General features: G+C 48.2%; 7 protein-coding genes and 1 long non-coding RNA gene across 97 annotated transcripts; 5 read left to right on the top strand and 3 right to left on the bottom strand.

Annotated features, from left to right (window-relative positions):
- Positions 1-6,687: 6,687 nt before the first annotated feature.
- On the top strand, positions 6,688-12,020 carry LOC122387243 (secreted protein C-like). Of its 3 annotated transcripts, none has more exons than XM_043377292.1 (3): positions 6,688-6,817; positions 10,620-10,808; positions 11,496-12,020. In XM_043377292.1, exons 1-3 carry the CDS (start codon positions 6,704-6,706, stop codon positions 11,643-11,645), a joined length of 453 nt encoding a protein of 150 aa, XP_043233227.1. In that variant the 5' UTR covers positions 6,688-6,703; the 3' UTR covers positions 11,646-12,020. The 3 variants fall into 3 exon arrangements, with proteins under 3 accessions (XP_043233227.1, XP_043233228.1, XP_043233229.1); XM_043377293.1 differs by lacking the exon at positions 6,688-6,817 and adding an exon at positions 8,745-9,242; XM_043377294.1 differs by lacking the exon at positions 6,688-6,817 and adding an exon at positions 9,227-9,242 and having other exon boundaries at positions 10,624-10,808.
- A 17,205-nt stretch (positions 12,021-29,225) lies between these two features.
- LOC122387236 (zinc finger protein 345-like) lies at positions 29,226-78,168 on the top strand. 11 transcript variants are annotated; one of them, XR_006257532.1, is made up of 12 exons: positions 29,393-29,486; positions 39,771-39,963; positions 41,305-41,453; positions 43,620-43,693; positions 45,244-45,327; positions 45,548-45,624; positions 45,969-46,062; positions 46,303-46,409; positions 48,009-48,151; positions 48,345-48,481; positions 76,798-77,554; positions 77,625-78,168. XR_006257532.1 is itself a non-coding variant. In XM_043377278.1 (12 exons), the coding sequence occupies exons 2-12, from the start codon at positions 39,877-39,879 to the stop codon at positions 63,331-63,333; spliced, it is 1,392 nt and encodes a 463-aa protein (XP_043233213.1). In that variant the 5' UTR covers positions 29,393-29,486; positions 39,771-39,876; the 3' UTR covers positions 63,334-63,698. The 11 variants fall into 11 exon arrangements, 10 of the variants coding, with proteins under 10 accessions (XP_043233210.1, XP_043233211.1, XP_043233213.1 ...); XM_043377278.1 differs by lacking the exons at positions 76,798-77,554; positions 77,625-78,168 and adding exons at positions 62,726-62,931; positions 63,100-63,698; XM_043377272.1 differs by lacking the exons at positions 76,798-77,554; positions 77,625-78,168 and adding exons at positions 50,250-51,074; positions 51,546-52,154.
- Positions 78,169-82,450: 4,282 nt separating this feature from the next.
- On the bottom strand, positions 82,451-163,044 carry LOC122387229 (zinc finger protein 391-like). 27 transcript variants are annotated; one of them, XM_043377251.1, is made up of 7 exons: positions 121,397-121,495; positions 117,584-117,841; positions 112,595-112,669; positions 99,207-99,316; positions 98,361-98,659; positions 83,410-83,486; positions 82,451-83,283 (listed from the first exon to the last, which is right to left on the bottom strand). In XM_043377251.1, exons 2-7 carry the CDS (start codon positions 117,749-117,751, stop codon positions 82,783-82,785), a joined length of 1,230 nt encoding a protein of 409 aa, XP_043233186.1. In that variant the 5' UTR covers positions 117,752-117,841; positions 121,397-121,495; the 3' UTR covers positions 82,451-82,782. The 27 variants fall into 27 exon arrangements, with proteins under 27 accessions (XP_043233186.1, XP_043233180.1, XP_043233179.1 ...); XM_043377245.1 differs by having other exon boundaries at positions 82,451-83,486; positions 121,393-121,502; XM_043377244.1 differs by having other exon boundaries at positions 82,451-83,486; positions 121,397-121,502.
- LOC122387234 lies at positions 127,910-130,564 on the top strand. Of its 3 annotated transcripts, XR_006257530.1 has the most exons (3): positions 127,910-128,145; positions 129,284-130,378; positions 130,462-130,564. XR_006257530.1 is itself a non-coding variant. In XM_043377270.1 (2 exons), exons 1-2 carry the CDS (start codon positions 127,969-127,971, stop codon positions 130,325-130,327), a joined length of 1,221 nt encoding a protein of 406 aa, XP_043233205.1. In that variant the 5' UTR covers positions 127,910-127,968; the 3' UTR covers positions 130,328-130,564. The 3 variants fall into 3 exon arrangements, 2 of the variants coding, with proteins under 2 accessions (XP_043233205.1, XP_043233206.1); XM_043377270.1 differs by having other exon boundaries at positions 129,284-130,564; XM_043377271.1 differs by lacking the exon at positions 127,910-128,145 and adding an exon at positions 128,165-128,257 and having other exon boundaries at positions 129,284-130,564.
- LOC122387225 lies at positions 133,261-157,693 on the top strand. Of its 14 annotated transcripts, XM_043377184.1 has the most exons (9): positions 133,261-133,665; positions 138,904-139,155; positions 151,707-151,961; positions 152,985-153,062; positions 154,092-154,219; positions 154,830-155,128; positions 155,781-155,946; positions 156,923-157,382; positions 157,490-157,693. In XM_043377184.1, exons 1-8 carry the CDS (start codon positions 133,489-133,491, stop codon positions 157,362-157,364), a joined length of 1,797 nt encoding a protein of 598 aa, XP_043233119.1. In that variant the 5' UTR covers positions 133,261-133,488; the 3' UTR covers positions 157,365-157,382; positions 157,490-157,693. The 14 variants fall into 14 exon arrangements, with proteins under 14 accessions (XP_043233119.1, XP_043233118.1, XP_043233123.1 ...); XM_043377183.1 differs by having other exon boundaries at positions 133,262-133,665; positions 156,923-157,693; XM_043377188.1 differs by lacking the exons at positions 133,261-133,665; positions 138,904-139,155 and adding an exon at positions 148,764-148,894 and having other exon boundaries at positions 156,923-157,693.
- On the bottom strand, positions 140,177-142,400 carry LOC122387231. Its single transcript, XM_043377260.1, has 2 exons — positions 142,204-142,400; positions 140,177-141,675 (listed from the first exon to the last, which is right to left on the bottom strand). Exons 1-2 carry the CDS (start codon positions 142,317-142,319, stop codon positions 140,478-140,480), a joined length of 1,314 nt encoding a protein of 437 aa, XP_043233195.1. The 5' UTR covers positions 142,320-142,400; the 3' UTR covers positions 140,177-140,477.
- Positions 163,045-179,285: 16,241 nt separating the features above from the next.
- Positions 179,286-255,828, top strand: LOC122387227 (zinc finger protein 239-like). Of its 37 annotated transcripts, none has more exons than XM_043377217.1 (8): positions 184,365-184,469; positions 191,207-191,308; positions 191,635-191,702; positions 191,917-191,996; positions 195,301-195,374; positions 195,867-195,954; positions 254,297-254,950; positions 255,119-255,828. In XM_043377217.1, exons 2-8 carry the CDS (start codon positions 191,249-191,251, stop codon positions 255,157-255,159), a joined length of 1,065 nt encoding a protein of 354 aa, XP_043233152.1. In that variant the 5' UTR covers positions 184,365-184,469; positions 191,207-191,248; the 3' UTR covers positions 255,160-255,828. The 37 variants fall into 37 exon arrangements, 30 of the variants coding, with proteins under 30 accessions (XP_043233139.1, XP_043233152.1, XP_043233133.1 ...); XM_043377198.1 differs by lacking the exons at positions 254,297-254,950; positions 255,119-255,828 and adding exons at positions 240,703-241,916; positions 249,915-250,579; XM_043377228.1 differs by lacking the exons at positions 254,297-254,950; positions 255,119-255,828 and adding exons at positions 229,254-229,454; positions 246,062-246,654.
- On the bottom strand, positions 217,474-221,181 carry LOC122387235. The gene is made up of 3 exons (XR_006257531.1): positions 219,918-221,181; positions 219,595-219,723; positions 217,474-218,312 (listed from the first exon to the last, which is right to left on the bottom strand). It is a non-coding gene; the product is annotated as an uncharacterized LOC122387235 (long non-coding RNA).
- Positions 255,829-286,356: the final 30,528 nt, after the last annotated feature.

Here is a 286,356-nt window from a genome sequence, read left to right as displayed (position 1 = left end):
AAGATAGGCGATGATTACGGAGCGAGCGAAGCGAGCGTAGTCTTTCCTTAGATTAACGGAAATTTCTGAGTATGAGCGGCCGGCCGGCCGGCCGGCCGTGGTCACGCTTTTGCGAGGCTTATATCTCAGCAACCACTTGACCGATTTACACGCGGTAATTTTTGTAGGGTAGCTTCATTCCTTCTACCAAGTATTGGACTATTCCCGATGCATGTGGGTGACCCCTTATGCACGTGCCACGTGCAAAACGAAGATGTGTCACTTTTGTAATTGTTGCAATATCTCGGTAACTACTTGGCCGATTGCGCTGAAAGTTGGCATGTAGGTAGGCACCCACTAGGCACTGCATATACATGTGCCAGAGTTGGGGTGCTGCTGCACGTGCGCACGTGCAGGGGTCGTTTCCAGATCTCGAGAACGGCTGGACCGATTGCGCTCAAATTTGGTACACGGTTAGGGACCGGTTAGTAGGGTGCCGTGCACAAGTCAGTTGGGACCCATTTTGCACGTGCGCACGTGCAGGGTGCCGCTTCCAGATCTCGAGAACGGCTGGGCCGATTGTGCCCAAATTTGGCAAATCGCTAGAGACCAGTTAGTAGGGTGCCGTGCACAAGTCAGTTGGAGGTACCCCCTCGCAATTTCGCACGTGCAAGGCCCACCCTCTCGCTCGCTCCGTTAGTCGCCCCAAAAGGCGTTATACTGGTAATAAGTTGTTTACTAGACGAAATTTGATCTTCGATGACCTCCGCTCCGGTGGCGCTACCATTGATCTGACCCAAAAAATGTCCAAAGTACTTCCCCTATGATTTCTGACGCTTTTTCGAATGCCACTTACCACATGTCGCTACGTGGCCAAGCAGCCGAGTAAGACGGCTACGTTCAAGCCTCCCCCAGTGTGGGTGGCACCGAGCACCGGCCCGTGGACGAAGCGAGCTTCACGGTACCTAGGAAGATAAAACAAACAAACAAAAACATCGATAGGTAGTTAAGCATGCCTCTTTACTTTTTTATGCATTCATTTATTTACTTGAAGGGACAAACATAATATTTTTTATTCACGAGAGCTTGAGGTTAGTCTCACTCCCAGCAGCATTCCCACCGTCGGGGACTGCCAAAGGACGGACCGACCTTGAGTGACCTCCGCACCGGCCGTTCCCCCTCCCCCAGTGACCTTGGAAAGGGCAGCATGACGTCATAGACCTGAAGTGACGTCCCGCTCGTCTAATTGGAGAGATACGAAGAACCGGTACAGGGCGGGGCAGTGGTTCGAACTGTTCACTTCCATGGAAGTGGAGCCTCCTCGTGTAGGTACACGTATGTGGGCTGATAACACCAGGTAGTAAAGACTAGGGTGACCCGCCTGCTCCGCAAGCGAGGAGGGGTTATTTTGGACCTGTGGGTGTTGGGTTGGTTCTATGTTAAACGGTTAGTATACACTTCGCTCGATTCGTTTTCGACGGAACAAACATTTTTGTTATGAAAAAAGACGCATGTCACTGAGGTGCCCGTATCGGATTATCATACGTTCTACTTTGGAAGGATTCAAAAACTGACAGCAATGTAATTGAAATTTGAAAGTTGTGGGTCTCAGGTTAAATAGGTGCGTGTTCGGAGGAAAGGAAATTACCCACAATGAAAGAACAAAATAAACAGCGAAACGATGGTTAGATATGGGTTAAAACTGGGAGAAAAACGTGAGAAATAAAACTAGGAACTCGTCGAAATACTCAGCCTCTCTGACACTCTGCGTACGGACACTAAACTTATATTTTAACTGAGAGCACGTGCCAAAAACCATAGAGATCAAAAACGAACAGGAAGTAAACGGGGGCGGAACTACACAGCCAAAAATTAAAACACTTTTTTGCATAATCAAAAACGAATGGGGTATACGGAAACGGCGAAAAGTCAATCTAGAAATTACAACAAATTAAAGCAAGGAGAAATATGAAATACGGTTGAAATCTATAAAACAGAAGTGACGATAATAACGAATTTACGATAATATAAAAGAGGAAAACAAACGTTCTTGATAAAATAGTAAACATAGCGCGCGGCGGCGATCGGCGGCGCAAAGGCAGGCTGGCCGGAGGGCACGCCGCAGCTAAATTACTGGCGCTAGCGCGCCACACTGCTCCCCCTCTTAGTCGCGGAGCGCATCACTTACATCACAATTCACAAAAGGGGGCCTGCGCGGTGGTCACCAGTGACCCGGCGGCCGGGAGCGGCGCGACGGCGAGCGGATCGGCGTCCGGTGGCGGCGGTCGCCAGGGACCCGGCCGCCGGGTGTAGCACGGCGGCGAGAGGCTCGACGGCGAGCGGCTCGGCGTCCGGTGGCGGCGCGGTGACCAGCAGCTCGTCGGTCCGGGTCGGTGCGGGCAGCACCGAGTCCAGGTAGTGTCGTTTGCAGGTGTGTTGTAGAGTTGGTACAGGCGGCAGTCATCTTGGGCTGGCACGTTGGAGGCGAGCTGCCGGTGTCGATGTGGTGGCTGGCAAGCATTGGGCAGGCGTCGCAGGTCTCCCCAGGCTGGAACTGCTCCAAGATGGAGGGGTCGCTGGCACAGGAGAGCCTGGACTGGAGGTGGCTGGTCAGGACTGGTTGACCAGGAGCGCACCTGGTCTAGTCAATCAGCAGAGCTCCTGCCAGGTGCGGCTTGACAGAGGCCCCAGGAGGGGCGGCGGCGTCCTGCGCGGCAGGGTCGTCATCCTGTGCAGCAGGGTCGTGTCGGCTTATTGCTGGTCGCCTCTCTCGTCCTGCTGCTGGTGCTGGTTGACGGCGGGGGGCTGCTCAGCGGAAATGCGAGACAGCTGGGTTTGTCAGGCTGCACACGGGTGCGAAGACAGCACCAACAGCAGAAGGCAGGGCCAGGGACTCAGCCACAAGCACATCGTATGTGTCAGAGTGAGGCATGACGAGTAGGTAGGCAATGTCAAGGTTACCAACAAAAAGCACAGAAAATGACAACAAAAGCACAGGATATATCAACAGGTTAAACTCATCACTTCACATCACGTCGGGGTCACCAGAATGTGGGTCTCAGGTTAAATAGGTGCGTGTTCGGAGGAAAGGAAATTACCCACAATGAAAGAACAAAATAAACAGCGAAACGATGGTTAGATATGGGTTAAAACTGGGAGAAAAACGTGAGAAATAAAACTAGGAACTCGTCGAAATACTCAGCCTCTCTGACACTCTGCGTACGGACACTAAACTTATATTTTAACTGAGAGCACGTGCCAAAAACCATAGAGATCAAAAACGAACAGGAAGTAAACGGGGGCGGAACTACACAGCCAAAAATTAAAACACTTTTTTGCATAATCAAAAACGAATGGGGTATACGGAAACGGCGAAAAGTCAATCTAGAAATTACAACAAATTAAAGCAAGGAGAAATATGAAATACGGTTGAAATCTATAAAACAGAAGTGACGATAATAACGAATTTACGATAATATAAAAGAGGAAAACAAACGTTCTTGATAAAATAGTAAACATAGCGCGCGGCGGCGATCGGCGGCGCAAAGGCAGGCTGGCCGGAGGGCACGCCGCAGCTAAATTACTGGCGCTAGCGCGCCACAAAGTCATCGAAGAATTTCGCTAAAATATATCTTGCAATTGTTTGGAGCATGCATATTTTCAATGATGCTGAACTATTGATCATGCAAAAATGATGAGTGAGCCCAGGCGGTAAGCTTCCGTTTCCTGTCAAGCCTGTCCAGGGCCGTAGGTATATATGTCGTAGGCATCGGGTGAAATCCGGCATTTCATGAAATGTCTAGGCATTACATGGAATGCCGGCAAAAACTGAAATCTTCGTAGAAATACGGGCGTTACAGCGAATGTCTGAAAATTTTAGGCTTTTCATGAAGTGCCAGGCGGAGGCCGGGCACTCCCTGAAATATGGTCAAAACCAATTGAGTTCACTCGTTGCCTAGGCATTACATGAAATGCCCGACTGACGGCCGGCACTTTCTGAAACGATTACCGCAGCGAGAACGGACCCCGGACCCCGGGCCCCCGGTTGGATGGGGCCCGGACCTCTGGGAGAACGGGACCGGGCCTCCCGGAGAACGGGCCCAGGCCCCCGGGAGAACTGGCCCGGGCCCACGTGGATGGGTCCGGGCCCCGAAAGAACGGGCCCGGGCCTCCCGGAGAACGGGCCCAGGCCCCCGGGAGAACTGGCCCGGGCCCCCTGGGTGGATGGGGCCCGGGACCCCCGTAGATGGGTGCGGGCCCCCGGGAGAGCGGGCCCCGGGCCCCGGGTGGACGGGGCCCGGACCCCCTGGTGGATGGGGCCCGCGCCCCCGGGAGAAGGGGGCCCGGGCCCCCGGATGGATGAGGCCCGGGCCCCCTGGTGGATGGGCCCCGGAGCCCCGAGTGGACGGGGCCCGGGTCCCCGTGTGGATAGGGCCCGGGCCCCCGGTTGAATGGGGCCCGCTAGGGTGACCCGCTTGCTCCGCAACGCGAATAAGGGGTATTTTCGATCGGTGGGCGTTTGGCTGGTCTCGTGTCCGTGGATTATGTATCACGATCCGTGAAATATCTCGTAGTGTTAGCCCATTTTACACCAATACGATAACGTCTCTCCCCCTCCCGATCGCCGGCGTGTATATGCACACAACCGTCTGCGTACGAAAAGTTTTGTTACAGAGAGTGCCGGTCGTCTTTTGGGCAATCCATGTAATGCCTAGGCAAGGCGTGTACTCAGTTAAAGGGACCCTCCCACCTTCAAAAAAGTTAATGAATTGGCATGAAAGTGATGTCGCTCGGTTCAGAAAGAGCAAAAACGAATATGTACCAAATTTCATCGAAAAATATTCACCGGTTTTCAAGATATTAGACTTTTACTTTTGTTTACTTTTTGGGATCTCCGCTGTTCCTAGCGACTTTATTTGAAAGTGCGGCATTTGTTGCGCGCAAAGCAGCATATACCACCGCGTGCTACCAAACGTTTGAGTAAAAGATTTAAAATCGTTAGATCTCCGCTGACGTCACAAATTCTAAGGGGGCATACCAATGCATTAGCCCCTTAGAATCCGAAAACTGCAAGTTTGAAATTCGATATCTCCGAATTAAAGCATTTTTCGATGTTGTGAGTGCCCAAACCGGCATTTTCAGGCCATGGCCACCAATTTGGCTATCTCAACTCAAATCTAATGTTAAGGTGGGAGGGTCCCTTTAATTTTGACCATATTTCAGGGAGTGCCTGGCCTCCGCCTGGCATTTCATGAAATGACTAAAATTTTCAGGCATTCGCTGTAACGCGCCTATTTCTACGAAGATTTCAGTTTTTGCCGGCATTCCATGTAATGCCTAGGCATTTCATGAAATGCCGGATTTCGCCCGATGCCTACGACATATACATAGGGTCTTGTCTAATAGCATGGCATTTTGACACTGTACACACTGGCGGTCGCAGCCGCTAGCAAAAGGGGGGGGGGGGCAAAGTCACACTCGCGGGACATAACATTTATCATTATCATTATTATTAACCCTCGCCGGACCTATTGGTTTTCTACATACGCGCCGGCCGAGGGGGGGGGGCGGGTACGACCCCCCTCGCTGTTTCGCCCGTGGTGGAGCTAGCACGTCGCGAAAAAAAAACCAGCGTGTGCGCCGTTACGAGACGCAAAGATTGGTACCCGATTTTAAGGTCCTAGGTCAACCGGTGACCTCTGAGGTCAGGTCAAGTGCCCCAAGGTACGGTTCAGTTTTTGGTGAATAACTTCGCAACAAACGGCCGCAGAGCCGCGATTTTGGCAGCATCGTGTTCGCCTCGCTCAGGCGCGTCGACTGATATACTTTTGGTTCGGGTCAGGTCAACTTAGGGTGTTGACCTCAGGTCAAGGTCAGGTCAGCACCCCCAGGTCACGAAGCTGGCCGAAAGAGGTCATGTCGCATATCATTCGATTAGGCAGGTCTTCCTGAGTCCATTGGTGGCTTTTCCGACTGGCTAGCTCAATTTGATCGGGAGTTATTGACGAAAAACTAATATGACCTTGATGACGTCATAAATGACGTCACGCAAGGTCAACATTGCAAAAGTGACGCATCTAACCTTGCAAGGAGTGCATCAAATCACGATTCTGTGTGCTTGAGATAGCTGGAGATCGTTCCCGTTGCCAGAATAGCAGTTTTCATTTTTTCCCCATTGACTTATAATGGTGAGGTCACGAAAATGACCTGACCTCATATGACCCTTAGGAAAAATCCGAGATATACAAGTTGTGAGACTCATAATGGATACTAGATCCTGCAAGTTTCATTTCCCTGTGACATCTCCTCTGGCAGTGAGGGCGTTGCGAAGTTGCGACATCTGAACACCGTGCAGAGATTCACTTATGACGTCATAGGTCAGTGACCTGACCTGACCCAAAAATTTGGTTGGTGTCAAAAGATCCGGCTTGAATCAAAGGTCAGGTATGTCAAGTTTCAGCTCTCTATCGCCAGCTTGTTCGGAGCTATCGCGAAAAAAACCTATGGGGGGGGGGGGCGGCACCCGGCACCCGCCCACCCCCGGCCGGCGAGGGTTGTCTTCACGCTTCATGGCTCTGATCTGATTAAAATGACCTTTGATCTTTGACATGTTTATCAGGACCATTTCAGGCCGGAATAGCGTTTCCGCGTACATGCCTACATACGGCAGTCTTTTTGTGGTTGTTAACGTTCAAATGTGTGCAATTTTATTCGCTACGGGAAGATGGAGGAGGCACCGTCCTTTGGGGAACACCGCCCACCCCGATATCAGAAATATGAAAGGGTTTTGGGAGACAGCTGGCTGTCTTTTGGCAGCGTGACGTCAACAGAAGTGCAGGTATGGGCAGTGCAGCGAGTGCAGCGCATTGTTTTAGGTGATTTGCGAGAAATTCCGAATTTTACGTTTCGTGAATACGTTTTATACTTTTTGTAGCATAATTAGCAAAGGAAAACTTATCCTATTTGACAGACAACAGTCCTTAAGTGGTATTTTTTTTTTGTCATAATTAGGACTCATCCAAACATTTCGTGCTTCTGCTCGAGCGCTATTTTTGTCGTGCTGCCATATTGAAGGAATTTTTGGGAAAAAAATGCAGACCTTTGGGTAACACCGCCCACTTGGACGATTTGGTATTTAATAGCACATTGTAATACCTGACCCAGGAGTGACACATTTCAAATAAAGAAAGAACGCTAGCGCTATGTTTTCTTTTTTAGAAGATAATGAGAAATTTCGAGGAAATGAAATTTTGGGACTTTAAGTCGTCTAGTTGTATAAATGAGTACTACATTGTACTAGTGATATAATAAAATTGTTCCAAGTAAATTTTATGAATGTACTAAAACGCCTCGAAATTTACGATAAGAAGAAGAAATTAACAGTTCAGAAACTTACAAATTTCGTTGCCTGATGAGCTCAGGTGGTGTTACCCAGTGGGCGGTGTTACCCCGGAAAATGTAGGCATTTACTAAATCTGGAATAATGTGATTGCTAATTATGAACGAAACTACAAGAAAACAATTGGTTGATAGGTATGCAATATGCATGTAAAACTAATGCGATAATTCAATGAAACTGAGAGATTCAGATTGACCATATGGCCAAAAATTACGTGACTAGACCCTAAAAGGTTAAGGGGGTCGGTGTTCTCCCGTCTTCCCCTATTATGGTGGGCGTCAAGGTCACGTGAAGGTCAAACAAGGGTCACTGACCTCAAATGGCCTTGGGTCACTTTTTTGAATTTCAACTGTCTCTAGGGTAGTTTTTGGATCGCATTTAGAACTAAGCATCCATTCGATCATTCGAAAAGTAACCGGGCCCATACCTATGCAAGCATTTGTGACGGCCGGTGAGTCGAATTCAATATTCGAGAAGTAACCAATTTTGGTTTATATGTAACATGTAATGAAGGTGTCAGTGGTGGTTGACACCTAGTATGTAAACCGGCAGGACGCCCACTGGTTGACCTGACCTGACCTGACCAATCCAGATTACATGAATACGTCACTGGTGATCAAAACTAACATCAATTTCAGGACCCCGATAAACCGTATCACAACTTAAGTATGCTAAGTTTTACCAGGTCCCGATTTCTGCAACTTTTGGGTCATTGACCTGACCTGGAAGGTTGCAACCAATGACCTAGGACCTTAAAGTTGGGTATGATCGGCTTCCTCTCGTCACGGGCAGCACGCTCATTTTTGCGCGAAGCTCTAGTCCGATCAGTGGCCGAATGGCATTAGCGGCTGGCAAAACACAAGTTCGGGCGAGGAAAATTCATTTAAAAAAAGGAAAATTTTGAATTTTCCTTCATTCAAAAAGAAGGAAAATTCAAAATTCATATTGTACAAAAAAATACCACTTGAACGTCAGTTTTACAGTTTTTTGACCCTTAGAGGCTAAGCCGTTGGCCTGAAGTCAAAACCAAAAGATTCAGAAAGCTTAAAAAAAAAACTATGGAATGCGGTTTTCGGCTACGCTGTAGATGCATTGGATCCTAAATTATGGGCCGATTTTTTTCAAAAAATGTCGAAAAATGGGCAAAAAATGGCATTTGATGACCTCCGGTGACCTGACCTTTGACCTGACCTAAAAGTTGAGTGAAGTACCTACTTTCATGCTTTTTGATACTCTTTCGAACACCGTCTATGTACGTACATACCGCGTGTCACTATATCGTCATGGCCCAGGGGCCGAGTTACAAAGAAGAATTAAAACTACAAACACCCCCACCCCCTCCGTCCGGTTGGGTTGGTGCTGAAGCTCGGGACGATCTGAAAGCAAATGAAGAAGAATAGCGAGAAATAGGAAAGACATCTATGAAACTGTAGCGTCGTAACAGTCAAACTGAAGCGTGACAACGGAAATTCCCAGTGTATCGGTCTCTGATCACCGCAGGTTCAGCCGGGTTCCGAGAGTCCGACCCGGGGCCGCTCCATCTGAGCCGTCCTTCTGTAATTGGACCGGATTTCGAACTCGCCGGGGACCGGTTTTTAGTCGACGGGAGGACCAAAAACCGCCGGCCAGATTCACCGTACTCCGCCCGTCTGGGTTCCCTCGGGGGATGATCTGGTCTTCCCCGAGAGAGTGATGTCCAGGAGTCAGAGGGTCAAAGGCCCACAGGAAGCCTGGGGCAAGAATACGCCCGGTATATAACGATGAGCTCAGAGAAGAGACGACATAACTCATAGGCATACAGTCGCCGAGGTGTGTGGCTATATCTGCATCTGCTGTATAGGTACGCATCTTCAGTCTTTACCGGGTAAGTTGAGCCAACCCAGTCTATTTTGGATCCGGATACTCCGGTTCCTTTATTCTAATTTTGGGCTTGTTGCGCATTTAATGAATTTGTGTTTCGTAACCATGCCTTGGCTTTATTCGTATTTTGTAATCTGAGTTGATAAATAATTTATGGTAGGCACCTAAACATATTACAACTGCTCACTGGCCTGTGACTTCAGATGCTACACTGAAAACAATTTCACCCAAAACTGGCGAGTAAACCGGTGCCTCGCGGGTACCCCTATCCGCAACCATTTTTAACCACCCTGCCAGGAGTCAATTTAGAACATAACACTTTCGCAATTCACTCTGGAGAGTAGTTACCCTCCACGACTATTCGCGCACCAGTGGCTCGCGACCCCTCCATCGAAAGGTATTCATCGACGCCTACCTGGCAGCAGCGCCCCACAAACCCCTAGGAGATGGGGTTACCCTCCACGCCTACCCGTCGCCGACCAAGTCACGAGGGCCAAAAAAACTCCCACGCTTGACCATATTTGCGGGAAAATATCTATATTATAGCAATCTCACACCTAGAAAACATCGGTGAGAAAGTTTCATATCGGTGGGAAAGGTCAAATCGAATTCCCATAGAAATTTCGACATAACTCAGTCACCGGCAGTTATTCAGACCGCCCGAAATCAGAAAGATGTGTCGCCGCTGCTTTCGTGACCTATATAAGAATCAAAATGGTCTCACTTGGTAGTTTCGGAAGAAAAAGCGTTGCCAATCGTCCCGTGATGAATATTGCAGAGGTTTTAAAGATGCACCCTAACAATTGTACTTTCGCCCCCACTTGCAAACCGCCAAACAATGTGCCAACATATCATTGGTTCAAAAAAAAAGTTAAAAAATTGTTGTAATTCAAAACTGTATGAGACAACGCCATCTAGTTGTAACAGTAGATCCAACTCCTTCAGGGCAGGTTATGTAAAGGTTCGCCATCCACGGATACGCGTTTACGATACCTCGAGTAGTTCCAACTCTTTCAGTGAGGGCTATGCCAATGACTCGACACCCGCGGGGACAATATCCGGTGCTGGGTAGCTACCTAACTGCAAAATGTGGGTACAGTGCATATTTACGAGTAATAAGGCAGACAAGTCTGCTTACCCTCTAGCTAGAATCTGGACATGGCGAGTTAATACACATATACCACCCGCAGAGCAACGCTTAATTCGCCAGCTTCGGGTGAAATTGTTTTCAGTGTATGACCTCTCAGATGACCGTTTGTGACTATCACTCTCTCCCTGGTCCGCAACACTACAATCACCCCTCTCGCACTCACCGTGACCCGTATGTACAAACCCCCTGCACGTTGCCCCTCCCTAACTCAACCCGCACCACCTCTCCCAGGAAGCCATGAAGACCGCTGTGCTCGTGCTCTGTGTGTGCTCGGCGGCGGCCGCCGCGCCGCGACCCTTTTGGCCCCGCTGGGGAGGCGGAGGAAGTGCTTCCGGCAGCGCCAGTGGCAACGTGGTGTCCGGCTCCTCGGGAGGATTCGGTGGAGCCACACGCATCACCTCCGTCAGTGCCTCTGCCTCGGTGAGTCGGGATCTCCGTCAGTGCCTCTGCCTCGGTGAGTGAGTCGGGGTGGCAGAGTGGTATGTCGTGATTCGATGTCCTCGGTAGTGTGCCGGTCCCGAGTCCTTGGTCGTGCGCTTGGGTGGACAACCGCGGGACGTTCAAACGGATATCGGTGGTGTCAGGTGAACTTTATGCTCGTCGTGAAGCACATATCTCCGTGAAACGTTGTACTTACCAGGCAAATGTGTTAGTTAATCACTTTCTCTTACGTGTATGTGTGTGTAGGTGAGGTCATAACAACAGCATATTGCTCTCTCTCTCTCTCTCTCTCTCTCTCTCTCTCTCTCTCTCTCTCTCTCTCTCTCTCTCTCTCTCTCTCTCTCTCTCTCTCTCTCTCTCTCTCTCTCTCTCTCTCTCTCTCTCTCTCTCTCTCTCTCTCTCTCTCTCTCTCTCTCTCTCTCTCTCTCTCTCTCTCTCTCTCTCTCTCTCTCTCTCTCTCTCTTTCTTTCTCTCTCTCTCTCTCTCTCTCTCTCTCTCTCTCTCTCTCTCTCTCTCTCTCTCTCTCTCCCTCCCTCTCTCTCTCTCTCTCTCTCTCTCTCTCTCTCTCTCTCTCTCTCTCTCTCTCTCTCTCTCTTCCCCCACCCTGCCCTAACCACACCATCGATCACCAAACCATCATCTGACATTGACCTCCCCCTTTTTCAGGGATCAACCAGCGGTGGCGGCAGCAGCCGTAACTCGGGCTACGCCAGCTCCGTATCGGGAAACGGTCTGTTCGGCAGCTACAACCGCGCCAACACGAACGCCCAGTCGGTTCAGAACTCGTACGGCAGTCGGTTCCGCTTCCGCGGCTAGCTGCCGCTGGTTGACATCATGAGTTTCTTGTTGACCAGCTGGCGTTTTCTTGTGTCGTGAACGTGGCGCAGAGTTGGCTCGGCGAAGTGGAGGAAGGAGTTAGTTATTGCTGGCGACTGATGACGGTTATGTGGGCGTGGTCGCACATTTTGTCGTGGTCTGTGTTAAATGTGGTGAGTTGTCGCAAATCACGACATTTAACGACATCCCTGTTGCGACGAGAGTAGATGTCAAACGCTGAGTTTACTGGTCATAATTTGACAGGAGCACATGACCCCAACCCAAAGACTTACATGAGCGTTATCAATTTGTTCATTGTCTCGTCATTCTCCATAGAGAAGTAGCTAGTTAAATAAATGTTGTTTTTTCGCGTTCGCTTTTGTTCCTTGTATGTTTCGTTTATACGTTCGTCAAGTTAGATGTAAGCAAATCCTAATATAATACCTATTCGGAGTCGGGCGAACCCATCCGATCTATCGGATTTAGACCAAACCTGGTCTGTTTTACCGCTAACACTGCTATCAGTATATCACAACATGATACGTCCATGGGGCTCATGGCGACACCTCAAACCAAACCTGGTCAATAGAAAGAGCGTCCACTCCCATCCTGGTTATTCGTTGTGCACAAAATCTAATATCAGTCCGCTATATATTTCAAAAGTTACGGAGGTTTGAATCTCCCATTAGGTAGGTACAACCTTAAAATGCAAGACATGTCAGCTCGCGTTAGCTTACACATTGTGGCCAATTTTTTTCCAAAGACTATGATAGATTGGCCGCAAATGACGTCAGAGTTACGTCATGTTCTGCAGTTTTCGACAAAAAAGGTTTCGCGGGAAGAGCTGTCTGGCTTATAGCTTTGAAAATACAAAAATATATTTAACACAGAAAAGGTGTAGAACTAGCAGCGCTACAAGTGGCTCGCTACGCGTCGCGTTGGCCATAAAATGATTAAGGAGAAAATTTGGGACCGATTGGTGTTCGTCCCGTGTTGATCGGACGTCTAGAAGCTTAGATATTCGCGAAAGACTTGTTGAACTTGCCAAAATACCTGCCAGCTTGCTGTATCACCTGCTACTTGGTAATGTACTGAAAACTTGCTAATGTACTGAAAACCTGCCAAAGGTATTTACTTGCCTAAATACCGCAAAGAACTTGTTCTAAAATACTTGGTATTAACTTGCCTAAATACCGCGAAAAACTTGTTACTTTCTGACGTTTAAATCAGACGGCTTTAGACGAACAATGATTCCTGGAAACTGCCTTGAGCTCAGATCGCTTCGCCGTATTTTCAACGAATTGCTTGCAAGTTGAGTTGATCAGATCATGCTTCCAATTTCAATTGTGTTTCACCTACCTATACTTCCCCACTTGCCTTACGCGTCCTTTCTGTGAACGTTTCTGTGACTTGAATCACAGAAACGTTCTTTCGTTAATTTATGATTAATCGATTTTAACTTGAATTCTGAATAAAGTAAAACAGACAGAATCAGAATATTGAAGAATGACAACAGCTTCTCGATGAGACGAACACAGTGGTGGCCGAAATTTTCCGATATACCTATCCAAAAATGAAGATTTTACCAGTATAACGCCTTTTGGGGCGACTAACGGAGCGAGCCAGAGGGTGGGCCTTGCACGTGCGAAATTGCGAGGGGGTACCTCCAACTGACTTGTGCACGGCACCCTACTAACCGGTCTCTAGCGATGTGCCAAATTTGAGCACAATCGGCCCGGCCGTTCTCGAGATCTGGAAGCGGTACCCTGCACGTGCGCACGTGCAAAATGGGTCCCAACTGACTTTTGCACGGCACCCTACTAACTGGTCCCTAACCGTGTACCAAATCTGAGCGCTATCGGTCCGGCCGTTCTCGAGATCTGGAAACGACCCCTGCACGTGCGCACGTGCAGCAGCGCCCCAACTCTGGCACATGGATATGCAGTGCCTAGTGGGTGCCTACCTACATGCCAACTTTCAGCGCAATCGGCCAAGTAGTTACCGAGATATTGCAACAATTACAAAACGGATACCTCTTCGTTTTGCACGTGGCACGTGCATAAGGGGTCACCCACATGCATCGGGAATGGTCCAATACTTGGTAGAAGGAATGAAGCTACCCTACAAAAATTGCAGCCAGCAGCGTGTAAATCGGTCAAGTGGTTGCTGAGATATAAGCCTCGCAAAACTCAAAAGCGTGACCACGGCCGGCCGCTCATACTCAGAAATTTCCGTTAATCTAAGGAAAGACTACGCTCGCTTCGCTCGCTCCGTAATAAGGTACGGGGACTAAAATTAACGTTTAAAGTGACCTTGACCTTGAACTTTGACCTTGACCTCGGATTTTGTTGAATGTGCTACTGCTTCTCGATGAGACAAACACAGTGGTGGCCGAAATTTTCCCATATCTCCAAAAATGAAGATTTTATAGGGTACGGGGACTAAAATTAACGTTTAAAGTGACCTTGACCTTGACCTTTGACCTTGACCTCGGATTTTGTTGAATGTGCTACTGCTTCTCGATGAGACGAACACAGTGGTGGCCGAAATTTTCCGATATCTCCCAAAATGAAGATTTTATAGGGTACGGCGACTTCTAAAGTGACTTTGACCTTGACCTTTGACCTTGACCTCAGATTTTTTTGAATGTGCTACTGCTTCTCGATGAGACGAACACACTGGTGGTCGAATTTTTCAAATCGGACCATAAACAAAGATTCTACAGGGTACGCAGTGTTTTGACCTCTCAAGGTCAAACGGTTTGACCTTGGAAAAAAGGTCACCATTTTCGAACTCAGCGTGCCATGGCCCATGGGCTATCTGTATGCCAATTTTGAGCGAAATCATTACTCGAATTTGAATCGGAATACGAATACGACGCTAACTTTATGGACATTCACGCAGTACCATCTCCATGTGTACCATAGCAGCTGGTTAGCAGAATTTTGGAGTATATTAGCATGGATGAAGGAGAACCATCCATGGTTCTTTCATCCATATGATATTAGTATCATTAGTACTTTGCAATCTGAACCTTCCACCAATTTTACGTATATACGTGACCGGGGAATTTATCGCTAACCTCAACCTTGGCGGTCAGGTTTTGAACTTCACAAGAAACGGCTCGGGCTAGTGCGATTTGATCAAGGTTCGTGAAATTTACACGTGACGTTTGGCATATACAAGGCCCATGGAGCGGGAGAAGTTCCAAATGTCACGTGACTAATATGCCCTCCGGCGCCCTGTTTTCACCGGCGTCCTGTTTATTGGGGCTCTCTCTATCGTCTGGAGGTTTCGAAAGATGCTCTCCAGAGATGGCGCTAGTAAATTTGGCTGACATGACGTCATGCTAAAAAGTGATGGGTTTTGTGAGAGCAAATGTAATAATAGTTGAAAATTTTGTGCTTTTGCTTAATTAAGAAAAAATAAATATACAATTGTTCAAAACAGCGTTTTCCTCATTCATCCTCCATTGTTTTAAGAGGAATATAGACAGTTAAAATATTTTTTCTTGACCGCAATTCGCACACGCACTAAATTAAAAGCTGGAGTTTTGTGCGTTCGTAAATCGTGATTTGAGAGAATAAGTTGACAATAATCTTTTGCACTTTTGCTTTACAATCATTTTTCAGTGCAGATAAATGCATAAATTATTCGAAAATAGGCATATCTTTGAAATATTATGATTTTCCACAAGCAAATTTTCCCAAAAACTTGAACTACTTACAACTGACGAACGCATCCAATAATCTGGATGTCTTAGGATGAGTTCGTCATTTTTTTTCCAAGGAAATACGATACAGTTCAAGCTACTTTACCGATTTATTAGGGTACTTTTGCCAATGAATTAATAAATAAATGACAACAATCAATCTCATTATCAACCATACTCGGAAGAATTTTCTTCGCATAAGCGCGAACACATCCGCGCTTTCATGAAAAGTCACGCCTGTAGATGTCAGGACTGCTGCTTTATGTTTCGTAAGGTGGCGCAGCGCGCAGGGTACCGACTACCGAGGCTGAGGTCTCCAGACTCTCCACCACGATTTAACTTGGAAATGGCCGATGGGGAAGGTCTCACCCAAAAACGGACGCCCTTTTACACAACTGCATAAAGAGAATGAATTATTGGCATAGCTGACCACACGTCCCCTCCCCCTCTCCGCCCCAGCTCAATAGGAAATATCGCCTATTTTCCTTAGTCAGTTATATTCTGACTAATTTCTCACTCTTCCCAGTAAACCTTAACATGCATGATGCAGATGTCCACTGCGTAAGTCGTGTGCTTCCGTAAGTGTGCCAACTATATAGTGTTGCCTACACTCTACAGTGCCTACTGCTTCCCCATTGTCGTTATAATTGGTGATTCTCAGGTCAAAAGTTACACAGTGGTCTCAGAGAACAATCGTTTCAACAAATTAACGATTCAAACCGTTGCATTCTACTGATATTCCGGTCAGTTCTGCTACTAAACGATTCCGGCAAAACACTCTTTAGGTTATGTATTAGCGAACCACCACACAAAATTCGCCCAATCAATGGTCAGTTATTACTGCTGGGCTGAACCGTCATACGCTATATAGCCTATTGCAGTCAATATTTTCAGAACGATACTGACTGACGAAACACAACGTATTCGCGGATTCGCACATACGTTGGCACCCAGGTGGCCTGTCAGCAGCCGCACAAATCCGCACAGCGCAGCCGGGATTTGACATTGAGATGGTACACCGTAAAGCATGCCTTTCCACACAGGCACAAGCACAGGGACACAAATTCTCAAAATCCAAACTTATTCCAATACTGGTCAATTACGAATAGGCATAAAGTTTTGAGGTTTTCTCATGTTCATTCTTCTTTCAACACACGCGGCAGACTGCAGCAGCTGCAGAACATCTCACAGAGCTGCGCTGGATGCAGTCATGAGCTGGGACACGGTTTGTGACCAATGACCGATCGGGGGTGCCAGCCTCCTCCCGGCACGCGATGCACTGGCCGCCGCGCAGTCGATGTCGGGGCACCGCCGGCATTCGCCGACAGGGTTCCATCCGATTCGGTGTATTGGTGGCAGCCCGAACAGTGACCCACCCGAAGCTGGCGGACGTCGATGGCCGATGAGCGATGCCCTTCCGCGACCGGCGGTGGCAGTCGGTCCCACATCAAGAACAGATACCAGTCAAGCGGTCAGTCGGCGACGGCGCTGTCGCGAGCCGATCTGATGGTCGCGCGGTGGGCGTTGCCGACGTCCACCGGGACCGTCGACTGGGGGAGCGCGGCCGCCTCTTGGCCACCGCCTCTGGTCGGCGAGCTCGTTGCGCTGTGGGACGGCATCCACTGCAAGTCGTTCACTGTGAAGCGGTCGTTTGACCGGACCTGGCAGGCGGGGAAAGGGGGCCTCAGATGAAGTAAAACCATCCCTCAGGCCAGCTTGAACTGGCTCTCCACCTCACCATGTTAGATAAGCGGACACCCTCGTGATCATCGCAGCGATGATTGCCAATTGGTGTGTCATTATGGGAGAGGATGCCAGCCTCCTTTGCAAGATAGTCTGCCTTTAATATAGTGCAGCCCGACCCATTGCCTGTGGCGCAGACTGGGCTTGATAATGCAGTGCAGGACACACCAAACGTAAGCGGCCATCTGTACCCCCTGTGCAGTAGGGCTGACTCAAGAGCCCAGAGTTGCCCTCCCCCCACCATTCTGTGCACGTGATAACTGGATGGGACATGCCATGGTCAGCATCTGTTCAAAAGCTGCCCTAAGCATGTAAAGCTCCACTGGCATGCTCAAGCATGGTCACAGTCAGTTCTCACTTCTCAGTTGAACCTCCAATGGAAACCCATCACAAAGTAGAGATCAGGGCACCTCTCACACTGCAGCACACTCAACGACTGAGGCACCATCTCATCACTTGCAGGTGGTTCTTGCCAGGAGCAATGCCAGCCACGCACATCAGGTGATAACAGCAGTGTACAACTGCAATCTACAAGCATCCATGTTCTTTCTGGTTTTCTCCTGTTGAGATCCACTGCCATGCATGAACTTGATGGGCTTTTGTTGCGCTCCTCCCATGTGCAGACAGGTTTCTGCTGAAACAAAGCAAAGCAAATGTGATTAATAATGGCCCTGTTTCACCATCCAGACACTGTGTGCACTGGTAGCTACGGCATACCATAGCATCACTCAAATGACGTTGCATGTGATCTCTTAGTTTATGATCAATCGCGTTTGGAAGAGTGAGAGGTTCTGAAAAACCGTACCAAGAACAGAGGTTTGAGTTCAAATGCTGCTAGCATGCTGCTGGTGCTGGTACCGCAGCGTGCAGCGTTCTGGGATGCTGTCACAGCTTAGCGTCACAGTGAAGTTTGTTGACACTGCCATGGAAACCCAATGCTCTGACACACGCAGCGCACTGCAGTGCTGAGCACTGCAGTGCGCTGCAGTGCTGCAGTGCTCAGCACTGCAGCAGCGCAGCGCTCAGCACTGCAGCGCACTGCAGTGCACTGCAGTGCGCACTGCAGTGCTGAGCACTGCAGTGCGTGCTCTGCCGTGAAACACCACCCATGAACGTTGGTTGCATGACCAGGATGGAGCAGTGTGGCAGACAGTGATTTTGATTTTAATTGCACTTCCTAGAGATTAAAATGTTGTTGGTGAAATTGCTATTCATTATTCCTATTACCATTGTCTAAATTTCACATTTCAAGACAGCATCAGCATTGACATGTTATATAAAATAAGGTTTAGACTTCAGGTGGTCCCGGGTTCAGCTATTAAGTAAAACAAGGGCAAAAATTGTCAAAATTAAAAAAAAAAATACCTGCCTTCATCAACACCTCATCTAATCTAACCTCATCCTCATCTAACAAGGCCCTAAAAGGAAAAACCGTTTGAATAACAATGTAATATTTTGCAACCGTGCAAAATATTACATTGTTGGGCTCATTGTTGGGCTGTTGGGCTCAAAATATTACATTGTAATTACATTGTTGTTATTGGGCTCCGCTCACTGAGAAAATTGGACAGTTGGAGAAGGCCGTGGAACAACTTTGCAAACAACAGGCGAAAACCGAAGTGGTTATGAAGGAACAAAAAGATGCAGTTCAGATAGTTCCCCGGTATACAGAGGAGCTAAAACATAGTGCAGCAGAGATAAAAAAGATAGTCCAGGCACAAAACAAAGACGAAAGAGAAAACAATATCATCCTGCACAACATTCCAGAGAGTATGTCACCAGACCCTGACATACGTAAACAACATGACTCGAACAGTTTCAAGGGTGTCACCACTTCCCTTCTGGGTGATGTGAAAGTCGAGATAGCCCAGGTGTTTAGACTGGGAAAGAAAACGGTGGCCGAGGGAGCATCAGCAGCCAATCAGAAACCCAGGCTTATGATGATTAAGCTGAAAGACAGAGATCTGGTGAACCAGCTAATTAAAAGACGAACACAACTGAAGGAAGTGGGATACCCGAATGTGTATCTAACAAAGGATCTTTCTCCTGAGGAGAGAGAGGCACAAAAAAAGTTGAGAGAAGAACTTCTCCAAAAAGGAAAGGAGACGCACACAATTTTTCGGGGCAAAGTGGTGCCCAAAAGACAGTGATGTCAACAAAGGCTGTCTCACATTTATGTACTCAAATGTAAACAGTTTGAGAAATAAGAGGAGGGAACTGGAAGGAATGATAGAAGAGATGAAACCTGACATCATTGGACTCACAGAGGTATGGATGAAGGAGCACTATAGTATCGAGGGGTTCCATCCAGCATTCAGACATGACAGAGAAGAGAACAGGAAAGGAGGAGGGGTCATGCTGTTTGTCCGTGAGAACCTTATTGTATCTGAGAGCACGGAACTGAATGATGTAGGCTTTGAGGAAGCCTTATGGGTCACAGTAAAAATGACGCGGGCAGAGAGTATGTTGATCGGACTCTGCTACAGATCTCCAAATAGTTCCAGGGAAAACAACGAAAAACTGATTGAACTACTGCGGCATCACAATGTCGTGAAGAATAGAAATGTCCTGATAATGGGAGATTTTAATTTTCCGAATATATGTTGGGAGGACGGGGTGGTGGATGGCCCTGAGGATTGTGAGGCTGCTCGATTCTTCGATGCCACTCAAAACGCTTTCCTCTACCAACATGTCAATACGGATACCCGATACAGGGAAGGACACACCCCGTCAAGATTAGATTTGGTATTTGCTAGCAGAGAGTACTTGGTTAATGAGCTGGAGCCCTTTCAACCACTAGGAAAAAGTGACCACATTGTGTTGAAGTGGAAGTGCGAGTACAAACAGACAATAGACCACACACATATGAAAGAAAAGGTGGACACCCCATTCAACTACAGGTGGGGCAGGTACAACAAAATGAAAGAAGAATTGCTGAAAATAAACTGGGACTGCTTAGAAGGCATGGCTGTGCAAGAAGCATGGGACTTCATTTTGGAAAAGTTGCAAACAGCTATCCAAAAGTTTGTACCCAAATATAGACAGAAACGAAAAAGCAACAAATCACTCTGGTGGAGCAATGAATTGAAGCGTGAAGTGAAAAAGAAACATGAAACCTGGAAAGAGTACTCCAGAACAAAAGGTGAAGAGCAGCATAAAGCATATGTGAAACAACGAAACCGCACAACACGCATGATAAGAAGTGCAAGAAGAAGGTATGAAGCCACGCTATTGGGAAAAATAAAAATTGAACCGAAGACATTGTTCAGATACATAAGGTCTCAGACCAAGGTAAAAGCAATGGTGGGACCACTGGACAAGGGCGCAGGACAATTGACAAAAACGGATGAAGAAACAGCAACGACACTTAACTCATTTTTTCAAACAGTGTTTGTGGAAGAGGATCCCAATTTAGAGGTTCCCACCATCCCAGTGGACATAGATACTACGATTCTGACTAATATGAAGGTATCCAGACAGGAAGTATTGGAAGAGCTGAGGAGGATGGATGGGGACAAGGCTTCTGGGCCTGATGGGATCCCTTCAATAGTGCTGAAGTCCTGTGCTGAGGCCCTGGCCCAGCCTCTTTCCTCACTGTTTAATAAGTCACTGGAAGCAGGCATGATACCAAAAGTATGGAAGGAAGCCACAGTGATTCCAATATTTAAAGGTGGAAGTAAGAAGAAACCAGGAAACTATAGACCCGTCAGTCTAACAAGCCAAGTATGTAAACTACTAGAGAGATTGATCAGAAGGAATATTACAGAGCACATGGAATCCAACCACATCATATCTGATCACCAACATGGATTTGTCAGAAAAAGGTCCTGTCAATCAAACTTAATGGAGACATTTGAAGACTGGACAAGTTTGATTGATGAAGGAAACGGTGTTGATGTGATCTACTTAGATTATCGCAAGGCCTTTGACACAGTACCGCATGAGAGACTGAAGGCAAAACTACATGGATATGGAATCAGGGGAAACATACTAAAGTGGATCTCTGAGTTCTTGAGAAACAGAACACAACGGGTGTCAGTAAACGGGAAGCTGTCGGACAGCATCAATGTCAGCAGTGGAGTGCCACAGGGATCGGTTTTAGGCCCAGTATTGTTTATACTGTTCGTCAATGAACTGCCAAGACTTGTCCGCAGCACAATGAAACTATATGCTGATGACACAAAGCTGTATCGACTGGTGTCAAGCAAGAAAGATGCAGAAGTGCTCCAATCTGACCTGGACACACTGGCCTGCTGGTCCGAGAAGTGGCTCTTACAGTTCAATGCGATGAAATGTAAAGTAATGCATTTTGGCACCAGAAATCCCAGAGAAAGGTATCATCTGAAACAACCAAATGGAGATGCATTGGAGCTTATTGAAACAGATGTGGAGAAAGACCTGGGAGTTTGGGTGTCTAGCTCGCTGAAGCCTACCTACCACTGCCTGAAGGCCAGTAACAAAGCCATGTCAGCACTGAAACTTCTTAAAATGACCTTTGACACCCTGACTACAACAAACTTCAAAACTTTGTACACTATATATATACGTCCTCACCTAGAACACTGTATTCAGGCAGTCGGTCCGCATATGGTACAAGACTTCAGGGCATTGGAGAAGGTACAGCGAAGAGCTACCAAGCTAGTACAGGGACTGAAGAACTTGACCTACAAGGAGAGACTGAGAAGACTGGATTTGCCAAGTGTCGAAGACAGAGTGAGGCGAGGAGACTTTATAGAGACATTCAAGCTGCTTTCAGGACACATCAATGTAAACCCAATGCAATTCTTCACCATGAACAATGACTGCCAAACAAGAGGCCACAGCAAGAAGCTGAAAGTCAAAAGATCGAAAACTGTTACAAGAGCAAAGTTCTTCTCAAATCGTATAATCCATGACTGGAACAAACTACCAGAAGATGTTGTACTGGCAAACAGCACTAACACTTTCAAGAACCGGCTTGACCAATTCATGGCGCAAACGGCTTTACCCTAGATCCAATCAGTCCAGTATACCTACCTTATACCTGACGTGGGCACCGAATAGACACCCAGTCTACATCAGCCCATCCGATTAAACCTAAACCTAAACCGCTGCACCATTACTGTCACGTACGCTATCCCTAGATTGGTTGCTGGTAAGTAGTGGTTGTCGTCATCAACTCGTCATGCAGCAGCTAATTGGGATGGGCGGGGCCTATTTTTATCCAGGCGATAGAGAGAGCCTTTATTGGCTTTATTGGTATCTCCAAGATTATCTCAATCTATTATGTATACACTGTGTCTATTATGACCGTGGGTTGAAATTTGGGATTTCTTGACACTAGCATGGGCGGCGCCACCGGGGGGGACGGGGGGGACAGGTCCCCCGCTATCGAAAGTTAGGGGGGTACAGTACCCCCCTATCGGCGAGGCCCGTTCAATAGTTGATAACAATGCATTATAGAGCTATCCGTCGCATTTAATGCATCGTTGGTTAATCAAGGCAGGTTCTGAATAAAGATTGCTGTTGGGATGCATCGCAGGGGGTCCTGGCCATCTGCAAAAGGTGTGGAGCTGTGATGCCTGTAGTTATAAGGTGATCGGCAGGGCCTCGGGGATCGTGCCCCCTTTTTGGGGCGCCAGGCAGGGTTATTACCTACTTATTACCTCCCCACCCCACTGCCAGACCCCATTGCCGATAATACCAAGTTCACTGAAATTCCATAGATTTCCGTTACTATATGAAAATTTTCCATTCCTAATTAGTCAAATTCAAGCATGGCAGTTCTACCACAGGAACCATTTGAAATCTATGCCATTTAACCCCAGCACTTGTGGGAAAAAGTGTTCGGATAGATCACAGGCAGGACCAAAAAAGCACGCAGTAGCCCAAGACCTTATAATTGGATATAGCATCGGCTCCCCCAGGGTGAAACAGACCAGTCAAGAAACCTGTTCCATAAGAAGAGCCACTAATGCTAAAGAGATGTGGGATGAGGTTTCCAGAGACCTTCATTACCTTCCAAAGGGGGTGCCCCGCCATTTGCCAATCCCTGCTGTAGTTGTTACGATTGGAGGGTGAATATGAGAACGATGCAGGTCGTGCCAGCTCGATCATGACGAACACAATGGTGCCGACATCACAGCTCTACTGCCATTTTTGACGAAGTTAATCAACAAGGACCGGAATCCTACCCTGGGGCATTTCACCTGCAGAGGTCGCCGGACCTGAGACCCTTTCACTCAATTTTTTCAACGGTGCATGCGCTCGTTTTTCCCGCGAAGCTCTTGGCAAGTAAAATCCATCAGAAAGTGTGATCAAATAACGGCTGGTGACCTTCCATGACCTAGCATGGCCTTTTGAGTGACCACCGATGACATGACCACTGACGGCTAGCCATTAGCTGCACCCTGCCCGTTGCATATGGATCAGGTGGTGATGTCATGATTCTGAAATTATATTGCGGTTTTGGCGCACTTGTCAGAGCAGAAGACATTCCCACTTTTCCTCCATGACTATATGATGGTGAAGCCCTGAAGCTGACCAGACGTAAGATCGAAAATTTGAAAGTACGAAACGTAAGAATAGCTGGCACTGCTACTCATACCTAAGCAATTCGCAGCTTGTAGGAAACCAGCTTTGAGTTGGCAAGACTGCAAATTTTGATTTAGAGGCAAGGATGCTTGAAAAGGTGATCGATCTTAGGTGTCCTAGGATAAGTTTGGAAGCGGGATGCACCATTCGATGTGTTTTGGGCCTTGCCAAGTTTCGCGGCGTTACGTGCCTCGTTTTTTTTTTTTTTGCATACACGATCAGTATCTACTTTTGGGATTTTCGATTTTCGGTCCCCGTCCCCCCCTATCGAAAACCCGTGGCGCCGCCCCTGACTAGGGCGGTGTTTCACGGGACGCTGCTACCACGCTGCTATCAAATTGCGCGAGGCCTTGGTTGGAGCCGTTGGAGCAATGGGCCTGTTGATGTTTCCATGGAAACCCAATTTGACACGTGTAAAAGCAGCGTGCTGCTATCACCGGTGAAACAGGGCCTTGGTGACTTGACATTTGTATTTATGATTTATGACTACCTAGCTAGGTACTGATTATTGCTTTTTACTACTTTTTGCTGGGAGAGTTCTCCCGTACCTCAGTTGGGGAAAGTATGAGGCAAAGATCCAAAAATTGATAGGTCAATAAAAAGACGTTTGATGACCATATATTGATATGGGCATAAATGCAGCCCTCGCTACCACTGGGGATTAACGGTATAACGTGCAGGTACTTGCGGTATCGTGTCCACTTATCATAGAGAAAAGGCTTCCATTTTCCACTAGGAATTAACAAGATTTGATTAAATTTGACAAATTCACTCGAAAATGGCATTAGGAAAACAGCTTTTCTGCACGTTTCAGGTTGAGGTGTGACAATCAGTTGGCCATTCCATAAATAGTACTATTTTGAAAGAAAATTGTTAAAAGATTTAATTTCATTACAATAAATCAAAATAAATGTATTTAATTATGAAATAATGATTTGACCACATTTGGAAAAACCATAAACAAAATAATAGAAATGAGGATGTTTTAAAACCATGGTGCTGCTTACATTTTTGTCACGTCTGTTTCAATCCGCCATATTTGCCAATCACTGATTGACTTTTTATTGTAACTCTGCGACTTAGAGGCGCCAGTGCATCGTGCACTGAGTGAGTGTAGGCCTTGTGTGGTTATAAAACATTGCTATGCCTTATTTTTTAATTTGAATGTTAGGATGCAAGAAAAAGATGAAGTTTTCTGATTGTGACCGTATATCAGTTGGTGACATACCAGGGAAATAAGCTAAAATTAGAGCACTCTATTTATTGCTCCTGCCCCATGTTGAAGAGATACCCCTAAAAGCGTGATCTTTTATCGGCCCTTACGCAGCAAGGCAGTAATTCTCAGACCGGTGGATGGTATCAATAGTAAGAGAATGCGTCAAGGATTAACATGAATTAATTAAAATAACATTAAAATGTTAATTAAGCGTGGAAATTAGTCCCAAACATAAGCTAATTATTGCTCCTACCTCGGCGACGGCGCTCCCCGCAGTCGGCGGAGAAGCTAAAATAAAAGCCACCATCCTCCTCTGTAAGTCAATTTTAGAGCGGCCGAGTGGGACGATGCGGGGCCACCAAACTGAGGTGAGACGTGGCTAGTAATTGCAAACCGCCATAGAAATCAATATCTTAAGACGTACAATATGGGATGATTACTCTGAAGCTGGAGTGAAAGCATGAGTAGATTGCAAGAAACGAAATGCATAGATTGGTTGAATTATGTACAATAGGCACAGCTCAGATGAAGCCATTTCTATGATGTTGACATATGACATAACCCTTCCTCTCCTCACCTATGACCTAAGTGCATTGGCAGTTACCGGCATAGTTTTTGAGCACGAGTGCAATTCGCCATCGGACCGCAATACATGTTGCTAGGCTGCTGCAATTACAACGAACATACGAATACTGCCTTCATTTGTAGACGTTTGTTTTTTAGGCGGTCTTTGACGTGCAAGGGGGCATACCTGTCGACAACTTGAGTTTCTCCGAATTTCAAAAACTCCCAGAATTTCAATTCCTTATGCACTGTTGTAGGTACAGCTATGTTCACAAGTTTTCGTTTCCTCCTGTTCTAAAAAGGATGATATTTGTCGATTTCGTGCGTCGCTGATAGGAGGGTGCGTTTAATGATTAGGCCCAACGCTTTCTGCATCCGCGAGTACCTTCAAAAGGGAACAACAGTTTCCATTTATTACACTATGGGACATGTGACAAAATGACCACTGGAACACGCATGAAACGGAGCTCATATTCCTAAAAATGTCTACAATCACTTCTTTTCTGACACTATTAGCAAATACCATCTCAAGTTAGGTGGTTGACAGACAGTCAATGGAGATCTGGGGAGACTGAGTGATGCCAATTCACCACTTAACTGATAATGAGGGCCGAGGGAAGAGAAACATGCAACATGCACAACTGACAACTTGACAAGTGACAAAACACTACCACTATTGCGCAGTGCACAACCAAATTACAGCAGCCAGCCCAAAAATGCTTTTGGTGGCTAATTGCAAAACAAGTCACTAATAAATGTCTTAGTTGCAGCTGAACACTGCACAATAATCACACTGTTCACACATTGAGTGAGATGCCACAGGTGGTTTGAATCACACTTTGGTTCAACTGCAAATCTGAAGTGTTGTCATGAGGTTCATGCCTCCATGATCACAGCACTTTGGTTGTGGTTGACATAACACTTGTAGTCTGCAGAGTTCCACATAAACTGCAGACACCTCATCTGGTGGTCTTCATGTTGCTCAACTTCTTCAGGAGGCAAATGTCGACCACCCAGCGGAAGCATGGTCCTGCAGAAAAGAAAGGTAATGCATAAGGTACAAACATTATCTGCTGAAACAGCTCCTTCTGTTGGCTGTTATTAAACTTTTAACATAGGTAACATAACAACATGTATTCTATGTATATTACATTTGTTGAAGTAAAATACTGCCGGCTATTTCAAAACCAGAAAATGAAATTATATTGTGGCATAATTCACCTGCTCAGCTATCAGTATCAAATAATAATTAATTTAATATTTGGCATATTCTATATAACACATTCATAGAATATTCTACTTCACGTCACAAGGACTCACAGTCTTTCTGTTGGGTGTTTGATTGACGCATTAACTAAGTTTGTCTTAGGTTTTATTATTGCAAAAAATTCATATTGCATTATTGTATCAAAATACTGCCAGCAATAACAAAACAAGAACATGAAATGCCAATGAGCAAGCCGCCTTTCCTTAAAATGGATTACTTTGAAAGGAATTTTAGTTTCTTTTAAGGAAAAGGAGAAATGATTATCAGGTAATTATCAGAAAACCACTCAACCAGCAAGTGGCTGGGTGGTTTCACAGCAAACATCAAGCCAAAACATATGCTTACATCTATCTAACAATTGAGCCATTTGACTACTACAAGGATATGTGAGCAAAATAAGAATCCAATTATCCAATGTTGACTTCCTTGCAAAGTTTATGCCTTATTTTATGAAAATGTGTCACTAGAATATGATACTTATCATCGAATATTATTTAATTTACGATTTATTTCGATCGGAATGCACATGGAGTCCCGCGCCATTTTCGTCGACGATGAATATGATCGTGTTTCATGAAGAGATAAGGGGTTTCAATGGTCTTTCAAAGCAATAATTTGATGCAAAAATTTGTAGGAAATAATATGAAGCTGGTTCAAATGGCCATCAACCATTTAAAACACCAAAAATACTCACAACTCCGTCCCGACGACCACGCAGCACCCCGCACGCCACACTACTGGCACAATGCCAAAACTGTTGTCACAGCGGAAATGTTTTTTTTCTCGATTGCAATTGTGGAATTATTTATTAAACAGAAGATGATCTTTCCGAAAAACCGACTGATTTCATACACAGATGCATGGAAAATAAAAAAATCCCGGTAAGTTTATTTGTATTGTTTTGTCGATTTTGACATGCTCCTAGTTTGCAGCCATATTTCGATATGTTCTACAGGGAGTTCAGAATTATTTCAGGACCAACCTTTTCCTCATTCATTTTCCCGTCGATCATGAAATTTTTAGAGCGGAACAATTGGTTTCCAGGCGGTCCGAGCGGTTTTCGTGAGAAGGGTGCAAAAATCGGCGTCATTTTTAGAGCCTCGACACCAGCTCAACACAGGACCCTATGGGAGACGGTGAAGTAGCGGGAGCAATAAATAGAGTGCTCTAATTTTAGCTTATTTCCCTGGTGTGTCACCGACTGATATGGTCATCGCCTCGCCCACTCTAGCTGTTGATTGGTCAATCAAATTTTAGTTTGGCACCTTTTAGTTTCCCCAACTGACCTATTTATCGGGGTTACATGAGCACAGTAAATACGTATTTAGCCGCTAATTCGAATTAGGAACGCATTACCGACTCATGTAGCCACCTGCTAGTACGAATCGGCGATCCGATCCGCGGTTACATGAGCAAAGCAAATACGTATCACGATCGGATTCACCGCTAATGCGAATCAGGAGCGTACTACCGACTCATGTATCCACCTGCTAATACGAATCGGCGGTCCGAACAAAATCCGCTGAGAAAGAGGCTTAGAAGCGAATAGGACCAAGATACGTATTACAGGAACTATTTCTTCGCAAAAAGAAACATTAAAATGCAAAATAATAGGTATTTTTTTCATTTTCTTCTTTTGAAATAATATTTTGAAAAATATGTCGGTATTTTGCCAAGTTTTCAACAATAAATATAGTGAAAACCAAATAGTAAATATCCACATAATTTCAGTTGAAACATTTTTCTGACAGCACTACAGACGAATCAAGAGAGGCAATTGCCCAATGAGTCAAAGCAAGACAACTTTATGTTCAACTTTTTTTTGTTAAGTTAATTGAGAATGTTTTGAGCAGATTAAATGCAAAAAAGACATAAGATAATGAATTTTTAATTTAGTCACCTCTATTGCTACGGAAGTGCGCCACATTTGTATGCTATTCCGTTTGTAATGCGCATCGGGCCGAGAGCCAAACTAGATCCGTTTGACGTCACTGATACGAATTTGCTCATGTAGTCGGTGCACTGAATGCGTTCTTGGGGAGCTGATGCGAATTAGCGTGGTGCGTATTTGGAACGGATCGCTCATGTAACCGAAACGTCCGAGGCACACGATTCGGGCCGTATTTCACAAGAACTATTCTTTGCTGACTGGAAGCTTGACTGGAAGCGTCAAAATGCAAAATACTTAACAACTTTTTTATTGGCTGCTTCGTAGAAAATAGCAAAAAAATGTTGGTATTTTGGTTTAGTCTTTGCATGTGAAATAAAATGAATGAAATATGTTGAAAGATAATTTTTTCTGACCACCCTGCTGTCGCTGCATGGCGAATCAGTGCCCACTGACTTAAAACAAGAGAACTTTGTTTTCATTTTTTGATTTCATGTTAATTTTAAATGTTTTTGAGCCTATCAAATGATATAAGTATTTAAAATTTAGCTCAGTCGTCCCGGTAAATGCCGCAACTGCGCCATGACTGTACGCTAATCCTATTCCGTTTGTGATGCGAATTACCGGCCGTCGAGGAGTCAGCCCGGGTGAGCCAAACAAGATCCGTTTGACGTAGATAAAACGAATTAGTCTCATGTAACCGGTGCCGTAGATCCGTTTGTGGGGAGCTGATGCGCATTAGCGTAGTGCGTATTTGGAACGGATCGCTCATGTAACCCCGGTAATTGTCTTGATATGAGAAGCTTGCTCAAATAGCAGGCTTGGCTTGCTCAAACAAGCCTGCTGTGCTTGTTTGGAAGAACTAACCCATCAACCAGGTGAAAGTTGTGTTTCATGGCCAGTGTTTTATTGGGTGGAATCTAAAAACAGGGTGCCTAGCGCTGTTCGGCAGCCGGCTATTTTGTGTGCAGGGTATGACGTATTTCGCGAGCCGACGTCACAGGCGGTGACGTCGGCTCGCGCGCAAGCCGAGCGCCAACGACAAACTAACGGGAACCCTCGGACACCCTCGGGGCATAAACCGCGGAGTAGCATATTGAGCGAGTCTTATAAGGAAAATTCATATATTTTCGTTTCTCAAATGATAATCAGGGTGTCTCTTACCTTTTTACACATCATTTAGGCTTACCTAACACTTCAGTTGCCAAATATCTGCAATTTATCCAAATGAAGGCATTTTCAGCAAATATCAATACTATAGACCGAAATCTTTTGAATAAAAACTCCAACCAATAGAAATAAAAATAACTTATTTATTCCAACCATTTCCTCCACATTAACAACATAAAAACTCACTTTTACACACATCATTCATAATAAAGCATACTAACACGCCGCTTTAGACAATTGCGGCGTCGAGTGGCGCGCTGCTAGCGCTCTTTTTCGATCGCAGAGACCCTGCACGCGCGCGAGCACACTACGTCACGTCCGGGGGGCACAGGTATATGAAAAATCGCAGTGACGTAACACTTTTCTCGCTTCTCATTGGTCAATAGCCCGTTGCCGGGGTAACGTGCACGTATGTGAGCGCCGGCAAGAGTACTAGCCGGCCGCCGATCAGGGCTCCTAATTTGTGTAAAATTTGCTGCTGTTAGACTTTCAGACATTAACCCATTAACGCCCGTAATTCCCCAGCGAATGCACACGAATGCCCATTTGCTGATTTAGAGGTAATGGTCCCCTAAGGGTACCATGTGAGTTTGGTAAATGTGCGAAATCTAGAAATATCCTTTTTTGAAGTGGTACCTTTTGGTACCACTGGGCGTTAATGACATCATTTTTTCGCAAAAACATGCATTTTAGCAGCATACAAGATATGTTTGCCAAGAAGACTTTGCAGCTCATTCGAGAAAATCAGAATATAAGACGACATACTGATCGGCAGTATTATGGCAAACGCTCGCCGCTTATGTTTTTCAAGTTGTCTGGTTATGACGTCATTACTGCATGTTTTGCCTAACTGCCATAAACGTCAATGCTATTATTCACCTGGTGGTGGGTAGGTCTAGTGTAGAACTTTACTGTTTCAAGCAAGGTTGTGGAGTCGATGGATTTTCAGTGACTGACTCTGACTCCAATTCAGACTTTTACATTTCAACTCCGACTCCGACTCAGACTCCAGGCATGATTGTCGACTCCGACCGACTCTAATTCATACTCAATCTCCGCAGTCCTGGCATGTCTGCGGAGTCGCTGGATTTTTGGCGACTCGAACTCCAGCTCCGGCTTCCACAATCGACTCCGACTCTGACTCCGACTTCAGTTAGAGATATCGACTCCGACCGACTCCCGACTCAGATTCTGCAGCCCAAGTTTCAAGGCTTGTAGGGTTATTTATTTTCCTAAGATGCACAAATATCTTTATACAAATGACAAAACTAGCGGTTTTCTTAAAGCCATTACCAGCAACCACCCTACATTCTGTGTTAAATTTCCTTTCAAAATTACGAAAATAAACATGAAGCCCATTGTTCAAGATCCAGCACAGTCTGTAGTTACAGTTCGTGCACTGCAAGACACGCGCTATACCTACCAAATCTAATCCAGCAACCAACGAGACAGATCTCCAAAATGGACTTCAGCCGGATAGTAGTTGATTCGGTGTCGGGATTCCATACGGATAGGACGTGCCTCATCGAGCTCCACACTCCACACTCAGTTTTGAATACGGAGCTCGCGGGGGCTCCGATCGTTCGTTTTTGCACGTTTTCCCCTCGCTGTTGCAGCTTTGAAAATCTTCTGGTGAGATTGAAGACAGGTGGAAATGATTCGTTCTCCAATAGCTACAAGAAAATCTTCACAGAAAGCGTCGAGGGATGGCTCCCACGATGGTGCTGTTCGTGAATCTGATTCGCCTGCTGGGTCCAAGCAGAGCAGTGGCAGAAAACAGGATAATCATATCGTTCCACAAGATGGGGTGTTTGGTGATCCGGATATCGCTGTCACTGTGCATGATGTTGGGATTCCCCCAACAAGCAAGAACAGAATCCAGAAACTGGATGAGGAAGCCTATAAGCCATGGGGCTCACGCTCTCGGGCTTCTAGCGTGGGTAGTGATGCCTCCTTCTGCAAAGGTGGACCTGGCAAGGTATGTGGAGAACCTGTGCGGAACACAGACTGTGGTGTGGCTTGCGATAGGTGCGAAAAGTGGTTCCATGCTAGCTGTCAGGGCATACCAAAGCCGGCTTATGATGCTCTTATTGAGTACCAAGTCCTCGCATGGCTTTGCCCCACCTGCAAGAAATCCTTAAAAAGCGAGGCTAAGGCTGATAATAAACACTTTGCCACTCTTGAAGAAAAAGTAGACCAACTCACTCATGCCGTCGACACTCGTATGAAGCGCTTGGAGCGCTCCGTCAAGGAACAGGAACAGGCAGTGATAGGTCAAACACAACTGATAGAGAGGTCTATTAGAGACAACCACTCACAGAAAGCAACATATGCAGACATGGTAAGGGGCACATGTTCAGACATGGTGGAAAAGGTAACTGCCAAAGTGTCGGCCATACCCCAGGTACTTGCAAATCAAAACACTTCAAAGGATGCGCAAAGTTTATCTAAGGCCTTTGACGAGTTCATCGAGAAGGACCGAAGGAAGCTTAAAGGAAATAGTTCACTTTTTAACATGGGTTTTGAACTGGAATAGCAGTTCCGTAGCTTGGGCTGAGACGAGCATAAATCAGGAGCTTTTACAGCCCAACGATCAGCCTAGGCAAAGATATTCTATTTCTCGTCCCGAAAAAGGTGTCTTGCGTTGAGGATGTGTGCCTTGCATATATTTCCATCCAGTATGAAAAGAGCATGGGTCCCGAAAATTCTTCAGAAAGTAGAGAAATTATCTACGAGAACTCTAGAGAAATTCTCGTACTGATCAATTAGGACATTCAGGGGAACATTATCAGATCGAGCAGATCGCCCAAATGCCGGTGGCTGCGATAATTTCTCTGTTTCTGAAGAATTTTCGGGACCCATGCTCTTTTCATACTGGATCGCGTGTGCCTTACAGAAACTGAAAAGTTCTTCCTATATCAAAATATAGAAAATAATCTTTTGTTATAAAAAGGTTTTATTTTCTTTGCTGATTATTTTGAACATAAAAAATCATAAATCCGTTGCAAAAAAAATAATTTCGTGAAAGTGAACTATTTCCTTTAACCTTGTGATTCACAACTTGCCTGAATCTGAAGGTAGCACATTCAGTGACAGGATGGAGAAGGATGGTCGCCTTTTTCAGGAAGTAGTCAGAGATGCTTTCAGGTTGAACGTGTCCATTTCCAAAGCATTCAGAGTGGGGAAGGTGATGCATGGTAGGCCCAGACTGCTTATTGTCACACTTCAGTCTCCTGGGTCAAAGGGTGACATTCTGCGGCTTGCACCACAGCTGAGGGGCTCTGACAAATGGGACAACATCTACATCACCCCCGACCTCACAAAAACAGAGCGCGAGGCTGCAAGGAAAGTGAGAGAGGAACTGGCCACCCGCAGGGCAGCAGGTGAACAGAACCTAACTATCCGCAAGGGTAGGATTGTGCAGGCTACAGGGGAGGCTATGCAAAACAGACCAGCTACAGCCAGTGACACTCGGCCTACTGATCAGGATAGCACTAGACCTGTGAACCAGCTGGCCCAGTCAAGCCTGGCAGCCACGGACAGGGCTGGGGAACATATCACATCAAGTGCAGGCCCATGTCACTCCACTTTTGATGACATCATAAGGGGGCCTCAGGACAATTAATGGCGCGGTGCGCCACAATCGCTCCCAAGCTACTGGCCAACAGCTGCCATTTTTGAAAATATTATTTTGAAATAAAGTTTCAAGTAATGAAAATATTGCAATAAAGTTGTAATTCAAATCTATACCATATCTAAAAACTTACTGAAAAATGAATTATCCATAGTAAAAATATAAGCTCGATGCGTTTTTACGTTGCTTCCCTGCTGCTGCAGAGGGTTTTTAAATCGTCTATATCTTCAAAACCGGCCATTTCTTAGCATATTGCTGCCTTTTTTTGTCGCTGGAAAATTAGTTGGGCTTTCCATTGACATCAACGGCTGAGCGGTATGTGTAGAGTGCCATCAATAATCTTCAAATGAAATTAGTCATTTTTACGTTGAAAGGAATGGAGTACCCCTTGCGAGCATCAGGGGTGACGTCACTCAGGATCTGTCTCTGATTGGTCGGCGGGGGAGTGACTGTACCTTCTATAGATGGCCTTGATCAAGTGACACTGTGCACAGTGCCCCTGCCTCAGCTAGACCCTCCACCTGACTACCTGATAGCGTGTCAGCCAGTTCACAATCTCATGTGTATAATAGTGTAAGGTGTATTTATACCAATGCTGACCAACTAACCAACAAGAGGGATGATCTGCTAATGTCCATTGCTCACGACAGACCAGACATAATTTTCATTTCAGAATGTTTACCCAAAGTTCAATCCAACCTCCCTGTTGCATCACTTATTTCAATTCCTGGTTACACATTGTTTACCAGTTTTGACTCTTGCACTAGTGATGTGTTTGGTAGAACTTTAAGAGGCATATGCATATTTGTGGATGACAACATCCAAGCATCAGAGGTAAACTTTCTTCCATTGCAGAGCATCGAACAGCTTTGGATAAGGATAAAGTTGAGGGGATCTGATCTTCTATTGGCTGGAAGCCTATATCGCAGTCCATCTGGAAACGCACATCAGAGTATGGATGAGTTGGGTCAGCTTTTCCGGTCTGTGCTGGAGACCTGTCCGTCTCACTTGCTGATATGTGGCGATTTCAATATTCCACAGATAGATTGGTCATCCTCCTTTTGTGGAGCCTCTGATTCTCACCATGCACACAAATTTCTCAACATTGTTCATGATTGTTTATTACACCAACATGTCACTCGCCCAACCAGATTCAGGGAAGGTCAAGAACCTCACACCTTGGATCTTGTATTCACCAACGAGGAGGGTATGATTACCGCCTTAGAATATCTACCCGGGCTGGGCAAAAGTGACCACCTGGTCCTAGCCTTTCAGGTGGCTTGCTATACCACACAGTCACGCCCAAACATCGAGCAATTTAACTTTAACCGTGCTAATTGGACAGAGCTGAGGAACACACTCACTGCGGTCAACTGGCAGTGTTTGGCAACACTTCATGTTGATTCTGGATATCAGTTCTTCAACAATGCTGTTCTTGGTGCTATATCTGCATGCATACCCAAAGTTAGAAAACCAAAAGCCAGAAAGAACATTTACATGACTAGCAACGCACTGCAGCTGAAGAAGCACAAACACGAGCTGTGGGCAAAGTACACCCGCACAAACGACCCAATAGATTTAGCCCGATTTAGAGTGTCTCGCAACAAACTAAGAAATCTAACCAGAAAGCTTCGCCACGACTTTGAGCTCAGGCTGGCCGCTGATTTGAAAAATAATCCAAAGGCCTTCTGGCGATACACCAACACTCGCCTCAAAACAAAGACACCCGTAGGGGATCTTCGCTCTGCCTCAGGGGGATTGGCCACATCAAACGAGGACAAAGCAGATGTTCTCAACTCCTTTTTTGGAAGTGTATTCACTCGAGAAACTCTCGACGATATGCCAACCTTGCCAACTAGAGAGCGGATTCCAGAGCTAGCGGACATTACCATCACTGCCTCGGTTGTAGAACGCAAACTGTCGGCATTAAACCCATGCAGTTCTCCCGGGCCCGATGGCATTCATCCGCGTGTCCTACACGAAGCCCGTCAGGCTCTATGTAGACCACTTTCCTTGCTCTACCGTCGCTCAATTGATGCGGGCACGGTACCTGACGAGTGGAAGCTAGGAAGGGTGACACCCATTTTCAAAAAGGGAGACAAATCTGATCCGAGTAATTACCGTCCAGTTAGCCTCACCGCCGTGACGTGCAAAGTTCTCGAATCCATCATACGTGACAGAATTCTGCAGCACTTGACAGAGGCTGACCTCCTCTCTGACGACCAACATGGATTCCGGCCGAGGCGTTCATGCAGCACCCAACTGTTGGAGGCCCTGGAACACTGGAGCAAATCTTTTGAGGATCAGACTCCAATAGACGTGCTTTACTTAGACTTTTGCAAAGCCTTCGACTCTGTCCCTCACCAGCGCTTGCTCCACAAACTTAGAGCCTACGGCGTGACTGGCAAACTGCTGGCATGGATAGAGTCTTTTCTCGGCGGCAGGAAACAACAAGTAGTTGTCCAGGGATGCTCCTCAGAATGGACGGCCGTCCATAGTGGCGTCCCACAGGGATCTGTCTTGGGCCCATTACTCTTTCTCGTTTACGTCAACGACTTACCAGATGCTGTCCAGGGCCTCATCAAAATGTTCGCGGACGACACCAAAGTATACTCGTCGATCTCCTCGCCTCGTGACACCTCACAGCTCCAAGCGGACCTGGACGCTTTAGTCAAATGGTCCGACACTTGGCAGCTCCCATTTAATGAGAGGAAATGCAAGGTTTTGCACATGGGGCGCGCGAACGAGGACCACCAATACACGATCAGGGGAAATCCAATGTGCGACACTTCGCTAGAGCGTGACTTAGGGATCCACATTGACTCGGAGCTGAAGTTCCGCCAACATGCGTCAGTGGTCGTTTCCAAAGCCACTCAGGTGCTTTCTGTCATTCGTCGCTCCTTCGCCCTGCTAGACTGTTTCACGCTTCCACTTTTATATAAGGCGTTAGTTCGCCCACACCTCGAATTCGGCAACCATGTTTGGGGTCCGTTCAACCGCGCGGACCAGAAACTGCTGGAAAGGGTGCAGCGAAGGGCAACACGTATGGTATCCAGCATCAGACACTTACACTACGAAGAACGCCTGCGGAAGCTACGTCTACCATCACTTTACTATAGGCGCAAGCGAGGTGACATGATTTTTCTGTACCAATTGTTCAACGGTGGAGTGGACATCAATCCAGACAACTTCTTCACGCGAGTCACAAGCAGTTCCACGCGAGGCCACCCATTCAAGGTCCTGAAGCCCAGAGCGACCTGCAAAGCAAGGAGGTCGGCCATCTCTGTTCGCGCTGTGAACGACTGGAACTCGCTGCCTGCCGAAGTCGTATGCTCGGCATCGCTGAACACCTTCAAAGCGAGTCTGGATGCCCACTGGGCCCACCTCTGGTACCAAACACCAGACAGCTAAGCTGTCAAACCATGGAGCTCGATGAGAGCGGGGCCTACAGGCCATTTGGCCTTACCGTAAACCCGACAACCGTAAGGATAGTACATTGCTGCTTGCGCAGAGGCACACGTTGCAGCAGTCAACACGTCATGTTTCTAGGCTCTAGCCGTTATATGTACTTCTCCATGTAAGTACGTCTCCGGGCAGAGCGCCACGCGCCACGCGCCACAGATGACTCTAGTGACAGCCACGTCAGTACAATGCATACGCCTTCATGGCGGAGCTTACTCTAATCCAGTGTATGCATCAGTCGCGGCGTATGCAGCATTATCAGGTGCACGTACCAAGCAGCAGGTCTGCAGGAACTCATCTGTCACTACGATCCGCATCAATATTTCCTCCGTATATGTACTACTGCACAAACTGCACTGGGATGTGACGTTGTTACCCACATCTTCCTGAACAACAGCAACAGCCTTCCTAAACAACACGACGATCTCAAAACCGTGCCCCTTCCCCTCCCCCAAGCAATAGGTATTCATTTGGGGCCTTGACCTCATGTCTGCTCCGCAGGGGTACCCGCAATAATACCAGCGATTATAGGGCAAATATCCTATCCAACATCAATGCGTCACGTCAGCGGTGAATGACCATGGAGCAATGAATGCACCAGTTTCAAGCGGCGAGGGCGACGAAGGCACTCCCCTCCGAACTCTTTTTAGATTCTGTGTGCCGTAAACTGCACACCGTCCCTGAGAAACGTTACGCGAACGACTCTCAGCCTACACAGGCGCCCCTTTTCGCATAGAGACGCCCCCATGGGTTTCCTAGGTGCCCCCCTCTTTCGCATGTGGGCGAAAGAGGGGCGCCTCTTTAGACCTAGCAGGCGCCCCTCGTTCCCACTGAGGCGCCCCTATGGGCTTCATAGGCGCACCTCTTTCTGTATGCCTCAGAGGCGTTCATCTTTGGGATGCAGTGGCCAACCTTTCGTATGGAAGTTCGACTTTGACCTTTATATGGGCGCCCCTTTTGCATGGCGGCGCCCCTTTTGCATGTTGGTGCCCCTACATATACTATGGGCCTCATGGACCTCAGAGGCACTCCTATAGGCTTCACAGGTGCCCCTCTTTCGCATGCACGTGCTCCTATGGGCATCAAAGTCGCTCCTATGGACATCCTCATTTGCATTGAATCGCCCCTATGAACTTTATATGCGCCTCTCTTTTGCATATAGGGGCCCCTATGGCCTCACAGGCGCTCCTCTTACGCACCCAATTTCTTTAGGCGATAGCGTCCCCTTGAGGGATGGCGCCCCAAATGGCAATTTGTCCGCATCACTCCGTTGAGCATTGTTACGCGTCTGCTTAGACCGCACACGCATGAAATTGCGAAAAAACGCTTAGCTGAACGCCCAGTGGTACCAAAAGGTACCAACAATAATTCTGTCCCTAGGGACGCCAGGATTCATGACGAAACATCGGATTTTCTGCTTAACTGCAGCTACAAGTTCTTAATCTTTAATGTAAACACACTTTGGCTAGAAAAATATTCACAGACAAGCAAATACAAACGTTTTCTTCTCCCGACGTCAGCCAGTGACTGTGGCGCCTCGAAACACTCCTCGCTTTTCTGCACCTCACACGAAGTTCTTCTTAGCAGCACGTTATTTTTACCCAACAGCATATCCGGAAAGGAGACGATTATCCAATGACAGAATCTATGTGGCGAGAAAACGTATGGTCTCAACGCAGCAAGCCAAAATGTGCGTTGGTACCTTTTGGTACCGCTGGGCGTTAATGGGTTAACTTTAACTACTAAACTGAATGTTGCAGCATTCATGTGCCAGAATTTCCCCAGTGGGACATCATCTGCTTGCAAAATACACTTGCAGAGTGCTGGAAGCGGATGTGAAACGCCAGCCACCCTGGGCTCAAAATTGAATAAAAGCCAAACCATATTGTAACAAACCATATATCATCCAATAATATTGTTCATTCAATCATTAACTCCCAAAAAAGGTAGGTACACTACAAGTAGAAACACCAAGATTTACTCTGACCTGACCTAAACTGATCATACAATTGTAAAATAATCTGAACACAATCTGCCTTTACCTAACTTAACAAATGGTTGAGTAGAGATATTTCATATTTGAGATATTTGGTGTAACTTATAAATGCTTTGTGTAAAAAGTGTTAAGGTATCGATATGTGGTGTCACTTTTCAAGAAAAAGATGTGTTCTTTCCATGCATGTTTTTTTCCTTCCATGACATTTCTGAGGGCTGTTAACGGGCCCTGTGTGCGGTCGGACCTTACACAGCCTCCAAGCTCCGCCCACTGCGTCCCTACGTCAGCCTTCTGTCACTGCACACAGCGACTGCTGTGGCCGGTCGGGACTGGCCACAGTGGACCGTCTACCGCACGCAGTCGCTGAGCCGTGACGTCAGAACTGCCTACCCATCCCCTACCCCCACGCCTGAGGGCTGTTCACGGGCCCTGTGTGCGGTCGGACCGCACACAGCCTCGAAGCTCCGCCCACCGCGTCCCTACGTCAGCCTTCCGTCACCGCACACAGCGATCGCTGTGGCCGGTCGGGACTGGCCACAGCGGACCGTCCACCGCACGCAGCCGTGACGTCAGAACCGCCTACCCATCCCCTACCCCCACGCCTGCTGGACGCACCGCACACACCGCACGCAGCAGTGTGCGGTGCCCGTGAACACCCCTCCGATGACACCGCAGGCGCACACACCGCACTCAGCAGTTTGCGGTGCCCGTGAACACCCCTCCGATCTTTTGCCAGTTGCCACAGCACCTGCTCTGCCTGCCATCCTCCAGGTGCAGGCACAAAATGTTGCCACAACCGCCACAACCAAGCCACAAACAGTGTGTTGGTTCTGATCTGACCATACCCCTGCAGTTAGTTAATTTCATTGTTGTTCACATAGCATGTGTCGCCTCCCCCAGCAGAGAAGCTTGTACTTCTGAAGTGGTCTTAAGGGGCTCACACTTAACCATTCACCATAACTGGTGAGAAACAGTTGTTCATAGTGTATGCAGACGGCCCAGAAGGATGACAACTTCTGTCATGTTCAACACTTCTGAGAATATTGAGCTTTTTGTAAAGGAGGAAATAAAGATTGAGGCTACTTCACCAGAGGTGGGTTTGAATATGTGAAATGTTTTCATTGCCATCTATGAATTAGGTACTTGTAAAAGTAGCTGCTGTCGCTAACCTAAGTTAACCCGCGCCCAGATGGGGTCTGCCGAGCAACGCGGTCTGATGGGGGGGGGGCCATTTTGGCCCCCCCCTCAGATCTCGAGAACCACGCAACATAGCGACAAGCGGTAAACGGTGTTGGATAGCCCCAGCGGGGAACTACCTTGTGACCCAATTTCATTGACCTCGGTCAAACCGATGACGTCACAGGTCAGGTCAAAGGTCGAATTTTCACCGTTTACAGGCATTTCAAGAAATGCGTTGTAAAATCGAGTAAAATGCATTTCATTGAAAATCATCGATGGAGAAATGTTCTTCAAACACATATTTTGCTATTTGAGGTCACTGATACCAGGTCAGGTCACTGGGGGGTCACAATATGAAAGTGTCGTGTGATACATGTTTTATGGTCCATTTTACATGACAAATGCGATTATGTGGGTCAGACAGACTTTAGGGCCAGCTTAGGTCACGTTTTGGTCAAGGTCAGGTCAAGGTCAGGTCAAATTAGGTCAAATTTCAAAGTTGATATTTTTGCATAAAATGGGTATCGATTCGATGCAGCTCGTCACGGGGAGTTCAATGGTGGTCTCCGTTTTGCGCTACGAGGTCTAGAATGGCTAAAAAGTGAGTTCAAAAATATGACGTCATCAATTTTTAACAGTTTTTTCGCTATAACTTGGCCAAAAAAAGAGGTATCGATCTAAAATTTGGTATGTAGATCGAAGAGCGCAGGGACTATCACATATATTCCGGTTTTTTCGAAATTCGAAAATTTTTAGGAAATTTTTTGAGTTTTTCTAAAAAAATCAATTTTTTTGATTTTGGGGGGTCAAAATCCCAAAATTTCGAAAATCCGAGATAGCAGTTTTGTAGCGCCGTCTTTTCTCTACACAACCACATAAAGAACTTTAAAATTGCTTGTCAACTGTAGAATTGGTGATCGTTTCAAGATGTCATGTTTTTTGCTCATTTTTGCTCGAACATGACCTCAGTTTGACCTCAATAACTCCTGACCTGAGGTGACCTGTGACTTGAAATTTTGTGTGAAGGTGTCAAATTGATGCCCGGTAAGGTACCCAAAATTTGGCGGCGCTGCGCGCCGCCGTTTTCTCGCTATTTAAGAAAAACCACAGGGGGGGGGCCAAAGTGGCCCCCCCCATCAGGGCGCGGGTTAAGTTATTGTAAAAGTAGCGGCTGTCGCTGACCTAAGTTTTATGTTATTTTTTCCAATAATTAATGGGCTTGCTTTAAATTAACTTTGTTTCTGGTTCTGTTTAGCCTGAGTGGCCCCCGCCATCACCCGCATCTGAAGAATGTGCTTCGTCGGACCATGCTGGGCAGTTTATCAAACTGGAGAGGAATGCACAGAGCCGGTCGCCATCACCAACAGTTGACTTCAATGGGTTCACAGACTTTGATCGAGACAGGTAAAGACTGGGGCTTGAGTCTTATACTTTTGGCCAGGGCTGTGGAGTCGATGGATTTTAAGACTCCGACTCCCACTCCGGCTTCGAAAATCGACTCTGACTCCGACTCCAACTCCGATTCCGACTCCGGACGGTTCTATTAAAATGCATATCATGATATTGAAGTTCATAATGTAGATGTTTTATCTGGCCTCAAACGATCCCTTGTGCGTTCCAAGGCTTTGCGTTGCAAATCTATATTACTATTTGAGGAGGGTGCGTCTGTCCGTTACCGAGGTCCCGACTTGGTCGTGCTTTGCGTGGACTACAGGCCAGACCGTTGCACCTAGCCCGGTGAAATTTGTACAACTTATAGATCAAAGATGCGCGACGTGCCTTTGAGGGGTCTCAGCTCGATCGGGTCGTTAGTGAGCGCGTGGCGCGTGCTCAAAAAGTGCAAATTCGCGTCATAGACTTTACATGTATAAATCGGCGTGCGAAATCGGGCGAAAACGGCTAATTTTGGCCGACACGGTTCCGGTCCCGGTGCAATATCTTGGTGACCACGGGTCCGACCGGCACGGGGAAAACAGCATCGTGTACAAAATTGAACGGGCTATTGAATGGTGTGCAATGCAGAGGATAGCACGCGCCACGTGCACCGGAGAGGGCACTTTTATTTGAAAAATTGCGGTTTTTGAGAGATTTTGGAATTAATTTTATTTTTAGGTGACCGTTAAACGGAGCGAGTTGAAACAACGCCTGTTGACAAGAGAAATGTACCGCCTCTCATGGAAAATTGTGAATAGCTAATTGATCGACGACAAGGTGGTATAAATCGCTGGAGAAAATGGTTTTTGTCGATGATGTGCCGCTTTCTTAATTACACGGGTTTTGCTGCATAACCTGATATGTTTCGCAATTGAAACTGGTACCGTTTGAAAGAGCATTCAATTTTGTCCAAGATACACCCAACATTTTTGCATGACAAGCAACAATATTCTAAAAAATGCAAATGTTTCAAACCACTACATAGTCATTTTTACCGAAATTCATCGATTGTCCTAAAAAGACTTCACGCCAGTTTTCGAATCATTCTTAAGTAGAACGCATGATAATACGACACGGGCACCTCGATGCGACGTATCTTTTTGTTTTATTACAAAATGCTTGGCCGTCAAAAAGCAATCGAAGGAAATGGATACCAACTAAACCGACACAGACCAACCCAATAATACCCACGGGTCAAAAATAACCCTTCTTCGCGTTGCGGAGCACGCGGGTAACCCTAGTATGCACTAAAGGAAATAGTTCAATTTTAACATGGGGGTTTGGACTGGAATAGCAGTTCCGTAGCTTTAGCTGAGACATGGCTTAGACAAGCACAAATCAGGTGCTTTTACGGCCCAACGATCACCCTAGGCAAAGATATTCCATTTCTCTTCCCGAAAAAGTGCGTTGCTGAGGAATGTGTGCCTTGCAGCCGTTGCAGGGGTCATTTCCCTCTTTTGCAATCTTTCAAAACTGGAGAGTTCTTCCTATATTAAAGTATAGAAAATAATATTTTTTACCAAAAGGTTTTATTTTCTTTGCTGATCATTTTGAGCATTAAAAGAAATCATGAATCCATTGAAAAAAAACGAATTTCGTGAAAGTGAACTATTCCCTTCTAAAAAGAGCATGCATTGTTCAAAAGCAGGTTCTGGGGAATTTACCGTCTTCTGTTTCTTTCGCTGAAAACATTCGTCCAAAACAGAAAAATGGCCTTTTCTAAATCTAATTTCGAGCGCAGTATCGTCAATCAAACAGGTGCAATGCATGATTTGAGCCATGTAGCGTTAATTGCGACTCCGGAGTTTGAGTCGGTAAGATTTTGGCGACTCCGACTCCGGGCAGAACTGTCGACTCTGACTCCGGCTCCGCAGCCCTGCTTTTGTCACTTCATATTTGACATGCAATTTGTAAGTCAACTGTAAAAAATGTTGTTATTAATTACATTTTTATAGTGTTTACAGAGTTTGTGGAAGCTAATATGAAATGAATATGAGTATAAATCTATTAATAAAAATAACGTTTTTTTTTTGCTTTTTGAATGAACAGATATACCATAGCTTACACTACTATATGTACTTAACTAACCCAGCCCATCAAAAGTTGACATTATTTGTATATTGTGTTTTGTTACAGTGCTCACTACATTGCCGATACAAAGATTGACAGCCTATTGGGATGCCTGCCAGATCTACAAGATACATCAGATGGTATGTGGATGCAAAAGCGCAATATAGTGAGCATACCTATTTAATGTTTTATTTTGTATAATCAATAATGTCAGCAAGGCTCTCTTTTTACCAGTTCTTACACTTACGTCTTTCTGCACTATACGCCCCGCTATCACTGTCAGTAAAAGATCGAGGTAAATATCTTATTACGGAGCGAGCGAAGCGAGTCAAATCTTTCCTTAGATTAACGGAAATTTCTGAGTATGAGCGGCCGGTCGGCCGGCCGTGCGGATACTTTTGCGAGGCTTATATCTCAGCAACCACTTGACCGATTTACATACGGTAATTTTTGTAGGGTAACTTCATTCCTTCTACGAAGTATTGGACTATTCCCGATGTATGTGGGTGACCCCTTATGCACGTGCCACGTGCAAAACGGAGAGGTGTCAGTTTTTAATAATGCACAATTCAGTTGGGACCCATTTTGCACGTGCGCACGTGCAGGATGCCGCTTCCAGATCTCGAGAACGGCTGGGCCGATTATGCTCAAATTTGGCATATTGCTAGAGACCAGTTAGTAGGATGCACTACACAGCCCGGTTGTAAATACCCCCCCCCCCCCCCACACGTGCAAAGGTCACCCTCTCGCTGGCTCGTTTCTCGCCCCAAAAGTCGTCTTACTGGTGATAAGTACATAAATCAAAGAACATTAATCAAGTACATAAGTTAAAGGGACCCTCCCACCTTAACATTAGATTTGAGTTGAGATAGCCAAAATGGGGTCCCCGGCTCACAATTACCGGTTTCGGCACTCACAACATCGAGAAATGTCTTAAATCGGAAATATTGAATTTCAAAATTGCAGTATTTTGATTCAGATGCATAGGAATACCCCTCTGAATGTGTGACGTCAGCGCAGATATCTAACGATTTTTAAATGTTTGACTAAAACGTTTTGTAGCACGCGGTGGTATATGCTGCTTTGCGCGCAAGAAGTGCCGCACTTTCAGCTGCCAAACTATTGCTTCCAAATAAAGTCGCTAGGAACAGCGGAGATCCCAAAAAGTAAACAAAAGTAAAAGTCTAATATCTTGAAAACCGGTGAATACCTATTTTTGGTGAAATTTGGTAGATATTCATTTTCGCTCTTTCTGAACCGAGCGACATCACTTTCATGCCAATTTATTAACTTTTTGGAAGGTGGGAGGGTCCCTTTAAGTACATAAATCAAGAGGAAAACAGCCGGTCGGACTTTAACAACTGGTAAGTTCCGGTGCCGCTCGGTAGAATTTCTAGGTAAATTTTCACGGTAGCGTTTTTGGATGGGTAGTTTGGTGCAAGAGCATTTAGGTAAAATCGGAATTTACTTAGGTAGGTAGTTTGGTGCAAGAGGCCTCAGCCCTCAGGTCTCCGAATTTAAGACTTACTCGATAGTTTGTGCCCAAACCGGCAAGTACGAGCCAGGGACCCCAATTTGACTTTCTCAACTCAACATTAATGTTAAGGTGGGATCAGGGATGGTCACTTTAAAGCATTGGAGGTATTCAAACTGAAAGTTACATGTAAGATAAGTGTTTATTATTTTTCAGCACATCCCGACGGAAAGGTTCCTAAGAGTCGCCGCATGGTGATAAACTACAGAGAGGTGGATGGTCTGAACGACAACAGCATGTGTAAGTACCTGCTTCGTCGATGCCTAGATGCTGAATATGTTGCATGTTCTTGTTATGTGTATTGCAAAGTACCTAATGCATTTGCAGAACCAAATAATGTCAGACCAATCTGAAAAGAACAATTTCTTATAGCCTAGCAATAGGTACTTTCCCTGCGCAAAGTTTTTTTGTCAAGAATTTGTTTATCGCAGTTCTAAATGCATCTCCTGTGTTCCGACAGTCTGTGAGCTGTGCTGCTGTGATTGGGACGGAGATTGTCCTGTCCATGGTCCGCTGAAGGTCATACAAGACACTAAGGTAAGGGACGGGAAACTGTCATTGCTCAGCTATTTTTGGCTTGCGTCACATCTTGCTGAAGCTTTCAGGAACATAAGATTATGAATCTGGTGAATATGCTTCTTTTTCCTCAGATTTCCATCTTTTTCAAAGTGGCTTTTTTAAACATGGTCTGTGGCATAGCGTGTGAATTGATGACTAGAGAACCGGGAGCCTCTGTTGTATTTATTTATTTCACATCATCCGGTCATTCCACAGTACAGGGCTATTCATAGACCGTTGTAACGCCCAATCTGAATGTCGTGTGGTCAGCAGGTCGAGGGTTTGCGCCAGTGATGGGGAAAATTACACCCATTTTATTACAGGTACCACCGGGAGTCGGGGACCGGAAGAGGGACGTCAAAACTCTGCCGCATTTCCTCAGCACTGGCCAGTCGAAAATATCAGAATCCAGCACCGGTAAGCTAAGCGTCTTACGTAAGCAATGACGCACAACATATGCCATATCCATCACTTGCATTCTAGCACATGCAATCGATCACTTTTTCGAGGACTTCAGCTTTCTAAATGAAATAGTGTATATGTCCTATAGCTTCCGCACGTTGTGATATGACATTGCCGATGTCATAAAATGTGATTGACATGTGATAACTTCCCTTTTCGTTGTGAATTCACAGATGTGCATTTCGGCTATTTCAGGAGTGTGGGCAGATAAGGATATTCCGGCGCGCCACAGACTCGGTCCCTACGAGGGCACCCTAAGTACCGACCGACGACAAGTCCGAACCACCGGGTACAGGTGGAAGGTCAGTTGGTCTGTCTATTGCAATTGGTCACTGCGAAAGGAAGTCGGTAGCAAAGTGGACGCCATTTAGTTGCGTCCTAGAAAAGCCGTTCCTGGCGCCAAATAGCTGTTTCAGCCTAAAATAGGTCGGCAGCACGTGTTTGGCGATAAGCAGCAACTACGGCGAAAAATGACACATTTCAGCTTTTTTGGCACTAATTCTCCGTAGTGGTTGGCTCCAGGGGTGGGGGTGGGGGGGGGGGGGGGGGACGCTCCTGCTTTTTTAGCATCAAGAAAAGTGTGACAGACGTTTGTGCCTTGTGGAGGATTGTCGACGAACTATTGTTCCTTGAGCAGTATTTACGCGCTAGCGGAAAATTGATCAATCAGCGCTCGGCAATCCTCGACGCTGATTGGTCCAGTGCTCGTGACGAAATTGCGGGGGACAGCAGTTATTTCTCTATGGATCCGAATAGGCTTTTGGATTTGGGAGGTGTTTTAGATTGTATGCTGTTTCGGGCTATTTGCGAGTTTACTTCTTATGACTACTTCTTATAGACTATCTATCTAATCTACTTCTTATGTTTGTTTCAATGTCCCACAAAGTGACATTAAAATTTCGCTGCCCCCCATTTTTCGTGAGGCTCTTACGCCCATGCTGTGTGGTGTGTGTCGCCGGCGTGGATGTGGTACCGCCAGCTCGAATGCCCGGAGTGCGGCGCCGGCGGCGGGCACAGCCGCCGTGGCACCCGGCGCGGCCGCCGTGTGCCAACATGTGCATCAGTGCTGCGCAAATAGACGGAATAGAGCATAATCGATCTATTGTACGAATACATGCACAAACAAAGGGGTGTAGACCCGCGCGACAAAGAAATACCAGACTTGTCCGCCTTCCCACTTCCTCTGAGAAACTCCGCCGCTTCTGGCCACATGCTCAATTGTGCATGCGCCTGGCCCTTGGGCCGAAAACGTTCTCTTTTACATTGTCAAAAGCGTGCCATAAACTTGATGCAAATTTTCTGTCTGATAGGGTGAAACGAATCCGAAAAAGGGCTACAAATAGGCTGGGTAAATGCGAAGGGAATGAGCTGCTGCGTATTGGAATTCCAGTGCCCATTCAGCAATCACTCCGACCAGATAATCAATCGCATTCTAACACCCATGGTTATGCAATAAATGCGAAACGTTTGGTAATTTCTTGCGTTTTTATCCCTTTTAAAATGAATTAAAAAAGTTTAGGCCATACACGCACTTATATGTCACATCTGTCATTTGATAATCCTGGTAACACATTAAGTTTCTTGTCAGGCTCAGCATTGTAATGTCAGATTCAGTTATGAGGTTCCAGTAAGTTTTTTTTTGTGCTATGTAGCAATTAGGTGCCAGAAACAGCTACTAAGGGATCCGAAACAAATATACTCTTGAAGATATATAGGCATTTAGGTGGTTTCGTAACTATTGAAAAACATCGAATTCGTTGCTTCTAGAAGCTCAGCTAGAAGCCGAAGCTACATGTATGAGTATTAGAAGTAAACTCGCAAACAGCCCGAAACAGCTACTGTATGAGTATTACCTTTCTTCACTGATGCTTGATTCTTGCTGTCTTTACCGTTGTCTTCAGATCAAGAAGGGTGACCGTGTTCATCACTCGGTGAATGCCGAGGACCCGAGCTGCAGCAACTGGCTCAGAAGGGTCAACTGTGCCCGCTCGGAGGAAGAAGCGAATCTGATTCCCTTCCAGCACAGGGGCCTGATATACTTCAGGTTTGTTACCATCTGTTTCAAGTTTGGATATTCTTGTCTTGTCAGTGAGTCTTTATGTGCAATACATATATGTTGTACTCTATTGTAATATTGCTGCGCATCAGCGGAATTGCTACCTTTTGGTAGGTTATATAATATGCATGTTTGATCTTATACATGCTAAGACATCCGCGTCCATGATTGATCTTTGCAGGACATCAAAGCCCATCCCGAAAGGGTCAGAGCTGCTGGTGTACTACGGAGACGACTCGGCCCCCCGGGAGCTGACCGTCCACTCGGAGACGTCTGGGGAGGCTGTGACTTCCTCTCCGGCCGGACCGTCATCTTCAGGTTAGTTAAAGGTAGTGTGCCACCTTTGAAAGATTTCCCATTTTATTTTTCCTAGGATAAGAAGCTTCTGTTTTTACATAATATTGCAAAAAAATCAAAAATGGGCCTGGAATAGTGCCTTTTTCGCCAAAAAGTTTATCGGTTTTTCGATATGTATAACAACTGTAGTGGGCTGACCTGCAAACAGGCGTCGGGCAACAATCACGAATGCGGCGCACATGTGACAATAAGCAAAGGTCATTATAGAGTTACGACGTACGGGAATGAGTTATCAGCTGTCTAATCGTAGACAACACAATGTCGAGCCTTAAACTGTATGCCTGTATTGGTATTGTTTCTTTTATTTGGCTGTCGAACATTATTTATGGTTTGAAATATGATTTTTATGTAAAATAATTGATATGAAAAAGCCGTCTAAGTTATGACCCCATTTCACCACACGCAAGTGGCAGAAATGACAATGATCAGCTGACGCATTTTTCTTGGCCGAAGTCAGAGCGCGCGGCCCGACGCACCACCACCGCACCACAAAGTATGAGCAGAAGCCGCGCCTAAAGCCAGGGCCCCGGTAACGTGAGGTAGCCGAGTCGGGGCAGCGTGCGCTGACCCAAGCCGGGGCCGCAGCTTTGGGCGCGGTCTACCGCATCCCCGCGGGCAGCCCCGGGCTATCACATGACACCGGGAGGACGCGCGGCCCCGGCTTGGGTCAGCGCAGGCTGCCCCGACTCGGCTACCTCACGTTACCGGGGCCCTGGCTTTGGGCGCGGTCTACCGCACCACCTAACAGGCGTGTTCGAAACCGCAGGAGATGATGATGAACGGGTTTATCGAAACTTGATTGGATGAGCATATCGGTAATAGCAATTTCAGTGTGTGCATTTATTGTTCATAGTGGTGTGAAATGTGTTTGGGGTACGACCGACAACCCGTCGGGGCGAATTTCGCACTGGGGTACTCAAAATTTGAAGAATTTAAGATGTTTCCATGAGTTTTGAAGGTATGGATAAGTTCTAAAAATCCGGTTCTCCTTATCCGGGTCATTAACTCCATACGTTCCAGGAAAGCTGGCACACTACCTTTAGTCGATTATTTTTTTTGTGCTGGCTTTTTAGCTGCAAAACAAGTTACATTATAACAAAGCAAACCCCATGCCTAGCAAACCAAGGCGGGTACATTGCGATAACAGTGTCCCGTCACGCTGGGCGCAAAATGACTGTTGTCGTCGACGCGCCTGCAAGCCCCAATAAACAAACAATGCAGTAGCCACGAGCGGGCGCCACGCTGACGCTTTGAAACACCCAAACTGGACGGAACATAGCTCGAAAATTGAAAAAAAAGAAACGCCGTCTTGCGTTTACACTGGACAGACCGGTGTTTGTGCTCTCATCCAAACCATTAAAACAGCTACAGTAGCTCTGAGGTAGCTATTGTAGCGCTTGATAGCTATAGATGGCTCTGAAGAGCTCATGTAGCCCTTTAGATATGGAGCCACATGTGCCGGGCGCTGAGGCGCTGACGCCGTCATCCGGTAAATAACAGGCTGGAACACGGCTCCGATCAGGTGTCCGGGCGATTGCCGTGATTGCCGACCGTCCAATGAGAAAGATGCTGCCTCCTTCATCCCTTGGGACGTTGGAGGGATAGACCTATACTAGCCATGTCAAGGCTACAGTACTTATGATGATATTTTGATGAAATCACTAATATTTTTTTCATTTCTAAAGGAGATGCTGTTCAGTCTCGCTCACATGACCGATTCACTCTCTAGGTATCGGGGGCTCTTTCCAATGCCGTCACTGCGACTACTGTGCTATGAGACAAGTGCATCTAAAACTGCATGTGAAGATAAGGCACGGCAACATCGACGGGACCAACAGCTTCCAGTGCGAACGGTGTCAATACTCCACCGACCATTGCGGCTGTATGAAAGACCACCGTAGGACTCACACTGGAGAGCGGCCGTACCGCTGTGACATCTGTAATAAGTGCTTTCTTGAGCTTAGTAAACTGACCATCCACCAGCGCGCACACACGGGAGAGCGGCCGCACCGCTGTGATATATGTGGGATGTTATTTCCTCGACCGGGTTCTCTGACTCGGCATCGCCGTACACACACGGGAGAGCGGCCGTACCGCTGTGATATATGTGGCAAGTCGTTTTCCCAGCAAAATGAGCTGACCCGCCACCACCGTACACACACGGGAGAGCGGCCGTACCGATGTGATATATGTGACAAAACGTTTGTTGTAGGAAGTAATATGACCGCCCACCGCCGTACGCACACGGGAGAGCGGCCGTATCGCTGTGATATATGTGACAAAACGTTTGCACAACGGAGTAATCTGGCCAACCACCGCCGTACACACACGGGTGATCGGCCCTACCGCTGTGATATATGTGGCAAGTCGTTTTCTCAGCAAAGTGAGCTGACCCGCCACCACCGTACACACACGGGAGAGCGGCCGTACCGCTGTGATATATGTGACAAAACGTTTGCTGTACGAAGTAATCTGAACGCCCACCGCCGTACGCACACGGGAGAGCGGCCGTACCGATGTGATATGTGTGGTAAAACGTTTACCGTACAATGGACTTTAAAGGGACCCACCCACCTTAACATTAGTTTTGAGTTGAGATAGCCAAGTTTGCGGCCAGGCTCAGAAACCACCATTTATCCTGGTCGCAACCCCCGCAGCTTTATGGTGTTCAAGAAATTTCTTCCCTTTACTTGCAGGGTGGGACCAGCGTGGTCCCTATCTCTTAACCATTACGGGAATCTGATGACGTCATCAGGCTTTCGAACGTCCGTTAAATGTTTGACTAAAACGTTTTGTAGCACGCGGTGGTATATGCTGCTTTGCGCGCAACAAATGCCGCACTTTCAAATAAAGTCGCTAGGAACAGCGGAGATCCCAAAAAGTAAACAAAAGTAAAAGTCTGATATCTTGAAAACCGGTGAATATTTTTCGATGAAATTTGGTAGATATTCGTTTTTGCTCTTTCTGAACCGAGCGACATCACTTTCATGCCAATTCATTAACTTTTTTGAAGGTGGGAGGGTCCCTTTAACAACCCACCTCCGTACACACACGGGAGAGCGGCCGTACCGCTGTGATATATGTGGTAAAACGTTTGCTGTTCGATTTAGTTTGACTTGCCATCGCCGTACACACACGGGAGAGCGGCCGTACCGATGTGATACATGTGGAAAGTCTTTTTTCCAGCAAGGTGCGCTGACCACCCACCGCCGTACACACACGGGAGAGCGACCTTTCCGTTGTGATATATGTGGGAAGTCGTTTTCCAAGGGACGTTATCTGACCACTCATCGCCGTACACATACGGGAGAGCGGCCCTACTGATGTGACGTGTGCAGGAAGACGTTTACTTTTCTCACTGATCTAATAAGACACCACCTGTACAAACGGGAGAGCGTTCGTACCGCTGTGCTACATAGGGGAGAGTGGGGCACTTTCGTGCATGGGGCATTTCGTTTTCAGCAGTTTATGGGAAAACGAGTGACTGCACGAGCTCAAGGTAAATTATGAAAATATGTCTATCATTGCCGCCCCTCGTGTACTGTAGAAGACGACACTGTTCACTCTATTCACGGAACTGCTGCAAACTTGTTTGTTGAAAAAGTGTCATTTTTTCAACAATATATTTTGAAATATATTACAAATAAAGTGGTGGGACAGGTCTGTGCACGCACTGACTAGTGGCACATTCGTGCATATTTTTTCGTTTTTGCGATTTATGACGTTATCTGTAGTAGGTTTCACTTATGACGCTCGCACTTATGACGCTCGCCTGACTCACCCCGCGTTCGATGTCTCTCGGACGGCGAAGATTCTACGTCGTCCGGCCAATCCCGCTAGAGGTCAGCGGGGGCTCGGCTGCGGTTATGGAACGTGATTGGCCGGACGGCGTAGAATCTTCGTCGTCCGAAAGACATCGAACGTGGGGTCAGTCTCGGCTGCTTGCGACGTCGTGACAAGTAATTTACATGACCTTGGCAAGGTCACGTAGGCACGATGGTCGAGGTCACGATGGTCGGCAGTTGGTACATTCTTATTGGCCAGCCCATTAGGTATTTCTACATTTGTGGTGCACCGTGCAATGCATTCTTGTCGAAAGGAATCAAATGAAATGACCCCCTGCCAATTTCTTTCGGTGAATTTCTGGTAATGCCCGGTAATTCCTCGAATTTTGCAGGGTGCACGAAAGTGCCCCACCCTTTGCACGAATGTGCCCCATACCTCAACCTGGGGCAGGTTCGTGCAAACGCTCAGAGTTATTAAGAGCCATTTTTTTCTAATTGAAGCGATAATTTTAGAGGATAGCTTTTAAAGAAGAAAAATATCTGCAATAGTTCCTTTCCATACTACAATCAACAATTTTGCCATTGCACCAAACAAAGAGCAGATATATGGATTTATTAAAAAAAATGGATAAATCCATTTTTCCCATAGGGGAAATGGATTTAATGGACTTCCCCTATGGGAAGTCGTTTTCTTAGCTGGGTCATGTGACCATTCATCGCCGTACACGTACAGTAGAGCGTCTCTAGTCTCTACTGATGTGACGTGTGAAGGAAGACGTTTAGTTCTCTCAGAGATATGAAAAGCCACCGTGTCGTCTTCACACCATCTACAAAGAAACATTAACCCGGCAGGCGGTGGGCCTCCCGGCCACCTTCCGCGCGGTGCGGGAGGCATTTTTGCCCCCCCCCCCCCCGTATCTCCGAAACTACTGGACGGATCCGTAAATTCGAACGGCGCTTGATAGCCCTGTAAAATTTGTCGAATGAAACCGAATTCTATTGACCTCGGGGTCACCGATGACGTCACAGGTCAGTTCAAAGATAAAATGTTTAACCGTTCACGGGTCTTCTAGGGAATGCGCTATACCATCGACCAAACGCATTTAGTCTAAAATCAGCGATAGGGCGACAGTTTCCTAGAACAGCCCACCGCTAAAGTAATGTGCGGTTTTACCAATCTCAACGGATGACGAAAGAATCGACCCTTTTGAACACGAGACCAGGGGTGCCAATGAATGGTGTATATCGTGTGATTTAAATGTTAGCGGTGTGTGAATGTGTTTTAGGCGTTTCTTTTTATAGAAGTTACTGGTCGATCATCTAGACGTGTATATTTTTTAAATCATAAAATTGTGTGACAATTGTGCTTTAAATATGGCGCAATGACGATTTTGACTTATACGTGTTTTTTTTTTTTTTTTTGGTGTGTGACAGATAGCTGAAGAAGGGAGCCGAAGTGCTCTTGAAAGCTTTCATTGAAATAATAAAGCTGGTGTAAAAAATACGTTTTATACATTTCTGGGTCAAGTTAAAGTTTATTCAACGTGTCTCGACGAGGCTAAGTCGATTCCGGCACAATCAAATGTCGTGCCAGTTATGAATCAAAAGTTTTTTGCAGAAGAAATGTAGTTTCAGATTTTTTACTCTCTTCTCCTCAAGGCTAAACTATTAATCCTAGGTCTTTGACATGGTCCACAGAGATCGTTAATAGACCCATCAAATACGGTTTCTCGCAGTGCTGCTGTAGCTCTAGTTAATCCCGAGTTATGCGCCAGTTCGGCCAGAATATCGAAATGGGTAAAATTTGACATTAAACAACCTCTGGTGACCGGACGTTTGACCTCACCTAAAAAATGACCGAAGTACTTTCTTTATTATCATTTGTTTACGCTCTCTTCAATGCTGCTTACTGCTTGTCGCTCCATGGCCCAGGAGCCGGGTTGGACGGGGGAGGCTCAAAATGCTCCCCTCTCCCCTCTTCCACCCCCACCCAGCACTCAGTGGAAAATCCTGACCATTGGCACGGCGCGGGCGTTTTGAAGGAGACAAGGAACCTATTTTCACTCAGAATGAGTAATTTTGGGTGCGCTCACATGGGTGAAGAATAGGAATGTGCATACCAGTGTCTGAGTGTGGGTGATGGTTAAAATGTCATATTGTCATGGTCATATGCCGACGTAAGGAAGTAGTGTACCTTTTTCCTGTCGGAGCTTCTGTTCAATCTCGCTTACACGACCGATGCACTCTCTAGGTATCGGCGGCTCGTTGCGATGTCCTCATTGCCACTTCAACTGTTTGGGACAAGATCATCTCGACAAACACGTGAAGAAGTATCACAGCAACATCGGCAGGAACGGCAGATTCAAGTGCAAGTTGTGTCAGTACTCTACGGATCGTTCCGACCATATGACAAACCATCAAAGGATCCACACGGGAGGCCGGCCATTCTGTTGTGATGTGTGTGGTCAGTCGTATTCTGATCCATGTGGTCTGACCCGCCACCGCCGTACACACACTGGAGAGCGGCCGTACCGCTGTGATATATGTGACAAAACGTTTCCGGTACAAGACAGTCTGACCAAACACCGCCGTACACACACGGGAGAGCGGCCGTACCGCTGTGATATTTGTGGGAAGTCGTTTTCTCAGTCAGGTTGTCTTACCCGCCACCACCGTTTACACACGGGAGAGCGGCCGTACCACTGTGATATATGTAATAAGTCCTTTCTTCAGCGTAGTAAGCTAACCATTCACCTCCGTACACACACGGGAGAACGGCCGTACCGCTGTGATAAATGTGACAAAGCATTTGCTGTAAAATGTGGTCTAATCACCCACCTCCGTACACACACGGGAGAGCGGCCGTACCGCTGTGATCTATGTGACAAGGCTTTTTCTCAGCTAGGTACTCTGGCCAGCCATCGCCGTGCACATACATCGCCGAGAGCGGCCATACCGCTATGATGTATACAACAAGTCATTTGCTGAGCGAGGTACTATCACCGCTATCACCAACCATTGCCGTACGCATATGTTAGAGCGGCCCTGATCTGCTGTGACGTTTGCTTGGAGGGGTTTTATCTTCTTGGTATTCTGACACGTCCCCGTATTACGTATACGTATGTTAAATCAGCCTTGTTGTTTTGACCTATGCACTGTAAGACTTGTAGTCTTGTACTCATCTCACGTCATCTGAAAAGCCACCGTCGTCCGTCATGCTCGCACCCGCTTGAAACATGAAAAGTGTGCCGTGGACAGTGAATGCTCAACTACATAGTCTGCTTCTTTGGCGAAACACAATTTTATTCACCCCGGCGTTGGACATGGTGTGAGCTGAACTGTTTACAAAGATTACATTAATTACCATGAAAGACCTACGAGTATCATGGGTGCTCGAGCAATGATAATGCGCGTTCGCCTCTCATAAGACATGATCGGTCTTCAATGCAAGGGGATACAATAAGACACTTGCGAGCCCACCCGGTCTGAAGGATGTGGTGTTACGGCAAGATTACTTAGCTAATAGTGTTGAGGATCTGATATGCGATGTGAAGTGGTGATTGATACATGCCAAGAAGAAGTATCATTGTCCTATGATGCGCGTTAGATTTATATCGTTACTCCTATGATGCTGAGTTTTTTAACGGGAGTTTTAATCTCTGCATTTATCTTTATTTTAAACTGGTAGCACTTGGTAAAAAAGGATACTTATTGCACAATAGTTTTTATGTGCTTTAGGTACTTTTGTACGCTTTATAGTTGCCAATGCCAATGGCCAATGCCGCCGAAGAATGTTAGGGGACTACGTATTCTTACCATCGCCTTGTGACTATTCCCTGGTGTCTTTTTGCCCATAATATATATGTTTTTTGTGCCTTTGGTGTTGGTTGTTGTGTATTTAAATTTCAATTTTGACGCGAATACAGTCAACTATTTTCATTTGGCACAAATTCACTCATGAATTTCACTGCGTGATCACAGTACATGGTTTTCAGGACTGTACCTGAGGTTCTGAGCCCTAGCGAATAGTGAGATTTTAGTTTGTTACTGTCGGGAACTGCAACTGATCATAAAACGTATTACAAGAGAAGATATCATCGAGAGTGGGTACCCGACTATATACCCAGTTCGTTACTGGCGAGACCGGTGCTGAACTGCCGGTGAGTCACCGGGTGGTGCAGGGCTCTTTACTCGGCCCGGTTTTGTTATTGACGGCATGCCAATCTGCCAAAGGATGAAAAAATACGAGCCAGGCTTAGGCTCCACGACTGCAGTCGCTTTTCCGCTGTTGTACTATGTACCCTAGGATTTCGACAGCTCATCTTTGGAACGCTGTCAAGTTATTTGTACTGATATTAAGGACGGGCTTACTGAAGGTGACTCCTTGTCATGACTATGCGGACTAAACTTATCAGCACGATAAGTAAACTATGATGTGAATGCTCCTTAACTGTTTCACATGCTAAATGACGAACTGTTTATGGAAAGGATACTATGTGACAGACGACAGTGGACATTTTTTTTCATGCGTCTGCTTGCAACCACAACAATTTATTTTGAAACACTGTTGAAGGTGTCATAGCTGCACATTTTTTAGGTCTTCAGGCCTTGGTGCACTCGAGTCCCGAATCGCCTCTCAAGTTTTCTCTTAACACGCGCAGTGGAAGAGTTCCGAGAACTACGCCTAGTAGAAGTGGAGGGACCCCCACAACTTTTCATTGGCCCAGGAGCCATGGGGCAGTGCAGACAGCTTGTTTTCCCCAAGTGGGGGGGGGGGGGGTCAAAGGCCACAAAGGAAACTGAACGGAAGAAAATGGAAAAGTGAAAAATCCCCATATCTGAAATAAGCTGGTTGCCACGAGTGTTGTCAATTTATGAAAATGGTGGGGAGCCCGACACTGGCAAATCTCGCCAGCCTACCTACCCCCATTTGCTCTTCTCGGATTTCGGCCACTTTCTTTTGAGGCACAGGAAAATATGAAAAAATAACATAAAATAAAAGACATTAGCAGGGAAAGCCTCTGCACAGACCAACCTAACAGATGCTCACTGAGTAATATCTGTAACATCTGTATTCCGTAATCAGATATGAAACGTGGTCATTCAGCTCCAGCTGTAAACGTAAACACCGAGTGGCATATGCATTATATTCAAATGACATGTCTCGGCGGCAGCACCTGTCAATAATGAAAATCAGAACAAAGAGCACTCCTACCAAGTGTCCCCTCGCCGTCTCTGTCCGGCCACCGACAGCCGCGGCCATCTAGCGTTGCATGGATATAGGTGTTGCTAAAGTGCGAAAATCTGAGAAAAACATGGGGGGGGGTGAGAGCAGCATTAGGGGGGGGGGCAAAAGTATACAAATGACACCAGTGGTTGCCAGTTGCCACATTCTCTGATGACGCCAATGTGTGTACGTAGTCTACGTACCTACATTATTTTCTTTAATTAGCGGTACCGAACTTCAACGTCCCGCGCCCGCGTGGCAGGCGACTGCGAGCTGGTGCTGCCATTAAGATGATTTTTACGATTGCTTGAAGGTCGTCTGAGATAAAGAGCTGAAATCGGCACACCCACCAGTGGATCAAGCCGGGTTTTCTGGTTTAAATTGCTAATGTTCAGAGCAGGTCAGGTCACCGACCTATGTCGTCTTCCGGAAGCCTCTGCACGGTCCTTGGGCGTCGATGACCACTGTAGTCCGGGCGCCCAAAAACTCGTGCCATCTTTTCACTCGTGCTGATAATTTGTCATCTTCCCGGCAGACCCATGCATAATTATATGTCTCTTGCGTGTTCTTTTTTTTTGCATCTTTTGCCTATACGATATGTTTTAATTGATGCAATATGATTTCCAAAAGTCTTGCCACAAAATGCTAACCAATTCTTTCAAAGTTTTGGTTATGACTGAATGATATCAGCTATGTCTAGTTAATGTAAAAGGTATCTTTTTGTTGACAATGACACGTGGTCCGAAACGTGTGGTTTATTTTTGTATCTTTTGTATTATTGTCTATAGTTCGTTTTCCTTAAGTTTGCCCCTCACTGTAAACGTCTTTTTGAACACAGCACGAGAATTGCTAGCTGAATTACTGAGAAAACTGGTTGGCGCACATTGTATTGGAGATATGAATAATATTTTCAAAATAAGTTTTGAACACCGACGATGTAACGTTAATGTTAAACGCCGTGCAATTTATTAATTAGCTCAGACATAATTCCTGAGAAGTCGTCTATCACTGTGGAACTGTAGGTATTGGTAAATACGAGCTATGAGTCTGTGAAATAGTAAACAAATTTGATAAAATTGATCGTCTGTGAAATCTGGTGAAATCAATGTGCGCCAACCAGTTTTCTCAGTAATTCAGCTAGCAATTCTCGTGCTGTGTTCAAAAAGACGTTTACAGTGAGGGGCAAACTTAAGAAAAACGAACTATAGGAGGAAAAAAACACATTTGTAGCCTAGCTCTTCCCATGACAGCCTTTGTGGTGTTGTGGCTTCAAGTGGCACACGGGAGAGCGGCACGGCCAACTTTACCTATACCTTCACCCTTTGACTGTCTTCAAACATTAGGTATCGCCATGTTTTCCAGGCGGACTGCCAACGGTCGGTTGTCCTCACTGCGACTTCAGCTGTCTGGGACAAGATCGTCTGAACATTCACGTGAAGAAGAAACACGGCCTCATGGGCAGGAACGGCAAATTGAAGTGTGAATGGTGTCAGTTCTCTACGGAGAGATTCGATCACCTAGTCACCCACCGCCGCACACACACGGGAGAGCGGCCGTACCGCTGTGATATATGTGACAAAACGTTTGGTGTTCGATTTAGTTTGAATAAACACCGCCGTACACACACGGGAGAGCGGCCGTACCGCTGTGAAATATGTGACAAAACGTTTGCCGGACGATGGACTCTAACAATCCACCGCCGCTCACACATGAGAGAGCGGCCTTATCCCTGTGATTTATGTGCAAAGTCGTTTTCTGCGCACAGTAAGTTGGCCATCCACCGTCGTACACACACGGGAGAGCGGCCGTACCGCTGTGAAATATGCGACACAACGTTTGCTGGACAATGGAATCTAACAAGCCACCGCCGCTCACACATGAGAGAGCGGCCTTACCCCTGTGATTTATGTGCAAAGTCGTTTTCTGAGCACAGTAAGCTGGCCATCCACCGTCGTACACACACGGGAGAGCGGCCGTACCGCTGTGATGTGTGTGACAAAACGTTTGCCGGACAATGGAATCTAACAAGCCACCGCCGCTCACACATGAGAGAGCGGCCTTACCGCTGTGATGTATGTGCGAAGTCGTTTCGCCATCAAAGTAATCTGACCAGGCACCGCCTCACACACACGGTAGAGCGGCCGTAGTTTGATATACATACACCTGAGCCAAAACGTCAAGCACACCTGACCGAACATAAACGATGTCATGCGCTGATTGGTCAGACGCTGGTACACAGACGTGCCCACACCGCCGAAAAGGTGGTGCGATACCGTTGAAAGCTCGGCCAAGCTCCGGACCAGGGAACGGCCGTACGGCTGCTCCACCTGCGGGGTACGGTTCCTTCACCTGTCACGTGCCATCAATATCATACATATACGGACCCATGGTGTGCTACAGAAACGTGACAAGATGAAACATCCTGCTGATATGTGACACAGCTGATTTTGTAGTGTACCTACCTGGTGAAACTGCATGGGTTGCAATACAATTGGATCGAGAAAACGGTCTGTCATCGCTGGCGGAAAACTGATCACGGTGTTTTGAGGGGACTTTCTTTTTGGTCAGCTCCACGCGCGCTGCACGGTTCGTCAGTAAGTCATTACTCATTACATCCACAAAGTAAACAAAATATACCATTCGAAAGATGACGGTGAGCTGATTCCAAAAATGTAGCTATGTCAAAATCGTTCAGCGGCCTTTTTCAAAAATTGCGTTTTACAACTTTGTGTTCAACGGGCTGTCCCGGACGTTCTTGAAATCATAGACATGTTTTTTCGTGTTCCAGTGAACGTTGAACGCCAAAAGAACGATATGTAGCGGAAAAATATCCTCAATTATTATTATGCGTCTCCCACAGCCAACAAAAAGGCGCTATCACACAGCTCAGAGTAACGAATCAAAGTTAGCCACACAGAAGCATGAAATGACCCTTATCGACTAGCAGACCCGGCGCTCTCGGCCCGCCTGACTTGACACGGAATTGACGTTCGGCTCTCGTTCTACTAAACGGGTGTCATATTTGTTAGTTGAACGATTCAAATCGCTATCAAAGTTATCCAGGATACCTGTGTGATAATTAATCTTCTTCAAAAAATAAAAATAAATAAAATAAATAAATCTCAGGTATCCTGAATAACTAAAGTATCAACTTGAATCGTTGAATTTATAAATTATGACGTCCGTTTAGTAGAGCGACTGCCGAACGTCATTCAGTGGCCAGTCAAAAAGGCCGAGAGTGCCGGGTCTGCGAGTCGATAAGGGTCATTTTTACGTTTCTGCGTCGCTGACTTTGATCCATCGTGAGAATGAGATGAATGATTGCGCCTTATTGGCGGCTGTGGGAGACGCCATAGATAGATAGAGGCCACCCTTGGCTTTTTGAAGATGACGGATTCGTGTGTGCTGCAACACTGCATGCATATTTTTTTTCTTGAAAATGCAAGTGGCCAATGTTATATGCTAGTATGACAACTTTGGCCCAGCAAAAACATTCATTAAAAATGTATGGTTTCCGGCTTTTTTGCTCACTTTTGCCGAGCGTATGACAACATTAGCTACCTTAGCCAGTTTTTTTTTTTAAGCATAAATCACCCAAAAGACAGCGTGTATCTAAACCACAAGGCCAGGTTTCCAACACTCACTACCTTGACCTGTACACAAAAGAGCATTCTGGCAGAATCCAAGCACAAAACCCTAAAAACCCACTGGCATCAGTACCTGCCACTCGATACTCAGTGCTATCAGTACTTATGTCAGTACTGCTTCTCAAATCGGGACCCGACAGGCGTAGACCTCGAGTACAGGGTGACACAAAAAAAGCGGTCATCACCAAAATTCGAATAACTTCGGAAGTTTTATTCAGATCATCACCAAACTTCGGCCACTTTAGGTCACACCTATGTAGCAGACATCCACCAAGTTTCAAGTCTTCACTACGAATACTTTTAGTACAGTGTGTGTTTTACGGACGCTCCACAATGTGCTCCAGGTGAGCGCCCCGGCGCTGCAGGGCGTAGGCACACCTGCATCCGGCGGGCAAAGTTGCCGATAACCCGATAAGAATAACGTTTCAGGGGTAGCACACCCCCTGAGCACTGTCTCCAGAGGCCATTGCACTCTGTAAAGTGCACAGCCATCGGGTTATCGACAACTTTGCCCGCCGGATGCAAGTGTGCCTACGCCCTGCAGCGCCGTGGCGCTCATCTGGAGCACATAGTGGAGCGTCAGTAAAACACACACTGTACTAAAAGTATTCGTAGTGAAGACTTGAAACTAGGTGGATGTATGCTACATAGGTGTGACCTCAAGTGGCCGAAGTTTGGTGATGATCTGAATAAAACTTCCGAAGTTATTCGAAATTTGGTGATGACCGTTTTTTTTTTTGTCACCCTGTATTTCGTTTTTCAACCGAAGGGAGGCGCTACTCGGATAATGCTCGGGCAGCGCCTTTGGTTGCTAAAACAAGACACGCTGTCCACCTATTTTATTATTTTAACGAAATGAGTTACCATTCTTAATTGTGGTGCCTTCCGAGCTTACCTCAGCCACTACAAGCTGGAAGCCACAATTTTACTACTGTCGCACCCGTTTACCGTGCTCACTGGATCCTAGCCTACCCTGATTTTCTGTTAATTTTTTCATGGGTTGTTTTAACCCCTCCTAGCCCTTCAACTTGGCCTTAGGACCAACTCAGTATTGTTCCTGAAGGTAACCGATGAACAGTCTTACCGAACCATAACAACAACTTTTCTGCGTTAGGTAGGTAAGTGCCTAAAAAAAAATTCCAGGCGTGGGCCAAAGTTGCCCTCGGTGGCCAAAGTTGCACGAAACTACGGTACGATATGTTTTAACTGATGCAATATGATTTCCAAAAGACTAGCCACAAAATGTTAGCCAATTTATTCAAAGTTTTGGTTATGACTGAATGATATCTATGTCTAGTTAATGTAAAAGATCTCTTTTTGTTGACTGACAATGGCACGTGGTCCTAAACGTGTGGTTTATTTTTGTATCTTTTGTATTATTGTCTAGAGAGAGAGAGAGAAAAAAACACATTTTGTAGCCTAGCTCTTACCACGACAGGATTTGTGGTGCTGTGGCTTTAAGTGGCACACGGGAGAGCGGCACGGTCAACTTTACCTGTACCTTCACCCTTTGACTGTCTTCAAACGTTATCGTCATGTTTTACAGGCGGACTGCCAACGGTCTGTTGTCCTCACTGCGACTTCAGGTGTCTGGGACAAGATCGTCTGAACATTCACGTGAAGAAGAAACACGGCCACATAGGCAGGGACGGCAAATTGAAGTGTGAATGGTGTCAGTACACAACGGAAAAATCCGACTATATGACAAAACACCTCCGTACACACACAGGAGAGCGGCCTTACCGCTGTGATATATGTGACAAAGCGTTTGCTGTACACTGTACTCTGACTCAACACCGCCGTACACACACGGGAGAGCGGCCGTACCGCTGTGATATATGTGGCAAAACGTTTACCGTACAAGGGACTTTAATAACCCACCGCCGCTCACACACGAGAGAGCGGCCTTACCGCTGTGATATATGTGACAAAGCGTTTGCTGTACACTGTACTCTGACTAAACACCGCCGTACACACACGGGAGAGCGGCCGTACCGCTGTGATATATGTGGCAAAACGTTTACCCGACAATGGACTTTAACAATCCACCGCCGCCTACACACGAGAGAGCGGCCTTACCGCTGTGATGTATGTGCGAAGTCGTTTCGCCATCAAGGTAATCTGACCAGGCACCGCCTCACACACACACAGTAGAGCGGCCGTAGTTTGATATACACCTGAGCGAAAACGTCAAGCACACCTGACCGAACATAAACGATGTCATGCGCTGATTGGTCAGACGCTGGTACACAGACGTGCCCACACCGCCGAAAAGGTGGTGCGATACCGTTGAAAGCTCGGCCAAGCTCCGGACCAGGGAACGGCCGTACGGCTGCTCCACCTGCGGGGTACGGTTCCTTCACCTGTCACGTGCCATCAATATCATACATATACGGACCCATGGTGTGCTACAGAAACGTGACAAAATGAAACATCCTGCTGATTTGTGACACAGCTGATTTTGTAGTGTACCAACCTGGTGAAACTGCATGGGTTGCAATACAACTGGATCGAGAAAACGGTCTGTCATCGCTGGCGGAAAACTGATCACGGTGTTTTGAGGGGACTTTCTTTTTGGTCAGCTCCACGCGCGCTGCACGGTTCGTCAGTAAGTCATTACTCATTACATCCACAAAGTAAACAAAATATACCATTCGAAAGATGGCGGTGAGCTGATTCCAAAAAATGTAGCTATTTCAAAATCGTTCAGCGACCTTTTTCAAAAATTGCGTTTTACAACTTTTTGTTCAACGGGCTGTCCCGGACGTTCTTGAAATCATAGACATGTTTTTTCGTGTTCCAGTGAACGTTGAACGCCAAAAAAAGGATATGTAGCGGAAAAAAAATATTATCAAATATTATTATGCGTCTCCCACAGCCAACAAAAAGGCGCTATCACACAGCTCAGAGTAACGATGAATCAAAGTCAGCCACACAGAAGCGTGGAATGACCCTTATCGACTAGCAGACCCGGCGCTTCTGGCCCGCCCCGCGCCCGCCCGGCCACGGAATTGACGTTCGGCAACGGCAACGGCAGCAGCACAGGAACGACAAATTGAAGTGCGAATTGTCTCAGTAGGGGAGAGTGGGGTAATTTGGCCGGTGGTGTAAATTGGCCGCCCCCACCTGCACGGTGTCTTATAAAAGTGAGTGAAATAACTCTAGTCTCTATTCATTTGTCATGGGTAGAAATAACTGGAGGACAAATGTCAAAACTTTGCCCATCGTAGTTTTATTCAAAATTAATAAAACGTTAATTTCATTAGAAAATGGTAACTTTTACTTCTGTTTACAAAGTTGTATAACATGTAGTATTTGGGCTAAAAACGAATTCAGACATTATAGCGCCATTCTTGGGGGTGTTCAGCGGTTCCAAGAGCAATTTTATCTAATTCCGTAAAGCCGTGATGACTTTATAGACATACATTTTCAGAATGGCAATATGGGGTAATTTGGCCGGGACTAGTGGGGCAACTTGGCCGGTGCGCTCATGGTCACTATGCTGGGACGACCGAGTTTTCATGGTCAATTGTACCATAAATGACATGATTCATGACCAACTTCGACTACTTTGATGCCTTACTTCCGATTGGTCAACTGTAAGAGCATGTGACGTCATCAAAGGTTACCAAACGTTTTTTTGCTAATAAATCCTTACATAAAAATGGTACAGCCGCACAAATGGTCTCATGCTGTTCAGCTCGCCAAGGCGCATCGAATGATATGCATGATGACCTTGAAATCACGTGACCTTGAGGTTAAGCGACCTGATGCAACGTGACCTGAGGTCAACCTTTGACCTTGACTTCTCAAGGTCAACACATATATCTTTCGATGCGGACTGACGAGAGAATTACGATGGTACAGTCGTGTACAGGTTGATGGTCCTCTACTCTTTATCCACCGGGTTCCTATGGCTCAGCATTGGCAGCAGCCGCCTGGTACCGGTAGGCTGTGCCGCATGACCCGAATGTTATGCGGCACAGTCTACCCACGCCGTTTGACATCGGCTCGGGTCGCCGGGTGGAGCGCTTTGTAGACCAGCTGTTGCGTCAGACCAGCGCGGGGGGAGGGGCTCGTCTCAGTGGTTGGCGTGGGCTGGCGAGTGGTGTGGGGCGTGTTGGTGGACCATGGGGGCTGGTCGGGTGTGTGTGGTCACTTCCTGAACCTGCATTGCACATTTTGCGTCGCTTAACAATTGCATTCCTGTTTTTGATAAGCACAAAGCACGAAAGACCCAGCGAATATAATTTACTTTACTTGTGCATTGTGCAAAACGTGATTTGGCACGGTATCGAGGCAACCATAGGTCTTGTGCCTATGCATGATATTTAGGCAATACGTTTATGAAAACGGTAGATTGATACTGGATGTCAATTCGTATGCTAAATGTTGGCACGTATTAAATGAATGAATGAATCAATCAATCAATCAAACAATCAATCGACATGTATAGGGGAGAGTGGGGAAAGATGCCCAGGGTTTTGCTATGTCATATATTATTCGAGAATGACGATGGGAAAGCAAAAACTTGGAGCTTCAACGGAAGCCGACATCATTTTTCTCCAAAAATATCACACTTTCGTGTCTGAAATATTATAACTTTTTTTTGCTATTAAGCATTTTCCTAAAGAAGTGAAAGGGGGCATCTTGCCCCACAGGGTGGGAAAGACGCCCCCTGACGTTGAGAAAGATGCCCCCTGCACTATAAGTGACATAAATGGGCACGTGAATCGCCTGAACGAATCAGTAGTCCCTTCGAGCCTGCAGTAGACACCAAACGTCATCAGAAGGGCCCTCAAAAGTAGTCGTAAGGGGCTTCAGAGGTCATCGTTAGGGCCATCATAGTCCAGCGCGGCCAAACAAGCCTCCGTGGTGGCGTTCGGAGACCACTGTGGGGCTCTTATAGGTCTTCATGATGCTTGAGGACCCTCGAGCCCATCGTGGGGACCTCCGATGCCAGCGCGGCCCGTGGGGCCAGCGTGGGAGCCCTCAAAGGATGTCGTGAGGGGCCCTGGAGCTAATAATGGGGCCCACAGAGGCCGTCGTGAGGGCTCTCAGAGTCAGATGCCGCCCAAAAAGTCGCTATGTGGGCCGAGAGACCGGCATGAGGAGCACCCGACCGTACTGGACTCTCAATAGTCCCAGATCGGCTTTTGTCTACATCATAAGTATGTAATAAATGATTTGACGGGCTGTTTGAAGGACAGCCTACGGATTTAGGGGGAGCGTCTTTCCCCATCAGGACAGGGGGCATCTTACCCCAAGGTACCGAAGTAACATTAAATCAGTACAATTTGTTAGCCATAAAACTACACCCTGAAACAAACTGTTTGGGACACAGTACACGCATGCTAATGTATCACGACTATAGCAAGGGACGCAAAAATTATTTACCTTCTTTGATATTTACAATGTTCTGACACCAAAATATTTTTTGAAAGCAGCAAATAAAAAACATGCAATCATCAGCCAGCCGTTGCCCAACTGAGCTTCGCAATTTTTTGTGCAGTTAACAAGGCAGGCTTCCGCTTTACGCTAAGAACATTAATTTCCAGGTTTGATTTTTTGTTTTGCCGCCAGAGGGGGTGGGGCGTCTTTCCCACCCTGGGCATCTTACCCCACTCTCCCCTAAAACTGTAACCACTAATAGCAATCAAACCATCCTAACTCGGAAAAGCAGCCGGAGCCCTGATGAGGCTCGAACCGGGACTCCACGCTGCAAATTTTGCCTATGATCCATCATCATTCCACCAAGCTACAGTGACCGGCACCCGAACCCACAAAAACATTAATTGACTTTGCCGCCGACCTCCCGGCCCCGCCGCCCGCCCGGCCAGACTTTGCCCCGGCCATAGCCACCATCCAGTGTAGCTCAGCGTAGGAGTGCTCGACTGTCAAACTGACCGGTAGTGAGGGGCCCGGTTCGAAACGCTTCGGATGCTGGATGTTTATTTCACGTTGGGAGGCTTTGCGTTTAGTCCACTTTTCAGAAAGATCATTTGGTGACTGACCTGTTTTCTTTCTTTGCTGCAATTCATGAGGAGACCGTATGCACCCTTACCTGTCCTTCCGCACCCCACTTGGGAGATGGGTGGTTGCCCCCCCCCCATGGGTTTTGTGAATATATCTAAAACGAATTTTTGGAGGGGGGATACGATCGGTTCTATGCGACAAGTGACCACAAACACCCAGCCCCAGGTCCGCTCACTCCTTACCCATATCACCCCCTCCCCACAACACACTCCAGCCCGCCTCATCCACTGAGCCGAGCCATAACGAGCCTCAGCGCCCGGCGCGACCCGTCAGCGAACACTGTTATATAATAACAGTGACAATATATCAAATCCTTGAAGCTCTATGAATGTCGTCTCGCCAGGCACGTACCCAGGATTTCGCCCAGGAGGGGGCCACCTGCTTCCGAAGGGGCCCTTAGGTCACCCGGGGGCCCCCAGGCCGCCCAGACGACCAGGGGCCCCCAGGCAAACAGGGGCCCTCAGGGGTCCCAGGCAACCAGGGGCCCCCATGCGACCAGGCCCCTACCAGGGCCCCCCATGCCACCAGGCCCCGGCTACCAGGGGCCCCTAGGCGACCAGGGGCCCAGGAAACCGGGGGGCCTCGGATGACTGCAGGGGCCCATCGGGTCATCAGGGGCCCCTCGGGTAACCAGGGGCACATAAATGAAGCTTTGATATCATTTTTTCTTCCTAGTAAAAGACGTTTTATCCAGTGTTTGAAAAATATACCGGGGCCGGAGGGGCCCCCTGAGCGCCTTCGGCGCTCAGGAGGGGGCCATGGCCCCCGTGGCCCCCCCCTTGGGTACGTCACTGCGTCTCGCAGATCCGGTAGTTTGGGCTTCAACGACTGAATGTTGAGGTGTCGAATTATCAGGTCTGGTCCAGTGTCGCCGTGGCGGCGCCAGCTCACGCCGCCTCGATGTCCCCGACGCCTGGACGCGCCCCTGCCCCCGCGGCGCACGCAACCGTCAGCCCGCGTCCCCGCCGGTTCGCTGACAGGTCGCGCCCCGGGGCGCTGAGGCTCGTCATTGCTAGGCTCGGTGGATGAGGCGGGCTGGAGTGTGGTGTGGGGAGGGGGTGATGTGGGGAGGGAGTGAGCGGGCGGACCTTGGGCTGGGCGTGTGTGGTCACTTGTCGCATAGAACCGATCGTATCCACCCTCCAAAACTTCGTTTTAGATATATTCACAAAACCCTTGGGGGGGGGGGCAACCACCCATCTCCCAAGTGGGGTGCGGAAGGACAGGTAAGGGTGCATACGGTCTCCTCATGAATTGCAGCAAAGAAAGAAAACAGGTCAGTACGCAGAGCTACACTGGATGGTGACTATGGCCGGGGCAAAGTCTGGCCGGGCGGGCGGCGGGGCCGGGAGGTCGGCGGCAAAGTCAATTTATGTTTTTGTGGGTTCGGGTGCCGGTCACTCTAGCTTGGTGGAATGATGATGGATCATAGGCAAAATCTACAGCGTGGAGTCCCGGTTCGAGCCTCGTCGGGGCTCCGGCTGCTTTTCCGAGTTAGGATGGTTTGATTGCTATTAGTGGTTACGGTTTTATACATGTCGATTGATTGTTTGATTGATTGATTGATTCATTCATTCATTTAATACGTGCCGACATTTAGCATACGAATTGACATCCAGTATCCATCTACCGTTTTCATAAACGTATTGCCTAAATATCATGCATAGGCACAAGACCTATGGTTGCCTGGATACCGTGCCAAATCACGTTTTGCACAATGCACAAGTAAAGTGAATAATATTCGCTGGGTCTTTCGTGCATTGTGCTTATCAAAAACAGGAATGCAATTGTTAAGCGACGCAAAATGTGCAATACAGGTCCAGGAAGTGACCACACACACCCGACCAGCCCCCATGGTTCACCAACACGCCCCACACCACTCGCCAGCCCACGCCAACCACTGAGACGAGCCCCTCCCCCCCCCGCGCTGGTCTGACGCAACAACTGGTCTACAAAGCGCTCCACCCGGCGACCCGAGCCGATGTCAAACGGCGTGGGTAGACTGTGCCGCATAACTTTCGGGTCATGCAGCACAGCCTACCGGTACCAGGCGGCTGCTGCCAATGCTGAGCCATAGGAACCCGGTGGATAAAGAGTAGAGGACCATCAACCTGTACACGACTGTACTCAAAGTTTTGGCCTAGCTTGATTACTTCAAAAGTTATTCGTAAAAAACGGTGATCGCATCTAGAGCCGCTAATTTGGCTATTTTGACCCCTGTGACCCCTGAGCCAACCTCCAAAATGCAGCAAATGCGTCATAGGACACACGTCATTGCTGAATCTGAAGCTGACTCGCAATATAACAGAAAATCCCGACCGCAAACTAACACCGGCCAAATTGCCCCACACCCCCGGCCAAATAACCCTGCTAGTGGGGCAATTTGGCCGCCTTGCAGACCTTTGTAATACGTCACAATTTCAATATAAGTAATTACTCTATCATTTCAAGTTCACTGTCCAGTAAAGTAAAATGAATGCGACACCTGCCAGCGTTGAGAAAATGCAGAAATGTGTCGTCAATTTTAAGTTATATCGTTTTCTAAAAAAAGCGGCCAAATTACCCCACTCTCCCCTACTCCTCGGACAAGTCCAAACATGGCAGACCACAGCCATAGGCGGCAGAACGGGGAGGGCACCGGGGCACCGTGCCCCTCTTTGATTTTGGCATTGTAACATTAGCCCTATGGGCGTTGCATGGATAGAATGGGACCAAAAGTCGGCAGTGCCCCCCCCCCCTTAACCCTCGCCGGCACAGGGGGGGTTGATGCAACCCCCCTACGGTTTTTCGCGAATAACTCGCGTAAAAAGCGGCCGATCGCGACGAAACTTTCAGTACCCTCGCATTGATCAATTTTACACCTACCCTGAAAATTTCATGACCCTGACCCCAATGACCTTTGACCTGTGACCTCTTTTCTGTGACCATGTTTGGCCGAAATCGCGGTTCGGCGCATGTCGGCTCGCATTAGCCGCGCGTTTGCAAGCTTTTCGTGGTTTCAAACGTTCAAACATGTGATTTGATGTTACTCCAGTGTGTGTCAAGGTCACCTGAAGGTCAGGTCAGGTCATTGACCTTTGGTGACCTCGGGTGACCTCGGTTCACTTTTTCGAGTTTTACATGAACCATTGAACCATTTGAACATTTACGAAGTAGTTTTGGTGACTTCGTAACATGTTACGAAGCTGTCCGAGGCGGTTGACACGTATTACGAATACCCGTCACAACCCCTACCGGTTGACCTGACCTGACCTGACCCGACCTGGTCTAAATGCTTAAAGACATCATCTCTGATCAAAACTAACACGATATTCGTGATCAGCACCCCGGAAAACCACGTAGCAGCCACACTTTACGACTTTCTAACAGGTCCCGATTTTCCCGGTTTTCGGGTCATTGACCTGACCTGGAAGGTCACCCGATGACCTAGGACCTTAAAATTGGGTATCATCGGCTTCCTCTCGTGACGGACAACACGCTCGTTTTTTCCGCGAAGCTCTAGCTCGAACAGGGGCCAAACGCGAGGGGGGGGGGTCGTACCAACCCCCCCCCCCTTGTGCCGTCGAAGGACTCAAAATGGCCTGTGCCGGCGAGGGTTAACCCGGCAGTTGCTGGGGTATTTCGCCACCCGCCGTTTGCTGGCGGGGGGGCGTTAAACGCCCCCAGCCGATGACTCGAGATCCAATAGGCGCAGCGAAACGCACGAGGCGGCAAACGAAAGAAGGCGACGAGACGCTTCAGATGAGTACTTAAAAGTTGAATTTTGAGGTCACAGGTCGGGTCAAGGTCAGGACAAACACCTGAAATCGGGCTTTCAGCAGCATGGACTTCAGAACCTTGCAATGGGCGTCTCTCGTCATAAACTCTGTCAAAACGGTGCACAAGCCTTCATTTCATATAAGGCCTACAAGAGTGTCAGATCCATATAGAGGTCAGTCAAGCATAGGTCAGGGTCAAGGTCAGGTCAACCAGGTAGCACATATCCCCGAAAATCAAAACTGATATTCGCAGCCTGTGACACATGTTTTATGGGTAATTTTGGGCGTAGAACACGATGGTGACATTCATTTTATCATATGTGTACACTGTACGTGTTTGTGTCAAAAAGCTCAATTTAAAGGGACTATCCCACCTTTAACATGGGGTTTGAGTTGAGATAGCCAAGTTTGCGGCGAGGTTCAGAAACCACTATCTATCTAGGTTGCAACCCCCGCGGCCTCTTGGTGTTGAAGAAACTCGTTCCCTTCATTTGAAAATGGGCCTTGTACAAGGCCCTACCTTCAACCGTGCCTTCAACATGGAGCGACCGTTAGTGTGACGTCACCTCGCTTAGTCATTCTGATTTAAATGGGTTTGTTCGTTGAAAAATCGCTTAAAACTTGGTCTGAACTTTGTTGTGGTGCCTACAGAGTAAAAAGAATCAGCTTTATGACAGTAATGTGGCATGGGGAAGGAGGTAATTTTGGGCTGTGACGTCACATATTCGAAAGTTTGTGTTTGGAATATGGGAAGCCTAAGATGTTTAATGAAAAATAAATGCCAGAACCATGTTCCTGGTCATCCAATCTATAAAGTCGGGCACAATTTAACTGGTTTTCACAACATTTTAGAAGGTGGGATAGTCCCTTTAAGAAATGCATGTATCATGGTCGTGAAGTAGTCACGAGAAATTGCCAAGATTCAGTTCAAGATTTTGAAAAATGCGGAACGATAATAAAAAAAAAATCGAAGATAGCCATTTGATTGGTCATGGTATTGGCAGTCTAATGGCGTTTACGGCATGTCTGTATCTTTCTTCTGTGATTTTATATGTTTTTTTAACATATGCCGTTTTTGGTCGAAAACTCAAATCATGACGTCACTAAAACCTCGATATCTCAAAAAATTTCCGACCGATTTTTTTTGAAACTTTGTCACAATAAACTTCAATTAATTCCCTACAGGCACCCAAATTTTGGCGCGCCTGCGGCTCGCCGTTTTTATGCTATAGCGAGGCGAAAAAAGGGGGCATTTAACGCCCCCCCCCCCAGCAACTCGCGGGTTAATTGTAGGTGTTCCGCCGCTACTGACCACAGCCGCTCACATGCAGCAAAGCGGCCGTACCGATGTGATACATGTAACAAAACGTTTTCTTTACAATGGAACCTAGCAAACCACCTCCGCACACACACGGGAGAGCGGCCGTACCGCTGTGATATATGTAACAGAACGTTTGCTGTACAGTGTAGTCTAACCGTCCATCGCCGTACACACACGGGTGAGCAGTCCACATTCCAGGTGTCTAAGCCCAATGTCTCTATTGCGGTGTTAGCTTTCTACTTCCAGATGCATGCGCTTAGAACCATGACAATTTGGGACATTTATGCACAAAAAAGTACAAAATATTCCACGAAAACCGTCTCGTGTGGCTCGTAGGTTACTCCCTTGCATAGTAAACCGCTCAGCAAACGCATCTATATCGCGAAGATAAAAAAATAAACGGGCCGTATCAGGAGACTTCAACGCCAGAAACTGATTTTGCTCGAGACTTTGACATGACGCGGCAGGATAGGTTTTAATTTTTCGGAAGTTTTTCTTATACAGCTGGTCTTCAGTTGTCCTGGAACAAAGGAAATCATAAGAGCACCGTGATCTGTGACTAGCGACACACCCTACTAAGCAATGAATTATTTTTAGTAAAAATATAAGCTGGATGCGTTCTTACGTTGCTCTTCTGCTTCTGCTATTGTAGAGGGCTTTTATAGGGACTATCCCACCTTTAAAAAAGTACCGTTTAGGATTCAGAAATGTTACTCATGATATAGTGACGAATTCTGAAAGTCTTTACGCGTTTTCATCTTATACTTTTTGAGATATTGCGACTTTTATATTTCATTGTGACCGGTGACGTCATTTAGATCGGATCTGTGACCTAATGAATTTACTTCATGTGAATGTAGAGGGAAATTTGGAGGCAAATATATTTGCTCTCAAATATGACGCGGCTCATACAATAGCAAAAGTATCTCTGATTGGCTTATTCGTAAGTCAAGTGATACTTCACTTGATTGCGTGACAGGCGTTCAAAAGGCAAATGACGTCATCAGATTGCCGTTAATGGTTAAGAGATTGGGACTTACTTGTACAGGGAACATTTTCAAATGAAGGGAGCGAATTCCTTCAACGCCACGAGGCTGCGGGGGTTGCGCCCAAGATAGTTAGTGGTTTCTGAACTTCGCCGCAAACTTGGCTATCTCAACTCAAACCTAATGTAAAGGTGGAATAGTCCCTTTAAATCGTCTATATCTTCAAAACCGGCCATTTCTTCGCATATTGCTCCTCTTTCTTGTCGCTAGAAAATTAGTTGGGCTTTCCATTGACATCAACGGTTGAGTGGTAGGTACAGGGTGGACCAAAAAGGATGGAAACATTTTAAACTCGTATAAAACATGCATAATTGCATGCATGTGACTGGGAATGATACCAAACAAGAGAACATTTCGTGGAAATTCATAATGGCATCACTCTCATATGCTTTCTCCCGTTTTCAGTCTCTCACAGCAGATGTTCGAAGTGACCACCTTCGCGAGATAGGCACAGAGCGACCAGCCTAGCGGCTGACACGATAGCCCGCTTGTATGGCTCACACAGCCTTGCTGATCGCTCTCTTGAGTTCAGAGGCTTTCTAGACCTTCCTTGTAGACCTGGCCCTTGAGATGACCCCACAGCAAAACATCCATAGGGGTCAGGTCGGATGAGCAGGTAGGCCAGTTCCGACTGGCACCGCGGGATATCAGCCGGTCACCGAAGTGGTTTTCGATGCACTTGAGCGTTGTTTTTGCGATGTGAGGAGGCGCACCGTCTTGCTGGAACCACATAAGGTCTATGATGGGGCTGCCATGCTTCGTTTGGACTCTCTCTCAGAACTTCCTAAGCGCCGCCTGGTATACGCTGTTGATTGGCGGTCACGGTGTTGCCGCTCCCTTCCTCGAACCAAAGTGGACCAACGATTCCTTTTCCGCTGGGGGCACATCATTTCGGTGACCTTGCTGCTGTGCAGTGACTTCTTGATCATCTCATCTTAAGGGCCAGGTCTACAAGGAATGTCTCTGTGACCTGAAGAGAGCGATCACCAAGAATGTGTCAGCCATACCAGCGAACATGTGTCGTCGGGCTATCGCGTCAGCCACCAGACCGGCCGCTGTGCCTGTCTTGCGAAGGTGGTCTCTTCGAACATTTGCTGTGAGAGACTGAAAACGAGAGAAAGCAGATGAGAAAGCTGCCGTTATGAATTTCCACGAAATGTACTCTCGTTTGGTACCATTTCCAGTCACATGCATGCAATAATGCATGTTTTATGCGAGTTCAAAATGTTTCCATCCTTTTTGGTCCACCCTGTATGTGTACTGTATAGTACCCAGGGTAACTTTTAAAGAGGGGGAAGGGGGAATTTCCCCCCTTCGAAAATTCCACTCCCTTTTCGAATTGTGTGTGAACGGCTAGGGAGGGAAGGGGGAATTTGCCCCTTTCAAATTTATTTTTGAGCCCATTTTCAATCAATTCGCTACTCAGATTCTATAATCATCGTTGATCAGACTCTAGTCATCAATCAACGTTGCTGGCGCTTAGATACTTTTCAATTTGAGGTTCCATCCAACAATTTTACGTTCAGTGCAGCGGGAACTCCAGATTTGACCCCACCCGATACCGATCGGATGGTCGGTGGGACCGTCTCTTGTCTTGTCTCTTCCGTCTCTTCGCAATCACTGACATATCGCTACAGGCGTCCGCGTAGAAACCGGCGGGGGACGGGGGTTATGACCTCTCCGAACCAAGGGTCTTCCTTCGAACCAGGGTCCTTCAATCGGTCTTGGCCTAGCAAAAATAGTCACGTGTTAACCTCTCTCTATTTAGAAAGGCGCTACGATGTTTGGCCAGGGTAATAGGTTGATACTACTGATTGACATTTGCAAGGGCGCCAGTGTTCTAAAATTGGATTTTGGTTGGGTGTGCCGATGAAGAAAAAAAAAATCCTAGGATGAGAAAAAAGGAAATAAATAACCGAAATATATTTGCAAAATGGTGTAATGCCAATTTGTATGTCAACTGATAAACCAGGGTTTCATGTCAGAATCTTGACAGGGCCTGTGAAACAAAAGGATGTGGGTGCATCAACTGTCAAGTGACATGTAAACTGGCTGTTGGAAATACATGAAACTTTTTTCAGAGGTAAAGTCGGCCATTCATATTTTAGGGATGAAAGTATTTTCCCATTAGGTGTGATTTGCCACCAAAAAGTCTGAAAAATGGAACACTGAAGGGCGCAGTCAAGTTGGGACCTCCCCCGCCCCTTACCGCCAAGGTAGGTAGGGGAAAGTGTGGTAAGACGGGCACCTTAACTTTGGAGCCATTTTTCGGCCGGTTAGAAACATCATAGAAACGGAAACTGAATGAAAACCTTTTTTAGACATTTTACTTCCAGTTGCCAGAAGATGAGACTTAGACCTGATTCCACAAATAAACTGCAACTGTTTTTGCAAAACCTTGCAAAAACCCGTCTTACCCCACCCCATGGGGTAAGACGGTCACCACATGGGTAGGGCAAGACGGCCAGCTTCTTTCACCGACCAGCACAGCTCGCAGCAAATGCCCGAGATTAGCCGCATTGATACAGTCGCTCGTTGGTCTCAAGTGCTTCGGAAATGGCAGTATGCGAGATTCGTGCAGAAGGCGTATGCTCGTATATAGGCCCTAGTTCAGAAGCCATGTAGAGCCGTTTTTCACATTCATTATTCGAGAATAAACTGTGCCGAAGGAATATAGCTAACATGTCTGTGAGTATCGGAATCGAACATATTCTTATAAAAAATGCTTCTTTTTTCCTACAGCAACAAAAATATTTTCACCATTACAGACCCATTGGATTCATGGTTGCCCGTCTTACCCCAAACTCAATGTCAGAAGTTCCGCACGATTTTTCTTTGTGGACAATTGATGCAGACAAAGCAAATCCGCGGTGAATGAACACTAGTGGCATATGAATGTACGTACCACAAGTGATTGCCAGTTTTTAACTCTGTTGTGCTGCACACAAAAGCTGGCACAATACATTATGGTTTTCAATGAAATGAGTGTTTTAAAGAAATCAAAATAAAAGATTATGGACTGAACACAAATTCACCAGACTTCAATGGTGGTGTGTAGTGGAAAAGGCAATTCTGGTCCTAATTTTTCTCGCTCGTAGCGCTATTGGTTTGGTCTGCAGAAGGGGTGCCCGTCTTACCTACCCTGACCGTCTTACCCCACTTTCCCCTACATACGTATATTTTTTAGCTAATTTATTTTTTGGCAACCTAACAATATAAAGTGGCCAGAATCCGGGGAGAGAGTAGGATTTGGGGGTAGGTAAGGTTCTGCAGGCGCCATCCTAACAAAAACCTAATGGCATTCGGCCCCCCTTTCAGATGCCCCTGGATCCGCCCCTGCCCCGAACTTTATTCCCCCTCTCGAATTTTCCTGTTAAAGTAACCCTGATCAAAACAATTTCTTGACCTTGCCAGATATTCTCATCAGTATCGCTGACATGATCACTGCCCTCTCCAGGTATCGGAGGCTCGGTCTGCTGTCCCCACTGCGACTACGCCTGTTCGGGACAAGATCACCTCGGCAGTCACGTGAAGAAATATCACAGCAACATCGGCAGGAACGGCAGACTCAAGTGTGAGTGGTGTCCGTACTCCACCGATATATCCGCCCATATGGCAAACCACCAAAGGACCCACACCGGGGAGCGGCCATATAAGTGCAACTCCTGTCCGGCACGGTTTACTCAGCAGTCCAGTCTCCAACGACACGTGAAGATTCATGCAGAGGAGAGACCGTACGGCTGCCCCTCCTGCCCAGCACGGTTTAAGACCAAAACAGATCTCTCGCGTCACATGCAGACACACACGGGGGAGAGACCGTACGGCTGCCCCTCCTGTCCAGCACGGTTTAATGACCGATCAAATCTCTCGCGTCACATGCGGACCCACACGGGAGAACGGCCTTATTGTTGTACCTCTTGTGCGTCACGGTTTAGTGACCGATCACATCTTATTCGACACTTAAGAACCCATACGGGGGAGAGACCATATGGATGCTCCTCCTGCATAGCACGCTTTAATCGCCGATCACATCTCATTCAACACACGCGGACCCACACGGGGGAGCGGTCATATGCGTGTAGCTCATGTGCGGCACGGTTCAGTGAACGATCTAATCTCATTCGACACATTCGGACCCACACGGGAGAGCGGGCGTAGAACTGACATTCTTGTCTGGCACGCTTCATTATAGCATTATACTTGACATTCGCGTCACCTGCAGACCATTACGGCTCTGAAATGGTCTCATTGGACCGAAAGGGCCTAACCCAACAAAACAAAAAAACCTGCAGACCATTACACACTCGCATGTCTGCCAGTACAGGTGCGATCAATGTGACAGGGGTATTGTTAGACGCACCAAGTTGTGTAGACATGTTTAGCAAGTTTAGCAATTTAGCAGAATGTTTACAGGTTTAGCAAGTTGAGCAGGATGCTGATGATCGTTTGATGTTTATAGTTTCAATACCTATATTTAATCGGTGTTTTTAGGAAGGAGAGGGCAAAATATGAACAAATCGTTTTAATTCTTATATAAAGCGAAACTGTTTTCACATGACTGAAATCTCCTATCCAGCTCGACGATTTTTGGTGTTCTTCCCACGATGTTGCTCTTGCTTACGTGATTGACGCTTTTTATGTATTTTATCTGGTTAGAATCAATGTCGTGTGCGACGGTCGCATTCAATTGTGAAATCCATACTGTGGTAAAATTCATATACCCTGGTTGCTGACGGGTCGATGCATCGCGATGTAAACTGGACCGATCGTTTAATCTATTGGACGGGTATTTTCTTTGTATGTGCGATGAATACATGTAAATAGAGTGCATGCTCTAATAATACAGAAAGATCTCATCATGCAGTGCAGGACCCGGCCATCATAGGTCGACCTGAGCCCTATGAGTCCAGTAAGAAGTAGAACCCTCAGAGGCCATCACAGGACCCTCAAGCCACTGACCAGTTTGGGACGCTTAACCCTCTCCCGTATAGGGGGGAGGGTGAATGGACCCCCTTCGGTTTTTCGGATGTCGTTCATTGTTTTTAACCAAGCGTTGTTTATCTTTCGCTTAGTCCCCTTGCCTTCAGGTGTCTCTGAAACGGCTCACTGTCCTTGCTGCTACTTCAGCTGCCTGGGACAAGATCGCCCAAACCAGAACGTGACGAAGAAACACGATCACATGGACAGAAACAGCATATTGAAATGCGAGTGTTGCTACTTGTTGTACGAAACATTGCAGCTGAAGGATAAGCCACCGTAGAACCCACATGAGTCAGCAGCCATTTGGTTGCCCTTCTGTAACACAAAGATGCGAGAGCAGAAGCATCTGAATGACCACACACAGACTCAGACGGAAGAGCGGCTTTTCTCCCATTCGCCATGTCCAGCACAGTTACGAAGACGAAAGCAGCTCAGTGACCAAAAACATACTCGCACTCAGATCTCCTGTGTCACAAGCTAATCCACACGGGAGAGCGGCCATATGAATGTTCCTCCTGCCTAGCACGGTTTAGTTGTCTATCAAATCTCACTCAACACACGCGGAGTCACACTGGGGAGCGGCCATAACTCCTCCTTCGACACACACGGACCCACGGAGAGCGGCCGTATGGGTGTAGCCAAGGTGTAGCTCCTGTGCTGCACAGTTTAGTTGCCGGCCACATCTCGTTCGACACGTGCGGACCCACACGGGTAAGCTGCCCGAGGACTAGCCATGTTCCACGAGAGTCTTCATTGTAGGCTCATGAACGAAAATTAGGTCATCTGCCGGCCATCACGCACAGTTTTACTGATAAAGCGATGCAGGTGTGATGGATGTGGTATAATAAACGAACTGAGCTGTGAAGACATGCTGACAGGACGCTGACGAGTCCTAAGCGTTTCATTGCGATTTTCTAAAAGTATGGATGATCATTGATCAGTGTGACTGAAAAGAAGGTGACCATCCAGCACCATGTGTTGGTGAAATTTGCATTTGTGTCAGACCATGGTTCTGTGACGAAATTCCACTGTTCAAATGTGCGGTGCTTTCTCCACGTTTTGTAACTGACTTCGACACTGTTCTAGCCCTCGCCCGGTGTAATTTCCAGCCGCGGACGTATGAAGGGGGGGGGGGGGGGTCCGTTGGAGTGGACCCCGTTGCCATTTCGCCCCTGATCGACCTAGGGCTTCGCGGAAAAAAACGAGCGTGTTGCCCGTGACGAGGAAGCCGATAGTGCCCAATTTTAAGATCCTAGGTCATTGGTTGACTTTCCAGGTCAGGTCAATGACCTAAAAACTGCTCACTCAACCGTACCGGACAGGAGTTGCACTTATACGCCTGCTCCCCGGTGTGGGTCCTTCGGTGGTTTGTCATATGGATATACATAGATGTCGGTGGTGTACCGACACCATTCACATTTGAGTCTGCTGTTCCTGCCGATGTTGCTGTGATATTTCTTCACGTGACTGCCGAGATGATCTTGTCCCAAACAGTTGAAGTGGCAGTGGAGACAGCGGACCGAGCCACCGATACCTGGAGTCCTTCATCCATGCCTGGAGCCTCTAGAGAGGGTATTGGTCATGTGAGCCATATAGTACAGCATAGCTGATACGAATGAGGAATTATCATGACTTACATCGACATATGATCATGTAATGTGTGCGCATCACTTCCGGGGCTCTCTGGTCGTACATTAACTGATACATTGTGCATACGTCGTGCTCCCATAACATCACGTCTATCCTACCCCACTCTAGCTCAAGTGTGCCAGTGAGATGTTCACGGCGGCCTAAGCCGGTGACAAGGCGGGCTCCAAAGTTCAGACATTTTTTGAAGCCTTCGCTTCTGGGTCACCGTACAGCTCCCCCACGCAGACATGCAGTACCGTAAGTGGGGAAGCATCAGTGCTTCTACAAGCAGCCGTTTGGTTTCGCGTGGAATGCGGCTCTGCATTCTGGCGAGGCCAATCAGCACACAGTAGGTAACATCTCTTGACGATCATCGACACATGCTGCTCCCACGACAGACACGAGTCAACGGTGACGCCCAGTATCTTAGCCGACTGCACAGGACTAATATCGGAGTGACCAAAATGTACAGTGAAGTTGAAGTTAATATCTTTGCGCACTGATTTGAGAAGGACCAAGTCCGTTTTAGAAGGATTAATTTTGCGCCTATTTTGAGTGAACCATGTGAGTGCGACAGATAACGCGTTTTCCATACGACACTTAAGATCTGACAAGATTGACAAGATGATGACAAGACACGCTCTTTTTTACCGCGAAGCTCTAGCTCGATCAGGGGCCAAACGCGAGGGGGTCGTATCCCCCCCGCTATAGGGACTGAATTGAAAAAATTGACAAAACAGTGCTCGTTCGTTCGTTCGTGTATTTAGGAAACATCCATAAAATGGTTTTTCAGTGTTCCACGTCAGTGTACAATGTACATGATAAAACATTGGCATATTTAAAAAAAGACTTACATTAAAATAGATGAGACACACTTCTTAACCCGCGAGTTGCTGGGGGGGGGGGGGGCGTTAAACGCCCCCACTTTTTTCGCCGGGCCATAGCATAAAAACGGCGCGCCACAGGCGCGCCAAATTTTGGGTACCTGTAGGAAATTGATTGAAGTTTATTGTGACAAAGTTTCAAAAAAATCGGTCGGAAAATTTTTGAGATATCGAGGTTTTAGTGACGTCATGATTTCTGACTTTTCGACCAAAAACGGCATATGTTCAAAAAATCATATAAAATCACAAAATAGACATACAGACATGCCGTAAACGCCATTAGACTGCCAATACCATGAACAATCAAATGGCTATCTTCGATTATTGATTATCGTTCCGCATTTTCCAAAATCTTGAACTGAATCTTGGCAATTTCTCGTGACTACTTCACGACCATGATACATGCATTTCTTAAATTGAACTTTTTTAGCCAAACACGTACACATATGATAAAACGAATGCCACCATCGTGTTCTACGCCCCAAATTACCCATAAAACATGTGTCACAGGCTGCGAATATCAGTTTTGATTTTCGAGGATATGTGCCTACCGGGTTGACCTGACCTTGACCCTGACCTATGCTTAACTGACCCCTACATGGAGCTGACACTCTTGTTGGCCTTATATGATGGATTGTGCACCGTTTTGACAGAGTTTATGACGAGAGGCGCCCATTGCGAGGTCCTGAAGTCCATGCTACTGAAAGCCCGATTTCAGGTGTTTGACCTGACCTAGACCCGACCTGTGACCTCAAAATTCAACTTTAAAGTACTCATCTGAAGCGTCTCGTCGCGTTCTTTCGTTTGCCGCCTAGTGCGTTTCGCTGCGCCTATTGGTTCTCGAGTTATCGGCTGGGGGCGTTTAACGCCCCCCCCCCCCCAGCAAACGGTGGGTGGCGAAATACCCCAGCAACTGCAGGGTTAAAGCTATGCATAGATGACGAGCTTCTCACGTGTAGAGGCAGCTCATTTCATGCTCTAACTGCACGACTAAAAAAGCAGCGCCGACCGAACTCCGCGCGCGAGCGCGGTATCTCCAGCTGTCCATCATCGGTTGCCCTAGTGCTGCGCGCAGCTACATCAGAACGACTGACGATGCGCGAACACAGCAGTTCTGGCGCGTCTATGCCGTGAATGAACTTATACATAGCATAAAGGTCGCGTTCAGCAATCATGACGTCTATGGCGCGCCAGCCGAGGTCGCGAAGTACGCCCGACACCCTCTCGCGACTACCTAGGCCTGTCACTATTCGAACGGCGAAGTTGATACACTTCTGCAGCCTGCGCTTCTGGGTTTTGGTACAGCTGCCCCAAACACACATGCAGTACTGCATTTGGGGGAACACAAGTGCCTCAATCAACAGTTTTTTGGTGTGACGAGGTATGCGACGCTGCATTCTAGCGAGCCCGATCAACACAGAGTAGCAACGCCGCATGACCATAGACCAGTGGTGTTGGGGTGGGGTTAATCTTATGAAAACCGTTTTGTGGCCCAGAGGTGGCAGTCTACCTTAAAGGTGGGATGGTCATTGGTCACTTTAACAGGGGCGACTTGCCCATCATCCCCTCCACTACCATCGAGACCCAGACAAGTTATCCACCCCCATTGAGAGACCATTTTCTCTGTCTAATTGTATTTCAACCGATATTTGTTTTAAGAAAGGCACACTACAAAACACAGCTGTCTCACAAATCGACAGGATGTAGGTACCATCTGGTCACATTCCTGTGGCACACCATGTACAGTAGGTATGTGTATGATGACACGCGACAGGCGAAGGAACCGCACTGCGCAGGTGGAGCAGCCGTACGGCCGTACCCTGGTAGGTACAGAACTTCACCGAGCTTTCAACGGTACCAAACCACTGTGCCAGCTTTTCAGCGGTGTGGGTACGTCCGTGTACCGCCGACTCACCCATCAGCGCGTGCATGACATCGGTTATGTTAGGTCAGTGTTTGCGCTCTCTCGTGTGTGTACGGCGGTGGAGAGTCAGAGTAAACGGTCGAGCAAAGGACTTTCCACATATATCACAGCCGTACGGCCGCTCTCCCGTGTGTGTACGGCGGTGGTCGGTCAAATGACTCCCGTGAGAAAACGACTTACTACATATATCACATTGGTACGGCTGCTCTCCCGTGTGTGTACGGTGATGGGATGTCAGATGACCCAGCTGGGAAAACGACTTATCACAAATATCACAGCGGTAAGGCCGCTCTCCCGTGTGTGTGCGGTGATGGTTGTTCAGATTACATTGCTGAGAAAACGACTTCCCACAGATATCACAGCGATACGGCTGCTCTCCCGTGTGTGTACGGCGGTGGGCGGTCAGACTATACTGTACAGCAAACGTTTTGTTACATATATCGCAGCGGTACGGCCGCTCTCCCGTGTGTGTGCGGAGGTGGTTTGCTAGGTTCCATTGTAAAGAAAACGTTTTGTTACATGTATCACACCGGTACGGCCGCTTTGCTGCGTGTGAGCGGCCGTGGTCTGCCATATGTTTGGACTTGTCCGAGGAGGACTGAGATGACTTGCACTTCAATTTGCCGTTCCTGCCGATGTGACCGTGTTTATCCTTGACGTGCGTGTTCAGACGATCTTGTCCCCGACAGCTGAAGTCGCAGTAAGAACAACTGACCGCTGTCAGTCCACCTGGAAAACATGGCCAGACAGTTTGAGACAGCAAAAGCGTGAAGGTTGCTGAGCCCCTCCCCAGTGTACCATTTTAAATCGCAACACCGGAAAAGCTGTACCTATTTTTTCTTTTGTAATGGGAATAGCTATAAAATGTTTTTCATAGGCAACCTTACAAAAGCCACAACAATAAACCAAATGTTTCGGAAAACGACATTTGCCCGTATGAAAGAGGAAGCCGATGATATCCAAGTATCCAAGGTCTTAGTTTATTGGTTGACATTTTAGGTCACGTCAATGACCAAAAGTTCGGGATCTGTGTCATTGGATTTCTCGGGGTGCTATTCACAAATTTATTGTTAGTTGAGCTCACAGATAATGGCTCTTCATTCATTTAGGCCAGGTCAGGTCAGGTCACCAGTTCTCACGTCATCCACCCATGTCACGGAGGACTGTTCACGGGCCCTGTGTGCGGTCGGACCACACACAGCCTCCAAGCTCCGCCCACTGCGTCCCTACGTCAGCTTTCCGTCACCGCACACAGCACGGTACATAGAATACTGCACACAGCGACTGCTGTGGCTGGTCGGGTGGCCACAGCGGACCGTCCACCGCACGCAGCCGTGACGTGAGAACCGCCTACCCATCCCCTACCCCCACGCCTGCTGCACACACCGCACACACCGCACTCAGCAGTGTGCGGTGCCCGTGAACACCCCAGGTCAAGTTACGGTTCGTCTAGAAAACATTTCATCCACAAAAGAAACGAAATATATCGTTCGAAAGCTGACGGTGAGCTGATTTGAAAAATGTAATTTTATCAAAATCGTTCGATTGCCTTTTTCAAAATTGTGTTTTGTAAAAACGTATTAACTTTTTTATTCAACAGGCTGTCTCGGACATTCTTATAATCCTACGCATGTTTTTCGTGTTCCAGGCTTAACGTCAAAAGAACAATATGTAGCGAAACAAAATATTCTCAAATATCAATAAACGTCTCCCACAGCCGACAATGAGGCGCAATCATTCAACTCATTCTCAAGATGGACCAAAGTCAGCCACGCAGACACGTCAAAATGACCCTTATCGACTCGCAGACCCGGCACTCTCGGCCTATTTGGCCACTGAATGACGTTCGGCAGTCGCTCTACTAAACGGACGTCATATTTGTAAATTCAACGATTCAAGTCGATACTTGAGTTATTCAGGATAGGTGAGAATATTAATTATCACACATGCATCCTGGATAACTTTGATAGCGATTTGGATCGTTTAACTAACAAATATGACACCCGTTTAGTAGAACGAGAGCCGAACGTCAATTCCGTGACCGGGCGGGCGGGCCGAGAGCGCCGGGTCTGCTAGTCGATAATGGTCATTTCATGCTTCTGTGTGGCTAACTTTGATTCATCGTTACTCTGAGCTGTGTGATAGCGCCTTTTTGTTGGCTGTGGGAGACGCACAATAATATTTGAGAATATTTTTCCGCTACATATCCTTCTTTTGGCGTTCAACGTTCACTGGAACACGAAAAAAACATGTCTATGATTTCAAGAATGTCCGGGACGCGAGTTTCCTAAGTGTGGAACTATTCATACCGTCGCCCGTTCGAGTGACGTCATCAGTTGGCGCTGGCGGCTAGGTGCATGGATTGGCGGGTCCTTAAGTTGGCGAAGAGGCGGAGCCAGTTATCCTGCGTAAATATTTAGCCAGTCTTAATTTTAGCGAGTTCCCTAGTTAGGAAAAAAAGCAACTTGTTCTACGTGAATATATAACCGGTGTTATTTCAGTTATCGTTCGTGCATTCGCCCACCTTGGAAGCATATCTCCTACGAGGTGCTTGAGTTTTGACGGTGGGGTTTGTGCACTGCGTTTCGCTTCAGCATTGAGTAAATGTCTTCAGTATTACGGCTGGTGATACTGCCTGTCGGCGTTGAATGATGTTTAACACCAATAGGACACAGATTAGTAGGTAGTGCGGATTTATTATTAGCAGATCCATTAGCGAGATTATTAGCGGATTTATTATTTATTTTATTCGCAGGTAGTGCGGATCTATAGTGCGGATAGTGAGTGACGCCATCTGGACCGATACTGGAGATGGTAGCGCCACCTGCCGCCACTTAACTGCTCGCTACTTGTAACAATGCCTGGCTGGTGCTGTGTGCTGATTGTTTAAAGCGTAGTACCTTATGACGCACAATATAAGGTCACTTTGCAAAATTTGAGGAGCATGGACGAATTAATTTGTGAGACATTGACGCCTTAGTAATACGTAATTGTTCCAAACACAAGCTACGTATTAGATTTCAATGTATTGCTCAACTTCCCATAATAACACCAGGGGCGCTAGTGCCGCGCGCCGCTAGCCTATAATCGTGCAGCGATTGGTCGGCCGACTGTGAGCCATGACGTCACAGCCTGTAACGTCATCTCGGCGAAGCTTACGCCAATCAGAGAACTTAGGTATGGGCAGTTCCACACTTAGGAAACTCGCGTCCGGGACAGCCCGTTGAACAGAAAGTTGTAAAACGCAATTTTTTAAAAAGGCTGCTGAACGATTTTGAAATAGCTACATTTTTTGGAATCAGCTCACCGCCATCTTTCAAATGGTATATTTTGTTTACTTTGTGGATGTAATGACTTACTGACGAACCGTGCAGCGCGCGTGGAGCTGACCAAAAAGAAAGTCTCCTCAAAACACCGTGATCAGTTTTCCGCCAGCGATGACAGACCGTTTTCTCGATCCAATTGTATTGCAACCCATGCAGTTTCACCAGGTAGGTACACTACAAAATCAGCTGTGTCACAAATCAGCAGGATTGTACCATCTTGTCACGTTTCTGTAGCACACCGTGGGCCCGTATGTATATGATGACACGTGATAGGTGAAGGAACCGTACCGCGCAGGAGGGCAGTCGTAGCCCGTACGGCCGTTCCCTGGTACGGGCTTGGCCGAGCTTTCAACGGTATCGCACCACCTTTTCGGCGGTGTTGTGGGTACGTCTGTGTACCAGCGTCTGACCAATCAGCGCATGACATCGTTTATGTTCGGTCAGGTGTGCTTGACGTTTTGGCTCAGGTGTATATCAAACTACGGCCGCTCTACTGTGTGTGTGAGGCGGTGCCTGGTCAGATTACATTGATGGCGAAACGACTTCGCACATACATCACAGCGGTAAGGCCGCTCTCTCATGTGTGAGCGGCGGTGGCTTGTTAGATTCCATTGTCCAGGAAACGTTTTGTCACACACATCACAGCGGTACGGCCGCTCTCCCGTGTGTGTACGACGGTGGATGGCCAACTTTCTGTGCTCAGAAAACGACTTCGCACATATATTACAACGGTAAGAAGACCGCTCTCTCATGTGTGAGCGGCGGTGGCTTGTTAGATTCCACTGTCCAGCAAACGTTTTGTCACATATATCACAGCGGTACGGCCGCTCTCCCGTGTGTGTACGACGGTGGATGGCCAACTTACTGTGCGCAGAAAACGACTTTGCACATAAATCACAGGGGTAAGGCCGCTCTCTCGAGTGTGAGCGGCGGTGGATTGTTAGAGTCCATTGTCCGGCAAACGTTTTGTCGCATATTTCACAGCGGTACGGCCGCTCTCCCGTGTGTGTGCGGCGATGTTTATTCAAACTAAATCGAACAGCAAACGTTTTGTCACATATATCACAGCGGTACGGCCGCTCTCCCGTGTGTGTACGACGGTGGGCGGCCATGTGGTCGGATCTCTCCGTAGAGTACTGACACCATTCACACTTGAATTTGTCGTTCCTGCCGATGTGACCGTGTCTATCCTTGAGGTGCATGTTCAGACGATCTTGTCCCAGACAGCTGAACCCGCAATGAGGACAACCGACCGTTGGCAGTCCGCCTGGAAAACATGACGATAATGTTTGAAGACGGTAAAAACGTGAAGGTGCAGGTAAAATTGACCGTGCCGCTCTCCCGTGTGCCACTTGAAACCACAACACCACAAAGGCTGTCATGGGAAGAGCTAGGCTACAAAATGTTTTTTTTTCTCACAGACAATAATACAAAAGATACCTTTTACATTAACTACATATAGATATCATTCAGCCATAACCAAAACTTTGAACAAATTGGCTAAGATTTTGCGGCTAGTCTTTTGGATATAATATTGCATCAGTTAAAACATTTCGTATAGGCAAAAGATGCAAAAAAAAAGAAAAGGCAAGAGACAGACATATACCTAACTATGTATGGGTTTGCCGGGAAGATGACAAATCATTATCAGCACGAGTGTGGTAATCTGTTCACGAGGAACCAAAGGTCCCGAGTGAAAAGATGGCACGAGTGCTAATAATTTTTTATCTTCCCGGCAGACCCATGCATAATTTTATTTCTCACACACTATTATAGTCTGGCAAACCAAAGAAAGAACGGAGTTAAAGCGCCTCAATCACTTTGTACGTGTTTTTAGCACTTGAAATGTATGGCTTGGTGAAATTTGTGAAAAAGTTGTGAGGGAAAATATGCTCTTACAATATAAATGCACATGCATCAATGACCGAAGCACTTTAAATCCATTCTTTCTTACGTTTGCCAGACTATAATTGCTACAAAATCTTTAATTTTTTATTTCTATAAATTTAAAAACGGGTGATCTTGTCCCGGCGGGGCCGGGAAAAGATCAAGTGATCTTTTCCCGGGCGGGAAAATATTCTATTTCTGCCACGAACGGTTCATTACGATTTATCCTCGTGTCTTTGGCCAATGGATCTTTCGATTCGGTGTGTAAGAAATGCTGTTTTTTTTCGCACAATTCAGGGGGTGCGCTCCGGGCTTTTAACATTACGAGAAGTGGAGACACCTTCGCTAGCGCTATCAAAACCGTGAGCATTCTAAACAACAAATGCAGTGATCCCACCAATCAGCGTACGGTAGGTAATACTCGACGCTCATTGGCTGATAAGCCAGTGACGATTTTGGGGGCCAGAGCGTTAGAGGTAACCTATAGCAGCACGGGCCGTTCAGCCTAGGATTTCATTTTGACATTTAGACCAGTCTGATATAAACTAGAATCATTTATGAAAACTGCAATTCATTCTAGTAGTGGTCCGACAAGTCTTTTGGCTTTTTTGTGAGATGATTCGTTGTAAAATGAGTTATTAGATGCGTACTCATGCAAAATATGCCCCGTTACCATGACAACCTGAGTTTGTTTGGTCCCCAGAGTCGCGGTTACTAAATTCATTTTTGTCCCCAGTTTTTCGTCGGGAGTGTTCTACCTGGTTTACATAGCCTTGGCACAATTAAAGGGACCCTCCCACCTTAACATTAGATTTGAGTTGAGATAGCCAAAATGGGGTCCCTGGCTCACAATTACCGGTTTCGGCACTCACAACATCGAGAAATGCCTTAAATCGGAAATATTGAATTTCAAAATTGCAGCATTTTGATTCAGAGGGGCTAATGCATAGGTATACCCCTCTGAATGTGTGACGGCAGCGCAGATATCTAACGATTTTTAAATGTTTGACTAAAACGTTTTGTAGCACGCGGTGGTATATGCTGCTTTGCGCGCAACAAATGCCGCACTTTCAAATAAAGTCGCTATAGGAACAGCGGAGATCCCAAAAAGTAAACAAAAAAAAAGTCTAATATCTTGAAAACCGGTGAATATTTTTCGATGAAATTTGGTAGATATTCGTTTTTGCTCGTTCTGAACCGAGCGACATCACTTTCATGCCAATTCATTTACTTTTTTGAAGGTGGGAGGGTCCCTTTAATAAGGTCATTGCTGGTGAAAAAAGGCGGTCATTGCTCTTTACCTTCTGCATTTGTACTGTTTCCGTCCGTCCGTCCGTCCCCCGTCCCCCCACTCTCATCTCCTCTCTCTCTCTCTCTCTCTCTCTCTCTCTCTCTCTCTCTCTCTCTCTCTCTCTCTCTCTCTCTCTCTCTCTCTCTCTCTCTCTCTCTCTCTCTCTCTCTCTCTCTCTCTCTCTCTCTCTCTCTCTTCTTTTTCTCCGATTTTTAGTCGTTCAGCGTTTTCTCTACATGTACAGGTCTCGCGGGCTTTAGCGGTAGGTTTTGCAGCTAGAAAATTTAGTGTACTTCAGGCTATATCTTCGTCGTCTTAAGCTTTTAAAGGAAAAGGGCCACCTTTAACATGGGGATTGAAACTGAGATAGCCATCTTGTAGCCCGTGTCCGAAAACGTATCTGTCTACCTCCTTACGGCCGATTTCGGCCTCCATTCGTAGTTATCGGCAATTTTAAAAGAAAATACGCCAGGAATGCGTTCTTATCCCAGGAATGCGTTCTTATCCGACAATACAGCCACCCGCGGCGAGGCTTTGGTTTTTTACCAATCAGCTCCAACCAGCTCAGCTTTAACCAATCAGCTTATCTGACACAATCCGACGAGTCTGTCTTCTGAACGCTGATTGGCTTGAGTGTGACGTCATCGCTATGCCATCATACAGTAGGTGCCGTAGAGAGTATCAACATAGTACCAATATGTTAAATAGTTTTAAATACTTTTTCGCGAATTGTGCACTTCTGACACCAGTTTTAAAAAGAAAATGAAAAATAATAATGTCAAAATGAAAAACAACGATATCTTCATATTTCACGAAGGTGGCCCTTTTCCTTTAAGTGTTGAAGATGCGATCGACTTGTTGGTTCACAAGCCGGCCATTATCATGTAAAATGGCTTCATCGTAGATCGATTAGTTTCTGAGATCTAACCGGAAATGTAAAAGTGCAAAACCTACCGAGAGCCGTACATAGGTACTCAGATCTCACGTCATACACCGAGGTCCAGCGCGCGTGGAGCTGACAAAAGAAACTACCCTCAAACCAAGGCCGTATATAGGAGGTAGAATGGTTGTTGGTTTGTTTACATCGGTGACCTTGAAAAATAACGTCAGCGGTTGTCTGCCAATCTTCGCCAATATTTATCTTTGAGGATTTTAGCCTCTAATGCAGTTTGATATTATCCTATGTGCTCCCTTAGAGCCTAAAAAAAGATTATTTGCTGCACAGCAATGTCTTCAAAATCGACAAAACCTTGAAACCCTGCGACGTCATCAGTCTCCTGAGCCCTCCCTATGTGGTAGCATAGAACCGTAAGCCCCTGCCTCAAACCACTGTGATGAGTTTTCTGCCAACCATGACAGACCATTTCCTCCATCAAATTGTATTGCAAGCCATGTTTGTCTCATCAGGTATCCTACCAAACAAAGTTTTGTCACATATCAGCAGGATTGTACATCTTGTCACGTTTCTGTAGCACACCATGGGTCCGCATATGTATGATATTGATGGCAGGTGACAGGTGAAGGAACCGTACCGCGCAGCTGGAGCCGCCGTACGGCCGTTCCCTGGTACGGAGCTTGGCCGAGCTTTCAACGGTATCGCACCACATTTTCGGCGGTGTGGGCACGTCTGTGTACCAGCGTCTGACCCATCAGCATGCATGACATCGATTGTGTCGGGCCAGGGCTGATTGCCGATTAAACGTTTTGTCACATATGTCACAGCGGTACGGCCGCTCTCCCGTGTGTATACGGCGATGGGCGGTCAGATTACTTTTATGGGAAAACGACTTCGCACATATATCACAGCGGTACGGCCGCTCTCCCGTGTGTGAGCGGCGGTGGGTTATTAGAGTCCCTTGTACGGTAAACGTTTTGCCACATATATCACAGCGGTGCGGCCGCTCTCCCGTGTGTGTACGGCGGTGTTTAGTCAGAGTACAGTGTACAGCAAACGCTTTGTCACATATATCACAGCGGTAAGGCCGCTCTCCTGTGTGTGTACGGAGGTGTAGTGTCATATAGTCAGATTTGTGCGTTGTGTACTGACACCATTCACACTTCAATTTGCCGTTCCTGCCTATGTGGCCGTGTTTCTTCTTCACGTGAATGTTCAGAAGATCTTGTCCCCGACAGCTGAAGTCGCAGTAAGGACAACTGACCGTTGCTAGTCCGCCTGGAAAACATGACGATAATGTTTGAATAATGTTAAAACATGAGGGCATTAATTTGATGTGGCAGCACCACTTCAAGTGACTCAGCACCGGAAACGCAGACAAAGAACTATTCAACTTAGTCCATTTCTACACAATGACAAAACAAATGCTGCAAAAATATACCAAAGGTTTCGGATAGCGAAGTGTTTTTGTCAGTCCTCTATATCTTTCATATAATATCTACATTGATAAAATAGATATGAACAATGTTCATGCGGCTCTGTCGCTTGCTTCGCGTCGCTAACGGACATTATTTCATAGCCAGTCAATCTCACGATACATTAATGTTGGACCCGTCCCGATCGGCTGCCTGGTTGCTGAGATATGGGGCCGAAGCCACACCCGTGTCAACGTTGCGGCGAAGTTTGAGGGTATGAGTGGAAATTCAAAACGATACACCCGCCGCACTGAAGTGCCCACGAGCGATACTCATGCGTTTCATTGCCCGCCGACTGCTATTAGGTTGTTGTTGTTGTTGTTGTTGTTGTTGTTGTTGTTGTTGTTGTTATTGTTGTTGTTGTTGACTCCACTCGGCCCCGGTTTACCGGGTTGTAGTCGTTCGACTCTGGTGGGTGGAAAGCCGGCAGCCAAGGCTGCAACCACGTCGTCCTTTCTCATGTCGGTGGGGCGTCCGTATATGTTGCCCAGTGCGTGGAGGCAGGCCCCGCATAGGCACAGCCAGCGCAGCAAGACATACTGCAAGGTATCCGCCTCCTTTCCACGCACCAGGCACCGGGCGGCCAGGCAGTCGATGTCCGCACAGCTGGGGCAGGTGGGGGTCCGTGGTCAGCCGGCGGCCGATGCGGGGGGGGGATACTCGGCCGACGCACTCCGGTAGCTGGTGGATGTCCACCGCTGCCTCCCGGCTGTCCAGCAGTACCGGCGCGGGCAGGGTCTGATCCGGGAAGATGCAGCGGTACCAGCCACCGGGCCAGCTCTCTTGCCATGAGCGTCGCATGGCCCTGGCGGCGGCGCGGGTAATGCTTCTGACATCCAGGGGGCACTGGTCTGATCAAGCTCGGCGACCTCCTTTGCCAGAGCGTCGGCCCGCTCGTTGCCCGGCAGATCGCAAGGGGCTGGGACCCACTGGAGGTGAAGTCGCCGGCCGCGGTCGGCCAGCTGCAGTAGGAGCCGCCAGATGCTATCTCCTAGCTGGCTCGCTTGCGCCGCCGGTCCCACGTCCACCGTCTGTAGTGCAATGTCCCAAAATTTGTCGATTTGGGTGGGAAACGACATCCAATTGAAATTCATTTTCCACTCTCACCAGCAAATTTTAAGAACAATTTTCCACTCCCAACCAAGAAAACCTAGATTGTTTACCTATAGAAAGAGCAGTTGTGTGGATGCCCGGTTTAGCATCAAACATTCTACACCCTAGAATAGAATGCCTGCTTTATGCCGTTTCTCACTCTTTCTGGATCTAATCGAATCAGCAGTTTTCCACTCTCTTCCCTCTTTTTGGTGGGGAATTTTCCCCTCTAACACCCAAGACAAAACTCAATTTTGGCACACTGCTGTAGTGCCGCCCTGGAGTCAAGGTAAACGATGGTGGTGTTCGCGTTCGGGTGGTGTCCTTGCCCGGTGGGGGTTCCATTGCAGCTACCTCCTCCAGGGCGGCTCGTAGTGCCACCAGCTCTGGTGCTGGAGCAGAGGACGCCGGCGGGGGTCCTGACCGAGCGCTCGATCCCGTCCGGGAGGACGGTCAGTGTCGCAGGAGATGGATACCTCCTCTCGTGAGGTCCGCAGAGGAAGCAGCGCGGCGACGATAAAATCAACCGGAGGGGTGGCGACGCCCACCCAGGGCGGCCGCAGCGTCTGCCTGCCAAAATCGCGCCATCACGAGGTATTGCGGAGTCGGCTGGGGACGGTGGCCCCAGCAAGTTCCCGGAATGGGTCCCCGACGGGCAGTGCGGAGGCGCGCGCCAGCATCCTCGTCGCGAGGGTGGCGCGGCGCACATGCGCAGTTAGTATACCGGCCTCCGCCAAGAGGGCGTGTGTCGGCGTCGACCTGGGGCATCCGGTTACGGCGCGGGCCGCTACGCGCAGCTCCCGGTCCACCAGCAGTCAGCACAAGGCGGGAGCGGGACGCCGCGGGGAGCCATGCGGCCGCCGCATGCTCGATGGCGCCGCGGGCGTAGCTGTTGGCCAACGCGCGCAGGTGGTGCTCTATGAGTCCCCACGAGTGGCCGATGAGCTTCCGCAGTTGGGCGGTGCGGGGACGAGCCTTCCGCTCGAGGTTCGCGCAGTGCTCTCCAACGTGGAGGAGCCAATCGAGCATGTCCCCCAGCAGCTTGGCGGTGGGGGTCACTCGGACAGGTACGCTGGACACCTTGATGGCGGCGTCTTTGACGTCACGGCTCCACTGTGAGAGCACCATGATCTGGGTCCTCTGGCTCTCGATCATCATCTGTTCACGTATCGCCCATCTTGTCAGGAGGTCCACATAGTCTTGAGCCGCGGATAGAGCTGCCTGGATTGTCGCACCGGCGCTGAGGGTGGCAGTGTTATCGAAGCACATGAAGATGGCCGTTCGAGGGGCGTGGCGGAGGTGGGCGATGAGGTCAGCCGACCAAAGTGTGTAGAGGGTGGGGGGGGGGAACCGAGGCCTGGGGAGGTCTGCTCTTAACCCGCGCCGTGGTGGGGTCTGTTTATAACGCGTTCTGGAGGGGGGGGGGCTATTTTTTGCCCCTCCCCCTCCCTCGTAGGTATCTCCGAAACTGCTGGACAGATCCGCAAAATTCAAAGGGCGTTCGAAAGCCCTCTCAAATTTGTCGAAGGAAATCAAATTTCGAACCGAACGACGTATTGATGTTTCGTATTGCTGTATTCAGTGGCGGATCCAGGGGGGGGGTCAAAATGGGCATTTGCCCCCCCCCCCCAAACGGGATAATTTTAACATTACGCCTATGGACGATGCATGGAAAGAATCGATAAATTATTATGGTTTGCCCCCCCCCCCCCAAATAAAACTCTGAGCTGGATCCGCCTCTGACTGTATTTTAGTGTCTCGTGTGACTTGGCTGAAGAAGGGAGCCGAAGTGCTCTCGAAAGCTCTCAATAAAACTATAAAGCTGGTGTCAAAACAACTTTTTTGCACATTAATTATGTCCCAGCTGAATAACAACATATACAACTAGTCTCCCTCGTGCTTTTTGCTTGTTCCAGCCGTCTTGGACCGTCTGTAGTAACCTGGCCAGGTTGTCCTCTGCTGCAAGGCCGCAGCGGAATCCCACCTGCTCTGTGGGAATCAGGCGATGGAGGTTGCACAGGTGCGTTAGCCGCGCCACCACCATCCGCTCGGCCAGCTTCGCTACGGAGCTGGTGAGGGTGACGAGGCGGTAGCTGGATGCCTCGGGGGGGGGGGGGGGGGGCGCCCGGACTACAGTGGTCATCGGCGAGCTGGATGCCTCCTTCGGGTCCTTCCCGCCATTTCAATTTGGGATTATGACAGCTCTCCCCCAATCCGCAGGGATCTCGGCTAGTGCCCAGCTCTTGTTGGCGAGTTGGAGCAGCCCGTCCCTGGCTCGGGGGCCCAGGTGCTGTAGGTGCTCCGCGCACACTCCATCCGGGCCCGGGGCCTTCTTGGGCTTCAGCTTCTGGAGCTGGGCGTCGAGCTCCGCGGCGAAGAAGGGCTGGCAGGCGTCAGTCCTCTGGTTCTGGCAGGTGCAGGGGGCGCGCCTGCGGCTCTTCAGCTCCGCCTTAGTGAGCATGTTCCATTTCTTCCGTCTCACGTGCTAGCTGACGGGCCTGAGGTGTCCCCACACCGTCCACCTTGGGAAGGCGACACTCAACGAACGGCACTGTTTTTAGGTCGAACGAACTTTTACTACGAACGAACGCACTACAGTGAACGAACTTTTACAAAAAATTGCATTGCGGCGAAAATTGACTCGTGGTTCAGAAGATAAGTGCTTAAAAAAGCAAGTCAGTTCTCCCAAACCAATGAGTAAATCTGGGATAGAACTGAATGCTCTTTTAAACTGTAAGTTTCATGGACCTAAATGATTAAGCAGAAAACTCGGTGTGATGTGCGACGTGCTCAAACACCCGCTAATCAAACGATTAATACCACTAAGACCCGAGTCAATAAGCTGCATATCATTATATCAATGACAGATGTGGAATATTTATCTGGAAAACCGGAGTAAGTTCCAATCGTTACGAATTACGATTTTTCGTCAGCAATGGAAATAGAAAAAAACGTCAAAAATCACATATCCCAATATAAGCAACACCCCTCGCGTACGTAGCACGTGCCACTCACCGAACCACATACCATCCAAAAGGCTAATTAATAATCATCTACACATCAGCGTTCGGCCCAGGTCGATCGGACGCCACATTCCCGATTTATCGCCACGGCAAGCGACCCTCGCCGCCCACTTTTCGACGTTCCGACAAATTTCGACCGCAATATTCCCATGTTGAGTATATGGAGAATTCGGCGCTTTTCAGCGCGTGCAAGTACCAGCCCTACCCCCATGACTCACACAAACCGCGTGTCCGTGACGTCATCAACACGCCATGAATCATCAAACACCCCGCTCGACCCCACCGTGAGACCTGCGCACGACGGCCAAGCACACTGACACCTCTGCACCGGTACAAACAGACAGAAACACATACAGAGTTTCCTTTCACAAAAAGTATAGTAGATCGTAAGGGAGCACTTACAACATTTAACAGATTGGCTTTGGGTAATTTTTGGCGCTTGTCTTTTGGTAACTATACGTACGTTATCAATGCTGACCATTAATAGTTATTTTCTACTGGCATGGAAAATCATACTGCAATGCGGCAAAACTTGAATTGGTAGTAGCACAGAGAACAGTAGTATTGTACTATTGTTATCTGTGGTAATATCGTTGTAATTGTTGTATATTTTTGTTGTTTATTTTTGCAGCATTTCCATTGTCGTTCTCTGTGACAAAAAGGCTGTCACATCTATTTGCTACAACTGTGCTGGTCCTGTCTGTCTGTCTGTCTGTCTGTCTGTCTGTCATAGGCAACGAATCGTCAAAATGCCTGAGTGCTTTTTCTTTCGGCACCTGAAGCCTCAGGGTCATATGTGAGGCCATTGGAAGTCAGGTCAGATGTGACCCCAACTCCTCATAGGAACCCGTGTAGGACCTCAGAAGTTTTTTATTTTCTGTGAGAGGCCAGCAAAGGCGCTCAGAGATTTGGGTGGGCTCTAAGAGATCTGCTGCGCGGACCCTCGGACAACTGCGCAATATTGGTCCTCTGAGGTTCACGTGGGCCCTCAGAACCTGACGTAGTACCCTTTGTTCAGCCCTCAAAGATGGCTGACGAGGCCCTCAAAGATATGTGGGTGGTGGGTCTTCAGAGACAGAGAGGGAGTAGGTCATTATTGTTTGTTTGTTGGGGGTTAGGGGCGCGCCGACTGCGAGGTCATTTTGCGCCCATAACAGAGATTTTAAATACGTCTTTAATTACTTACTTATTTACGTTTTATGCTTAGGAAAGGAAAGTAACGGCGAATTTGGCTGCACGGATAAAGGAAAATATGCTACCGTTATGGATCCAGCGCGAATTATCTGAGAGAAGGTCTAAGAGAGTCACTGTGGGCGCAGGGACACCCGGAAGAAAACTTAACTCTTAAAAGTTAGAAGGGCCGAAGGGCCAGTGAAGGCCCCCTAAGCCCATGGAGGAGGATGGTAAGGGTGCTCCCTGCGACACCCTTGGCTACGCCACCCGCCCCCGCAGACGCCAATGACAACTGACTAATTACAAATAACACTATAACTAATGACGCTGGCAGGCCAGGTTGCCAAAGCCCACCGATGTTTAACACACGAACACTACACTGATTGCCCACCAGTTGGCACACGGTGACTATGAGGTGATGTCGATGAGCTATGAGCGGCAGTGAATGTTAGCTGACCTGCATCGCCTTCATGGGCGCAGGACTGTACCCGTTATCAGTTCTGACAGACACCAGCTCAGGAAGGTGATTAGGACAGTGCACATACAGGGTGTCCGGAAATTAGTTGCCCCTTCATCAGGTCGCCGCCATAATTAATGAACAAAGAGCCCCCGGTCATAGTTTATTTAGCGATTTATCCCCTGCCCTGTCCTACCCATTCCCTCACCCGCTTTGGCATTCCATAGATCAACATGTCCAGAGTATCCGCGCTGATGTTCAGCCACACCTATCACAGGTTCCTGTAAAGTCCGTGTTCTGTGGGAGCTGGTTCAATCTTGATGAGCTCCTCCTTCATGATTCTCCATGGGTTTTCGATTGGAATTAGGACAGAGGATTTTATTTGAGTTCCTACTTTATTTCAGTCTTCACCATAACTTCAGCGCGATGACGCTTTGTCAAAGAGAATCTTTCGTCATAGTAGACACCACGTTCAGGTGCGAGTTACGCCTGCCAAACACTGGCCCCTGGCGCCTCGCAAGTGTCAAGGTCAGGCGACCAGGTTAGGTCATGTGACTAACGAACAGCTGTGGATAGCCTGAGGCACGCTCTTAGTAAATTTTCAACAATTCTTAAAGCGCACGGTGGTATTATAGCTGAATGAACAAGGGGCAAATAATTTCCGGACACCCTGTACAATAAACAGTTACATACCGCCGCAGTCAGGACAGCACACATGACCAGGGCTGCGAAATCGGAGTTGGAGACGGCGACAGAGTCGGTTGGAGTCGACAGTTGTGACTGGAGTCGGAGTCGATTTTGGAAACTGGAGCCAGAGTCTGAGTCACCGAAAATCCGTAAACTCCGCAACCCTGCCAGGTTTGCGGAGTCGCAGTCGGAGTTGGCTTACAAGCAAGATTCAGAGTCGGAGTCACCGAAAATCCATCGACACCGCAGCCCTGCACATGACGGCAGTCCCCGCGGCGCACCGGCCCCGGTACTTACCGACCAGTCGCTCCACATCGTCGACTAGACGGCCGAGCCTGCCCTGCTCGGCCTCCAGCCGACTTCGCAGCTCGGCGTTCTCCGAGCGCAGGATGCCAATGATGGACTTCAGAGCCGCCGGCGGCTTGTTGGCCAACTCGGTCATGTCGGAACTGCCAGCGTCGGGAACGGGAGAGGTGCCCCGCGGAGCGTCGTCGACGCACTGGAAGTCGTCGTAGCGTTTTGGCCGTTTGATGCCGCGGGAGGCGCGTCCTTTGGCCGAGCGGGAGGGAGAGGCCGGCGCCGCCTTCTGTGAGGTCCTGGCGGCGAGCGCATGAAGCACTGTCACCGACAGTCACATACCGACAGCCGGGCACTGTCACCTACAGTTACACACCGACAGCCGGGCACTGTCACCGACAATTTCATGGACTGTAAGCCCGCTGGCGCCATATCACAACAGTGCAGGTGTCTTTCTCCATATGGTCAAAGCCAATGAAAAGATAAGAGCGCAAAGACAAATGAGTTAGCAGGCAGGATATACGAATTCATATTAGACAATCAGAAATATCGCCTGTATGCACCCTACGCGAAAAAGGCCAGAATGTCTAAGATCATCTGCATGTTTGTCTCTGTCGAATTATCTGTCAAGCATCTCTGACTGTGTACCTCTGTCGACAGTTACCAAAAATATCACTTCACCGACTGCGTATACTTTCGATTTATCCCGTCATACTCGTGTATCACACCAGATAGAATCTGATATACTTCCATCCCAGTTATGAAAAGAATGATTCGATAGGCAGCCCACGTCGGTTGGCCACCGAAGTGCCACACTTTGTCGGCGCTGACGCGAGGAGAACTTACTTGTCCAGTCGCCTGTCGGGGACTGCCGTCGGCCGCAGCCGCCGGTCGGAGAGTCGGAGTGGGCCACCCGTGTCACCGTCCGAGCCGCCACAGTTGGGTACCACCAACGGCTGGAGACGTGTGTTAGGGTCAGGGGGCAGGTCGCAGTACACCAGTCAGGGGGCAGGTCACAGTAAACCAGTCAGGGGGTAGGTCACAGTACACCAGCCAGGGGGCAGGTCACATCCAACCTCACACGTGACTAGTGACTGTGACGGATAAACGCCTATCACAGCCTGGTTTGGAAGTGAGGCTTCAGGGCGCCGACTGTTACTGAGGTGACCTTCCGCCCATCACAGCAGAACGTCACAGCTTGTCACTTACCGGGGTTACATGAGCGATCCGTTCCAAATACGCACTACGCTAATGCGCATCAGCTCCCCACAAACGGATCTACGGCACCGGTTACATGAGACTAATTCGTTTTATCTACGTCAAACGGATCTTGTTTGGCTCACCCGGGCTGACTCCTCGACGGCCGGTAATTCGTATCACAAACGGAATAGGATTAGCGTACAATCATGGCGCAGTTGCGGCATTTACCGGGACGACTCAGCTAAATTTTAAATACTTATATCATTTGATAGGCTCAAAAACATTTAAAATTAACATGAAATCAAAAAATGAAAACAAAGTTTTCTTGTTTTAAGTCAGTGGGCACTGATTCGCCATGCAGCGACAGCAGGGTGGTCAGAAAAAATTATCTATAAAAATATTTCATTCATTTTATTTCACATGCAAAGACTAAACCAAAATACCAACATTTTTTTTTGCTATTTTCTACGAGGCAGCCAATAAAAAAATGCTTAGTATTTTGCATTTTGACGCTTCCAGTCAGCAAAGAATAGTCCTTGTGAAATACGGCCCGAATCGTGTGCCTCGGACGTTTCGGTTACATGAGCGATCCGTTCCAAATACGCACTACGCTAATTCGCATCAGCTCCCCAAGAACGCATTCAGTGCACCGACTACATGAGCAAAAATTCGTATCAGTGACGTCAAACGGATCTAGTTTGGCTCTCGGCCCGATGCGCATTACAAACGGAATAGCATACAAATGTGGCGCACTTCCGTAGCAATAGAGGTGACTGAATTAAAAACTCAATATCTTATGTCTTTTTTGCATTTAATCTGCTCAAAACATTCTCAATTAACTTAACAAAAAAAAGTTAAACATAAAGTTGTCTTGCTTCGACTCATTGAGCACTTGCCTCTCTTGATTTGTCCTAGTGCTGTCAGAAAAATGTTTCAACTGAAAGTACTTTGATATTTTCTTTTTGGTTTTCACTCTATTTATTTGTGAAAACTTGACAAAATACCGACATATTTTTTCAATTATTATTTCAAAAGAAGCAAATGAAAAAATACCCATTATTTTGCATTTTAATGTTTCTTTTTGGAAAGAAATAGTTCCTGTAATACGTATCTTGGTCCAATTCGCTTCTAAGCCTCTTTCCCTGCGGATTTTGTTCGGACCGCCGATTCGTATTAGCAGGTGGATACATGAGTCGGTAGTACGCTCCTGATTCGCATTAGCGGTGGATCCGATCGTGATACGCATTTGCTTTGCTCATGTAACCGCGGATCGGATCACCGATTTGTACTAGCAGGTGGCTACATGAGTCGGTAATGCGTTCCTAATTCGAATTAGCGGCTAAATACGTATTTACTGTGTTCATGTAACCCCGATCAGTGGGATTAGAAGTTAGGCCTCGGCCGTTAACATCAGTCAGCTGAGTGGCAGTCAGCTGCCAAAGCAGACCAGCTGTCAGACTCGAACCGCGCGCACTCGGGTGTTGTTCGCATCCAACCAACTGGTCACTGGTACAGTCCACAGCAGAAGTAATGTGCGGTTTCCGTCATGGGTATGTTCCGCTTCTGAATCTTAGGAACGATTAGCCAGACTACAATTAAACTTTGAATGTAGTTTACATGTATCGTCACCCTTGCAGCAGCTGCAACTTTGTCTATTGACGTCTTCTTTTCGGTCACTCTGCATTAAAAAATCGTCAGTCAAAGCCATCCGTTGAGATTGATAAAACCGCAGATTACTTTAGCGATAGGCTGTACCTTTATCTCGTCGTCAGCACTCTGTAATGTAACGTGGCGCCCCTCGTGCTTCTTGGTGTTGTTGAAGCAGACTCGGTTCCGAAGAAAACTCAGGTGTCGGTTGTTTCTTCTATTTAGCCATAGCCGAGCAGGGGACACGCTAGCGTTACGACCCGGTGGATCTTGCGCCGCCCGTCTCGGGAGTGAAAAAGTGGAGAGTGAATCCGGGGCAGATGTTACAATACCTCCCCCACCCCTTATAAGCAAAGCAATTTACGCGAAATTGCGTCGAAGCCGGAGCCTGAAGGGCACAGGATTAGCGTAAAACAGGCGCCAGGAAACTTAATCTAACGCGAGAATAACATACAGTAGAATACATTGAGCGAGTACAGAAACAAAACACACGCGGAACACTATCATGGTATCTACAGGGTGGGGCAGAAAGATTTACCTGTTTGTTTTCGGTCAATAACTCAATAAGTTATAAACGGATTTTGATAAAATTTTGCATGCAGCTTCCTAACTGACTCATGTATCAACATTATGATCCTTTTGCATTTTGTAATATCTGTTGGCGAGCTATAGCGAAGATGACTAAGAGAGCCCAAATTGCGGCGCTGAAGTAGGTTGGCCATAGCTCCTGAAGCGTTGCCAAACAGCTCGGTGTTGCCGTAAAAACTGTTTGCAATGTTATTAAATGACTTAAAAAGACAGCCTTAGTGTCGACGAAGTCCATGCCAGGCAGAACAAGGGATATCTGCTTCAAAAAGCTGGTAAATATCGTGCACAAGAGGGTGTTTCAAGTTCTAGGCGAAGCATGCGCAAACCGCCAAGGGATCTCGGTGTTTCGCCAAGAACCGCCTGGAGAATCATAAACGACGGCTTGGGCTTCATGTCATACAGTGTGCAACATCGGCACCTAATTTCGGCGGGATCCAGGGAAAAGCGGCTACACAGGACCCAAAAGACATTGGAAGAGATGAGGAGCGCCGGTAACAAGGCATTCTTCTGGTCCAATGACAACATTTTCATGCTTGAGCCCCAGAGACACTCCCAAAGCGTCAGATTTTTGGCAGATGGTCCATCCAGCATTGATCCTGCTATTCGCACCATTTTTCGTCGCCAGCAGCTTGCTGGTGTCTTGGGTTGGGCTGCCGTCGCATCCGACGGCTCAAAAGGAACCTTGGTCTTCATCAAGGAGGCTGTAAAAGGTAATTTACAGGTTTAAGTCCATCTGCTGGAGAAACACGCTTTGCCTTGGGTCACTCAGTCGTTCCGAGACGGATACGTCTTCGTCCAGGACGGTGCGCCGCCGCAAACGGCCAACATCGCTCAACCGTGGTGGGAGACCCACATGCCTGGGTTCTGGGACAAAGACATTCGGCCATCATCAAGTCCAGACCTGAACCCGATGGACTTCGCAATCTGGACCATCTTGGAGAGGAGGGTGTGTGCAGCGGCACACAGCAGAATCGCCGCCCTGAAGCTGGCCCTCGAGACGGCACCGTCGAATCTTGGCGGGGACACCGTGCGGCGCTCGTGCCCCTCCGCAGAGGAACGTTTCGAGGCAGTGGTGAAGGACAAAGGTGACCCTATGGAGTCATAATGCCGTCGCTGAGATGTGTACATGTTACTGCATGTTACTGCGGTCAGTCTGCGACTGACCGCCGCCAGGTCAGGTCACGCGAGCGAGCGCTCCGCTGTACAGTGACCGGTCGCGAGTCGGCTGTGGCGTGTGGTCGGTTTGAGCCGCCAGAGAGTGAAGGTGATAGGTGTCTGAGTGATCACCGGCGGCAGCGAGTGACCAAACTCTTGATCAGCGATGGATGCTAGCACGCTGAAGAAAACAGTGCTGGAGTGTTTGAAGGACGGGGAACTGCGCGGAGAGTTCCAGTCGCTTATCCAGGAAATGGTGACCGGAGCTGTGGCTGAGGCGATGGCCGCTCGAGACACGGAGATCGCCGAGCTCAAGGACCAGCTGAAGCGCACCACGGACCAACTAAACGACCTGGAGCAGTACTCCCGACGCCTCTGCGTAAACATAACAGGAGTACCAGAGACGAACGGGGAATCGACGGATCAAATTGTCACGGACCTAGCCAAGATGGCTGGTGTTGCCGTCACTCCGAGCGACATTGATCGTTCACATCGCATCGGTAAGCTCAGTGATGGGAAGAGTAGACCAATCATTGTCCGGTTTACGAACTTCACCAAGCGACAGGAATTCTACAACGCCCGGAGAGAGCTGCGGAAGCCGCGACCTGTCCGCGGATCCACAGTGTCTGCAGAAACGGCCGGCAAAACCTTTGTCTCAGACAACCTCACGAAGCTAAACCAGCACACGATGTACGTTGCCCGTAACATGAAAAAGGAGGGCAAGTTACACTCCGCCTGGACCGACGTGGGCAAGATGAAGGTTCGGGTGAAGGAGGGAGGCCAAACGAAGATAATCAGGTCGCTTGAGGATCTTTACGCAGTTGCCGACCCAGCTCGCCAGCCTGGGGCCGCCCCTGCCGAGTCCAGCAGCGGCGCCCGAGAGAGCTCCCGTGGCGCATCGGGTCGGGGCAGGAGCGTGCGCGGTGGTAGAGCCGCCCAGTAGCGCCCTCCGATAGCGCGGCCCGCCCCACGCCGAGACGCTTGGCGCCGCCCCTGCGCTGCGGTGCAGCTGTCCTGGTCAATTCCGCGGCGTCTCGGACATGGTCTCTGCTCGACCTGGCCACGCGTTATCTGTCTGCGGATCTTCCCACCCACTCGACTCCGGCGGTGTGACTCAGTGAACTCTGTTGACCTGAGCTCTCCAGCTCGCCGTTTGGTCCAACCGGGACTGGGCTCAGTGCTGTCAGAGTGACTGTAATCAGCCACAGACATACTACAGCGATCGGCGCAGCAAATCAGTAGCAGCTGTCAGTGCTGTGCCGAGCTCGGCGTTCACTGCTGTCGCCCCCCACTGACAGGAGCTACCTGTGCCCGGCGAGCCACCGTAGTCGCGCCCACAGACAGTAGCCCGACCGCGACTGCGCCGTCTCGGGAGGGAAAGAGGACTCGGGGATCGCGGCGGGTACCTGGGAGAGAGGGCCAAAACGAGGGCGGGGAGGGGGAGGGAGGGTGTGGAAGGGTGTTGTGGGCTGGGAACTGGGAGTGGGTGTGGGACGGTGGGCCGCTGCTGGTGTTTTATACAGTTTGTTTGCTTTTGTTTGCCTATCATGTGATAGCCTGTCTTTCTCAGTTGCACAGGCATATTATTTTTCTTTATTTTATTTTTATTCCTTGTTTGCAATCATGTGTTTGCCTGTTTCTGTCTGAGGTTAAATTGTTGGAGTTTATTGAATTTTCATAAAGTAGAGTCGGCATATATTTATTTTTGTTTGTACATTGCCAAGTTGAATGAATTGAACCATTTGCACTTAGCTGATCCATACATACATGTTCGTTTTTCACTTGTCACTCGCTGTCGCCGCCTATCGTTTACCAGCATGTGCTGTGTTGCAGTAGCCGCCGCCGTTCGGCCCGGGGTGCCCGTCTGCCGCGCTGCCTTCCCGCCCGACTCGGCACCAGTGGTGGTGACCAGCAGCCGGCCGCTCTCATCGTCCAGACCAGACTCTCTCGGCTCTACTCCGGCGCAGGCTTGTGCACCTCCAGCCGCTCACAGTCCCAACATCCCTCTCATCATCCTTCGAGAACCTTACAGAATGCCCTTTGCACAATCACCCATAAGATTACAATTAATAACTTTAGCCCAGCCCGCCAGTCATGGCGTGTTCCCCACATTGACACTAACGAACTCGCAATGGTCACTATACAACCTTTACAAGAACATTAGAATTATGCTAGTCATTGGCGGCGTTGAAACAAACCCTGGACCAGAATTGTTTGACCACCTCAACATTGCTCACATAAATATAAACAGTATCACTGCAGGGGATAAAAAACACGAGCTTATGCAATTTGTAAGCATGAATAGTATAATGTTATGCGCTCTTACCGAAACAAAACTTGATGATACGGTTTCTCCTTCGTTATACCAGCTCGATAATTACCATGCCCCTTTCGTTCGACACAGAGATAGAAATGGCGGAGGAGTTGCGTTATATGCTCACGCTTCGTTACCGATAAAGAGACTTAGGGAGCTAGAGATCGGAGACGAAGAATGGATCTGGGCCAAAGTCTCGGTGCATAAACTTAGCTTGGTAATATGTTGCATATACTTACCACCAAATCAAACAACAGCCAGGTTACAACTGTTTATTGAGCGAATGACTGAAAGCGTTTCACTTGCACAGACCCACTCACCCACAGCTATAATGATATTAGGGGATTTCAACGCTGGAAATATATATCTAAATAGTACTGAACACAAGCATAGCGGCATCACAAACTTTGATCGCCAGCTCAACGACACTTTCAACATGCTAGACATGAAGCAACTCATATCACAGCCAACACGCATAACTGACAACGTCAGTAACCTGAGAGACTTAATTTTTACAAATAATGCTGACATTATTCTACACAGTGACACGCTCTCAGCATTCTCAACTTTGGACCACCTTCCTGTAACCACATCACTGCGTACAACACACAGTTCATCAAACACTGACGTTACGTTTAAGACAATCTGGGACTATACGAGACTTGATGCTGATCTTTTTACCAGACTTCTTATAGACACGGACTGGGATCATATTATCGACAATGACGTAGATATAGCAACGGAACAATTCACATCTGCCATCTTAAAAGCCGCCGAGACATCAATACCACATAAGAAGATACCAGTGAACCAGCGTAAAAAACCATGGGTGACATCAGACTTGATTAAACAAATAAGAAAGCGTGACAGACTCTTCAGACGGGCTAAACAGACTCAGACCACTTACGACTGGGAAAGATGGAAATATCAGCGTAACATCGTAACGGCGGTAAACAAACGACTAAGACAAACCCACATACAAAGCCAAGTTCAGAAACTCTTACAGCACAAACAAGACCCGCACAAGTACCACCAAACACTTCGCAAATTAACAGGTAAGACAGTTGACAGCATCATTCCACCGCTAGAAACGACTGACGGAAAAGTACTGACAGACGACTACGAAAAGGCGACATTGTTAAACGACTACTTTGCCAGTCAGGCAAAGCTCGATATTCCAAATTCGCACACCGTACCAATGGACAACATAGGACACACGACGATTCCCACCCTCGGTACAATTGAGACAACTGAGAGAGAAGTCCTACGAATCTTAAACTCCCTTGACTCTAATAAATCCACTGGCCCGGACAAAATCCCAGTAAAAATATTAAAATTATGTGCACTCATCATAGCAGGCCCACTTTCGAAATTGTTTAATAAGTCTCTCGCGTCTGGAATTTATCCTTCAACGTTTAAACAGGCCAATGTGAAACCCATATATAAAAATAATGGATCACCATCTGATTATACCTGTTACCGACCCATCAGTCTTTTATCTTCCCTTTCAAAAGTTTTTGAAAAAATTGTCCACAAACGCATTTATGATCATTTAACAGAACACTTATTATTGACTGACAAACAGAGTGGATACCGGAAAAAGCACAGCACGGAACAACAATTACTTTATTTGACCCATAACATGCACAAATCACTCGACTCAGGCCATGACTTCACAGTAATTTACCTGGACATATCAAAATATTTTGACAAGATCTGGCACCAAGGACTATTATACAAATGCAAACATGACTTTGGCATAACTGACTCACTGTTAAAATGGTTGACTTCCTACCTCAGTGACAGACGACAACGAGTGCAAATAAACAACACCTTTTCGAACCAACAAATTGTTAACGCTGGCTGTCCTCAAGGCTCTGTACTCGGACCTCTCTTAGCCTTAATGTATCTTAACGGAATTCAACAAAACATCGACAATGAAATTTTACTTTTCGCAGACGACACATCTCTTCACGCATCCCACTCAACGACAGACCTCCACGACGTAGAACTTTCACTTCAACGCGACCTTGACGAAATATATAAATATGGCAGAAAATGGGCAATTACATTCAACACAACAAAGACAGTCCAGCAAACATTTTCACGTAGAAATAATTTCACAGCACCACGTCTCACATTTGGTAGGAATCCCATACCCATTCATGAAAACCACACTCATCTGGGATTAACATTCTCCAATGACCTACATTTTCACCATCACATCAACAAAATTTGTAAAAAGGTCAACCAATCACTAAGCCCACTATATCCAATTGCACAGTACGTACCCAGGCCCATTCTCGACCAAATTTATAAGACGTATATCAGACCACACTTCGACTATTGCGACACAGTATACGACGGACATATCACGACACACGACGCCATGCGACTCGAGAGACTACAAAACAGAGCGGCAAGACTCGTGACAGCAACCTTATTTAGAACACCAACTGACAAGCTTTTACTCGACTTAGGGTGGGATAGACTATCGACGAGAAGACGCATGCATAGAATAACACTTTATCACTCATTCAACAGCCACGAAGAGTACACACCACAATATATTAAAAATACAATGCCTCACACACGCGCTGAAAACACCGGACGAGTCTTAAGGAATGCCAGTACACATACAACGACACCTAGCCGGACCACTTCGTACCATAATTCATTTTTTCCATTAACGGCTAAACACTGGAATGATCTCCCCGAAACCATCCGATCCCTGCCACGAACATCCTTCAAAAAGACCATTTCTGAGCGGCTGGGGGTGACCAAGCCTCCAAAATTTTATGAAACTGGGTCTAAATTGGGAAATATTTTACACACAAGACTAAGAACCGGAATGAGTCACCTGAACTCTCATCTCTTCCAAATTCAAAAAAGTGAAACATCAATGTGTGCTTGTGGCTTTCCAAACGAGAACGTTCGGCATTATATCCTTGACTGTGCACTCTACGAACCACTAAGGCTAGAAATGTTTCAAACTATTTCTTATCAAATAGGTATTGAGCTAAATGAAATTTCTCCTAAGCAAAAACTTGACTTTCTTATTCACGGTGAAACTCTGGACGATGAGAGCGGCTGCGCGGTCGCACATCTCTTTCAAAAATTCATTTTATCATCAAACCGGTTTACAGAACACTAAATTCAACACCAAGATACCACCTTGATCTAGGTTGTCAGGCTGCGGTTGGACGTGGCGCTCCGGACTGACCGTGCGGTGGCTCGCGCACACTGCTTTACTGCTCGGTGTCTGTCGTGGCGGCGACAGCCAACTCGTATGCTTTGAGTTTTGCCTATCAAATGTTTTCTGTATCTTAAGTTTAGGATCTCATCTGGTATGTTTTTGTCTGTTTGTTTGTATTTTCTTCTTCCAGAGTGATGCTCAAACTCAAGCGCTTTGCGCTTTTGCATCCCTCTGCTGCATTCTTCCGGAATCTTTCTGTCTTTGATAATAAACATTGTGTGTGTGTGTGTGTGTGTGTGCATATATGTGCCAGAAATCAATTTCATATCTTTGTTCGGGGCCGAAATGTTTAAGAAAATCAAGAGGTAAATCTTTCTGCCCCACCCTGTAGCGCAAAACTATAGTCTAAACACTTAACCTACCCGCATCTAGTGCAACTGGGCTAGACCACGTGCACACGGCGGAGGCCGAGGCACCTTGACCATGGCTGGAGGGCTGAGCCATGTCGGAAAGCAGCGATGGAAGAGCGGTAGATGTACCTCACACCAGAGGCGACAAAACAGTGGTCGGTCCAGTGCCCGGTGGCACGAACGCGACTCGGGTCAACGGTTAACTCGGAGCGGCACCTCGCTGTGGCGCTGCGTCCTGGTCAACTGAATGCTCAAGCTCAAGCTGCTCAACAGGAACAGTAATTCTGCACGGACGAAACCATTGGTGGCGATTCTTGCCGCTCGAAGGTTGGCTCTGGGGGCTCTTGCGGGACAGTTCGGAATGGCGTCGGGTAAGGGAGTTACCCCGTGAGGTGCAACAGTGCTTAATGCAAAATGCTAGACAGCAAAATGAGAGTACCCCAATGGTGATCATCATGAGCATGGGACGTGAGAAAGCTGGTGGGGAATCAATCGTGACGTGCTCCAGTGGTTGTGCTTCGATCGTGTTGAAGTATGAGTCTGCACGCATGCCATTAATATGCAAAGGAGGAAGCAACGAAAGATTGTAACGTGTGATATTGGCGAGCGTGGCAGACCAGTGAGAGCGCTAGATGGGCAGAGAGGCGTTGTCGAACACGGAATCGGGCGTGAACTGGGGAAGTTCAAGGTGGGTTTCGCTAGTATAGTAGGGCGGAAGGTAAAATGAGTCGCTCGAAGCAGCGCATTCCGGTTCGAGGGTTAGCATATATTCGATGGCACGAGTGAAGGATATAAGTACGACTGAACGGAGTAGTAGTGCTAGAGCACATAATGGTAAGGCGGAAGGATGCGAGTAGAGCAGTAGCGTTGGGATTGTTGTCTATCTTTCCGGAAGAGAGACACGACACAGGAGACCGAGCCAGCCGTGGAGTACGCTGGTTCGTGTAGGGAGCAAAAGGGTTGTTTGGCAAGAACGCATGTTTCTATTTCGGATGCTTCGGGTTGTATGTAGTGTTGTCTGTCCTCCGACATCAAAAGTTAACGGGGTTCATCAGGATAGTATGACAGGGACACGTTGTGCTCGTGCATGGGCACGTTATGTGGGAAGCAACGGTATACATCAAATGCATAGCGGGTATGTAGGAGTGGGATGTAAAAGAGGACATGATAGGTATCTCCGTCTTCGACAAGTTTGGTCTTAGCGATGCGAATAAATTCGCTGGGCTGATCGATCGGATATGGTAGTTCGAAGTTGGAGGGGAGTTTCTTGGCTATCCGACGCAGAAGTTTTTGGAGGTCTCGTTTGGGGATGAGATTTTTGTGGAGGATCCCTACCTGAGCCAAGGCGAATTGATGGGTTAAAGAGCTTAGCTCTGCGTACAAATATGAACAGCCTGAGTTGTGCTGATAATGCTGTAGGTAAGTTCGAAAAGCTTGAATGACAGTCGGACATCGTCAGTGTCATTCCGGATTGAAGATATGGCGTCCGCATAGGCTACGTTAAGGTTGCGAACTGCGCTAGTAAGTGACTGGGTGCTTTTCGGAGCGACTACACGAATCTGAATTTGCAACATCATAAGGGCTTATCTAAGCATCGTTGTCTTGTTTCAGGCGTAGTCATCGATTCCACTAATTCTGTTTGGCCCGTTTACCATTTTTTTTTTTCGTTTTGTAGGATTATTCAAGGAGCCTACCTAATTTTACTCCGTTTTGTAGGATTATTCAAGGGGCCTACCTAACTTGGTGCTTTTCAGGGTGAGGGACGCGGCTTTTAGGATCCTAACGTCATCATGCTCTAATTCGTCACACACTTCTTCCATCATCGCTAACCATTTTGCGAAAGTATCGGCACTCGATCCATCAAATATGACTTTACCGATGTCCAATGCATCTCTGATAGTTTGACTGTTTCCCAACCGCTGAACTGATCGTGCAAGCTCTACGAAAGTTGTCTGTTCCATGTTGATATTTTGCTTGAACTTTTCTATATCTGACTTTGACAAAACTATTTCTGACTGAATTTTACGTTCTGTCGCTGTTGGTGTGAGGCACGTACCTGCTCTGTGGCGATCGGTGCTTTGCGACGGCGTCGTCTCCCTCACTGGTCGGTTCTCCCTCGGATGGTCGGCAGCGGTGGGTGGGGAGTGACCACTTGATTTCGGCCTGTCTCCTGACGGTAGCTCTCGGGGAATGGCGGGACTATAGCCACCGGTGTTGGCGGCTGTACCGTGGTACCCTCGCTGTCGGGTACTATGACGTCGTCGATGTCGTAGTCGTCTCCGATGTCTGCAACTGTAGAGTTGATCTCGATGTCGTCGGTCGTCGTCGAGTGATTCTCAGGCTGAACCTGTTGCGATGTTCCGAGGCCTGTTTCCGTACGGTCCTCCTCCACCAGCGTGGCGCAGTTGTAACGGCTGGGCCAGCGGTTGTTGACCGGCGGTGTTAGAGGATGTTCGGATGTTGGTCCGTAGTTCCAGCCGCGTTACAGGGGCTTCGGCAGATGCGCGATACCGGTGGATTCTTGATGAGGGTGGCGTATTTGGAGGGCAGCGGATAGCGGCGTGCCGGTTACTTTTGACCAGGTGAGTCAAATATACTGCTCGCGACAGGAAGATGTGTTGAGATGGGTGTCGTGGGCAACACCTCTCCAGGCAGTAGGTGCAAGGGCAGCGATGGAAGCCGGGTGCTGATGTTGTCACCAGGTCACAACCGCAGTGGTGACAGTACCCGCAATCGAAGCACCTGTGCACGTCTGGATGGTAGTGGCACTGGCACTCGTGGGTCTGACTCAGGTTGTAGCGTCTTGCAAGATATTGCTTGTGATTGTCGCAGACCTTATTTGACGTGAGGTCTGGGCCTTGTAGGAGATAGATCGACGGGATGATCGTATCCCAGCAAAGACACTGGCCGCTGGGATTATCGATATCGTTGAAGTCAGTCCCAAGGTTTGGTCTTCTAAACCCGTTATTCGGTGGTGCTGGAAGCACGGGAATGGTAAAAGTTACTTAAAAGTACCTCAGGGCTGGGCGACGGCAGTGACATCGAAGTCGTTGACGTCACTTGATCCGGGTCACGGCACCAATGTAACGCTGACGCAACACAGTTGTCACTTAACATAAACGCAACGTCATCACTCGTTCGCAGTTCAGACATGAGGCGGATCTCGCCCGTCGTTACACTGTCACGCATCATCAGTCATCCTTGGATATGACGAGTGCTAGCCTTATACTATTTATACACTTGTCACTGTTTGATAATATCCAGACGTCGTAAACTCGTTCTCCTTTATGCAGATGTCACGGTTGATGAGACCCAACCATAAACTTGTCACAGAATGATGAATCGTTTCCAGGAACGGCTGGTCTCGGTGATGGTTGGTATAAATTGTTTACGCGTGACTCGACTGTTTTAGGTTCGGAACGGGCCGGTCTCTGTGACAGTTGGTATAAATTTTACACGTGACTCACGAGTTCGTGGCGCCGCGCACGGTCAGTGAGGCGACTGGCGAGCGATGGTTGAACGAAGACAAGCAAGATTTTGAAAAAGTAGGGGAGTGAATCCGGGGCAGATGCTACAGTACCGCCTCCACCCGCCCCCTGAGCCGTCTGAGTGTCCTAGGCCCGACCGCTGCGCCGTCAGAAGGTACCCTGTACCATCCCAACCCGCCCCCTGAATCACTTGCACTGCACTGCCCCCGCCGCGACAGCTGTGCCGTTTGCCGTACCGTCAGAGTGTCGTCGCCGTCGCCAGACAGGTCCGCGACCGCGTGCAGCGCTCGTAGTTTCGACTTCAGCTCCATCTGAGGACGCGGGTCAGCCGTCAGGACAAGTGCCGAACATAACGGTAGTCGCGGTACAGACGTGACACAGGCACTGTCGTGACGCGGTAATCGCGCCTACAATAGGGCTCGTCTCACGTCTGCGTGGTAGGTTTTTTTCTTTTTTGACAAAACCGATGTTGACTGGAAGGGTATCTTATCCGTCGCTGGAGAATCAAATTCCTTGATGCGAGAGGCTCCACACCTCCCATATGTGCCTGATCGTGGTCTAATTTTTCCGCCCAGTAAGGCGGCAATGAACAAATATTTGGACATCTTCGAAATTATAAAAAAAAAACACTTAGCCCTTTTGCCACACTGGAACGATAGTCTGTTTAATGATAAACTCTTTCCAAATAGTGAAGCATCAAACTCTTCTGTGATGTGATTTCCGATCCAATGGTAACATAGGTTAAAAGGTATAACCATTATTTAAATAGAAAACAGTAGAATCTGCTTTAAATCCACCTGGGTGATACTCGTTTTGGATCTAATAACCCGCGCCCTGCTGGGGGGGGGGGTGTTTGAACACACCCCCTCCTTGTGGTTTTTCGCGAATATCTCAAAAACGGCCATATCATGCATCAATTCTACACATGTTGTGAAAATTTCAGACCAAGGTCATTCAAGGTCAGGTCACCAGGTCACTTGAAGTGACCTCACCTCATAAAAAGTTTCAATGTCTGTCATAGCTACACCGAGAGACCGATCGCTTTGAAACTTTCAGCGATTGCTAAGAGCAATAGCATGTACAAAATGTATATTTCAGAATTTTGATATCGATGACCTAAGGTCAGGTCAATTTTGCGACCTCCCCATTATAAGTCAATGGGAGAAAATTGAAATGCGTCTCTTTTGGACGAAAGACATTATAAACACTCCCAAACACTGAATTACAAGTGGTTTAGACACAGTGAACATGAAAATGGTGTCCGTGACCCCTGTTTAAGCCCTGAGGTCATCTTAGGTCACGAATGGTATCTAACAGTTTTTCGCAAATAACTTTTGATAGAGGCATGCTAGAGCGATTAAAACACCTTAGATGTGTTCAGCTCGACGATACGGATCGACTGATATGCAACATGACCCTTTCCGGTCAGGTCATGACCTTGACCTGAGGTCAAATTTTCAAGTTGACCTTTCAAGGTCAAGTTATAGTTCATTCGATGCTGTCGCGGAGGCGCGGAAGGAGAGACGACTGAGCGGGCCGAGACTTGTATTGCAACTGTGGTTCTGATTCTGATTGGGGTTCGCCAGTGCCTGTGCGTTATATGCAAGGTGGTTGCACAATGAAGGACCGGTCCGCCGACCTTCTGGTATATCTAGGTCGTCGGGCGGTGCCGTCACGAAGGGGAAAGTGACGGGCATTTCATTGTAACAAAGCTTGAACGTGTACTCTCTTTATCATGATATGGAAGAAGGGAATCGGTCCCACATTATCTTCCCTCCCCCAGGGAAGCGTAGGGAACCGAAGCGATCATAACAAAGAGAGGAAACGTTTAGCTGACGGAGAAAGAAATTTCCATATGAGCGTATCACAAAATGGTATGAACAGATAAGTAAGTTTCGTGACAATTACACCTACTACCGGGCGATCCCTCCGCACTCTTGGCGGGGACCGTCCCTGGGCATCTCCATGGCCCTCGGCATCTCTGGCCGAATATCAATACAATATAATTTCAGTGAATTGACCACGATTAACGTATTTGAATGTTCATACCGTTGAGAGCAGGCTCTTTTTACGTTTACTAGTGTCAAAATGACACGGCAAAGTGCAGGCAAAAATTAAATGCACTTGCAATTTCTCCGTAAATTTTGGGGTGAGCAACCACAATGAAGCGCAACAAACGACAGAACACTGACGAAAACGGATAATGAAACAGTACGGTTTTTGAAACACATCGAAGTTAAAACAAATTTCACAGCACAATTTCACTGTCACTTTTTGGCGAAAATACAGCAAAAGTTCATAATGGGCGAATTTTCTTGATTTCGGTGCCAATTTGTCTTGAATTTAGCGTTGAAGTTTTTGTTTTATCTTCTCTCCTCCGAGCTCGAGTCCTTCATCGAGGTGGTGTCCATCACTCGATGATGCTGAGGAGGACGGCGCGGGCTGATGAGCCGTGCGCTGTCGGCGGGCTCCGTAGCTAGTCCAGGGCAGCTGATGACCTTGCCGCAGGGCAGATAGTCTTGCTGGGCAGAGCTACTCACTGGAGACGGTGCTGCTGGACGATGACGAGTCCAGGATGGTCAGCTCCCTAGTCGATGAAGCGACGTAGGGGCGATACACTGTCACGGAGCACGGACTAACCAGTCTGCGATGTCAGTGCAGATGTAGAGGCTGGGGTCCGTTGTGAGGGGCACAAGTCCCCTCGACCGCCGCTGCCACCATTGTCGCGGAGGCGCGGATGGAGAGACGACTGAGCGGGCCGAGACTTGTATTGCAACTGTGGTTCTGATTCTGATTGGGGTTCGCCAGTGCCTGTGCGTTATATGCAAGGTGGTTGCACAATGAAGGACCGGTCCGCCGACCTTCTGGTATATCTAAGTCGTCGGGCGGTGCCGTCACGAAGGGGAAAGTGACGGGCATTTCATTGTAACAAAGCCTGAACGTGTACTCTCTTTATCATGATATGGAAGAAGGGAATCGGTCCCACAATGCGTCTTGACGAGAGAAACACGATGCCGGTAACAGTAAGTTCGTACAAGGCTTGGGTCAAAAGTTATTGCAGAAAAGCTTTCCGAAAAATCGGCTATTTTTGCAGTTTTTGCCCCCTGCAGGCAAAACCGTTAACGTTAGGTCAAATCTGAGAAAATTACCCAGAAAGGGCGTTGATAGGGCTATCGAATGCGCTTTTCCGCGGCGCTGTAGCTCTATTGGTTCCCGAGTTATGCGTTGGCTTCTTGGAAATTTTCGACATTCGACCTGGAAATCGGCGAAATTTTGCCTTCAATGACCTCTGGTGACCTGACCTTTGATATGGCCAAAAAATTGACCGAAGTGATTTCGTCATTATTTTTGACGCTCTTTCGAACGCCGCCTTCCGCGTATCGCTACGTGGCCCAGGAGCCGAGTTAGAAGAGGGGGGGGGGTGTTCAAACACCCCCCCCCCCCCAGCAGGGCGTGGAAATCCAGGACCCCCAGCCGGGCGCGGGTTAAGCAATGGCTTTATTAACCGGGGTCAGTTATGCTTCTATGGAGCATGAATCCGTGCACAGGTCCAGTGGCCACAATCAGCGGCTGGATTTGTTATCCGAGGATAATATTCCAGGAGATTTTACTGTACCTACTACGCGGTGGGACAATGCTGTACTTACACTGGAGCAAACCATGACACTCACAATGACAAACATTGGCGGACACTGTGTCCGAAAATAGCATGAATGGTGGCACGGACACCGTCAGCCAATGACACAAACAGTGGCACACATATTGACACAACTGCAACACACCAGCACACTCATACAGGGTGTCCCAAAAGTTCGTTCTCAACTTTTTTTCTCGAGGCCTTCTTAATTAAAGACACGCTGAATTTAGTTCGTTACTGAATTTATGTGGTTGCCATTGCAACTGGCAATATACCCCACAGTAACTAATGCGACTAGACAAAATATTTTTAGCTAGAGAGTCCAATCCCTGTGGAGACGGCTAACGCCGCAGCATAGAGGTCTCCGATACGGATAAGTCTCGGTATTTATGTAGCGTGTCGCATTCACTTGTATTTGCTTCCGGGTCAATATCACAATTCAGTACATGTGCCGCACTCCCGGCGCTCGGCTCCGATCACACACTGCCCCGCGACCGGTCAGCGACCTCCGCCGGCAGGCAGATAGGCCCGCCCTCTACGATCGAACACCGAAAGCTGCAGTTCTTACTCCTAACACTAGTTGAGCGCCTACATTTAGTCAGCACGTGGGTCATGTTCGCGAAGATTGAGGGTGATTGGAGCCATCCATTCTGTAGCCAATGTCTGTCGCTGACTGGACACACAGTCAGCAAGTGATGCCGATGATTTGTCGGGAGTCAATCACTGCGAGTTTATCCTCTTTCCAGTCAGCCCTCGGGAGTGAGCCATATGGCCAAAACTGTGTGGCGCCAAACGTCCAAGTGGCCATCAAAAAGGTCTAAGCGTTAGAAGGCTGGTAAGCAAGCTTTTTAGGATAAATTACCAGCTGTGTTAGAGTATTTTTTTCGGGGTACCGGTCACCTGAGCTTAAGACTTAATGGAGGAATCAAAACAGTGTAAAATGTCTTAAAATGGCCAAAAATATGTTTCGCTATGCCTGAGGCTAAAAAAACTAGAGGGCCGATGACATCAATGTGGTCATCTGGACTACCTGATGTCCGAGATGAAGCACTCGTCCAAACCCCAAGACGGTCTCGTAAGGGCGACGGAGAAGGCTTCTGTTTCGTTCCGCTTTATTCCTATGCAAAAAGCCAGGGTCACGGTAATGTAGGGGTAACAGGCGTCCAGACGCTGATCAGGTTGCGATCGATACTCCAGAAACAGTGTTGGGACGCAGAATGCTTCTCCAAGAACATCTAGGAGTTCAAGCCTTCTAGCTGAACCCGAGCCGCGAGTATGAGCACATTTTTACAGGGGAAAATGGCATCTGGGACTCGGGAGGTCGTAGGCCCATCTTCAAGCAAGACAGTGCAATGCTGCCAAACATGCCGGTTGGCACACAGCAACATGCATTTATTCATGTGTTTGCCTATGAAATGGGGAGCACATTGAGGGGTCATAGATACATCAAAACGCAATGTACTCTGTTTTAAATGCAAATATAATGTGAGAACGAACTTATATAGCACCCTGTAGTTAGTATCTTTACAATAGCAGACTCACCCCCACTAACACACCAGCACACTCATAGTAAAAATAGCCGACTCACCGCCACTAGGGCTTGTCCTTCTTGTTTGCTGGCCCGGAGTGCGATCACAGCCGCATCCAGGGCCCCCAGGCACTCAGTGAGATGCGCCTGGGGCAGCACCAGCTCGTTTGGCGTCCCGTCCGTGTACGGAGTATCCATGGGGTGTGAGTACTGAGGAGCAGTGTACATGCTGCCAGACCGGCTGCCTGCCAGATCCGTGCCAGAGTCCAGGTTGGTGTCTGACAGGTAGACTTCCTGTGAGCCAGCTACAGCTGTTGTCTGAGAGCAGTGGAGAGCAGTGGTTAGAGTGGGTGACAGAAATGAGCTACATCCAGTTGTCCCTAATCCGTGGCTAACGCATAGCAGACAATGTGGGTACTGTGTTGTGTGTACCCTGCCGAACAAGGCTGTGCCCCGACTGTGAGGTCTGCAAATCCACCCATGCCGTGTTGAATGCTGCCAACAATCTAACAATCTACCTATACCTATGAGTAGTTTTCTAGCTTAAAGGGACTATCCCACCTTCTAAAATGTTGTTAAAACCAGTTAAATTGTGCCCGACTTTATAGATTGGATGACCAGGAACACGGTTCTGGCATTTATTTTTCATTAAACATCTTAGGCTTCCATATTCCAAACACAAACTTTCGAATATGTGACGTCACAGCCCAAAATTACCTCCTTCCCCAGGCCACATTACTGTCATAAAGCTGATTCTTTTTACTCTGTAGGCACCACAACAAAGTTCAGACCAAGTTTTAAGCGATTTTTCAACGCACAAACCCATTTAAATCAGAATGACTAAACAAGGTGACGTCACACTAACGGTCGCTCCATGTTGAAGATAGGGCCCTGTACAAGGCCCATTTCCAAATGAAGGGAACAAATTTCTTCAACACCAAGAGGCCGCGGGGGTTGCAACCTAGATAGATAGTGGTTTCTGAACCTCGCCGCAAACTTGGCTATCTCAACTCAAACCCCATGTTAAAGGTGGGATAGTCCCTTTAAGCTGTAACTAGCATGGCCTTTTCATGGCCGCTGACGGCACACATGTCAAATTGGGTTTCCATGGAGACATCAACAAGCTCCTAGTTCCAACATTAGGTACCACAAAGTACCTATGACGCCAGCCCGTGAAATGTGCTCACTGTGCTGGCACCTGCTGGCAGCTCCAGTGAAACAGGGCCCAGGACCTTGTTCTATTATGGCCCAAAGAACATCCTAGGTAGATATATATTCCAATATTCCATTCCTCATTCCAAAATCAGCAGGAATGTCCTGCCCGTCCTGTCCTATGGAAGAATACAGCCAGCTTTAGCCTTGGCGGACCAAACAGAGCTCTTGATAAATCATGGCAGACTGATTTTGATTTGAATCAGCTCTCCAATGAAAAATAAAGGCAGGAAAAGCTTTTAAAAATGTGACTGAAAAACTGGTGACAGGGACAGTGGCGGATCCTGGGGGGGGTCCACGGGGTCATGACCCCCCCCAAAAGGTCTGAGAGGGTCATTTGACCCCCCCCAAAAGCCGAAGACCTAAATGCGCTATAGACGCCGTCTTGCATGCTCAAAATCACATGTCAAACACTTCTGAGCTAATACCTTTGTTTTTCTGGATCGTGTTGCGTGAAAAGGCGTATTGAAGGCCAGAATCTTACTCATTTTTGTCTCAACCGTGCGAGCACCAGGGGATGATCCAGGAAAACTCCAAGGGGATGGTCATGAATTTAATTCGTGGTGCCCCTACCTATACGCAAAATTAAAAACTCAACGGATTTCGGCCACTTAATTTTGGTGATGTCCTATTTCCATTTTTTTATTTTGTTTGTTTTATTTTTAGTGCCCCTGGGCCCTGGCAGGTCAAAATCACGTCGGAGGCGAAAGAAATTCACGGGAATCCCAAAAATCACGTCAGGACATTCAGGGCACTCTGACCAGCCTGACAGCTAGGGCCCTTCTTACTTCCTGGGGCCTCCAGTGAATAACCGCTAGTGTCTGTGTCGGCCCCTCTGACTCCTCAGTAGGTAGGAGGCCCTCTGTAGAGGAGACCCTCTGTGGAAAGGAGACCGCCTGAATGCAGAAGGCCCTCTGAAGAGAGGAGACCCGCTGTAGAGAGAAGGCCCTCTGAAGAAAGGAGGCTCTCTGTAGAGAAGAGGCCCTCTGAAGAGAGGAAGCCCTTTGCAGAGATGAGGTCCTCTGGCTCTTTGAAGAGAGGAGGTCCTCTGTAAAGGAGGCCCTCTGAAAGGGAGAGACCCTCAGTAGAGAGGAAGCCCTCTGTAGAGAGGAAGCCTTCTGTAGTTAAGAGGCCCTGTGAAAAGAGGAGGCCCGCAGTAGAGATCGGTGGTCCTCTGTAGAGAGGAGACCCCCTCTGTGTTTTGACAAATGTTTTTGCAAATTTTTCGCGGCGCTTCGCGCCGCCGATTCATGTACATACGTACAGGTCAATATGAAATCGTGACTGTAATTACATAAACCAACCGTGTCAAATTGAATCAGAATTCATATGTGTACTGTGAAGAAACTCCGGCTTGTACTGCCATGCTAAAAGGGTGGTAAAATTTGTGTTTTGGAGCGGAGCTGTGTTTTGACACATTCTTTTGCAAATGTTCTCGGCGCTTCGCGCCGCCGATTTATACACCAATCAATAAGAGAGATCGTGACTGTAATAACACCAACCGTGTCAAATTGAATCGGAATTCATATGTGCACTGTGAAGGAACTCCGGCTTGTACTAGCATGCTAAAAGGGTTGTAATATTTGTGTTTTAGAGCTGTGTTTTGACAACTTTTTTCAAATTTTTGCGGCGCTTCGCGCCGCCGATTCATACACAGGTCAATAAGAGAGATCGTGACTGTATGCTACTAATGCATTGGGCATTAGACTAATGCATAAGTGAGGTAACTATATCTACTACTTCTGGGTTTTTAAGTCGGTCGATCCGCCCCCCCCCCCCCAGTAAAAAAATCCGTGGCGACGCTCCTCTATAGGTGGGTTTCACTAACTAAAACTACTGAGCCGAGTGACTTACGATAAAACTTCAACTCAGAAACGACGAAGATCAAATGTCATTGGATCTCGACATACTCGCTCCCTACCCCCCCCCCCCCCGGTCGTCAGAATTCATTCATCAGACCTGGCATGTCGGCCGACTGGTGACCCCCCCCAAAACGTTCCCCTAGATCCGCCCTTGGACAGGGAGCATAAAAGTATTACCGTAAAGTGGGGCTATTTGAGTTAGTGGGGCTATTTGAGACAGTAGGTATTTCAAACTGCTATAAAATGAAGATCGTTTGATTTTGATGTGATATTTTTGCTCAGGAAGGTGTGGAATCGAGCAGTAAATCGCCTGAGCAAAAATTAAGCATAAATTTCAAACAATTTTATTTTATAACAATTTTAAACACTGTCTCAAATAGCCCCACCTTACGGTATTTATTTTTAATTTAACGGCCTCACTGTACCTAAACGTTTCTTTGAACACAGCACGAGAATTGCTGGCTGAATTACTGACAAAACCGGTTGGCGCACATTGAATTTCACTGACGATCAACTTTGAACTTTATCAAAATCATTTCTTCCTGGCTGATGGCTCACTTCCTGGCTTCCTGGCTCACACTTCCCAGAATCTCAGCCCATATTTGCATATCTTTACAGCCTCACAGCACAGCAGTGTCCAAAAACTCGTCAATATGGGTGGAAAATGACATTCAAATAAAATTCATTTTCCACCCTCCCCATCAATTTTGAGGAACAATTTTCCACTCCCGAAAGGTTTGTTTTTTTTCCGAGAAAAAGTTGTGTGTATGCTCGTGCCTCGGTTTGAACCCATACCTACATTCTATGCTTTTTAATGAAAGCATGCCATTGGTCCGTTTTCACTCTGTGGATCTAAATAACCAGCCCTTTTATACTCTCCCCCTTTTTAAGGGTTAACCCGCGCACCGACGGGGGTCTGCGCCAACTTCGCACCGACGCAGTCGAGAACGAAGCAAGATAGCGACAAGCGGTAAACGGCATCGGATGCGCACGGTCAAGATCTACAATTTTTACTAAGGTTATTTTCAGGTCAGGTCAAAGATGACGTCACAGGGGTCGAAAAAGTCAAAATGGCGGCGCTAGATATTGAGCTTTTCCCGAATAACTTTCGAATTAGTCAAGATAGGAACAAACTAAGGGCATCATCGTGATCCTCTCGTCAATCCGCATCGAATGATATATATGTTGACCTCGAAAGGTCAAGGTCAAAGGTTGACCTCAGGTCACGTGACCTCGAGGTCATCATGCATATCATTTGATGCGTCTTGACGAGCTGACCACAATGAGACCATCCACGCGGCTGTATCTTGTTCCTGTACGGAGTTATTGGCCAAAAACCTTTGGTGACCTTTGATGACGTCACATGACCTCACAGCTGCCCAACAGCAAAACAGACCTCAAGGTAGTGAAGGTTGCTCGTATATAAAGTCATGTATGGTATATGGGGCCATTCCGACCCGTTTTAGTGGTAAAAATAGGGAGTTGATTTTTCCCCCCTTGACTTATAATGGGGAGGTCGTGAAATTGACCTGACCACCGATATCAAAAGTTCACGGACACCGCACACTGCTGCGTGCGCTGTGTGCGGTGCGTCCAGCAGGCGTGGGGGTAGGGGATGGGTAGGCGGCTCTGACGTCACGGCTGCGTGCGGTGGACGGTCCGCTGTGGCCAGTCCCGACCGGCCACAGCGATCGCTGTGTGCGGTGACGGAAGGCTGACGTAGGGACGAAGTGGGCGGAGCTTCGAGGTTGTGTGCGGTCCGACCGCACACAGGGCCCGTGAACAGCCCTCTGATTCAAAGTGACCTGGTGACCTGACCTTAAAAGGTGGGAGGTTCAAACTTGCACACCATGTGTAAAATTGATGAGGAAATAGTCGTACCAAATTTCGCGGCGCTACGCGCCGCGGTTTTCCCGCTATTCGCGAAAAACCTCAGGGGGGGGCGGATATCCGCCCCCCCCCGTCGGTGCGCGGGGCCCGACGCACCGACGGGCCCCGCGACCAAACAGGGCCCAGGGCCCTGTTTCACCGGTGATAGCAGCAAGCTGCTATCACGTTTCGCGAGCTGACGTCATGTCGTGACGCCATACTGTTGTCGTAATGGGTAGTTCCAGCGCACGATGGCCGCGACCTTGGCCGCGACATTAAGTGACGTATGAGCCTAAAAGTAAGAATTTATGCAGTCATGATAGTTTATTTACTTTTGATATATATTTTTCTAAGATGATGTATTTAAAAGAAGTTGGGTTTAAGGAAAATTTGGACGTAAACTTCGAACATTTAGTCGATGACGTAAAACAATATTGCGGCAATCGTGCGCCAGAATTGCCCCTTACGTCAGCAGTATGACGTCATCACATTACGTCAGCTCGCGCAATTTGATAGTAGCTTGCTGCTATCACCGGTGAAACAGGGGCCCTGTTTCACCGGTGATAGCAGCACGCTGCTATCACGTTTCGCGAGCTGACGTCATGTCATGACGCCATACTGCTGACGTTGTGGGCAGTTCCGGCGCACGATGGCTGCGACCTTGGCCGCGGCATTAAGTGACGTATGAGAAAGAGTTTACGCAGTCATTAAAGTATATTTATTTTCATTATATATTTTTTTAAATATGATGTATTTAAAAGAAGTTGGGTTTAAGGAAAATTTGGACGTAAACTTAGAACATTTAGTTGATGACGTAAAAGTATATTGCGGCAATCGTGCGCCAGAATTGCCCCTTACGTCAGCAGTATGACGTCATCACATTACGTCAGCTCGCGCAATTTGATAGTGGCGTGCTGCTATCACCGGTGAAACAGGGCCAGGGCCCAGTTCGCACCCCGTTTATTTATCAGCAGACTTATGACGTCGGCGGTCGATTTACGTCACGGGACATGACGTCATCACTGCAAGCTACGTGCTACGTGAAAGAGACATATATGATGCTGTACTGACATTGGTGGCGCACATAAACAAATGCTCTCCGCACTGTTTTGTGTGTTTATTGTTTCACATAGGTATGTTGTGATTATATTCGGTTTTGAAAATTTATTTTTTGTGTTATTTAAGTTTATATGCTGTTTATTTGTCCAGCCATAGGTGACAGGCATAGAACGTTCATTTTCTATTTGTAAACGATTTTACCTGCGTTTTTGTTTTCGTTTTGGAGTACCTACTTCATAGAAGAGCATTTCAATTTAGTGTTTGATTGTGTCAGAATATGTGTGCTAAAATGCAATATTTTGCTTCATTAGATTTGCTGTCCCCTGAAGTTTGTAAGGATTAAAATACTTGGCCACTCAATATTGTCATTTTATTTCTCAATTTATGATCACAATTATTTATTATAAGTAGGTACTGTGTGGTGATACTTTTGCTGTTTCTTCCTTCAAGTTATTGTTATTGCCTTGTGTTTTATCTTGGCATACCTATCCATGTAATTTTTTATCTTAAATATAGGAAAATATTCCCAAGAAGGCACTGAATTCATAGCACTCGTACATGTGGTGATTGTTGGTGATGTGTATCCCGGACCGTGAAGCTTGAAAGCCTACTTATGTGCCACAATTTTTAATATTCAAGTTTATTTTTAATGATGAAATTATAAAAAGTTGATCAGAACCTTGCACGGACTGGTTTGCATATGGAATGATCAGTTCTCATCAATCCGAACAAAAATATGTCACATGCTCATGAGAACATTTACTGCAGGTCTTTGACCATTTGCTGGAAAATGCCTTCTGCCAGCTGTCCGGTAAAGTCTTCAGACCTGAGGCATCATCCTGTTATCACTCTGAATAGCTTGGTGAGGTTGCTGAAGGCCTCTATTACTGCTTCCTCTGAGGCTCTGACCCTGAGGTGCTTGAGCAATAAGCATTTTGGACTTTAAAGGAGGGAACATATATGGTTGATGGCTGTGATGAGCATTGTTAGTATTATAGTTTTAGTGATGATGAAATAGCCTTTGCTCATACTTAGTCGAAAAATGACGAAAAAACAAAATATATATAAAGACACTGATATTTCGCCCTTGTGGCTTCTTCAGAGTGAACATTTAAAACATTCATATTTGAAGCAGAGATGGCGAACGTGCGGATAACATTCTTTGCACCACCGATCACAAGTTGTTGCTACCATAAATAACAATAATCCAATTTTAACACTTTAACCTAAGTACTAATCCTAAATACATCTAAGTCAATGATACCTAAAATAAAAAAGCATGATTTACGATCACGATCTTCTCCCCAGACTATCACAAGTTGTTGCTACCATAAATAACAATAATCCAATTTTAACACTTTAACCTAAGTACTAATCCTAAATACATCTAAGTCAATGATACCTAAAATAAAAAAGCATGATTTACGATCACGATCTTCTCCCCAGACTTCTCCCTCATCACTAAAACTTTAAAGGAGGGAGTGAATTTTCTGATCCCTTGTTTTCTTGGCAGGTGATTTATCGCTGCTTAGGGCCAGCGGCCCATCGGACAGCCTTGAGAAGACCGCCGCACGCTGTTTGCAGTCCGTCGACCACCTGTCTTCAACGGACGGACGCCCTCGGTCCCACTCAGCAATTGACTGAAGCCTATCGCGCCGATATGCTCGCTCATCTTCCATCCTCGCCCTGCCTGATTGTTTCGACGACCCGGGCTGTGGTCCCTGAGGTTCGGAACCCGTCTCGCTGGCCTGCCAGCAGGAGGCCTGGCGCTCGTCGCAGACGAGCGCTGCAGTGTGGCCAAATGCCTTTATTTTTTGGCATTGATTCGTTGTGTGACGTTGTTTTGTTCGCATGTGGCCATGTGGATAAGGCGACTGGCCAGTGGCCATAGCCTTATCCTTCTCGTTAAATTTGTTATCAGGAAATAAATGTCACCACTCACCATAAATGTGTTCTACATGGGCAATGACTAACTATTCTACTGTACATTTTACGGATGTCACATTTCATGGTGCTTCAGGATAGATATCACAAGCGTCGTACTTCTTTGTTACGTTGATGACGCACCTGTAACCGCAGGCAATAACAGCCGGACACAGGCTGACACGCGCTATTCACCGATGGGCATATGAACAGATGGGTGTCGTGATCGTGGGCATGGTACTGCCTAGACTCGGCAATAATTAGGGCATTTTTAATTCTCGCCGAACCTATCGGTTTTCTTCATCAGATGCCGTTTAGGGGGAGGGTAGATGGACTCTGCCCTCCCCGCCCCTCGCCATTTCGGACTAAATTGCGACATTTTAGGGCCGTGCAGAGGTTCACTTACGACGTCCCAAGTTAGTAACCTGACCTGACCTAATAATGTGGTCGGTGTGAAGATCCGTCTTTAATGTTCAAGTGCGCCAGCTTTCATCTCTATACCAGCGCCTTCAGAGCAATTACCTTAAAAAGAAACGTCGAGGCCGACACCCGAACCCCCTCTTCTCGGTGGCGAGGGCTAGGGGGTAGTGCTTATTAAGGGAGAATGGCTGTGCTATTTGACTGTGCCATTCGAGCCCTACCAACACCTGTGATGAACCGACGCCCGGTGCGAAAGGAACATCGGCGTTCTCGGCCAGTAGCGGCGGAACACCTTCAATTAAGGGGGGGGGGCACTGCCGACTTTTGGTCCCATTCTAAATTCTTTCCATGCAACGCCCATAGGGCTAATGTAAAAATGTCAAAATCAAAGGGGGCACGGTGCCCCATTCCGCCGCCTATGTTCTCGGCAAAGTTGCCAATGATTTGCAAAGTTTGAATGATTCACTGCATAATGCCAAGTCCTTTTGGCTCCTGCGAGATGTCGCTAGCGCGTTGATGAAGTTCAATATAGAGGTCACTAGCGTCGAGCCATGAAACCCAAGATTACTTTCGTGAAACTGAAACCTACGCAGCTAACGGATGGGGCTGCAGACAAAAGTACGCCAAAAGTACGTCGTGACCGTGGTCTCCGCTGCTGACAATCAAAAGGGACATTGCTCAGCTTGTTTGGCGCACGTGTGACAGCGGCGCGGGGCGCGCCCAACGGCCGCGCCTTCGCTGCGGTTGGCCCACAGCGACCGCACGAACTCTGCGGTTATAACAGCAGCCTACGTCACACACTGCTGGCGCGACTCGAGCTCCTATTGGACAAATTCACGTGGTCTCCGTTGCTAGGCAACAATCTCGTCCATCAGCCAGCGTATGGATGGTGGCAGTGGTTTTGTAGTGCGGGGCCCTGTTTCACCGGTGATAGCAGCACGCTGCTATCACGTTTCGCGAGCTGACGTCATGTCGTGACGCCATACTGTTGACGTGATGGGAAGTTCCGGCGCACGATTGCCGCGACCTTGGCCGCGGCATTAAGTGACGTATGAGCCTCTAAAAGTAAGAGGTTACGCAGTCATGGTAGTATATTTATTTTTAATGTATATTTTCTAATATAATGTATTTAAAAAAAGTTTGGTTTAAGGAAAATTTGGACGTAAACTTCGAACATTTAGTTGATGACGTAAAACAATTTTGCGGCAATCGTGCGCCAGAATTGCCCCTTACGTCAGCAGTATGACGTCATCACATTACGTCAGCTCGCGCAATTTGATAGTAGCTTGCTGCTATCACCGGTGAAACAGGGCCCCGGTAACTTTTTTGTCTGCGTTTTAGATCACTTTGTAGCCCCATTAAAAGAAGAAATATCTCACTTTTGTGGTTGCCCATAGTAAGCGCACGGCAGCCTACGTCAGCAGCCTGCGTGCGTTTCTCGGCCTCTCATTGGTCAACAGCACAGTCCTATCTCTTCAACACAGTAGCCACCTAGTGGGCTGTTGGGGAAGCTGTTTTGACAGCAGCGGGCGAACAGGGCCCTGTTTCACCGGTGATAGCAGCAAGCTGCTATCACGTTTCGCGAGCTGACGTCATGTCGTGACGCCATAGGGCTGTTAAGTGTGACGTCACGGTTCCAACAGCTGACTGCGCTAATGCTGTAGAGATAGGGGATTATCTAGAAAGGTGTATTGTGGCGATTCAAAAATTGTCCGACCCTGATTTGGAATTTCTTTGGAAACTTAGATGGATGAATAACATTTCTGAAATTGATTTGCTTCAAGTTTCATCGAAATTTGGCTGAAAAAGCCCAAAGAAATGTGAGGCTACTAAATTCACAATGGTGTTAGCATTTGTGGCGCATATGTGACATTTGGTGAAAACCACGTGACACCGGTCTTAGTTAGGACGGCCGGTTTGTTTTGCGCGGCGTAGTTAGGTCGCCGCCCTCCTCGCGAGGCCGGTAACGTAAGTTAAGCCACTAAAAAAAAAAAAAAAAAAAAAAAAAAAAAAAAAAAAAAACAATAGTACGTTACGGACATTTGCACGTTTCTGGGCTGCAGGCTGTGTTTGACGTGTTTGGGCATGGTGTGAGCTATCATGGCCTTCGTTAGTGTTGCAGCCATAGGTGATTTTTTTCAAACTATGTCCAGTGTGATTGAGAAGGGTGAAAGAGCATTGGATGGTGGCAAAATCCGATCCATTGCCCTGCAGGATGGCAAATACATTGTGGCTTCTGTTGAGGCCAGCATGAAGAAAAGGACCTATGATGTTCAAGTGAGTATTTCTTCATGCTTGTGATAGGCATTTCAAGTACTTTATGAAATCTGCCTTCATGAAATCGTGGCATGAATGTGGGAACAAAATTGCAATTGCAATTGAGAATGAGGTGAATGTGGCAAAAGTATTGAGTGAACATGACCAAATAAAAGAAACATTTCATTATATATTTTCATTCGAGTCTACATAGGTACTCCATAGTTCTTTATATTATCCCCATGTGACAGGCATCTTGCATTATTTTACCTTAGCAAAAGCTGAATAGGAAAAATGAGATGCCACGGTAGCAGACGTAGCACGAGCTGCCATATGCCCCAGAATGCATTTTGCTAACCAAATCAAAACACCTAACCAAAGATACATAACCTGACCTACAATCTACTTCCTACAACCTACAACCTTGAACCTACCACCTTCAACCTATGATATCTCACATGGCAGCTCGTGCTATGTCTGCCCTACCAGTACCGAGGCCACTTGGTATTGTTTGTGGAGGACCTGACCTCCTCCAGCCCGGAGTGTAGTTGATGTTAGCTTGGTTTTAAATTTAAGTGTATAGTAAAATGATAGATCAATTGATCTACGTAGCAAGTGTGCGGCAGACTTGTGTGGCATCCTGTGCAACCATGGACATTTAGTGGAATTAAATGGATAGGAGGGTTTATAAGTTGAAATGGAAATGGCAATTTGGTTTAGGCGATGTATCTAATCTTCAGTCTCACTTCATTCAAGATCACTCAAAGAAATTTGCTTTCAAATTTCAGTTATTTTTGTTTACTTTTATTAAAGCATCCCCAGATATACAGCATATACTTTTAAAAAGCAATCCCTTTTTGCTAAAATCTAACATCAAGTCATTGTCCAAAACATTTATGTTTTGTAATATCAACTATGATTATAATGCATATTTGGAAGGTTCTATGAATATAAACAGCTGCAATCAATTGTGCTCATTTTGTGAACTTATTTTCATGATAAACATTTCACTTGAGTGAAACGTCCACTTTGATATTAATTGAATATGGTTTGAACTAATGTGTTAGAAAAATATCATGCAGGTATTTAATAAAAATCTGAATAAGGCTTGCTGATTACCTGCTGCAAAGGTGTAAATTGTTGTTATTCTGTGTTTCAGGTCACTGTCGAGAACAAGAAGCCAGTGGATGGAAGCTGCACATGCCCAAATGGTCAGCATCGGTGCTCCCACATGGCTGCCATCCTTCTGTATGCACAGAAGAACTGGTCGCAGACTGATCGGCAGTGTCAATGGAACCGAGGATCCAGCAACGCGACAATGTTGAAAGCAAAGGAGATGTTCCCCCAGGAAGACAGTTCTTTGCTGGTGAGCTCTGTCAAAGAGGACCAACTGGCATGGCTGTATGACCAGGTGAGGGAGCAGCCATGTGGGCTGGCATGGCTGTTGGCTCCAGAGTCTCAGCCTTCCCCAGAAGAGAAGGTACCAAACATCGACAGCATCCTAACTAGTGCTGAGTTTCATGCATCAGCTGACAAGTCCCACTTCCTTTTAGCAATGCTGTCTCTTTCAAAGGAAGAGATTGCAGAGGTGCAGAGGGTGACCAGTGGTCAGGTCAAAAACCCCAAGTGGTTTGTTGCTAGAAAGGGAAGGCTGACATCGAGCAACTTCGGCCTCGTCTTGAAGGCAATTGCCAGAGGAAGATACCCAAAGTCACTATTCAAAAGGCTCCTTGGTGGCTATGACCCATCCGGCAGTGCAGCTGTAAAATGGGGACGAACCCACGAAGCAGCTGCAAAGCGAGCGTATGAAAATCGCACTGGAAAAAAGGTGGAAGAGAATGGGATTTTTCTCTCTGAAGATGGTATGCTTGGGGCCTCTCCAGATGGTGTAGTGGGGGATACACTCCTAGAGGTGAAGTGTCCGTGGACACACAGGTGTCGAACGATCCAGGAAGCCGTGCAAGCAGATGGAAAGTTTTTCTTGGACGAAAACCTGAATCTTAAAGAAGATCACGATTACTTCCACCAGGTACAGGGCCAGATGTGGTTAAGTGGCTTCACCAAGTGTGACTTTGTTGTCTGGACGACTCGTGACTTACACATCGTTACCATCGCCAGAAGCGATTCATGGACTGTAAACCTAGAACTCCTAAAACAGTTCTATAGGGTCCACATGGTGCCGAGCATCATCGGGTCCGCTTAACCCGCAGGGCTCATGCCTGCTGGGCGATATGAGATTTGCCACTGTGATGTAATGTGTACAGGTGCGCGCCAGGCTGGTTGTCGTGTTTCACTTTCAAACGTCAAACTGTGTGTAATGTACAGGTGCGTAAGTAAATGTGTGTCACTGTACAGGTGCGCGCCAGGCTGGTTGTCGTGTTTCACTTTCAAACGTCAAACTGTGTGTAAATAATGCAAATAATAAACATACATGTTTGTGGACAGTTTTATTGACAAGTAAATGTCGCGTACCACAGCGCACAGCTGAAACAATTTCCAGATTATCATACTTCCATGACAGCTATAACTCAAGAAGTGTTTCATCAGACAGTGAAGACATATCAAACAGTTCGCAAACCAGTTTAGGACAAAATGCACAGTTTCCCGCGATAGTACTCCGGGCGTTGGTGAGAAAAACACAGACAATGCTATTGACTTACTTCAATTGATAACTACGCAAACGTTGCATCTAACAGGGTGATACCACTAATAACGCGCAGTTTGCTACCCGGCTTAAGAGGACATGTTGCTAAGTTTCTCGTGGCTTATGATAGGGCTCTGGGCGGTGGTGAGGAAGGCACAGACACGAACTATATTGTCTATCATATTCCTATACTGGTGGGGTATGCCATCTAAAATGGTGTAATACTTCAGCCGCTGAATCGCGCGCTCAACGTGCACGCGGGCTTCGGCAACTTCCCTGTTGTGCATCACCTCTTGCTTGGTGAACTGAGGCTGAAATAGATACGCAGGTGTGTTGACGGTGACGCCATCAGGTACAATGTCCTTGATAGGAAAACCTTTGTCAGCCAGGATGAGGTCGCCTGTGGTTAGCTGCTCCAACAGGCCGCTAGTCTCCACGATGTGCTTGTCAGAGGCATTGCCGCCGTAAACGTCACTGACAAAGTTCACAGTGCCATTGGGTGCCACCCCAACCATGACCTTGAAGGTGTTGGCAGCTTTGTAAGCACTGTAGGTGCTTGAGCGGCCCTCACAGCTATCAGGTCGCTGAATCCTAATTTCTGTGCAATCAAGTGTCGTCCTGCAGTGCCTGAACTTCCTGAACGATGCTGGCATAGATTGAGAATTCTTTTCTCTACTAGGCATACCCTTCCCAAAAATAGGCTTGAACAGAGCCTCAGCGAAGATGGACACAAATGTCCTGAAGACATTTGTAACGGTGGCTACACTCTTGTTAAATCTCACGCTTAGATCTGTGTGCCCAAAGTTGTGTCGCAGTTTCATCAACACCAGGAGAATTTGGTCCTCTAATGTCATCGTTGTGACCTTGAAGGTGTGGTATGTAAAATCACACATGCTCACATATGTGACTAGAGTTTCAAACATTGCTCTGCTCAAACTAGTATAGTAAGTTACTAGCTGTTCGCTATGGCTAATCTGGTTGTAGCAGAACCTCTGCTGCTGATAAGCTGCTGCAGTTTCAAGTCGTTTGATATGCTGTTTGAGAAGCTCGTTCTCGGCAGACAACATGGCCTCACTATGCACAGGTGGTCCAAGGACAGCATCTTCCATTTCCACAGCTGCATCTTGTCTTCTGTTTCCAGGAGAAGAGTGATGGGGTCTGGTATCATCAGGCAAGTTGATCCGCTTCCCTTCATTCCATGGAAACCTCATTGGACCTGCTTTTTTGCCATTAGGGAAGTGCCACGAACAGATCCTTGTGTGTTCGGTAGGGGTGAAGTTCTCCCTCCTGCAACAGAAAAAAGGGATTACATGATGATTTAGATTAGGCATGCATGATTAGGATGACGCAAGTTACAAGCCCTTCAAGTAGAAAATATCCACAAAAACAGGTTCATGCGATTGTTTCTGAAATGAAGCTTGCCAGTTTATTAATAATTTTCAATTTGAATGTTACAAAATGTAAATGTTTCAATGTTCATATCCAAAACATACAACAGACTTGGTAAATATATTTGTGCTATGACTACTGTTACTGCTATTTATGGAGTACCTACGCACCATGCACAAGTGATTGACGATCAAGGCTCTGAGTTAACCTTGTGAATCATTCCGTAATGATGCCAAAAATAAATATTTATCATTATCTGATATTATATACTCTATAGCTTTTATAGAAATAGTTAACAATAATTTGATGTTTTTATTAAAAGGTAAGATGCCATATTTCCCTTGCACGATTTATGGAAAAGATTTATGATGGGATTTATGAAAGCTTGACATGTAAAATATGCTGATTCTCAAAATTCTTACTAACCTTATCGCACGAATGTAGCGTTGACGGATCAGTTTGTTGCTGGGAAACCTGTAGAACGCATATTTGTTTTTGTCCCCTGACCGGTTCGTACAGCCTGGGACACAGCAATTCACCATCTCGATGTTCAAAGCTTAAAACAAGCGTGCGTCTTGTGATAGCTGACCTGAGGTCTGAGAAACACAGTAGGTATATCTAATTAATAACCCACTCCAATTCACTACCTATTCACAGCTAGTACATTTGCCCATTGGTGCCCGTGTTATAAACGTAATGGCGCAATGTCTTACCTGCGCCAAAATCGCACAAGTTTTTTTAATTTAGCAGCCGTGCAAAAAAATCATGTTTTTTGTGCAAATCAATGAATATAAATGCATTTAAGTTGACCAAAATGACAACTTAATACCATTTCCATTATTGAAACATGACATAACATCGGTAAACGTCCCCAAATTCTTGCATTTTAGTTATGAATCGTTTGGCCTATCTCTACAACATTAGCGCAGTCAGCTGTTGGAACCGTGACGTCATCACTTAACAGCCCGAGGGCTGTTAAGTGTGACGTCACGGTTCCAACAGCTGACTGCGCTAATGCTGTAGAGATAGGGGATTATCTAGAAAGGTGTATTGTGGCGATTCAAAAATTGTCCGACCCTGATTTGGAATTTCTTTGGAAACTTAGATGGATGAATAACATTTCTGAAATTGATTTGCTTCAAGTTTCATCGAAATTTGGCTGAAAAAGCCCAAAGAAATGTGAGGCTACTAAATTCACAATGGTGTTAGCATTTGTGGCGCATATGTGACATTTGGTGAAAACCACGTGAAAACAATAGTACGTTACGGACATTTGCACGTTTCTGGGCTGCAGGCTGTGTTTGACGTGTTTGGGCATGGTGTGAGCTATCATGGCCTTCGTTAGTGTTGCAGCCATAGGTGATTTTTTTCAAACTATGTCCAGTGTGATTGAGAAGGGTGAAAGAGCATTGGATGGTGGCAAAATCCGATCCATTGCCCTGCAGGATGGCAAATACATTGTGGCTTCTGTTGAGGCCAGCATGAAGAAAAGGACCTATGATGTTCAAGTGAGTATTTCTTCATGCTTGTGATAGGCATTTCAAGTACTTTATGACCCTAGAGAAAAAACCATTAGCAATGGTCTAATGGTCTAATGGTCTATATGGAAATTGAAACCCTAATGGTCTAATGGTCTAATGGTTTGTAGTGGTCTAATGGTCTGATGGTCAGATGGGCTAATGGTCTAATGGTTTCTTATGGGCTAATGGTCTGATGGTCTAATGGTCTGATGGTCTGATGGTCTAATGGTCTGATGGTCTAATGGGCTAGTGGTCTAATGGTCTAATGGTTTCTTATGGCCTAATGGTTTCTTATGGTCTAATGGTTTCTTATGGTATGATCACCGTACCATAAGAAACCATTAGACCATAAGAAACCATTAGGCCATAAGAAACCATTAGACATGTTTTCTGATGGTCTATGGGTTACCAATGGTCAATGGTAACAATGGTTTCTGGTGGTATCTTGTTAAAACATTCATATGGTGCAAATCCGATCTATTAACATTGGCATTCCACATGGTAATACATGACATAACGGTCCCCGATTCCCCAGCATTCATTTTTCTCTGCCATGTTCGGTCCCATGTATGTAGGTACAGGCACGGATCTTTTTCAGCCGTGTATATTTTCACATTTGGAGCCTTGTCTTTTTTCCGATGAAGATCTAGGAATTTTGTTTCATTATGAAGCGGGATCATTTTCAGTGTATGCTCCGCCTGTGTCTTCTGCCCCTCGCTTCATCATCTGTGTCCGTAGTTAACCTGTAACAAAAGTGCACCTTTACATGGTTGTCTTTCTTATTGTTAGTTGATCTTTACATGTTTTTTTTTATATTTTTTATGCTTTTGATTATTTGATCATAAGTTGAAATTTTTAATCTTCTATAAAAAGGAGAACTGGTAAATGCACAGGGTGGCTCACGTAAAACACCTGATTTGAGACTTGAATAACTTCCTTCAGTCTTAATTAAATTGGAAGATATTTTCACACAATGTAGGTGCATATGTTGAGGATTATATTCATCCAATTTTCAGACAAATCCATTCACGTTCAGCTCAGTTGTGCATCTCGACGTGACCCCATCGTTTTCAGTAACTTTCTTGAGGCGCTCGTGGTATGCCAGCGTATATGTATTCCTGCGCATCTCGACGGTGATCCCTGCAAAGGCGGCGATCTAACCCGACCTTACAAGTTACAACTCCAGAATGCTCGCCGACCACGTCACGTATAATACCTTCGAGTTCATAAACCCCTATATTAAAAAATCACATGGGGTGAGGTCGGACTTTACTTAACCTGCCCTGGCTATACCCTGGTTACCGCGCTTGCCCAATCTGCTTTGCCGAATCTGCCCTGCCCCAGCCCATCGCGCCCGACCGACCTCACCCCGCGTGACTTTTTCATGTAGGGGTTTGTGGAGTCGAAGGTATACGTGACGTGGTCAGCGAACATTCTGGAGTTGTAAGGTCGGGCTAGAGCCGCCTTCCCAGGGATCACCGTCGATCAGATGCGCAACTGCAAGGAAGCCGCGCTGGCATTCCACGAGCGCCTCGAGAAAGTTACTGAAAACGATGGTGTCACGTCAAGATGCACAACTGAGCTGAAAGTGAATGGATTTGTTTGAAATTTGGAAGAATAACCCAAACAAGCACCTACATTGCGTGAAAAAAGCTTCAATTTGAAAGTCTCACGTGAATTTTCATACAGCCTGTAACATATGCACTATGTACCTATATTAGGCACATTAAACATTACTTACTTCTCAGTTCTGATGGCAATTTTTGGGGGGTGAGCCTTTGCTTCGTCTCACACCCTTGAATCCGGTTCCAAGGTGTGCAGGCGACTGACCGGTCTGCTCTTCCCCCTCCTCTCGGTTCTCGTGGCGCTTCCTCTCCTGCTGGCGGTGGGTCTCTCGGGTCTCTCTACGACCTCACGGCGACGCTCAGCGTTCCGCAACGCTTCGGCCTCGCGCCGCGCCTGCGCTAGCCCTTTACGGCGATGGCGCTGGGCAACGGCGTTCGCATCCCGAGCCCTTTGGCCCTTTTGGCTCGCACGGCGAGGCATCTCCAAACGTTCTCACGCACACAAAGTAAACACACTTTAACTACAAAGCACTACATAATTAATAACACTTATGGCGGTAAAAAACAGCGGAATCTTTCTCGGGTAACACCGTTTCACCGATCATTAAAGCAGCACAGAAGGACGCGAATTGTAAACAAAAATTTCACAAGCGGCAAATAAAACTGAAAAGATTTGCCTTGGATTTGCCCATTGTTGCTATTCATTCTTTATTATTTCTTAAGCATCCTCGGAATTAGGCGAGTTGTGTTCTTTAACACACTGGTTCCTCTGAATCAGGTGATTTATTGGTGAGTTACTGACAATGATGTTTCATGATCTCCCAGGCAGGAAAATCGCATAAGTTACCGCAAAACGCGGTATGCGGCATTCGAATAACCGTAAAAAATAATGGAGAAAATGGTTCTAAATACTAATAGGTCAATAATAGGTCGATGATATAATAGGCCAGTTATATAATAAAATACTAATAGGTCAAAGGTCAGGTCACCAGAGGTCATCAGAAGATCAAACTTTGCCATTTCTTAACAAATTTTGACCAACCGAAGCAGAACTCGGGAGCCAATAAAGCCTGCAACGCCGCAGGAAAACGCATTCGATAGCTTTTTTCGAGTAGGTAGTAGAGATGTCAATCGGATACCAACTTTTTGGTATACCGATACCAAACCGATACCAACTTGGTATTTGGTAATTCAATCGTAATCAGTAATGTGTTTGGTATTTTGTTGGTATCATAAGCCCTCACTAACGTATAAGAGGCTAAGAAATCGGTAAAAAGTTGGTATTTCCCTCAGTTTCCCAAGTTGGTTTGGTTTCGGTATTTCCCCATGGTTTTGGTTGGTATTTGGTTTGGTATCGGTATTCCGATTTTCCGTAATTAACATCACTAGTAGAGTAGGTAGTAAAGTAATCTTGGGCGGTGCCGCAGAGGCCCAGCAGCCGCCGGGTTAACCCTCTTTCTGGAATGTGTCCCCAGATCTGAACTAAATGAAGGCTCCAATTCTAAAATAGCTATCTTTATGAAAAATGTGTTTTTTCATAACTTTTCACTCAAGGAAGGCACATTTATTTTGCCAGCATCGTATTCATCTCGACGAGATGCATCGAAATAACTCCAAGTTGACAATTGACATTGAAAGGTCACTTTAAAAATTTGACAAAGTCAAGGTCATGACCTTACTGGAAAGTCATGTTGCATTAGCAGTCGATCCTTATCGTCACGCTGAACACATCTATATGAGGTATTTTAATCGATATAGCATGTCTCTATCTCTGAAAAGGTTGCAAAATTGACCTGACCATAGGTCACAGATAGCAGAATTCCGAGATATTTATTTTATGCCCGCTGATACCCTTATCCAACTCTGAAAGTTTCAAAGCGATTGTTCAGTCCGCTGTCGATGCAGCACTCCTTGCATATTAAAGCACAGTTAGTGTTCAATAACATATTCAAGATCCATAAAAAGCCATTACAGGACCATTAAAAACCATTAGAACACCATTAGACCATCACAATTTTGAAATTATCATAAATGAAAAGATGCCATCAGAACACCAACGGAAACCATAAGAATGCCCGTTTGGAGCCCAAAATCAAAACTATTGAAAACCATTAAGAAACCATTAGACCACCAAGTATACCATTTGAAACCATTAGCGACCATCAGAAACCATAACAATACCATTAGAGACCATTATTAGACCATTAGACCATCAGATCAAATTCCATTAGAAACCATAAAGCACCACTGGAGACCATTAGAAACCATTAGGACACCATTAGAGACCATTAGAGCACCATCAATTTCCATTAGAAAACCGTCAGAAACCATTAGACCATCAGATCAAATTCCATTAGAAACCATCAAACACCATTGGAGACCATTAGAAACCATTAGGACACCATTAGAGACCATTAGAGCACCATCAATTTCCATTAGAAAACCATCAGAAACCATTAGAATACCATTAGAGATCATCAAAAACCATTAGAGACCATTCAAGACCATTAGAAACCATTAGAAACCATTAGAAAATCCTAATGGTTTCTAATGGTTTTTTCTCTAGGGGAAATCTGCCTTCATGAAATCGTGGCATGAATGTGGGAACAAAATTGCAATTGCAATTGAGAATGAGGTGAATGTGGCAAAAGTATTGAGTGAACATGACCAAATAAAAGAAACATTTCATTATATATTTTCATTCGAGTCTACATAGGTACTCCATAGTTCTTTATATTATCCCCATGTGACAGGCATCTTGCATTATTTTACCTTAGCAAAAGCTGAATAGGAAAAATGAGATGCCACGGTAGCAGACGTAGCACGAGCTGCCATATGCCCCAGAATGCATTTTGCTAACCAAATCAAAACACCTAACCAAAGATACATAACCTGACCTACAATCTACTTCCTACAACCTACAACCTTGAACCTACCACCTTCAACCTATGATATCTCACATGGCAGCTCGTGCTATGTCTGCCCTACCAGTACCGAGGCCACTTGGTATTGTTTGTGGAGGACCTGACCTCCTCCAGCCCGGAGTGTAGTTGATGTTAGCTTGGTTTTAAATTTAAGTGTATAGTAAAATGATAGATCAATTGATCTACGTAGCAAGTGTGCGGCAGACTTGTGTGGCATCCTGTGCAACCATGGACATTTAGTGGAATTAAATGGATAGGAGGGTTTATAAGTTGAAATGGAAATGGCAATTTGGTTTAGGCGATGTATCTAATCTTCAGTCTCACTTCATTCAAGATCACTCAAAGAAATTTGCTTTCAAATTTCAGTTATTTTTGTTTACTTTTATTAAAGCATCCCCAGATATACAGCATATACTTTTAAAAAGCAATCCCTTTTTGCTAAAATCTAACATCAAGTCATTGTCCAAAACATTTATGTTTTGTAATATCAACTATGATTATAATGCATATTTGGAAGGTTCTATGAATATAAACAGCTGCAATCAATTGTGCTCATTTTGTGAACTTATTTTCATGATAAACATTTCACTTGAGTGAAACGTCCACTTTGATATTAATTGAATATGGTTTGAACTAATGTGTTAGAAAAATATCATGCAGGTATTTAATAAAAATCTGAATAAGGCTTGCTGATTACCTGCTGCAAAGGTGTAAATTGTTGTTATTCTGTGTTTCAGGTCACTGTCGAGAACAAGAAGCCAGTGGATGGAAGCTGCACATGCCCAAATGGTCAGCATCGGTGCTCCCACATGGCTGCCATCCTTCTGTATGCACAGAAGAACTGGTCGCAGACTGATCGGCAGTGTCAATGGAACCGAGGATCCAGCAACGCGACAATGTTGAAAGCAAAGGAGATGTTCCCCCAGGAAGACAGTTCTTTGCTGGTGAGCTCTGTCAAAGAGGACCAACTGGCATGGCTGTATGACCAGGTGAGGGAGCAGCCATGTGGGCTGGCATGGCTGTTGGCTCCAGAGTCTCAGCCTTCCCCAGAAGAGAAGGTACCAAACATCGACAGCATCCTAACTAGTGCTGAGTTTCATGCATCAGCTGACAAGTCCCACTTCCTTTTAGCAATGCTGTCTCTTTCAAAGGAAGAGATTGCAGAGGTGCAGAGGGTGACCAGTGGTCAGGTCAAAAACCCCAAGTGGTTTGTTGCTAGAAAGGGAAGGCTGACATCGAGCAACTTCGGCCTCGTCTTGAAGGCAATTGCCAGAGGAAGATACCCAAAGTCACTATTCAAAAGGCTCCTTGGTGGCTATGACCCATCCGGCAGTGCAGCTGTAAAATGGGGACGAACCCACGAAGCAGCTGCAAAGCGAGCGTATGAAAATCGCACTGGAAAAAAGGTGGAAGAGAATGGGATTTTTCTCTCTGAAGATGGTATGCTTGGGGCCTCTCCAGATGGTGTAGTGGGGGATACACTCCTAGAGGTGAAGTGTCCGTGGACACACAGGTGTCGAACGATCCAGGAAGCCGTGCAAGCAGATGGAAAGTTTTTCTTGGACGAAAACCTGAATCTTAAAGAAGATCACGATTACTTCCACCAGGTACAGGGCCAGATGTGGTTAAGTGGCTTCACCAAGTGTGACTTTGTTGTCTGGACGACTCGTGACTTACACATCGTTACCATCGCCAGAAGCGATTCATGGACTGTAAACCTAGAACTCCTAAAACAGTTCTATAGGGTCCACATGGTGCCGAGCATCATCGGGTCCGCTTAACCCGCAGGGCTCATGCCTGCTGGGCGATATGAGATTTGCCACTGTGATGTAATGTGTACAGGTGCGCGCCAGGCTGGTTGTCGTGTTTCACTTTCAAACGTCAAACTGTGTGTAATGTACAGGTGCGTAAGTAAATGTGTGTCACTGTACAGGTGCGCGCCAGGCTGGTTGTCGTGTTTCACTTTCAAACGTCAAACTGTGTGTAAATAATGCAAATAATAAACATACATGTTTGTGGACAGTTTTATTGACAAGTAAATGTCGCGTACCACAGCGCACAGCTGAAACAATTTCCAGATTATCATACTTCCATGACAGCTATAACTCAAGAAGTGTTTCATCAGACAGTGAAGACATATCAAACAGTTCGCAAACCAGTTTAGGACAAAATGCACAGTTTCCCGCGATAGTACTCCGGGCGTTGGTGAGAAAAACACAGACAATGCTATTGACTTACTTCAATTGATAACTACGCAAACGTTGCATCTAACAGGGTGATACCACTAATAACGCGCAGTTTGCTACCCGGCTTAAGAGGACATGTTGCTAAGTTTCTCGTGGCTTATGATAGGGCTCTGGGCGGTGGTGAGGAAGGCACAGACACGAACTATATTGTCTATCATATTCCTATACTGGTGGGGTATGCCATCTAAAATGGTGTAATACTTCAGCCGCTGAATCGCGCGCTCAACGTGCACGCGGGCTTCGGCAACTTCCCTGTTGTGCATCACCTCTTGCTTGGTGAACTGAGGCTGAAATAGATACGCAGGTGTGTTGACGGTGACGCCATCAGGTACAATGTCCTTGATAGGAAAACCTTTGTCAGCCAGGATGAGGTCGCCTGTGGTTAGCTGCTCCAACAGGCCGCTAGTCTCCACGATGTGCTTGTCAGAGGCATTGCCGCCGTAAACGTCACTGACAAAGTTCACAGTGCCATTGGGTGCCACCCCAACCATGACCTTGAAGGTGTTGGCAGCTTTGTAAGCACTGTAGGTGCTTGAGCGGCCCTCACAGCTATCAGGTCGCTGAATCCTAATTTCTGTGCAATCAAGTGTCGTCCTGCAGTGCCTGAACTTCCTGAACGATGCTGGCATAGATTGAGAATTCTTTTCTCTACTAGGCATACCCTTCCCAAAAATAGGCTTGAACAGAGCCTCAGCGAAGATGGACACAAATGTCCTGAAGACATTTGTAACGGTGGCTACACTCTTGTTAAATCTCACGCTTAGATCTGTGTGCCCAAAGTTGTGTCGCAGTTTCATCAACACCAGGAGAATTTGGTCCTCTAATGTCATCGTTGTGACCTTGAAGGTGTGGTATGTAAAATCACACATGCTCACATATGTGACTAGAGTTTCAAACATTGCTCTGCTCAAACTAGTATAGTAAGTTACTAGCTGTTCGCTATGGCTAATCTGGTTGTAGCAGAACCTCTGCTGCTGATAAGCTGCTGCAGTTTCAAGTCGTTTGATATGCTGTTTGAGAAGCTCGTTCTCGGCAGACAACATGGCCTCACTATGCACAGGTGGTCCAAGGACAGCATCTTCCATTTCCACAGCTGCATCTTGTCTTCTGTTTCCAGGAGAAGAGTGATGGGGTCTGGTATCATCAGGCAAGTTGATCCGCTTCCCTTCATTCCATGGAAACCTCATTGGACCTGCTTTTTTGCCATTAGGGAAGTGCCACGAACAGATCCTTGTGTGTTCGGTAGGGGTGAAGTTCTCCCTCCTGCAACAGAAAAAAGGGATTACATGATGATTTAGATTAGGCATGCATGATTAGGATGACGCAAGTTACAAGCCCTTCAAGTAGAAAATATCCACAAAAACAGGTTCATGCGATTGTTTCTGAAATGAAGCTTGCCAGTTTATTAATAATTTTCAATTTGAATGTTACAAAATGTAAATGTTTCAATGTTCATATCCAAAACATACAACAGACTTGGTAAATATATTTGTGCTATGACTACTGTTACTGCTATTTATGGAGTACCTACGCACCATGCACAAGTGATTGACGATCAAGGCTCTGAGTTAACCTTGTGAATCATTCCGTAATGATGCCAAAAATAAATATTTATCATTATCTGATATTATATACTCTATAGCTTTTATAGAAATAGTTAACAATAATTTGATGTTTTTATTAAAAGGTAAGATGCCATATTTCCCTTGCACGATTTATGGAAAAGATTTATGATGGGATTTATGAAAGCTTGACATGTAAAATATGCTGATTCTCAAAATTCTTACTAACCTTATCGCACGAATGTAGCGTTGACGGATCAGTTTGTTGCTGGGAAACCTGTAGAACGCATATTTGTTTTTGTCCCCTGACCGGTTCGTACAGCCTGGGACACAGCAATTCACCATCTCGATGTTCAAAGCTTAAAACAAGCGTGCGTCTTGTGATAGCTGACCTGAGGTCTGAGAAACAAGTAGGTATATCTAATTAATAACCCACTCCAATTCACTACCTATTCACAGCTAGTACATTTGCCCATTGGTGCCCGTGTTATAAACGTAATGGCGCAATGTCTTACCTGCGCCAAAATCGCACAAGTTTTTTTAATTTAGCAGCCGTGCAAAAAAATCATGTTTTTTGTGCAAATCAATGAATATAAATGCATTTAAGTTGACCAAAATGACAACTTAATACCATTTCCATTATTGAAACATGACATAACATCGGTAAACGTCCCCAAATTCTTGCATTTTAGTTATGAATCGTTTGGCCTATCTCTACAACATTAGCGCAGTCAGCTGTTGGAACCGTGACGTCATCACTTAACAGCCCTATACTGTTGTCGTAATGGGTGGTTCCGGCGCACGATTGCCGCGACCTTGGCGGCGGCATTAAGTGACGTATGAGCCTAAAAGTAAGAGTTTACGCAGTCATGATAGTATATATATTTTTGATATATATTTTTTCAATATGATGTATTTAAAAGAAGTTGGGTTTAGGAAAAATTTGGACATTAACTTCGAACATTTAGCTGATGACGTAAAACAATATTGCGGCAATCGTGCGCCAGAATTGCCCCTTACGTCAGCAGTATGACGTCATCACATTACGTCAGCTCGCGCAATTTGATAGTGGCGTGCTGCTATCACCGGTGAAACAGGGCCCAGAGCTCAGGACAAATCTTCGTATGGCATTTCTTCGTCGCGCAATTCTTCGTCCGCATTTCTTCGTCCGCAAATCTTCGTCGGCGCATTTATTCGTGTCGCATTATTTCGTCTCGCATTTCTTCGTAAGCGCAAATATTCGTAGCGCATTTCTTCGTTTCCGCATTTCTTCGTCGGCGCATTTCTTCGTCAAGCATTTTTTCGTCCACGCATTTCTTCGTCTACGCAAATCTTCGTCCGCATTTCTTCGTCCACGCAAATCTTCGTCTGCGCATATCTTCGTCCGCAAATCTTCGTCCCCGCAAATCTTCGTCCGCAAATCTTCGTCCGCATTTTTTCGTCCACGCATTTCTTCGTCTACGCAAATCTTCGTCCGCATTTCTTCGTCCACGCAAATCTTCGTCCCGGCAAATCTTCGTCCGCAAATCTTCGTCCGCAATTCTTCGTCCGCATTTTTCGTCCACGCAAATCTTCGTCCGCAAATCTTTGTCTGCGCATATTTTCGTCCGCAAACCTTTGTCTGCGCCATCTTCGTCTCCGCAAAAATTCGTCCACAAATGTGGTTCAATAAAACCATGAAGAAATATCAGACCATCAAGTGATTGACGAATTTAATGCATGGAATGGATGATCGAAACTTTTGAAGTCAGGTAGATGAGGTCTGTCAGGTGAAGCTATTGTATTTGGGAGCCGACAATTGTAACATTCCATATCATTTGTGTCCCGGACATTCTTTTTTCGCGGTCGATAAATGACAACCCAGTAAACATGCCGACGTCGGCCCGACGTCGGGCCGAGGCTCGGCCCGATGTCGGCCCAACGTCGGTTCAACCTCGGCCCGACATCGGCTGGACGTCGGATATGCCCGCATGTTCCGACGTCCAGCCGAAGTCCAGCCGACGTCGAGCCGACGTCGGGCCGAGGTCGTTTGCCGAGGTTGACGAGATCGTTCGTCGTTGGACCGACGGGGCCGACGTCGGCATGTTTATTGGGACAACGCGCCAAAAATATCAACCGGCGGCGGGATTCGAGCCCCCCAGTCGCCGACGTCGGCATGTTTACGGCAAAAGCATCAGCCGGCGATGGGATTCGAACCCCGCGTCATTTACACGGGATGCTAGTGCGCTAACCACTACACCACGCAGCCAGATATCGGTTTTAGTTTGTTTTGTTGGGTTATGCCCTTTCGATCTGACAAGACCATTTCAGAGCCGGAAGGATGATAGGATGGAGACATTGGTCTTCTTGGCGAGCACCCTGGTTCCAGTTCATATAGAGTCCCTGGTCCCATTGCTGTTACGTGACACTTATTGGAAAGGGCGACCCCACAATGGATTCATATAGCCACTCTTACACACCTGCACCAACGTTTCCCAAAGTGTCCCTTTGATAAGTGGCACTTTAACAAAGTGACACTTGCCGACTGGCCTTTCTATATGAACTGGGCCCGGCCCTGGTGAGTTGCCGGGGCTGAGCCTGACCAAAGGATAGGCCGAGCAGCCCCCAAGCACTCACCGCACCCGGCTACGGGCGAGCTCGGCTTACGGGCAATCCCAAATGGGATAAAGTTTCCCGTCCAGTCCGGATCAGGGGGTTGCGGCGTGGAGGAAGATTTGAGTTTCCTGAGGATATTTTGAATACAGAAGCTCTTTATGAAACATGAAACACGTATTCTATATTATTTTAACGGTCAAAACAGCGGCCGATGTCGGTCCGACGTCGGCCCGACGACGTCGGCTGGACCTCAGCAATTGATCTCGGTCCGACGTCGGCCCGACGTCGGCTGGACCTCGGCTGGACGTCGGAACATGCGGGCATATCCGACATCCAGCCGACGTCGTGCCGAGGTTGGACCGACGTCGGGCCGACGTCGGCATGCTGATGCCGAGTTGCCGACGTCACTCCGACGTCGGCCGACGTCGGCATGTTTACTGGGAATATACCTAATCTCTTGTACCCTCGCCGGCATAGGCGGCGGAACGGAGAGGGCACCGGGGCACCGTTCCCCTCTTTAATTTTGGCCTTTTAACAGACGTTAGCCCTATGGGCGTTGCATGGAAAGAATGGGACTAAAAGTCGGCAGTGCCGTGCCCCCCCCCCCCCCCTAATTGAGGGTGTTCCGCCGCTACTGCTCGCCGGACCTATTTGTTTTCTACATACACGCCGGCCGAGGGGGGCGGGTACGACCCCCCCCCCCCCCCATCGCCGTTTCGCCACTGGTGGAGCTAGCGCGTCGCGGAAAAAACGAGCGTGTGCGCCGTTACGAGACGCAGAGATTAACAGAGCTGGGCAAGTGCGTTCCTTTAGTGCGTTCCTGCGTTCTTCCGTACGTACGCACCGCCCTTTTTAGGAACGTAAGAACGCAGGAACGCAAAGTTTTGCAAAGGAACGCAAGTAAGAGGAACGCACCACCCGAAATTTTGAAGCGTTCCTGCGTTCTTGCGGAACCACCCGAAAAATTATACTGCTGCCAATGACCTCTGTGTCAAATGTTTGAATCTCGAGTACGTATGTTTGCCGGTAGAGGCGCCACTTGTCGGTCGAATCGAGGAAGGCTTGCTTAGATTTAGTGGTGATGTTTACTATTCGATTCGGTTTCAGGCATTAAATGTGTAAAGATTTTTAGTGGTGATGTTTACTATTCGATTCAGTTTCAGGCATTAAATGTGTAAAGTAAATATGATAACTTTTACTAAGATACATCTTTTAACTTAACTATTGTTTTTAAGCAGGTCGTATTTTTGTTGAAAACCCTACGGATGATATTGGTAAAACGTATTTCAGATATTCGATTCGGAAAAGAGATGTCGAGCTGCTTTTCGGCCCCACGTCGCCATTCTGGGTATTCTGTGATCGATTCGCCCCGTGTTTGGTTGGGCCCGCGCCGCGTGGTTCGGCGGTATTTTTGAGGGAGGAACGCAGGAACGCAGGAACGCTAACGCACCGAGCGAAAAAAAAATTGAGGAACGCTATTCCAGGAACGCACTAACCGCGGCCGGAGGAACGCAGGAACGCTAACGCACTACCGAAAATCGAGGAACGCGCCCAGCTCTGGAGATTAATACCCGATTTTAAGGCCTTCTAGGTCAGGGGTCGGCTTACGGCCCGCGGGCCGGATCCGGCCAGGAGGGTGACGGTTGGATCCGGCCCGCGACCATCTGACGTCCGGCCCGCGGCTGGTATCAGCGACTTACATCGTGTTCCGGCCCGCGGTTCCTTCAGAAATTGACTCCGATAATATAAAAGTGACTTAAATGTGCTTTGGCACAATAGTTCTTCCTTCGCACACTTCATGAGTTTATAAACATCATTTGCGGGTGTTTTTGTCTAATTCTACTTCTAGACAAAACTTGCGCGGGCCGGACGTCAGATGGTCGCGGGCCGGATCCAACCGCCACCCTCCCGGCCGGATCCGGCCCGCGGGCTGTAAGCCGACCCCTGACCTAGAAGGCCTTAAAATCGGGTATTAATCTCTGCGTCTCGTAACGGCGCACACGCTCGTTTTTTCCGCGACGCGCTAGCTCCACCAGTGGCGAAACGGCGATGGGGGGGGTCGTACCCGCCCCCCCCCCTCGGCCGGCGTGTATGTAGAAAACGAATAGGTCCGGCGAGCAGTAGCGGCGGAACACCTTCAATTAGGGGGGGGGGGGCACGGCACTGCCGACTTTTAGTCCCATTCTTTCCATGCAACGCCCATAGGGCTACTGTTAACAGGCCAAAATTAAAGAGGGGAACGGTGCCCCGGTGCCCTCCCCGTTCCGCCGCCTATGCCGGCGAGGGTACAAGAGATTATATTGTCATTCATCGACCGCGAAAAAAAGAATGTCCGGGACACAAATGATATGGAATGTTACAATTGTCGGCTCCCAAATACAATAGCTTCACCTGACAGACCTCATCTACCTGACTTCAAAAGTTTTGATCATCCATTCCATGCATTAAATTCGTCAATCACTTGATGGTCTGATATTTCTTCATGGTTTTATTGAACCACATTTGTGGACAAATGTTTGCGGAGACGAAGATAGCGCAGACAAAGGTTTGCGGACGAAAATATGCGCAGACAAAGATTTGCGGACGAATTTGCGTGGACGAAAAATGCGGACGAAGATTTGCGGACGAAGATTTGCGGACGAAGATTTGCGGACGAAGATTTGCCGGGACGAAGATTTGCGTGGACGAAGAAATGCGGACGAAGATTTGCGTAGACGAAGAAATGCGTGGACGAAAAAATGCGGACGAAGATTTGCGGACGAAGATTTGCGGGGACGAAGATTTGCGGACGAAGATATGCGCAGACGAAGATTTGCGTGGACGAAGAAATGCGGACGAAGATTTGCGTAGACGAAGAAATGCGTGGACGAAAAAATGCTTGACGAAGAAATGCGCGTACGAAGAAATGCGGATACGAAGAAATGCGCTACGAATATTTGCGCTTACGAAGAAATGCGAGACGAAGTTATGCGACACGAATAAATGCGCCGACGAAGATTTGCGGACGAAGAAATGCGGACGAGGAATTGCGCGACGAAGAATTGCCATACGAAGATTTGTCCGGTTACGATATTATATATACCCTGAGGTTAGGTAAGGTCCCAGTAAACATGCCGACGTCGGCCCGACGTCGGGCCGAGGCTCGGCCCGACGTCGGCCCAACGTCGGTTCAACCTCGGCCCGACATCGGCTGGACGTAGGATATGCCCGCATGTTCCGACGTCCAGCCGAAGTCCAGCCGACGTCAAGCCGACGTCGGGCCGAGGTCGTTTGCCGAGGTTGACGAGATCGTTTGTCGTTGGACCGACGGGGCCGACGTCGGCATGTTTATTGGGACAACGCGCCAAAAATGTCAACCGGCGGCGGGATTCGAGCCCCCCATTCGCCGACGTCGGCATGTTTACTGGGACAACACGCCAAAAGCATCATCCGGCGAGGGGATTCGAACCCGTGACATTTGAACGCGAGTTTAGTGCGCTAACCACTACACCACGCAGCCAGATAGCGAATGTAGTTTGTTTTGTTGGGTTATGCCCTTTCGGTCTGACAAGACTATTTCAGAGCCGGAAGGATGATAGGATGGGGACACTGGTCTTCTTGGCGAGCACCCTGGGTCCAGTTCATATAGAGTCCCTGGTCCCATTGCTGTTACGTGACACTTATTGGAAAGGGCGACCCCACAATGGATTCATATAGCCACTCTTACACACCTGCACCAACGTTTCCCAAAGTGTCCCTTTGATAAGTGGCACTTTGGCAAAGTGACACTTGCCGACTGGCCTTTCTATTGAACTGGGCCCGGCCCTGGTGAGTTGCCGGGGCTGAGCCTGACCAAAGGATAGGCCGAGCAGCCCTCAAGCACTCACCGCACCCGGCTACGGGCGAGCTCGGCTTACGGGCAATCCCTAATGGGATAAAGTTTCCCGTCCAGTCCGGATCAGGGGGTTGCGGCGTTGAGGAAGATTTGAGTTTCCTGAGGATATTTTGAATACAGAAGCTCTTTATGAAACATGAAACATGTATTTTATATTATTTTAACGGTCAAAACAGCGGCCGATGTCGGTCCGACGTCGCCCCGACGTCGGCCCGACGTCGGCTGGACCTCAGCAATTGATCTCGGTCCGATGTCGGCCCGACGTCGGCTGGACCTCGGCTGGACGTCGGAACATGCGGGCATATCCGACATCCAGCCGACGTCGTGCCGAGGTTGGACCGACGTCGGCCCGACGTCGGCATGCCGATGCCGAGTTGCCGACGCCACCCCGACGTCGGCCGACGTCGGGCCGACGTCGGCATGTTTACTGGGGTCATGGATAACTTACATGGTAAGTAATCCATGGTAAGGTCAGGTAAGGTTTGGTTATGTTCTTACTAGTTATTTCCTGTCGTATTGTCTCGCTCCCCCACCCAAAAACCCCGGTTCCCAACATTTCCCCTTTTTTGTTGGTATTATGACGTCATTTTCATGCACACATTTCTCTTTTTCGTAAATGGCGCAAACACGTTGTTTATTTCACCGCATTTCTTCGGTGTACATTTCTTCAGTGCATAGGTGTATTTTGGTGGTACACAGTCAAACGGTTTGACCTAGGAAAAAGGTCACCATTTTTGAACTCAGCGTGCCATGGGCTATCTGTATGCCAATTTTGAGCGAAACTATTCCTTGAATTTGAATCTGAATATTCTTGTGCAAAGTGACCTTGACCTTGACCTATGACCTTGACCTCAGTTTTTTTTTTATATGCTACTGCTTCTCGATGAGAAGAATACAGTGGTGGCCGAAATTTTCCAATATCTCTAAAAATGATGATTTTATAGGGTACTGCGACTTTTTAAGTGACCTTGACCTATGACCTTGAACTCTGATTTGTTTCTGAATATGCTACTGCTTCTTGATGAGACAAACACACTGGTGGGCGAATTTTTCAAATCAGACCATAAACAAAGATTCTACACGGTACACAGTGTTTTGACCTCTCGAGGTCAAACGGTTTGACCTAGGAAAAAAGGCACCATTTTTGAACTTGTGTGTGCCAAGTGTGCCATGGGCTATCTGTATGCCAATTTTGAGCGAAATCATTACTTGAATTTGAATCCGATTACGAATATGACACTAACTTTATGGACATGTTTCAATCCGCCATATTTGCCAATCACTGCTTGACTTTGTAATGTAGCTCTGTGATTTAGAGACGCCAGTGCATTGTGCACCGAGTGAGTGTAGGCCTTGTGTGGTTAAAAAACTTTCTAAATTAGAATGCCTTATTTGTTCATTTGAATGCTAGGATGCATGGAAAAGATGAATTTTTCTGATTTTATGACCATATATGGTCATTGCCCCGCCCACTCCAGCCGTTGATTGGCTGATCAACGTTTGGATCTTCGTCTCGTTGTTTCCCCAACTGAAAGTGAACGTTGTAGCTGATGATGATAACAGAAGAAAAGAAAAGGCACGCGGACATTGTGGCGCTTCTTGCTGGCAATGAGGCACCCAAGGTCGCCAACTTACTCAAGGTCGATAGAAGCCTTGATTATAAAGTCGAGCGGAGTTAGCTTGGATGAGTCTGGGGGTGACGTCCCGTCTGTGGCAAAGCGGAAGAAACATTCCCGACGATCTGATGCCGTCAGAGACAAATGATTTCATCGCCAAAGTCGAGAACATCGTCGACGATCACCGTCGACGATGGTGACGTCGTGAAGCCCTGGATCGACCGAGTGGCTGAGGGAAGGCCCTAATGAGTTCCAACAAGACTCTGTAAACGCCCACAGGGCCAGGGTGACGCAGGAGTGGATGAGCGCCAACGTGCACAGCCATATCACGCCCGAGTTCTGGGGCCGTATTCACGTCGATTATTTTCGTAAGAATTTCCTTACGAATGACCTACTTCTTGAGCAATTTTCTTTTAATCACGTGAACTCCGTCGATAAAAACTTAAGAAGTGTCGACGTGAATACCAAATCATACTTAGGAAAGAAAATCGACTTACGAAGTCGACGTGAATACGGCCCCTGGCCGCCAAACTCCCCGGACCTGAACCCGCTGGACTATTACATGTGGGGCGTAGTCGAGAGGGACACTGACAACTGCCCACACAACACTATCGACTCTCTGAAGTCAGCCATCAAGCAGGTGATGGTCAAGATGGACATTACCATGCTGACCAAGGGCAAGGCCTGCACCCGGTTCAGGCCTCGCATAGAGGCCGTCATCGATGCGGATCCATCGAGTGAAGTGTGCTCGACAGGTCACCATCAGTCAACCCAGTTTCAAACTTTCATCCAAAGTGCTGACTTTTGTCAAAAAATTCATGTTTTGTGTGGAGCACATATTGTCTTCATTTATCGGCGCCACCCTGTATATAAATTATAAACTCAGTCTCCCGCTTCTCCGCAAATCTCGGAGAAACGGGAGGAGTAGCAAGGCCCTATAAGGAGTAGTGCTCTGGGCGTCTGTTGGTGACAGTAAATATTGCACGCGTGTATTGCACTCCGTTGCATTATGAATAACTATCGGATATTAGCTCAGGAGGTCAAAATGTATCATGTGGTATGGCTTTATAATGACATTCCTGATCGGACTTGTTAGCAAGCAAATACGTTGCTTTAGGTATTTTCGCAAAGACGGCCGGCGCTCGGAGCGCGGCGGTCGGTCCGCCGCGCCGCGCCGGGCACACATGTGTCATCTGGCCCCTGTCCTGGTTCTCATGCCCACTTGTTGTGTACCACGAGGGCTGAGACGGGACGGGGGCCTGACAGTCTTCGACGGGGCTCCACCGGTGCGCGACGGCCCGGTGCACGACGTGGCCGACGTGGCCTTACGTACGACGCGGCCGACGTGGCCCTACGAGAACGATTCAGTGAACCGCATTTATGACCGCCGTATTGTGCATTTTAACCGTTTCCGTTTCATTCCAGAATAGACTTTGCATATATGAACAATAACTTTATATGGTCCTCCGCGTGACGAACGAGTACGAGTGGAACGAATGAACGAGCCGCACAAACATTTCTGTATCGAACGGGTGAACTGGGCAATTCTCACGAACGGGACTCTTTCTGTAATAATACCGTGCGGTCAGAGTCGCTCCGTGTAAGAAGACCAACTTCCTCCTGACTCACTTTCTCCACTGTTCTCAGACCGGAAGTTGTTGCCGGCTCGTGGGAGCTCCGCCCGGCGCCGACATCAGCTCTGGCATGGATCTGGCGGGCGGCCGGTCTGGCAGCATGTGCGCTGCTCCTCAGTACTCACACCCCATAGATACACCGCACACGGACGGGGCGGCGGATGAGCTGCTGCTGCCACAGGAGTATCTCACTGAGTGTCTGGGGGCCCTGGATGCGGCCGTGATCGCGCTCCGGGCCAGAAAGCAGGAAGGACAAGCCCTAGTGGCGGTGAGTCGGCTATTATAAAGATAATTACTACGAGTGTGTAGGTGTGTTACAGCTTGTGTCAATGTGCATGCCGCTGTTTGCATGATGCATCATTGGCTGTTTGCATCATTGGGTTATGATGGAATCTGATGACGTCATCAGCCTTTTGAACGCACCTTATGCTTTGAAGCCAAAATAGCAGTCTTTTATCCAAAACCGGGTGAATATTTTTCGGTAAAATTTGGTAGATAATCATTTGCACTCATTTTGATTCACGGTACATCACTTTTATGCCAGTTCATCAACTTGTTTTAAGGTGGGAGGGCCTCTTCAAAAAAGTAAACGGTTTACAGTAACATATACAGTTACATATTGGTTACAGTTATACCTCGAAAGCTAGGTATAACTGTAACCAACTGAAACAATTTGATCAGAAATCATATCACAGAGAGGGGTGATGTTTCTCTCCTTTGATTTGGTTCATCATAGAGCAAATTATCCACCCAGTGTGACAATAAAGGACCAAATGTTTGCTTTAGGAAGATGTCCAAACCTTTGTCCATTGCCGCCAACTTGTGGAAAATTTAGACCATACGTGGAGAATTGCAAGGAACTCTGCGTGTTTGAGCACCGCAAATCCGCCGCCCCAGCGTGGGTGACCTTGACCTCCGCCCTCAGCTGCGGTCCCAAAGCCAAGCCGGCGCAGTGGGCGGTGGATTTGCATGGCCCAAACACCAACAACTTCCTACAATATATTCCACCAATGATTTAGACCATGATGAGGTATGCAATACATCCTAGGTGTGAACCGTGAAGCTTCTCGCATCAAGGACTTTGATGGTCCAGTGACCTATCATAGCCTTCCATATTCCATAGCCTTCCAGTTATTATCGGCTTTGTCGAAAAAAGGAATGCCACGCGGTGGGACGAGCCCCGTCATTGCTGTGTCGCTATCCGACAATGCTCGTGTCAGCATCGGTCCGTCCCGCAACTGTTGTTGTTCTCTGCACCTGATTCGGTCTGACGGCTGACCCACCTCCTCAGATGGAGCTGAAGTCGAAACTACGAGCGCTGCACGCGGTCAGCGCGGACCTCTCTGGTGACGGCGGCGACACTCTGACGGTACGGTAGACGGCGCAGCCGCGGTCGAGGCGGTGGCAGTGCAAGTGACTTAGGAGGCTGGTTGGGATGGTACATGGTAGAGATGTCAATCGAATACCAACTTTTTGGTATACCGATACCAAACCGATACCAACTTGGTATTTGGTATTTCAATCCTAATGTGTTTGGTATTTTGTTGGTATTATGAGCCCTTACTAATGTATACTCGTAAGAGGCTAAGAAATTGGTAAAAAGTTGGTATTTCCCTCATCCTTCAAAGTTGGTTCGGTTTCGGTATTTCCCCACGGTTTTGGTTGGTATTTGGTTTGGTATCGGTATTCCGATTTTCTGTAATTGACATCACTAGTACAGGGTACCTACTGATGGTGCTGCAGTCGAGGCGGTGGCAGTGCAAGTGACTGAGGAGGCTGGTTGGGATGGTACATGGTACCTCCTGACGGCGCAGCGGTCGGGCTGGGGCAGTGGAGACAGCTCAGGGGTCGATACGGTGCAGACTAGACGGCACTAGAGTTGGACTGGGTCTGTACTATTTGTCTGAAGATAAGGTACCAGTGGCCAGTAGCTTGGATATGAACAATACAGTTCGAGTTCGGTTCAGTGTATGCGACTCGAGTCTGACAGCTGGGCTGTTCTAACAGGCGACTGCTGACTGCGACTCGGCTGCACTGAACTCTAACATATACTCAGCAGTCGGTCACCTCTGGCTTATGTTGACGGCCGGTTCTCAACTTCGGGTCCAGCTGACAAGCTGTGATCTGTGGTGGGCGCAAAATGACCTCAGATTGTAGTCCGCGCCCTTAATGAGCCTTCAACAAACCATGCTGTGGTTTGCGTGTATCCGTCGCCAATCGTGTGTGTGCTCGGCTATGGCCCGCCCGTTAACCAGTGTACCCTGGCTGTGACCTGCCCTCTGACCTCAATACCCGTCTCCAGCCGTGTACGGTGCCCGGCTGTAAAGGCCCAGACGGTGACGCGGGTCCCCCGCATCGGTCTCCCGCTGACCCGGTGCTGGCGGTTCTCTGTCTGCAGCGCTGCCGGCTCTCTGCCACCACGCGCATCACCGACCGGCTGGCCGTGTACAGACGCCACCCGCCCTCCCAGTCGGTCGACCGGCGCGACCGCTCGCTGCGGCCAACGGCGGTCCCCAACATTCAACTGTAGGTTCTCCTCGTGTCAGGGCTGGCACGGTGTGGTACTTGGGTGGCCAGCCGAACCCGGGCTACCTATCGAATCTGTGTTAGCATAACTGGGGTGGAGCTAAAGGCTTTAACTTGCATGATGTACGAGTATGGCGGGATGATTCGAAATGACAAAATTACGGAGTAGGTGACGTTAAATTTTGGTAACTGCCGACAGAGGTACAGAGACAGAGGTGTTTGACATACGACCGACAGAGAGAAATATGTATGTAATAATCGACACGTTCTGGCCATTATTCACATGCAAGCTGCACCGACCTGTCTAATTTTACATTATAAATACGTATATCCTGCTTGCTAACAGATTCGGTTCTGCGCTCTTACCGTTTGGCTTTGACCATATGTTGCGGTGTCAGCGGGCTTCCTGTCAGTTTTTTCGTTAAAACTGTCGTTGACAGTGCCGCTGTAACTGTCGATGACAGTGCCCGGCTGTCGGTATGTGACTGTCGGTGACAGTGCCGCTGTAACTGTCGGTGACAGTGCCCGGCTGTCGGTATGTGACTGTCGGTGACAGTGCCACTGTCGGTATGTGACTGTCGGTGATAGTGCTTCACGCTCTCGCCGCCAGGCCCTCACAGAAGACGGCACCGACCTCTCCCTCCCGCTCGGCCAAAGGACGCTTCTCCCGCGGCATCAAACGACCAAAACGCTACGACGACTTCCAGTGCGTCGACGACGCTCCGCGGGGCACCTCTCCCGTTCCCGACGCTGGCAGTTCCGACATGACCGAGCTGGCCAACAAGCCGCCGGCGGCTCTCAAGTCGATCATTGGCATCCTGCGCACTGAGAACGCCGAGCTGCGAAGTCGGCTGGAGGCCGAGCAGGGCAGGCTCGGCCGTCTGGTGGACGACGTGGAGCGACTGGTCGGTAAGTACCGGGCCGGTGCGCCGCGGGGACCAGGCTTGATGGATCCCCCGCACTGTTGCGCGGTACTTTTAAGACAAACTATACATCCCATATCTATGATCTCAAAGGATCTGACAGTGACGACAAACCAAGAACGTGAATCTATTTTCCGAGTGGATACTACCATATGCACCCTTTTAAAAGCATTTCTCAATGTGATTTCTTGACGATTAATGTCACAGTGAATTACGATTAGCTATCACACTATATCCCTGAGACATAACATTTCAAATAGTAACAAGTGACCATTGAATATTTTTATGGCGACAAAAAAGTGATAACCTACGTTTTTCACAATTCAAAATCCAAACCTTCGGGCCACAGCGCTCCTCGAAAAGCGCTGCCCTCGTAACCTAAAGATTAACCTCGTAACCTCGTAACCTCTCTGGATCTCTAGACAAAAAAAAAAATCTTCGGATTTATAATTCCAGTCGATGTTTCGACAAATTAGATAGCTGGATCTATGGTCTGGTTGGATCCTCGATCAAGATCCGTGGAATCAAATCCGAGATCCATTTGTTGGATCCGTGAACATGTCTTGTAAGTACAATGTACATGCAGTGGTGCACATGCGATTCCCATCGAAATGCTACCATTTTTTTTTTCTTTATAGGGGACCAAGCGAAACAGCAATGGAAAGGCACAAAAGACTGTTATCGCAGTGTCCGTGCCAAGCCGCGCTCCCTGCCTAGCGGACCGACTGCAGTAGCCCTGACGCCGCTTCAAGAGCAGCAGAAGCCGTACCTCATCTTCTTGGACACGGTTTTGAATGCTAAGACGTGAGTATGCCTAAACTTGTTAAAGCTTTTTTCCCTGTATGTTTGACGCAGTATTGCAATGCAATCCAGTCATCCAAGAAACTTTGCACGAGACGTTTTCTTGGATGGTTTTCTTATATAGCTTGATTTCATCGGGAGCTTCTGTTTTAACCCTCGCCGGCACAGGCCTTTTTGAGTCCTTCGACGGCACAAGGGAGGGGGGGGGGGTTGGTACGACCCCCCTCGCGTTTGGCCCCTGATGGAGCTAGAGCTTCGCGGAAAAAACGAGCGTGTTGCCCGTCACGAGAGGAAACCAATGATACCCAATTTTAAGGTCGTAGGTCATCGGGTGACCTTCCAGGTCAGGTCAATGACCCGAAAATCGGGAAAATCGGGACCTGTTAGAAAGTCGTAAAATGTGGCTGCCATGGGTTTTCCGGGGTGCTGATCACGAATATCGTGTTAGTTTTGATCAGAGATGATGTCTTTAAGCATTTAGACCAGGTCGGGTCAGGTCAGGTCAGGTCAACCGGTAAGGGTCGTGACGGGTATTCGCAGTACCTGTCATCCGCCTCTGACAGCTACGTAACATGTTACGAAGGCACCAAAACTACTTCGTAAATGTTCAAATGGTTGCTAAATTCGAATTCAGCTCCAAAAACTAGCCTAGAAACATGTAAAACTCGAAAAAGTGAACCGAGGTCACCAAAGGTCAATGACCTGACCTGACCTTCAGGTGACCTTGACACCCACCCTAATGCATGGGAGCAACATCAAATTACATGTTTGAACGTTTGAAACCACGAAAAGCTTGCAAACGCGCGGCTAATGCGAGGGCTAACTTAGATTAGGGCCATTAGGGTCAGGGTCATGACCCCCCTCGGCCGTGGCATATGTAGACAACTAATAGGTCCGACGAGGGTTAACTTAGATTGTGCGCTACACGATTATGCTTCGGTTGATTTATTCCTAAAATCAGACGGTTTTTCCATTTCAGTACCTGCACGAGTCTCCGGGGGACGCACTCTGAGTTGACGCGGTTGGATACAGACGTCTCTCAGATCCAGGATTCCGAGTACTTCGGAGCCACTCTTGACGCTGAAGAAGGTGGCGGGGAGGAAGCAGCGTGCTCTCCAACATCTGAGCGCAGCGGCACGGAAACGTCCGCTGCTGTGACACCAACAGGGGTGTCTTCGAAAGTCAGGCCGCTGAGGCAAGTCACTCCTGCCAAGAGTAAGCGGTTTGATGTCGAGATTGTTAATGACATGGAGTCGACGCTGGATCAGCTGATCGCAAGGGAAGAAATAGCAAACAAAAGTAAACACGCAGGTTTTTTCGATGAACTAGAACAGATGTTGGACCGCATGGGAGAGCACAAAGCGTGCGAGTTCAAAGCTAGGGTGTACTCCGAAGCCGTGAAGGTTGCTGTCACCGAGTAACTTCTACCTGAGTAGGCCTTACAGAAAGCCTTACAGAAAGAAGAAAAGGTGTGATTTCGGAAAGGTCAAGTTTTTGAATTTGCTTTAATGTGTGTCTATATGCTAATAAAATCAAGTCAGAACAGTTACAGAAAGCTACATGTTTTATTGTGCACCGTTTCATTTGTTTAGAAAGTTGACCGATAATGTCTTGCGCTTTGTGAGGTTTAAATACCCAAGTAAGTTATAGCTTGCAGGAATACGCAGGATTGTACATGTTACGTCTTGGACGTTGGAACTATGTAGTATGTGTAATGTTGAAATGAGTATTGAATATCAATCGATTATAAGTTCGATGTCTGACCTCCTCGTCTTAGGCGAACCTGAAATGTTCTCAGTAGACCGAAAGAACTCAACCCAAGATACTCTCAGACGCCGACGGGGCCCTCAAGAGTCCACGGTGTGGGACCTAATCGGAGTTGCCGATGGGTGGCCGTTTACTGATGTGTATGGTCTCAGACGCCGGTGGGGCCCTCAGAATCACTGGTGTATATGTAGAGCCGACCCAGGGCCGCCGGTATGGGACCTTAACCCGGCGGCCGCTGGGCCTCCGCGCCACCCGCCGGCCGCTGGGGGGGGGGGGCATATAGTTGCCCCCCCCCCTTTACTTCTGCGACGATATCGTCGCAACGCGAAGAGATAGAGAAGCGAAACTTTGCACACATCTTCCTGAATACCTAGCCGAGGTCGTGTCCAAATTTGGTGTCGATCCCATTTGAAATGACGTCACAGTGACGTCATAAGGGAAATTGTAGATTTGCGACTCTCATATTCCTCACGATACATCGGATATATGGGACCGAATATAAAGGGCCGATTATTGGTCAGAAACTAGATGGAAGTGTAGTTAGATGTTTTAGGATGACAGCAGGTGCTGTCTAGTTCATTAACAGTTGAGTTTCATGCTCAGCGTCATCAGAAACGGTCCATATCGGAAAACGACAAAACTTTATGACGTCACTGTGACGTCATCTTAGGTGCTACAACCACCAAACTTTCCTCAAACATTGCCTAGGTATTCATTTGAAGCTATGCCAAGTTTCACGCTCGTAGCTCATCAGGTTTCGGAGATATTTCACAAAACGTAAAGGGGGGGCAACTTTATGCCCCCCCCCCCAGCGGCTCGTGGGTTAAGAGACCCTGACGTGGGACCCTCAAACCCACACAACTCTGAGCCACACACCGACATCGGTGTGTGACCCTCAGAGAGGCACTGGCGCAGGAACCGCAAAGTAGCCGGTGTGGACCCTCAGAGGTGCTGGTGTGAGGCCCTCACATGGACGCCGTCGTGGTGATCTTTCAGACACTGGTGTGGCGCTGAGCCCACACCCCTCACAGATGACTGTGTGAAGGGCCCTTGGAGTTGTTGGTGCGAATGCTTAATAACCCAGTAGGGCCTCTCAGAGAACGGCAAAGGGCCCTCAGAGGCCGGTAACGGGCCATATGATGCCAACAACGAGTCTTCACAGGCCGGCAAGTGAGGGCCGGCACTATCTTCAGGAGCCCTGTGGAGTCCTTAGAGATCGGCATGGTACTCTCAGAGGCCGGTGGGGCCCTCAGAGTCACCGGTCAGATTTTGGTCACTGTAGAAAAACTGCATTGAACTCGACAACAAACTATTTTTTCATCGCTTAAATTTGCTTAAATTTGACAACTTTGTCTGCTGCAAAACAATCAGCTAAAAAGTTAACATTAGGAACATTATTTCAGCAATATGATGCCCTTACATATAATATACAACTCATTTAGAAACGATGCGTCTTAAACCACAAAAAAACAACACCAAATGTCGAAGCATTTTGGTCTATACATATATTTTTCATTTCGTGGCCACCACTCATTGCCACATTTTGCTATTTTGTATTTGCTGCGCAACAATTGTCCACATGGCGGAGGCTGAATTGAAAGCAGTGTTGCCAGGTCTAGAGATAAACCTCCAGATCTAGAGGTTTTAGGGGAGCGTTTCGGGGCTCCTGAAGGTTTTTGAAAAATGCCGGATTCTAGAGGGTTTTCTAGAGGTAATCTGAAAATCCCAGAAAAGACAATTAGCATCAAGGTCTCTTGAGAACTATTTAGGTACTTAATTTCATGTTATTATCTTTAAGTATTGCATGCTTAAACACACTTTTTTACAGATTGATGGAAATGATAAGCCTACTTTTGGCTTGTTCACTATTGAGGCTCTGGCCGCCGGCTGCAGCTAAAAGTTCTCGATATACCGTGGGCACCAAGGCTATGTAAACCTGGTGCCCTTGCCCACGGTGGGCACCAAGTCCACCAAGTTATGTTATGTGGACAAATGCAAAGGCATGCGAAGGATGAGTGAATTATCTTGATTGGGGATACAACCGGGTGTTTCCAAGCCCAACTGCCAGCTGCTGCCAGCGCGCTGACGTCACACTTTGGGTCTGTTCCAGTCCCACTTCCTAACACATCTAAACTCCTCCAAGGGCAAGATAGAGGAGGTTGGAGCAGGGCCCTCCTTTGATTTGTAGGGGCTAGAGCTGACACTGGAACAGGGAAGCAATCTTGGAGGAGTTTAGAGGTGTTAGGAATGTGAATTTAAAAGTGGTGTTAGGGTTGGGAGGAGGATGAGGATAATTGGGAGAAGGAGGAGGATGTATGGAGAGGTGTGGATGGGTGTGCGGATAGGCACAGGCACGCCTACTGGCTGTTGTTGCTGTTCCTGCTATTACTATTACTCGTGTGTCTAGGGGTGTTTTCTAATCTGTACCATCTGCACAATCCTACTCATCGTTGTCTAGGGGTATCGTCTTAACACTGTACAATCCTGTAACCGTCAACCAATAACCGTTGTCTAGGGGTGAGCTGAAACTTTACCAACTGCTGTGGTCTAGGGGCATTAACTGATCGACTGTTTGCTGGAGACCCACCAGCCCGTTTGTCCGAGTTGTCATACTGCCCGTGTTCCCACATTCGTTGCCCAGCCTCGAGAAAGAACGTGTAGGTATACGAACTAAATATGTATTGTATTAAAAGCCGAAACGTATAAAAGATGAATGAATCAAAAGACGAATGAATAAGGCCGAAACAAGTCGAACAACAAAAAGCCAAAGTGAGCAGGGTCACGGTAACCGTGCCTTGCTAAAATTGCCAAAGTGCCAAAACCATTTCGAGACCATCGAAACAAGAATCAAGCCAAATAATAACACCAACTGAATATCGCCAAAGGGTAGAACTGACCCAGTACAAGCCAAAGATGTTTGCCAGAAGAGCCGAAATAAACTGAGTCATGTTCCATGATACAAGAACCATCATGTTACACCTTAAAGGAAAAGGGCCACCTTCGTGAAATATGAAGATATCGTTGTTTTTCATTTTGACATTATTATTTTTCATTTTCTTTTTAAAACTGGTGCCAGAAGTGCACAATTCGCGAAAAAATATTTAAAACTATTTAACATATTGGTACTATGTTGATACTCTCTGCGGCACCTACTGTATGATGGCATAGCGATGACGTCACACTCAAGCCAATCAGCGTTCAGAAGACAGACTCGTCGGATTGTGTCAGATAAGCTGATTGGTTAAAGCTGAGCTGGTTGGAGCCGATTGGTAAAAAACCAAAGCCTCGCCGCGGGTGGCTGTATTGTCGGATAAGAACGCATTCCTTGGATAAGAACGCATTCCTGGCGTATTTTCTTTTAAAATTGCCGATATCTACGAATGGAGGCCGAAATCGGCCGTAAGGAGGTAGACAGATGGGTTTTCGGACACGGGCTACAAGATGGCTATCTCAGTTTCAATCCCCATGTTAAAGGTGGCCCTTTTCCTTTAACTAGTCACGGTACCGCAGCCTTAACCTACAAGCAAATATCCTACGCAAGTGTGTGTACGTGTGTGGCGGTGCTTGAGTCGTAATTTCGGCCGCGGCAGCGGTCACGAACAGGACAGAGGCTCACAAACCCTCTCAATCCGCCGGTCCTAAGACCCTTGGAGACTAGGGTTTGTATAGCCAGAGTCCAGCCCGTGCCTTTCCACCAAGGCCGGAACTGCCCAAGTACTTACATGATCGCAAAGAAGACCACACTGCGTCGGGACCTCGGGCACGAATCTCTCGCCCGTGCGTCACACGCGCCTTTTTATACGTTTTCACGCAGTCGCAAGGCCGGCCACCTTCTAGCCGGCGGCGAGCTGGCGCGGCCGGCTGTCTGTGTACAATATCGCTATATGTCGCATATGTGTTTTGCTATTTTTGCTAATCTATCAATACCGCAGAGCATTCACAGATAATAGCGCAATCTAAGTCATTGCATAGCGATCTGCTTATCGATTGCACAGCGTTAACTACATATTCGCGCAACTTCTGAAGGCCTTATTTAAATACAAACACCTTATATGATCTAAATACCGTCACCATGGCAAACGTCACCTAACCAACTTAATTACCTATTAACTACCTTGACACACTGAACTACCTATGGCATATCTCAATACACCGACACTGGCATTACACCACCGCACCTAGTTATGCGTTTTGCTAAACATACTAACTCCGCCACCGAACGTAACTATTCTAATATAGCATGGACAATAAACACACGGCCAGGACGCTCCTAAATGTACAGTCCTTATCTACACACTTGATGCAATTAGCATCAATTCTGCGCGACCATCACCAATGTAGAGGTCCACCCAGGCTCTACACTGAGAGGGGTTTAAACTGAAGGAAGGTTTAATCACGCTGCACTGGTGTCCTTTTTTTATAGTTGTTTTCACTTTTTGTTGATACCGATACAAATGCCGGCTGGCATCATACCAGAATCGCCCAATGTCCGAGTCGCTCTTCTCCGCATCGAACCACGCATCGCCGCGAACACTGTCACTTGGGATCCCTCGCTGTCACTGCCCTCCATTGCACGCCAAAACTCGCCATGTCCGCAATATAGCACTCAGTAACCTCCTCACGGTATTCGCGCAAGTAACACCAATCGGTCTTCCGATCTGGCCTGCCTCTCAGTCCCTCAGTTGATAGGAATATATAAGATGTGTCAGACGTTGTGACACTGCTAGGGCTGCATGGATAGCTTGCATTATCCCTGCCCGTCTTGCTAACGATCACTGTGACCAGCGTCCCTGGGTGTGCCCCACGGGCACAGTCCGCCGTGAACTGCTGCTCGCTATTTGGTATCGACATTGCTGCCGATCCCGACCTGTCGTCATCTGTTGATAGCAAGACATGCACGCCTGCAGGTTCTACAGCTGTAAATAGAAGCATAGTCACCCTTCCCTCCCTGAGACCTGTTATCGTAATGCGGGGCGGTAGCTAAGAAATATGACCAGGCTTTTTCAAACGCTCTTTCTTTTGGGCAGTATATCGAAACGTTACTTTGCATCGTTGTGCATAAAATGCTGCAAAAGTTGCTCCAGGTGTATCTTTACGTTATTATGCGTTTCACAAGGTTTCATATGCTAATGCTAATGGTCCCCGGCCCGCGCCGTCCTTCGCGCTTCTCCGCCGTCATTCCGCTAATCCCTGAGGGTGTGTAAATCTAAACATACTGAAGTGCACATTTGCCCTGGAGCTGCCGCGCTCGCCGCCTGTGAGGTCATAGGTCAATGGGGATTTGAGTGTACATGCGATTATGGAAATGCTTCGGGAGGGGGCCCAAAAAGGGGGGGTGTCATCGGGGGGGGGGGGAGTCGAGTCGCTAACCGAAGTTATAGTATCTTCTTGAGCGGTATTATGGCGTTTTAACCGTCTTTTCCACTTCGGTTGGGGGGGGCAGAGTAAGAGAGGGGGTAGAGTATGGGAGGAGGTCAAGGGAAACCGTCCGTTCATGCCGTCTCAGAGGGGGGGGGCGTGTGTGGGCGAGGAAGAGAGGGAGAGAGAGAGAGAGAGAGGGAGAGAGAGAGAGAAGTGGGCGGGGATGGATGGATGAGGCCAGGGATTTGGTCACCAAATAAGGTGAACGATGAGTCGAGGGCGGATGGATGATGAGGGGAGAGGAAAGAGAGAGAGAGAGAGAGACAGGGAGATGAGGCGGCCCAGGCGGTAGTGGCGAAACCGCCACGTCCACCCGTCGTTACCTTTGAAGTCGTTACCTTTGAATGCTCTATGCGGCCGTATTGCCCTGGTGCGAGACCCGCTGATGTGATCAGATTTCTCACATTCCTCCGTTTTTTGTGAAGGAAACGTTGATTTCCACCTCCGGGTTTTCTTGGTGTCCAACGTGGGGCTGCGGCTCAGGGAGTGTCTGTCGCATACATACAACAGTGAGAGGAGAAAGTTTTTTACACGCAACACGTCTCTGACCCGATATCGAAAGCTGTTACCGGAGTTCGCTGGTGTATTCCTGGATTAGCTGCTACCATGATCGTTCATCCCCTCTCCATGCCACCCGTGATACCGATACCTGTGTCAAAAAAAGAACGCTTCAGTTGGTGGTACAACCCAGCTCTGGGATACATCAACTCAATCAAGGTCCTGGCTGAGGAGCTGCGGGATCGACAAGGCATCTGGACATTTGTGGTCTGTCTTACTACTAACTGTATGTTCTGTCACCCACCTAGTCTGTACTGGGGGTGTCATTCAGCGATACGAGTCACTTACTATCACTCTGCCATCCTAGTCGTCGTACGCGGGAGGGTCGGTCATCTACGCAGAATGGTGAGTCGTCCAGTTGTCGGGGCGGCTGCCACCGGTCCTCCTTGCTACTACCGAGGTTGCGGGCTGGAATTATGCCAAAGGGTCTCGGGGAGGCTGGTTGCCCGGTTGTCACACAGAATGCCACTTAAGATGCCGTCACGCTGGGTCTCGGTTGGGTTGTTTGACCCCTCACAGGAGTTAAACATTGCCACCCTGGTAAACGGTAAGCGACGTACCAGTACTCGTGAAGTGTTCCTCACGTGCATGGGGCCGACCGATCCTGAGGGCAGGGAACGCATGTTCCATTGGGATTGACGGCACCTCGTGCTGTGTCATCCTCCGTCGGCTGGTCTTAGCCACCGATGAGCTGAGATCCCGCTCGTGACATTGCTGGCCATCTGTTGGGCGAAGCTGAGGACATCTGCGACCATGTACCCACGAACACCAACTGAACATCATATTCCATTTACGCATTTCTCGGGGTAGTCTGGAGACCGAGAGCTTTTGCACCGACAAGCGTTAACAAGCCATTCTGTATGTGCAAGGGAAGACACTACCTTACACCACTGGGTCAGTGGTCTGACGTCTCCGTCTTCTAATGCGAATCAGCTCACGACGCTCTGGAACAGCAGGGGCCTGCGCCAATGAGACGGTGACTCTATTACGCAGTTTGACCATTCCCCAAGTCAACAGTCCCGTGGTGGTGACATTCAACAGTAGCAGAAAAACCATCATGGACAACTGGTTTTCGGGTTGGGCGGTCCATACCAGCGGATGGTATGACGGCAACTGGTTTCTGAGGGTTTGGTATTTGTGGATAGTGTCATTGAAGGCTTTGAGGTTGAGGGCGTTTTTCTGGATGTCCGAGTTCATCGTAAGATGGTTCAAGAATAGCGTAAGGTTGTCTGGAACCATTAAGTCCGAGGTCAGGTTGCTCCAGAGGCTTCGGGTGAAGTTGAGTGAGAAAAGGTTGACAATAGGAGCATCAGGCAGATCCACCTTGAATTGTCCTTTACCATTGACATAACTGGGAACTTTGATTTGGCCCAAAGAGGCCTCACATCCTGGTTGTAAGCGGAAGGCGCCAGTGCCCGTTAGTTTGTATTGTCCAATCTGACTCTCAGATTGAACACTTTGTCCCGAACAACGAACTTGGAGGTCTCCTCGAGCTGCCCCGTACAACCATACGCCTAACCCAACATGTTGGAAGACTGGCCCCTCCTGGTACTGTACCTGTACGGGACAGGTCACAGTAGTCGGACTGTCCGTGAACAAGTCATAGAGACAGTCGTTACGATCGGGGGCAGGGGTCTTGACAGCCCCCAACAAGGAACAGACCCGCGGTTCTTCACCTTCACACTTTGCCTCCCGGTGGGCATCCATGGTAAAGAAGTTCCCTGGTCCTGCTTGGGTGGTGAAGTAATCAGATCCTGTTTTCTGTACGGCAAGGTAAGAGGTCTCAAATTTGTATGAAAAGAATAGCTTCTCCGGAAACTCAGGATGCACGATGGGCATGGGTATAGCCTCGTACAGCTGATATCGCCCCGAATCTTTGACTATGGGAATAGCCATACACAGGTTTAACCCTGTGGAAGTGCGATGGGTGGCAGTAGCAATGTAACGTAAGTATGAGTAGTGGTCATTGGCATCGTACAGAAGCTTCCAACCCGTTGGTAGCTGATTTCCTAGATTCACTAGGGCCTCACGAAACACTGGATCCTCTAAAAGTTCCCACGCAAGGGTCCCTTCGCCCGCCTTAGCCATGATTCTCCGGATAGTGTCTAAACCCCATTGGGACTGGGTGAGCCCTTCTCGTATGATCTCAATGGCGCTCAGCATCTCCAATCCTACACCAGCGAACTTGACACCTAGCTCGACCGTGCTTGTGGTATTATGGAGCTGTACTAGTGCTGAGACTACTCCTCCCATGGAGGACTCCAGACGGTTAATCTGTTCACCATTATGCAAGGCTTGGGTCGAGACCGAGTCAATGTAACTGAGTTGTTGTTCTACCAAATGGTTGAGTCTCCCTCCCTGAGCCGCTAGCTGGTTAATCCTCTCGGCAAGCTTTTTCGTGTCCTTTTCCGTGCTGAATCCAAAAAGGTATTTGCCCACGTTGCTTACTACGTTTACGAGTCCCCGAGTTTGTCGGGCGTCGTTCTGGACTGCAACGCGCTTGATGACATCTAGGTCCCTCTGGTAATTTGCCAGATCCTGTCGAAAAGCTCCGGACAGGTTGTTCCACATGTTTTGTAGAACCTGGACCAGTGCCTCCTTACTGCCCGAGGCTTTACTCTGCATGTCTCGCATACGATCATCCACTTGTTCCAATTGCACCTGAAGGCTGGAGTGAGCCGCTTCATACGTTTCCAGGTCGATAGTGGTGCAAATTGTCCACTCTGACCCAGTTACGATCACCTCCCCCAGGGGCTTAAAGTAGACCCCGTGGTGAAGTTGAAGCTCAACTCCTGGCGTCTCTGGAGTCTCGGCCGAGACGGCCCAGACCATCAGCAAGAGCCGTAACCCACGGCTTAACCTAAAAGACACAAACACACATACTTACTCTCCACACTCTGCTTCTCTCCCCTTTCACATGGGACTAAAACGATCTGGCGGTCTCCGGTTCCTCCGGGACCTTCTGCGCACGGGTGACGGATCAATTCTGGCGTAGATGGGGTCGTCCTCCCCAGACAAGCTGTCCTCAGACGAGCTGTCGTCTCTACCCTCGATCCCCACCTCCTCGTCTCCACAACGAGACCTCTCTGAATCCGATTCGTCCGAAGAAGACAGATCGGATCGGTCACCGCCCTCACCCAGGGCTTCCAACACACTCGTCACACCACTGTCCAGTATGTCGTCAGGCGTCTGACGGTCTATAGGGTCCCGTTGCCTTCGTCTCAGAAACCCTGGCTCGTATTCTGACGTCTCATGCTCGCTACGTGTCTGAGGGGCGTTCCCATCCGCGGTGGCGGATTTTGGGTCTGAAGCCTCTCCGAGAGCAGCCCTGTGAGCCCGTCTGAATACTTTAGCGGACGTCAGCCCTTCCCGATACACGTGTGAAACTGGTCGGGGTTTTAGTCGGTCGCAATGCACCTTCTCAGGGGGTTTCCTTGACCCTGGCTTCCGTACATCGTACGTAAGCCCATTGTCGTGGCGTCCTACCACCACGTACCCCGGTTCCCATTTTTTGGTCAGCTTTGAGGAATTGCCCGGTTTGGTAACTGGTCTATAGAGATAAACCAAGTCCCCTACCTCGAACACCTTTTCTCGAGCTCTCTTGTTGTAGCGGTCACGCTGGTAGTCTCTGGAGGCCTTTTGGTTGTCGATTACCTGTGTAATCGCGTCAAACTGCCTCTCCCTCAGTTGCGTAACCAAATCGTCTAACTCGGCCGAGTTAGGCGAGGGTTCCGCTCCCAGCGCTTGCTCAATGGGCAGTCGAAAATGCCTACCGAACATCAGAAAGGCTGGGTCCACCTTGTTGCTGCTCTGAGTGGTGGAGTTAACAGCATACTGGGTAGCACCCAGGAACATATCCCATTCCCGTTGGGTCCTATCCAGAGAGGTGGCGATCATGGTCTTGACGACCCCACACATTCGCTCTACATTGGAGTTGGCCTGACTGTGATATGCGGATATGAAGATGTGCCTAACATCCATTAACCGATTGATCTCAGCCAGGAGGGTGGACCGGTATTGTGATCCATTGTCCGAGACTATATGATACGGGATTCCGTACCGGTAAAACGTCGCCACTAGAGCCTGCGCTACCGCCTCGGCAGTGGCTTCTCGAAGTGGTATCAGCTCGACAAACTTAGTGAAGGCGCACACTACCAGTAGTATCCAGCGGTGTCCGCTAGCCGTCTCTGGTAGGGGTCCGACTAAGTCTGTGTGCAGAGTTTCCCATGGTCCATAACTGGGTGGGCTTGTTCCCAGTTTGGCGGGCTTCTCTCGACGATTTTTCTTCGTGCTGTGACACTTCACACAGCTGGCGCAGAAGTTGGTGACGTCTGTTACCATTGATGGCCAAAAGAATCGTTTCTTGAGTCGCTTCAGGACTGCCTGTGCGTGATAATGGCCAGCCATTGGATGGCTGTGGTATTCCGTTATTAGCTGAGGCACTAGATCTGTGGGAATCACTTTCCTGGCCGTTGATGCTTCTGCAGGCTGGTAACATAAGATACTGTCTGCATCCAGATGATAGTTGGGGAGATCTTTCCACAGTGTCTTATTACCTTTGCGCCTTTTCCCTTCCAAGATGTCAATGAGAGGTTTCCACAGGGGATCCTCTCTCTGCGCTTTCCTAAGGTCGGTCGTCTCATCAGGCTTTTCTGTTTCAGTGTGTGAGTCGGGTTGTTCCGATCCTGGGTTTCCTTCTACTGATGCAGCTGCCTGTCGCTGGTCCGAGGTTTCCCTTTCCGTCTGTGTGGTTTCTGCTCCGGAGCGCTCTGCCTTCTCCATCGTGAGCTGGTCCTCCTCTGGATCGGTGGTTGAGGGGATCAGTACTGCAATGCCGATGCCGATGTCGGGGTCATCGATGGTTGCAGCTTCCTGGAAACTTTTCCAATCCACTTCCAGCGGTCCGCGTGACAGAGAGTCGGCCACCACATTCTTGGGACCCGGAACATAACGGATTGTCATGTCCAGTCCTTGCAGCGCCAGCTTCCATCGTTCCAACCGTGTGTTTTGCACTCGACCCTTCTGCACATGGCTCAAGACGTACTTCAGCGGTGCATGATCGCTTTCCAGAGTGAACGAGCGTCCGTGGATGTAGTAGTGAAATGCCTGAATGCAAGCGACGATGGCTAGCGCTTCCTTCTCGATGGTGCTGTAATTGCCCTCGGCCTGGGAAAACGTGCGAGAGTAAAAGGCGATGGGTCGTCTTTCACCTGTATCGTCTTCTTGGCTTATCCAGCCGCCAATGCCCTTATCGCTGGCGTCGGTGGCCACGATAAAAGGTCGACTGGGGTCAGCAAAGTCGGGGTAGGCTAGTGCGTCTGAGTTGACGAGAGCCTTCTTGAGTGCGAGGAACGCATCCTCACATTCAGCGCTCCACTTAAAGTGCACTCCCTTCCTCGTCAGTGCATTGAGTGGGGCTGCAATGGTTGCGAAGCCCGGTACGTGCTTCCGAAAGTATGAGCACAACGCGACAAACGAGCGAATGTCCTTCACCGTGGTCGGTGTCGGGTACTCGTTGATGGTCTGGAGTTTGGTTGGGTTGGGAGCCACCCCCTTCGGCCCAACGTGATGTCCCAAGAATTTCAGCCCCTCCTGGGTGAACAAGTGGGTCTTGGACGGTTTCAGCTTGAGGTTGTTTTCTCTGAGTCGGTCCAAGATCCTCCGCCAGATGGTCAGATGGTGTTCAAATGTGGGACTGTACATGCACAGGTCGTCGATGAACAGGACCAATCCTTCCTCTGAAAGGATGTCCTCAAAGATCTCCATTCCCAATCGCGCGAAGGTATACGGAGACTCTGAAAGTCCCATCGAGAGCACTGTAAAGTGAAATTTGGCCCAGGGCAGCACAAACGCCGTCTTGTGCTGATCTTCCTCTTTTATGGGCACCTGGTGAAAGGCTGCTGCGAGGTCTGATGAACTGAACCACTTGGGGTGATTCTCTCTGATCTTCCCAAGTAATTCATCTGGGTTGGGCAAGGGGAATGTCCTCTTCTTGCTGATCGCGTTCAGTTTCTGATAGTTGACACAGAGTCGCAAGCTTTTGTCGGGTTTTTCCACCAACACCACGGGTGAGCTGTACTCGGAATTGCTCTTTTTGATCAGATTTTTGTCGAGCATGGTTTGAATGATTTTCTTCACTTCTGGCTCCAATGCTTTTGGTACCCGATACGGCTGGGAGACTACCGGGTCATCCGTCAGGGTTTGGATGTCATGTGTGATCCTTGGACAGAGTCCTAGTGGGTCTCCTTCCAACGCAAAACAGTCTCGATATTCCAAGAGAAGGTCCTGTACCTGCTCTAGCTGTTCAGGCGTGAGCTGCTGGCCATACTTGAAGGCGTCAAGGAATTCCTTCTGATCTTTTGACAGGTCCGTCCGCTGGATTCCTTTGTCTGACGGTGATGCCGGACACTCCCTCTCAGGGTCTCGTTTGGTGGACTCCATCTCTCTCTGCTCCTGGTGCTGCTTCTTGGCTTCTCCCGGCTCCCGCTCCGGCGTTGTCATTGCGACTACGTCCGAATAAGGAAGCGCATTGACTGGCGTTAAAAAACCAATAGTCGTATTCTCCTCGAACTGGAACTCCTCCGCTGCTTCATTCACTGCTCCGACCATGAGATGTGTGCTACTCTGTTGACCTTGCAGTTCGCATATGCCTCCTAGGATGATTGGGCCTCCGGACGTGTGGGGTTGCGGGCTAAACTCTAATGGACCGTGAAGTGTCTGTGAACGTTCGTTCTCTGATAGATCACTGAGGTTGACTTCAGCTTCGAGTAATTCAATTGATCGGGGCTCTACGGTCTGCTGTTTCCTAATCGTAACGGGGATGAGAACTGAGCATGGTTGGTACCCTTGGGCATCAAATAAACGAACGGGGCTGCCTTGAACGTATAAAAGGAAGTTTGACAGATCATGGTGGATCATCAACTTGGGGTGGGAGAGCAAGTCAAGGCCTAAAATGGCCTCGTAGGGCCCCATATTTTTGACCACTGTGAACTGATGTGTAATCACAAGTTTTCCCGTGACGTTGAACGTAACCTCTCCGGATCCGATGATCTCAAGGGAATCTCCTGTGACTGATTTAAGAGAAAGATTTGCTGTCTGTAAGGGTTGATCTGACATCTGATGATAAGAATTTTCGCTAATGATTGAGTGTGAAGCACCACTGTCCACCAGTGCGTAGACTTGATGTTGCTTGGCCGTGAGAAGCGCTAACTGGTGGTGGGGTGAGTGGGATGGCCCTTCGAGTTTTTTGAACAGTTGTTGGCAGTGTGACCTTTCTGCTTGCACAATGCGCACAGGACATTGTGGCAAGGCTGGTTGGGGTGTCCCTCCTCCATGCATATTTGGCACCTGGGACACTCGGCAATCAGATGGTCCAGAGAGCCACATCGGAAGCACTTTGCACGGGGCTTCCGTTGGGTACACTGGGCCCGCAGATGACCAGGCATTCCGCACTGATAGCACCGCATCCGCTCCATATCCGATCCGGATCCTGAGGGGCATGCATCTGGTCCCTGCTGCCTGGGTCGGTTGTTACTCCGGGTCGGCTTGCTCCGGTTCTGTTGATGTCCCCTACGGTTGGTGTCGCAACGGTAGCCAGAATCATCGCCATCTTCTCCGTTTTGATTGGCAGTCTCATACATAGCATTAATGGTCGATCGCTTGAAATATCTGGAGTTTACCTCATCCAAATGGGCAGCCAGGTTGACAGCCTCATCGAAGTCTGTGATCTGCCGCTCCGCTAGGGCACGGCTCAGCATCGGAGGTAGGCCAGAGATGAACTGCTCTAGGGCAATGCGATTGAGTATACCTCTCTGCACCGCCCGTTGTTCTTCCGATCCCAGATCACCAGCCAATTCCGGATAGGCGAGTCGAGCGAGCCGCTCCACCTCTTGTGCGAACTTACGCACCGGCGTCTCACGCCCCATCCTAGTCGAATGAAGCTTGGTAACGAGTTTAGCCGAGTCTGAGATACCTCCATACTGTTTCAGTAAGGCCTGCTTTACTTTGGACCAAGTAAATTGTGAGGGAGTCAGCCGACTGCGCAGACCTTCCAGGAAACTCACGACCTGACTCTCGGCCCGCAGGGGTAACAGGGCTAAAATGTCACTATCAGGGACTCCTGTGAGCCTCATCAACATCTCTATTTTCTGCACCCAGTCTGTAACCGCTGTACCATTGTATTCACCCTTGAAGAAGGGTAAATTGCGCAAGATGAACGAGTCATCCTGACCTGTTGTTCTCCCGGGACCACCCTGTGCATTGCGAACACCGACCATCCCCCCGTCCATCACAGGTGATCGGAACTGACCTTGTCCGGCTCCAGGCTGTCCCGTGAGATTACGGGTGTCGCTGCCTCGTGCTAGGCTGTCCATCGGGACCTCGGTCTCGGCCAGGTCATAATATTCCTCGTCTCCTCCCGGCGCTGGAGGGGCCGTGGGTGGGCTGCCCACGCCTTCCGTCTTCCCCACTCGGGCAGACGCCTCCACACCATCCGGGTTTCCCATTCTCTAGAACAAGGAAAAGAACGGAAACGAAGTGGCAACTAATACCTCTCATGTAATGACTGTCGTGGGATCACAGACACCACCCTTATGCAATCTGTACCCCCTGGCGCCTCGTCACTGGCCGTGTCCAAAACTACGGGGCTCGCTGATCAGGCGCCGCCGCGTAGCGCGTATTGCCCAAGGGGGGTTCGCCCCGTATACGCTGTCCCCGGCCCGTAGAGTGGGGTGGTTTGGTCTCCTATCTAAGACTCTACGTCCGGACACTCCAAGTACCCGATCGCCAGGTGACCTCATGCCAGCCGTAGTGTGTCAACGCGCTGGTGGCACCACCTCGTGGCTGCCGAGTCGTCCCGTATCACCGTCACATTTCCCCGGTGCCTACGTCAGGTATCTAGTGCCGCATATCATACCATGCCCATCTTTCAGGTCAGGTCTTTCACTCTAATACGTCTTTCTAATTCGTCTTGTCAGGTGTCATTACGCAGTGTACCGTCCTCCTTTACTTATTACGTTGCCGTTATGTCTGTTTACACTGTCGTTTGTCTAATTCAGTTAGTTATAAAGTAGGTGTAGTCCTCTGTTCGTCCCTATCCATGCTCATAAACACTTGTCTTGGGTCGTTGGTTGACCCTTTTATTCGTCATCAGTCAGTGTCAATTACAAGCGGAGTCGGAGAAGTCGTTAGGGTGGTCTCCTCCTCCTCGAAGAGGGAGAGTAAAAATACGCGAAACTCCTCCTCCTCCGCTTCTGTCCCCCAGTCCTCCGACTCGTCCGACCATGGGGAGGCGCACCGCACCACCTCTCCGACCCGCTGGGAGAGGTCCCATACGGGCTGGGTCGGGGACAGCTCGTAAGCTGTCTCCGACCCCGCCTCCGAGTCCCCGTCATCGTCGGAGGTCATGGGTGGAGTCGGCGGCGTCGTCGGTCGGGCCGATGACTGAGCCAACTCGTCCTGGGTCGGAGTCGGCGGCAGCGTCGGTCGGGGCGACGCCATAGCCGTCTCATCCCCGTGGGGAGGCGTCTGTCCGTCTCCGTCCATGCTGAAGGAAGGGAAAAGTAAAAGTCCATGGTCAGTCGCGATTCGTCACACTTTGTCGGTTCGTCTTGTTAGGATTGAAGATTCTGGCCTGAGGGGGGGGGGGGGGGTCCGCTTTAATCTTACTATTGGGGGTTATTCATTACTGTCTGGAATGGTAATGTCACCCCTTCGCTATACCTAACCCCATCTCTGCGTCAACTAGGTACCTTTCAGTAAAATAAACATTAAACACAAGACGGGAGTCGGGACACTGCTTCGTCTAGGCGCCTGTCAGAAAAATGAACACAAAACACGGGGCGGGAGTCGGGACACACAGCATACATAGCATATTAATATCATGCCATACACGCCTTACGCCAACACACCAACAGCTGAAAAAGGTTTTGGACTCAAGCTGTGGGCGGCGTTTACCACCACCGCCGTGCGGTGGGGTCATGAGGTCAACGCCCTCCCGCAGCCCTCCCCCAGTCCCGTGTGCGCAAGGGCGGATCTAGGGGAACGTTTTGGGGGGGGTCACCAGTCGGCCGACATGCCAGGTCTGATGAATGAATTCTGACGACCGGGGGGGGGGGGGTAGGGAGCGAGTATGTCGAGATCAAATGACATTTGATCTTCGTCGTTTCTGAGTTGAAGTTTTATCGTAAGTCACTCGGCTCAGTAGTTTTAGTTAGTGAAACCCACCTATAGAGGAGCGTCGCCACGGATTTTTTTACTGGGGGGGGGGGGGGCGGATCGACCGACTTAAAAACCCAGAAGTAGTAGATATAGTTACCTCACTTATGCATTAGTCTAATGCCCAATGCATTAGTAGCATACAGTCACGATCTCTCTTATTGACCTGTGTATGAATCGGCGGCGCGAAGCGCCGCAAAATTTGAAAAAAGTTGTCAAAACACAGCTCTAAAACACAAATATTACAACCCTTTTAGCATGCTAGTACAAGCCGGAGTTCCTTCACAGTGCACATATGAATTCCGATTCAATTTGACACGGTTGGTGTTATTACAGTCACGATCTCTCTTATTGATTGGTGTATAAATCGGCGGCGCGAAGCGCCGAGAACATTTGCAAAAGAATGTGTCAAAACACAGCTCCGCTCCAAAACACAAATTTTACCACCCTTTTAGCATGGCAGTACAAGCCGGAGTTTCTTCACAGTACACATATGAATTCTGATTCAATTTGACACGGTTGGTTTATGTAATTACAGTCACGATTTCATATTGACCTGTACGTATGTACATGAATCGGCGGCGCGAAGCGCCGCGAAAAATTTGCAAAAACATTTGTCAAAACACAGAGGGGGTCTCCTCTCTACAGAGGACCACCGATCTCTACTGCGGGCCTCCTCTTTTCACAGGGCCTCTTAACTACAGAAGGCTTCCTCTCTACAGAGGGCTTCCTCTCTACTGAGGGTCTCTCCCTTTCAGAGGGCCTCCTTTACAGAGGACCTCCTCTCTTCAAAGAGCCAGAGGACCTCATCTCTGCAAAGGGCTTCCTCTCTTCAGAGGGCCTCTTCTCTACAGAGAGCCTCCTTTCTTCAGAGGGCCTTCTCTCTACAGCGGGTCTCCTCTCTTCAGAGGGCCTTCTGCATTCAGGCGGTCTCCTTTCCACAGAGGGTCTCCTCTACAGAGGGCCTCCTACCTACTGAGGAGTCAGAGGGGCCGACACAGACACTAGCGGTTATTCACTGGAGGCCCCAGGAAGTAAGAAGGGCCCTAGCTGTCAGGCTGGTCAGAGTGCCCTGAATGTCCTGACGTGATTTTTGGGATTCCAGTGAATTTCTTTCGCCTCCGACGTGATTTTGACCTGCCAGGGCCCAGGGGCACTAAAAATAAAACAAACAAAATAAAAAAATGGAAATAGGACATCACCAAAATTAAGTGGCCGAAATCCGTTGAGTTTTTAATTTTGCGTATAGGTAGGGGCACCACGAATTAAATTCATGACCATCCCCTTGGAGTTTTCCTGGATCATCCCCTGGTGCTCGCACGGTTGAGACAAAAATGAGTAAGATTCTGGCCTTCAATACGCCTTTTCACGCAACACGATCCAGAAAAACAAAGGTATTAGCTCAGAAGTGTTTGACATGTGATTTTGAGCATGCAAGACGGCGTCTATAGCGCATTTAGGTCTTCGGCTTTTGGGGGGGGTCAAATGACCCTCTCAGACCTTTTGGGGGGGGTCATGACCCCGTGGACCCCCCCCAGGATCCGCCACTGCGTGTGCGTGTGTTGTGGCGGTGTCCGTTCAGTGACCCTGACTGTCTGACCTTGACCTTCGGCTCGCGGTACCGTGAACCCTAACGGACCTAGTGATTACTTTCACCGGCGGGAGGCCGGGCACATGAAAACCGTTAAACAAAACAAGCACCTCTACAAGCCAGTAGGAGCCTGTCCAGGTCTCTTAATCGAGCTGATTAAGATCACATCCCGGACCGAGCCACCAGTGTGAATTTAAAAGTGGTGTTAGGGTTGGGAGGAGGATGAGGATAATTGGGAGAAGGAGGAGGATGTATGGAGAGGTGTGGATGGGTGTGCGGATAGGCACAGGCACGCCTACTGGCTGTTGTTGCTGTTCCTGCTATTACTATTACTCGTGTGTCTAGGGGTGTTTTCTAATCTGTACCATCTGCAGTCTGCACAATCCTACTCATCGTTGTCTAGGGGTATCGTCTTAACACTGTACAATCCTGTAACCGTCAACCAATAACCGTTGTCTAGGGGTGAGCTGAAACTTTACCAACTGCTGTGGTCTAGGGGCATTAACTGATCGACTGTTTGCTGGAGACCCACCAGCCCGTTTGTCCGAGTTGTCATACTGCCCGTGTTCCCACATTCGTTGCCCAGCCTCGAGAAAGAACGTGTAGGTATACGAACTAAATATGTATTGTATTAAAAGCCGAAACGTATAAAAGATGAATGAATCAAAAGACGAATGAATAAGGCCGAAACAAGTCGAACAACAAAAAGCCAAAGTGAGCAGGGTCACGGTAACCGTGCCTTGCTAAAATTGCCAAAGTGCCAAAACCATTTCGAGACCATCGAAACAAGAATCAAGCCAAATAATAACACCAACTGAATATCGCCAAAGGGTAGAACTGACCCAGTACAAGCCAAAGATGTTTGCCAGAAGAGCCGAAATAAACTGAGTCATGTTCCATGATACAAGAACCATCATGTTACACCTTAACTAGTCACGGTACCGCAGCCTTAAAGGGACCCTCCCACCTTCAAAAAAGTTAATGAACTGGCATAAAAGTGATGTAGCGTGAATCACAAAGAGCGAAAATGAACATCTACCAAATTTTACCGGAAAATGTTCACCCGTTTTCGAGATATAAGACTTTTATTTTTGTTTACTTTTTGGGAACTCCGCTGTTTCTATGACGTCACGTAAAGGTTTTCTTTACGTCGGCATTTGGAAGCAATAGTTTGGTATCAAAGTGCGACAAATATTGCGCGAATGATGCGTTTATCTTATCAAGGTCAATATATGATGGCCAATAGCATATTTACGTCTGGACAACGAGTTGCGGGGAAAAGTGCTGATTTTGTTGCAGTTTTAGGAGCCGGTGATTAGGCTGGATTTTTGGGTTACTTTTTCGTTCCGATTCATGTATTTCATAGTGTTTGGCTTTTGAATATTTTAGTTCTTTCAGATAAATATTACTTGCCTTACAACGTTTGTAAAAACGTTTCATTTTTTTATAAGCCGACGTTCAGAGTCCTAAAAATACATCAGCACTACAATCATTGTAAACAAACAAATGGAGCACCACTTGGCTCTGTTCCAAGGCCATTTTTAGTTTATCTGGTGGTTTTCTTACTCTTGTACGTCGTTTTGTTGGATGTTTTGAATCCCTTAAGATTGACTTATATCATATATAAGAAGCATGTTGACTGAAAACAATCTGAAGTATCCAGGAGGCTGACAGAGGTCCTGACTCCTGAGGCGCACCTCCTGAGCAATATCAATATTGATATCAAGTCAAAGTTGAACAGGTTATGAAATTTTGGTTGATAAACGAAAGTTGATCGGGCTCATATATCAGCAAGAAAAAGTTAAATTAAAAGAGCTTATTGGCCAAAAACAAGCTATAATATTGCAGACCTTGGAGCAATACTGAAGAGCACGCTGAGCAGGATCATGCCAGAAAATGTTGACTGATGAGCGCATATTCATGTATTGGTATGAATATTGAATGATAACTTACAACAGCAAGATAAATTAGTGCTAACTATCAAGTTAGAAATCTAGAATGAATGGACTTGGGCAGTTTTACTATGCAGTATGCTTAGATGCTATGCAGATTGTATAATGTGCATCAGGTACTCTGGCTGGCAAATGAAACATGCGATCATTCCATTGCTACTGGAGGAGAAAGCTTGGATCACTAAATCCACTTTATGTTGATTTTGATGTTAATCATCACTGTATTTCTTGAAAAAGGATTGTAGTAAAATTGTCAATGTGACAATCCATGCAACGATGTGATCATATAATGTGTTCATACTTCATAGTCATTCGTGATAGTGATTATTGGTCCAATATACAATGGCAAAGCTCTCAGCCTCAGCGTTTCTTCCTGTGGATGGCAAGTACTGACTCAGAGCTTAGAAGTATTAGTTTTCATCACAGGGTTGGGATAAAAAGTACTGATGGTAATCTTCCACCAAGGAACTCTACTTTGACATGGTATGAGATGTAGGCACAAGTAGGTAGGTGCTTAGTTCCTATAGTCAGTAGTTGTGTATGTTTAGTCAGGTTAGCTTAGATTAGATTGTTAGTTTTTTTTTTTTAATTTGCCAAGTGTCCATAAAAATGTGACCTGAGCAATGAGCATACCTGACTAACCTGACAGCTGACCTAACCTCAATCATCACGTACATATTTGCAGCCTACCCAAGACCTGCATAGCAGTAGCACCCAGTTATAGATAGGTACTCAGTACTCACCCTAACTCAATCTTACCTGCTAACCTTCAACTTGCCAAAAGTTAGCTCACATTGCCAAGCTGCATCCAGGGAAACAGTCAACTGAGGAATTGGCTCATTGGGTGGCTAGTGTGAGTCTGTGCATTTAAAGTGTTTCTTCTCTGAAGCTGCTCAGCACTGCTGTATGTCATGTTAGATGCTCAGAAAATGTGGAAATGATTACTAAGCTACTTAAGTGCTTTGTTAATGCTCGAGACATGAACAAGTACAGATCCTGCAGGGTACAGCTATGAGTTAGGTGCTAGGTGAGTATGTTATGTGAATGTGCTGTTCCCTGTTTGACGATAGTAAGTATACAAACAAGCACAGTGTCAGTTATATTCAATCTCCACATAAACATACAACAAAAATGGCCATATAGCCTAACTCCAAAGTCCGAACACACCACAGATAACTTAAGCCTTTGCAGGCACAAAAATGTTTTGATTAACAGGACAGGTATACAATATATCCTCTGCCCTTGGGGATCTTGCTGCTAAGTTGAGGTACGATGACTGAACTTCAGGATTGATCAACCTTTTCTTAGCCACTGCTTATATACAAGAAAGACCAAATGCTTGTTTGTTTTGATTTACAGGACATGTATACAATATATTATATCCTCTGTCCTTGGGGATCTTGCTGCTAAGTTGAGGTACGATGACTGAACTTCAGGATTGATCAACCTTTTCTTAGCCACTGCTTATGTACGAGAAAGACCAAATGCTTGTTTGTAAACTGCGTTGAAAATTTAATGATCCACCTTCAATACTGACATGAAGGCACAAATGAAATAGTGAACAATATTGATATTGATATACACTGACGCTTTTCGCTTCATATTTTGTAACAAACGCGCTAAAACTGCAATATGACAGCACTATATGCTTCTTGACAAAATAAGAAAGTAGTAAAAAATTAGCCCTGATGGCATTCATTCTTGGTGGAAACGTAATTACAAAATGTTTTGTAGTAATTATTAAATTCCGGCCGAAAACAGTGCACGGTTTAAAAAAGAATCATTCCAATGACGGTCCATTCTTGCGGTCCTGAAATCGCCACTATTTCCGGCCTCTCCAACGCAACTCGTTGTCCAGACGTAAATATGCAATAAAGGATTCCAGGACAATCTTCTTATGGCATTTCTTCGTATCGCAATTCTTCGTCTGCAAATCTTCGTCAGGGCATTTATTCGTATCCCATTACTTTGTCTCGCATCAGGGTATATGAAAATCGGCTCGCATTTCTTCTTCAACGCAAATACCTATATGCAAAAGTAAGCATTGAGGGACAAATAAATGCACCGACGAAGATTTGTAGACGAAGAAATGCGGACGAAAAATTGTGCTACGAAGAAATGTCATGCGAGGATTCGTTCGGGTACCATGACATTTATGTGATTTCAAAGTCAAGGTTCACAGCTGATCTGCTAAATCAAGCCAAGAATCCAAACTATCAAAAAACTATAAATATTTGTTTGTCTGTCACAGAGGTCTCAAGCAATATAAGGTTGACATATGTTGAATCAAAAATCTACTGCCACAACTCACATCTCCTGCCTTAGTTTATCATTGTTGTTTAAACTTTCTTTCAAGAGAAACAGAAGCCAGTAGATGATATCACTTCAGATGATTGTTTCAAGATCTGAGTTCAAATGGAAATAAAAGCAAGATCAAGATGAAACAGGGATTATTGCTGTTAAAGTAGTTTGGCCATGATACAACAAGCACATAAATCATTAGCCAAATCAAATACTGGTTGGTTTGTCAAGATGTTTGTTGTCTGTCGTCTGTCGAGCTGCTATGAACACTGAACGCTCTCACTCTTACTTTAAAGATAGTAGTTTAAGTTGAATGGTAGTGAGCTGTAATTAGACAGAGCAGCTATTCAGTGCTCACATCAAGCCAGGCTAGGAAATGGCATCAACTGTGGTGGGAGGAAGCAGGTTCGGCAGCCCTATGTTGTAAACTTCTGTTGTGTCTTGTGTTTGATCAACTTATGTTTTCTGCTCTGTTTTGTGCAGTGATAGTAGCAGGTAACTGCATGCTTGTCAAATTATGTGAATAAACGAATTCATAACATTGCATTTTTCTCTCCATGCAAGGAACAAGTAAGATGTTGTAGAAAATGTAATAGAGGGCTGCATTGCTGATTTTGCACTTTATCAGAGCTTTATTAAGAATTGCTTTCCTGAAAGCTACACACAGGCCACAGCACTGAAATTCACAATGTCATAGCTTTTGGCAGAAAAAAAGAAAAGACTTACCTAGGTAAAATTGGCTGAAAGTATGGCAGAGCAGGTCTTGATGCGTATGCCCATCCATGTGCTTGCCGAAGCCGAACTGACTGCAAGTTGCAACACATTAACTCTGACCCACCATGGTGGCTGGCATATCCTGAACGTTCACCACTCTAAACAAGACAACTTTCAGCCCTCAGCATTGTATTAAAACACTGTACATGACACTCAAAATTTGTTTCAGTGCCATCCACGAACATCAGTCGCCATTCACCAGGCCAGTAAAAACAGAATAGATAATAGTTTCAAACCCATGTAGTCAGAGTTACAAGGTCTGCACCTCAAAACAAAATCCAGGTGACATTCACCACGCCAGTAAAAAACAGGTACTTAGGTAACGTAACAGCTTCAAATCTGGTAACATGTTGGTCGGACTTTACACTACCATATTTACATGGAATAATATGATACCAAACAATAGTGCAACCATTCTGGACAACAAAAGTGTATGATAAAATTAATTTAGAATACTTTGGCAGCATGTGATTTACGAGCACAGGCAGGTGTTACCTACCAGCCTTCTCAATGCTCGTAAAACCAACATTGTAGTTTTGATTTTACCTTATATGATAACACACTTGGCTGCAATGGCACATTTAATTTAATACTGTGAAAAGACCAGTTATAACCACTTCACAAGCACAATTGCACCTCATGCCGACATCCTTTTCCAAAGACAGTCAGCAGCGTCTTTCGTCAAAACTGGAAGATCAATCCCCTTTCAACTGTTAACATCAAACATATTTCTTCATGGTGTGATTTCCATATGGAAACCTTACAGGAAAAGAATTAATGTCAATTGTCAGCTCTTCAAATTTCTTTGGACTTTCACTTGCAGTACCATATCCAGTTTGCTTTGATATTTTGTTTTTTATTCCATGTTGAAGTTGAACACCAAGCTCCAGATATAGCAGGCAGCTTGATCATATTCGGCCTTGGTATAATATCAGTCCAAGTTCCAGTGGTGGGTATCTTCTAATATTCAAATTAAAATGAAAAGCAATAGGCTTTCTCATGTCAGCGCCGACGACGGATTTCACGTTGATAAAAAAGGGAGCTCAAGGTCAGCAAAACTCGGGTTCAAGGAATGGCGGGCGTTGAAATGACTGCTGACGTCATCGAAAAACCGCTAATGGTTAAGAGATAGGGACTAAGCTGGTCCCACCCTGCAAGTAAAGGGAAGAAATTTCTTGAACACCATAAACCTGCGGGGGTTGCGACCAGGATAAATGGTGGTTTCTGAGCCTGGCCGCAAACTTGGCTATCTCAACTCAAAACTAATGTTAAGGTGGGATGGTCCCTTTAACCTACAAGCAAATATCCTACGCAAGTGTGTGTACGTGTGTGGCGGTGCTTGAGTCGTAATTTCGGCCGCGGCAGCGGTCACGAACAGGACAGAGGCTCACAAACCCTCTCAATCCGCCGGTCCTAAGACCCTTGGAGACTAGGGTTTGTATAGCCAGAGTCCAGCCCGTGCCTTTCCACCAAGGCCGGAACTGCCCAAGTACTTACATGATCGCAAAGAAGACCACACTGCGTCGGGACCTCGGGCACGAATCTCTCGCCCGTGCGTCACACGCGCCTTTTTATACGTTTTCACGCAGTCGCAAGGCCGGCCACCTTCTAGCCGGCGGCGAGCTGGCGCGGCCGGCTGTCTGTGTACAATATCGCTATATGTCGCATATGTGTTTTGCTATTTTTGCTAATCTATCAATACCGCAGAGCATTCACAGATAATAGCGCAATCTAAGTCATTGCATAGCGATCTGCTTATCGATTGCACAGCGTTAACTACATATTCGCGCAACTTCTGAAGGCCTTATTTAAATACAAACACCTTATATGATCTAAATACCGTCACCATGGCAAACGTCACCTAACCAACTTAATTACCTATTAACTACCTTGACACACTGAACTACCTATGGCATATCTCAATACACCGACACTGGCATTACACCACCGCACCTAGTTATGCGTTTTGCTAAACATACTAACTCCGCCACCGAACGTAACTATTCTAATATAGCATGGACAATAAACACACGGCCAGGACGCTCCTAAATGTACAGTCCTTATCTACACACTTGATGCAATTAGCATCAATTCTGCGCGACCATCACCAATGTAGAGGTCCACCCAGGCTCTACACTGAGAGGGGTTTAAACTGAAGGAAGGTTTAATCACGCTGCACTGGTGTCCTTTTTTTATAGTTGTTTTCACTTTTTGTTGATACCGATACAAATGCCGGCTGGCATCATACCAGAATCGCCCAATGTCCGAGTCGCTCTTCTCCGCATCGAACCACGCATCGCCGCGAACACTGTCACTTGGGATCCCTCGCTGTCACTGCCCTCCATTGCACGCCAAAACTCGCCATGTCCGCAATATAGCACTCAGTAACCTCCTCACGGTATTCGCGCAAGTAACACCAATCGGTCTTCCGATCTGGCCTGCCTCTCAGTCCCTCAGTTGATAGGAATATATAAGATGTGTCAGACGTTGTGACACTGCTAGGGCTGCATGGATAGCTTGCATTATCCCTGCCCGTCTTGCTAACGATCACTGTGACCAGCGTCCCTGGGTGTGCCCCACGGGCACAGTCCGCCGTGAACTGCTGCTCGCTATTTGGTATCGACATTGCTGCCGATCCCGACCTGTCGTCATCTGTTGATAGCAAGACATGCACGCCTGCAGGTTCTACAGCTGTAAATAGAAGCATAGTCACCCTTCCCTCCCTGAGACCTGTTATCGTAATGCGGGGCGGTAGCTAAGAAATATGACCAGGCTTTTTCAAACGCTCTTTCTTTTGGGCAGTATATCGAAACGTTACTTTGCATCGTTGTGCATAAAATGCTGCAAAAGTTGCTCCAGGTGTATCTTTACGTTATTATGCGTTTCACAAGGTTTCATATGCTAATGCTAATGGTCCCCGGCCCGCGCCGTCCTTCGCGCTTCTCCGCCGTCATTCCGCTAATCCCTGAGGGTGTGTAAATCTAAACATACTGAAGTGCACATTTGCCCTGGAGCTGCCGCGCTCGCCGCCTGTGAGGTCATAGGTCAATGGGGATTTGAGTGTACATGCGATTATGGAAATGCTTCGGGAGGGGGCCCAAAAAGGGGGGGGGGTGTCATCGGGGGGGGGGGGGGGGGAGTCGAGTCGCTAACCGAAGTTATAGTATCTTCTTGAGCGGTATTATGGCGTTTTACCGTCTTTTCCACTTCGGTTGGGGGGGGGGGCAGAGTAAGAGAGGGGGTAGAGTATGGGAGGAGGTCAAGGGAAACCGTCCGTTCATGCCGTCTCAGAGGGGGGGGGGGGCGTGTGTGGGCGAGGAAGAGAGGGAGAGAGAGAGAGAGAGAGGGAGAGAGAGAGAGAAGTGGGCGGGGATGGATGGATGAGGCCAGGGATTTGGTCACCAAATAAGGTGAACGATGAGTCGAGGGCGGATGGATGATGAGGGGAGAGGAAAGAGAGAGAGAGAGAGACAGGGAGATGAGGCGGCCCAGGCGGTAGTGGCGAAACCGCCACGTCCACCCGTCGTTACCTTTGAAGTCGTTACCTTTGAATGCTCTATGCGGCCGTATTGCCCTGGTGCGAGACCCGCTGATGTGATCAGATTTCTCACAGGAAGTGCGACTGGAACAGACCCTTTGGTAGTGTTGGAGCAATGGGCTTGATGATGTCATCACGCGCTAGCAGCGGATGGCAGCGTGCTTTGAAACGGCGCCACGGTTTGTGATACGGATTACGGAGGTAGGTATGGAGGTAGGTATACATACTTTATAATCAGCGGCAATGGAACAGAGGTTTCTAGAGGTTTTTACAACATTTTCTGGAGGTATTGGCATCACTCGACCTGGCAACACTGATTGAAAGTAGATTGCAGTAGATCGTAATGGCGGATGGCGTGGGTTCGTGTGCTCTGAGTCGTTTTTGCATTAATTTTTTCTAGTGTTTCAAGGTGAGATTTTGCAGGAAACTTGGTGTAAATGTGAAGAGTAAGTGTTTTATAAGATGGCATGACACTAATCAGATTGAATTAACAACAATGAAAACGCTAGGTTATGATGGCCTCTCCCAGGGCTGCGGAGTCGGAGTCGGAGTCGGTCGGAGTCGGAGTCGGAGTCGGTCGGAGTCGACAGTTGTGACCGGAGTCTGAGTCGATTTTAGAAACCTGAGCCGGAGTCGGAGTCACCGAAAATCTGTTGACTCCGCAGGCCTGCTAGGTCTGCGGAGTCTGAGTCGGGAGTTGGAGTCGGTCGGAGTCGACAATTCTGCCCGGAGTCGGAGCTGGTTTTTGAAAGTTGGAGTCGGAGTCGCCGAAAATCCATAGACTCCGCAGCCCTGGCCTCTCTGACCCTCACTTTTTATAATACATTATATTTGTTGAGAATAATTGATATTTGATGGTAAATAGATACCTACTGAAAATGGTTCAGGATCGATAAATAAGCAAATATACTATTGTATCGGTCGGTACTGTAGGACCTTGCCGCTTTTTTCCAGCGGCATTAGGAGGAACAGAAAGAGGATGGTTCTTGCGGGAACTGACCGACACAATTGTTATCAGCGTTTTGATCTATAAAATGATACATATTTCTTCAGCTAGTCTTACTGGCAAACTCAGGAGTTGTAGATGATCATGGCTGTGCTGAAAAGTTGGGTCCAGCTTCATCCATTTTTTTATTTTGGTAATTTTTGCCTTTCTATACTCCCACTGTGCATTCCTGTGCTAACTTTCAACATATACCGTAAAATGGGGTGTTAAGGGACAGTGGGGTGTTAAGGGACAGTTGCATGGAAAAAACTTTGAGTCATATTAACTTCCTAATTTGAGAAGGTTCAATAAAAACTTCAGTGTGGTAGTTGACACTGTTTTGCTCTTGACCATAGGACAAAATGCTATGGTTTTTCATGCAAGTGATTTGGTTCAAAAATGGATTTGAAAATCATGCTACATTTTCACAAAATTGAAACATCTCCAAAACTCTGTGTGTGCCTCATAAACTAGTGGGTGTACAGGGAAAATGAATGCATAGGTGTATTGTCACATGTATTGCACTTGTTTCCTGAAAAACTTGTGCAAATCCACCCATTCATTCATCATCCTCTTCCTCTTTTCCGGATACATGCATATTTTGAGGTGAATGTGGGGTGATAAGGGACAGGGAAGAAAACATAAAAAATAAAATCTAAATATAATTTAATCAAGTTTTCTTTCAGTAGGCATGGAAAACACCAAATTCCACATAAAATGCTGGCAAGTTCATGCTTTTATCTCTAACATTTACCTGGTTTACTTACTTACCTGGTTGGGTTCCAATGTCCGACTGTGAGGGAATGGCAATTCAGGAAGTTGAGGCAGGGAGTGGACTACGGAACCCCAGAAACATAAGGCGCGCCAAACAGTAGTGCTGGAATGTCCTATGAGCACAATCATAAATACACTGTCTGGAAATGTGCGCCTCACAACAGTAATTGACATGTAGCATATACTAGTTTCCTAAGATGAGACAGTAAGACATGGTATCAGCCATTACGAGAAACAGTACAATGAGTCATTCAGTTCACTGTCCAGTTTTCCTTTAAATCGCGATACATTGTCCGCGCATACAGCTTCCGCAGAGAGAGAGTTCCATACAGATATACACCTACGAGAGAACGAGCGCTTCCTTACATCGGTTCGCAAGGTCGAGGGAAAAATTTTGTAGCAGTGACCTCGGGTCCGAGATTGAGGAGGCTGTAAGAACAAGTCAGCTGGCTTGATGATCGACTTACCATGAAAAATTTTCCAGCATTGAATGAGGTCAGCACGGAGCAGCCTTCCCTGGACCGAGTAGAGGTTTAGGGCTCTCAGTCTGTCACCATAGGATAAGGACTGCATACCGGAGATGCGTTTAGTCCATCTTCGCTGCACACTTTCCAGTAGCTTAAGGTCCTGGACATATCCGGTGTTCCAGACGCAAGAACAATATTCAATAACGGGGCGTATATGTGTGGTTAAGAGAAAAAGCATAAACTTGGGGGACCGGCACACCGTCGACTTAAGAAAACTGTATGCTAGCCCGCCTGCCCTGTGAGTGACTGATCTGACATGGTCATGAAACTTCAGGTCCGTGTCTACCAAGACTCCCAAGTCCTTAGCCGAAGAAGCGTGTGGGATGTGATTGCCATTGAGGATGTAGGTTGGGGCAGGTAGTTTCGATGAGGATCTAGGGAAACGCAGTACAACGCACTTTGCCACATTCATATGCAGTCCCCACGAGTCAGCTGTAAAGTGGAGCTCGTCAATATCACGTTGCACATCTGCTTGGCGTAAAGCTGTGGACGAAGTAGGGTGATTAACACAGGCATACACTTTGAGATCATCAGCAAAAATTTTGTAATTACATGCAAGCTGTGCGCCAACGCTGTTAATATATATCAAAAAGAGCAGAGGGCCCAAAACGGATCCTTGCGGCACGCCACTCAGTACCTCTCTTGTCTTGCTCAGCTCACCATTAATACTTACTCTCATATGGCGGGAAGTCAGACATCCTAAGTTACATCTTAAGTTATGTAACAAAACATCTCAACACCCTCTTTTACAATGATGGGTCAATGGAGACTGATGTATGTAAATGTGATGTCATCATAAAAAGGCCAAAACAAAGAGGGCAACATAATGACGAGTGACTAGCTTCAACATGGGTTTTTATTGATGACAGAAGATTACTTTTTGGTTCTGTTTACCTTATAATTAGCACATTTTCCACAAGCGTAAACAGCATTGCACGTAATTGGCTAAAAAGGTCATTAGTGGTGAATGAACCTGACTTGTTTTGTGACAGAATATGCAAAACATCTCAATAAATAAATTGTGTGCCCCTCCACACCCCAATTGTGGGCATTTGATGGCCATTTCTTGGAATAATATAGGTGTCCCTTAGCACCCCACATTGGGGTGCTAAGGTACAGTGATGAAAAATAATAAAAAATAATATGCAGGTATAAATCTTAAAAACTTTAATGTGGCAGGCATGTAAAGCACCAAATTCCACATAAAATGCTGACAATTTGATGCTTCTATCTCCAACCCTTCTTGAGTTATATAACAAAACACCTCAAAACTGTCCCTTAACAACCCATTTTACGGTAAACTTATACTTTCTAAAAACCAGTTTGGAGATCAAAATGATGCTATATTGAAAACTTATTTTGAATAGCATAGAATAAGTATTTCATTTTTGCATTGATAACATGGTGGCAAAGTCACCCCATGTGGCCTGCAATTCACTTGGAACAATCGCCACCAAAAATTTTAGCGAAATGAAGTGCCAGTTTTGTTGGATATGCTAACTTAACAGCCTTGCCATGATCAACCATACCAAGTTTCAGCATCGCAGTTGGTCTAGAACATGGTTAGATAATACAAAGTTCGGACCTCTTCAAATTTGACCATTTCAATGACTCCAATAAAATGAAGCCCAGTTAGGTATTTAGTGGTAACTTATCTCTTAATGTTGGTTATTTTGGAAGGCCCATCAATTATCTTTCATTTGTGCATTAAAAATTATTAAATTCTTCGTAAAATATCACTAGAGATCACCCTAAAGCATTTTTTTAGAAGCATGGCAAAGGCACCCCCGTTTACGGTACTCCTCTTAACCCGCTCTGGGCCGGTGCTTCGCGACTTGCGCGCCGGGCCGGGGTGTGTGTCTGAACACCCCCTGTCTAACTCGCCTCCTGGGCTACGTAGCGACACGCCATAACCGGCATTAGAAAGAGCGTCAAAAATAATGACGGAAACACTTCCGTCATTTTTGGGTCAGGTCTTTCAAAGGTCAGGTCGCCAGAGGTCATCAAAGGTCAAATGTAGTCCATTTCAACAATTTTGGAAACTGCCCACGGCTAACTCGGGAACAAATAGAACTACAGCGCCGCGGAAAAGCGCATCCGATAGCCCTTTTACAGACCTTTCTGGTTATAGTTCTCGGATTTGACCTCAGGTCAACGGTTTAGCCTCCAGAGGGCAAAAACTAAAAATAGTAGTTTTCACGAAAATGGTTTTTCGTCAATAACTTTTGACTCAAGAGAGCCACGACATTACTTTTGGCAGCATCGCGTTCCTCTCGTCAAGACGCGTCGAATGAACTATTTGTTGACCTTGAAAGGTCATTTTGAAAATTTGACCCCAGGTCAAGGTCATGACCTGACTGGAAAGAGTCATGTTGCATATCAGTCGATCCGTATCGTCGAGCTGAATACATCTGACGTGTTTTCATCGCTCTAGCACGTCTTTATCAAAAGTTATAGCAAAAAAAAAAACTGCTTGTGACCGTGCATGACCTGAGATGACCTCAGGGGCACACAGAGGGGTCACAGGTGCATTTTTTCCGATTCAGTGTGACGTGTGTCATGTTTACCTATGAGCCAATGTTTGAGAAGGTTTTGAACATCATTCGTCCTAAAGAGGCGCATTTCAATTTTCTCCCATTGACCAAGCATTGACTAAAAATGGAGAGGTCGCAAAATGGACCTGACCTTAGGTCACCGATATCAAAATTCTGAGATATACATTTTGTACATGCTGTTACTCTTATCAATCGCTGAAAGTTCTAAGGCGATCGTTCAGTCGGTGTAGCTATGACGAGGATTGAAACTTTTTCAGAGGTGAGGTCACTGGACCTGACCTTGGTGATCTGACCTTGAGAGCCCTGCCCCTGGGTCTGAAATGTTCACAACATGTGTGGAAAAGATGCATGAACAGGTGTGTCAAAAACGGCGGCGCGCCGCCTTTTTTGAGATATCTGCAAAAAACCGCAGGGGTGTTCAAACACCCCCCCCCCGGCCCGGCGTGGAATAAAGCCACTTGGGAGTTCCGAAGTCCGCTCTCTGCAGTAACGTCTCACCATTCGAAATGTGGCATCCTTACCCACTCCTAAAGAACCGCGCTGGAACAGCGGTCTGCAGCAGTTGGAGTTCTAAAAACAGGAGTTGAGGGCTCTCAAGAGCGCCTACTATGCACTTCTAAGAAATGTTCCCGCAAAGCAGGCATACTCGACTGTTTCGTCGGCGTAGCAGGCATGACGGGGAGTGATCGTGGATGGATATGTTGGCTTGATCGCTGCGACAGCTTTGCAGTGTGCGCTGGTCACTTTCAGGGGGACATGCCCCCGCACTACGGTCACTACAGTCGCAGGTTCGCACTAAAACTCAACTCTAAAACCTGCCTTTATACACTAGGCTGCGTTACGAAAGTCAAATTATTGGGGGTCCCGACTCCGGACCCCAGTGACCCCACCAGTGGCGGAGCCCTTGGTCACTTTCTTTGTAATAAGCAAGGCAATAAGGGATGTTAACCTGTACGCTTGTGATGTGTGTGTGTGGGGGGGGGGGGACGCAGCTGCAATACATGCTTTTTTAATGAAAATAACTGACTCCTCACTCCGGTTAACCCGCGCCGGGCCGGTGCTCCGAGACTTCCGCGCCGGGCCGGGGGGGGGGGGGGGAGGGTGTCTGAACACTCCCCCTTCTAACTCGGCTCCTGGGCCACGTATCGACACGCGGTAAGCGGCAATCGAAATAACGTCCAAAAGAATGACGAAAACACCGGTCATTTTTTGGGCAGGTCAAAGGTCAAGTCACCAGAGGTCACCAAAGGTAAAATGTTGGCTATTTCAACATTTTGGAAACTGCCAACGGCTAGCCCGGGAACCAATAGAGCTACAGCGCCGCAGAAAAGCGCATTCGATAGCTCTTTTAACGCTCTTTCGCCAACATGTCCTCAGATTTGACCTCAGGTCAACGGTTTAGCCTCCAGAGGGCAAAAACTCCAAAAATAGCCGTTTTTACGAAGTGTTTTTTTCGGCAATGAATTTTGACTCGAAAGAGCCACATTACTTTTGCCAGCATCATGTTCCTCTCGTCGAGACGCTTCGAATCAACTACAATTTGACCTTGAAAGGTCAACTTGAAAATTTGACTTCAGGTCAAGGTCATGACCTGACCGGAAAAGGTCATGTTACATATCAGTCGATCTGCATTCTCGAGCCGAACGCATCTAAGGCCTTTTCATCGCTCTAGCATGCCTCTAGTCTATCAGAAGTTATTAGCGAAAAACTGTTAGATACTATTCGTGACCTGAGATGCCCTCGGGGACATAACGAGGGGTCACAGGTGCCATTTTCCGGCTCAGTGTGTCAATTTTACCTACATCCCGATGTTTGAGAGTGTCTAGAATGGCGTTCGTGCAAAAGAGACGCTTTTCAATTTTCTCCCATTGACTTATGATGGAGAGGCCGCAAAATTGACCTGACCTTAGGTCACCGATTTCAAAATTCCGAGATATACGTTTTATAGATACTGTTACTCTTATCAATCGCTGAAAGTTTCGACCTGAGTCTGAAATTTTCACAACATGTGCGGCAAAAAAAATGCGCAAACAGGTGTGCCAAAATTGAGATATCTGCGAAAAACCGCAAGGGGGGTTGTTCAAACACCCCCCGGCCGGGCGCGGGTTAATAAAGCCACCGCTTAATAAATCCAAAACGCCTTGTCACCAAGGTGGATTTATTAAGCGGATTCCACTGTATATGGTAAGTAGCATATTTGGATTCAGGATGTCAAATGATGTCAATGTGAGGATCGGGATATGCAAAATGTATGCTTGAAAGGTGAATCATACTTTTTAACAATTTCTCTGCCTCCTTCCCACAGTGACAGTTCCAGTACACAGTGAGAATTTCATAGACACCCACGATGAATGCCTGTGTTACGGAGAGCCCTCGACTGTTGATGGTGACGGAGGTGAAAGAAGAGGTAGGTAGCAGCAAAGTGTATTCAGTATTTGAGTAGCATACCTATATCTTCTTTAGTATGATGGTAGTATGGCAAATACAATTTATTTGGTATCCTATTTTGAATCAATTTGTTTGAAGAAAAGCAAGATATTATGTGGTTATAATGATGTAAATAATAAACCAATTAATAGGTACAACTCAAATCTAATCAGTATCCAATCTGTCATGGATACTCAACAATAGTGATATAAGGTTAAAAAGTGTGGCTGTGTGCTTTGTAGTTTGCTGCTTATGCTGTATCATGCTGCGTAATTTAGAGTTATTATCTTTCCATTGCCCATTCAGGAACTATCAGCATCTGAAGATGGTTCTTCAGTACACAAACATCTGATGGCTGAGGAATTGCACGACAGGTGGGTTGTACCAGGGCTCATAGTGGCCATTGCTTTAAACCCATTTTTTCTGTGTTTGACACAGGCATAGCTTAGCACACTTTACCAAATAGTCAAAACATCATTTTTACTATTTACTAATCGGTTGGTACATTATATTTACTGTTGTTTGATCAGAAGATGCTCCACAGATCCAGTTAGTTCTCTGTTTCACGTGACATGTTTCATTTCACAGTGATAACAATGCAGTAAAGATCGAGCCTGAGCTGCCTTCAGGAATTACTGACAGCCTGGGGAGCACTGTCAAGACAGAAGGTAGGCACGTATGTGTTTTCACATTAGTTTTCATATTGAATGAAAAACTTGATTGCTTCCCAACAAAATTAGGACAAATAAAGGAAGCTGTGTAATGCAACTAGTGTAAAAGGATATATACCACTTTTGGCTCTTTGCCCAATGCCCATATTCACGGTTTGCCAGCCGTGAATGCATGGCTGCCGTCCAAAGCCAAAACACCGTATGGGCTATTTTTCCGAAATAAGGTTTTTGATACCAGGACAATCCATTTTTGACGCTGCGTTTAGCTGTACCATTTATAGTTTTGTATCAAAAATATATTTTTTATTATATTCGATAAGGTATTATGGCTTTTGTGGATAAACCATGATTAAGCTACTTGGTGCCACCAAAATGCCGTATGGAGTGTGATTGTGAAATTCATCAGTTGTTTCAAGTCGTCAACTCATGCCAAAACACCGTATCACAGCGATGTGGTCTTTTGGCCTTGGCGGACGCTGAACCTATGCTACTTCATGCCACCGTTTCACGTGCGATGCGGTCTTCTGGCTTTGATTTCGAACGAGATTTCCGACAAAACCAGTGACAAAAACACCGTATTGACTGATATGCGGTATTTTGGCATAGGTTGGTGTCGGTAAATCCCCATCACCTTGAGATACACTCTTTTGGCACGAATGATTCAACGTGTTTCGGAAATAAGCTACCCAATATGAAATTCATGACAGAATTGACGGCGAGAATAATAACGACACAATTTTTAGAGGAATAATATTTAAAGATGTAAGCCGTTAGAGCAATTGACCTGCCACACTATCACGTGGGCGAAGTGGCTCAGATCGAGGCTGCTCTGAATGCAGCAAACAGGCGGTCCACCTCACTTCAGGCTAGGAAGCCAGTGGCGAATATCGAAGAGAGGCCGATCGTGATTGGGCTGACGACGGGGTGACGGTGACGGTGTCAGTATGATGAAAGAGGTGATGATACATACGATTAGGTCTGGCAATGCTCCTTCGTCCCTGGCTTACGTGTCTTCAACTGAACAGCGTGGCAATGCCCGAGAACACCCGCAGCGTCAGAAAGGACTGTTATCATGTGGTGTCCGTTTGCATCGTCTGGGAGGTGTAGCCGGACGTTGAACTGGTGGAGGTATCTGGTATTTACTTTTTGCTTGCAACTTGGGTCTTTCACACAGTCCAAAAGTGGACGCTGATGGATGCTGTTCAGTGTGCAATCGAACCACCTCACAATCCAGACTGACGCTAAAGTCGATCTTACCTGAAAACACCGGCATGAATGCCGATGTCGTAGCCGTGCCAGGTAAGTTAACCCAAAACCGAATCAGAAATCAGTTGGTTTCGGTACCTGTGAAAGCGGCCAGTGAACGCTTGAATATGCGTGGAACTCAGACTTTCCTATAACTAGAAGATGGCAAAACTTCCGTTGCTTCATTTAACCATTTTTAGCACCGTCTTCTTAATGTAGCCAATTTGTAGAAAATCCCGATGTACGCATCAAACGTTCGCCCCCTCGGCTTGTCTTCAGTCTCCGACTCTCCGTCATCAAACACATTCCGCTCTCCCCTTTGTAGACTGGGTGAAAGTCCCAAGTTTCAAGCAAAACAGTGATGCAGCCACGTCCAGATATCTCCACCAGTTCCACGTCCGGCTACACCCGTCGTCCCAGACGATGCAAACGGACACCACATGATAACAGTCCTTTCTGACGCTGCGGGTGTTCTCGGGCATTGCCACGCTGTTCAGTTGAAGACACGTAAGCCAGGGACGAAGGAGCATGGCCAGACCTAATCGTATGTATCATCCCCTCTTTCATCATACTGACACCGTCACCGTCACCCCGTCGTCAGCCCAATCACGATCGGCCTCTCTTCGATATTCGCCACTGGCTTTCTTGCCTAAAGTGAGGTGGGCCGCCTGTTTGCTGCATTCAAAGTAGCTTCGATCTTATTTACTTTGCCCACGTGATAGTCTGGCAAGTATTGCTGAAATGCCTTTGACCCTATAACATTCCCCTAATTATTCGTGAATTTTGTCGCCAACTCCATATAGACCCGCCTATTTCCTACACATGATGCAGCATCGATGATTCCGAATGCTGGCAATTGTCGATGGATCATTCCATCATGTAAACTGTATGCTTCAACTTTACCGTAACTTGGAGGTCATCCAAGCCAAAACACCGTATTGGGGCATAAAACGCGATACGGTGTTTTTGCTTCGCGAAAAGGCACGAAATTTACATACAAACCAAACCAAAACGCCATATCGAATGCTAAGTAAAATGATAACGATTACTATGAAATTTGAATAAATGTATCAATTCTGCAAGATCAGACAATTCTAATGGTCTTTTTCCTATCACGGAATGTTGATTCCTTCACATAGAAATCACACCTCAAAGTAAGAAAGCTTAAAATCGTTCTCCTGTAAAATTTGAAAAACCTGGGATGCGGTGTTTTGGCTTTGGACGGCAGATGGGGATCCGTTGGACCCTCCCCCTTGCCGTTCGGTCCCTGATCGAGCTAGAGCTTCACGAAAAAAACGTGCGTGCGGCCCATGACATGGAGAAGCCGATGATACCCAATTTTATGGTCCTAGATCATCGGTTTACCTTCTAGGTCAGGTCCATGACCCAAAAATCAGGAAAATTGGAACATGCTAGTGCTTCGTAAAATGTTATGTTCTATCGAGGTGCTGATAACGAATTTCATGAGTTTTGATCTCAGATGCTATCTTTATGCATTTAGGCCAGGTCGAGTCAGGTCAGGTCAACCAGTATAGGCATTCTGCCAGGTATTTATCATAGTAGGTGTCAGCAACCACTGACAGCTTCGTTACAACTTACATGTTTCGAAGGCACCAAAACTACTTCGTAAATGCTCAAATGAGCACTGAGTTCGCAAACAGCTCCAAAAACTAGCCTATAAACATGAAAACTCGCAAAATTGAACCAAAACGTCATTCAGCTGAGATATTTTCAGTGATTGCATCAGTACATTAAGATGTCTGAAAAGGTTGTGATATAAAACGGATGATATTTGCCGAACCTTGGAAAACAAACTTGGGCAATGTTGATTTGAAACATGCCCTAGCTCCCCTCATGTAAACCCGCACGTGAAATCAAAATATCTTGTCCTATCTTTGCACGAGGCGACTTTCCTTATTAATATTTCCGAAATAATATCCTGTACAATACTAATGATAACCATCCACCAGTCAGATGCGTAGTATTCCAGACCATGCCTCAGTTATTTATAGTCACCGTGGCCTCAGTTGCTGATGCACATATGCATATTCGGTAGATGACGACTGGGACGCCAAGTGGAGGGTGGATGTACCCGACCGGGACCCGCTGGAGCTGGGGCCCGACACCAAGGTGAGGATCTTTAACCTGCTTACGGTAGTCTTCTTCGTAACAGTGTTATTGACGGACTATATGAGTATAGAAAAAAGAACTGATTGCGTTTTAGATTGTCAGTATCTTTTATTCTTTATCTGATTTGCACGTCAAATGAAGATTTTAAAATGTAGCCAATAGAAAAGCTTAGACGGGACTATTTGAAGTGGGTTTTATAACTTTAAAATGATGTGCAAGAATGTGAGCACAGTAAGCGCACCAAATTGCCTTTTAATGACCGCATAATGCTATATGTATACCACTGCCAGTGGCCTCTATGTGTTTTATAACTGGGTTACTATGCCCTGTCACCAATATCAACCCGACAATTGTGTCGAATAACTTTATCGTGATCTTGTCCTTATTTGTTTGCCCATTTTTCGCTATTTTTATATTTCGATTTCATCTATGGCAATTCGTTTTGGGTGAGCGTGTTACCATCACCCGAGTTAAATCATGTTTTCTTTTCAGGTTTCCCTCGGCGATGGTGTTGTCAAAGAGGAGTCCGAAGCTCCCATTGCCGCCGTCGGCGAGGGAGACCAGGCAACAAGCTCAACAGGTGAGGATCTATTTTATTGTATTGGGCGCTAAGGGAATCAACTATTTTGTAGTCTAAAGAAAAGTTCGTCAGCTGGCCGACTTCGTGCACGCTGTTGGAAGCAGGGATGCGGAGCCGTGGAAATTTCAGACGGCTCCGGCTCCGGGTGAAATGCCATGGGGGCTCCAGCCTCCGGCTCCGGCTCCTAGCAAAATGGTCCGGCTCTGGCGGCTCCGGCTCCAATACTCAGTACATCCCCTATGCAGTTAAATACGGGTGGAAGAAAAAGACGATGAGATTGGTGCACGTTGCTTCTGTATTTGCATAACAAGGCTATTTTCATATTTTGGATACCGCATGTTTTACTGCCTTGAACTGTCAAACCGAAATAGGTCAATAATTTTTTTCCTCTAAAAAAATAGGAGCCGGAGTCGCCCCTTTTTTGACGGTTCCGGCTCCGGCTCTGGGCTATATTGTTTCACGGCTCCGGCTCCGGGCAAAATATGCCGGTTCCGGCTCCAGCTCCGGTTTCGCACCCCTGCACAGTGGGGATTTTTCCGATCTAGCGCCTCTTAATTCAAAAAATCTTTTTTGGATTTTTGTTTATTTTTTGTTTCAGTGGGGCTAAGAAATGTCTGAATTTTTCATAAATGGCATTGTTTTATCTGTATGTCCACAACAAAACTAGGAAAAATGCGCCCAAAGTTCACACTCATGTGTGATTACTCAATGGGCTCAGCAAGGCCCGAAAGTATAGCTCAATTTCATTGTCCTGTCCTGTTGGTTTTAATCTTGCGAGGTCTTAAAGTTGCATATCTTCTGAAAGGCACCTTTATTAGGAATGGAATGGCAAACAAAAAGAATGCCACAACCTTACTAAGGTCACAAAAAATGCCCTTTACAAAAAACCCTTTCAGACACCATATTGAAGGAATGGTATTCTAAATAAATGTAGGAAATCAACAATGTTCTCCACACTTTTCCACTCCGAAATATATCCTATCGAATTTGCCACTTTATTATATTATTATTTTCAAGGGGATAGACGTGTTTGAAGATGCTCCGCTTTTTACCGTGTTTCATGCGGAAGGGATTCTAGTTTAGTGTTTAAATGTGTATGTAAATGTTGCTAATTTAACGTAGATCATTTGTATTGTTTTGTTTAAGCACAAAAGTGAAAGCTGTGCCTGCTCTAAGTCTTCAAAAATTGCATTTTTCTTACTTAAGAACATATTTTCGTATTTGTCGAGGCGGGCAGCTTGTTCTTGATTTTTAATCTGCTTACTCGTGCACTCAGCAAGTCGAGGCACCTCTGCGCCTCTTGCTCCACTTTTCGAAATGGCAGCAAGCTTAAAGGAAATAGTTCACTTTCACGAAATTATTTTTTTTTGCAACGATTTATTATTTTTTATGTTCAAAATAATCAGCAAAGAAAATAAAACCTTTTTATAACAAAAGATTTTTTTCTATATTTTGATATAGGAAGAACTTTTCAGTTTCTGTAAGGCACACGCGATCCAGTATGAAAAGAGCATGGGTCCCGAAAATTCTTCAGAAACAGAGAAATTATCGCAGCCACCGGCATTTGGGCGATCTGCTCGATCTGATAATGTTCCCCTGAATGTCCTAATTGATCAGTACGAGAATTTCTCTAGAGTTCTCGTAGATAGTTTCTCTAGTTTCTGAAGAATTTTCGGGACCCATGCTCTTTTCATACTGGATGGAAATATATGCAAGGCACACATCCTCAACGCAAGACACCTTTTTCGGGACGAGAAATAGAATATCTTTGCCTAGGGTGATCGTTGGGCTGTAAAAGCTCCTGATTTATGCTCGTCTCAGCCCAAGCTACGGAACTGCTATTCCAGTTCAAAACCCATGTTAAAAAGTGAACTATTTCCTTTAAGAAAGCCGAGCCCTGCTGGCCGTCGGAGCTTTTGCTTTGGCTGGTATGGTCAACTTTGAAGGCTTCAGCTACTGAGCTGGTAGATGCAAGATGAAGACCAGTCAATGCATAACGCACTGCTGTAGATGCGTAACAAACCCATGCAAGGCGTGCCGCTGTGTCAGATTGGGAAACCCGTGCACCACCTGCCGATTCGGGGATAAATGTCCCAACACGACACCATCTGCCACGACCGACATTGCCGCTGAAATAGCTACCTTGAAGCGAACCGGGCGGATTCTACCCCACGTCCCAAGAGGAGCGCGCATCGCTGTGGCTGACGAACTCGCCCGCCTCATCAACAGCGCCGTCGCTGAGGGCGCCGAAGGCGCATGGCGCAGACAAATGCGCTTTGCTTACACCGCGCTGAGGGTCAAGGAGCAATCGCAGGAGGCGCCAAGGAGGTAACTAGCTGCAAAAGTACGCCTAAATCTGACGCAGAACGGGGACCCAGACGGAGCACAGCCATCGGTGCCACCCACCAAGCGCCGCCGCGGTCATCGCCCAGCGGACGAAGTGACAGCGATGTCCCGACGCGTGGCTTCAAAGCTCACGGACGGCGACATCCGAGGAGCACTCCGAACGCTGACGTCCGATGACTCCTACGCACCCCCAGCGGATGATGTCATCAACAAGATGCAAGAAAAGCACCCGAAGCCGCCTGCCGATCTGTGTGACATCCCACCGCCCGATGACAGCCAGGCGCCTCTGGTGGCCTCTGAGGCGGACGTGATGAAGGCCATCAACTCTTTCCCGCCGAGCTCCAGCGCAGGGCTCGACGGAATCCGACCGGCCCACTTGCGCTCTCTGCTCACCAAGCACACTGCTGAGGCTGGAGCTCGACTACTCACGGCCCTGACGGCGCTCACAAACCTGGCACTGAGCGGTCGCCTGCCCGAGTGTGTGGTGCCAGCGTTCTTCGGCGCATCGCTGATCGCGCTCCGAAAGAAGGACGGCGGCCTGCGGCCCATCGCGGATGGGAGTGTTTACCGCCGCATCGCAGGGAAAGTCGCCGCGGCAGCCGTCTCTGGGGCTATAGGAGCTCGACTGCGTCCAATACAGCTCGGTGTGGCCACAAGGAACGGCTGTGAGGCGGCGGTACACGCTGTCAGAGCCTACATACAAGGGAGCTCAGAATCGGCCGCAGACAGCAAGATCATGGTCAAGTTGGACGTGTCCAATGCATTTAACACCGTGCGCAGGGACTCCATGATGGAAGCCGTAATAGAGCAAGCGCCTGCCATCTAATTAATATTCAATCCTATAGTTCCCGAATTTATTAAGACCATTATTCCTAACACAAGACAGCAAAACACAACACGAACTTTACGAAATATTTCAGCTCAAACAATACCATTGGCCAGAACCACATCCTATCACCGATCCTTCGTCCCATCCTCTACAAGCCTCTGGAACACATTGCCCGAACATCTACGCACAAACAATAACTACTTTACCTTTAAAAAACACCTAAAAGAACTGATTACACAACCCCGTCCACCTCTGTATTATTTCCTAGGCACAAAAACAGGCAACATTTTACACACAAAACTACGACTGAATACTTCAAAACTTAATGCTCATCTTTTCTCCATACAACAAGCTAATTCACCCTGTTGCACTTGCGGCTATAATTCTGAAAACACAAAACATTTCCTACTTTCCTGTCCACTTTATCATACTCAGCGAAACATTCTTTACAACACCGTGTCGCCCGTCATCCGCACTGACTTTTCCACTCTCCCTTCCTCCAAACAACTCGACATCCTTATCCACGGTACAGACCTGAGTCGTGAGGAGGGCCGTGTGGTTGCCACCGCTGTCCAATCCTTCATCATCCTTACCCATCGCTTATAAAATACAACATCCCAAGTCCCAATCCTCACCACTACCGTGGTCGGACGAGTGGGCGCGGTGCGGGGCAGCCTTGCAATGCCGCCGGGGTCGTGGAGCGTTACCGGGCTTGGGCGGTCCGGTCGATCGACGATCACTTTGACATGTTTTGCAACATAAATATTTTTATTCCGTTCTTCTTGTTCCATTGTGTTTCATCATTATTATTGTTGCTAAATACGTTAAGTACTTCTCGTTTAGCAAGCGGCGCCATGATTTAAGTGCGTAGCACTTTTGCGCCAATTGCATACTTTATTTGTTATATTCATCTGTTTGTTATTGAATAAATGGTCTCTCTCTCTCTCTCTCTCTCTCTCTCTCTCTCTCTCTCTCTCTCTCTCTCTCTCTCTCTCTCTCTCTCTCTCTCTCTCTCTCTCTCTCTCCCTTCGTATGGCAGGGCTACAACACCACCACACCGCTCTTCATAGGCGATTCCAAAATCTTGTCTCAAACAGGAATTCAGCAAGGCGACCCACTGAGTTCTCTGCTGTTTCCCTGACGGTGGATGCCGCCGCCAGGTCTGCAGACACAGATATCAACATCTGGTACCTCGATGACGGCACGCTGGCGGGATCAGTGCCTGATGTTGTCTCCAGCATCCAACGAGTGAAGGCAGAGCTGAGCAAGGTGGGCCTCACCATAAATCCGACGAAATGTGAAGCCATTCTCCTGGAAGGATCCAGCGAAGAATCCAAGTCCATCGCTCTACGCCACCTCCACAGCGTCCTGCCAGACATCCGAGAAGTGGCCATGAACGAGTTGGAGCTGCTTGGCGCGCCTGTGCACGACGACCAGGTGCGACGTAAGCTTCTACAAGGTCAGCATATGGTGGAAAAGCTCATCAGACGACTGCAGGCCCTGGAGGAGGCACACCAGGCATTCTTCTTGCTGAAGAGCTACGTCAGCCTTCCTCGCGTTCTGTACCTCTTACGAAGCTCCCCGGCCTATCGCCACCCTGCCCTGCTCGTCAAGATCGACGAAACCGTTCGCTGCGGCATGGAGGCAATCACGAACGTCCGACTGCGAGGCGACTCATGGCGGCAGGCGACGCTGCCCGTCAATCTCGGCGGACTTGGTGTGAGGATGGTGACTGACGTGGCCCTTCCTGCCCACATCGCTTCACAAGTGGCCTCCGCTGACATGATCGCAAGTATCAACGGCTCCGCCGCTGCTCGTGTCGGTGAGGCGACGCGATGCCTGGTCGAAGAGTGGGAGGCTCGCACTGGTCTGCCGTCGCCAGATGTGTCCAGACAGCGCTATCAGCGTGACTGGGACCGAGCAGCAGCGGAAGCGATCAGTCGGCAGCTGCTGGATGACTGCACGACTGATGTGGACCGGGCGCGGCTCCGAGCTGCCGCGCAACCGCACGCCGGCGCCTGGCTGAACGCCTTCCCAGCAGCCAGCGTGGGCACGCTGCTCGACCCAGACACCCTACGAACAGCCGTCGCCTTGCGGGTCGGCGCAGAGGTCTGCGCTCCCCATCGCTGCCGCTGCGGAGCGGACATCGACGAGCGCGGCCTGCACGGCCTCAGCTGCCAGCTGAGCGCCGGCCGATTCCCCCGTCACGCTGAGCTCAACAGCGTGATTAAGCGCGGACTCGCGGCCGCTGGACTGCCATCGGTTCTTGAGCCGGCTGGCTTGTCCAAGTATAAGCGCGGACTCGCGGCCGCTGGACTGCCATCGGTTCTTGAGCCGGCTGGCTTGGACCGCGGTGATGGACGACGCCCGGATGGCATCACAGCTTTCCCCTACGCAGAAGGGAAGTGCCTCGTCTGGGATGCTACCTGTGTGGACACATTCAGCGCCTCATCAGTCGCCGCGTCAGCAGCCCGGGCAAGCGCAGCCGCGACCGCCGCCGAGGGACGCAAACGCCGGCGGTATGAGGCCATCAGTCGGCGCTATCTGTTCCGCCCGGTCGCCGTGGAAACATCCGGAGCACTGGGCTCGGACAGCTGTTCTTTTTTAAAGGACCTCGGCCGACGCATCGTGCAGGTAACCGGAGACCGGCGGGACATGGAGCGCCTCATTCAGCGGATATCGGTGGCAGTGGTCCGCGGAAACGCCACGGCCATACGATTAGCGGGAGCCCACGACAGACCTGACGTCAGAACTGCTGTCACCAGCTTTGACAGAAGCGGTGGCGACAGCCGTGGAAACAGCCACGACGTGGACCGCTGCAGCAGGAGCAGCTGCGGCGAGAGCAGCGATGAATGCGGCGGCGGCAGCGGCCGAGGAAGCGGCGGCGGTGGAGGTGACAGAAGCACTGGTGAGATCAGCGACGGCTGCGACAACACTGGCGAAGGGAACTGCAGCGTCGGCTGCGGCAAGGATTCAGCGACAGCTTTGCGACCCGGTCCAGTGATGCCAGTCCGTCCATCTGCAGGGAGTCGCAGTGAGGAGCCTAGCAGAAACCCCCTAGATGACCCAGACCTGGCCTACTACCTGCTGCCCCGCCGCGAGTCTCCACCGCTTACGGATGCGGACTCGCCGACGACGCAGCAGCTCGCCGAGCAGCTGTTATGCCTCTCTCCCAGCTTGGCACAGGACACGCCCCGACCGCCGCGCCCCAATGCGCTGACCGCATATGCCGCGCTCCTCGCAGAGATGCGTGAGAGCATCCGCGACCACGGCGCTGCTCCAGAACCGCTGTGAACGATCTGAACATTCTCGACTGTGCTTTGGTTCTGTCAATCACTTTTTTCTACCTTACTTCAATGCAAACCATTTAATGTTAATTTATTTCCCCTTGCGTACTTGTCATACAATTTGCCACTTTCTCCTGCACAAGACAACGCCTAGTTTGGCTGCCGAAACTTGCCTGAACACGGAATATTCACATTAGAGTATCTTAACACCCCACTCTAGGAGCGCTAGGGCAAACAGCACGATATAGGTATGTTCCGGACATTGGCGAATAATTTTACTTCATGATTTATATGATGCATATTTTCTGAGACACATTCATTAGGAATAGGATGACAAGCGTAAATTATACATACCGTAACCTTATTAACCATCGCACTTGTGGGGAGGGGGAGGGGGAAGGGGTCGGATAAAACCCCATGGTTTTCCGCAAATTACTCGCGCAAAAAGCGGCCGATCGCGCCGAAACTTTCGGTGCCCTCGAGATCATCAATTTTACATCTAACCTACAAATTTCATGACTCTGAGTCTGACCCAACTGACCTTTGACCTGTGGCATATTTCTCGAGACCATGTTTGGCCGGAATCGCGATTCGGCGTATGCCAGCTCACATTATCCGCGGTTTCCAGTCTTTTTGTGGTTTTAAACGTTCAAATATGTGAAATGATGTTGGTGCCATGCATTATGGTGGGTGTCAAGGTCACGTGAAGGTCAAGTCAAGGTCATTGACCTTTTGATGACATTGGTTCACTTTTTCGAGTTTTACTGGTTTCTTGGGTAGTTTTTGGTGCTGATTTCGAATTTAGCAGCCATTTGAATATTTACGAAGTAGTTCTGGTGCCTTCGTTCCATGTTACGAAGCTATCAGTACCTAGTAGGTGACACCTACTATGGATGGCCGGCAGGACACCTACTGGTTGATCTAACCTGACCTGACCCGACCTGGCCTAAATACATAAAGACATCGTCTGTGATCAAAACTAACATGAAATTCGTGATCAGCACCCCAAAATACCCCGTAACACCCTAACTTTGCGAAGTTTCAAGAGGTCTCGATTTCCCAACTTTAGTTGGGTCATTAAACTGACTTGGAAAGTCAACTTATGACCTTGGACTTTGAAATTGGATATATTCGGCCTCATTTCGTCATAGGCAGCAAGCACGCTTGATTTTTCCGCGAAGCTCTAGCTTGATCAGGGGCCAAACGGCTGAGCCGGGGGTCCAATTGAACCCCCTATACTTGGTTGATTATGCACATTTACAGGTAAAATTCTCACCAGGACACACCAACCAGCATCTGTGCACAATCTGGCTACAATTCTACCTATGGTTTGCCCTCTACGAATAAAGACGTGCTAGATCGGAAAAACCCCCACTGTGCCCTGGTTTGAAGGCTACTGTCTCATCTGTCACCAGTGGACTGATTGACTTGCAGTATTCTTGGTCGTTAGTTGCAACCTTTCCACGAAGCTTCGCACTACTCTGATACATTTGAGTGGCCTCCACTGCACGTGCCACGTGCAAAGTGAAGAGGCGTCTTTTTCCTGATATTGAATCCCATATTTTTTTTTTTTAGACGGTGGCGCTGAATTTACATATTGTTTGAGAACGGTTGGTGTACCCATCGGGCAATTCATTTTCATTTGGATATGACAGCTGACGTGCATCTGTCGACTGCACCCGCACAAATGCAGGGATCCATTTCCATATCGCGATAACGGCTGGACTGACTGCTCTTAGATTCGGTACACTGGTGGGGACCTGTCATGTGTCACCGCTTTGCATTGACTTTCGGGCGGGGCGGACGGCTCTGCTCAGTGATAGGGCCGTCAGGGTTTCGGTCTGGTGAATGTCTAATGTGTATGGTCGGTGTGTGTGTTTTGTGGTTGGATATTGCGTGGAGGGACCATTTTACCGGTCGCACATCTTTAAAGGGACCCTCCCACCTTAACATTAGATTTGAGTTGAGATAGCCAAAATGGTGTCCCTGGCTCACAATTACCGGTTTCGGCACTCACAACATCGAGAAATGCCTTAAATCGGAAATATTGAATTTCAAAATTGCAGCATTTTGATTCAGAGGGGCTAATGCATAGGAATACCCCTCTGAATGTGTGACGTCAGCGCAGATATCTAACGATTTTTAAATGTTTGACAAAAAGTTTTGTAGCACGCGGTGGTATATGCTGCTTTGCGCGCAACAAGTGCTGCACTTTCAGCTGCCAAACTATTGCTTCCAAATAAAGTCGCTAGGAACAGCGGAGATGCCAAAAAGTAAACAAAAGTTAAAGTCTAATATCTTGAAAACCGGTGAATATTTTTCGATGAAATTTGGTAGATAGGTATTCGTTTTCGCTCTTTCTGAACCGAGCGACATCACTTTCATGCCAATTCATCAACTTTTTTTAAGGTAGTAGGGTCCCTTTAAACCAGTTTTTATTGTATCACTCCGAAAAGAGGCGATGACATTAACATTTAACAAGCGGGGAAGGATAGGGCGGCCGGGGATGTGCACCACCATTCACTGCTTGTAAGTTGCACCTCGTTTGTGTCACCGTAGTTACGTGCCTTCGCCATCCCAACTTATCGCTTGCACTTGATGAAAAGTGTCATGTCTTAACCCGCGCCCGGCTGGGGGCCCTGGATTTCCACGCCCTGCTGGGGGGGGGGGGTGTTTGAACATGAACACCCCCTCCCCCTTGTAACTCGGCTCCTGGGCCACGTAGCAATACGCGGAAGGCGGCGTTCGAAAGAGCGTCGAAAATAATGACGAAATCACTTCGGCCAATTTTTCGGTCAGATCAAAGGTCAGGTCACCAGAGGTCATTGAAGGCAAAATTTCGCCGATTTCCAGGTCGAATGTCGAAAATTTCCAAGAAGCCAACGCCTAACTCGGGAACCAATAGAGCTACAGCGCCGCGGAAAAGCGCATTCGATAGCCCTATTAACCCGCGCCCCACTGGGGTCTGCGTATAACACGCCCTACTGGGGGGGGGGGGGGGGGCTATTCATAGCCCACCCTGCTAACTCCGAAACTACTGGGCCGATCGTCAAAATTCAAACGGCGTCTGATAGCCCCGGAAAAACTGTCGAGCGAAACCTAATTTCATTGACCTCGAGGTCACCGATGACGTCACAGGTCAGGTCAAAGTAAAAATTATTAGCATTTTGGCTTCTTCACGTTTTGGGCTCTGGCCGCCGTCTTACAAGTCAGATCAGGCTCATTTTTGGTTCACATACTCGTGAACAGATGCTCTAGATACTCTGAGGGTACCAAACTTGTACTTTGATTTTCAGGTCAAGGTCAGGTCATCACAGGTCACGAAAATATTATATCATGCGTCGGTCACGTGACACATGTTTTATGGTCCATTTAGGCCAAACATTTCGAATTTGATGTCGTCTGTGTCATTCGACGTCATTTTGAGTCGAATTTAGCTTAGGTCAGGTCACTTTTAGGTCAAAAAAGGTTAAATTTTGAAGTTAAAATTTTTTAACAAAAAAGGTGTCTATTGGATGCAGTTTGAGCTCAGGAACACGATGGTGCTATTTACATTGGCGTACGATGTCAAATTCGTGCTGAAAAATTGATTTGAAAAATTAATAATTGTTAATTTTTTGCAATAATGCGTATAACTTGGCCATTTTTGAAGATATTTAGCTAAAACTTGCTAGAGTTAGTCATTATAATGCGTTCTATCACATATTCCGGTTTTTTCGAAAAGTCAAAAACTTTTTGAAAAAAATGTAAAAATATAAATTTTGAATTTTATTATATAAAATTTTCGAAAATTTTCAAAATTTCGAAAATCCGAGAGAGCAGTTTGATAGCGCAGTCTATTTTGAGTCCTCTCATGCAAAGAAATTGGACCTAGCTTAACCCGCGCTCCGTAGGGGGGGCCGAAACGGCCCCCCCCTGTCCTTTTCGGTCGATATCTCCTAAACGGCTGGAGATATCGCCACCAAACTTTCAGGACCCCTCCGGGCATCAATTTTACACATTGTGACCAAAAATTTTTCCAGAGGCTATGATAGGTTTGCCACAAATGACGTCAGAGTGACGTCATGTTCTGTCATTTTCGACCGAAAAAAGACCTTCGCGAGAAGACCTGGCAGGACTACAGCTTTGAAGATACAGAAAAATGATCAAGACATAAAAGGTGTAGAATTGACAGGGCTACAAAACTGCCATCTCGAATTTTTGCAATTTTTGAGTTTTGACCCCCAAAAATAAAAAAACATTTTTTTTTATATATTCGCCAAAAAATCCAAAAAGTTTTTTGAATTTCGAAAAAACCGGAATATATGTGATAGTGCCTACCGTCTTCTATCTACATACCAAATTTCAGATCGATACCTCGTTTTTTGGCCAAGTTATAGCGAAAAAACTGTTCAAAAATGATGACGTCAAATTTTCAAACTCAATTTTTGGCAATTCTAGAAGTCGTAGAGCAAAACGAAGACCACCATTAGACTCCCCGTGACGAGCTGCATCGAATCGATACCCATTTTATGCAAAAATATCAACTTTGAAATTTGACCTAATTTGACCTGAACTTGACCTGACCTTCACAAAAACGTGACCTAGGCTGGCCCCAAAGGCTGCCTAACCCACATAATCGCATTTGTCATGTAAAATGGACCATAAAACATGTATCACACGACACATTCATATTGTGACCCCCGGTGACCTGACCTCGCTGTGACCTGACCTGGTATCAGTGACCTCAGATAGCAAGGTGTGTTTGACGAACAATGTACCATCGATGGTTTTCAATAAATTACCAATTTACTCGCTTTCACAGCACATTTCTTGAATTGCCTGTGAACGGTGAAAATCTGACCTTTGACCTGACCTGTGACGTCATCGTTTTGACCTAGGTCAATGAAATTTGGTCACAAGGTAGTTCCCGGGTGGGGCTATCGAACGCCGTTTGAATTTTGAAAATCGGCCGGTAACTTTCCGAGATCTTAGGGGGGGCCGAAACGCCCCCCCCCCCCTACGGGTGGTAGGGTCCGCCGGTAGCCCTACGGGGCGCGGGTTAAAAACTGAGCTCTTGGGAGCGATTGCCGTGGTTCAATGTTTTGCGTCGAAATCGGCCGAACATGACGTCACTCTGACGTCATTTCCGGCCGACCTATGGTAGGTACGAAGTTCAAATTTTGACACAATGTGTCAAATTGATGCAGCCGAAGGTACTGAAAGTTTGGCGTCGATACGTCAAGCGGTTTGGAAGTTATTGCAGAAAAACGGGAGGGGGGGGCTATAAATAGCCCCCCCCAGTGGGGCGCGGGTTAACGCCCTTTCTGAGTAATTCTCTCAGATTTGACCTAACGTCAACGGTTTTGCCTGCAGGGGGCAAAAACTGCAAAAATAGCCGATTTTTTCGGAAACAGTTTTTCTGCAATAACTTTTGACCCAAGCCCTGTACGAGCTTACTTTTACCGGCATCGTGTTCCTCTCGTCAAGACGCATCGAATAAACTATACCTTGACCTTGAAAGGTCAACTTGAAAATTTGACCTCAGGTCAAGGTCATGACCTGACCGGAAAGGGTCATGTTGCATATCAGTCGATCCGTATCGTCGAGCTGAACACATCTAAGGCGTTTTCATCGCTCTAGCATGCCTCTATCAAAAGTTATTTGCGAAAAACTGTTAGATACCGTTCGTGACCTAAGATGACCTCAGGGCATAAACAAGGGTCACGGACACCATTTTCATGTTCAGTGTGTCTAAACCACTTGTAATTCGGTGTTTGGGAGTGTTTATAATGTTTTTAGTCCAAAAGAGGCGCATTTCAATTTTCTCCCATTGACTTATAATGGGGAGGTCGCAAAATTGACCTGACCTTAGGTCACCGATATCAAAATTCTGAGATATACATTTTGTACATGCTATTGCTCTTAGCAATTGCTGAAAGTTTCAAAGCGATCGGTCACTCGGTGTAGCTATGACAGACATTGAAACTTTTTATGAGGTGAGGTCACTTCAAGTGACCTGGTGACCTGACCTTGAATGACCTTGGTCTGAAATTTTCACAACATGTGTAGAATTTATGTATGATAAGGTGTACCAAAAACGGCGGCGCTCCGCGCCGCCGTTTTTGAGATATTCGCGAAAAACCACAAGGGGGGGGGGTGTTCAAACACCCCCAGCAGGGCGCGGGTTAAAGCACATCATCTCACTACCGAATTCCCAAAGAGACCCTCTGTTCTATACCTAACCCCAAATCAAGTGGCCTGCTCGTTGGACGGTGACCGGACATGACCTCGCTGTGTTCGTAGTGGTAGTGGACAGAGCGGTGCGCACCAGCAGCCAATCGTCGGGTGCCAGACCACACGGGCCACCGGCCGCGCCCGCTGAGACATAGACCCGGGCGGTGTTTCACCGGTGATAGCAGCACGCTGCTATTCGATTTCGCGAGCTACTTGTAGTGTTGGAGCCATGTCAACAAGCATTTTGCAGGGTGTTGGTTAAAGTTTGACATTGGAGTTTGAAAACTGGTATTTACCATCAGTGTGATGTGAAGATGGTGACGTTCCTGACAAATCGTTGAAGAAAAACATTTTGTGCTACCTTTACAAGTCCGAATTGTTGTCAGCGACAGACGATGTAGTGCGAAAGAGTAAGAAACCTGTGATTGCGCCAATTTTATCATAATTCCAGTCCATTGCCCATGGTTCGAAAGGTCTTTCCTTTTTTTGATTTCACACTTTTGAAGCTTTGGTAGGTACTTAGGTCAGTGGCAGCGGAATAGGTATCTTTTATTAAGGGGGGGGGGGGCGCTTTGCCGACTTTTGGTCCCATTCTTTCCATGCAACGCTCATAGGGCTTATGTTAAAATGTCAAAATCAAAAAGGGGCACGGTACCCCGGTTCCCCGGTTCCCCGCCTCCCCCCCCCCCCCGTTCCGCCGCCTTGACTTAAATGACTCGTATATTTAAATTCTAGTGGTCCTCAAATTAAATTTCTTATAACATTTACACTGCGAAGACATGTATGTATTGGCAACCAGCGATAAGCGCCGTTATGTAATCTGGGGTTGATGCGGCGCCATTTATGCTGTCTACAAGAACGGTGATTGGGTCGTTACAGACTGCAGAGTCACGTGGTTGGGGCCAGGGGCGGCGCTGACCTTTTGAAAGTAGGTAGGCACTTAGTAAAAAAAGAAATTCCAAACCCAAGATCATAATAAAAAAGCTACAGACAGGCTACATATTTGGTATCACGACCAATTTTTAGAAGTGGTCACGAATTGTCATCCATTTCATGAGTCCAGTCAGGTGGGAAAAATCCAAGCAAAACTCATATAAGTACTAGTAAGAAGGTTATGAAGACATGAATTAAATTCTTACGGGGATCAATGTGCGCCAATAATAAAAATAACTTGAAGTCATGGCTTTCACAGCACGCCTCGGCCGCCGAGGGTTAACAAGTGATACAGTACGTTAAGAATGCAGCTGTATGCTTGAAACGGATTGTTTCGAGGCAACCCGGAATCATTCAGTCTTTTCTCAGCTCTGTATGACTTATTTTCTGTACCATCGATGCACAGACCACCGCGGCAGACGCACCGATGCTGCACTGAAACTTTCCGCGCCGAAACATGGGATAGCGCACCCCGATCGTGTGCAATAAGACCACGCACTTATAACTTCCCACCGCCCAGCCGGCCGCCCGGCAGATGTCGTGGCTCGCGGTGCCGATAAGGCGCTGCCGCCCGCGCGCGGTGTCGAATTCTCGCCCTTATTGACACCGGCCGGTCGGCGGGCGTAACATGGTCTTCTTTAAGCCGTTTGAGCAGCACTTAGCAGTAATACTTTTCGGAAAAAGGGCATCTTTGGACTCAGAAAAGAACATCTGGGCGCAAAATGAGGTGAATGAACAAAATGAATGAATGACCAGAGGTCACCAAAGGTAAAATGTTGGTTATTTCAACATTTTGGAAACTGCCAACCGCTAACTCGGGAACCGATAGAGCTACAGCGCTGCGGAAAAGCGCATTCGATAGCTCGTTTAAAGAGACCCTCCCACCTTCAAAAAAGTTAATGAATTGGCATGAAAGTGATGTCGCTCGGTTCAGAAAGAGCGAAAACGAATATCTACCAAATTTCATCGAAAACTATTCACCGGTTTTCAAGATATTAGACTTTTACTCTTGTTTACTTTTTGGGATCTCCGCTGTTCATAGCGACTTTATTTGAAAGTGCGGCACTTGTTGCGCGCAAAGCGGCCTATGCTACTGCGTGCTACCAAACGTTTTAGTCACTGAACTCTATAATGTAAAATCGTTAGATATAATAAAATCGTTAGATCTGCGCTGACGTCACAAATTCTAAGGCGGCATTCCAATGCATTAGCCCCTTAGAATCCGAAAACTGCAAGTTTGAAATTCCATATCTCCGAATTAAAGTAATTTTCGATGTCGTGAGTGCCCAAACCGATATTTTCAGACCATGGCCACCAATTTGGCTATCTCAACTCAAAACTAATGTTAAGGTGGGATGGTCACTTTAACGTTCTTTCGCTAATATGTCCTCAGATTTGACCTCAGGTCAACGGTTTAGCCTCCAGAGGGCAAAAACTCCAAAAATAGCCGTTTTTACAAAAAGTCTTTTTCGGCAATAACATTTGACTAAAAAAGCCACGACATTTCTTTTGCCAGCATCGTGTTCCTCTCGTCGAGACGCGTCGAATGAACTATTTTGACCTTGAAATGTCAACTTGAAAATTTTACCTCAGGTCAAGGTCATGACCTGACCGGAAATGGTCATGCTGCATATCAGTCGATCTGCAACGTCGAGCCGAACACATCTAAGGCGTTTTCATCGCTCTAGCATTCCTACATCAGAAGTTTTTTTTTAAAGCGAAAAACGGTTAGGTACTATTCGTGACCTGAGATGACCTGGGGGACATAACGAGGGGTCACAGTTGCCATTTCCTGCTTCAGTGTGTCAATTTTACCTGCATCTCGATGTTTGAATGTGTCTAAAATGGCGTTCGTGCAAAACAGACGCTTTTCAATTTTCTCCCTTTGACTTAAAAAAAGGAGAGGCCGCAAAATTGACCTGTCCTTAGGTCACCGATATCGAAATTCCGAGATATACATTTTAGATACTGTTACTCTTATCAATCGCTGAAAGTTTCAAGGCAATCGTTCAGTCGGTGTAGCTATGACGAGCATTCCTATTTTTTTTTCTGAGGTGAGGTCACTTGGCGTGATCTGGTGACCTGACCTTGGGAGACCTGGGTCTGAACTTTTCACAGTGCGGAAAAGATGCACGAACAGGTGTACGTTGGAGCGCCGCCGTTTTTGAAACATCGGCGAAAACCCGCAAGGTGTTCAAACACCCCCTCCGGCCCGGCGCGGGTTAAAACGTCATCAAACGATTTTGATAAGTTACATTTTTGGAATCAGCTCACCGTCAGCTTTCGAATGGTATATTATATTTCGTTACTTTTGAGCATGAAATGACCTTCCGACAAACCCTGCTCCGCCCCGCCCGCAGCTCATGACAAGTGACAACGCACGTAGGTGCGCGAGGCGGGGCCCCCGAGCACCGCATGGTAGGCGATCAGGCCTGTCTAGCCTCGCGAAACCTCAAAGACGCTTTTTTCCGAAAATTGGAAAACAACGCATTCTAGTCGGCAGAAAATTCATCAAAGATTACGATTAGTGCATTTGCATGGCTCAGGAGACAGACATTTTTTCGAAGACAAAAGGATCGTTAAAGACAGCGTTCCGTAACACTTCATAAGGGGGATGATTACAGCCGATTTTTACGCTCTTTGAATATTTTGCGGAACGATGAAATTGCTAGGTGTTGAGCATCCATTTTGCATGGAAAGTGAAATTTAGATGTTGAGACGATTGAAAAAAGTATCACGAGGAAGAACTGAAAATAATGCTGTATCCCATGCACTAAGACACTATCTATTAGGGGAGCCAATGAAAATTTGCAGCCACTTGCAGCCCTGGCATCCAGACACCTTTTTCTTCTAAGGGTTGGCCGGGGCTTGGTGCACTTGAGCACAAGGGGTAAGTGCCCCAAAGGGTGTTTTCGCGATAGCTCAAAACGCCCAGGCGATAGAGAGCTGCAACTTGGTATACCTGACCTTTGATGCAAGCTGGATCTTGTGACACCAACCGCACTTTCAACTTTCAAGTCAGGTCAGGTCACTGACCTATGACGTCATAAATGAACCTCTGCACGATCATCAGATGTCGCAACTTTGCAACGCTCTCAGTGCCAGAGTAACTTTCACAGGGAGGTGAGACGTGCAGGACTTATTGTCCTTTAGAGGTCTTACGAGTTACAACTTTTATATACCTATCGGATCAGCGGCGTCACCACGGTTTCAGAACTTCTAGGGACACTTTTCCAGGGCGTCGCCACAAACCTTTGCTTGAGTCTGGTCGCCAATGCCCACCTACCCCAATCTTCGTTCCTTGTTGCACTTCGGCCACTGCCTAGTTTAAAAACGAGGGATAACAATTAATGTTTAGTTGGGGAAAAAACGAAGAAGTTACGCGGTAGTATGTAGGCATATTCTTCGATCAGGAAACGCGTGCCCACATCATTCTGCCTATGCAAACCTGCTGGACCCCAGAGGCCAGCAGAGGGCCCTCAGAGCCCAAAATGGTCCCCCGGAGGCCAATGCAGGCCATGAAAGGTCCGGCATCGGATCTTCCGAATCCAGTGCGAGACCATCAGAGGCTAATATAATTTTGGCCCTTACAGGCCAGCATGGGGCCTCAGAGGTCAGTGTGGGTTCCTAAAAGACCGGCATGGGCCAGCGTTGGACCCCAGAGACAAGCAGAGTGCCCTCAAAAGCCAAGATTGGCCCTCAGAGGCCGATGCGGGCCCTTAGAGGCCGGCATCGGGTCTTCAGAATCCAGTGCGGGCCCTCAGAGGCTAATATGGGCCATACAGGCCAACATTGGGGCGTCTGAGGTCAGTGTTGGGTCCTAAAAGACCGGCATGAGCCAGCGTTAGGCCCCGCAGACCAGCAGAGGGCCCCAAAGGTCAAAATAGGCCCTCAGAGGCCGATGCAGGCCCTTAGAGGCCGGCATCGGGTCTTCAAAATCCAGTACAGGGCCCTCAGGGACACGTAAAGGTTAGTCTTGGTACCCCAGAGACAGAAATGCCACCAGAGGCCGATGTGAGGCCCTCAGACGCCGGATGGGCCCCTGAGGCCGGTTTAGGGGCCCAGCGGAGGGCCCTCAGAGGTCAATGCGGGTCCTCCACGGTCAGTGTGGGCACTTGACCACCATGGAAGGGCCCTCAGAGGTCAGTGTAGGGCCCTAAAAGACCGGTATGGAGCTGTTAATAGCTGATGTGGGTTTCTTGAGCCTAGTGACAATCGAATAAGGGCCGGGGCCCCATCGCTTATTTTTTTTTGGGGGGGGGGGCAAATTATATGATGACCCCTGATTTTCCCTTTGGGCGAGGGGCATGGCCCTGATGCCTCCCCCTCTATCCGCCGTCTCCGATCCCCACTCCGATGTTCCAGAGGGAATTGATTTAGGAAATGTAAAATGTTGGCTTGACCAGCGGCCGGCCCAGAGCGGCGGCCCAGTACTGCCCTGATCCTGACCTCCCGCCGGGTCCACGCGCACTTTGGCGACCAGCCCCTCATACAGCTGGGTCTGCCCCAGCTCGTAACCGGCGGGCAGCTGCATATCGTCATCGGTCGGGTTTATAAGCTGGACCTGTATGTGACCAGCCGAGTTCGTTTGAGCAATCACGCTGGGCACCTCCAGAATCGGCTCGGGTGTCTCCTCGGGTGACTGGGAAACAAACTCGACCAATTTCTCGGACGAGTGCCGGCCTGCCGTATCCAGCTTTACGGCGACCACACGCACGTGCCTGGAGGCCGGAGGGCACCGTCACATCTGTGAGGAGGCAAACCGCTCGTGGGCCTTTTTAGTTATCGTGGCGATGTTGACGCGACCGTTCGCAAGGCAAAACACATGTGTTTGGAGAGCTGAGCAAGTTGCGTCATTATTGTGTCCCGGGTTCTTTGCGTGTCCCCAGTAAAGGGAGCTCCAAAAACTTCTAGGGACAATCCCTAGTAGTTTTCGATGATTTCAAAAATTCTAGGGACAATGTCCCTAGTGTCCCTAGTGGTGGTGACGCCCATGTATCGGAGATTTTTTCCTAAACGTCACATGAAGTCAGGTTGGTCACGTGACCTCACCTATAAGTCAATGGGGAAATATGAAAACTGTTATTTTGGCGCCAACAATGAAATACAATTGTCTCAAGTACATGGAATCGTTATTCCATGCACTCCTTGTAAGGTCTGATGCTTCATTTTTGCATTGTTGACCTTGCATGACGTCATTTATGACGTCACTAGGGTCATACGAGTTTTTCGTCAATAACTCCCGATCAAATTGAGCTAGAGGGTCGAAAAGGTCACCAATGGACTCCGGAAGACCTGCCGAATCGAATGATATGCGATATGACCTCCTTCGACCAACTCCGTGACCAGAAGACCTCTGACCTGACCTTGACTCGAGGTCAACACCTTACGGTGGCCTCACCTGAACAAAAAGTATACCATTCGACACGTCTGAACAAAGCGAACACGACGATGCCAAAATCGTGATTCTGCGACCATTTTGTGAGAATTCATTAACCAAAAACCAAACCCGTTGCTTGGGTCACGTTATGAAATGGGGCCTTGCCGGGCGAGATTTACGCTGTTTCATGACATGTATAAATTAGTAGGGCATAAATGTTTGAATAAAAAAAATTGGTTTTGAAGCAATTCTCTACGATGGTACACACCATTTCAATGTCTTACCCAGCTCATATCGTCATAAATTTCGACCTTCCCTCACAAGTATTCATGCGCTATTCGAGCGGCAATTAGGCAAATTGCAAGCTCGCCACAGAGCACAAATCCTGAAAGAGATAGTTCTTATTTAAAACATACCTATGCTCATTAGATATTCAATAAGGATGCTCCTAAATATTATAGTTCTAGCTTCAAAAACATGGATGCTATGAATGCCGATAGGTTTCGCGAGGCTACACCGGCCGGATCGCCCACTGTGCACCGGCCGGGCATGTCGAGCCGGACCACACCTGGGGCGTTCCACGACAAATCGACAAGTGCCCTGCACCCTCATATTTTATTTTTTGCTTAAAATTGGTCTAATGGGTTGTGATGGGCGGGGAAGCCAGCTGTGGCAAGGATTTTTTTCTTCGAGCAACGGTTTCCGAGATATAGCCTCGGGTAATTCCTGGAGGTCGCGCTGCAGCCCTATGTTTGGCGGCCTATAACTCAAAAACTATTGGTTTTCTACGATGAAAACTTAATATGGTTCAACTCACAATCAACCAACAAACATTTTGGCTATCTCGGATTTTCAATTTTTGAAAAATTTTGATCACATGACCTTTTGACCTATTTTTCGAAGAGTGACCTTGATATTTTTTCCACTGAAAGTTGCAATTTTGTCTGATGACGATTAAAGCCTTATCAATTGTCATTCATATGCGAAAATAAAAAAGTGGCTATCGCCCTGCGTTGACCTCAGGTCAGGTCATTTTTATGACCGGTCCATTATTACGAGCGGGAGCGACAACGAGATCTCGAGAATAAAGCAAGATAGCGACAAGCGGTAAACGGTTCAGGGTACACACGGATAAGGTCTATGATTTTTAATGAGATCATTTTCAGGTCAGGTCAAAGATGACGTCACAGGAGCAGAAAGAAAGTCAAAATTGCGGCACTACATATACAGGGTGGGCCGAAATAAAGTACCTTGAAATTTTTGTCTCGTGCTTTTCAAGCGCACGTGCTGCATTTGTGATTTTTTGCATGCCGACTGCAAACCATATGGCAAGATAGATTATCAGAAAACTTCACTTGAAAAATGTGGTCCGACACACAAAAATCGTTTTGCGTTGAGACTTATGTCTTGACGAACTCTCTTGATGAGACCAGGCGGCAGTATCTAAACAGGGAGACACCGGTTGGTCACGTGACTCGGAAACAAAAATCAGCTGATAGAGTGGCGGAATCGCCGTAATCAAACACGAATAATTCCGGACGATAGAGCGGCAGTATATGAGTTTTCTTCACGATAGGCAAACATTGCAATGTTTTATCATTTTATGATCAAGAAACGTTCATAAACCATATATTTCTTCGATGATTACTGCCGCAACCGACGCGCTCATATCGTAGCCAGCGCATAAAGCTGTGCTTTGCGATATTAAATGTAAAGAAAAACATTCTATATCTTGCTTCAACCTTCTACTTACGCTTTTATATATTACGACAGCGACACCATACGGCCTCACCGTTCCGTGCTTCTATCCTCAGGATACTGAAATCCTTCTCCTCCACGCCGCAACCCCCCTCCGGGCTGGACAGGCAACTTTATCTCATGCGGGCTGTTCCCTTGGAGCGGCACCGCTGCTCCCGAGGGAGCGTACCCCGTAGCCGGGTGCAGTGAGTGCCTTGGGGCTGGGTGGCCTGTCCTCTGGACGGGCTCAGCCCCGGCGACTCACTAGGGTGCCTGCCCAGACCAATGTCTCCCCCTATATCCTATTATCCTCCCGGCTCTGAAATGGTCGCATTGGACCGAAAGGGCCTAACCCAACAAAACAAAAACAAAAACATACGGCCTATCGACGCTATGCAACTCCATGGAGTGTCCGGCCGCACTCTTCCGAGTGTGCCGAGATCAGAGGCGGACCATCCGCGGCACGTCCAGCTGCACTGCCCGGTCGCTGGGAGGGCGACACCTAAAGCCGCTCTGGCCGCTCGCTTCCGCGCACAACTAAGCTACCTGGCTACGCCTGTGGGAGGGGAGGAGCAAAACCAACAACAGTCTGATGAGCCAATGGAGTCTGCGAGCCGCGCCAATCAGCGCCCTTCCGCGCGCAGACGGGAGCTAGAGCTATTCATCTCCTTTCCTGTTTTCGCTGGTCCGCCAGTCACCAGCACCGTTCCGTACTCTCGATCGTAGCCATTCAGCCGTGTTGTCCTATACAACAACAGTCAGCAGCCTCGGATCGCGCCAGTCGGCCGCCAGAGAATCTATATTATTTATTTGCCGTACAGCATTGCAAGCGTTACAGTGTTTGCAGCCGGGTGTAATCAGTAGTTGACACATTTATGTTTTGTATCACAAAATTTAAAAATTCATTGAAATATATTCACTTTAATTTGCATACAGCTTTTGATTCTTGACGCAGATTGTTAGCCCTTGCTACATCAAACAGCCAACATCCATATTTCTATTTCCAGAGCTGCAGTGCTGGACACCGAAAGTACATTATGTTCTAATAATTCAATCCAAAGGCACATAGATTTCACGACAAACTTCTAGGTTCCAGAGCAAGTATTTTCTCGCCAGAAGCGCGCGATTTAATGCAGCTGGCGCGCTCACAATAACTAATATCGCGCTCGCCAAAACCTGCCGGTTACAGCCACTCACACCTTACTTCCAACCTCCGTCCCATTTATCATTTATTAGCATATCGAGACAGAATGAGACTACGACATAATCGTCAAATTACATAACACAAATTGCGGGACGTCATCGGAGAGCCCGTTAAAATACCAACCCCAATCTCGGCCAACACCGTTGGGACGGGGCGGGGGGGGGGGGGGGCGGGAAGGGCTTGAAGCTGGAAGACGTATCGGCGTATCCTTCATAGACACGGGTGTTTCGCAACGCTGGAGCGTCGAGCCGAATTCGTCTCAATCGCCGCACTAACACAGCAGCGCTGCGTAGCGCGCTGCAGTACGCTGCCGTGAAACAGGGCCCAGGAGTCGGATGGTCTCGGCGGCGGCGGCAGCGGTGACGGCGCTTGTCACCGTGGAGCCCTTGAGCGACGCCGTCAGCTCGAGCACCGGCGACTAGTGACCTGTAACAGAGCGAGTCGCGTCTCGTCACGTCGTCACCTTTCAGTCGCGACGGCCGTTATATAAACAGTTACTGAGAACATCACGTACCATCCACGGCGGTCGGCGACCGTCACATTACAGTCACGGTGATCGTCACACAGCAGTCACGGCGACCGTCACAGGTCACGACGGTCATCAAATACCAGCCACGGCGAGTATGACTCATGGTCACAACGTCTTCTGTCGCACACTCAGTCATTACGGAGCGAGCGAAGCGAGCGGAGTCTTACGTAGAATAACGGAAATTTCTGAGTATGAGCGGCCGGCCGGCCGGCCGGCCGGCCGGCCGGCCGGCCGTGCGGACGCTTTTGCGAGGCTTATATCTCAGCAACCACTTGACCGATTTACACGCGGTAATTTTTATAGGGTAGCTTCATTCCTTCTACCAAGTATTGGACTATTCCCGATGCATGTGGGTGACCCCTTATGCACGTGCCACGTGCAAAACGAAGAGGTGTCAGTTTTGCAATTGTTGCAATATTTCGGTAACTACTTGGCCGATTGCGCTGAAAGTTGGCATGTAGGTAGGCACCCACTAGGCACTGCATATCCATGTGCCAGAGTTGGGGTGCTGCTGCACGTGCGCACGTGCAGGGGTCGTTTCCAGATCTCGAGAACGGCTGGACCGATTGCGCTCAAATTTGGTACACAGTTAGGGACCGGTTAGTAGGGTGCCGTGCAAAAGCCAGTCGGGACCCATTTTGCACGTGCGCACGTGCAGGGTGCCGCTCCCAGATCTCGAGAACGGCTGGGCCGATTGTGCTCAAATTTGGCACATCGCTAGAAACCGGTCAGTAGGGTGCCGTGCACAAGTCAGTTGGAGGTACCCCCTCGAAATTTCGCACGTGCAAGGCTCACCCTCTCGCTCGCTCCGTTAGTCGCCCCAAAAGGCGCTATACTGGTAATTACAGTACATTAGCCTGTGCATAAACATCTCATCCAAGAAGTCCAAGCCCGATCATTACCCGCGTGGGGCTGCGGTTTGGTGGCGTGCGGCGACCGGCCCGACGGTTCAACACCGGTGCTTACAGCGGGTCGATCCTGACCAGTTCAACTGGCAGCTCACCGACACGGACTGGACACCTGTGTTAAAGCAGCAGAGACCTACGGAGAAGTGGGAGGAATTTCGCAGGATTTTCCTATCACAACTCGACACAGTGGCCCAGGCGTTCACAACTCGACACAGTGGTGACCAAGGCGCAGCTGCGCCCCCCCCCCCCCCCGGTTCACACAATTACTGACCTGGAGATAATGTGATGGTTTCTGGACAATGTGGCTTGATACTGGCCACCACACTCTACAACTTCCTGCCAGGTGACGTCCTTCAGCTGGATCGAACCGCTGTCTTCAGAACCGCCGACAGCAACGAGCCTGTTGAAAGATAACATGCTCAGAACTAAAAAACCACAAAGCATACAATGGAAACGACTAAGCTGGCCACAGGCACGGTACCTACACAACGGCGGTCTTTTATGCTAAGAAAGTTCCATCGCCACAAAAGATTGCAAATGGCTATGTTATAAAAAAAAACTCAGATATCACATATCTAGTCTGATAATGGATACCTGGCCGCACGTCATGTGGATGGCAGCATGGCTTGAGCTGTGTGCTTTGGCATTTCCATGGTGAGATTGGACCCCATGCATGGCGCTGGTGTTTCGTCTGCACGTGCATGTCTGCATCTACTGATCTGGGGTGGTCCAGTTTCCAAGATCTCTTGAGCGTGCTGGGCTACTAAGTTAATAGGTATATTACACTACGCATTCGCGATGGTCCACAGTGATAAAATTGTGGTAAATGGATTTTCTCCTCAGTCCTCTTCTTTTATTCCAACCCTTATTTCTCACTGCCGTTTGGCTGAGGCACCTTGAGGCTTGATGCAGAACGAGAATGCCCATGTCGTGTGGCACACCTTTGATGAGCGTCTGTCCCAGCCAGCATCTGTTAGCAGTGGCTAGGTGGCTGTGCATTAGCAGACCCCTCTGTCAAGCTGACTTGGCTCAGAAACTAGCAGGAGGTTGAGTGTGCATCCTACGATGGGTAGCTGCTCATCTATGTGGCTCTGTGACACAGGATCAGCCTGAGAGAGAAGAAAGCCAGTCAAGGCAGTAATGGGATGTTGTCAGACTGGCAAAATAGTAAGTACTATGCCACAAGTTAAAAATCAATTTAAAGTTTTGTTGGGTTGCCTTTCAAGTTTTGGCCCAAAAAGACTACAGAGTTGGAGGAATGATAGGAATTAGGGGGAGCTATTGGTATGGGCAAACACCCTGGTACAAGTCATTGGGGCTGAGCCCATCCAGTGAACAGGGCACCCTGTCCCTGACACTGCACCTGGCTCCATGTATGCTCCTAGGGGAGCTTCCCACATGGGATGAAAGTGTCCGCCCAGCCCAGAACAGGGGGTTGAGACATAGAGAAGGATTTCTGGTATTCATATAGCAGGCATCTCACATGCTGCCACCCATTTGTGAAGTCGCTAGACTTTCCAGTTCTTGAGACATTTACACAAAATTCGCTTTTAAATCTAATCAAATACCCACCTAGTCTAACAGAACAAAACATTATATAACCTGACCTAACCTTACCTACTAAACTACAACCTACGGTTTATGGTAAAGCTGGCGTCACCGTCAGTTGGTAGGGTGTAGGGTATAGGTTAGTATGTTAATAGCCAATAGGTAAGGTAAGGTTAGGTAAGGTTAGATTGTTTTTAAATTTCAGCTTCCTTTTATCTACACATTTACTGGCTAGCGCTGAAGGTGACTCCAGCTTTATTGACACCCCGTCAAGTTCGTCACCAGGGTGGTGTTTCACCGGTGATAGCAGCACGCTATTCTGCTGACGTCACACTTGTGGTTGTGTTGGAGCAATGTGAGTGGGGCTTGTTGATGTCTCCATGGAAACCTAATTTGACACATGAAATAGCAGCGTGCTGCTATCACTATCACCAGTGATAAGTGAAACACCACCCAGGCCAAACTTGCACCACGCTACACTAAATCTGCGCTGCACGAAGCCAAATCCGCAACGCACCAAACCCACACCAGCTGAACAGCCCCACGACTCACGAGCCACAATGACAACATCTCGTTGAAATTGCCATGCTTCGTCAACTGGCCGTTGGGGTAGAGCATACTTGGTAGGATAATTACCACAACTACAAGACAAATCAATCAAAACATCAACTACCTTTGGCCTTCGCCTAGTTACCTTTTACCTATTTTGATTTGAATCTCAACTGAACCACAGAATTCAGAAAAGGATCTAAAACACAAAATCACCCAGCCTGACAGGCAAAATCTCAGGAAAAAAATAAGTTTTAAAAAGAAGGTACCAAACCAACAACACCTACCTTCCATTATTTATAGTCACAGTGCCTTCCATCTTTACCTAACAAAATCAAATCAAATAACAGACCCCAATAGAGTTCAGTGTAACAGACAAAACAAATAACATAACCGATGACAAAATACAAATTAAAACAAAGGTGTTCTCCATCAGCAAACGAAATGCCGTTCAACCAATCAAATGCAAAGACATGCGTCTGCTAGCGACAGAGGTATATTAGCAGCATTTACAGTACAGTGGACAAAGCACAACTGAGGGTGGTCTGCGGTTTTCAATACCGAAATTCGTAAATTTCCCAAGTTCATCTTGTTTTATGACTCATATCAAAAGATAGAGAATTCTTTTATGTTAATTATTAAGCTTGAACTAGACACCGACATTGTCTTGTTTTTTAGTAATATTCCATTAATTGTCATAGTGTTACCTTCAGCAGAATGGAAGATCATTCATTCTAGACCAAAAAATACACCTTACATCTTCGAAACTGCAATGAGATATGCGGACTTTTAAAGAAAATTGAATTCTCATTTTGATATAGACGTTTTAAGAGCATATGCCTAACAAGTTTACCAAATACAGATGTTTTTGCTCAGGAGTAATCGGTTCCAAAAAATATAAGTTCGAGATTCATAAATACATTTCTAAAATTTCCCAAGATCATAGCGCTTCAACATTTTGATAGGTAGTAGCGTTAACAATTTTGTAATTTTTGGTAAATGTTTTAGACACCGACATAGTCTAGTTTTATAAAAATATTACATTTAGTGGAACAGGGTGACCAAGGACACCAATGGCGGTGGTGCATTCAACATCAACTAAATGCAGTTTCCAATGCTTAAAAAGCAACAAAACTGACATAATCTGAAAGAAAATTTAATTTTGATATTTATTGACCATGATTGAAGTCCCACATCACTGAAATTACTCGACAATTCAGGGTAGAGCATTGGCAGGTCCGGTAGGCTGAACAGCTCAGAACCATGATAATTTCGAAATTGAATGAAAGAGTGTCGGCCTTTGATATTACTTTTCGTCCTTCAATTTTAATTTTTGATTGTGAAAAATTAATTTTGTCCATGAGCAAGCTTTGCGTTTTAAGATATATAATTTTTTAAATGGCGGAGATAGCCAACAATTTATTTTCGTTAATGCTTCACAGGTTCATACATGACGTGCTCTGTGATCATAAATCAAAAATATATATACAAATCGTAAAACTCATCGAAATTTGTTGCTTAGTTCTCTTTTTTAGACTTAAAAGGTCAGCTGAAAATAGTGGTCAAAATACCTTAGTGTTGTAATTTCGAACCGGTTTTACCTAGTTCTCTATATACCGTGTATCTAAAGAAGTTCGGTCTGGACCATCGGAGGCTCGACCTTGCACCGGGGAACAAGTCTATCGAGAAGTGGGTAGCTAAGTTTCGAAATTTCGGAACGGTGGTAAAAACCAAGCCGCCCGGGAGAGGTCGCACGGTCAGATCTGAGGCCAACATTCAACGGGTATCCGCCTCTACCCTTCAGAGCCCAAAAAGATCCACTCGGCGTCGCTCTCAGGCACTGAATATCAGCAGGACAACTCTGCGGAGAATCATGAAAGAAGATCTTGGACTGTACCCGTACCGGCTTTCAATACATCAGAAGCTATCATCATGCGACAGGGAGCGTCGGGTCGCCATGGCCGAGTGGTTCGAACACAACCCACGTGTGTTCAGCAAGCTGTGGTTCAGTGACGAGGCTCACTTCTGGCTGAACGGATATGTCAACACCCACAATGCTGTGCACTGGGGCAAGGAACCACCAGATGAGGTCCTCTGCAGGCCTCTTCACTGCGAGAAGGTTACGGCGTGGTTGGCGATGCGGCACGGCGGGGGAACTATCGGTCCCTTCTTCTTTGAAAATGAAAACGAAGTGGCGACAACGATCAACTCTGCTCGCTATGTCAGCACAGCGCTGGAGCCGTTCTGGAGAGAACTCGGGGAGAGGCCACTCAGGCGTAACCAAGAGTGGTTCCAGCAGGATGGTGCCACACCCCACACTGCTTGCGCATCGATGGATTGGGTTCGAAGTCACTTCCCGGATCGACACATCAGCCTGAAGTCGGCCGTTCCATGGGCCCCTCACTCTCCTGACCTGAGTCCCCTGGACTTTTTCATGTGGGGATATCTTAAGGACCGGGTATATGCGGGAAGACCGGCAACCACTCACGAGCTCAAGACCGCCATAGTCCAGGAGGTGGACCGTATCCCCGCTGACATGGTCGACAAGGCCATCATCCATCTCAAGGAAGTTCGTCTGCCGCTGGTGAAGCAGCGCCGCGGTGCCCACCTGGAGCACATCCTGTGAGGTGTGAGCGGCTGACAGATGCGGACAATAGTGCGCAGTGAGTTTTGCCATTTCATTGTAATTCGAAATATACCTGGTTTACCATTGTACCATTGTAAATATACATGTTATCGAAAGAAAACTGAAGGTACTTCATTTTGGCCCACCCTGTATATGAAGTTTTTCTCGAATAACTTTCAAGGTATCCCAGCTAGGAACAAACTAATAGCACCATCGTGATCCGCTCGTCGATCCGCAGCGAAACATATGTATGTTGACCTCGAAAGGTCGCAAGGTCAAAAGTTGACCTTAGGTCACGTGACCTAAGGTCAACTTTCTAGGTCAACTTAAGGTCAAAGTCGGCTAATGTTGTAGCTAGCGTGTCTAGTCTATTGCATGTGCCATTTCGAAGCTACCCTTATTGGCTATATCGGACGATAAAAAGAAAAAGTGCAATTATTTTTTCCCTCTTCTTATGCGCTGATTAACAGTGTTCGGTCAATTCTGGGACACGCTCTATGTCTTCACGCTTTTACCGTCTTCAAACGTTATCGCCATTTTTCCAGGCGGACTAGCAACGGTCTGTTGTCCTCACTGCGACTTCAGGTGTCAGGGACAAAATCGCCTGAACATGCACGTCAAGGATAGACACGGTCACATCGGCAAGGACGACAAATTGAAGTGTGAATTGTGTAAATACTCTACGGAGAATTCCGACCACATGGCAAACCACCGCCGCACACACACGGGAGAGCGGTCGTACCGTTGTGATACATGTAATAAGTCGTTCTCTAGCTCATCTAATCTGACCCGCCACCGCTGTATACACACGGGACGATACAGTTGTGATATGTGTGACAAAACGTTTGCTGCAAAAGCTTATCTGACCATCCACCGCCGTACACACACAGGGGAACGGCCGTACCGATGTGATTTATGTGGGAAGTCGTTTGCTATACAGGGTACTCTTACCGCCCACCGTCGCACGCACACGGGAGAGCGGCCGTACCGATGTGATTTATGTAATAGGTCGTTCACTGAGTCATCTAAGCTGACCCTCCATCGCCGTACACACACGGGTGAGCAGCTGTACCGCTGTGAAATATGTAATAAGCCGTTTTCTGAGCTGCGTGGTCTGACCGCCCACCGCCGCACACACACTGGAGAGCGGCCGTACCTCTGTGATATATGTGGGAAGTCGTTTTCTGCGCCAGTATATCTGACTCGCCACCGCCACAGGCACTTGACGGATGATTTGTCGTATCGCTGTGATAAATGTGGCATGATGTTTTCTCACCCGGGTGGTCTAGGTATGCATCGCCGTTTCTGTGTTCACTAACCAGAGACCATACAAGTGTGGCGTGTGCTGTCTCGATTTGTGAAAATGATTGGGGGGTGCCCAGAGCTAAGGCAGAACTCATATTCTATTCTTTTAGATAAAGCTGCATTGTGTTTTCTGGGCCTTACTATCAGTGCTATACTAGTTCCCCGCAACGAGTCGTGCGTTAATAGTGCGAAAATAAACTAGATGTTTCGAACAGCATATTATTCGAGCGCCATATTTTCAGGTGAACTGGCAGTGGTCTGTTGTCCTCACTGCGAGTTAAGCTGTCTGGGACAAGATCGTCTGAACATGCACGTCAAGGATAGACACGGTCACATCGGCAGGAATGGCAAATTTAAGTGTGAATGGTGTAAATACTCTACGGAGAATTCCGACCATATGGCAAACCACCGCCGCACACACACGGGAGAGCGGCCGTACCGCTGTGATATATGTGACAAAACGTTTGCTATAAAAGGTAATCTGACCAAACACCGCCGTATACACACAGGGGAACGGCCGTACCGATGTGATTTATGTGGGAAGTCGTTTGCTACACAGGGTACTCTGACCGCCCACCGTCGCACGCACACGGGAGAGCGGCCGTACCTCTGTGATATGTGTGGAAAGTCGTTTTCTGCGCCACTAAATCTGGCTCGCCACCGCCAAAGACACTTGACGGAAGATTCGTCGTATCGCTGTGATAAATGTGGCATGATGTTTTCTCGCCCGAATGGTCTAGTTATGCATCGCCGTTTCTGTATTCACTAACCAGAGACCATACAAGTGTGCTGTCTAAGAGTTATATGGGTGTCGATTTGTGAAAATGGTTGAGGGTGCACAGAGCTAAGGCAGAACTCATATTCTATTCTTTTTTTATAAAACACATTTGCTGTATGCTTTGTCTTGTCTCGAAAAGACGCATAATAAATTGATTGATTGATTGATATTACTCGCTTACCACGACAGCCTTTCCGGTGTTTCAATTTTTTTTTATAACGTTTATTCAATATATAAGCACATCATACATAGGGCACTCACGGCAGGCTGGGTAACGAGGCTGATCTCACGTGATCAGAGATCTCCCGAACCATGCTCTCGCCAGCAAGTATTCGTCGCCAACTTTGCTACCGATTCAGCTCTCTTTTTTATATACGGTTCACAAGGTAGGTGCAACATTCAAGCTCCAACACGGAGCTACAAGCTATAAGGTGCAACATCCTTCAGATCCATGTAGCAGTCTGTTTCAATTTTAAGTGGCACACGGGAGAGCGACATGTTCAACTGAAAACTTTACCTACAGGGTGTCCCAGAATTGACCGAACATTTATTTCCTGGCTAAAAGTACGATTGCGCTTGATTCTCATTAGATACGAGCATTTTAGGTACTTTTATAAGACATTCCTTAGCTGTCGAGCTAGGAGACTGTGTGTTTTTGGTGACCGGTCACGACTCTAGTCAGTTATTATCCGGAGTCAGCGAAGAGTAGTCCCTTTTCGTTTTCAGCCTCAGCAAACAAAAGGCAATCCTGGTGAATAAAGTGCAATTCTGAAGTTCGTAAACGGACTTTCGGCATGGTTCTTGCTGGAGAGCTCCAGTAGCTCATTTGCAAGCAGGCAGGGGTGAGCAAACCGCAGTTATATCAGCGAGCGAAGCCAGAGAGAGGAAGAGCTAACCTGATCGACAAGCCTGGGCGTGACCAAAAAGGAGCATGCACCAGTCGTCAAGCGGGTGGTTGCCATGTCATGGACAACAAATGCCACCCCATCTACCCGAAAACAATCTAAACGACAGATAAGGGTTAGCTACGAAACATCAGTCTACTTTTGACCACTATCTTTGACAAAATTTTGGAATTTGGGGCCCCTCATCTGAAAAATATGCCAAAACTAACGGAAGGACAGTGCAAATCGCTACAAAGCAGCCATTAATCATAACATATGCAACAAAAAGTGAATGGAAACACACTTTGTGGTCTTACGAAGGTATTCTGCCCATTGAAGCGACACAAAAAAGTCGTGTGTGGACGTCAGATGGTGACAACGCCCTAACAGCCGAGACGGCCAGGCACTCGTCGAAAATCAAAGTGTGAGACATTTTGAGCCACGGTGCGCTCCTTTAGCTTCACGTGATGCCCCAAAGACGACCGTTAACACAGATTGCGACTACGGTAATATTCAAGCATTACAAAACTGGTTGTCGTGAACTAATGGCCACAAACGGGGTTGTTCTGGAAACCAAATTGTTGGAAGCCAAAGGTCACGCCATGTTCAGGCATGGAGGCTCTCCACTTCAGATGTCAAAAAACAGCGCAACAGTGGTGTAGGCAGAATTTTTGGTTTTGGGAGAGAATGCCTTATGGCATGGGAACAGTTTAGATGCAAAGTTAATCGAAAATATTTATAGTACCATCCACCGGCAAGAGGTCAATGAAAACCGTCTTACAACCAGTTTCGGGAGACCCGTAAAACAACTGAAGCCAGCATCGTCTGGCATTTAGCTACAATTGTCGGCTAATGTTGTTGCTAGCGTGTCTAGTCTATTACATGTGCCATTTCGAAGTTACCCTTATTGGCTATATCGGACGATAAAAAGAAAAAGTGCAATTATTTTTTCCCTCATCTTATGCGCTGATTAACAGTGTTCGGTCAATTCTGGGACACGCTGTATGTCTTCACGCTTTTACCGTCTTCAAACGTTATCGCCATTTTTCCAGGCGGACTAGCAACGGTCTGTTGTCCTCACTGCGACTTCAGGTGTCGGGGACAAGATCGTCTGAGCATGCACGTCAAGTATAGACACGGTCACATCGGCAGGGACGGCAAATTGAAGTGTGAATGGTGTAAATACTCTACGGAGAATTCCGACCATATGGCAAACCACCGCCGCACACACACGGGAGAGCGGCCGTACCGCTGTGGTATATGTGACAAAACGTTTGCTGTACAGTATAGTCTGACCGCCCACCGCCGTACACACACGGGAGAGCGGCCGTATCGATGTGATATCTGTGGAAAGTCGTTTTCTCAGCAATGTAATATGATCAACCATCGCCGTTTACACACGGGTGAGCAGCCGTACCGCTGTGAAATATGTAATAAGTCGTTTTCTGATGCCAGTAATCTGACCAACCACCGCCGCACACACACGGGAGAGCGGCCGTACCGCTGTGATATATGTGACAAAACGTTTGCTGTAAAAGGTAATCTGACCATCCACCGCCGTACACACACAGGGGAACGGCCGTACCGATGTGATTTATGTGGGAAGTCGTTTGCTACACAGGGTAATCTGACCGCCCACCGTCGCACGCACACGGGAGAGCGGCCGTACCGATGTGATTTCTGTAATAAGTCGTTCACTGAGTCATCTAAGCTGACAATCCACCGCCGTGCACACACGGGTGAGCGGCCGTACCGCTGTGAGATATGTAATAAGTCGTTTTCCCAGCTGCGTTATCTGACCTTCCACCGCCGCACACACACTGGAGAGCGGCCGTACCTCTGTGATATGTGTGGAAAGTCGTTTTCTGCGCCACTAAATCTGGCTCGCCACCGCCACAGGCACTTGACGGATGATTCGTCGTATCGCTGTGATAAATGTGGCATGATGTTTTCTCGGCCGGGTAGTCTAGGTATGCATCGCCGTTTCTGTGTTCACTAACCATAGACCATACAAGTGTGCTGTCTAAGAGTCATAGGGTGTCGATTTGTGAAAATGGTTGAGGGTGCACATAGCTAAGGCAGAACTCATTCTATTCTTTTAGATAAAACTGCATTCTGTTTTCTGGGCCTTACTATCAGTACTATACTAGTTCCCCACAACGAGTCGTGCGTTAATAGTGCGAAAATAAACTAGATGTTTCGAACAGCATACTCGTATTATTCGAGCGCCATATTTTCAGGTGAACTGGCAGTGGTCTGTTGTCCTCACTGCGACTTCAGTTGTCTGGGACAAGATCGTCTGAACAGGCACGTGAAGAAGAAACACGGTCACATCGGCAGGAACGACAAATTCAAGTGTGAATGGTGTCAGTACTCTACGGAGAATTCCGACCACATGGCAAACCACCGCCGCACACACATGGGAGAGCGGCCGTACCGATGTGATACGTGTGGAAAGTCGTTTTCCAAGCGTGATAGTCTAACTATCCATCACCGCACACACACGGGAGAGCGGCCGTACCGATGTGATATATGTGGGAAGTCGTTTTCCCAGCTTGGTAATCGAACCATCCACCGCCGTACACACACGGGAGAGCGGCCGTACCGCTGTGATATATGTGACAAAACGTTTGCCTTACGACGCATTCTAACTACCCACCGCCGCTTACACACGGGAGAGCGGCCGTACCGCTGTGATTTATGTGACAAAACGTTTGCTGTAAAAGGTAATCTGACCACAAACCGCCGTATACACACGGGAGAGCGGCCGTACCGATGTGATATCTGTGACAAAATGTTTGTTGTACGAAGTAATCTGACCACCCACCGCCGTACGCACACGGGAGAGCGGCCGTACCGATGTGATATATGTGATAAAACGTTTGCTGCTCGATTTAGTTTGAATAAACACCGCCGTACGCACACGGGAGAGCAACCGTTCCGATGTGTTATATGTGACAAAACGTTTGCTGTAAAAGGTAATCTGAACAGACACCGCCGTATACACACGGGAGAGCGGCCGTACCGATGTGTTATATGTGGCAGGTCGTTTTCCGAGCTTGGTAGTCTGACTCACCATCTCAGCACACACACGGGAGAGCAATGTTTCCGTTGTGATATATGCGACAAAACGTTTACTACACAAGGTAGTCTGACCACACACCGCCGTATACACACGGGAGAGCGGCCGTACCGATGTGATATCTGTGACAAAACGTTTGTTGTAAAGAGTAATCTAACAATCCACCGCCGTACGCACACGGGAGAGCGGCTGTACTGATGTGATATATGTGATAAAACGTTTGCACAACAGGGTACTCTGACCGCCCACCGCCGCACAGTGGGCCGATATGCCATTCTAGCGCGACAGGGCCTGAATCTTCGAACGGAACCCTTGGTTTTTCGCGAGTAATTCGCGTAAAAAGCGGCTGATCACAACGAAACTTTCAGTACCCTCGCGATACCTACTTTTACAGCTAACCTGAAAATTTCATGACCCTGACCTTAATGATTTTTGACCTGTGACCTTCTTTCGAGACCATGTTTGGCCGGAATCGCGATTCAGCGTATGTCGGCTCGCATTAGCCACGGGTTTGCAGTCTTTTCTTGGTTTAAAGCGTTCAAACATGGGATATTATGTTGCTCCCATGCATTAGGGTGGGTGTCAAGGTCACCAGAAGGTCAGGTAAGGTCATTGACCTTTGTTGACCTTGGTTCACGTTTTCGAGTTTTACATGTTTCTAGACTAGTTTTTGGAGCTGAATTCGAATCTAGCAACCATTTGAACATTTACTATGTAGCTTTGGTGCCTTCGTAACATGTTACAAAACTGTCAGAGGCGGTTGCCACCTACTGCAAATACCCGGCAAAACCCTTACTGGTTGACCTGACCTGACCTGACCTGACCCGACTTGGCCTAAATGTATGAAGACATCATCTATGATCGTAAATAATCGTGATCAGCACCCAAAAAAAAAAAACATAGCAGCCACCCTTTACGACGTTCTAACAGGTCCCGATTTTCCCGACTTTTGGGTCATTGACCTGACCTGGAAGGTCAACCGATGACCTAGGACCTTACAATTGGGTATCATCAGCTTCCTCTTGTCACGGGCAACACGCTCGTCTTTTTCGCGAAGCTCTAGCTCGATCAGGGGCGAAACGGCGGGGGGTCCAACGGACCCCTTCTATACGTTCGCGGCTGGAAAAACACCACTAGGGGCGAGGGTTAAGCCAAATCTGAGGGCTTATTTCAGAAAGACCGCTAAAAGAGCAATTGAATGCACTTTTCCGCGACGATGTAGCTCTATTGGTCCCCGAGGTAAGGGCCGGTTTTCGAGAAATGTTGATATATGCAACATTTTACCTTTGATGACCTCTGGTGACGTGACCTTTAACCTGACCTAGAAATGACTAAGTACTCCATCTGGAATTTCGGACGCTCTTTTGAATGTCACTTACTACGTGTCGCTATGTGGCCCAAGAGCCGGGTTAGAAGGGGAGTGTTAAATCAACACCTCCCGGCCCGGCGCGTTTGACGCCGAGCACCGGTCCGGCGCGGGTTGATGTTTGGCTGCTACATCCAAAGTCGCAAAAAGTCGCAAAAAATGACTGTTGGATCTTGTAGTGCAATGAATCATTGACATGTAGCGAGATTTTCGAAGCGGTACTCTGCGGTACTTTTTTAAAAGTCTATTTGTGTGTGACATCAATTATGTGAAATTATATTTTCGTCTTTAAATCTTTGCGGTGCCAATACATCATAACCAAGTAAGAATTCGCCATTTTCATGTGGTTATGTGTGTTCTGCAGACCCGGAGCTATCGTTTGATGTATATGTTACAGGGAGTACTGAGAAATCATGGTTAGTTTGCAAACTACCTAGGGAGTTTGCAAACTCCCTGAACGATCAGGTAGTTTGCAAAGTACCTGGTCGAACAGGTAGTTTGCAAACTCCCTAGGTAGTTTGCAAAGTACCTGGTCGAACAGGTAGTTTGCAAACTCCCTAGGTAGTTTGCAAACTCCCTAGGGTTGTTGCAAACTACCTATAGGTAAAATGCAAAAACGACGAAACAACTGCCATATACGAGTACATATGTAGATAAGACGCGATGAATTGGTTTAGAGCTCAGAATGAAGCTTGACAGCAATGGTGCATAATGAGACGATGTGGTGTTTTGATGACGCTCTTTCGCAGCTAACTATTTATTTTGTCTTGCTCGCAAATATCATCTTACAGATTAAAGGGACCCTCCCACCTTCAAAAAAGTTTATGAATTGGCATGAAAGTGATGTCGCTCGGTTCAGAAAGAGCGAAAACGAATATCTACCAAATTTCACCGAAAAATATTCACCGGTTTTCAAGATATTAGACTTTTACTTGTGTTTACTTTTTTGGGACCTCCGCTGTTTCTAGCGACTTTATTTTAGAAGTGCGGCGTTTGCGGCAGATGTTGCGCGCAAATAGCATATACCACCGCGTGCTACAAAACGTTTTAGTCAAACATTTAAAAATCGTTAGATATTTGCGCTGACGTCACACATTCAGAGGGGTATTCCTAAGCATTAGCCCCTCTGAATCAAAATGCTGCAATTTTGAAATTCAATATTTCCGATTTAACCCTATTAGTGGCAGGCTCCTGGCTACCCCATATTAGTGGCAGGGGGGGGGGGCTGTTTACGACCCCCCCTTGATATCTCGAGATCTAACCGGCCGATTTTCAAAATTCAAACGGCATTCGATTTGGCTCAACGAGATCTACATTTCTAAAAAAAAATAAAATTAAAAAATGTCAATAGGGGGGTAGAGGGGGGTAAAAACGGGCAAATTGCAGATACATTTTAGACTGTTTATCACGGCCAGATTTCTGAACCAATCTTAACGCAACTTTTGCCGATCGATAGAGAATGAACCAGGAATTCACATGGATCCTAAAAATATGCATTTTCAAAAATCATAGGCGGATACAGATCATTGAGATTGGGGGTACACAAAAAGTATAGTAAATAAGTTTTTTTTGTACTGTTTCTAAAAAGGGTGGCAATGGTCTTGTTATGTTACCATTTTCTTATGAGAGAACGACTAAAATTGTATTGGTCATGCATAGGCGGTGTCAGGGCACCTATGTTGGGAGGTAAAAAATAACCCCCCTTTTTGGACGCCTGGATCCGCCTATTATAGCAAAAACGTGTCAAAAGAGGATGCACAATAACTTTGTATATGTTATCACATGATACCTTTCATTCACTGTTCGTAAAACTGGTGCAGCATCGTGATCTTCGCCCAAATGACTCACTTCACGAATAGGACCCCCAATTCCCAGTGCTCTGGAGCCGCCCCTGGTAAAGTTATGAACTTGAAATTTTCAGGGAATGTGCCCAATTTAGTTTTAGGAAAAGTCAGAAAATTTCAGCATCGTAGCTTCAGCGGTTTCGGAGATATTCCCGAAAAACCTGAGGGGTGGATAAAAACAACCCCCCCCCCTGCCACTAATAGGGTTAAGGCATTTCTCGATGTTGTGAGTGCCGAAACCGGTAATTGTGAGCCAGGGACCCCATTTTGGCTATCTCAACTCAAATCTAATGTTGAGGTGGGAGGGTCCCTTTAATGTCTGCCTTTTTTATTGTAGTCGACAACATGTTACGTTGCCATCCACCTCCTTTCCTTGGACGTCAGCGGCCTCTCCTCCACCGGTCTGGCGTCCATCAGAAAGCGGATGACATCGCCATGTTCGGCGTCTTCCACGACTCGAGAGTTATTGCCGCTCAGCGCTTCCTCCCACTCCCGGAACCTCTGATCGAACAGTTCGTGAGACATCCCCACAGAACCACAGAGCAACCATAAAACAGAAACTGCGATCACTATGCTGCCTCTCCACACTCCGCTCAGCACTGATGACCCGCCAGCACTGTGCACCGTCCACCAGCCGTGAGCCGACAGCGCCTTTCATCCGTATCCCGCAGGCACACACGGACCTGACCTGTCAAGCTCAGGGCAGTCGACTGCTAGCTAACAGGATCGGGTGGAAGCGGGGCGTTGGGTTGACTTAAGATCACATCCTGATTTCTAACCCGCGCCCCGTAGGGGGGGGGGGGGCGAAACGGCCCCCCGGCCCCCGTCCTTTTCCGTCAATATCTCCTAAACGGCTGCAGGTATTGCCATCAAACTTTCATGACTTCTCCGGGCATCAATTTTACACATTGTGACCAAAATTTTCCAGAGGCTATGATAGGTTGGCCATAAATGACGTCAGAATGACGTAATGTTCTGCCATTTTCGACCGAAAAAAGTGCTTCGCGAGAAGAGCTGTCAGACCTACAGCTTTGAAGATATAGAAAAATGATCAAGACATAAAAGGTGTGAAATCAACAGGGCTACAAATTTGCAATCTCGGATTTTTAATTTTTTTATTTTTGACCCCTAAAAATGAACATGAAATTGGATATATTACCCAAAAATCAAAAAAGTTTAAGTTTCGAAAAAAAACGGAAAATATATGATAGTACCTACCAGTCAACCCAACGCCCCGCTTCCACCCGATCCTGGTAGCCAGCAGTTGACTGCCCTGAGCTTGACAGGTCATGTCAGTGTGTGCCTGCGGGATACGGATGAAAGGCGCTGTCGGGTCACGGCTGGTGGACGGTGCACAGTGCTGGCGGGTCATCAGTGCTGAGCGGAGTGTGGAGAGGCAGCATAGTGATCGCAGTTTCTGTTCTGTGGTTGCTCTGTGGTTCGGTGGGGATGTCTCACGAACTGTTCGATCAGAGGTTCCGGGAGTGGGAGGAAGCGTTGAGCGGCATAACTCGAGTCGTGGAAGACGCCGAGCATGGCGACGTCATCCGCTTTTAGATGGACGCCAGACCGGTGGAGGAGAGGCCGCTGACGTCCAAGGAAAGGAGGTGGATGGCAACGTAACATGTTGTCGACTACAATAAAAAAGGCAGACATTAATCTGTAAGATGATATTTGCGAGTAAGACAAAATAAATAGTTAGCTGCGAAAGAGCGTCATCAAAACACCACATCGTCTCGTTATGCACCATTGCTGCCAAGCTTCATTCTGAGCTATGAACCAATTCATCGCGTCTTTTCTACATATGTACTCGTATATGGCAGTTGTTTCGTCGTTTTTGCATTTTACCTATAGGTAGTTTGCAACAACCCTAGGGAGTTTGCAAACTAACTAGGGACTTTGCAAACTACCTAGGGAGTTTGCAAACTACCTGTTCGATCAGGTACTTTGCAAACTACCTAGGGAGTTTGCAAACTACCTGATCGTTCAGGGAGTTTGCAAACTCCCTAGGTAGTTTGCAAACTAACTGATTTCTCATACTCCCTGTAACATTGTAGGGGAGCGGGAGAGCGGCCGTACCAGCTTGGAGATTAGTTTGAGTCAGTGTCCGTTTTAGTTACCTTGGTTTTGTTAAAATTGTACGCGTGGGATATTTAGGCAGGGGTCTGAAAGGAGGCCAGCGCGGCGGGAACCGCACGGGCACATCGGCCGCCATCTATGGCCTCGAGGCGGCTGATGTGGGCGTGGCCTACTCGGGCGAGGGACGAGACGAAAGCAGGGGAGAGGAGATCGGGGGCTCTTGGTGTCTGACTGCCGTCCGGTACGGACATCGAGCCCCCGACTGCTCTCTGCTGCTGGCTCACCTGGCTCGAGGTAGGTTCCGTCACGCAGGGATTGATGCTGGGCTCAAAGCACATCCCATAGTTAGGATAGGAGCACCGGGGTGGAGGTTCGTAGGTAGTTTCGCGCGTCGGTAACCGTTAGGGTAGTGATAGGGTAGAAACTTGCGGAAACGGAAATAATCGGTCGTCTCGGATCCAATTCAATGCGCAGTCCTTTATGATGTTCGGTTTTACAATAAATGGGGTTTGAATTGACCAGATGCATTTGGAGATGGGTTGAGTCGGAGGAGAACGGAGGTTGAGCGGAGTCAGATTCATTCGGTGCCTAGTTAGTCATTGTGGCTCAGGAGCTTAGCTCCAAACCCAGGGTTCGCTACAAACCGCGTGTGCCCCAAAATGGCGGAGTTATTCACCTGAACCACGATGCATAGTTTAGTACATTTAGTTTAGAGGACAGTGGCCCGGGTGGCAGACGGGTAAAAGGCTGGGAGACGTCCCGGCCGACCACTGATCCTGTAGAGTAGAGTAGAGATCCGGAGGGGAGGTAACGAAGGGCCTGCAGGACCGGCCTAAGCCCCCCTCACAAAATGTATTTTTCTTTTTACCTTAATGCATCATATTGCATATCATTCGACTTGGCTGATGAAGAAGAACACAACGACACCATTTTTGAAGCTCTAGCTTCATTGTCTGTCGCGTTATCTGCAAAAACGTAGTTTGACCCTAGTTGACCTTAAGTGACATGACTGGCTTTGTCTATGATAACATGTTTATTTTCGAAATTTATCTTTGATCTAGGTGTAAACCAAACCTGCTCAGTACCTATTATATCATGGAAAACAGTGGTTTAGTGGCATTGCTCTCGGTTGGGGGTAAACTTGGCCACTCGCCCGGGGTGGCCATAAATAAAATAAAATAAAATAAAAATTAGCACATTGGGGTACAATGTGCTAATTTTTATTTTAGAACAGCGATATTCGAAAAATATACTTAAGCCAGCCTGCCTCGTCACCCTTCACTACAAACACTTAAACGGTCCTTACATAACATTCGTATAAATATTAATACTGTATGGTATAACATTAACAGTGCAAGATATCTCACTTTTTAGCTAAAAACCCTTAAAATATCATTTTTGCGCTATAACTTTAACAATATGCAATTTTTGTCAGCCTTAACTTTTTTGCTGGCGTTACCTTAGCTGCCACGCTGAAAGGACAAACAGTTGAGCATTTTATTGTGAATAATTTAGCCGGAAACGGGGTGGCCGGGCTTCCCCCCCCCCCGCCCGGGCTTCCCCCGGCTTCCCCTACCTGGTGAAGCAATCGTGGCTTGCAATACAACGAGATGGAGAAAATGGTCTGTCAATTGTTGGCGGAGAACTTATGACGATGGTTTGAGCGGACCTTCTATGGTCGACCCCACGCGCTCGGGCAGATGGCGTGAGATCTGAGAAGTACATGTAGACAAAAAGTAGAGATGAAAAATCGGGGAGAGAGAGAGAGAGAGTAAATAAAACTAACAGAGGTATTTTTCACTGATAACACTATTAATGGTTTCAAATAAACTAGATGCTTCGATCAGCAAGCTGCGTAATGCCTATCGTATGGTTGCACTTATGCACTGTTGGTACCTGGCATATTGCTTCGGAAAGACAAGCGGGAAAGTGTTCGTCAATTTTTTCAATGTTTAAGTGTTGACGTGTTGACTAAATGTAGGTACAGGTCTCGCGGGTTTCAAGGGTAGTGTTGGCCTGTCCGGCAATACTTTATTCAACTTATGCCTTTATGCCTTTTATCTATATTACTATTTGAGGAGGGTGCGTCTGTCCGTTACCGAGATCCCAACTTGGTGGTGCTTTGCGTGGACTACAGGCCAGACCGTTGCACCTAGCCCGGTGAAATTTGCACAACTTATAGATCAAGGATGCGCGACGTGCCTTTGAGGGGTCTCAGCTCGATCGGATTGATAGGGAGCGCGTGGCGCGTGCTCAAAAAGTGCAAATTCGCGTCATAGACTTTACATGTATAAATCGGCGTGCGAAATCGGGTGAAAACGGCTAATTTTGGCCGACACGGGTCCAGTTCCCGTGCAATATCTTGGTGACCAGGGGTCCGACCGGCACGGGGAAAACAGCATCGTGTACAGAATTGAACGGGCTATTGAATGGTGTGCAATGCAGAAGATAGCACGCGCCACGTGCACCGGAGAGGGCACTTTTATTTGAAAAATTGCGGTTTTTGAGGGATTTTGGAATTAATTTTATTTTTAGGTGACCGTTAAATGGAGCGAGTTGAATCAACGCCTATTTGCAAGAGAAAGGTACCGCCTCTCATATAAAAATTGTGAAAAGCTGATTGATCCAAATCAAGATGGTGCAAATCACAGGAGAAAATGGTGTTTGTCAATTTTGTGCCACTTTATTAATCACACGGGGTTTGCTGCATAACCTGATACCTTTGGCAATTGAATATGGTACCATTGGATAGAACATTCAATTCTGTCCAATATTCACTCTTCATTTTTGCATGATTAGCAACAGCGGCGTATTTAGAAAATCGCGAAGGGGGGGGCCAAGGGTTTGGAGGGCGCCACCTCACCCAAGGAGGGCGCCATACGGTCGCGAGATAAAAAATCGCTCAGTGGGGGTTGGGGGGTTGGGAGGCGTTTTTTACCATGCCACCAGTTTTTTTTTGCGTGACCTCGTATAGGTCGTGCTGCATTGATTTTGCATCGTGTGTATTCTTTATACTCCAGGTCACAAAAGGTCAAGTGTTCTTGAAATGCTGCGCCGAAGGCGCGCGAAATTTTTGAAAACAACCTTTTCCTCCGCTTTTTAGGCACTCCTTTTATACGATCACTGTTCAAAGCTCCTCTCGCTCTTTTACCAAATTTGAAGGTGTAAAAAATACCTAAGGTTTGGTCGGGCCGCTGCCACACAAACTGTACAGAAAGCTTGGCTCATGGGTGTCCATGTATAAAAGTTTATTGGCGGTGGCATATCTACGCACCAGATCACCGTATCGGATTGATACCGGAGCGCGAGATGCGTAAACATCATCCAAATTACCTCAGACCAGCCTTCATAGCCTTCTCACAGATGCATACAGTGTACCCACATAACCAGTTTCAAACACCGAAACTTCAGATGCCTGCTGTTGCGCCCGAACCTGTTGACAATACTTAATCGTAATCCATATAGATGCCATGATGCACGTAAAGTAGGATTAATCCGTTAAGACCAAAGACGTGTTTTATGCATCGTAGAGCGTAGATAGTTTTGGTAGGTATAGATACTTCATTCATTGTGCTGAATGCACGTTCATTTGTGGCAGTTTTCACAGGCAAGACATCAACTATGTGCAATAGAACGACTAAGTTGAAAAACATGCCAAAGGAGTAAATAAATGATAGGAGGGCAGCGATCAACGGATGTTGCCAATAGGTAGAAGGGCTGCGATCCACAGGAGGGCACTAATAGGTAGAAGAGCCCCGATCAACATCCCGAGTTTCGACAGTAGGGCACCGATAGGTAGGAAGTTGGCGAGCAGCAGGAGGGCGCCAATGGATAGAAGGGCAGCGATCAACAGGAGGGCACCAATAGGTAGGAGGGCGCCGATCAACAATCAACAGGAGGGCGCCACCAGGTAAGAGGGTGGCGAGGAACAGGAGAGCACCAATAGGAGGGTGGCGATCAACAAGAGGTCGCCAATAGGTGGGAGGGCGGTCATCAACTGGAAGTCGCCAATGAGCGGAAGGGTGACGATTAAAATGGGGGTGGCAATGGTGAGGAGGGCGCCTTTGCTCAAGAGGATGACACGAACAGGAGGGCGTCTGTGCGGAGGGCGCTGGTCAACAGGAAGGTGCCAGTGGATAGGAGGGCGGTGATCAACAGGAGGGTGCCAGTGGTTAGGAGGGCGGCGATCTACACGAGGGCGCCAATAGGAGAAGGGCCCCGATTAACATTCAACAGGAAGGACTAGGGAACCAATAGGTAGGAGGGCGGCACTGAACAAGAGGGTGCCAAAAGGGAGAAAGGCGGCCTTCAAAATTTCACATGAGGGCGCAATAGGTAGGAGAGCGCCAATAATTATGAGGACGCCGATCAGCAGAAGGGCGGCAATATGTAGCAGGGTGGCGACCTACAGGAGGGCGCCTTCGGGTGAGAGGGCGCTTATTTACAGGACAGCGGCTTACATAGGCGACCACCGTTACGCTTAGAGAGCTACAGCCTACAAATGTGGTTGGAGGGCGCCCGAGGGAGCCCTCCAACCGTATTTGGAGGGCGTATTTGGAATGGGCGTCCTCCGAGGGCGCCCTCCATCCGTATTTTCCCTGTAAACACATTCGCGATTGGAGGGCGCCCTCCAGTCGCGATTGTTTTTCGATTCGATTATATCACAATTGCATTTGCGATTGGAGGGCGCCTTCGGCGCCCTCCAATCGCAAAGGGCGCCTTCGGCGCCCAAGGGGGGGGGGGCCATGGCCCAGTGCCCCCCCCCCTGCCTACGCCCCTGATTAGCAACAGTATCCTTAAAAATGTAAATGTTCCAAACCATTACATTGTCATTTTTAGCGAAAGTCATCGATGGCCCTCAAAAGACTTCACGCCAGTTTTCGAATCATTCTAAGGTAGAACGCATGATAATACGACACGGGCACCTCGATGCGATGTATCTTTTTGTTTTCTTACAAAATGCTTGGCAGTCAAAAAGCAATCGAACGAAATGGATATCTACCAACCAAATCGACACAGACCAACCCAATACCCACGGGTCAAAAAATCCCCCCTTCGCGTTGCGGAGCACGCGGGTAACCCTAGTGATTCTCTAAAAACGCTTCATCGTATACCGATTGGTTTCTGGGATATTCAAAGAAAACTTTAAATTTCGACATTTGGGGCATTTTGACCGCGGCTTCCCGGCAGTCGCCTACAACAGTGGCGCCACCCAACGTTTAGAACGCTGGATCTAGAGGCACGAATGAACCCAGCGCGTAGTGAACGGTGAATGGAAAGGGTTTACGGTCTTCAAACAATATCCCCATGTTTTCCAGGCGGACTGCCAACGGTCTGTTGTCCTCATTGCGACTTCAGCTGTCTGGGACTAGATCGCCTGAACATGCACGTCAAGGATAGACACGGTCACATCGGCAGGAACGGCAAATTGAAGTGTGAATGGTGTCAGTACTCTACGGATAATTCCGACGACATGGCAAACCACCGCCGTACACACATGGGAGAGCGGCCGTACCGATGTGATGCGTGTGGAAAGTCGTTTTCCAAGCGTGATAGTCTAACTATCCATCACCGCACACACACGGGAGAGCGGCCGTACCGATGTGATATATGTGGGAAGTCGTTTTCCCAGCTTGGTAATCGAACCACCCACCGCCGTACACACACGGGAGAGCGGCCGTACCGCTGTGATATATGTGACAAAACGTTTGCCTTACAACGCATTCTAACTACCCACCGCCGCTTACACACGGGAGAGCGGCCGTACCGCTGTGATTTATGTGACAAAACGTTTGCTGTAAAAGGCAATCTGACCACACACCGCCGTATACACACGGGAGAGCGGCCGTACCGATGTGATATCTGTGACAAAATGTTTGTTGTACGAAGTAGTCTGACCACCCACCGCCGTACGCACACGGGAGAGCGGCCGTACCGATGTGATTTATGTAATAAGTCGTTCACTGAGTCATCTAAGCTGACCGGCCACCGCCGTACGCACACGGGAGAGCGACCTTTCCGTTGTGATATATGTGACAAAACGTTTGCTGTAAAAGGTAATCTGACCAAACACCGCCGTATACACACGGTAGAGCAACCGTTCCGATGTGTTACATGTGGCAGGTCGTTTTCCGAGCTTGGTAGTCTGACTCACCATCTCAGCACACACACGGGAGAGCAACGTTTCCGTTGTGATATATGCGACAAAACGTTTACTACACAAGGTAGTCTGACCACACACCGCCGTATACACACGGGAGAGCGGCCGTACCGATGTGATATCTGTGACAAAACGTTTGTTGTAAAGAGTAATCTAACAATCCACCGCCGCACACACACAGGGGAACGGCCGTACCGATGTGAGTTATGTGATAAAACGTTTGCACAACAGGGTTATCTGACCGCCCACCGCCGTACGCACACGGGAGAGCAGCCGTACCAATGTGTTATTTGTGATAAGTCGTTTTCCCAGCTGAGATATTTCACTCACCACCGCCGTTCACACATTGGAGAGCGGCCGTACCGCTGTGATATATGTAAAAAGTCGTTTCCTGAGCAGGCTCTTCTGGCTCGCCACCGTCGCATACACACGTTAGGTGTTGCCATGCCGCTATGATAAATGTGGGAGGACGTTTTCTCGGCCGAGTCGTCCAACTATCCACCACCGTTTGTGTATTTACTAGCCTGAGACTGTGCCAGTGTGCTGTCTAAGAGAATATTTTCAAGGAGTTCCTGTCGCTTGCCGAGACACCGACCTACACCCCTGAAAGGGTGGCACGGTGGTGCAGTATCTTTGAAATGTCGTCCAAGCCCGGACCAGGGAACGGCCGCACGGCTGCCCCACCTGTGCGGTACGGTTCCTTCACCTGTCACGTGTCATCATACACATACGGGCCCACGGTGTGCTACAGAAACATGTAAAGATAGCACATCCTGCTGGCTTGTGAGATAACTGTATTTTGCAAGTGTACCTGGTGAAACAATCGTGGCTTGCAATACAATGAGATGGAGAAAATGGTCTGTCAATTGTTGGCGGAGAACTTATGACGATGGTTTGAGCGGACCTTCTATGGTCGACCCCACGCGCTCGGGCAGATGACGTGAGATCTGAGAACCTACATGTAGACAAAAAGTAGAGATGAAAAATCGGAGAGAGAGAGAGAGAGAGAGAGAGAGAGAGAGAGAGAGAGAGAGAGAGAGAGAGAGAGAGAGAGAGAGAGAGAGAGAGAGAGAGAGAGAGAGAGAGAGAGAGAGAGAGAAAGAGAGAGAGAGAGACAGAGAGAGAGAGTAAATAAAACTAACAGAGATATTTTTTACTGGTGACACTATGGTATCAAATAAACTAGATGCTTCGATCAGCAAGCAGCGTATGCCTATCCTATGTTTACACTGATGCACTGTTGGTACCTGGCATATTGCTTCGGAAAGACAAGCGGGAAAATGTTCGTCAATTTTTTCAATGCTTAAGTGTTGACGTGTTGACTAAATCTACAGGTCTCGTGGGTTTTGTAGGGGTGGAGATCGAGCCCGGTCCTGTGGGTCTGTCGCTATCTCCCCCTTTATCAGCTACTTTAGTCATATGACAAGTGGTTGGCAGGGACGTCTCCCTTGTGCCGTTAACCCGTCTGCCACCCGGGCCACTGTCATTCTACATGTGCATCTACGGTGGGGCCGTTTACTCAATTGGTTCAGTGGTGAATGCTCGCCATTTGGTTGCCAGGCAGTGGGTAGCGTGCCGATGGGTATGCTAATCTAATGAGCACCAAACACCTAGCCGACTTAAGTTAACTGGCAAAACTAAAGTACCGACATAAAAATGCTTCCGCTCTTTCATTCCTCCTTCTCGTATACCTTCATGAAAAGTTGATATCGATTTTGCCGTTATGTATTCACACCAAAATAGTAATCAGACTGCGAACATTAAATACACATCAATAAAGCCGCCAAAATACGCGCAAACTAACCTATCATAACCTAACGCAATCCGCAATATAAAGTTATCCGCCTCCCCAGCTCCAAACCTATCTATAGGAAGACCTTTGAGCCCGCATCTTCCCAGTGCCCAGGGACCGTACCTTGAGACCAAGCCAGCAGCGGTGATTCGTCGGAGGGGCCTTGGAGCAGCGCACTCAGCAGCGAACTGGCACCGAAGACCTCGCTTCACTCCCATTCACCGCTTTTGTACTCGGCCCGAGGCGGTAGTGCGTTCTGAAAACAGGCATGAGGCAAAGGCCATTTCCTTCGAACGCACCTGACACCCAGGCACTAACGCACCGCCAGTCACCGTCCCCCCCCCCCCTGACACACGTATGAACGGCCAGTCTATTCTGACCGTCTACAATTTGGTGACCTGACGGTTTTTAACCCGCGCCCGGCTGGGGGTCCTGGATTTCCACGCCCTGCTGGGGGGGGGGGGTGTTTGAACACCCCCCCTTGTAACTCGGCTCCTGGGCCACGTAGCGATACGCGGAAGGCGGCGTTCGAAAGAGCGTCAAAAACAATGACGAAATCACTTCGGTCAATTTTTTGGTCAGGTCAAAGGTCAGGTCACCAGAGGTCATTGAAGGCAAAATTTCGCCGATTTCCAGGTCGAATATCGAAAATTTCCAAGAAGCCAACGCATAACTCGGGAACCAATAGAGCCACAGCGCCGCGGAAAAGCGCATTCGATAGCCCTATTAACGCCCTTTCTGAGTAATTCTCTCAGATTTGACCTAACGTCAACGGTTTTGCCTGCAGGGGGCAAAAACTGCAAAAATAGCCGATTTTTTCGGAAACAGTTTTTCTGCAATAACTTTTGACCCAAGCCTTGTACGAGCTTACTTTTACCGGCATCGTGTTCCTCTCGTTAAGACGCATCGAATGAACTATAACTTGACCTTGAAAGGTCAACTTGAAAATTTGACCTCAGGTCAAGGTCATGACCTGACCGGAAAGGGTCATGTTGCATATCAGTCGATCTGTTTCGTCGAGCTGAACACATCTAAGGCGTTTTCATCGCTCTAGCATGCCTCTATCAAAAGTTATTTGCGAAAAACTGTTAGATACAATTCGTGACCTAAGATGACCTCAGGGCATAAACAAGGGTCACGGACACCATTTTCATGTTCAGTGTGACTAAACCACTTGTAATTCAGTGTTTGGGAGTGTTTATAATGTCTTTCGTCCAAAAGAGGCGCATTGCAATTTTCTCCCATTGACTTATAATGGGGAGGTCGCAGAATTGACCTGACCTTAGGTCACCGATATCAAAATTCCGAGATATACATTTTATAGATACTGTTACTCTTATCAATCGCTGAAAGTTTCAAAGCGATCGGTCACTCGGTGTAGCCATGACAGACATTGAAACTTTTTATGAGGTGAGGTCACTTCAAGTGACCTGGTGACCTGACCTTGAATGACCTTGGTCTGAAATTTTCACAACATGTGTAGAATTGATGTATGATAAGGTATACCAAAAACGGCGGCGCGGAGCTCCGCCGTTTTTGAAATATTCGCGAAAAACCACAAGGGGGGGTGTTCAAACACCCCCCCCCCCAGCAGGGCGCGGGCGCAAAACTACGGGCGCAAAACAATGCCGCAAATTTAGCCGACGAAGACCTTACAGTTTCAAGGGTAGCTTTTGCCTGTCCGGGTATACTCTATTCGTCTTATGCCTTTTAGGCTTGAAGATGTGGCCGATTTATTCATATACATACATGCCTGCCATGATTCTCTAAAAACGCTTCATCTTATACCGATTGGTTTCTAGAGTACCGTAAGGTGGGGCTATTTGAGACAGTGGGGCTATTTGAGACAGTATTTAAATTTGCTATAAAACAAAAACCAATTAAAATTTATGCTTAATTTTTTGCTCAGGCGATTTACTGCTCGATTCCACACCTCCCTGAGCAAAAATATCGCACAAAAATCAAACGATCTTCATTTTATAGCGATTTTAAATACTGTCTCAAATAGCCCCACTGTCTCAAATAGCCCCACTTTACGGTATCCAAAGAAAACTTAAAATTTCGCCATTTGGGGCATTTGACCGCGGCTTCCCTGCAGTCGCCTACGACAACAGTGGCGCCACCCAACGACTAGAACGCGGGAACTAGAGGCACGAATGAACTCAGCGCGTAGTGAACGGTGAATGGAAGGGGTTTACTGTCTTCAAACAACATCCTGAACGATATTTATATTTATATTTATACAACGATATTTTAGCGGCCCTGGTGGCGCAGTCGGTTAAGGCGTCGACCCGCGGTGCGGGCGGTGCCGGATTCGGGTTCGATTCCCGGTTCCGCCCGTTCCGCGGGCGTCGTCCCCGGCTGTGTCACCAGGTGTGGGGTAGGCTCCCACTTCAGCCGTAGCCTGGGGGGGTGGGTAATGAGGGCCGGGAGGAGGAGGAGCCCTCCTGTAATTGGGACGATCAGTGCCCGTTGGAGGGAGGCCAGAATAAAAAAAAAAAAAAAAAATCCCCATGTTTTCCAGGCGGGCTGGCAACGGTCTGTTGTACTCATTGCGACTTCAGCTGTCTGGGACGATATCGTCTGAACAGGCACGTCAAGGATAAACACGGTCACATCGGCAGGGACGGCAAATTGAAGTGTGAATGGTGTCAGTACTCTACGGAGAATTCTGACCACATGGCAAACCACCGCCGCACACACATGGGAGAGCGGCCGTACCGATGTGATACATGTGGTATGTCGTTTTCCATGCAAGGTGCGCTGACCAACCACCGCCGCACACACACGGGAGAGCGACCGTACCGTTGTGATATATGTGGGATGTCGTTTCCCCAGCTGGGTAATCGAGCCATCCACCGCCTTACACACACGGGAGAGCGGCCGTACCGCTGTGATATATGTGACAAAACGTTTCCTGCAAAAGGTAATCTGACCAGACACCGCCGTATACACACGGGAGAGCGGCCGTACCGATGTGATATTTGTGGGAAGTCGTTTTCCTCAGCAATGTAATCTGAACAACCATCACCGCATACACACGGGAGAGCGGCCGTACCAATGTGATATCTGTGACAAAATGTTTGCTGCTCGATTTAGTTTGAATAAACACCGCCGTACGCACACGGGAGAGTAACCGTTCCGATGTGTTATATGTGGCAGGTCGTTTTCCGAGCTTGGTAGTCTGACTTACCATCTCAGCACACACACGGGAGAGCAACGTTTCCGTTGTGATATATGCGACGAAACGTTTACTACACAAGGTAGTCTGACCACACACCGCCGCACACACACGGGAGAGCGGCCGTACCGCTGTGATATATGTAAAAAGTCGTTTCCTGAGCAGGCTCTTCTGGCTCGCCACCGTCGCATACACACGTTAGGTGTTGCCATGCCGCTGTGATAAATGTGGGAGGACGTTTTCCTCGGCCAAGTCATCCAACTATCCACCACCGTTTGTGTACTTACTAGCCTGAGACTATGCCAGTGTGCTGTCTAAGAGAATATTTTCCAGGAATTCCTGTCGCTTGCCGAGACACCGACCTACACCCCTGAAAAGGTGACACGATGGTGCAGTACCTTTGAAATGTCGTCCAAGCCCGTACCAGGGAACGGCCGTACGGCTGCCCCACCTGCGCGGTACGGTTCCTTCACCTGTCACGTCTTATCATACACATGCAGACCCACGGTGTATGTACTACAGAAACATGTAAAGATAGCACATCCTGCTGGCTTGTGAGACAACTGTATTTTGCAAGTGTACCTGGTGAAGCAATCGTGGCTTGCAATACAATGAGATGGAGAAAATGGTCTGTCAATTGTTGGCGGAGAACTTATGACGATGGTTTGAGCGGACCTTCTATGGTCGACCCCACGCGCTCGGGCAGATGACATGAGATCTGAGAACCTACATGTAGACAAAAAGTAGAGATGAAAAATCGGAGAGAGAGAGAGAGAGAGAGAGAGAGAGAGAGAGAGAGAGAGAGAGAGAGAGAGAGAGAGAGAGAGAGAGAGAGAGAGGGAGAGAGAGACAGAGACAGAGACAGAGACAGAGAGAGACATGGAGAGAGAGAGAGAGACAGAGACAGAGACAGAGAGAGAGACAGAGACAGAGACAGAGAGAGAGAGAGAGAGAGAGAGAGAGAGAGAGAGAGAGAGAGAGAGAGAGAGAAAGAGAGAGAGAGAGAGAGAGAGAGAGAGAGAGAGAGAGAGAGAGAGAGAGAGAGAGAGAGAGAGAGAGAGAAAATAAAACTAACAGATATTTTTTACTTATGACACTATGGTATCAATTAAACTAGATGCTTCGATCAGCAAGCAGCGTATGCCTATCCTATGTTTGCACTGATGCACTGTTGGTACCTGGCATATTGCTTCGGAAAGACAAGCGGGAAAATGTTCGTCAATTTTTTCAATGCTTAAGTGTTGACGTGTTGACTAAATCTACAGGTCTCGTGGGTTTTGTAGGGGTGGAGATCGAGCCCGGTCCTGTGGGTCTGTCGCTATCTCCCCCTTTATCAGCTACTTTACTCTACATATGACAAGTGGTTGGCAGGGACGTCTCCCTTGTGCCGTTATCCCGTCTGCCACCCGGGCCACGTGTCATTCTACATGTGCATCTACGGTGGGGCCGTTTACTCCAGTGGTTCAGTGGTGAATGCTCGCCATTTGGTTGCCACGCGGTGGGTAGCGTGCCGATGGGTATGCTAGTCTAATGAGCACAAAACACCTAGCCGACTTAAGTTAACTGGCAAAACTAAAGTACCGACATAAAAATGCTTCCGCTTTTTCATTCCTCCTTCTCGTATACCTCCATGAAAAGTTGATATCGATTTTTGCCCCTATGTATTCACACCAAAATAGTAATCAGACTGCGAACATTAAATGCGCATCAATAAAGCCGCCAAAATGCGCGCAAACTAACCTATCATAACCTAACGCAATCCGCAATATAAAGTTATCCGCCTCCCCAGCTCCAAACCTATCTATAGGAAGACCTTTGAGCCCGCATCTTCCCAGTGCCCAGGGCCCGTACCTTGAAACCGAGCCAGCAGCGGTGATTCGTCGGAGGGGCCTCGGAGCAGCGCACTCAGCAGCGAACTGGCACCGAAGACCTCGCTTCACTCTCATTCACCGCTTTTGTACTCGGCCCGAGGCGGTAGTGCGTTCTAAAAACAGGCATGAGGCAAAGGCCATGTCCTTCGAACGCACCTGGCACCCAGGCACTAACGCACCGCCAGTCACCGTCCCCCCGACACACGTATGAACGGCCAGTCTATTCTGACCGTCTACAATTTGGTGACCTGACGGTTTTTAAACTACGGGCGCAAAACAATGCCGCAAATTTAGCCGACGAAGACCTTACAGTTTCAAGGGAAGCTTTTGCCTGTCCGGCTATACTTTATTCGTCTTATGCCTTTTAGGCTTGAGGATGTGGCCGATTTATTCATTACATGCCTGCCATGATTCTCTAAAAACGCTTCATCGTATACCGATTGGTTTCTGAGGTATTCAAAGAACACTTAAATTTCGCCATTTGGGGCATTTTGACCGCGGCTTCCCGGCAGTCGACTACGACAACAGTGGCGCCACCCAACGATTAGGACGCGGGAACTAGAGGCACGAATGAACCCAACTTGCGTAGTGAACGGTGAATGGAAGGGGTTTACTGTCTTCAAACAACATCCCCATGTTTTCCAGGCGGACTGGCAACGGTCTGTTGTCCTCATTGCGACTTCAGCTGTCTGGGACGATATCGTCTGAACAGGCACGTCAAGGATAAACACGGTCACATCGGCAGGGACGGCAAATTGAAGTGTGAATGGTGTCAGTACTCTACGGAGAATTCCGACGACATGGCAAACCACCGCCGCACACACACGGGAGAGCGGCCGTACCGATGTGATACGTGTGGAAAGTCGTTTTCCAAGCGTGATAGTCTAACTATCCATCACCGCACACACACGGGAGAGCGGCCGTACCGATGTGATATATGTGGGAAGTCGTTTTCCCAGCTGGGTAATCGGGCCATCCACCGCCGTACACACACGGGAGAGCGGCCGTACCGCTGTGATATATGTGACAAAACGTTTGCCTTACGACGTATGCTTACTACCCACCTCCGCACACACACGGGAGAGCGGCCGTACCGCTGTGATATATGTGACAAAACGTTTGCTGTAAAAGGTAATCTGACCACACACCGCCGTATACACACGGGAGAGCGGCCGTACCGATGTGATATCTGTGACAAAATGTTTGTTGTACGAAGTAATCTGACCACCCACCGCCGTACGCACACGGGAGAGCGGCCGTACCGATGTGATATATGTGATAAAACGTTTGCTGCTCGATTTAGTTTGAATAAACACCGCCGTACGCACACGGGAGAGTAACCGTTCCGATGTGTTATATGTGGCAGGTCGTTTTCCGAGCTTGGTAGTCTGACTTACCATCTCAGCACACACACGGGAGAGCAACGTTTCCGTTGTGATATATGCGACAAAACGTTTACTACACAAGGTAGTCTGACCACTCACCACCGCCGTTCACACGTTGGAGAGCGGCCGTACCGCTGTAATATATGTAAAAAGTCGTTTCCTGAGCAGGCTCTTCTGGCTCGCCACCGTCGCATACACACGTTAGGTGTTGCCATGCCGCTGTGATAAATGTGGGAGGACGTTTTCTCGGCCGAGTCATCCAACTATCCACCACCGTTTGTGTATTTACTAGCCTGAGACTATACCAGTGTGCTATCTAAGAGAATATTTTCCAGGAATTCCTGTCGCTTGCCGAGACACCGACCTACACCCCAGAAAAGGTGGCACGGTGGTGCAGTACCTTTGAAATGTCGCCCAAGCCCGTACCAGGTAACGGCCGCACGGCTGCTCCACCTGTGTGGTACGGTTCCTTCACCTGTCGCGTGTCATCATACACATACGGGCCCACGGTGTGCTACAGAAACATGTAAAGATAGCACATCCTGCTGGTTTGTGAGACTACTGTATTTTGCAAGTGTACCTGGTGAAACAATCGTGGCTTGCAATACAATGAGATGGAGAAAATGGTCTGTCAATTGTTAGCGGAGAACTTATGACGATGGTTTGAGCGGACCTTCTATGGTCGACCCCACGCGCTCGGGCAGATGACATGAGATCTGAGAACCTACATGTAGACAAAAAGGAGAGATGAAAAATCGGAGAGAGAGAGAGAGAGAGAGAGAGAGAGAGAGAGAGAGAGAGAGAGAGAGAGAGAGAGAGAGGGAGAGAGAGAGAGAGAGAGAGAGAGAGAGAGAGAGAGAGAGAGAGAGAGAGAGAGAGAGAGAGAGAGAGAGAGGAGAAAGGGAGAGAACCAAACAGACAGACAGACAAAACCAGTAGTGAGTAGGTAGTAGGTACACAATCAGTAGGTAAAAAAAACACATATTTTTCACTGACGATGACATTAACAAAAGTGCCGGACCCCCCTATTTGTCGCTGGTAGCACACACTCATAGAGGTCAGAAGGGCGACGAACAGTCAGTAATGCTAAGTTGGTGGGGACGCAGGGGGCGCCATACGGTTACGATGGCGCCGTGAGACCATGACAAGGGACGCCATTCTCCTAGAAGGGCGCTGAGTGATTGAAAACGCGATGTGGTCCAGGGGCGCTGAGAGGCCAGATGGGCCGACGCCGAGGGATGCACGGTGGACAGAGACATAAGGGCGCGAGACCTAGGTCCTAGGTAAGTACAGGCCTCGCGGGTTTTTAACGGTAGGTTTTGCACCTAGAAAAATAAGTGTACTTCAGGCTATATCTTCGTCGTCTTAACCCTATTCCTGGCGGGGGGGGGCCTCAGGAGCCCCCCCTGAGGTTTTTTGGTTATTTCTCCCAAACGCGTTGAGTTAGGAAGCTCAAATTTTCTGACTTTTCCTAAAAGGCTTCTACGCAACATGTCTGAAAATTTTGAGTTGATCTGACCTCAGGTCAGGTCACCAGAGGCGGTTTGGTGACCCTACCTCAGAAAAGTTTGCAATCACGCCAGAGCTAGAGTTTTTGACCGATCAATTTCTTCTCTTCAGGCTTTAGTTAGGGTACCAGTATGTGCAATTTGTATATCTCGGAATTTTGATATCGGTGACCTAAGGTCAGGTCAGTTTCGCGACCTCCCCATTATAAGTCAATGGGGGAAAAATCAACTCCCTGTTTTTACCACTAAAACGGGTCGGAATGGCCCCATATACCATACATGACTTCATATACGATCAACCTTCACTACCTTGAGGTCTGTTTTGCTGTTGGGCAGCTGTGAGGTCATGTGACGTCATCAAAGGTCACCAAAGGTTTTTGGCCAATAACTCCGTACAGGAACAAGATACAGACGCGTGGATGGTCTCATTGTGTTCAGCTCGTCAAGACGCATCGAATGATATACATGATGACCTCGAGGTCACGTGACCTGAGGTCAACCTTTGACCTTGACCTTTCGAGGTCAACATATATATCATTCGATGCGGATTGACGAGAGGATCACGATGATGCCCTTAGTTTGTTCCTATCTTGACTAATTCGAAAGTTATTCGAGAAAAACTCTCCATATCTAGCGCCGCCATTTTGACTTTTTCGACCCCTGTGACGTCATCTTTGACCTGACCTGAAAATGACCTTAGTAAAAATTGTAGATCTTGACCATGCGTATCCGATGCCGTTTACCGCTTGTCGCTATCTTGCTTCGTTCTCGAGATCTCAGGGGGGGGGCCGAATCGGCCCCCCCCCCGCCAGTTTCTTGTCCCGGCGGAGCCCGCCAGGAATAGGGTTAAGCTTTTAAGTGTTGAAGATGCGATCGACTTGTTGGTTCACAAGCCGGCCATGATCGTGTAAAATGACTCCATCGCAGATCGATTAGTTTCTGAGATATAACCGGAAATGTAAAAGTGCAAAACCTACCGCTTAATCTCGGGAGAGCCGTACCTGCCTGTACAAAATCAACTCATTTCGTGAGAGAAAGTCATTACAAGAAATAATTTCGGTTTATAGGGCCATCAATAATCATATACCCACTCTCGATCATGGCGAAGTGGCTCCCCGGTCAAGCTGCCCACTTACTGCGTCCTAGCCAACCTAGGCGTAGGCGTCAGGTCGGTCGCGCCGGCGCGGTATGCATAAGTTTGGCGCGCGTCGGCCGTGCCCGAAGTGATCCTTTCCCTTTTTTCCTGCCGACCACGAAAGAAACGCCGTTTCCTGTCATGTCAGGGTGTGCTGGCAATTCAGGGCTGCGGAGTCGGAGTCGGAGTCGGAGTCGGTCGGAGTCGACAGTTGTGACCGGAGTCGGAGTCAGAGTCGGAGTCGATTTTAGAAACCCGAGCCGGAGTCGGAGTCGGAGTCACCGAAAATCTGTCGACTCCGCAGCCCTGCTAGGTCTGTGGAGTCGGAGTCGGGAGTTGGAGTCGGTCGGAGTCAACAATTCTGCCCGGAGTCGGAGTCGGAGTCGGAGCTGGTTTTTGAAAGCCGGAGTCGGAGTCGGAGTCGGAGTCGCCGAAAATCCATCGACTCCGCAGCCCTGGCCAGCATAAGCTGACAGGCTAATTAACCCTCGCCGGACCTATTGGTTTTCTACATACGCGCCGGCCGAGGGGGGGGGCGGGTACGACCCCCCCCCTCGCCGTTTCGCCCCTGGTGGAGCTAGCGCGTCGCGGAAAAAACGAGCGTGTGCGCCGTTACGAGACGCAGAGATTGGTACCCGATTTTAAGGTCCTAGGTCAACCGGTGACCTCTGAGGTCAGGTCAAGTGCCCCAAGGTACGGTTCAGTTTTTGGTGAATAACTTCGCAAAAAATGGCCGCAGAGCGCCGATTTTGGCAGCATCGTGTTCGTCTCGCTCAGGCGCGTCGAATGATATACTTTTTGTCCGGGTCAGGTCAACTTGGGGTGTTGACCTCAGGTCAAGGTCAGGTCAGCACCCCCAGGTCACGAAGTTGGTCGAAAGAGGTCATGTCGCATATCATTCGATTCGGCAGGTCTTCCTGAGTCCATTGGTGGCTTTCCCGACTCGCTAGATCAATTTGATCAAGAGTTATTGACGAAAAACTAATATGACCTTGATGACGTCATAAATGACGTCACGCAAGGTCAACATTGCAAAAGTGACGCATCTAACCTTGCAAGGAGTGCATCAAATCACGATTCTGTGTGCTTGAGATAGTTGGAGATCGTTCCCGGCGCCAGAATAGCAGTTTGAATTTTTCCCCATTGACTTATAATGGTGAGGTCACGAAAATGACCTGACCTCATATGACCTTTAGGAAAAATCCGAGATATACAAGTTGTGGGACTTATAATGGATACTAGATCCTGCAAGTTTCATTTCCCTGTGACATCTCCTCTGGCAGTGAGGGCGTTGCGAAGTTGCGACATCTGAAGACCGTGCAGAGGTTCACTTATGACGTCATAGGTCAGTGACCTGACCTGACCCAAAAATGCGGTTGGTGTCAAAAGATGCGGCTTGGATCAAAGGTCAGGTATGCCAAGTTTCAGCTCTCTATCGCCAGCGTGTTCGGAGCTATCGCGAAAAAACCCTATGGGGGGGGGGGCGGCACCCGCCCCCCCCCCCTCGGCCGGCGAGGGTTAAACGATTGAAAATGTCAGCTTAAAAATGTCACCTTTAAAAAGACGCCGTTTAATTGTGTCAGCCTCTGCTGGAAAATCGGCTATGGATGCAATCAGCAGCTCGTGTCATTAAATCGTCCATTTAATCATCCAATCGACCATTCAGTCATCAAATCAAACATCTGATCAATCATCCATTCAATAAAATCATTTGCTCTACCATTCAATCATCCATTTGATCAAACATTTGAGGCCAAGTTTAGACTTCTAAAGATAGTAAGCATACGGTTATTTTTCAATACGTCTTGTTTACGTCTCAAATACGTCTCAATACGTCTCAAATATCTCAAATCCGTCTCAAATATCGTTATGTTTTCCAGGCGGACCGGCAATGGTTGATTGTCCTCACTGCGGCTTCAGCTGTCTGGGACAAGATCGTCTGAATAGGCACGTGAAGAAGAAACACAGCCACATCGGCAGAAACGGCAAATTGAAGTGTGAATGGTGTCAGTACTCGACCAATAAGTCCATCGATATGAACCGCCACCGTAGGACCCACACCGGAGAGCGGCCGTACCGCTGTAATATATGTGACAAAACGTTTACTAAACAAAGTAATCTGACCACACACCGCCGTATACACACGGGAGAGCGGCCGTACAACTGTGATATATGTGGGAGGACGTTTTCTTGGCAGAATGCTCTGACCAGACACCGCCGCATACACACGGGAGAGCGGCCATACCGCTGTGACATATGTGACAAAACATTTACTGTACAAAGTAGCCTGATGAACCACCTCCGTCTACACACGGGAGAGCGGCCGTACCATTGTGAAACATGCGACAAAACGTTTGCTGTACAAGGTACGCTGGCCAGCCACCGTCGTACACACACGGGAGAGCGGCCGTACCATTGTGATACATGCGACAAAACGTTTGCTGTACAAAGTGACCTGATAAACCACCGTCGTACACACACGGGAGAGCGGCCGTACCATTGTGAAACATGCGACAAAACGTTTGCCAGACAAGGTACGCTGACCAGCCACCGCCGTACACACACGGGAGAGCGGCCGTACCATTGTGATACATGCGACAAAACGTTTGCTGCACAAAGTGACCTGATAAACCACCGTCGTACACACACGGGAGAGCGGCCGTACCATTGTGAAACATGCGACAAAACGTTTGCCAGACAAGGTACGCTGGCCAGACACCGTCGCCGTTGTTCACTCGCGTGAGAGCGACTGCATCGTTGTGGTATATGTGACAGGACGTTTTCTCGCCTCTGTCATCTAACTGCCCACCGCCGTTGGTGTGGTGACTAGCCAGACACTGTACAAGTGTGGTGTCTAATGGAAGACTTTCGAAGAATTCCTGTCGACAACTTAGTTTCAGACATGTGCATGGATCCGAGTTATTGGTCTATGATGGATGGGTCTATGATGGATGGGTCAGTGGATCTCGAAGCAAACTGTAGGTTAGGATCTATGATCCCATCGGATCCGGCGTGAAAAATGCCCGCACCGTGCCCCCCCCCCCCCCCACACTCCCATCGAAAGGTCCTGGATGCGTCCCTGTCTGGGCTGACCCCGGGCCCCCGGGTGACTCGCGGGTCCCTTCAAGAGCAGTTGGCCCCATCTTGGGCGAGATCCTGGGTACGTGTCTCACGTACATCGTACATATTTAGTCCTGTTGATTTGATTCATCGGTTTTATTTATTGATTATAAGTTATAAGCTCGATCTCTAGTCTGTGATCTTGCATCGTATCAGATATACCTAATGACATTTCATGTCGATATGCCTAAAAAGATATGCGAATATTACGTGGAAAAGGAGTGCTACTCCCGCTCCTACACATCCGGGCCAAACAGTGACCGGCCCCTGCTTCTAGCCACCCGGGGCCGGTTGGCCGGCCGGCAGTTAGTCATTACCCGGGGTTGATTTCTGAGGGACTTGCAAAAATGCCTATTAATTGAATGTTTTACGTAATAACTTAGATGATTGGGTATATGTAGGGGAAAGTGGGGTAAGACGGGCACCTTAACTTTGGAGCCATTTTTCGGCCGGTTAGAAACATCATAGAAACGGGAAACTGAGTGAAAACATTTTTTTGACATTTTACTTCCATTTGCCAAAAGATGAGACTTAGACCTGATTCAACAAATAAACTGCAGCTATTTTTGCAAACCCTTGCAAAAACCCGTCTTACCCCACCCCATGGGGTAAGACGGTCACATGGGTTGGGTAGGGCAAGACGGCCAGCTTCTTTCACCGACCAGCACAGCTCGCAACAAATGCCCGAGATTAGCCGCATTGATACAGTCGCTCGTTGGTCTCAAGTGCTTCGGAAATGGCAGTAAACGAGTTTCGTGCAGAAGGCGTATGCTCGTATATAGGCCCTAGTTCAGAATCTATGTTGAACCGTTTTTCACATTCATTATTCGATAATAAACTGTGCCGAAGGAATATTGCTAACATGTCTGTGAGTATGACAATCGAACATATTCTTATTAGAAATGCTTCTTTTTTCCTACAGCAACAAACATACTTTCACCATCACGGGCCCATTGGATTCATATTTCATAGTTGCCCGTCTTACCCCAAACTCAATGTCAGAAGTTCAGCACGATTTTTCTCTGTGGACAATTTGATGCAGACAAAGCAAATCCGCGGTAAATGAACACTAGTGGCATATGAGTGTACCACAAGTGATTGCGAGTTTTTAACTGTATAGTGCTGCACACAAAAGCTTGCACAATACATTATGGATGTTTTCAATGAATTGAGTGCTTTAAAGAAATCACAATAAAAAATTATCGACTGAACACAAATTCACCAGACTTCAATGGTGGTGTGTATAGTGGGAAAGACAATTCTGGTCCTAATTTTTCTCGCTCGTAGCGCCATTGGTTTGGTCTGCAGAAGGGGTGCCCGTCTTACCCAAGATTACTTTACTAATAGTCTTACCTACCCTGACCGTCTTACCCCACTTTCCCCTACCGACTTTGAGTCGCATTTGAATAAAACATGCCAGGGTCAAAAATATTGTTTTGAAAATTAAGCTGGTACCGAAATGATTGCTTTACATGCATCGACAAAAAAATCAAGCTTCAAGCCAACCGAAATATAACCCCATAGTCCGTATTTTTTGGGGGGGGCCTTCGGCATGGGGGGGGGCCAGTTCGCAGGTCGTGCCCATCCCATTGAAAAATCCTGTGTGCGCGCCTGCGGCTGTACCTAGATGGCTTCCTGTATAAAATAGCGGTAGTGGTCGTTGATGGCGTATAATGTGTGTTGTTTGAGCTCCTTGTGTGTGGGTTTGTGTTTGTGTTTGGTGATCCAGTGCTCCACTGGACCGGTCTCGTATCTGAGTTGCATGGTGAGTCTCCGAGACAAAGTTGTGGTTGTAGCGCCAAGGAAATATCCGTCACGGGGCCTGCAATCCTCGTGTGGGCATGGGAATTTGTATATCACGTTGGTGCTGTTACCCATCTTCGTCGTTGTGGTTGTTTTTCATTACAAGTTGTCTGGTTCGCTTGCTCTGATAGTATATGTGCAGTTGTATAAAGCGGTCGTCGTCTTGGTTGCATCTAATGTTTGATGCATCTAATGTCGTCATCTCGGTTATTATTTTGTGGATGAAGTGCATAGACATCAATAGGATCTTGAAATGGTAATCCTCTGGGACCATTTGAAAACCATTTGAAAACCATTACCCTGCTCGCTGATTAGGAAGCGCTGAAGGAGCGCGGAGATGGTGAGGGGCAGGGGGTGCCTTTGCCTAATAGGGTGACGTGGAACAGGGGGAACAGGGGGGCGCATGTGCTGTATCGTGAAACTCGCGGAGCGCCTGGCACAACGTAGACAAAGCCTGGCTTGAAAGTCACCACAAGAGTCAAGACGGACCCCAACCAAGCCGGCTTTCGCAAAGGTCACAACACAAATGATCAGCTGATCAAGATGACCCCAAGCATCTTCGACGGATTTGAGTCCAAAATCCCTAAACGATCTGCCTTGGTGCTGCTGGACTTCCAGCGTGCCTATGACCGCTTATGGCACGCGGACTGGCCGCCAAGCTGGCCCGCCTGGGCAGTGGGCACGCCCGCTTGCGTCATCAGGTGGATCATGGCCACGCTCCGCGACAGGCGGGGGCGGGGGCGGTGGGAGGCATCCATCTCGGACAGCCGCCTGTTCCCCCAGGGCCTGGCCCAGGGCTCCGTGCTGGCCCCCCTGCTCTGGAATATCTACGCCAGCGACACCCTCCCGCGGGCCCCACCCGGAGTACACATCTCTGTGTACGTCACTGTACGCGGATGATGTGGCCCTGTGGGCCACCGAACGGAAGCTGTCGCAGTGCGAGGCGACCCTCCAGCCAGCACTGGACGAGATCTCCGACTGGTGCACTCGGTGGAAAATGCAACTGTCGGCATCGAAATGCACGGCCATCACCTTCTCTCTGGACCCCTGCGAAGCCGGAGGGAAGATACATCTCAAGTTGAGCCTTCAGAACCGACCCGTCAACCACGTCACCTACCCAACCTTCCTGGGACTCAAGATGGACGGCGGCCTCACCTTCAGTGAGCACATCAAGCAACTGAAGAAGTCGATGCCGCCCTTGCCGGACGCAGCTACGGCTGCAACCGCCGCACACTCCGAGCAGCCTACATATAGGATATGTACATCAGGTCTATGGCGGACATACGGCTCGGCAGTCTATATGACACATGCCGCCCCGGCCTCCAGACAGTCACTGGAAGCGGGGCAGAACGCCTGCGGCCGGATCATCACGGGCTGCATCCGCCCGACCAGACGAGACGCACTGCTCGCCGAGGCCCAACTGGAACCTCTCACGGTACGAGCCAAGAAACTCTCCTCCAATGAAGCTCAGAGATTGAAGAGGCTCCCCTCCGACAACCCGGCAAGGGGGGTGGTTGACCGGGAGGTCCCACCGAGACTGAAGTACAGAGCCCATGAAGCCTGGGTACGAGAGGTACAGCAAGCCGAAAGCACGAGCTCAGACCCACCCCTGCCGTGCGATGAGGACGTTGTGCTGGCCGCAAAACCTTGCGTTCGGCGAGTTGCTGCCTGGATGGCGAGCGAGGCGGGCATAGCGGAGCTCCCAACGGAGCCGCTGGCCCTGATACCGCCTGTCTTTCTGCTGGACACCACAAGGCTGACATCATCGACCTCTCTGACGGCGTCCACCTCACGCACAGACCCCCCGGAAGCGAGAAGAGCTGCAGCAGAGACGACGCTGGCGTCCCCCCCCCCCCCCCGCAGCCCGACGTGTTCAGCTGGACCGACGGTTCGGCCGGGGGCGGCACGGACGACGGCGGAGGAGCCCTGATGATCCACCACGAAGAGTCCCGCACCGTCCAGCTTACGGTAGCGGCGGGAAAGGTGTGTAGCAGCACCAGGGCCGAGCTTGTGGCCATCCACGAGGCGCTGACCGAAGTCGCGGGCGACATGCCCGACCGGCCGAGCTTTTTCCTCCTGTGTTGCGACTCGCGAGCGGCCATCGAGTCGCTGCAGGACGCGGCAGATTCCCAGTCGGCACTGGTGGCGAAGACCAGGAACCTGCTGGATGCAATCACTCGATCGGGCCACAGGCTCCACTTACAGTGGGTACCCGGTCACGCGGGCCTGCCCGTCGGGCAAGAGGGATCTGTGCTGCGCGCGCGAGATGTGGTCATCCATACCCAGACCCGACGCCCGTGCTCGACAGACTGGACCGCCGATCGTCGGTGACAGTGGCGCAGCTCCGGGTGGGCTGCTCGCCTCACCGACTCGGACTGGCTGAGTCCGACGCTCGTGCGGATTGCGGCGAGCCCGACTCAGTCGCGCACCTACTACTGGACTGCCCTGCACACCAGGGGCCTCGGACCCGCCGGGGGGCCCCCTACCGACGCTGGGAGAGGTTTTCTCCACCGATGCCGACATCCTGGTGGACTTCCTGGTGAAGACGGGCCGGGTCCCACGGGACCCGGCGTAAGCTGGCAAAGAAGAAGAAAAAGAAGAAGGGCGCATGTGAGGAGGGCGATTATCAACAGGAAGGCACCACGGCCAGTGGGTAGGAGGGCGGCGATGAACATTGAACAGGATAGCGCCAGTGGGTAGGAGGGAACACGAGGGCGCTTGTGAGGAGGGATGGTGATCAACAGAAAGGCACCAGTGAGTAGGAGGGCGGTGATCAACAGGAGGGTGTCAGTGAGTAAGAGGGAACACGAGGGCGCCAATAGGTAGAAGAGTTACGATCAGCATTCAACAGGAGGGAGACAATAGGTAGGGGGCACCAATGTGTAGAAGGGCGGCGATCAACAAGAGGGCGCCAGAAGGGGAAGGAGGGTGGCAATCGAAATTCCAGAGGAGGGCGGCACTCAAAAATTCAGAGAAGGGCGCGTAGGTAGGTACAGGGTGATCGAAAAAAGTGTCACCCCTAACTTAAAATCTACATAACTCGCGACTGGTAGGTCGGATGACTTCGCGCCAGGCAGCATCGGAAAGAGCAGACAATTTCTTTTCAATTGAATGTATTCATGATTATTTTCTATTCCAAATCATGTCCCCATGGGCTCAAAAACCAGTCAATGTGCGGCTTTCACGTGAAACGAAATTCACCGAACGGGATCGGACACCGGCACCGCTGAACGAGAACAATGAGTATCGTAACTCAACATGACACACACCACACATTACACATGGAGTGTATGTTGTTCACTGCAGACTGTTTCTCAGCTGACCTTAGACTCGTTTCTCGGCTGACCTTAGACAAGGAAGACCTTATCAGATCTTCCTTGCAAACATGCGGCCTCATTATTCACAAATTCGCCGGTAACTAGCGAAACATTGCGACAACCTGCACTACCGGATTATCAATTTTATGCAGCGGTAACCATGGAGCAGTTAAGAAAAATGCTCACGTGAGCTGTCACGTGAGCTGTCAGATCAAAAACTCTGTCGAAAGTACAAATTTGCACAACCCAAACTTTTGAACACGCCAAATTGCGTCCTTAACATACTTTTTGAATAGCTACATCTTCGTTTGCGGCATAAACCATGCATATTTACATACATTCAAAAGGAAATTGTATGCTCTTTCTAATGCTGCCTGGCGCAAAGTCGTACGACCAACCAATCGCGAGTTATATGGCTTTTGAATTAGGGGTGACACTTTTTTTCGATCACCCTGTACATAGGCGTCGCCAGAGATTTTCGGTTGGGGGGGCAAAATCAACTTTTGTGTTAAATCTTGCCTTCCTCCAGTCGTTACTCATTCATTTTACATATCATTCAACGCGCAGTGGTGCGAGGAATACGATGGTGACAAGGTTTTCCTTGTAGCTACAGGGTGTCCAGAAAAAACGGATACTATTATTTTTTGCTGTATTTCCGAAAAAAAACACCTTACATTTTAAAATGGCACATGTTTGTATTCGCAAAAATATGGCAAAACAGACAGCAGGTGCCACATGGCACGTAAACTCTTTGGTTAGTCGCGGCAGCTCCTCAAAGCAGATACTCAATGTGAGCGGCCTTACGGCGGATCAGCTCCAGCACTAGCACAGTCTGCAGGTGGCTGATGGTTAGGTCGACCACCTCAGAGGGCAGGCAGACACCTTTCCAACGACGCATTGCAGTGCTCATGAGTTTTGCCAAATCTTGCACTATAAGCACATGAAGTTGGAACAAAATCGGCACGTGTGTTAATGAATGCGACTTAACTTCCTTAGTATCTTTTTTTTTCTGGACACCCTGTATGACTTGCCATTTTTTTACAGAAAATTTAATTTTTTAAAATTTGGAACAAAAAACGACCGGTAGAATCACAATGGCTGCGCTTGCCGACGCACTCTGGAGAGCACCTGTGCAGACGCTCGTCGCTCATGATCATAAAAAGGTTAAACGCTCAGCTTAAGCGAATCACCTTGCTGAAACTTTCATTCACGCATGCATGCAGAGGTTCTACGTAAAATGCATAGGGCTTATCCCAGCCGCCGATTGAAGCTAAGTAGGGCTTTCAGCGGAGAGTGAATGTCGGAAGTGTGAATCGGAGGTAATTCATCTTTGCTCCAGTGAGAGGAGGTGTAGTGTGAACAAAAAGTTTCTCGTTTTTCGTGTGTAGGGAAGCGCTGCAAACGCGAAGAAAAGACGTTTAACGGAACCAAAATTTCGCACGGCATAGCGGCAAGGGATCCTTTAGCGATAGGCTTGGGACTTCCAGGCCATTTTAGGCCACTCAGGGTCAGTGTGGGCTCTCAGAAGCCTGCTTAGGATCCTGAAAATCGGCGCTGGTCACCCCAAATAGTTACGTGTACATATGTGGTGCTTTAGGGCTTTCCGAGCCCAAGGTGGGGCCCTCAGAAGCCAGTGTGGGCGGCGCCGGCGGCGGGCGCTAAGAGACCAGGCCCAGGGTGAGCAGGGAGCCCTCAAATAGCAGTGTGAACCCTGGAGGTCTGTGTCGAATCCCTAAGGACCCTACATAGGGACATAAGAAACATGTGCTGGGACCCTCAGAGGCACACCCGAGTCGTGACCCCTAAACTGCAGGCTTAGGCTCAGCAAAATCTGTCGCCTCACAAGCTCGGCTGAGCTATCAGAGGCCTAAGGTTCTCAGAAATATTTAAAAGTATCCTCAAAGATCCGTGTGGCCCTTCAGAGGTCTACGCATGTGTAAGGTCCTCAAAGATTCCTGTATGGGCCCTCAGAGAATATGAACACCAGTGGGACTCTCAGAGGCCGGTTTGGGCCCTCTGAAGGCTTCTTAGAGCTCAGTGGAGCTCCTTCGGAGCCTGTGTGAAAAGCAAGCAGTCATGAGCCCTGTGGCACTTGAACGGTACTTGAGTCTGTCGCAGACATTTGACGAGAGTTGAGAAAGGCCCGAAGATTCAGTGTCACGCTTTGAACGCAAATTTTGTATCAGCACTTCAAAACTTATGAAAATCAGCTATAAAATGTAATAGCAAACCAACGAGGAACATGAAATGAATCACAGTATTGACACTTCCGAGTCTGGAGTCGGTGTTTTGACGATGTTGGCGACTGCGACTCCGCGACTCTGGCTTGAACGAGTCTGACCTCACAGGCATTCTCAGAAAGGTACCCCCATTTTTTCCCGACTCCAAAATCTCATCGGATCTGTATCGATCTCAGGGGGTGCCCGGTCCGAGGTTGGGGGGGCAAGCTGCCCCGCTTGCCCCCCCCCCGTGGCGACGCTAATGACCCTGTATAAGAGGTTGCCCACCAGCAAAAGGGCGCCAATGGGTTGCGGGGCAGAGGCAGAGGTGAATAAAACTCAAAAGCTGTCACCTACGCGATGTCTAGCTGTCGGCAATTTTTCACAAGTCATCTTGAAACAGAAGGTACCATTTTTTGCCGTTTTCTCATCACCTTTGAGGCCAAAAAAGTAAATTTGAAAATGAGGCTAGAATGTTAGAAATAAACTTATCTTTCAAATTTCAGACTCTGGGCATCACAACGCATCACCATATTTCAATACCTAGTTACACAACAAAAAATAAATCACTATCACTAAACTTACCTATAGGTCTGATCGACTTCCTATAGCTCGTCCTGGCTTCCTGATCCAGTTCAATCATAACTCACGAAAGGATTGTCAGTTGTCACTGATTCACTTGTCTTTGCTTCAGTAGTCAAGACCAATTATCAACGCTCCTACCAAGTTTCTAGGACCGATGGTCATGGACCTCGCACCAGTTGTGGCCCAGATGTGACGTCCCCCGTCCCCAGTCGCCCGGTCCCTCCCTACTCCGTCGGCGGCCAAGGCCGCGTCGGTCCCCGCCTCCGCTCAAACGGCGACGAGCGGGGACGAGCTGTCGCGCTGTCGCCGTTTTTCCTGCGTTGTCTATGGCGCTTCACAACGCACCGGCTGTCGCACCGGCGGGATTTTTCAGCCCCAGCTGTCTACAAAGAGACGACGCTGTTAAATTTTTGTGCCGTGGTTCATAGTGGTCTTCTATGGGAAGACAGCTCTGATTGTAGCGGAAACGGCCTAGTTATCTACTTTAAATGCATCAACTGAGATGCTCGAATCTGTCTGTTTATTCCTATGGCTGTCGCCTACGCTCGCAGGCGAGTAGCAGGGTTTTTTCACCTCTGGGCAGAGGATCTGGATCATGCCGATTGATATGAGGGGGGCAGTGGGTAAGAGGGCAGCGATCAACAGGCTTAGGTAGATTAGCGACTAAGCTACGATTAGTTATCCGCTACGATTAGATTAGATGTCCATAAAGTTAGCTCGTGTTCGTATGCCTACAACTTACGAGTGCGGTTGAAGGGCGCCCGCGCCAGCTTCAACCACATTTTCCCTGTAAACACATTCGCGAATGGAGGTTGCCCTCGGCATCAAGTTGGGGGGGCCGGGGGGGGGGGGGGGGTATGGCCCAGTGGCCCCTCTGCCTACGCCCCTGTTGGCGTTATGCGGGTGGTGGCCTGGTGGGGCTCTAATGGTAAATTTTAGGATACCAAAGGAATTATTATCATGCTTCGTCACAGGGGTTATGTTAACCCTCGCCCGTATAGGGGGGGGGGGGGTCGAACGGACCCCCCCCCCATGGTTTTTCGCGAATAACTCGCGTAAAAAGCGGCCGATCGCGACGAAACTTTCAGTACCCTCGCGTTAATCAATTTTACACCTACCCTGAAAATTTCATGACCCTGACCCCAATGACCTTTGACCTGTGACCTACTTTTCGAGACCATGTTTGGCCGGAATCGCGATTCGGCGTATGTCGGCTCGCATTAGCCGCGCGTTTGCAGTCTTTTCGTGGTTTCAAGCGTTCAAACATGTGATATGATGTTGCCCCCATGCATTAGGGTGGGTGTCAAGGTCACCTGAAGGTCAGGTCAGGTCATTGACCTTTGGTGACCTCGGTTCACTTTTTCGAGTTTTACATGTTTCTAGGCCAGTTTTTGCAGCTGAATTCGAATTTAGCAACCATATGAACATTTACGAAGTAGTTTTGGTGCCTTCGTAGCATAGGTGTAGGAACGTTTTCGAAAGTGGGGGGGGGGGGCCAGGCTCCCAGAGGCACAAAACCTCACCTACCCCCAAAATCCATTTTCTCCTCGGATTTCGGCCACTTTATTTTCGCAAGCATGCTCAAATTGGTTAAAAAAACGTGACCAGAAAAAAGTCGACCAAAATCTCGGGGAGACTCCCGTCCAGAAATTAAATCTCATGGACGCGCCCCCCTGGCCTCCGTAGCCGCGTTGGCACCAGGAGCGGATCCAGGAAAACTCCAAGGGGAGGGTCATGAATCGAAGTAGTGCCCCTACCTGTACCCAAAATTAAAACCTCAACTGTTTTCGGCCACTTAATTTTTGTGGTGCCCTATTATCATTTTTTTATTTATTTGTTTTTGCCCTGGCAGGCCTGTGGTGCCCCTGGCGGGCCTGTGGTGCCTCTGGCGGGCCTGTGGTGCCCCTGCTAGGCCGCAGGTGCCCCTGACAGGTTTGTGGTGCCCCTGGAAGGACTGTGGTGCTCCTTACACGAGCCTGAAGTACCAGCGACAGGCCCATGGTGCCTCTGCGAGGCCGGTGGTGCCCCTGCGAGGCCGTGGTGCCCCTGCTAGGCCGCTGGTGCCCCTGGGCCCTGACAGGACTGTGGTGCTCCTGACAAGCCTGAAGTGTCCCAGACAGGCACGTGATGCCCCTGACAGTCCCAAGGTGCCCCTGCGAGGCCAGTGGGTGCTCCTGGCAAGCCTGTGATGCCCCTGGCAGGTCTGTGGTGTTCCTGGCAGACCTGCGGTGCCCCTGCTAGGCTTCTGGTGCCCCTGACAGGCCTGTGGTGCTCCTGAAAGGAATAGAGTGCCCCTGGGCCCTGACAAGCCTGAGGTGCCCTGACAGGTCCGTGGTGCCCTTGACAGGCCCAAGGTGTCCCTGCGAGGCCGGTGGTGCCCGTGCGAGGCCGGTGGTGCCCCTGGAAGGGCCTTTGGTGCCCCTGGAAGACCTGTGGTGCCCCTGACAGGTCTGTGGTGCCCCTGGCAGACCAGTGGTCCTCTTGCTAGGCCGATGGTGCTCCTGACAGGCCGGTGGTGCCCCTGTCAGGTCTGTGGTGCCCCTGTCAAGTCTGTGGTGCCCCTCTCAGGTCTGTGGTGCCCCTGGTAGGCCTGTGGTGCCCCCGGGCCCCAAAGGGGCATGACCCATGTGACCCCACCTTGGATCCGCCACTGGTTGGCACCCATACTAATTCCAGAAGCATCCAAAAACATTTTTTATTACGAGCGAGCGTGAAACGTGAGAAGTGAAAAGTCAGCAAAAGGTGTGTGTGGGGGGGGGGGCAGTTAACATTGCTGGCCCCCATTCGAAAGTGGGGGACCATTGCCCCCTGCCCCCTGTTCCTACGCCCATGGTAATACGTTATCCATGCTACGCCTATGCCAGTAACCGATCAACTAATGCAAGGCCGCCTAGCATAAATTGTTAGTTTACGCCGTTTAGGGGAAGCGGGGGGTAACACCGCCCCCCTAAGCTTTTCGCCAAAATGAGAGAATATGTGTGAAGTCTCTTGGTAGTTATTGTCTTGGTTACAATATTTAAACATTTGCTCACGTGTTTTAGGTACTTATTTTGCATGCTCCTAAAAGGTTTTCATGTATCACGACTTTTAAAAATACCTTGCATATTTGCCGCCTACAAATTGTGTGGGTAACCCCGCCACCGGTGTTGATGTTAACCCAACCCATCCCTACGAAAGCTTTTAATTGTTCAGAGATCGCGTGCGATGAGTTTCCTGTCGGTAAGTGGTAATTTTCGCAAATAATCGGTAATGGACACCTAAATAGGTATAGGTTCATCAGCTGTTTGCCAGTTTTATACCTACAGCTGGCAAGTGCTTGGTCGGGATGCATGAAAAATATAAAATAAAAAGTCAAATAAGCTGCTTATTCCCGACTTAGGAACATCTACGAACATAAATAAAGCGTGTCTTTGGAATTTCATCACTTATCACGCTACGAACAGGAAACACCGCAACCTCAATTGGGGTAACACCGCCACGGGGTGGCGGTGTTCCCCAATAAGTGATCACAAGCAAAAATCGCCAGCGGCAAGAATGTACTACACGGTTCAAGCAAACCTATCTTACTGGACAAAGCCCATAGGCGTCGCCAGAGATTTTCGGTTGGGGGGGGCAAAATCAACTTTTGTGTTAAAACTTGCCTTTCCCCAGTCTTTACTCACTCGTTTTACATATCATTCGACGCGCAATGCTGCGAAGAGTCCGATGGTGACAAAGGTTTCCTTCTAGCTATGACATGTAATTTTTTACAGAAAAATTCGAAATTTAAAAATTTCATGACAAAAACGACTGGTAGAATTATACTGGCTGCGATTGCCGACGCACTGCAGAGGGCCCCTGTGCAGGCACTTGACGCTCATGATCATTAACCCAGAAAAAGGTGAAAAACGCTCCATTTAATCGGATCACCCTGCTAAAACCTCCATTCACGCATGCATGCAGAGGTTTTACGTGAAATGCATAGGACTTATCCCAGCCACCGATCGTAGTAAAGTTGGGCATTTGGCGGAGAGCGAATGTCAGAAGTGTGAGTCGGAAGTAATTCATCGTTGCTCCAGTGAGAGGAAGTGTTTTGTTCACTCGAGTGTGAACAAAAGTTTCTCGTTTTTCGTGTGAGGGGAAGCGCTGCAAACGCGAACAAGAACTGTTAAACGGAACCAAAAGTTACGCACGGCATAGCGGCAAGGGATTCCTTAAAGGTAGGTTTGGGACTTCCAGGCCATTTCAGGCCACTCAGGGTCAGTGCTGACTCTCAGAAGCATGCTTAGGATCCCGGAGATCGGCATGGGTCACCTCAAATATTTACGTGTACATGGTGCTTTAGGGCTTTCCGAGCCCAAGGTGGGGCCCTCAGAAGCCAGTGTGGGCGGCGGGCGCTAAGAGACTAGGCCCAGGGTGAGCCTCATGGAGCCCTCGGATAACAGTGTGAACCCTCGGGGTCTGTGTCGAATCCCTAAGGACCCTACGTAGGGACATAATAAACATGTATTGCGGACCTCAGAGGGACACGTGAGCTGTGACCCCTCAGATGCCGGCTTGGGGTTAGCAAAGTCTGTCGCCTCAAAAGTTTGGCTGAACTATCAGAGGTCAGTTAAGGTTCTCAGAAATGTTCGAAGGCTCAAAGATCCCTGCATGGGCCCTCAGAGAACATGGACATCAGTGGGACTTTCAGAGGCCGGTTTGGGCCCTCTGAAAGCTTCGTTAGGGATTGTTATGTTTTGGTTCGTTTCAAGTGAAAGAGCACACAATTAATGGGAAACGCGATTTATTTACTGCGATACGTTCAGGCCGAAAAAATGTCCGAGAAGATAACAAGTATGGCGAGCGCCGCGCCTAGTCGCCCGCGCCAGCTCTGCCGCTCGGCGCGCAGTCAGCTGGCGGCGGCAGAGGCGCTCACAGGCATGTAGCCGGGGCGGCCAGCGGTGGCGGCGGCAGGGGCGCGCGCAGGCGCGGCCAGCAGCCGTGCGGGGGTTGGACCATAACACAACACCTCCCCCCCAAGACGATCACATCGTCTTCACTTCAAAGCGCCACAGCGGACCCTCCGGGGTCCGGGCGCACAAGGCCACCGCAGCGCGGTGCAAACGGCGGCGCCTGCGCTCTCTTCCGCGGCGTCTCGGGCGCTTCTTGCAGCGGACGCGCCCGCCGTCGCGCGGGGAGGTCCGCGGCAGGCGTCGCTCCGGTGTCGGTGGCGGCCACGGGTCGCGGTCAGCGGCGGCTCTGGTCACCCCTGGACTCGGGGCCACGAGCGGCGGCAGACGCGAGTCGCACTCCGTATCCCGCTCAGCGAGCATAGCTGCGACGGCAGCTGCGTGAAGCGGGTCCTCATCCACCACCTCGACCGAGTGGAGGGTGGTGTCACCGAGGTTCGTGTCACCGCGCCGATCGGACTTGTCACCGGCGGACACGCATCCCTGCGGCGTACGGAGGAGCGCGGCGGCGTGAGCCGCCACCATTTGTGCGGGCGGGTCTCCGTCCCCACTCCGTACTGGCAGGCCTCCCGCCGGCGGCGGCGAGGCTCCGTAGGCGTCAGCCAGCTCGGTAGGCTGCGCCGCATGACTACAGCCGGCTTGGCCGGTGCCCGCCGGCGGCGGCGACTCGGCGGTGCTGGCGGCTGGGCCTCCATCCGTGTTTCGAGTTGGCATGCCTCCCGCCGGCGGCGGCGAGGCTCCGTAGACATCAGTAGTCTCACTCAGCTCGATGGGCTGTGCCGCACAACAGTCGGCTTGGCTGGTGTCCCCCGGCAGCGGCGACACGGCGTAGCCGGCGGCTGTACCTCCGTCCCTGGTCCGCATGGGTAGGCCTCCCGCCGGCGGCGGCGAGGCTCCGTAAGCTGCAGCCGGCCTGGTAGGCTGCGCCGCGGTACACCCGGTCCGGACGGTGTCCGCCGGCGGCGACGACACAGCGGGGCCGGCAGCTGCACCTCGGCCCGTGCCCAGGGTTTGTAGGCCTCCCGCCGGCGGCGGCGAGGCTCCGTAAGCTACAGCCGCTGCATCCGGGCCTGCAGGCTGCACCGCAGTGGCCCCGGGTTGGCCCGTGTCCGCCGGCGGCGGCAACACGGCGTCACCAGCGGTTTCGTTTCCATGGCTGGTCCGCGTGGGAAGGCTTCCCGTCAGCGACGGCGAAGCTCCGTGGGCGTCAGCCGGCTCTGTAGGCTGCGCCGCGGTACATCCAGCTCGGTCCGTGTCCGCCTGCGGCGGTGACACGCCGGGGGCTGCCTCCATGGTCTGTGCTGGCCAGCCTCCCGCCGGCGGCGGGCAGGCTCCGCGCGCGCCAGCCGGCTCGGTGGGCTGCGCCGCGGTACGGCCGGCTCCTCGGCCCGTGTCTGCCGGCGGCACCGACACGGCGGCGCCGGTGGCAACCGATTGGCCTCCCGCCGGCGGCGGCGAGGCTCCGTACACTCCGTCCGTGCTGCACGTTGGAATGCCTCCCGCCGGCGGCGGCGAGGCTCCGTAGGCGCCCGTAGCTCCGTCCGGCTCTGTGTGCTGCTCCGCAGCACATCCGATTCGGCCCGTGTCCGCCGGCGGCGGTGACACGGCGTTGTCCGGGGCTTCATTGCTGTCCGTTGTCTGCGTTGGCCAGCCCCCCGCTGGCGGCGGCGAGGCTCCGTGGACGTCAGCAGCGTCACTCAGCTCCGTGGGCTGCAGCGCAGTGTGCCCGGCTGGGCCCGTGTCCGCCGGCGGCGGTGACACGGTGGTGCCGGCGGCTACCGCTACTAGCGCCACCCCCGGAGAGTCGCGTACTGTTGTCACTGCAGATGGCACCACCGCTGTGGTGCTGGCCCTCTGGTGGCACACCACCTCAAAATGTCCTGGTTCGCCACACGCACGACAGATGGCGCCAGCGGCGCGACACGTGTCTCCGCCGGCGTGCTGGCGACGACCACAGGTAGGGCAACGCTCAAGAAACTGACGATCCCGGTCTGTAGCGGTGGCGGAATGGGCGACACTCGGCCGTCTGCGCCTCTTGTAGGCCGGCAGGCGCGCCGCGGAATGTCCCTCGTTGCCGCGGAGGTCTGGGCACGTGACACGGGCACCATCGCTCGCCCGACAAACGTTCACGGCGTATTTGAGCGTCAGCTCAGAGTCCTCCAGCCTGCGGCTCACCGCTCCTGAACCACTGTCGGGCACACTGCACTCGGCACGGTCGTCGCACGTCGATGCCGACTTCGGTCGCGGGGTCGGGGTCGCCGACACCGGCAGGCAGACAGTCCGGCGGGCGGCGGCAGCTGGTCCAACGGATCCATCAGCGCCTCGCTCAGCCCCAGACTCTGACACTCCGGTCGTTACGTCCGTCCCCGCGGAGGGCTCCCCGGTTAGGAGCCTCTCCAAGCGCTCCAGGCGCTTGTCGGCCTCGGCGGCTCTCTTCACCTGCCTCTCCAGCAGTGCCGTCAGTTCTTGAACGATAATTTTCTTCATCGCGCTGTAAGCTGCTCAGTCACGTAATTACAAAACCGACCGCGCCATGTTATGTTTTGGTTCGTTTCAAGTGAAAGAGCACACAATTAATGGGAAACGCGATTTATTTACTGCGATACGTTCAGGCCGAAAAAATGTCCGAGAAGATAACAAGTATGGCGAGCGCCGCGCCTAGTCGCCCGCGCCAGCTCTGCCGCTCGGCGCGCAGTCAGCTGGCGGCGGCAGAGGCGCTCACAGGCATGTAGCCGGGGCGGCCAGCGGTGGCGGCGGCAGGGGCGCGCGCAGGCGCGGCCAGCAGCCGTGCGGGGGTTGGACCATAACACAACAGGGATCAGTGGAGCTCCTTAGCAGCCTCTGTTTAAAGCAAGCTCATGAGCCCTGCGACACTTGTACGGTACTTGAGCCTGTCGCAGACATTTGACGAGAGTTGAGAAAGACCCCGAAGATTTCGTTTCACGCTTTGAGCGAAAATCGTGTCAGCACTCCAAAACTTATGAAAATCAGCTGTACCTAAAATGTAATAAAGAACGAACTAGGAACATGGAATGAATCACAGCATTGACATTTCCGAGTCTGGACTCGGAGTCTTGAAGATTTTGGCGACTGCGAGTCAGACTCTGGTTTGAACTGCACGCTCCAACCGAGTCTGACCTCACAGGCATTCTCAGAAAGGTACCGCCATTTTTTCCCGACTCCAAAATCTCATCGGATCTGTATCGATCTCAGGGGGTGCCCGGTCCGAGGTTGGGGGGGCAAGCTGCCCCGCTTGGCCCCCCGTGGCGACGCTAATGACAAAGCCGATCAGTTATTTTTCGATGTAATCAATAAATCAAAATGAGTCTCTACTTAACCCTCGCCGGCCGAGGGGGGGGGGGCGGGTGCCGCCCCCCCCCCCCCATAGGGTTTTTTTCGCGATAGCTCCGAACACGCTGGCGATAGAGAGCTGAAACTTGGCATACCTGACCTTTGATCCAAGCCGCATCTTTTGACACCAACCGCATTTTTGGGTCAGGTCAGGTCACTGACCTATGACGTCATAAGTGAACCTCTGCACGGTCTTCAGATGTCGCAACTTCGCAACGCCCTCACTGCCAGAGGAGATGTCACAGGGAAATGAAACTTGCAGGATCTAGTATCCATTATGAGTCTCACAACTTGTATATCTCGGATTTTTCCTAAAGGTCATATGAGGTCAGGTCATTTTCGTGACCTCACCATTATAAGTCAATGGGGAAAAATGAAAACTGCTATTCTGGCGCCGGGAACGATCTCTTACTATCTCAAGCACACAGAATCGTGATTTGATGCACTCCTTGCAAGGTTAGATGCGTCACTTTTGCAATGCTGACCTTCCGTGACGTCATTTATGACGTCATCAAGGTCATATTAGTTTTTCGTCAATAACTCCCGATCAAATTGAGCTAGCGAGTCGAGAAAGCCACCAATGGACTCAGGAAGACCTGCCGAATCGAATGATATGCGACATGACCTCTTTCGACCAACTTTGTGACCTGGGGGTGCTGTGACAACGCCGTTTGGTCGTGGTTGTCGTTCGTCGGTTCTCGGACTTCTTCCCCCGCCCCTCCCCTCAGACGCAGAGTGTCTTTGAGAAGAGGTGCGCGCGCTCCAGAGCCCCGAGGTGAACTGCCCTCCTCTGGTCCAGAGCCGAGGGTGTGCGTAGCCAGGCCGAGCCACTCGTTACTGGTTCAAACCGGTAGTGAGTGTCCTTTGCCCTGATACGCCCACTCCAGTTCTTTTCCATCCGGCGTTAGCACCCGAGCGGCCGGCGGCCACCGCACCTTCTGATTTATTGTACATCAACAATTAAGCGGCGGCGCCCGGCGCTGGTGACGCATGCCGATGCGTCTGGATAATGTTAACACTGTCACACCGCGCGGCCGAGCCTGCACGGGCTCATCTCCGGTCCCGGTCAGGTCGGGTCACGTCGGAGGAGCAGATGGGTGAACACCGTACAGTATAGGTATGATCAGAAAATAAAAATTTAAACCGGCTAGATGCTAGACGTTACAATACCTTCCCCCCTTATAAAAGAAGCAATTTGCTACAAATTGAAGACGTTCCGGCGCCTGAAGGGCACAGGAACGCACTACACTACCCAGTACAACACTACATCCGATGGCACACGACACACGGCAACACTACAGTATGATTGCTACAACACGTCGCGTTGCCAGCGAGTGGCAAGCAGTACGTCGGCGGAAAAGCAGCGGTACCTCACACCAGAGGGGATAGGTGAGTCGGTCATGGGCTCTGTAGCCCAGACACGACCTTGACCGAGGCAGTGGGAGTGGCGCTTAAGGGTGGCGCCGCGTCCGGCACGGTCGATGGCACGCAAACTGAAGATGATAAGTCGACGTCAACAGAGTCACCAACAGGTGATGGTGGAGGCGAAACCATTGTCGGCAGCTCCTGCATTTCCACGGCGGGCTCAGGTGTACTGGGCATCGCTGTGCGTACAGCAGTGAAACGGGGAAAACTAAAACGATTCGGGGAGGAACATGAGCGCCGAAGTACGAGCATGAGCCAGCCGAGGAGTGCAATCATCGCGCCAATCCTCATGGTTGCGCCTGTAACGACAGAAACAACGATCATCAGCCGGGGCTGGGAAACAGGACTGTTGCACAATACAGCAAAACGTTTGAGACCATCGAGCGCCAATCAGGGAACAGAGCAGTCTGCGTCATGTTCTCCTCCACAAATGGTCGCTGAGTCAGGACTACATTTGGGTCTGCTGTCCCGTTAGACAAACAGTCCAAGTCAAATTGTACTCGAGGTCGTTTACTGTCAGTCCGCTCGGTCGATAAATCGCGTTGTCGCTTTGGCACGTACCGAGCCTGTTGATACGTAAAACCTTCTAGAGGAGTCGATGCGTCACTTGGCTCAGCGACCGAACCGCGTGACCTGAGGTCATATCTATGCCTCGGTAATTGTCCCTGTGAAATACTCCTCTGTGACGACGGTGTCAGCTGACCGTGCTCACCATTCTCAGGCAAGGATGGCGAGTGAACAGCGGGGCTGGCGGTTGTCGCTGAAGGCGGTAGCGGACCTTGTGCAATACCTTCTTCCGCTTGTTGCGGACTTACCGTTAACGGATACGATGGTGTAGCCGGTTCATAGTCAGCGAACCAACTTTGGTCGCTGTACGGTAGCCGAGCAGCACGCATGGGCTGCTGTCTAACTGGATGTTCTTCCGGCATATCACTTACCTGTATAGGTCTCCTGATCGTCTGATACGATCTGTCCCACACGTCATTTGAATCTCTGAGTCTCAAGTTTTCTGAATGTACTATCTTGGTTTTTCCTGTGATCATGTTTTTGATGCAGTAGTTTTCAATTCCTAATTTGGACACTACACGGAAGTAGTTTTTCCAATGGAGCGTCAGTTTAGAAGAGTCACCTGGTTGAACTGAAGGATCGAAATAGAATACCAGATCTCCTGGCTTAAAGTTTGATGGTTTAGCTGAGCTCGCAATGAGTGATTTGTTGTGTTCCCTAGCCTGCTGGATATTGTTGGCTACCTGTGTGTACGCGTTGTGTAGATGTTCGAACATGGCTGGCACGTACTCTTCTCCTGTGTAGCGATGACGGGGCTGCAGGAGGGTGTCAACAGGAAGCACAGGATCTCGGCCATACATGATGAAATAGGGCGAGAACTTAGTTGACTCATTCTTACTCATTCGATAAGCTCCTAAACATGGCTGTAGTATCTCATCCCACTTTGTTTGATCTTCACTTATTTGTTTTTGGATCATCTCGTTCATACAACGGTGAAAACGCTCTGTTTTACCGTTAGACTGGGGATGATAGCTGGACGTGCGGATCCTAGCGACGCCGAGTTCTTTGTGGACTAGATCCAACAAAGCATTGCAGTATTCTGTCCCTTGATCACTGATCACTAGCCTGGGACAGCCATGACGCGGAATGAACTGTTCCAAGAGAATTCGCGCCATAGTGTTTGCTGATTTGTCCGGGATAGCGTAGGCTTCTGGCCATCCACTAAAATGATCTACGATAGTGCACACATATTTGTTACCTGTTTCTGAAATAGGAAATGGTCCGCAAGTATCAATGCCTACGATTTCCATTGGCGCTGAGGGCATTGGCATATCCTGCATAGGTCGTCTTTCTTTGACAAGTTTCTTTCTTTGGCAGGTTTCGCAAGATTGGACGTATTGCACAACATCCTTCAAAACGTTTGGCCAGTAGTATGACCTTAACACCTTGTCGGTGGTCTTTTCGATACCTAAATGACCACCAAGATAGCCATCATGAGCTCCTTCCAAGATAGTTTTTCTCAACGCTGTTGGGACAACGAGTTGCCTTTTAGCATTTGGTCTGGTTTTCGTGCCTTTTTCTAAGTGATAGAGAAGATCATTTTCCATAAAGAAGCCTGGGTTTTGCGCGTCGATCGCATCGTTTTCTAATTTTGTGATAATGCTTTGTATCTCCTCATCTTCCGCTTGTGCTTTCTTTAACGCTTTCTCATTGAAATTGTGATAGTCTAGTGGTTTTGTTTGTTTTTCCTCAGATTCGTTCTCGGTTGGACCTTTAACTGCGTTGTCGATCACGTTTACGTTAACCTGTTCGCCTTGCCAGTCTAGGTGGCAGTTATCGTTCAATTCTCCTGCTTCTGTCGTATTTTGAAGTCGAGACAGCATGTCAGCGGCTGCATTTTTGGAACCAGAAATGTACTCAATTTTACAGGCATATTCTCCTAGAATGATCGCCCAGCGCTGAATGCGCGGGTTTTTCATTTCACTTGTAAACAAATGTTTCAAGGGTTTGTGATCAGTGTAGACCGTCACATCAGTTCCAATCAGAATGGGTCGAAGCTTTTCCAAACTATAGACGATAGCGAACGCTTCACGCTCAATTGTAGGCCATTTTTGTTTTTGTTCTGAAAACTGATGGGAAATGTACTGGATAGCTCGATTCACACCGTCTTGTTCCTGCATCAGAACTGCACCCATTGCGTATTGAGAAGCATCAGTATACAACTTGAACGGTTTGGTGATGTCTGGAAATGCTAGAATTGGCGCTTCAAGGAGCGCTTGCTTGAGCGAGTCAAAAGCACTTTGTGCTTCGCTCGACCATTTGAAACGAGCGTTTTTCTTGGTGAGGGCTGTCAGGGGTTTCGCGATTTTACTGAAATTCGGTACATACTTGCGGTAATAAGATGTCATGCCTAGAAAACTGCGTACTTCTCGAATATTTTCTGGGGGTTTCATATTCTTCACTGCAGACACTTTCTCTGCGTCTACTGAAATACCTTCATCTGAAATGATGTGCCCTAGATAATTGAGCTGTTTTTTGACAAATTCACATTTCGAAATTTTTAATTTGAGGTTTGCTTTTCGTAGGCGGTCTAGGACTTCTTGCAAATGTCTAATATGATCCTCGAACGTTTCACTGAACACAATGATGTCATCTACGAATGCTAGGGCAAATTCACGCACATCTCCTAAAACAGCATTCATACAATTTTGGAAAATCCCAGGGGCACCCGCCGTCCCAAATGGCATGGAATTGTATTCATACACGCCCGAGGAAGTTCCAAAAGCGGTCTTTTCTTTGTCCTCCTCTTTGATAGGAATTTGCCAAAATCCTTGTTTCATGTCGAGGCACGTACGGAACTTCGATTTTCCCAGCGCGTAAAAGATATCTTCAGCTGACGGCATGCTAGCTGCCGGTCGAACAGTAATAGCATTGACCTTCCTAAAGTCTACACAAAGTCTCATTGAACCATCTTTCTTTGGGACCATGATAACTGGCGAAAGCCATGGTGAGTTGCTGCGCCTTATCACCTTTGCTTTAAGCATTTCTTGGATTTGTTCCTCTAGAATATTCTGATGCGCTAAAGGCTGACGTCTGGGCTTTTGATAACAAGGATGATGATCCTGAGTGTTGATTGTCATCTCTGTTACGTTTGTTGTTGTTAGTTCAGCATCCTTTTGTACAAAAACGTCCAAGTTCTTTTTCAGCAGTTCAATGATAGCTTCACGCTGTTCGGAAGGAACATGATCTAGATTGAACGTTGAAATGATATCCATCTCGTCCCTCTCTGTCTCCGACGCTTCCGCATCTACAGTTGACACATTTGGCTTTAATTCATCCTTGTTGACCATGGTCGCTGTTCCCAAAACCTGTCCTTTCTTGAAATGTACGTGTCTACCCGTTTCGTTTGCAATCACCCATGGAATATGCTTGTTCTTTGATATTTTGACCAGTGCATTCGGCAACAAAACACCTGGTTCGTTCTCGAAACAGGGTGATGACGGCAGTTGTGAGACTACAAAATTTTCATCTATATGTTTCTTTCTAGCGATAGAACATTTCACTTGTACCCCTGAACGTGGGAAGACGTCTACGTCCTCCGCTAGTCTCACGAGATTGACTTCCTTTTTGTTTTGTGGCGTTTTTCGCTGCAACGGAAACACAGAACTTCCCATCACAAGGATTTGTGAATCAAAGTCGATGATTGCTTTTCTCATGTTCAAGAAGTCGACACCCAGAATCATATCATGTTTGAAATCCTCAACGACTAGAAACTCATGGTACATTCTGACCTTGCCTAATGTGATACGAATTTGCACTGCTTCTGAAATTTCTAAGGTATGGCCGGTAGCTGATCGCAGGGAAATGTTGGGCGACTTTGAGCATGGTTTCACTAATTTAGGATCACATAGTTCCAGGAATTCTTTGCTAACTAGAGAGAGTTGAGCACCAGTGTCCAAAAGTGTTCTAAACGGGTGGGAACCTATATGAATGTCTACATAGGGGCAATGTTCACTTACCTGTAGCACCTGTATGTGCTTCTCCTGTTCCTCTGGGTGAGGTCCTTCTAGTTTTCCGGCTGCTGCTGCTGATGGGTCTTTGCGTTTTCTGCGTCTGCCCTACGTTTGCGACACGCTCGCTGAACGTGTCCAGCTATGCCGCAATAGAAGCATATGGGCCTGTTGTCTTTTGTCCACTGATACTCCTGTCGTAAAGGTCGGTTGTTAGGGGGACCACGGTTACCTTGACTTTGACCTCTGGATGGCTGGAAGTGGGGTTGTCCGCTGCGATACCGCTGTGAAACCTGTGGATGGACCTGAAAACGCTGATCTTGAAACTGAGGCTGTTGCTGTGGGACTGGTGGCTGGTTCTGGGCGACTAGAACCTGACAAATGTTGTTTAGAGTTTCGGTCACCTGGTTCAGTTGTTGTTGAATGTGGTCGTCCTTTGCTTTTTCTCTAATCAGTGCGTCGCAGTCCATTGGTTCAGAGCCATGAGTGTTGTCCTTAAACAACGAAACGTGCTCCCTTACCTGTTGTTCGTGATGAGCGTGTTTGTAGGCCTCTGCCAGAGTGCTAGGCATTTTTCTGGCAACATTTTCTTGGAGTCGGCGGTCGCGCAGTCCATTTATGAAAGCGTTGGTAAGGGTCTCTGTCACCTCTTTCTCGTCTATGCGGTCAGCGTATGCCTGTTTTCCTAGGGTTCTGATCCTCTCGGCAAAGTCAGCGACAGATTCGTTTGTTTGTTGCAGGGCCGTCCTAATCTTTTGCTTTGATCTTATCACCGGGTTGAGGTGTACATACCTGTCTAGGATGACCTCTCTGAGCTGGGGCCATGTGGTAATCTGCGAGCTGTTTTCCATATAAAAGTCAAGGGCCATACCTTTCAGGGTCTGTGAGGCAACTAGGAGCGTTTGGGCGTCGTCATGGTCCAAGCGGGCACAAACATAGTCCATCATCTGTAACCATTTTGTCAGAGCATCGGCACTCGATCCGTCGAACGTTTTCTTTAAATCTATCATTTGTGCAATCTTTTGTCCTCTTTCCAAGTCACGTACTGATCTCGCAATTTCTGCTAGAATGTTGGGGTCCATGTTGACGTTAGAGTTAGAGTTACACGAATTTCCTAGTTTAATATTTGAAAGAGAACTTAACGGGTTTTCTTTGGTTTCTGGTGTGAGGTACTCACTTGATTTCGGCCGGCGTATTGACGTTTTATTCAACAGTCGCCCTCCTCCGGGTGGTCGAGTATCGGCTGCGGTAGTGCGAGTGGCAGCAGTTGACTGCCTGCCGGGATGGACGGACGGTGGACCGTTTGGTCGGTCCGCTGACGCCAGTGTAGTCGGTCTATGCGCTCGGCTCCTCTTGAGCCTCTTGTGCTCGGCGCTGATGAGGTTGTCGGTCTATGCGCCCGGCTCCTCTTGAGCCTCTTGTGCTCGGCGCATGTGTAGCTGTAGACTCACGCGCTCGGCTCCTCTTGAGCCTCTTGTGGCGCTGGTGTAGTCGTCGTCACTCGTTGGAAGGTGGCTGTGAGCCACCGGCGCCACCGGAAGGTGGTCGTGGGCAACTGGTGTTCCCAGAAGATGGTTAAAGTTGAACTCGGACGAGTCTTTAGCCGGACCGATGCTGTAGTCGGACACCTTTTGATGTGGTGTTGCTGGCTGAATGCACGCTTTTCAGCAGGTGTACTGGCTGATCGGTTGATGCCGCTGCACACGATCGAGCTGCTGTTGAGTTGCGCTCAGGCTGGGTCCGAATAGAGTCCAGTTGGAGTCCAGGCTGAGTCCAAGTTGAGTCGAGTTGGAGTTCAAGCTGAGTTCAATGTGGCCTCTGATGGCGTTGAGGCGTAGTCGTGTCTGACCTCTGATGGAGATGACTACGAGGCAGAATCCAGATAGAGTTGAAACTGACCTCAGATGGAAATGAGGTAGAGTTCACTTCCAGTTGATTTCAGTCTAGTTGGTAGCTGAGACTGACCTTTTGTAGGGCTTTGAGCGGCAGAGATGTTCAGGAGAAGTTGAAGTCCGATCCGGGTCACGGCACCAATGTGACAGCGCCGTTTGGTCGTGGTTGTCGTTCGTCGGTTCTCGGACTTCTTCCCCCGCCCCTCCCCTCAGACGCAGAGTGTCTTTGAGAAGAGGTGCGCGCGCTCCAGAGCCCCGAGGTGAACTGCCCTCCTCTGGTCCAGAGCCGAGGGTGTGCGTAGCCAGGCCGAGCCACTCGTTACTGGTTCAAACCGGTAGTGAGTGTCCTTTGCCCTGATACGCCCACTCCAGTTCTTTTCCATCCGGCGTTAGCACCCGAGCGGCCGGCGGCCACCGCACCTTCTGATTTATTGTACATCAACAATTAAGCGGCGGCGCCCGGCGCTGGTGACGCATGCCGATGCGTCTGGATAATGTTAACACTGTCACACCGCGCGGCCGAGCCTGCACGGGCTCATCTCCGGTCCCGGTCAGGTCGGGTCACGTCGGAGGAGCAGATGGGTGAACACCGTACAGTATAGGTATGATCAGAAAATAAAAATTTAAACCGGCTAGATGCTAGACGTTACAGTGCTGACCTGACCTTGACCTGAGGTCAACACCCCAAGTTGACCTGACCCGAACAAAAAGTATGTCATTCGACGCGCCTGAGCGAGGCGAACACGATGCTGCCAAAATCGCGGCTCTGCGGCCGTTTTTTGCGATGTTATTCACCAAAAACTGAACCGTACCCTGGGGCACTTGACCTGACCTCAGAGGTCACCGGTTGACCTAGGACCTTAAAATTGGGTACCAATCTCTGCGTCTCGTAACGGCGCACACGCTCGTTTTTTCCGCGACGCGCTAGCTCCACCAGGGGCGAAACGGCGAGGGGGGGGTCGTACCCGCCCCCCCCCCCCTCGGCCGGCGCGTATGTAAAAAACCAATAGGTCCGGCGAGGGTTAAAGACATTCAAAAGTGCTCCCAACTCATCGAATTTTTATAAGAGAATGTGCATTTTTCTTTAAATGCCCACAATGAGCTTCGATTACACTGAAACACCGGAACACAAATCAGAAGACGCTTACCTTCGTGCGGTTAATAGGAAATAACGGATTTTTACACTTAACAGTTCATACTTTCGCCGCCAGATGGGGTGGCGGTGTTTCCCACAGTGGCGGTGTTCCCCCCGCTTCCCCTACGCATTCTGCTGCGCCAGTACTGTCTCTCTTTGCAGCGCGCGCTGCCCCTAAGTTGCCACTTCTTGCTTCTGACAAAGTTACCTTTAATTGGGTGGAGGAAACTTGCACTCAATAACGATGAAGCACAAATGGAAATCTTCATGGAAGGGCAGGCCAGAGAACCGTCAAGTTTGTTCTTCGGGGTGATACCTACAAATACATTAAAAAGTTCGGCAAAAAGTGGGGGGGGGGGCAGTTAACATTACTGGCCCCCCACTATTAAAAGTGGGGGGGGCCACCGGCCCCCCGTCCCCCCCCCCCTGTTCCTACACCTATGCTTCGTAACATGTTACGAAGCTGTCAGAGGCGGTTGACACCTACTAGGAATACCCGGCAGGACCCCTACTGGTTGACCTGACCTGACCTGACCGGACCTGGACTAAATGCATTAAGACATCATCTGTGATCAAAACTAACATGATATTCGTGATCAGCGCCCCGAAAACCCCATAGCAGCCACACTTTACGACGTTCTAACAGGTCCCGATTTTCCGACTTTTGGGTCATTGACCTGACCTGCAAGGTCAACCAATGACCTAGGACCTTAAAATTAGGTATCATCGGCTTCCTCTCGTCACGGGCAACACGCTCGTTTTTTTCCGCGAAGCTCTAGCTCGATCAGGGGCGAAACGGCAAGGGGGGAGGGTCCAACGGACCCGGCCCCCCCTTATACGTTCGCGGCTGGAAAAACACCAATACGGGCGAGGGTTAAAATTCCAAAACTATTAGTAGGACTATTAGTAGGGCTCAGGCCTCACCAAATGTAGGTATACAAAACGACACCCGTTGGGGAGGCGTAGCCATTGGTCCATGATATTAGTCCAGAGTCCTCTCCTCTAGAGAATCCCAACCATACCATTCACAAAAACCGTTCCAACCATTCCGCAAGGCACCGTCCTCGGTCCGGCACTTTTCACAGTGTATGTGAACGACATGCCAGCACAGGTCACCAACACAGTGAAGATGTTCGCAGACGATACCAAGTTGTACTGCAAGATGACTGCCAACCACGATGGGCTGCAGGACGACATCGACGCTCTGGTCCGCTGGTCGGAGACATGGCTGCTCCCCTTCAATGGTGCTAAGTGCAAGACCATGCACCTAGGCTTCCACAACCCAGACCGCACGTACCACTTGAATGGAACTGCTGTCGCCGCCTGCGAGGAGGAACGAGACCTAGGTATTATCATCGACAGGCAGCTAAGATTCCACAAGCAGACAGCCGCTGCCGTCGCCAAGGCTTCACAGATACTCACAGTGATCCGTCGGTCGTTTGCGAACCTGGATGAGTTCATTTTGCCTCTTCTTTTCAAGGCCTTAGTCCGACCCTTCCTCGAGTTTGGGAACGCCATCTGGGGTCCATTCTCCAAAGAAGACCAGAAGAGACTGGAGAGGGTGCAGCGACGCGCGACCCGCCTGATCACGGACCTCAGAGACCTGCCGTACCCTGACAGGCTTCGCCGCCTCGGCCTCCCATCGCTGCACTACCGCCGTCGCCGTGGAGATATGGTGACCGTGTACCAGCTCTTCCACGGACTTCTGGATGTGCCGCTTGAGTCACTGCTGACGAGACACGAAGCGCAAAACACGCGAGGCCACCAGTGGAAGCTGAGGAAACCAAACGCCAAGCATCTTTCTCGCAGGAACGCGTTCAGCGTCAGAATCATCAACGATTGGAACGCCCTGCCAACAGACGTCGTCGCTGCTGAGTCGCTGTCGTCTTTCAAGGCGCGGCTGGACCGGCACTGGTCGAGCGTGATGTTCGACATCCCTACCCTGTACTAAGGACCACCCAGCCAGCCTTTCCAAATGGGGCCCATATGGGCCCCAAGTGGGCAGCAAACTGGGGCCCATCTGGGCTGCCCACTTGGGGCCCAGATGTGTTTGTCATGGGCGTCCAACTGGGTCCCATATGGGCAGCCCAGATGGGCCCCATATGGGGCCCAGCCGGGGCACATATGGGTCCCACATGGGCTTTCCCAGCCGGGACCCACATGGGTATAATTGAAGAATCCCACATGGGGCCCATGTGGGTTCGAAATGGGACCCATATGGGGCCCAGCCGGGGCACATATGGGTCCCAAATGGGCTTTCCCAGCCGGGACCCACATGGGTATAATTGAAAAATCCCACATGGGGCCCATGTGGGTTCGAAATGGGACCCATATGGGGCCCAGCCGGGGCACATATGGGTCCCACATGGGCTTTCCCAGCCGGGACCCACATGGGTATAAGCGAAAAATCCCACATGGGGCCCATGTGGGTTCGAAATGGGACCCATATGGAGCCCAGCCGGGGCACATATGGGTCCCACATGGGCTTTCCCAGCCGGGACCCACATGGGTGTAAGCGAAAAATCCCACATGGGGCTCATGTGGGTTCGAAATGGGACCCATGTGGGGCCCAGCCGGGGCACATATGGGTCCCACATGGGCTTTCCCAGCCGGGACCCACATGGGTATAAGCGAAAAATCCCACATGGGGCCCATGTGGGTTCGAAATGGGACCCATATGGGGCCAGCCGGGGCACATATGGGTCCCACATGGGCTTTCCCAGCCGGGACCCACATGGGTATAAGCGAAAAATCCCACATGGGGCCCATGTGGGTTCGACATGGGACCCATATGGGGCCCAGCCGGGTCCCATATGGGTCCCATATGGGCTTTCCCAGCCAGGACCCAAATGGGTATAAGCGAAAAATCCCACCTGGAGCCCATGTGGGTTCGAAATGGGACCCAGCTGGGACCCATACCCAGCCAACATTATTACCTTGGCCCCACATGGGGCCCAGGTGGGTCACTTGGTGGGACCCATGTGGGCAGCCCATGTGGGGCCCACATAAATTTGTCCCTGGGTAAATGGTGGGGCCCACCTGGGCTGGCCCACGTGGGCTCAAGGTGGGTACCATATGGGGCCCACCTGGGCTGGCCCACATGGGCTCAAGGTGGGTACCATATGGGGTCCACGTGGGCCAGCAGATGTGGGCCCTAGGTGGGCTCCATGCTGGCTCACACCTCCCTAGCATCGTTTGCATTAATTGATAAATATTCACCAAAGCCCATTTTAGTTCCCACCAGAACCTACAATTAATTTCAATATGATTACAATATAATCGATGTCTGCTATTTCAATCACTCCCCCTGATCATTGCTGAACGTTCGCCACCGCAACAAAACAAACTGTCAGTGATCAATATTTATATTATCGATAAACACAAAAATGCTGTTTAAACTCTCTGCTCTCTTCTGCTCATCTCTGGACTTCTTCTCTCATCTGCTCCTCCGCTTAAACTCCAGCTGGTCTCCACTCCTGGCGGCCTCCGTCGCGGTTCCTGGCACCCGTAAACCACTTTCGTGGCGCCACCTCCAGCTGGCCGTTGTTGGTGTCCTGGGTAAGCCCGTTCCGCCGCACGGCTCCTCTAAAATAAGCACCAGCAATGTAAAATGTGCAGACACATAAGCGAATTGTGTATTGCCCGTGCTGTGTTCTACCATGATTCTGTATTACCTGCATTAAAAGTAACATCATCTGATTTGACTTGAATAATTGGGAAATGAACGGTAAATGTTATTTTTTTGCAGGAAATAATCTGATGCAGAATAAACATACAAGGTCCGATTATGATGGACACAAAGGACATTAGTGCTTTATAAGTCGGCTGCTTGGAATTCACTAATCGGACAGTAATTGACGACACCTGAAATAACATATGAATGGGAGTGCTGCTGTTATTCTGACATCCGCTATCAGGTGTCCAAGGGAGTTGGGCAATTAAATAAAGAAATAAAACCATTACTTACTGAACACGACATCAAAAAGCCGGGTACCGCCGAAAGCCCTTTTTCCCGTGCCGTCCATTTACGCTTACTCGCGTAGCGAGTGCGCTCGTCATGACGCCTGCTATCGTCCTTCGGACCGGTGTAAGCGGGGGCGCTTACACCGAGGTCGGCGACAAACAGCCACCCGGAGTATCTGTCCACTGCCACGAGGTACTTCCTGCCGGCGTGATCGGCAAAGTCGATGTGTAGTTCGAACGGCCTTTCCGCTGGCGGTCTCCTCATCATGGTCTCTTGCTGCTGAGCGGGTAGATCTCTCTGGCAGCTGGTACAGCAGCGGGTGACATTTTCCACATCCCGGTAGATCCCGGGCCAGTAGACGATCTGTCTCGCGCGGGCCTTCGTCTTCTCCTTCCCCAGGTGGCTGGCGTGGAGGGCTTCTAGAACAGTCCTTCGTAATCGCTATGGTATGACGAGCCTGCAGCCGATCCGGCCTGACCGACTGGACATCTCCACCGACCGCAGTGACGCCTTCTACCTCTGGAAGATGGGAGAGAGATGGGACGACTACGTCCTGATGTCACAGCTGCGACTCGACCAACTAGCGATACAGCTGGCGTCGCTGCGGGCGCGCCTCTCCGACGAGACTCGAACGCGGTCGTGGTTGCGGCGCGGCCGCCACGGCTACGCATTCCTGCTTCCTTTCACTTTCGTTCATCGCACTTTGTACTCACTATGGGCGGGTTCGAGCTAATACCGACCGCGCTATGTGTCGGTTCCGCCCGAATTAAGGCTTTATTGGACACGCACACCACTCAGAGTCTAGACGCCAACTGGCCCGCCCAGACGCCGCAGCCCCGCCAGCCGACCGGCCGGTCGGCCGGTCACCGCCCCGGGCGGTGCAGAGGCGGCCCCAATCCCCGTCCGGTGGGCCGAGCTCCGCCGGCGTGTCGCCCGCGCAGGGGCGGGCTCAGGCGACACAATCATACAACACAATCACAACATTGACTGTCCAATATCAGCCGTAGCTGGTCTCACAAACATCAACTATGCGACTTCCTTACGACGTCGAAGTGTATTTTGGAGGCATGAGACTAAACAGCGAGTTCTTTTTTCTTGTAATATCATACACATTGGACAGTGAAAAAATAAGTAATGGGCTGCCCACATCCAGCCCACCTACACCCCACTACATGGCTGCCCACGCAGTGTCCATGTTAAGCCCACCATACAGGAACACCGCGTGAATGCCTGTGTTTACCAAAATTCCTGGATATGCCCTCGTACATGTGCAAGCAATCTCATTATCAAGCATTATGCCTGCCAAAAAATATGGGGCCCACATGCAGCCCACATATTTGCCCATCTCTAGCCCATGGCCCACCTAGCCCACCATGCCCATCAACTGCCCATGTGGGGCCCACATGGGCATGCTGGCTGGGGTTTGCCCATTTGGGCCCCATGTGGGCCCCGGATGGGTGTGCCCAGTTTGTTCAGGTGCCCAGTCTGCCCACATGCTGCCCGCATCCAGCCCAGATAGGTGTCGGGTCAGTTAACAAAGTTTTGTAGTAAAGTTTGCCCATTTGGGCCCCATGTGGGCCCCGGATGGGTGTGCCCAGCTTGTTGGTGCCCAGTCTGCCCATATGCTGCCCGCATCCAGCCCAGATACCTAGGTGTCGGGTCAGTTAACAAAGTGTAGTAA

Source organism: Amphibalanus amphitrite, unplaced genomic scaffold (assembly GCF_019059575.1).
Source record: "Amphibalanus amphitrite isolate SeventyFive unplaced genomic scaffold, NRLGWU_Aamphi_draft 000278F_arrow, whole genome shotgun sequence".
Taxonomy (NCBI): domain Eukaryota; kingdom Metazoa; phylum Arthropoda; class Thecostraca; order Balanomorpha; family Balanidae; genus Amphibalanus; species Amphibalanus amphitrite.
Note: the sequence above shows the minus strand (reverse complement) of the source record. Positions and strands in the feature narration are given on the sequence as shown.

Bases quoted from the DNA above. Each gene is read 5' to 3' on its own strand.
- LOC122387229 (XM_043377231.1), bottom strand. From the start codon at position 119,223: ATGAGTAAGATTCTGGCCTTCAATACGCCTTTTCACGCAACACGATCC. The intron at 98,660-99,206 runs GTAAGTTCTCCT...GCTCGCCGCCAG, and splicing joins CCCGACAGGCGACTGGACAA to GACCTCACAGAAGGCGGCGC. The intron at 87,351-98,360 runs GTAAGTACCGGG...CATGTTTTCCAG, and splicing joins CGATGTGGAGCGACTGGTCG to GCGGACTGCCAACGGTCGGT.
- LOC122387236 (XM_043377272.1), top strand. From the start codon at position 39,877: ATGACAACTTCTGTCATGTTCAACACTTCTGAGAATATTGAGCTTTTT. The intron at 48,152-48,344 runs GTTTGTTACCAT...TGATCTTTGCAG, and splicing joins AGGGGCCTGATATACTTCAG to GACATCAAAGCCCATCCCGA. The intron at 51,075-51,545 runs CTTTAAAGGGAC...GTGGGAGGGTCC, and splicing joins AACGTTTACCGTACAATGGA to CTTTAACAACCCACCTCCGT.
- LOC122387231 (XM_043377260.1), bottom strand. From the start codon at position 142,319: ATGGTGAATTGCTGTGTCCCAGGCTGTACGAACCGGTCAGGGGACAAA. The intron at 141,676-142,203 runs GTTAGTAAGAAT...TTTCTGTTGCAG, and splicing joins CGCTACATTCGTGCGATAAG to GAGGGAGAACTTCACCCCTA.
- LOC122387243 (XM_043377292.1), top strand. From the start codon at position 6,704: ATGGAGGAGGCACCGTCCTTTGGGGAACACCGCCCACCCCGATATCAG. The intron at 6,818-10,619 runs GTATGGGCAGTG...CACCTCTCCCAG, and splicing joins TGACGTCAACAGAAGTGCAG to GAAGCCATGAAGACCGCTGT. The intron at 10,809-11,495 runs GTGAGTCGGGAT...CCCCTTTTTCAG, and splicing joins CCGTCAGTGCCTCTGCCTCG to GGATCAACCAGCGGTGGCGG.
- LOC122387227 (XM_043377198.1), top strand. From the start codon at position 191,249: ATGAATGCCTGTGTTACGGAGAGCCCTCGACTGTTGATGGTGACGGAG. The intron at 191,309-191,634 runs GTAGGTAGCAGC...TTGCCCATTCAG, and splicing joins TGACGGAGGTGAAAGAAGAG to GAACTATCAGCATCTGAAGA. The intron at 195,955-240,702 runs GTGAGGATCTAT...CATGTTTTCCAG, and splicing joins CCAGGCAACAAGCTCAACAG to GCGGACTGCCAACGGTCTGT.
- LOC122387225 (XM_043377184.1), top strand. From the start codon at position 133,489: ATGGCCTTCGTTAGTGTTGCAGCCATAGGTGATTTTTTTCAAACTATG. The intron at 139,156-151,706 runs GTGAGGGAGCAG...CACTGTTCTCAG, and splicing joins TGGCATGGCTGTATGACCAG to ACCGGAAGTTGTTGCCGGCT. The intron at 154,220-154,829 runs GTAGGTTCTCCT...TCTCGCCGCCAG, and splicing joins GCGGTCCCCAACATTCAACT to GCCCTCACAGAAGACGGCAC.
- LOC122387234 (XM_043377270.1), top strand. From the start codon at position 127,969: ATGGCCTTCGTTAGTGTTGCAGCCATAGGTGATTTTTTTCAAACTATG. The intron at 128,146-129,283 runs GTGAGTATTTCT...TCTGTGTTTCAG, and splicing joins AAAGGACCTATGATGTTCAA to GTCACTGTCGAGAACAAGAA.